A 267,662-nucleotide genomic window follows, 5' to 3' on the forward strand; every position below is an offset into this window, starting at 1 on the left:
CTCTTCTCTTCAATGACGGTGAGGTTGAAACTTCGCTCGGTTCGATTCATCTCGGGTTCATACTGCATGACTCTTTGCGATTCCTCCCCGATTTCAGCCGGAATGATGGCCTCGGTCCCGTATACTAGGCAGAAAGGGGTCTCGCCCGTAGCGGTTCGTGGTGTTGTGCGATAAGCCCACAAGACCCCAGGCAGCTCGTCAACCCACGATCCCTTGCTCTCGAGGTGCGTCTTCAAGTGTTGCAAGATCGTCCGGTTCGTCACCTCGGTCTGTCCGTTCGCCTGAGGGTTCGCGACTGCCGTGAAGTGCTGTGCGATCTTCAGCTCCTTGCACCATTCCGTGATCTTCCTGCCCTGGAACTGCGTGCCATTATCAGATATCAGTACCCGAGGTATACCAAATCTGCATATGATGTTCTTCCAGATGAAGTTGATGACTTTCTTCTTGGATATTTTGGCTACTGCCTCCGCTTCGACCCACTTGGAAAAATATTCAACCGCCACAATGATGAATTTCTTCTGTGCCTGCGCGGGAGGAAAGGGTCCCACGATGTCGATTCCCCACTGATCGAACGGACACGCTATCTTGATCAGTTCCATCGGGGTCGCGGGCTGATGTATTAAGGAAGCATACTTCTGGCAGCTTTCACATTTTCTCACCAAGTTCTTGGAATCTTCGACTAGGGTGGGCCAGAAATACCCCTGTCGCATCACTTTCTGAGCTAGCGATCTCGTCCCTGAATGATTGCCGCAGCTTCCTTCGTGTATTTCACGCATCACGGACAAGGCTCTCTTTTCATCCAAGCATTTCAAGAGAGGGTCGTCCACTGTGCATTTGTAGAGCTGGCCCTCTAACAACGTGAATTGAGCAGCTCGAAATTTGACTCTTTTCGCTGCCACCGGATCGCTTGGCAAGGTACCGTCCTCGAGGTACCTTACGATTTCGTTCATCCAAGACCCTGCCTTTGAGACGACCTGGACTTCTGTTCTACTCGCAACGGCCGACTGCTCGCGTACTAAGGATGTGATTTTGCGATCTCGGATTCCATCCATTGCCGCTCCAAACTTTGACAGAGCATCTGCTTTGTCGTTCTCTACTCTGGGGACCTGCAAAATGGAGCATCTACTGAACTTCCCCATCAATTGCTGCACGATCTCTTTATATTGGGTCATTGTTCTCTCTCTCGTCTCGTATGTTCCTTCGATTTGCATAGCGATCAACTGTGAGTCGGTAAAAATTTCCAGGTCTCGAGCACCTGCTTCATGTGCGAGCTCCAATCCCAATACTAATGCCTCATATTCCGCCTCATTGTTTGTCACCGAGAATGAGAGGCGCGCGGCAACTTCGATCTCGATTCCCTCTGGTCCTTGGATCAATATGCCTGCTCCTCCATTATTCGCGTTAGAGGACCCATCGACATGCAGCATCCATTTCGAATAAGGCTGTTCGACCGTTCCGGGCTCTTTCGGATCGCTGATTAATTCTGTCATGAAATCCGCTAGCACCTGCGCTTTCTGGGCTGTTCTGGGCTGATACTCAATATCGTACTGCCCCAAAACTACTGCCCACTTAATCAATCTTCCGGAAGCTTCGGGTCGCGATATCACGTGTTTGAGGGGGTGGTTCGTCAGCACCACCACTTTGTGCGATTGGAAATATGGTCGCAGTTTTCGAGCTGTTACAACTAAGGCGAGGGCGAGTTTTTCCATCTCTGAATATCGTGATTCGGCCCCCTGGAGCATTTTACTGACATAGTAGATTGGATTTTGATTGTTAGCTTCTTCCCTTACCAACACCGAGCTGACCGCGATTTCGGACACCCCTAGGTACAAAAACAATATCTCCCCTTCCTTCGGGTTCGCGAGCAGTGGAGTCTTTGTGAGATATTCCTTCAACTCCTGTAAAGCCTGATCGCACTCCAGGGTCCATGTGAAGTTCTTAGGTTTCCTTAAGACTTTAAAGAACGGCAAGCTCCTGTCTGCCGATCGAGATATAAATCTGCTTAAGGATGCGATCTTTCCTGTAAGCTTCTGCACCTCTTTGATCGAATTGGGCGACCTCAGACCCATTATGGCTTGAATCTTTTCGGGGTTCGCTTCTATTCCTCGTTCACTGATCATGTACCCCAGAAACTTTCCCCTGGTCACTCCAAAGTACACTTGTCCGGATTGAGTTTCATTCCGTGCGACCTCATTATGCTGAACGCCTGAGAGAGATCTTCCAAGTGATCCTGCGACCTCCTGCTCTTCACTAGCATATCATCCACGTATACTTCCATGGTCTTTCCCAAGAGATCTCCGAACATTTGATTTACTAGTCGCTGATATGTGGCGCCCGCGTTATTCAGCCCAAACGGCATCATGTTATAGCAATAGATCCCTTTTTCCGTGACAAACGAGGTCTTGTCTCGGTCTTCTTTCGCCATGTGGATTTGGTGATACCCTTGGTAAGCATCCATCATCGAGAATATTTCGAACCCGGCTGTGGAGTCGACCATCAAGTCGATTCTTGGCAAGGCATACGGATCCTTCGAGCAAGCTTTGTTCAAGTCTGTGAAATCAACGCACATACGCCATTTTCCCGAGGATTTGGGAACTAACACGAAGTTTGAGAGCCAATCGGTGTATTGGATCTCGAACACGTACCCGGCTCTTAACAGTTTTTCGACCTCTTGTCTGATTATTGCGTTCTTGTCGTTTCCGAATGATCTCTTCTTTTGCTGTACCAGTCGAACTTTCGGGTCGACGTTAAGGCAATGAAAGATAACTTCGGGATCGATCCCCATGAAGTCCGAGGGGCTCCACGCGAATACATCAACATTCTTCTTCAAAAATTCTATTATGGCCAGCTCCCCTTCCATGTTCGCCCCTATCCGGGTGGTTTTGTCAGGGTCATCTGGGACTAGCTGCACCTTTTTGTATTCGCCACTGGGCTTCATGTGCTCTGCCTCGTACGGTCGGGGCTCTGCATCCTCCCTGACCTTCTGCTTCTTCGACCTTGGCTCTCCCTTTATAGACAGGTTGTAGCATTTTCGAGCCTCTTTCTGGTCGCACGATACTTCCCCGATCCCGTATTCAGTAGGGAACTTCATCTTCATGTGGTACGTGGAGATGACCGCCCGGAATGAGTTCAATCCCAGCCGACCCAATATGACGTTGTATGTGAATGGAGTATCCACCACCAAGAACTTGACCATCAGGGTTTTCCTTTTTGGCTCCTCTCCCATGGACACTGGCAATTCAATCATTCCCAGTGAGGCCACTTCGCTTCCCCCAAAGCCGACTAACGGGGTTTTCACCGGTTCGAGCCTCGCGTTTTCCAGCCCCATCCGATCCACCACGTTTTTGAAGATGATGTCCGCTGAGCTCCCACTATCAATCAACACTTTGTGAACGATGAAGTTCACAATATCTAGCTTGACGACCATCGGGTCGTTCTGTTCTCCGCCCTCCTCCAATTTGTCTGAACTGTTGAACGATATAGCCTCTTCGTCCTCAACCTTCAGCACAAACTCCTTTTCTCGGATCGAGCTGGCCGCTCGAGCGCATCTCTTTCGTGTTCGGCTCGAATCTCCCGCGGTCGGTCCTCCTGCGATCGTGTATATGACACCCTTGGTGGGTGCATTGTTTCCGCCCATCGGGGCCCTGTCGGTTTTTGATGGGCCCGGGTTTCTATCCCGATCGCGGCTTCTCGATCTGCTTCTCCACCGATTTTACAATTTGGGGGCACGCGATCTCGAAAATGCCCCTGCCTAACGAGCCTTTCGATCTCGTCCTTCAGCTGATAGCATTCCTCGGTATTGTGTCCCCTCTCCCGATGGAAACGGTAGTATTTGTTAGAAGTTTTGTTGGAGGGGGTGTACCTCGTATGTTTGGGCCACTTCAACACGTCAGCATTCTCAACCATCATCAGGGCCTTCTCTCGCGACATGGCTAAAGGAGTGTAGTTGTGGTACTTCGGGATGTACTTGGGTTCTTTCCGCTTCTCCGTTTTAGGCTTGTCGCTTCCTCCTCCTCTGCCCTCTTGAGGTCGCCTAGGGATGTAATCTCGCTCTCTTCGTTCTGAATCTTTCATCGCGTTCATCTCCTATTCGTCGATATACTTCTGTGCTAATGCCATCAATTGTTCGATGTCGACGGGCGGGTCTCGCACGAGGGCGGATGCGAAAGAACTCTTCCTGAGCCCGTGAATGAGGATGCTTACGAGCATGTCAATCCTTAACTCCTGCACCTCCAGGGTTTCGTTGTTGAACCGGCCCATGAAGTTTTTCAAAGTTTCGTCTTCTCTCTGCCGGATGTTGAACAGGTGGGTGGCGGATCTCTTCTGCTTCTTCTTGCTCGCGAAGTGGAAGTTGAATTTTTGCACGAGCTGCTCATAGGATTCAATGCTCCCTCGAGGCAGGTTTGTGAACCACTCCTGAGCCTTCCCCGTGAGTATGGTCGCAAATAGTTTTGCCATTATTGGGGCTGACTGTCCGTAGAGGTTCATCACCATTTCGAACGCAGCCACATGCTCCTGCGGGTCTCTCATCCCATCATATCTCCTCAGATCGGGTACCCTGAACCCCGGCTCGACTGTTTGGATGAGGATGTCGTTACAGAAAGGGGAATTCTTGTTTTGCGAGACAATCTCCCCTCGCTTCTTCAGTTCGTCGATCTGTTTGGTCAGGCTGTGTATCTGTTTGCCCACACTTTCTACTTCGGCCCGGGATATCACGGGCTCCCTTCTTTTCGCGCGTCCGTGACTACTAGAGCCTGCATCGGACGACGCTGGTCGCTTGCTGCGATGTTCCTGTTCACCTTGCACCCTCGATTCTCTCAGTGGTTCCACATTTTCGAATAACTGCCTTCTGGCTGTTTCCTTGACCAGGGGGATCGCTGTTTTTCTTTCGTATTCTACAATTGCTTTTCGACTTGCCTCCTCTATCATTTTCTGCAACTCGTCAGGAGTTAGTTGAATGGTGGCTCCTGTTCCTTTCCTGGGTGTCTCCTCTTCCGCAACATTTCTCCTCGATGAACCTTCCATAATGATAAAGAATTCTCAGATGTTCCCACAGACGGCGCCAACTGATCCGGGTCGAATTATTCGATCTCCTGAGACGATCTCACCGCTGATCGACTAACTCTTTCGAAACAGATTTTGGATCCCTTGAGAATAAAACACGAACCGTGAGCTCGTCGGGCACGTCCCTGACAATGACCCTCCGACGCTCAAGTTAGGTTGATCGAGTGAAATGTATGCGATCTCAAAGTTCGATCTCAATTAATGCATAACAGTTACCTTAATAACGGCGTTTCGGGGTCTATTTATAGAACATAGCTGGACACTGTTGACTGGGCCACGTGGCCTTATCCTGCTGGTTCACGTTCTGATCGAACGGTCGTCATTGTCCGGGTCTTCAATCAGTCTGTGCGACCCACCCGCTACAAAACACGCGGATCCTGGTCGCGAAAATGACTATAATGCCCTTAATGAAGGGCATTTCGGTCTTTTTGCAGGGGTGATATATATATACCCATCAATTGTGTTTTTTAAGCTGAATTAATTTCTAGGCTTTATTCATTAAAATCAATTGCGCTAGTGGAAATAACTTCCTTGACCTTCGATAAATTTTCCACCATCAATTTGGTTTGCGTCATGAGAAATGTATGGTCATTTATCGGTACTAGTTCTTGATTTTTAACGTTCCAACTTATGTCAGACTAAATCGCGAGCAAGCACAGTTCGTTCTTGGTAAAAGTTATAAAACTATGAATCCTTAAAAAAAAAAGTATTTTCTTTAGATGTATCTGTTAAGAGTTCAAACGGGAATCTACATCTATAATCATGTCATTTAAGTTATAAAAAAATAAATTAGCTGTAATTGAGAGGGTTTTTATTATTTAGAACAGAATGCAGCACAGTAATTCGGTTGGTTTGGAATAAAAATTTTAAGTCAAATTCGGGCAATGGAAATTTTACAGTAAATAGTTCACATAAACTTATGTCGTGGTATATAGTACAGTAAGTATGTGAAGGTAATGTGTGGCACCTAACCACATATATGTAACAAGGAAAAGCAATTTGTTGAACAATATAAACATGCATGTTAGAAGACTTTGAAGAGTCAAAATCCCAAAAAGAATAGACATATGCACCACCATTTGAGCAATCCAGAAATAGGCGTTTCTATGAATCTGCAAATAGTTGCTTGTAGCATCTTGTCAGCACAACTTCATAGCTGAAGTTAACTATGTTTATGTATTCATCCCATTATCTTGATTAAGGAGCAAATATCAGTCCTCTACTTTCCATCTTTCAATCACAACTTTGAATTGCTTATCTATGCGCCTTACCTGCAAAACAAAAAAGCAGTAGAATCTTATCGTCTCATCTTTCTGCAGTTTCACAGCTCTCTCATTGTATCTTACAACTAATACATTCTTATGTCGTCCAAAAGTGGATGATCCTTCAATATTAAAAGGATCAGTCTCATTCATAAAATATAACAATAAAGTAAAACAATTACCTCAACCAGCGGTTTTTTTCCTTGAAGCAACTCATCCACACTCTTGTCAGTCTGAGAAAATTGTACGAAAATTTAGTCAAAGGGGTACTCATCCTCGGTCTCCTACAGATGAGAAGCTACTGCCCAAGGAAACTCAACTTTGAGAATCTAATAGTATGATCAATTGATAGGTAAAGAAAGTAGTATAATCAAACGTACTACTAGATGCAGACATCCATTATGTATTACATGAAGGAAATTCATACTTCCATTATAAGTGGTGCTCTAGAAGCGATCAGTCTGTTAGCACATATTAAGAGTCTAGGAGGAAACGTAGCATTACTGGGCGGGCCAGTAGAAGTACAAGAGCAAGGTGAAAACTATTAGCATCATACTATAAAGCTCAAGAATATCATCCACAAGAATAGTACTCAACTGTACAGAAAGATAAATGAAGATGTTACAAAAATTTCAATTGGATGATATTTTTCTCATTCCCAATCATTTTGGCAAAAACTTGACCAACTAACCCGATGAGCAACCCAGTAGTGCATTTCCCTCATTTCAATCAGAAAAGGAAATACTGGAGCAGATCTTCTCTCGAGAATGATTTTCTTGCAATTTCTGGTCCTAGCTGCTTCATCACTCAAGATTACTGTTTTTAGCCCTCCAACCTGAAAGGTGAATGCAACTACTAATAAACTATTGCTTTCTTGTTAACTCTATGAACTGTTTAGAATACTAAGCAGAACATAATGTCACCTTTGAACATTGAATGGCACTAAGAATTTCAATTACCTTGCAGTAAAGACACATAGGAGCAACGCAATTGATCTCCCACCAAATTCAATAATTTAATATCTGTATTAAAATAAAATCACTCAAAGGTATTCCAAGGAGATCACTTTTTATTTATTTAAAAAAAGGCTTGGGCACTACAAGATCAAAGTTATTTTTGGGATTGCATCCCACTCAGTATTCAAGAAATAAAAGATTATTTCCTAAAGCTTAATCCCAGAGTTGATCTTATTATTCAGAATGTAAAGTGGTGAAAACATGATGGTATCTGCATCTGAAAATTGACATCAGATATCCATAGACTGCAACTTAGACTGTCTATGGAGACTGATTCTCTGAAATCTAAGGAATAAACATGGAGTTGGTGAAAAGATTCAAGAAAGCAGAATTGCAGCCTAACATCAGTGTTAGCAGTTTTAGCAGCAGAATTGCCAGTTCTATTTACCATGGAGTTGGTAAAAGATTCAAGAAAGCTAACTCTTGTGTTTTTATATTCATAAATAAGTTGACACCAACCAAATCAGATAGGATAGGATTCTTAATAATATTCTCCAGCTTCTTGCCATGAGCACTACCAATAAGCATGACTCCTCTCTGTGCAATAGTATGGCAAGCATGAACTTCAGCTTCGGTGCCAATCTCATCAACAATGATCACCTCAGGCATGTGATTTTCTACTGCTTCAATCATGACTTTATGCTTCATGCATGGATCAGGAACCTGCAACCTCCGTGCTCCCCCTATTGCTGGATGTGGAATATCCCCATCACCCCCAATTTCATTGCTTGTGTCAACAATAATCTACCAGATTGAAAAAGTCACAGTCAGTCCTGATAGGAAGACCAAAGCATGAGAGGAATGAAAGCAGTCCGAAGCCATTAAAGCACAAACCACTCTCTTAAGAAGCTCATCTGACAGGACATGAGATATCCCTCTTATGGCTGTAGTTTTTCCAACACCAGGCCTGCAGAACTGATACAAAATCAATTATGCAAGAAAAACCTGCTCTAGAACACAAAAACTTGAATCAGCAAAACACAAACATGAGTTCCTCCAATTTGATTTGTGGCATTAGTAGGGAAAGCAATCACATGAAATCCAAATAAATATCTTACCGACATCGAAATGTGTTCTTTCACAGGGCATAAGTCAATGGTAAAAACATCTATCAATCAACTCTTATTCAAGATGTCCGGTTATATGCTAGCTTACCTTCCCAGAAACAAGATGCTTTTACCATACTCAAGCAAATCCCGAGTCAATTCAATTATTTCTCTAACTGGCCTGCCAAGTCGGCAAGTCAAACCAACAACTCTCCCATTCTTATTCCTGATGGCAGATACCCGATGTAAAGTGCCTGCAATGCCAGTTCTATTGTTGCCTCCAAATTCTCCAAGTGCATTTTGAGCATATTCCAGTTCTTCCATTGATACCTGCCAAAGACATTAACGAAAGACCATAAATGAAGCTATCTTCTTGCAAGAGACTTAATTTAGGTCCTCATCCATTTTTATTAATGAAGAAGAGTTAAAGAGACTTTGTGTTGCTCCTTTTATAATCTAAAATAAGATCTCACCTCCTTCTTCCTAAGGTCCCGCTTTTCGGAATCACCTAAATAACATGCTTGCGGCAGCCGGCCCAGATCCAGTGTCACCTATTAACACAGCATCGCAAGAAAATTACTCTGAGAAATGTTTTCAGTCGATACTCCTAAACTGACCTTAACATGTGATCTACAACCAGTTGATGTGTATTTTAGTATAGTTTGCAGATGAAGTTATAAGTAATCTATTCTTATAAGCGGCCTTGTCGAGATCCCTTCATAATTCTCAATCTAAACAATTGCCACAGCTGGGTTCTCCTTATTGAGTATAGCACTGTCCATGATATCCTTCTTGTTCTTGTTGCCTACTTACTGTGGTTTTTTAGTGAAGTAGGACCAAGAGTAACAAATCTTATATATAGTGGAAAGCATCCTTGCAATTTTTGACATCAAGTGAACCAGGGAAATTTTAGAGATTAAGTTGAGTTACAGAAATAAGCACAAAGAATGAGCCAACTACTTTGCATATTGTCAGAAGTTCTACCATCATATGTAAAAAGATACAGAAAGCAGCACGCTATCGCTCAATAGAAGCCGTGGATTAAACAAGCAGTTAGGCAGAGTGCACGCAATCCACGGAAAAAGAAGCATGTTGCCTATAGGAAGGTAACTGTATAAAGGCATTCGAATTTAAACTGACAGACACGCATCTTTTAGATATATTAGTAATTTTATCAAGGAATATAAGCTCTAAAGGTAAGCAGCTATTCATTTTCGTCTCTCAAAAAAACTTAGCATCATATTACCTCCAAAAGTTGAGCCCTGTTTGAGTCGCACAAAATATTCTCGCGCAGATCATGTGGAAGAATCTGAAAATGGGGCAAGGATATGTCACTTCGAAGAAGTGTGGCTTTGAGAAACTTCCACAGTAGAGGTGTTCCCTTAACGCAAGAATAAGAATAGGAATAAAGTAAAAGAAACTGAAAGTAGTAGGTAACTAGCTAGTAAACCTGCAACAGCGAATGGATATCGTCATCTACATAATTAGAGGCTGTTCTAGGACTGTGAATTCTACCACCGCAACAACCATGACGCACTTGACCTGGTAGTCGGACGAGGCGGCTAGTACATGTATTGTTGGTCTTCAGCGCTAGGTCTAGAAGTGAATTTTCTTGTGGGCGAGGCCCGTTGCGTGGTGGGGACGCAGGGAAAGCATTACTCGCAGAGGGAGCATAAAACAGCGGACAGCCTGCCATACCAATATTCCATAAGGCATTTCCGGCCTAAGAATTCTGGGAGTTGGTCTTTAACACCTGCGTCGCTCTCACTGCAAGTGATGAAAGCATAAATTCAGGGAAAAATCTAAATTTACTACCACTAATTTGATGTGTCCCTCAAATATATCACTTATCTAAATTTGGTCCTCAAATTTTTTCTTATCAAACTTAGTCCATCAAATGCCTTTATCATTCTACCAAGTGATATAAATTTCATCACTTTTGGTCCCTCCCCTTATCTAACCGTTAAATAACAAATTTGTTAGAAAATAAAAAACTGAAAAAAAGAAAACAAATAAAAACCAAAAAGGCTTAAACCTGAGTCCTTGTGGAAGAATTCAATGCCTTTATCATTCTACCAAGTGCACCATTTGTTTATCTTTCTAAATGAAATATTATTTAACACAAATAACTAATAATTACCTTATTCATCCACAAATATTCGGCCACAATTAAATGGGCAAATTTCTACAACCTAAATCTAAGCAGTGACATCACATTTACATATATATATATTTTTTACTTTTATGACTTTTTTAAATGTAATTTTATGTGCTATGATCTATGAATCGTTTGGTGTTTGTATTATTTTGATTGGTTATATTCTAATTTTTGTTATCAGGATATGTGGGATGACAATGATTGATGTTGGTTGATTTTGAGATTTTTCAGCATGATTTTGAGATGTTTTTAATGTATTTTTATTTTACAATTATGTATTTGAAATACTTTATTTAGCAAAATAATTAAGCGGTTCACTTGGTGGAGTGTTAAAGACATTGAATCATTTTCACAAGGTCTTAATTTCAAGCCCTTTGGCAGCAGAAACTGATTTTTAATTAAGTAATATTTCATATAAAAAAATATACAAGTGATGCACTTGGTGGAGTAGTAAAGGCATTGAATGCTTCCATAAGATCTCCGTTTTGAGTCTTTTTGGCAGCAGAAACAATTTTTGTTTTTTTCTCAACAATTTCGTTAGTTTTAATGGTTAGATAACGTAATGGACAAAAAATAATGAAATTTTTATAAATTTGAGGGACTAAATCTGATGATAGAGAAACTTGGACAAAATCTGGATAAGTAACCTAATTGAGGGATCAAAAATGATATTTATCGAAATTAATTTCCTTTATAGTTGAGTTTCAACCAAATTCCACTGTAGTATGTGTTGATTGTTGTGGACATTTATTTTATGTATATGATAATGTAAAAATGTATTACTCAAGGATAAATCGATTAGGAAGAGAGTTTCCTTGCTCTTTATGATCTCTTTCTTTCTTTGCTTTCTTTTTTCTTTTAATTTTTGTTCGTTTTTTAAGGAGTTATTTGTAGGCCTTGTGTTGGTACAACCTCGTAAGATATTTTTAAGAGGATCTTCCTTATTATATATCCTTATTAAAAAAAAAATTTATCAGATTTGTACAAATATTATACTTTGTCCCTTCATTCTTTTGTCTGGCCACCTCATATTTTTCTTTGAGAGGTCACCTCGTATTCGCTTTATGTGAAATCATCTCGTATTGTTTTATGTGAGGCCACCTAGTGTTCTTCTTTGAGGAGTCATCTCGTACTGTCTTCTATGAGGCCACCTCGTATTCATCTATTTTAGGCCTTTCATCCATATCACAAGTCCCTAGTTTTGTCTCTCCTTTCGAAAATAAGTGGGATAAAGCCTCTTCAATTTGAATCTTCATCATTTTTTTTTTTTTTTGATTTGGTGGTAGGAGAGAGGCCTTTTTTACCTTTTGACCTCTTATATTCTTATCCAAATTATAATGACCTAAAAAGTAATCGTCTACATTTTACCCTTGCTCTTACACGTGTCAATCATCGAGTTACTAACCTTTCAATTCGCCACGTGTTCTTTTCACTGCCCCAGTTTCCCCTTTTTACCTTCCATAAATACTCGCGTATTTTGCTCTTCTTCTTCCCATTCTTATTTCAAGCAAAATTCCTTCCTTCTCGGTCACACAACCTTTCACTCTCTCCATTTTTTGAAAGAGGTTTTCTTCTCTTTCTTTTTCTTTTTTAATGGTGGAATCATGTATATATGTTTTGGTTTGTGGATAATTGTTATAGTTCATGAATGGTAGTGGCTACTTCTAAGTGGACTACTTTTGCTTTTTCTGCATCCACATCTCCCAATCTTTCCACTCGTAAAGTAACTAAAAAGATTAGAAGAAAGATGCCCAGGCGTGCTAGCGCATCTTCTTTTAGAGAACCCGCACCCCCAACCCCTACTAACATATCTAGTGACTCATCGCTACCGTAGCCAAAATTCCTTCTAATATGTCGGCTAAATCAATTCATAAACTAGTCTAATAAATCGCTTTGGCAGAAGGATATATTTGACCTTTGTACAATTTCATCAAGCCAACAACCCAACCCCTAGTTGTATTGTTGTATATGCAACCCAATGTACCTTAGGTCTTATGTTTCTTCTTCATAACTTGTTGGTGGATATTTTGTTTGTCCTAGGAATTCTTCCTAGTTAGCTCATGCCCAACTCCTATAGGTTGGTGATAGGATTTCTCATGTGTTCCCAACTGCACCATTTTGAGATATCGATGGAGAATTTCTTTGGGGTTCCCCCCCCCCCCAAAATTGCTTCTTGGGGAATGCTTTTTTTTTTTTTTTAAAATTTCTCAGAACGTCCTGGTCTCACAATCATACATCAGAAACTCATTTCTCGTGGTGCTTGAAAATCCCATTTTTTTACAGGTTGGGGGGTCCCTGCCATTTGACTTCCTTCTTTAAACGTCTTCTCTTTAGTAATTTGGGGAGGTGAGAGAGAGGTTAAGAGTACAGGCCTATTAGAACATAACTTTAAGGATCCAAAGCATTGTTGGAGGAAGATCTCCTAATCATGGTAGGTTTGCACCCAGTTGCAAATACCTACAATGGCGTTGAAAGCCATTTCTCTCGACTCCACAAGTATTTGTCTATATGGCTGTTTATTTCCCTCATATATTTGATTCATGATTTCTATTGACTTTGCAGAGGTCATGATGAACCGAGCGATCTTTCTTAAATTTATCCTAGCTCACATTCCATAGAACCTTTCGAGCCCACTTGGAACGAGGTCCACCTTAATAACTCCCTTTGATATCCCTTTGAGCAATCACCCCAAGTTGACTTCTGGGACTCCTGATCTCTCTGCTGATGCCCCTCCTCAATTAGTTACTTCAGACCCCATCCCTTCGTATACTTTTAATTCTCCTCACAAGACTCCTGTCAAGGAGGTTGTTACTTCACCCAAGCCTGAAAGCATGTTATCCTCTATGCCCAAGGACCTCCATCTATTCCTACTTCTCTTGTGTCTCCTCCCGAAATGTCTTCAAGTTCCCAAAAATGTTTGTATCAAATATTTTCCTCAAGAAAATTCCCCCTTAAGGAAGCTCCCCCTAGGACCGTGTCCTTTCATGCTCCTGTCATAACCCAAATTCTATACCAAGGGAGTTGTGTCTAATATGTACGAGGTCATTCACTAAGTAGACATTGATTTTCTCTACTCGTCCCATAGATGGCTTAGGTCAACTTATTCTATGGCGTACTAGTTCAACTAGTTTTGTGTTTTTCAAATTTTTTCTTCTCTCTATCTCTTTTATTTTTTAACCTCGTATCTTTTGCCCAGACCCAACTATTACTGTGGTTATGTGGAAAAGTATGAGAAGATGGCTCAGAGAAACTCGTTCTTAGATGGCCAATTGTTAGCCAAGTGACTGAGCAATTCTATCACCAACCTCAAGAAACAGCTAGAGGATGAGTCAAATAAGGAAAAAAATCTAGTTCTGTAGTCTTAGGATGAGTTGAAGGATCTCAGAGCTTAATTGGAGGAAAAAGACGAGAACATAGTCCTTCTGACAATAGAAAATGATGCTTTATTTCATCTTATTTGTAGAAAAGCTAAAAGTCCCTTCTCAGGACATATTTCACATTAGAATCTTTTCAAGTTGTGGATATTCCAAGCATGAGGCACATCTTCTCTATTCATCATCATTAATTGATAAGTTCCTTCTCATAATATCTTCTTGTTTCGGTAAGATTCTTCTCATTTTGGATCCCACTTTCCAACTATTTTTTGCATATTGACTCATTTGAGTACCAAGTCTCTTACTTGCAGGATTATTTCTTTCACCAAAGGTTGTAATATTAGAAAACTCTTCTCTTTTAGTTTTTCAATTTTATACGAGCTGCAAATCGCCTTTCCTCTATCACATCAAGCTCGTATCTTCTAGCTTCTTTGTTTCCTTCATCTTAGCAACAAATTATTCTAATCATAGGCTCCTTTATATCTATAGAGATTATTGCTTTAGATCAGTAGGCCAACAGGAATGGGGTTTCTCCCATGCTTATGCGAGATGTTGTCTGATATGCCCATATTACTCCAGGAATCTCATCCACCCATCTTGCTTTTGCTTTTCCTAGATTGCCTAAATTTTGAAGTAAGATTGTGTTGGTTACCTCAGTTTGTCCATTGACCTTGGGATTTTATGCCAATGTATATATCTATTTAATTCTTCACTCCGGGCACCAACATTGGAACTTTTTCCCTTGAAACTTTGTCAGTAGTACCTGGAATATGCAGATGATGTATTTTCATACAAACTTAATCACATTTACTTCTGTTACTTGTGCTAATAGTTCAACTTCTATCCACTTGGTGAAATAATTGATTGCCACGATCAGGATCTTCATTTGCTCCTACGTGGGAGGAAAAAGGCTAATTAGTTCCATTATGCAATGATCGAATGGCCAAGCAATGTTAGTTCACTTGATTTTTACCCCAGGTACATGAGTTACGTTTATGTGGATTTGAAGATGCTCGTATTTTTTTTTACTAATTGCATGGTGTCCTTGTGTATTATATGTAACATCCCTTATGACAGTATGTTTAACCACTGCTGATTATTATTCACCTTCCTTAACTATAACCCATTTTTTAAGAAATTTCATTTAAAATAGATAAGACAAACTCTATTTTTATCAACATAATATGTATTTTAAGTAACGATAGACGTCGTTAAATAATCTGATTTACAAATTCAGTGAAAGACTAGTATCCTTATAATTATATAGCTAGAACTCCCAACTCAAGATGTCATTGCTGATTTACCTAATACGATTGGTGGCACGACTTATGATTCGACTCGACGAATCCTTGTGATTTATTTCCTGAAAAACATGTGACAAGAAATGAGTTGTCTACTCACTAAATATAGCTAATCAACCTATATATACATATACAGTAAAATAAGTTTCAAATGCAATTACACCAATCCATAGATCTCTACCATGCAATCACAATAAATTTAAGAAGTAACACATACTAACAATCATATTTCAACATTCATTATGCAATTATCACAAAACTATGAAGGAACCAATTCCACAATCATACATCAATTAGCAATACCATATCTCCAAAATCATTGTTTATTTTCTTAGAACCTTGCTTACCCAAACTAGAGTACATCATTTAATGGGTTTGTTGGCCATCAATATCTCAAAAGGCTGCTGCAAAATACACAAACTTACAATTAAATAGATGGCAACCAACCATGCTTACACCAATTATACTTGAGCAAAAACATAGTATCCACCCAACTATACTTAAGTAATAACAAACATCTTACTTTGTTTTTTTCTTATACATTTTCTTCTTCTTCTTCTTAGTTGCAACAACTGTTGTACTTAAGTTTGTCATTATGACAAACTTTTTTCTTCCTTTTGTCAAATAGAGGACTCAATTACCAGAAGACTGATTCACGATTGAGCATTGTGTAAACCTATGGAGCATTAGTTGGTTTGCGTGCAAAAGATGCACTTTAAATAAAATTGACATGGATTAAAAAATGCATAGATGTTGCAACAATCAATTTTTGCCATTGCAGTGGTAATTGATTAAGAAGGTGCAACATTTGGTTGAGAGAATGACTCAATGAACTTAAATCTAGTAGTTCTCCCTATCTGTATACAAAGTAAAGTCAGTTTCAAGTTTAAAATTAATGTCAGTACATTATATTTAAATTTACATCAATATTTGCATATTGTTGTTCCATTTGATCTTGCTGCATGGATTTTCTTATCTGTATATAAGAATAAATTAAGTTAGTAATATTAATAATAAATTAAATAATTTTTTAAAAGCCTTACATTTTTTGTGGGGCTTTTTTAGCAATTACTATTTGTTGCATGGTTGAGGAGGTTATTTTTCTTGCATGCACAGAATATAAGACATGAATAGCATAAAATGAAAATTTAAAAGATATGGGACTTACTGTCATTGTGGTAGACTATTCTACAGCACTTGGCTCAACAGTGCACATCCCTTTTCATTGCCGCATGTCCCTCCACAATAATGACACATCATTTTGTATGGTTGCCTCTTCAATTTGATGGTCTAATTCTTCTAGCCTCTTATCTTTTTTGCGCTCATCATGCTCCAATCTTCTAACTTTTGCAGGCATTCCTGCACCCCTTTCAAAGTTGGATGGAAGGGGTGGGATAAGTCCAATTTTTTTCCCAATAGCTTAGGGCCATTAACATGTAAGATGGCATGCTTGTACACCTCAATGAAGGTATCGACCCACACTCTAGCAGGAATTAACAACATCCTCTTGGTCAAGGGATTGACTGCAGATGGCACTCATTCTATGATTGCATGGAATGCCTATCAAATCTCATTTTCTGCAGATGCACGTGTGATTTTGCAAAATTGACAACATACTTATCACCATCATAACAGAACACTTTATAATGCCAATCGTCTGACTTGATTGGCATGAAATCAACAGCTTTATCAATGATTTTTTCAATAAATTTTCTGATTTTAGGACAGATGTTTTTGCCTTTCCCATTTTCTGGGTCCCTATATCTCAAATCTGATGGTTTTGTCACGATCCATTTCCTAATCCATTCAAGCATGGTCATGATCGATTTTTCTTTAGCCTCTAGAATATTATTGTTAAATGTCTCACAAATGTTGTTTAACAACATATCACATTTTGGAAAACAATTAAAGTATGACCTGTTCCAATGTGTTAAAAGCTTCTCATTTAGCCACTCAACTAAACTCTAAAATTAAATCCAGGCATTGTTGTTGCCTTTGCAGCATTCTGCAGCTCTTTTTTGAAAGCCAACCCTCTAAATCCAGGAGTTTTCATGTTGCCATGTAGGTTCCTTACACAGAATCTATTATCTGCCCCAGGGAATATACACTCAAATGTAGAAACTAACCCCTTATGTTTCTTCAACAATTCTAGGAACCACTGCCATACTTCTCTTATTTCCTCAGAAACCACAACATGAGCCAAAGGGTATAAGTTATTATTTAGGTCAAAGTACAGTTAGCAAAACACCTCCATAGGAACCCTTCAGATGACGCCCATCCACCCCTATCACAGATTTACAACTAGATAATAACCCTCCCATTAAAGCATTAAATCACACATAGAATTTAGAAAATTTTCTTTGCACAGTACCATCATCCCTAATAGTCATGACTATCATCACTTTGGACCTAAGGTTACTACTTCTTAATTCTATTGCATAAGCTCATAAACTATTAAATTGATCTTCAGTTTTGCCTTCGATTGCTTCAAGTGTTTGTTTCTTTGCTCTATATGTTTGGTTTCTTGGTACATGACACATAAATTCTTTAATTATGTTCTTTCTAAATCCCTTCACATTCCTTTTTAGGATCTGTTCTGAAGTCATCTTCATATTTGGCAAACAACCAATTGCTATTCACATTCTTCACATTAAATGATCTAGCACATTCATGTCTTAGGTTATATTGTTTGATTTGTATTATATTCTCTTCCCTAAGTATAAGTGTATGCATCATCCATTCACACCTATCCCGTAGGCATTTGACATAAACTCTTCTTTTATCATTCTTGAATATTTTTAAACTCCTCGTTCTATGACTAAATGACTATGAACTACCTTTCTAAGTTCACTTTTGTCACTAAATATCATCCCAATTTTAAAGTGTGGATCATATTTGCTTCTAGGATTGAATAGGCTCTTTCTCCTTTCCATCAAAACGAGTATATAACTTCATACTTGGATTGTCACTTGTCTAGGAGGTCTTCAAATGAGCATGTTTGTGACAATATTTGAGGTATTTTGAGATGTTTGTGGCCTCTTTTGACCCATTGTTTTCAAGCTAAAGTGATAAAAAAAGATGAAAATATTGTGTAACTTTTTGTTGTGAAGAGGCAATAAATTGTGACCTTCTACATGTATAAATAGGCTAGAAGAAGGATTTGATGCCTTTTTTTCCTCCAAAAAACAACATTAATGGCTAAAGGGAATTTTTTTTTTTTTGACACCATGACAGTTGATTAATGACACATGTTTAATCACACGTCGTTCCGTTAAAAGTTGACTGAACAGGACCAAATTTGTTAAAGAAATAGGATTTTGGTACCTAAAGTATTGTGTCCATAAAATTTGAGATCAAATTTAAAATGATCCTATCTAGTGAACCAAAATTGAGATTTTGCCTATGTTTTAAGGTTTGGGATAATTTGGTTTATTAATATACTATTTGATTTTAATAATTATTTAACCAATCCCCGCCAAAAGATATAAGCAGGCGAAAGTGTTGATAATGAAAAGTTCAAATTTTCAAGTCAGGTCAATGTTCAATAAACTTGGAAGAAAAAAAATAGCGGGCACTTCCTGGAATTTCCCAGAATATATGGACTCAAGTAAAAATACAACTAAAGAACTTAGGGCATGTAGAAAACCAGCAGCAAGGTGCACCCATAAACGACTTGAATTCTGAACTCCAAGAGGCGCTAATTCCGTTGCTCATGCTAATAGTATACTGCGCTGGTTGCAAAAGACAGAGATGAACAGAAGGGACGAAGAAGAGAAGGGCTTATTGTGGAAGCTACCACCAGTTAGATCCAAGCAATTGGGGAAGCTTGGACCTGCCTTTGGCGTTGGCGCTGGCTGCGGGTTTGGTTTCGCCATCGGACTCATTGGAGGTGTACATCCCACTTTTATTTTGTGTTTAATATTGATCGAGAGAATAACATGCTATTCTACCAATATACTAGCGCATGGCTGAGTGCTGTTTTCTTTTTCCTGATTAAGGCACCGGCTTTGGTCCAGGAATCCCCGGTTTACAGCTTGGATTTGGACTTGGAGCTGGATGTGGGGTTGGTTTGGGTTTCGGGTATGGTGTAGGAAGAGGGATTGCATATGATGAGAATCGCAGATATACTAATGTTGGGAAATTTTTTCACAACCCTGGGGATTTTCCTGTGCAGTAAGTTTCTTTGCAATTCGATTAGTTCTGATTTTTCACAGCTCTTAAATTATCTATGGTTTGATTTGAATCTTTAAATTGGAAATACTGAATAGTAGACTTAGTCGTAATTATGTGGAGATTTCCAGGACATGGTTTTCCAATCGTTTCATTTTGTTTGATGAATCGAACTTCCAAATGCCGACAAGATAAATGGACCTTATGATACATGGCCACATAGACGAGATTTGAGCAGGATTCTCTCACAAGTAAGCTGAACATGAACTAGGAATGACTAGTAGAACTGGAAAAGAGCTTTTAGCAGGATTCATTCACAAGTAAGTTGTAGATACACTGGAAAAAAATATGCGTGAAGTACGAACAGATGCCTAATCCTCCTATTTCAGAAAGAAACAAAATGTCGTAAATGGTAATCTAATAAATGGCAAAGAAATGCTAAACTGTGTTTTAATTCCTAATAAGGGTTCATAAACAGCTGACCCATTTTCCAAAATAGAGAGAATACAACCCACTTCAAAAATTCAGACATATCTTTCTTTGTCTTGCTGATGCCCGCTGGCAATGGCATGGTTAACAAGCACAACCTTTTGTGAAACTCTTATTTCCCTTGACTACTGAACACCTCCACTAGGATTGGAGGCCCCTTAAGTGCTTGCTTCAACCACATGGCTATTATTCATCATGCTATCTGTTGAATTATCACCAAAAGACATACTTCTGTTTTTGTCAAGGATTCTTGAAAATTCTGTTGGTTAAATGCATGAAGTCTTATCTTCTGTTCCTGATATCGGTCTTTGTACTGCACATGTGCTTTTCCAATTTTGTTGCATATAGATGTATTATCACGTAATTGAGACTTAAGAACCATTCTCTCATTTTCAGAGTATCTTGTCACCATTTCAATGCCTAATCTCAATCATGATAAACAAACTCAGAGTTGCAGGCTTGCAGCAGCAATTGGTCAATATTATTGGATAGTGATAACATGGCATGAGGGGAAGCACAAAATCATATGTCAATCTATTTGAAAGTTCACATGACAGTTTTATGGACCCTAGCTTTCTAATTTTTGTTTCTTATATCTCCTTCTTCCTTATGTTGGTGGTTATGAAATTTGAAACAATAAACAAATTACTGAAATAAAAAGACGAGAACATTGAAAATGGGATTATGTTATCTTAGTTGCTGATATAGCAGGGCTATGTTCATTGGTGGTGGTGCTATAAGTCAGGATGATCTGATTTTATTGTGTTGAAGCCATCACTGAAATACAGATAATTCCAATTTACAGCTTAAGAATACACTTGTTATCTGGGACAACATAGCACAAGAGGAAGTGGTATTTATAAGTTTCCGTCGAGTTCAACCTCTTCTCTGTCTCACTCTGTGTGTCTGTTGTGTCTCTTATGTTTTCTCCGTTTCTGTTTTAGGTTTTAATAGGTGAAGGGAATGTATTACAAAGTAGGTATCTGGATAGCCCGCTGTCTGTTAGTATTGCCAGTCTTGGCAGCAGAGTAGGTGAAGGCTGCAAAAGCTAGTGTATAGCACTATCTTCCACTACTGAGTTTTATATACGTATGAACAAAATTCCTAAATCTGTCATTGTTATAAGATATTCAGAAAATTTTTTTCATCTATGAATCACTAAAATAATCAAAATTTGTCATCTTACGGGAATGTCAATCTTATTCGTACGATTTGGAAATTATTTAAATGTTTATTCTAATATTGCATATGTGCAAGTTTCAGATTTTGATTATATTTGGTGGCTTTCATAATGTTATGTGGTAGTACAACAATCTTTATATAACCTATAATGGAAAGGATCAAATGATCCAGAAGTAACCGTTTTGACAATTATGGTATAATTAGTGTTCCAATTAAGTCGGGCAAATGCTCCAAGTACCATCCTGACATTATTGGTGAAATACGGGTACCAATAAATTTTTAACTTTGAACAGTTCACTCTGATTTTTCATCAGTTGCCTTGTCAAATAATTTTACAGAGAGTCGAACTTTCATGGTTGTATGTCAATTTTAGAGACCATGACCAAAAGAGTTCCGAGTTATTCCATTTGGAGCACAAAAAGTGTGAACAAGTACAACTTTGATTTCTAAGTTTATGTCTTTGATAACAATTATACAATTAATTTTTATTTTTAAATCTTTACCTAGAAGTCTACGCAAATAATCATTCTCTCACTAAGTAACAAATCAAATAGGGTCATGACTATATTTGCTAAAGTTTCATTAAAGCCAGGGATATGTCTTCCAAACCATTATCTTCAGAATTTTGATGAAATGTACACAATATTAACTCTAGTATACTGAAACACTCACTTTGTATCCTATGAAGAAGTTGTATTAGAAGAATATAGTTCTAGTATGGACAATTATCATCACAATTTTTTTCAAATAGGGTTGTGACTGATGTTTGTCAATATTGTACTAAGTGCTGCTAGGATTTTTCTGCCAAACTGCTGTATTAAGAGTTCTTAAATGTAACAAAAAAATTGGGTTTTTGTGCACTGCAGGAACAAGTTAAAGTATCAATATAGTTTTGACTTTTCTTCCAAGCCAGATTAATGTTCAGCTTCTTTTCTCAACATTATGAATGATGTGGGTTCTTGATGTCAGGCATGAAATTGGTGCTCTTGTCGATGAGTTTGTCTTAAGTGTGAAGAAGCTAATTCAAGAAACATCAAGAGAGGTGGACAAGTGGAGAAGATACTGAGGTCTCAATTGGTACCGGCTATAAAATTGATTTACGTTGTATAGAAGAGTCAAGTGTGCAAAATTGCTTTTAGGTTCATGAGCTCACTTGGTATGTAAATCTATATACCTGAATCCTATGCGTTAGCTGTGACTCCTAGTGGTACTGTTTCCAGATTAATGTAGGTTTCAACCCCATTTATATGCTTGTATAATTTGATAAGTGCATGCATTAGGTATACGAGGTAGTGGGAATTTTCAGGAATAACATCATTGAATGGATTATCAAACCTCCCAAAAACATCATTTCAATTGAAGTCTGTCTCACAGCAAAGTAACAGACCCAGTGACAGCAGTATTGGTTATTTCCTCTTTAGACTCATTGTGTCTTCTGCTGAAACAACAATGAGAACTCTGAACATCTTTTCTTGTGTGGTCTTTTTCCTGCCAACCGCAAAACTTTTCTTGGGGGAAGACTGGATTTAAGGTGACTTGTGCTGTGATGGCAAACACCTAGGCCTTCACTTAACTTGGGAAGTTGTGATTTTACCATGTCCGGCAAGAGATGTTTATTTTTCTTTGAAAATGTTTCTCAAGCCAACAATACATGCATGAATCTTGACAGTTGAATTTTATGTGCGGCAAACGCATTTTAGTTAGTTTACTATATAAAAATAATTTTATTCGATAACTTACTAATTTCTTGATTGTCATAAATAATTGTTACAGGTGTTGATACATTTAAGAAAAGCTACAATGATTTTTATAATTGTTTTACGACTATATTTTACACACTACTTCCAGAAAAAGATGATTTCAGCCGTATCAACTTTATGATAATTAAATACATAGCAACTAATTAGGCCTTATATATTTATTAGATGAAAATATATATTAAATAATTACCTACTCATAAAATTCAACTATATTATTTATAGTAGGTCTAGTCTAATTTAGTAGCTTATATTTATTAAATAAATTCAAACGACAATTTTAAATTTCAACCTTTGAACTTAAACATTTTCCAAATTATTTGAAAGGGTTGATATGATAGAAATTGTCAACTTAATTATATAATCTTGGTTGAAGAGGGCAAAACATACTTCTTCATAATTTGAAGTGGTAAAGTGACACGACGTGCATAGTCGAGGGGGCGAAATGAAATTCAAGAAAAGGTAAACCCCAGAGAAAAAGATAGTAAATAATAAAAAACAAGTGCATGGAGATGAGAAGAAGAGAGAAGATGACTATGTAATGTAAGAATGTGGATAGCACTCGTTATCCTAAGGGAAGAGAAAAATGAAGGGTGATATTCCACCTCAGCACCATAATCTGCAACCTCATCACGTCCACCCTATCGAATAACTCAATCAGATTGCGCATCTTCTGCGCGGACCAATCAAAGCCCAAGAAGCAGAATCCTACTTGGCTCGTTTACATCCACATATGATAGCTTTTTAGTTAGCATTTCGGAATTTCAGTTTGAGCTCCACTCTGAATCCGATTCCCATCTCATCAACCCACTCCCTGAAAATGGCTTCTCTTGCGGCCTCAATTGGCGTGTCCGAGATGCTCGGTAACCCCCTCGGCTTCACCAGTGCATCCAGGTCGGCTCCAACTCCCTCTAGCCCCGCCACTTTCAGAACTGTGGCCCTTTTCTCCAAGAAGAAGCCAGCTGCACCTGCTCCTAAGTCCAAGCCAGCTGCCGTCGCCCCAGCCAATGAGGAGCTCGCCAAGTGGTACGGTAAGTTATCATCATGTTTCCTCCATGAATTCCTCATTCATTCTTTATTCTTTAATATTAATCTGGAATATATATTAATTTTTTCTGTTGCATTTTTAGGGCCTGACAGGAGGATTTTCTTGCCTGAGGGGCTGTTGGACAGATCAGAAATCCCCGAATACCTGACAGGAGAAGTACCTGGAGAGTAAGTTTCATTTTTCCTCCCTTGATGAAAGTCAGAGTGTCAGCCTGGCTCTAATTATATGTGTACATCATTCTTTCCAAAATGCAGCTATGGATATGATCCCTTTGGCCTCAGCAAAAAACCTGAGGACTTCGCCAAGTAAGTGAATCAGCTGTCCGGTATCTCTTTTTATATCACATGATTTTTCATGAGTAAAATAACCGAATTACTAGTAAAATAACTGAAATTTTGGAGGTTTTGGATATAGATATCAAGCATATGAGCTCATTCACGCTCGATGGGCCATGCTTGGTGCTGCTGGTTTTGTCATCCCTGAGGCCTTCAACAAATTTGGTGCCAATTGTGGACCCGAAGCTGTTTGGTTCAAGGTACTTTTCGTGTCGGCCATGTTCTTAAAAAGGAAAATAAAGAAGAAAAGCATAACCGATGCAATTTTTCTTTTTCTCCTTTACATTTTCACTTCACTATGCTAATCCTGGCTAGTGTAAAGTTTTTTAATGTGATTTTGGACCAGCCTTTTGCTGTACTTTCCTTCCCATAGAATAATTTCATCCTAATTATCTTCAGATTCTCCACACCAAGCGAAGTCATACTTACATAGAAGCTTTGCATAATTTGCTCAATCGGAGGAGTTATATTTTATTAGTAACCTATTGTGTTTCTATGTATGTAGACTGGTGCTCTGCTTCTTGACGGGAACACCCTGAATTATTTTGGAAAGAACATCCCCATTAACCTTGTTGTTGCTGTGGTTGCTGAGGTTGTACTGGTTGGGGGTGCAGAATATTACAGAATTATAAATGGCTTGGTACGTCAAAAACCTTCTTTCAATCCTTTCATTTAAAATGTAAATGTCGTGACTTTATCATTATTTTTGTGTGTGTACGTGACATTGGAAATAAATTGTGTAGGATCTGGAGGACAAGCTTCACCCCGGTGGTCCTTTTGATCCATTGGGGCTCGCAAATGATCCAGACCAAGCTGCATTATTGAAGGTGAAGGAAATCAAGAATGGTAGACTGGCCATGTTTGCTATGCTTGGCTTCTTCCTCCAGGCATACGTCACTGGAAAAGGTCCTGTTGAAAACCTTGCAGCACATCTGAGCGATCCTTTCGGCAACAATTTGCTAACTGTTATTGCCGGATCAGCAGAAAGAGCTCCTACTCTGTAATTTGTATATGCCATTCTTTTCTGAAACTTGGATATTGTATAATCCGATGAGACATTTCAAGGCACTTAACCAATATGGTTGTATTTGGAGACCCTTCCCCCCCCCCCCCCCCACCTATATATATTTACACATGTAGAGCTCCTGAGCTGTGAGCCCTGCTGCAAAATGTTGCAAGCAAACAAGGTAAATTCCCCCCACTTGCCCCTAGCTAGCTTGACACAACTATATTAAGCGCATAATTAACTTACCTGATTTGGAACCATCTTTACCCGATCCATTACAAGCTGATGTCACTTGATCAATATCTGGCCTCAAAATTCGGCCGTATAAACGGAATCCTATGTGTAAGTTGACTGATCGAGTTCATTAATTCGTTACTTTCTTCGAAAGGTAAGAGATAATTTATTATATAGTGGAACGATTTTATAGGATTCCTGAAATTTTCAAATAATATAGTGTTTATATTGCAGGAGGTTGGAATGCAAAGTACACTAGTTAAAGAATGTAACAACTTAGGACCTTTATCACAGCATTATCAAATAACCATATGATCCAATCGAATTAAATACAAAAAAAGAAAAAGAAAAAATAGAGCACATAATGTTAAACGACCATGTAAACGACTTTTTAGTTTTGGTTCCTTGCCATCAACGGAAATTTGGAGAGCGTGTAAATGAAGAAAGCACTACTTGCCATAAGCCCAGAAGTCCATCTCACTTCGGAGAGATAATGGATTGATTTGGTTGAGGGAGGAGGTGGGATTTGCGTCCTGATGGTGAGAAGTAGTAATTACAAGGCGATCCCAGTCGTTCAAATTCTGATCATCCCTGGGTACCATGGGTTGAGACGATTGATTGCACTCTAATCCGGGCTCGCAAGAAGCTTGGTAAGCAGGTGCTGGACTTGCGCTCTCACAATCATCTCTGGTGCTGGTGTTGGCGTTGGACGACATGAACTGTTTTACCTGCATACTCGTGATCACAGCAGAGGACTGGTGATGGTCATAATCTGTAGACGTTGTAGAAGGAAGAGCTGATAAATTGAGATGATGATCGTAATTACTGGTGGTAGACGTCAACATTAATGGCTTAATGTGGTTGTGGGTGGAAATGAAATTCTGGGCTTCAAGTTGTGGATATTGATGATGAGGGGGCACTGGGATGTGGGAATAGTTAAGATCAGCGTGGTGTGGATGCAGCAAATACTGATTAATACTAGCATTGTTGTTTCTTTGTGTGACGAGGGATCGAGATTGGGTGCAGCTGGTTGATGCACTGACACTGCTCATGTTGAGCTGATCGCAACTGTTCATCGTGCTCATCCCACCATTAATGTGGCTTCCACCTTCATTATTCCCAACTTTGAATAGATTCTTCTTCTTGAATACTCGACAAACAACCCATCCATCCTCCTGATCATCATGAGAATATATATGGATGCATGAAATATATATATACACATGAAGACTTGTGTTTTGTGTGTGGAGTATATATATATATAGATTAGACTTACAGTGGGCTGAGGATCATTATCAGAATCTTCAAGCCTGTATTCATGCATAATCCAATCAGTCTTTTGGCCGTGAGGAGCTCTACCACGGTAGAAAACAAGGGTTTTCCTCATTCCAATCTTCTTGAAGCTGTTCCTTATGCATTTGTCCCTGCCTGTAGCTTTCCAGAATCCCGCACTTGTGGCCCTGTTTGTCCGCGAACCTGTTGGATATTTTCTGTCTTTGTGGCTGAAAAAGTACCATTCGTTTTGTGGGGTTGACCCGATCTTACACCTCTCTGCAGTATGGATCCCATCCGGATTCCACATCATTTTAATTTTATATTCCTCATAAATATATTTAATTACATGGTCAATTACTTTTATAATATACTGAATTAATACAATTAATGAATCATCATATGTATGGCAAAAAGATCAAATACAGATAGCGAGGGACAAGATCTAACTAATTTTATGTAAACATATATAGAATCCACGATTAGTTCATGTAAAAATTAAGTAGACTTGAATATATACTTGTCGGAATTAACTATAAGAGAGGTGATATGATTTTTCACAGTTTTTACGAGGATTTTTCATCCTTGATGATCCTTCTCTGCGCATGCCCATGCCATATATGAGTAGTTCAAATATTATTCACCTCTTATTTAATTAATTTTACTAATTGGAAGAGCTGGCTAGCTCAAGAGTTTAACATACAATTAATTAAAATATGTAACTCGATCTCGTGTACGTAATATATTACATGACACGCCATTTTAAGGAAAAAATGATATAAATTAATTCACACAAAACCTTGAAGTTTTTTACTGTAAATATATGAATATATATATATATGTCAATGTAAAAACCATATAAACATTTATACGTACTGTCTATAATTATTGAGAGAAATATTCAGTAAGCATAGGTATGGTTATACGTGCATGAGACCAACTATGTTTTGACCTTTCATCTCCCATATATATTAATTTGGGAAGGATATATTGTTTTTGTTTTTCTTCATTAGAATTCCATTAGAACATGATATATATATATATATACATATATGTAATAAATGATGAACTGCGATGCATATTATATATATATTATAGTTTAGATAGCATAATTAAGAATGATGGAGTGAGTGAGGAAATAAACAGACCTTGTAGCTCCCAGGGTTCTATCTTATTCAAATCCACTTCCCTTATGACCTCCATGTCAAACTTCTGAAATGAAACTTTCTTCTTCAAGTAGAAGTGCAGAAGCTCCTCGTCCGTCGGGTGAAACCTGAATCCTGGGGGAACTCCACCACCTCCAGATGAACCTCCGGCAGCCATATCAGCTAGCTAGTTACACAAACTGCCTGCTGCAGCTATTAGCATTAATTAAGGTGCATGCACCCGCGCACCCGCAAGCTCCTGACTCTCTCGATCGATCTCTTTCTAATAATTTCTAATTCTCATCATCATCATCAGAATCCAATTAATATACCTGCCATATATATATATATGTATAAATACAGACTTCTCCATTTCAATTCATATATATGCTTAAAAGTTTCAACTGTCAACGAGGTTATTGTATTGTGCGGAGAGATAGTTGACGGCCGGTGACGCCGCCGCAGGGACTGCTTAAAGCTAACGTAAAAATCAAGTTAAAGCTAGAGTGGACAGCCCTCTAATACAACTGTTATGCCCACGCGCACTAGCACGCACGCGCTTTATATATAATTTTCTCATATTTTCTTGTATATAATTAAAGGATCATCAAATGTATTTATGAAACATTAATTAATTTAATGATTGATAATAAATTAATCTATATGTATATATGTTTGGTGAGAAATATTCAGAATTTTGAAATAGAGAGACATTATTGGATATGGGAACTAATAATTTAAAGGTAGAATTAATTAATAATTTAGTTTTGGGACGTAAAAGAAAAAAGAAAATAGTGCAGTTAATTAATGAATTGAGGAAAAAGAGAAGTAAGGAAGGAAAAGAAAAAAGTGAAAGTGAAAGTCAAAGGGGAGGGGTGGGGGGGGGGGGGGGGAAGATGAAGAATATATATGGTGCATTCCGAAAAGGGTTTGTGGGGTTGTATCCATCTCCTACATGCATACAGCTTATTAATAAATAAATAAATAGTAGGAGAAACAATCCCGAGGAGGAGAAAAACAAAGTGAATTTTCCGTGTAGGGGGATATTTGATTGCTCGTAAAGCAAGGCAAAAGAATAATGAAACAAACTGCATCTGCATGCTAACCTTCTATCTTGGGATTCTCATATTATTATAAATGGACGGTTAACTTATTATGCATAATTATTTATATTAACAATTCAAAGCAGGTTTTGAATTTGATGAGGTCTAAACTAAATCCATATTGCAGCAGCTGAATGCACATTTGCATTTGCCATTTGCCAATTGCCATAGCATGTCCCTTTGATATCCATCCCTTCCCCTCCACCAAATTTCATCGCATCTCATATGCATATGTTACCAATTACTCATCCATCCTATACAAAAAGAATTAAAGCGGATAGAAAAAGAAAAGCACAAGGATGGGAGATAGATGGATTGATGATGTGGGATATTTATTTAAGCATAAAGTAAAAATGAGTATTGAACCCCCAATTCTAACAGCATTTTTGTTTTTGTGAGCTAGAGCCGCATTTCCTTCCTTCCTTCCTCCCTCCCCTCCCCTCTGTATATAGTACTATCACTACTAGTTAGTAATTAATGCTTCATATATCTGCCATTCCTTCCCTCTTTAGAAATCAACATTCCAAATAGCTCCATCACCCTCTCCGCATGCGCTGTGCACTTTCTTCATTCTCTCTACTGATTTGCATATCCCACTGCATTGCCAATCAAAAGATGCCACGCAAAGGTTCCCTGCCTCCGATTTAAACTCGCAATCTACTATGCAGGAAAAAAAACAATCATTACTAAAGTTGTCAATGGAGCTAGCTCATATCATTACTGAAATAATCAAACCAGTTGTCTCATGGGGTTGGTACCTGGAGGCGTTCCACAGCACATAGAGTGCTCGTCCACATGTTGGACTTCCAATCCAATCAGCCATGAACCTAAAGAAACGTCCTCATTCGCATATGTGTGTAACATGCCTCTGTCATGTCAATTTCATTCCTCCAATTACACAATTGAACCAAACTAGTAGTCGCTAATTCATTAATTCATGCCTAGCTAGCAACAATGAACATGACTTACGAATTGATGGAAATATAAGTAGCCAGGTCCTTGGAGATTGCATATATTTGACCTGTCGCATGCCTGAAATATTTGTTCCCTTCTTCCCCAAATTTCCAGTACTCTGGCTCGTGATACTTAACTCCTCTGCCAAATCATACAATTAACATCATGAGTTCAATTCCTCTCATAAATATATTCTCTTCTTCAACTTTGTTGTTTACTCACTTCTGAGAAAGGACGGGTCCAGACTTCATGCATCCAATATAAATCCTTGACTTAGATCTGTGCTTTGCCAGCGTGCTCACCAGCATACCTGCACATGAAACATCAAGTAATACATGCACGCCCGCCCCACCCTTTAGAAACTGGGAATTCATTGCCTACTTACCCAAATTCACATGAACATCATCATCAACCTTAACATAGAATTCTGCGTTCCAGATTGTGACAGCTGTGGAGAAAAACAATCGAGTTTTAGTAGAAAGCTGGTGGTAGCCCTCAACATGGTTCAGCCTAAGGAAGTCCCCATGCTCGGCGTCCTCGGCATCAATTGATCTATCAAGAACTCCACCACGTGTCGCGCTGCGCCCTATCACAAATCGCATCACCACTCCTTTCTCCTTCTCCAATTTCTTCAGTTGCTCTCCTGCAACCATGCATGCATCAGATCCATTGTTCTCAAATTCTGTGCATCCTGCACTAACTAGGCTTCTTTAGGCTAAGAGATGATAACAAGACCTTTGAGCATCCATGTCTCTCGAAGAGACTCTCTTCTTTTCTTGCTGCTGAAAGCAGTGTTAATTCCTATTACTACAAAAGCTCTGCGAAGAGTAGTAGTGTGATTGGACGTCCTTTCTCGTGCCCCTTGTCCAGTCATCTTGTTTGTACGCACTGCTGCCAGTTCCATCTCCAATGTCGATATACTTCTATCTAGTGATCTGCTTGATTAAGGTCTAGTTGAGTTCTCATCACAAGTATTTCTAGAAACAAGTGGAAAGCGACAAGAATCAATGAGTGGTGAAGAGGATTATTCAAACTTACTGGATAGCTTCATGTGTCTTGATGACTTCCCCCATGACGTCTCTTGGATATGTTTCTACCAATTTCTAAGCAGAGAGAAATTGATGGTGCTAGCTATTAGAGTCCAAACCAAGAAAACACAAGCATAAAAACAAGAGAAACTTAGATAACTAATTACTAATCAAGTCTCCCATCGGTCGACGTTCATTTTGCCCAGATTTGGAAACAGACCAGAGACCGTAGCAAGCAAATTTGATTTGGACTTACACGCTTGTGATCACATTCATGTTTAGCAGCATCAAGTTTCCCCCGCTGTTCTGGGATCAGGTGATGTGCATAGTCAGAAGGGCGTGGCCTCATCTGTGTTGTAAAAAGTGATCCTGCAAGAAAGCTCGCAACACACAGGGCAAAGATAACCTTCCCTGAAACTGATTTTCCTCTCATTTTCTTATTACTATTGTTCTCGCTGTTGAGCTGAAAGGGCGAAAAAATTGACACCATACAGAAATTCAACTTCTTCTCCTCCAGCTCCAACCACCCTATTGTTTTCTGATCTTGTGATGTTCTGTACGGTAAGAGTGTAGAAAGGATTGGTAAGTGATTCTGCAAGTCTTAAGTCATGCTGATTCCAACTAATTATATAACTGTATCGCAGCATTATTTACACGTAGCCTGGTAATCATACTTGGTGGTATAGGAAGCCTTTTGATAGATAAGTATATACATATTAAGGCAAAGAAAGCTACATTGATCTAAGGTTGACAGCCATTAAAAACTTCAGCTCTTAATAGCCCTACAATGGGAGGAAGGCAAGTATAATTTCTCTAACATGTCACGTCTGGGGATGTGGGATATCCAGGTAGCCAGATAGCAATGGAAATAAAATGTTGGGTGACTATTTTTTGGGCTTCTGCAAGAAAACAACCCAAGAATTTCCATTTGCAGTTTGTAAAAGGTAGCAAGCAATTTTCAAGTCTAAATCTCAAAAAGGCAAAACTGATGCTAATTTTGCCAACAGCTGAGAATTCCATTATTTTCATTGATTCTGGTTCATTAATGGCTCACAATTATTCATGTCCAGGTAAATTCAACCGGTGAATGTTTAATGCAGTCAGAATATTAACCACTATCCCCAGATTATTCTGACCACATGAAATTGAATTCCCATATGCAATGTCAGGGGTCTTTAATTTGGTTAAGCACAAACTAACAATGAGGCTAACACGCTCAACAAAATACTTCATTCAAAACCATATTCTATACAGTAACTAGCAAAGAATAATGCATCCACGGTAATATAGCACAATGTCAAACACTACATACGTATAGGCTTTTCTTACAAGTATGTGGAACTGCAGCAATAATAGAAGAAAGAAAACTAGTGAATTCAGTACCTGCAGATGAGGATATGAACAATTATATATGAGAATCACCAAGAAAATGGGTCAAAATGTCAACTATTAGTTGGAGGATTTTCAAATGAACTAATAGAAGAAAATATTTCACTTCATTTAGAATAACTTAGATGCTATATCTGGCTTTTATTAGACAATGGGATGAAACTTTTGCTTGCATATGGTGGCAGTTTGATCATGTTGTTTTCATGTTTCAACAAACTGTCTACTTCAAACTACAATCGAAATTTTAAACCCTTCAGTCTCTTGTTTTACGCTAACATCAACTCTCCTCTCTGCATATTTTAAGGGGCAGATGGAAGTTTCAATTTTAGCATTTGTAGAATTTGGAAAACATTGCCCAAATATTCAGAGGCCTGGTTATGTGTCCCGTGTTAGTGATGACTACAGATGCGTATGAATCAGGCAAAAGATCAAGAAACAACGGTCAAAACTAAAGGGTAAAATCATGGAAACAGAGTTGATTCTAGAGATTCATTTTCTTTCATTAAGAGCTTATACCATCTGGTGATGTCCACAGGATGTAGAAGGTAGATACTTGGAACCGGTAATTGGTGTTTCCTTCTTTCCATTTAATGGAAGAAGTGGTGATTGTACTTGTGATAATGTAAATAAGGTGTTGGATTTTCATGTAACTGAATGACATGCCAAATAAATGTTAGTGTAAGTAAACTAACAAGATGATACTATTATAAAGGTTTGCATCGTTAGGTAATTGAAATGAACTGAGTCTTTCTCAAGATATCAAAATCTATGGTTGATTGTGTGATTGAAACCATAAATCGGAATTGTGGACATTTTTTAGTATGTTTAATTAGTTAGATGAAATGTAAAACAGACTGGATAATAAGCATCCTCAAAATATTCTCTCAACTGTACCAACAATTTCCATAATCTGTAATCAGATTTTGGATCAAGAACAATTATCTGGAAGCAGGTTTGAATAAATTAGGGGTGTTGAGAATTTCTGCCCTGCATCTATCTAACCACTTGTCCACAATTCAATATATATAGGAAACGCTAATACACATATATTAAGTTTGACAAACTCCGTTGGAGGAAAATGGATGACACTTGATAAAAATCAATGGTGACTGAGATAAAATTAAAAGGTGTTGGACTGTATCTGCATACAAGAAGGCCTCAGTCATTCAAGCTTCTATAGGTAGCTGCTGGACCTTTACTTTACATGTATCTTGGGATGTTTAATTTTGAATATTAATTGTTTATACCCTTATCGGGTAGTTGAGTAAAGTTTGACAAAAGCGGGGCTTTAAAATTAATGGATAAGGGAGAATAGGTTACCCTGTGTAGGGTATTTAATAAGAGGGGGAGAAGGCAAAAGCAGAGATACAACCTTGAAAATCAAAATCAGTTAAGTAATTCATGTATGTATATGTTGCATTAATGGAGATGGGCAGGAACATCATGCGTGAGACACGTTTGATTGTGGATGTTTAAAAGTGATGGTGAAAGAGTGAAGTGAAGGGGACACAATTCTGGACCTTCCAATAACATATTTCTTGCTGCCATTTTCTTTTACTACCTTTTTCTCAAGGGTGGTTAGAAAGCAAGACTTAATATGTCTTGTGTTGAGTAATGCTATGTATGAATAGATGATTACAAATGCTTTTCTAAATTAAGACTGCTTTTAGCTAAAGCACCATAGGCATACCCCACCACTACTTCATGAATACTATTCTGAATCAAAATTGAGATTATCAGTCCACGTATTGTATTTGTTGTGTAGAGAGCGTAAAGTTTAAAGGATGGATGCGATGATCATGAATCTGATTGATGATGGTTTTAGACCTAACTTTCCTCTAATTTCTGGGACCCTTCACCTTCAGTATCCAATTTAACAAGAAAGAATTAATATTAGAGAAAAGATATATACATATATATATGTGGAAACAATTAAGGCATAAAATTGTTGACCTGCTAGCTAGCTAACCGCATCAAGTGATTACTACAATATATATTAATCATTAATAATTTTAATTCTGTGGGTTTCTTTTTCAGGTACAGCACTCATCCATTCGATGGCTATTGGTAACTAATAAAGCAAGACAACAAAAACAAGAGTATTAATTTCTAAAGGTGGTGATGTACGTACGTACGTTGCTCTCGCTAGCTAGTGCTGTAATTAGTAGCTAGTTTACGTTTCTGCTATTATAGTTTAAAGCAGCAGCAGTAGCAGTAGTAGTAGTAATGGAATTTTGTTTGTCGTCTAACTCTAATTCATGAGAAGGCTGCAGGCGTGGTGGAGTAGGTAATACAGATGGATTGCAAGAATACCACCTGGACCAGAAAAGGTAATTGAAGAAGTTGATGAGGCTGAGTGCAGCTAGCAACCAATAAAACAGGTCAAGCCTATCCTTGTTCAGGTCATTCTCACTCAGCCAACCACCTCCCCAACTGCTTGAAGTAACCTTGTTCACCAAAGAAACCAAAAGGGAGCTCAGATAAAATCCAAATGAATACGAACAGTAAGTCATGGCAGTCAGGAAGGACGGCATCCCTTGTATTGATTGTTTATAAAAGAATTCGATGAGCCCCACTGCTGTGAACATCTCCGAGACCCCAAATATCAGAAACTGTGGAGCTATCCACAAGATGGAAAGCCTTTCATTCAACTTCAAGGCGGAGTTTCTCCTCTTGTGCTCGATGATTGCAGCTGAAACCATAGAGAAAGTGGCGATGAAAAGGCCTATCCCAACTCTTTGGAGAGGGGTGATTCCCGAGTCATTTCCTGTGATTCGCCTGGCAAGAGGTACAAAAGCAGTCTCATAAAGGGGAACCACAAAGATGAGCATCATGTAGGGTATAGACTGGAGAGAGGCAGGTGGGATTCGGAAATTAGGAGTGAGGTTGGTGTTCATGGAAGTTCCCTGTTGGACCGAGAATGTTTGGAGCTGAGCCGATATGGTGTTGAAGATGATTGTGCAAGCAAATATTGGCACCACAGATACAAGTATTTTAACTTGCTCCACTTGTGACACACTGCACAGCCTCCATGAACTTTCCCTCATCTCATTCCCGCCGTTTTCGGTTTTGATGCAGGCTTTATCGAGGAACCTGGGAGGGAATATTAAATATTTAATTATATCCAAACACAAGTATATCATCAATGATACTCAATTCTTTTTTTTTATTTATTTAATTAATTTGTGTCTATGATGATGATATTCATATCTTGTTGTGGTTAATCAGTTGGCTATCAACAGTCCAATTCTTAATTAGTCTAATGTAGTGGGTATAATAGTATTCCATGCAGTTGAAGATATATATATATATATATGTATCCCACCTGAACTTTTCAGTGTGAATTAGCGTGACATTGTTAGATATCGTCCTAGATGGATTTTGAGGGTCTAACATCTCGCTTCGATGCAGCATCTCCGAATTTGACGGGCAGATTTGCTTTCTCTTTGAAATTGCTGCTACGAAAACCTTTCCAAAAACGATACTGAATGAGATTGTCCGTGAAAAGACCAACTTCTTAAGGGACGGAATTCAACTCCACACTCTACACCATACATACGATAGGAATAGAAGAAGAATCATTAATGATTAATTACCTGCGCAATTGGTGTGAATATACTTCCACGGGGTGGGCTATTTCTGTAAATGAGGGATCCGGAAATCAAGCAAATTAAGCCGACAGCCATGGCAGCCGCAGAAACTCCGAAGCCGACATCCATGCCAGAATGGGTTTGAACCCACACGAGAAGAGTGAGGGCGAGAAGCTCACCGGTGCAGAAAGCGAAATATGCGGAGTTGAAGAAAGTGGAGAGCTTCTTGGATTGCTTCGAGTCGTGCTTTGGGAACTGATCTGCTCCATGAGAAATAATGTTGGGCTTCAAACACCCGCTCCCCAAAGCCACCAGGTAGAGCGCCCCATAGAATATCCAGGCCTTGTAACCTTTCGCTTCCTCGCAACCACCCCTTGGACTACCCATGCTGCACTTTGGAGGCCGAAGTTCCGCAACATGGGCTTGAATCGACAGTAATACGAATCCCTGTCCGACCACGGAGCGGTAATAAGTCATATATATATATATAGGATATTGCTTGACGATCGAGGAGAGCATGCAACATTAATTAATATAAATAATTGACTTACTGAGAGCTCGACGAATCCAAAGATGAGCATGGTCCAGAAGCTCCCGAGATAAGAATCGGAGAGGAAGCCACCGAAGAGGGATAGCAGAAACACAGTGCCAACAAAGTTTGTGACCGTGTTTGCCGACTTTGACAAAGGAAAGTGCATCTCATTGAACACATAGGTTATCAGGTTATTCCCAACACCAGCAATTGCCATCATCTCGAACGCTTGAAGTCCTGACCATTCACCAACAAATAGTAATTTACACTGCATACCTTATAATAAATTAATTAATTTGTTATATATGAATGGTTTCCTTACAAGTTAGTGGTATGCATATATATATATATATATATATATATATATAATTTGAGTGGCTGATGAGCACTCACTCACAGCTACCTACATTAAGATAGCTAGGTAGTGCCACACACTCTCTCACTCCAGTGCGTGGCCTCTAGAGACTAATTAAGTCTCCACTCAAATTTCAAGCTAGCCAGTAAAATATATACTGGCAAGAGCATTGCTTGATTCATGATGAGTGCATATATAGGCCTACTAATCATTGACAAAGAGTTGTAATCAGATGTGTTTACTCAAATCCTCTTGCATATATATAACACACTAAATAGAGTGATCAGAAATGAGAAAACAAATGAATTAAGCAAGTAAAGAAACAGTTGAAATGGAGGATGGGCATTTATATTGATGTATATATGCTACTGCATCTAATGTTTGTGAGTGTGTGTAGAGAGGGATAGAGATGGAGAAAGAGATGAAGGAATTGATGAAGAAATGGAGAGACCTAAAATGAAAAGAGCAGCAGTCATTCCACCATGTGTATTAGGTTTGCAAGGTCTCCCTCTCCAATCAACAGAGGTTTGAAGAGATTGATCTGATGATCCTTTGGAATCCCCTCCTCTCTCTTCCCTATCCATGTGCTCTGGTTTCTTTCTACTAGCTAGCTAGATCTGTTTTTCAGTGTAAACAGAATTAACACGCAGCAGTCTCCAGTCCCCAGTCTCCTCTCCCCTCTTCACAAATTAAAAAGGAAACAGATAGAAGCACATGCAATATTATTGCATGCTTTGAGAAAATCAAACCCCAAAATCTACCTATATATATATATATGTATATATCTACCTCATCTTTCCTTTCTCCATTCAAAACTGACTCTCAGACGAACTCCCAAGTGGAGATGGGTCAGTATTTATAATGTGTTGTTTGCATAGCCAGACCCAGTACTCTTTCTTGCAAACGGAGTTGACTTTGCTGTAGTGGGCTACCCCACATGCCACAAAATTCAGCAAAGTACTCGATCGCCATGGATCAGTCCCCACCATGATCGATCGCAAACATATATATATAAAAGCACAGCACCCACAGTGTCCAAAACTCTGTATGTATCTCATTAATGTCCGCCACACACACACAGATATATAACAAAAATCCAACTACAAAAAGTCATGATCACCATCAAGCAGCATAGTTTTGGGAACCATCAAACCGTACTTGTCAATGTTCCCCAATTGATGCACCTATTGCACCATCATTCATTCTGGTTTAATTTATATATATATGTATCGTGGAGCGTATCCCCCACTTGTCTGCTTCTTTCTCTACCCTTGTGATCATAAACTGGTTGAAAATATTAGCCTGTTGCAATTGCCAAAAAATTCTATTGGGGATGGGTCATTTTCATGCACATCTATCAGGATTTCGTCTAAGAAAAAGGTCATGAGGAGTAGCAGAAAGAGAAAGGATGCTCCAGCTGCCCCATCTGTTCTGTTGTCTCACATTATTCAAAAGTGGGCTCGACTCTCCCCCATTACATACCATTCTCATCATACATAAACCCAAGTTAATATATTTTATCTAATCACTGGGATTAATGGAATGAGCTGCTACCTAGCACAACATTAATTATATAATACATCCTGTGAATTCTATATATATATATATATATATATTGTCACAAGAAAGAAGACATGAGAGATGCTGCAGAGATTGCATTTTGAGGAGCTGTTGCTTGCGTCAATTGTGCAGCTGCCGGTCATCACTCATCATAGGCGCTTTTCATCATTCATCACAGGACTCTAACATACATATATATATATATATGCCTTCCTCCTTCCTCACTGCACCCTGCACTCATGCTCTTAATTAGAAGGTCAACTCATGTCGCTCCATTTAAAATATTTATCATAATCGCTAAATATTATAATAAAATAATAATAATTATATGTATGATTGATCGTATATGGTACTAGCTATATATGATCACTGCACATTACATGCATGTACTAATTTCTCTATATATATATTTTGCTTTTAAAATGAGATACATTTCTTTTAATCGTAAAAAAGTATCCATGAAATTAAAACATTTTTTATATATATTACAGCTTGTCGGTTTACAAACATGTACTTTTTCAAGTGGATAAACTCAATTCAAGCAAAGGTAATGAACTAGACACATGTATACGCCAAATTAAAGCATTATAAGTCCGACAAGCTCACGACCTTGGGTCTTTAAGCAAATACAATAATTGGGATTTATATAAAAACTTCAACTTTTTATGGATCGAGATGTTAATTCATTACCTTTTGCAATATTAAGCGGTACTGATATATGATATGGGCTACTTTCACCCTTAATTCCATGTACCAACATAATATTATTGTATATATGAAGGATTTGATTTTGCCAAAATGATAAATAAAAATAACCAAAAAAGGTGTTTTGTTTTGTTTTATCACTTCAATTCCAGGTTCTTAAGCTTTTAGATTTCCATGGCTTCCTCACAGTGCATCGTCTTTGTTGTTTTAATTGAGCACAAGTTTTCAATGAAATAAATCAGTTAATGATTGTTCAAACTAAAGGTGGGCACCTTGCAATTCACGACGGCAGAAGTGAAGAAGGTTCTAGGCAAGAGAAACAAAGCAAACCAAAGAAAATATTAGTATGCTTTACGTTTTTTTGCCTTGCTACGGCCAATTGTATATAGGCGATTAAGGTTGTATTTAAAGGGCATATTGCAATTTATCCTCATATGTAATTAGCTGAAAATGACAAAACACACCCCTATCTAAAAAATAAAGGGCAAAATACTTTTTAATTTCATAAAATATGAGTAGAATTTGTTTTGATACCACAATTTTGATAATTGTTGCTTTTAGTACCATAAAACTCATAATCACGTATTTTTAATCCCAAACAGTCACGTGTATTGAAATTTTCGGACTAAAAAGGCGTTGTTCGAAACTAAAAAAATATTATAATTTTGGGTGTAACACAAGCGCTATTTTCTTTTTCTATTTTTGTACTTTTTTATTATCAACCATAGGATCTTATCTATATAGACGAATGGTCCATATTTAATTTTACTTATATAATTATATACAAAAAGTATATATGTATTTTTTTTATAAATATATATGTGTATAATATATATACCAAGAAACCACCTCCCTCCCCCGTCGTCGGAGCTGGCCAGCCGCCTCTTTCCCCCCACCCACCAGCGCACCTCTGCCCCCCTCCCCCAACTAGCGCGCCTCCCCCTGTTGCGCCGCTACTTCCCCTGCCACGCGCTTCACCTCTGTTGTCGCTTCTGCCCCCATTGCACACTAAACCTCGTTCGCTTCTCCCCCCACCGCGCGCTTCACCTCCCTCGTCGCTGCGCCCTCTCTAGCGTGCCTCCCCCCACTCGAAGTGGATTGCTTCAATCGGGTTTCTTCCTCCTCAATCGACCATTAATTATAGATTCGAGTTGAAAGAAGGACTTTTACTAGTTATTGGATTACAGCTCTGATTTTTTATTCGTCTGTTTTTATAATTTTGCCACGTCATTATTTTTCCCCACGTGTTACAAAAATGGTATAACAAAAAATTTAGCAAAAAATTGATACCGTTAGGGCTTAACTAACGATAGGGGAGAGTATGCAACATTTTAAAAAATACAAGGAAATCTTTTATCTATTTTTTTAATAAAGAGGTTTTTAGCTAAATTTTGAAAATACAGGAGTTTTATGCAATTTACCCTAACAAAAATTGGTCATTACAAAGTTTGTGTTGGAAAGCCTGATGCTAGTAGTTCTTGTACCGAACTTAACTTATCATCACAAATGTATTCGAAACAAAATATGATTCCTTATAATAGTATTAGTTATAGTAACAAATTGGTCCTCTCAAAAGTTTATATTGTTGTTACAAAAGAAAATACATTTATTACCAAAAGTATGACTTGTAATAATCTTTTCATTACAAATATTTATTATGACAACTTAGTGTCCTTACTAAAACTTAAAATCAATACTATTTTTAAGTTTATTTATAATAATACATTATAAAAAAAAGTGATTCATATGGAAAATTCAATTCCTCACTAATAGAAAGTATTAGTGATTTATTTTTCTTTTTTATTGGCAAATAGTTAATAACCTAATTTAAAAAATTCAACGGAGGCCCATCTTACAAAAGTGTGGCATATAGCATAATGTATTCACATGAATATTGGTGGTGAGGGGTGTGGGAGATATATAGGTAGAGAGAAATTTCGTGCATCGAGATGTGAAAAGTGATGAAGGTTTGTCTAAAATTAGAAAAAGTAGGAAGAAAAGGAGCACAGTATGGATTTTGCTTACATAATAAGCAGTTGCATTGCAGCTGGATAGAGATCATAAGGCCGGTGCATTACTATTTATCATCATCATCAATTAATTAGTTAATGTTCTTCCAAATATATCATCATACTGATAATCAAGGCCCCCCTCTCTCTCTCTCTATATATATGCATTAGCATGTGCCGGCAATCATTGATAAATCAAATTTAAGGTGGAGAGCTGCTGTAGGCAAGAACACAAAATTTAGTGAATAAATTGATATAAATTATTAAGTACTTAGAGAGTTGTGCGCGTGGATGGATACCGGAGCAGTAGGAAAATGGTTTTGGTTGGTGATTATGATGATGAGTTTGATGGGTGTCCTTACAGTCATGTGTTCGTCCACGTCCGGTGATGGTGATGGTGTTGGGGCTAATAATAAAGCAGCAGCAGCACAGGCGACAGCACTGTTCGTGTTTGGTGATTCCTTAGTAGATAACGGGAATAACAATTTCCTAAATTCAATTGCAAAATCAAATTACTACCCGTATGGTGTGGATTCCAACAGAGGCCCAACCGGCAGATTCTCCAATGGAGATACTTTTGTCGATTACCTTGGTATCCATTTATATGTATACTGATTCTCCATCTTCATTCATGCATCTCATGATCATCACTTGCCGCTTTAATTATTATATTTATTATTAATTGATTCATATATCAATCATCCTATATATATACATAATTAATTAATTCTGCATGCAGGAGCATGGTTGGGTATTGCAGCTCCTCCTCCCTTTTCAGATCCATCCACAACTGGAACTAGAATTCTCGGAGGAGTCAACTATGCCTCCGCTGCTGCTGGCATCCTTGACGAAACTGGCCAACACTATGTAACACACATAAACATACATATATAATTAATACCTAACACGTTTCTGATGATGATGATGATTATATATATATATATATATATATATTTGTGTGTATTGACTAATTCAATTTATTTTCTTGTTATTTTAATATATTAATTAGGGTGAAAGGTACTCTTTGAGTCAACAAGTTCTGAATTTTGAAAGCACGCTGAGTCAACTGAGGACGATGATAAGCGGAGCTAACTTGAGCAAGTACCTTTCAAAAGCCATCGCAATTCTGGTATTTGGGAGCAATGACTACATCAACAACTATCTATTGCCTGCCATGTACCCCTCCAGCTTCAATTACAATCCTTCCCAGTTTGCCAACCTTCTTCTCAACCACTACGCACGACAACTCGTCGCCCTCTACAGTCTTGGGCTTCGCAAATTTGTGGTTGCGGGAACCGGGCCTCTGGGATGCATCCCGAACGTGCTGGCGACGGGGCAAGCCCCTCCAGGAAGATGCGTCGACTATGTCAACCAAATTCTAGGCCCCTTCAACCAAGGCCTGCTATCACTTGTTAATATTATGAACAACGGCACCCATCCAGGTTCCATGTTCGTCTACGGCAACACTTACGGTGCAATTGGGGACATTCTGAACAATCCAGAGAGATACGGGTTCAAGGTGGTTGACAGAGGATGTTGTGGGATAGGGAGGAATCAGGGTGTGATAACCTGCATGCCCTGGGTTCCTCCATGTTCCAACAGGAATCAGTATGTCTTCTGGGATGCCTTCCATCCCACCCAAGCTGTTGATGCTATTCTTGCTCACAGGGCTTATGCCGGTCCTCCCACTGACGTCCATCCCATCAACGTTCAACAATTGGCTCTTATTAATTTCTCCTGATCATCATTTCAAATGTTTTTCATGGGATTTTCTACATAATAAATATAATAATTTTTAAATTCACTGTAAGAATTGAAGCTGCTCTTTGAATAATTAATTAATGATCAAGCTAATATAGGTAGAGCCTCACCCCATGCTTGAAAGTAATTATTCTATTAAATCTGATTCAAACAAATTTAATTAACTATTGAATAAGGGGGGGGGGGGGGGGGTTTGTAAAGTTACAACTTGTACATTTGGGCCTTAATAGACAACTTCAATACACCTAAACTGTTTTAATAGACAAGATTGTGATGCCTTTGGGTGATCAAGCCCAAATATAAATGATCTTAGTTCTTCTCTGAGAGATGTTTGGGTAGCCCCTGGCCCAACTTGCACCATATAATTGCATCAAATTCCAATGAGATTAGCTATTCCATTGACCTCCACTCCAAAACGGCCCCTTGCGGAGCCCGATAAGCAACAAAAATGCTATTTCTGATTGTAATTAAATTTTTCACGAAATATGGAATTTCCGAGAACACGAGGGGGCAAACTGAAAGAATATGAAAGTCAGTCGCCACCCCGTCCCCCAAGCAAAGTGGTTTTTGGTTTTAAGGGTAAACCTTTAGGCGGAGTAGAGCAGAGATGGCAGGCGGTACTTCCTTATCAAAATTTGCTAAAAGTTATTGTTTGCGGTTGCACCGTAGTCATTTCTCTGCCAAACCCTTCTCCTCTTCTTCTTCTTCTTCTTCCTCCTCCTCTCCTCGTAACACCAGTAACAGTACTAAACTGCAGCAAGAAACAAATCTTGGACTTGAAGATGACGTCCCCGTCTCGGGAATAAGCAGACCTCTTTCCCACATTCTCAAAGAATTGAACAAGAAAGTGCCGGAATCCCTCCTCAGGCTCCGCACGGAACCTACTGGCGTCTCCGTCAAATACATCCCCTGGTTTTCCTCTCTTTCTCCCTCACCTTCTCTCTTTGTATAAATCAATTTATGTGTGGGTATGTGATTTGCCAACTTACCTCTTTCACGACTGAATCTATAGTGGTCGATTCTTGTGCACTTAAGACGGTTTGGGAGGTGAGAATAACAGCTTCCTTCAATTTGTTTGTATTTAGGAGCTTTTGTTTAACTGTCTCCAATATGCGGACTTCCGCATTGTGGGAGCAAAACACTTACCTACATCGAATATTATTTCATAACTAGGATTAATTCCAATGATAGCGTGCCATTATTCTCTGCATTTTGTATAAAAACACTTGGTGTAAGTAAAAGCTTTGTCATTTATAGTACCAATTAGGTTTTTGTTCAGTTTTCTTTTTATTTGGAGTTTTTGTTTTTCTATCGGAACAAATCAGCCATATCTCCTGCAGAAGGAAAAAAGAAAAAATCTTTGACATCTTTGACTTTTCGTTTATCAATGCTGAACTAATTGAATGCTGGATGTCATCATTTTAAGCTAATAGGATTTCTACTATCAAACAAATTAGTAAAATTGATTCATTGCTTCGCGCGAGAAATACAACAACTAAACTAGTGGCTGGTTATCTATCCTTTACTTTGTCATAGCTGTATGCACCTACATGGGAGACATATTTGTCTTTGTCTTTCCCAATGTATCACATGCGTGCTCATTAATGTAGACATACTAGGAAAGAGCTTAATACATAATCCTTCATTTCTGTTTAAAAGACTTTGTTCATCTGCATCCATTTCACTTGAGAATTTTTCGTTTTCCCAAGAGAGCAGTGTGGGAAAGGGCAATGTCATGCTACTATCAACTTCTATTCTTTGCAGGCACATAGTTAATCGGATAATGAACCTACATGCACCAGGTATGCTAGAGATCATTCTAGTTTTGTAGCATTAAGTGACCAAAATCTTACTTCAATAGTACATGCAAAGTTATTCAATTCCTTTCTGCTGTAGAATGGTCTGGTGAAGTCCGCAGCATAACTTATTCAGCTGATGGGAAATCTGTATCTGTTGTTTATCGTGTAACACTTTATGGGACTGATGCAGAGGTATGCTCTTTCCATTATGTTTTAAGTATACTTTTTTGTCTTGCTCATATGGATGATATGTTTAAAATTCCGATATTTTTTATTAGTAGCAAGGTCATAATATAATGACACTACCCAATTATTCTAACCTCGCAATGAAGAACTGATTTACTCTAGACCTGAAGATTGCACAAATTCTTTTATCTTATTTTCAATTAACTTGCTTGTTTAAATCACGGTGCAACTTGGATTCTTCAGGACAGTTTTATTATTTGTCGATCTATGTTGCCCTTAATTGAGAAATTCGAACATGCTTTCATAGGAAAAGATGATCTGGACTCCTGATTCGACATTAGAAGTATATTGATTATTCATTGAAACTCCAATAACCCATTTATCATATATTGAATCTTAATATATTGATTTTGATTGGTCATTTTAGGAAATCTTTTCCTAATTGCTGTCATGGCTCAGCCAATGAATTTTAGTCAAATACTAATTAAAAAAAAAGGCAGTTTACTCATTCATCTAAATTGTGACCAAAACTGAATAATGCCTAAATTATGGGTTGAAAAATGAGATTTTTGCCTCACATGAGCAGCATGTGAATTTTCCATCAAATATTTGGTGGAGGATGGAAACTGAGGAAGTTTACAGATAAAGGATTAAAATTGGATGGGGCCTCAATTATGGGCCGAATGATGCAAATTTTCCCCCTGTTACCAATGAAATTGAACATATGAATCTCTGATCAGATGAACATGAACCACCTTGCATTTTAATTAACCTGAACTGACTACTGTGATGGTGGATTTTATTTTTTCTTACTGCCAGTGTAATGTTTTCCATTTACTAGCAATATGCAAATTGATCAAATGTCTTTTCTGTATTAGTGTGTCATACAGTTTTACTGAACTTGTGGGTGCATGGTGCCTTCATGTGAGATAGGTCGATGTTTTCATGAAATAATTGTCCTAATATGTCAGTTAGGTTATGAGCAGTCTGCTAAAAGTCATACCACACCATTTAAATGCATACTCCTGCTCACCATCTCTTTCCAAGTTATCCTGAACACAAGAATTATGAGACTGTTTGATTTGTGTTAAAAGTTATTTGCCCAAGGTGGTTATTAGGCAAATTTCTCTGCCATGTCTTGTTTATATTAGCTGATCCCAACACTACAGAAATGTGGGACAAACTTATAATTGGATTCTTTCCATATGAACTAGATCTTTCGGGAATCAACAGGGACTGCTTCAATTAGTGAGCCAGGGTACGGGGATCCTGTGCAGAAGGCAGAAGCAATGGCATTTCGTCGAGCTTGTGCTCGCTTCGGGCTTGGACTGCATCTTTATCATGAAGACGTGGAATAGTGCAGTTGTAAGCTGGCGCTGTGGCAATTCTGCTTGGGATGTTGTATGTTTCTCGAGAGTTGAGGTCCCTTTTTCCATGAGGGCAATAGGGTCAGAGTGATTGAACCAGATGAAGTGTGTAATGAGTTTGGGTTGGTATAATTAATTCAGAGTTTAAAGCTTTTGAAGTTAGAGAATTGTAAGATAGCGGGCTGGCTCATATGGAGTTGAATTGGTTAAAAGTTTAATATTTGGTAGCAAATGCATGTGTTGACAAGAAAAGTGAACGAGTATAGATTATGAGAAATCTTGAAAACTAATCGGGATATTATTGTAATTAAAAGGTATATTGTTTGCATCCAAGAATTACATGGTCCAGTTGATGAACTTGGACAATTGACAGTGAGCGAGTACTACTTGTATTGCACATGATGGAGATCACAAGTGGGTTACTAGTACGGCTGGCAGTTACCAGAGACACAGAGGAAAGGGCGTCTATCTGTATACACACACACAGAGTCGTGTCATGTGAGTTGTAGTGTGGCGTAGATGAGTTTGTGGTCAAAAAGATAACAAGTTGGAGACAGCTTTAGGTTATTATTATAGGTGCAGTACTTTGCCAGATATGCTTGTTATATTGTATTGAAAATGAAATGAAAAAATAGTGGTGTAAATAATGAAATGTAGCATAGCATTACAAAATAAGTGCTTTTGGAAAAGATGAATGGGACTTTGAATATTCAAAAAATGGGTGGGTGGGTTTTTATATATGATAAAAACTGCTATTAGCCGGAGGCGGTTCTCTCGCCCCCCATCGCCCATCCCATACAATGCTAGTATTCGCTCAAACGCCCACAGTCACTCTTGACTTCACTTTGTAACATCCTTTGGTCTTTTTGTAAATACTTGCATTTTTTGAGGGCGATTCCTTTGCTTCTCACATACCAAGACCCATGGCAAACACAATAATGTCCGCCGGTGGCAAGACCAGCCTCCTTGCCTGCGCGTGCTCATTCCTCACTTTTATTTTCAAGGATAAAATAAAATACATTCTCTATAGATATTTGCGTTTTACTATAATCATTCAATCCACTTCCAAATTGTATATCCCGAATTATCCTTTTGCATTCTTTTTTCTTGTTTCTCCATTCTAATTGCGCCAACCCTTACAGGTAATTTGAATTTTTTTTTTTGCAAATTAATATTTTATTTGGTATAACATTTCATATATACAAATAAAAGTCGTAGATATAAAAATATTTGTAATTTACATTTATGACATTATATAAAAAGAAATATAATGTGTAATATCAAGAATTTAAATTAGTATAGTTAAAGTTGAAAAGATCAAAATCATGCAGTACAGTGTTTTTTATTTGGTAGAAGAAATATAATTAGAAGTAGAGAAATTTGTTTAATGTACTTGGGGGATAATTTGTAAGTTGAAATGAGGAAGAGGGAGTTTGAAAAGGCGCGTGAGGAGCAAGGGATTAAATGTTAAAGAAGTGGGGACTACTGATATAGATATATATATATATGTATATAATTGATGTCCGTATTATGAGAGACTCTTTCCTTCTTTTTCTACCTTTATTATTATTATTATTATTATTATTATTGCTTTCTCTTCCCTCCATCTCCATCTCTCTTCTCCCATTTTTCACTCTCTCCAATCTTGTTTTGGTCCTCCCCTCCACTGCACTACTTCTGACCTAATTGTCTTTCAATCCCAACCAACACCAACACCAACCCCACCCCACTCCAGCTCCCCTCTCTGCGGTCGATCCATCGAGTCTAAATATATATACATATATAGGCAGGTAAGTTAATTATTGAAAACATGTATATATATAATCTTGATGATCTTGGTGTAAGGCCAAGGAATGAAAGTGAAACTGACTGAATTTGTACATGTGCATTTGACAGAGAAGAAGAAGAAGAAGATCATCAAAGATGACGAACATAGCAGGTGCAGGACAGTTCGGGGACACCACTTACACAAAGGTATTTGTTGGTGGGCTGGCATGGGAGACTCAAAAGGATACCATGAAGAAGTACTTTGAGCAGTTTGGTGAAATCTTGGAGGCAGTCGTCATCACAGACAAGACTACTGGAAGATCTAAAGGCTATGGATTTGTATTATAATTTCTTCTTCTTCTTCTTCTTCTGCAGCTTCGATCTATATATGATATGCACCTCCTATCTATCTATCTATCTATACATATCCAACATTTTCAATATTTATTAATAATTCTTTCTCATACATAATACATGCCGATGATGATCTGATATCAGGTGACTTTTCGAGAACCGGATGCAGCCATGAGAGCTTGTGTTGATGCTACTCCTGTGATCGATGGAAGGAGAGCTAATTGCAATCTTGCTTCTTTGGGTGTTCAGAGATCTAAGCCTTCTACCCCAAAGCATGGTAATTTTATTTTATTTTATGCATGAAATCTTCTACCCTTAATTATGATTCACACATCTCCCAACTCATCCTAATTAACCACTTTTATTATATATTAATGACTATACATGGTATACAAAATTAAGGAATTTTGATGAAATATTGGATCTGAGGGTGAGGGCGGGCAGGTACATACCTACTACCTAGCTACCTGCACCCACCTTAATTTAACTGGAGATTATCCAACAAATTGTTGTTGTTGTTGGGGTTAATTAATGGAGATGAGCGAGAAGGAGTAGTGTCAGGTCTCAAGTCTCAACTCTTAAAACAACTTCTCAAGTCAAGTCAAGTGTAGTGTGCGTATACTAGTGTATAGTTGTTGGACACAGCTAGCGAGCGCATGTGATGATGAGGATGATGATGATGCAGTGTGTATATGTATATGTGTGTGTTTTAGAAAAGCATGACAGCTCATTTCTTCTTTTGCTTTTTGGGGTTGTGTGGTATATTTTTCTTGCTTTTGCTTTGGGAGTTTCCTTACTAGTAATAATGAGTGGTTGTCGACTACCTGTACTTGTACTATTCAATAAAGATGGAAAACCTAGGCTAGCTGCCTACTAATTGTCTTTCTGCCTGCTTATAATTTCCAATGCATTATACCCACCCCACCCATATATATGAATATTATGTATGTAATTTATAATTATATTAGCATAGAAAATGATTAACTTTAATTGTAATTCATGTGGTGAAAATGAAAATGAAAAATAAGCAGCAGCAGGAGGAGGAGGTGGTGGGAGGAACATAAGGGTGGTAGGTGGTGGTGGTTTTCATCAGGGAGCTGGAGCTGGAGCTGCTGGATTTCAGGGTTTTGCATCAACCTTCCCTCATTATTCCATTCAACAAGGCATTCCTTACAATCTTTATGCTGGGTACGTATGTATCTATATATATGTATGTTGCAGTTCATGTATATACTATAATGCATATATGATGCATGCATATTTGCTTCAGCTCTCCAATATTTGGGGTTTCTACCTGTATGTAATAATAATATTCACGCATGCTTCTCATATATATATATATATATATATGCTCGCTCAATCTCCCTCTCACCAATTCGATCAGGGTTTTCACACTACCCTTCATCATCATCATCATCATCATCTCCCTCGGCCCTCACATGCTTATCATTCCTCATTCTCTCTCTCACACACACAAAATTACACATACACATGCCTAATAATTACCAATTATGCTGTATGTATAATAGTTGATAACTGTATCTTGGACTACATTTCCTCTGCGCATGCATTATTATATGTTGTGCAACTGCTTTGGTGCCATTAATTAATAATACGTACTAATTAATTGGCCACCTGTGCACAGCACTCTATCTACGTACACTGCAGGTTTAATAATTATATCTTGTCAACCCCATCTATATGTATGTACGTATGTATACAGTATAAATATATATGTATGTATATATAACAGTCATCTGTTATAATTTTCACAACTCATATTTTGGTTTCTACGTATAATTAAATAAATATTGATGATTAATATAATATATACATATGGTCATGATGCTGATGATGATACTGATGCTGTCTTATTGTCCTTTGTAAAAACCTCCGATTTTTCAGGTACTCTCCATACTCGCCCGAATATGCTTACCCTACGGTTTGTACACAACTCATCTGATCCTTTTTCTTTTCTCGCTGTTTGCCTCTCCCACTTGGCCTCATTTCTACCCTTTCCCACACCATATATAATTATAATTACCTATATATTATTAATTACTACTACCTATACCCCACCTAATTATTATTAACTTAATCAAAAATTAATCTCCTTCTAATTATATATACAGTACGTTGATCCACCTAATATTAAGAATAAAAAATTGATTCCATTAATTATATGAGCATGCGAGCGGCTGTAAATCTTTCCTTGCTTTCACATATGTACCCACACACCCCCCCCCCCCCCCCCGACCAGGGAATAATCTCATTTCAATAAGTGAAAATAATTTGTTGCTCATGAAAATTGTGGTTCAGATCTAGTTTGATAAACACACCAACATTGTTATTTTTAAATGAAGAGGATTTTCATTTCAAAAGAAATCCAAGGCTTAATTATATATAAACAACATATGTACCTCTCTAGAAATTAAAATAATAATAATAATAAAATTAGAACAAGTAGGATAATTAATTTTGTTATTTGAGCTGAAATGCTTTGAAACATACAGAGATGATTCAGTGTGTTAATCTCTGGATGTTTAAATTATTAATTTCTACCACATTAATCCCGATTATGATGATTGATTAATGACAGATAACATACAACAAACACATTTCCCATTAATTTACACTTTCCAAAAATGAATACTACTCTCTTAATCAGACTCTCACTCCATCATCACTTGTAGACAAAGTAACGCTTGATCAGGCTCAATCTTGTTTGCTAAATAAAACAATAAAAAGAAAAGTGCAATATTAATTTGTAGAGGCGGAGAATTCCTTGTTTGAAGGCCTCCTGCATTATTTGTGGATTGTAAGCTATTCCTAATTATGTCTAGCTACTACTGGAAAAGATAAAACTTATTAATCAACTCAAGACTAATAATACAGTACTATTTCACTTTAATTAGTAATAGATCCCCCTCTCTCTCTCTCTCTATATATATATATATATGTTATTAGCTACCTTATGCATAAATAATTACGAGCAAGAATTGTCACAAAAAAATTCTAAATATCACATGTTCTTTGTTTAGAGCTACTATGGTGTGTATGGAGGCGGCAGCCCACAGTATCCATTGTACGGAACTGGGAGTACTGGTGGACTTCTCTCAAGTGCTGCTGCTTACTACCCTTATCTGAACCTGAGCAGCGAGGGCACGGGAGGAGCGGCAGCCTACTCTGCCAGCCAGGGTTATGCCGGTGGCCTTCAGTATCCCCACCACCTCTTCCAGTATTCAGCAATCAACTCAACTGCCATTTACCCCCCACATTATGGCACCCCTGTATCTCTTGCCCCCCCAACTCCACTTCAATCAGGTTTGTGTCTCTATTACAACACCCCTTCTTTATTTCTTAATTACGTCTATCCCGTGCTGCAGAGTTTGCAACATGTGCTACCCCGGGGTACTAATATCTTTGACAGTTTGCTTTGCCGTGCCGCAGGCGTAACCATGACTCTCCACGCACCAATACCAATACCTCATCGTTGAGAGACTCATGCCAATTATGATGGAGATTCATTCTTCCAATTATTCACTTCATCTACTGCATGCGTACCTTTGGCCTAACCATGGTTCTCTTTCTACTTCTATAGCTGTCTCTCTCTCTTTCTCTTGCTCGCACCCGGCCCATGCCTGTGGCATTTGGCCGTATCCAAACATGGGAGAGCCCCCCGTAGGGGTTATGTCCAAAAGTTTTGGACCCATCTCTATTTCATCACTTCTCTTTGTAGGAAAGGTTCCTACTAGAGAATGGAATTTGCATGCATATGTGCATCTTGTCCCCCAACTCAAGCCTCACTTATCAAGGCAAAGTTGGTTGTCATAGAATTTGTCTCTTCAGCCCTGGAAAGGCTGAGCAAGACAATATCATTTTGAAATTCTGCCCTGGAAAGGCAAATCAAACAATCATTTTTATTCAAGTTTGTCAAATACTAGTATATTTTGTCAGTCTTCCATTTTCAAAATGTTGATCTTGAAATGGCTAATCCTTTCAAAATTGTAGATGGCAGATGTAGATCAGGAAATCAGGGCAGGGAATGCCCCAGATTTTGTTTATGATAACGTACCCTAGTCTCAGGATTTTAAAAACTCTGACTAGTAATAGATTTTTCTTGTTTGCAATTTCTAAAACTGTGTGTAGTAAGAAATGGATCATCTCTTCTTAGGGAAAGGGAGGTGATCTTTATGCGTCCTGTTTTGGTTTTATGTATAATATATTTCAGTCGTGGGCCAAACTTTTGGAGTTGAAGCCCTGCCCTGCAACACAAGAATGCTTAGGACTTTTTTCTTGTAGGGATGTTAGCCTTTTTCACTTACCTACCTTGTTAGAAGCTCCACAAAATGGTTTTGGAGTTTCAATGCATAGGAAGTTACCCTTGGATATTTTTGCTCTCTTGGGGTTCTTCTAAATTGACACATCAACCATGGTTAGGACTCTGGTCGTCTTCATCTTTGCGCCCATCTCTCTCTCTCTCTCTCTCCAAGAACACTTTTATGTTGCAAGTACCGGAACTACTTGACGATGCTCTTTCTATTAAGTGTTATGGTTTGTAATTGTAAACTAGGAAGAAGGAAGGAGGACCATTTCTGTTCAAGTAATTCAGCCACTGGTTGTTATTTCTGAGTCTGACTGATGTCTCCCCTTTGATTATGCACATTATAATATTCTCTAAATCCTTTTATGCTTTCAACATTATTGTCCATACTGTCAACTGCTAGATTGCAGAAAAGTGTTGCATATGTAGATACATGGTGATGAGTTGTACAATCTTGAAGCTCCTGCTCCAGCGAGCCGGGATCACTGAAAGAACACAAGATGTCTTTCAAGACAGGGAACGCAACCAAATTTAAGATAGACGCATACATTACAGATAGGTTAGATAATTGTAAACCTGGCTGCATCAAACACGGCAATCAATTCCCCCAAACGGCCTTCCAAATCCAACACAGGTTCCGGGCAACCAGTTGCATCAACCTAAGGGTGGGAGCTCCCCTGTTCAGTTAATAGAAAGACATGCATGCTACAACTTGATAGACCAACGATGCGCATGTTTACTGTTATACAATATATATTGGATTTGGAAAGGCACCTGAGTAGTCATCATCTTTTATTCTTCCAGTTCCCCAAAACTGTTTGTCACAAATGCATGGGCGCATGTAATAAGAACAAACAAACACAAGTTAAAAATGGTTTGGGATCCGATACTCCCTTCAAAGGGTTGTTTTTGAATTGGAGCTGCAAGTTTTTGAAGTGAGACACGGGTTTTAAGCGTCAAGAGCCAGAGACGGATAAGGCTATTATATATAATGTCTGCCCCACTCAATGGAGATAAAGAATTTCATCCATCCTTTATTATAATTTGAAGGACTAAAATCGTGTTGATGTCATTCTTAAGGGACCAAAAGTGAAAATTTCTCCTCCTCAGTAATTAATAATTTCTTAATTTATGGGGGACCAAAAGTGAAAATTCACCTCAATAATTAACAATTAATACAATTTGTGTGCCTCGAAAGAGATGGAAAAAAGAAAATGAGCGGGCTGTCGTAATTTTCTCGCATAAAGGGCAGCCTCGTTGGACCTGGACACGCATTCATCCTTCTCTATCGGCGGAAGAAGAGAGCAAGACTGCCTGTGGTCGCCAACGCCATGTTGAAGCTGTCGAGGCTGCTTCTGCACTCCTCAAGGTAAGTCCTTTATCTGTTTCTGCCCTCACTTAAAACCCTGCTCTACTGTTTTTCTCTCTTCATTTTTCTTCCTTTTGAAAATATGCTGAATACATCTACAGTCGCAATATCCCATACTTTGAGGCATATGTTTATGCCATATATTCCATTAGGTGTTTGACTTATTTCCTAGCTTAATCTTACATTGACTGTATGGGTTCCATGTTCGGGGTTTATGGTTTGAATAAAGGGTCTCCTTTTTCAGATACAAGATTTTATTTTTAAGTGAATTCTAAACTCCAGTGGGCTATCTATTTGCATAGCCAGTGATAGACATACCTTCAACCACAAGCCTTAGTTGTTTCAGAAAATAGTAACATATCTAACATTATAGAGTCTTTGCTGTTTCCTTAGTCTAGTAGGTCTTCAAGAGGGAAACCATATTGTTTCCTAGTCTGTATTATCAAATTATGATCGTTTAAGGTATTTAGTTCCACAATGGAACAGAGATCCATTGTCCCAAAAGAGTCTGTTCAGAGAAGCTACTGGTGACTTCAAATTATTGCGTGGCATTACCACCCAGACTGTGATGTCTTCTGCTATGCAAAGTTCTGCTCGTGATGGTATCAGATTGTTTCATCATTTAATATCCACCCCCCTCCCCCCACCTAAAGTGAATTTATCGTTCTGATGATTCTGCACTTTTTGTGTCTTAAGGAAATTCTGCAGTGAAAATATTTGCACCTTATTCAATTTACAAGGGCAAAGCTGCGCTATCTGCTGATCCTCGTCTTCCAACTTTTAGTAAATTGGAAGTATGATCCAAATGACAAAATTATAGTTATTATAACCACGGAAGATTTCTCTATCCCCTCTGATGCTAACAGCTTTGTTTTTCCACCCCTCTTTTGTAGTCTGGAGGTTACAGAGTCGAACGCCGTGGTGTTATTATGTTGACATTCTGGCCTGCTATTGGTGAGCGCAAGTACGACTGGGACAAGAGGCAGGTAATCTCTTTACTTATTCACCAATAGTTAATTAGCTTTTCTTTTCCTCGATTATCTGCTTCTCAATGTTAATATTGCTGGAATATTCTCTGGCTTGTCTAAGTATTCTTATGCACACTGCAGGTATTTGCTTTGTCCGCAACAGAGGTTGGATCCTTGATCAGTTTGGGTTCAAAAGATTCATGTGAATTCTTCCATGATCCATCCATGTTATCAAGGTTTATTTTCTGTTTGTTTCTGTATTGTCTGATTCCTTCTGAATATTTTATGATCTGTTGTTCCCAAGTTCTTGACTTATTTTTTCCTAACATACTATAGTTTAGTGTAAGTTGTGTAATTAATTTGATTTTAATCCACAGTAATGCAGGTCAAGTTAGAAAGAGTTTATCAATTAAAGCACATGTTGATGGGAGTGGTTACTTTATTAGTCTGAGTAAGTACCTTTTCGTTATGTGGATGCTGTCGAACCAAATATTTGTCTTCATGAACATTGTGTACTGAACTTGACAGCTGTATTGTTATTTGCTTGAATTAAACAGAAAGTTCATCTCTCACGCCAAATAGAAATGACTAAATAAAATTTTGTATTAGTGATTATGACCCCTGTCTTCTTTACTTAATTGAATTTTCAATGAAGTACCTAATTGATTCTTAACATTGAACATGTTTTTGCTTTGTAGGTGTTGTCAATAATATCCTGAAAACAAATGATCGGTTTGTTGTTCCTGTCACTACTGCCGAATTTGCAGTCATGCGAACAGCTTTCACTGTACGACATTATCTATGATTATGGTTTTTTTTTTTTTCCCTTTTTTGTCCTTTTCATGATCTGGTAGCTGAAGGACTTGTCTTGAGGATAAATTGCAAAAACTATACTGTTGCATTCGTTATGGTTTGTAGATTCTTGGCATATGCACCCAGCACCTAGAGCATTCACTCTCAGCACTACTCAAGTCTATTTCTGCTTCTGATATGTAAAAAAAAAAAAAAAAAGGAGAACATGAATTGCTGCCCTTCCTTGTATGCGCAAGAGAAAAAACATCCTATGAGATAATATGGGCATTGGTTTGCTATTGCACAATGTTTGCCATCCATTAAATGTTGATTTCATTCCATTGTAGAGAAACCACGAATAGAAGTATGGAATATAGGGGAGGATTCGAATTTGTGGGGGTAATTAATGGTATTGGTGGTAGTCAGATTATAAGGTGCCTCCATGTGTGTAATTATTGCAGTGAAATTGGGGATGCCTGCTCAATGCAGCTAAATACTATGCGATATGCGTAGATGCTTCCTATAGTACATTCTGAAATTATTTGTCAGTTGCAAATTCTATGGTACTTTTAATTTGCTTGCCTGTTGTGTCTCCTGGAAGATGAAGAGATCGTCTCATGTGACAAATTATATCAGTTGTTCCGAGCTTTACGGTGAGGGATACTCATTTCCTTTGGCCACGTTGCCTCTGATTATTGATTTCCTTTGTTTGCAGTTTGCTTTGCCTCACATCATGGGTTGGGACCAATATACCAATCAGCTTCCACATGGCGCCAATCAAAGTTCACCTAAGGCAGTTCATGAACTTCAGAGCTCTGAGTGGGATAGATGAGCTTTCTGTGCATATTCTCTGTCTATGGATGGAAGGATTGCTCGTTTTTTAATTAATGTTCTCACTCCTTTGGCACAAATGATAGTTCCTTTGCTGCCAATTTCTCCTAGGGTTGAATTTTAATGAACACATTTTAGTCACAATGCTTCATGTGTAGGCATCGTCCGTGGTTGCTATTTCTAAAATCTATAAATTCCTTTTGCAGTAATTGCACTTTGAATCTGGTAACGTAGGTAGTGTGGTTTCTGACTACTTTGATGTCTTCCTACAATCATTTATCATGGATGTGGCCTACTTTAGGGGTTTTTGTTTGCCCAATGCTATTGATATAGCATAAATATCATGAACTGACTTTGGGAAAACAGGTATCATCATTAGGTACGATCTGGAATTCCGCATGCATGTGAGATGCCATTGTTTTTTGGGGAGAAAAAGTTAATATCCTGTAGGAGAGAAATAGGTTCCACAGGCCCCCTCCCTCTTTTACACAAAAAGTAACAGTGAAAAAGTTTCACAAGGAAATGCAGCAGGATCTGATTTCAGTTTGCTAACATCCAGTAAAAGCAATCAAAAGCGGGGATTACAGATATTTACAATGTGCTCAACAAGCTCCCAAGAATGTAAAGTAGCTACCATGCCAGCTATTGTAGCAGACCAATCATCACCATGACTGCAAATCTTAACATGGTCCGACTTCCAGTCTAGGCGGTAAAGGAGTTTTCAGCGAATGCACGCCATACCATGGCATATAATTAACCAAATTATGAATAGAACAAGACAGACTGCCGCATCAATGGCAAGGACAATCCGTACTTGGCGACACCACTTCTTTTGCAGATTTTGAGAGCCAGATTTAATCCTTGTTGAACTAAATTCCTTCCGCATTGGAGAAGCTGATGATGTTCCTTGGCTGCTGGAATTGAGCAGTCCTGAATCAATCTTCACACCTCTATCCGTTGATCTCCTGTGCTCCTCCATCTCAGTGTCTCTCACAGTCACAGCAATTACATGATCCTTCATTTTCTTCTTCTCTTGTTTGCTAGGCTTTCCCAGCAGTGGGGCTTTTGTTGAAGAACCAGTTTCAATGTGGCCGTTGGCATTATTACATGGCGAAAGTGCGAGCTCTCCTTCATATGGTAAAGGTAAAGCATTCTGTGCAGGCCAGCAGTCCGTGGTGCCAGTCCCTGAGGGTGAGAGTGAGAGACGCTCTAGCGAGGCAACCAAGCGAGTTACAGCAGGAAGCAATTGTTCTTGCAAACAGAGTGAAGTGTTGAGACTTGACACACTTGTGGTAGAGCCCCTTTTACCAACCATCCTGAATTGATCCCTCAATTTCTCAAGGAAGCCAAGAACTTGTGAGTTGCTAAGACTCCGATTCACTATGGCAAAATAGACATACCCGTCGTCCATCAGAAACCCAAAAGTTGTTTTACCCGTGGTTTGAAAATACCATCGGTGAAAAGGAGGAGTTCTCTCCAAGCACAATGCAGCCAAGTCTTCAATCCCATGGTCTCCACTATTATAAGCGTAAAGAACTCGGGCCCCCTTGGAAACACAGCAGTAAGAAACAGTACTTTTAACAGGATCCATATATGGAAAGACCAGAAGCAATCTCCGAAAGAAATGAGGGCCGCGAAAAAGAAATTTAATTTTTCCGGCAGCACACAAACAATGACATCAAGTCGGCCGGCTGGTGAATCTTGTGACTCTAATCTAAACAATCAGTAGTTGGCAAAACAAGAACCCAACAAATTCTTCAATCACAGCGACGAAAAGTAATCCGAGGGCTACAATCTCGTCACCTACGGGTTCAAAAGCATAAAAAAAGTACCAAAACAATCCTTCGGCCAAGTATTCCAAGTCGAGAATGAATTCTTTCATACTTGGTCAAAAAGGTTCTTTCCAGCAAACAGACATCAAAAACAGCGGTGAGAAGGGGAAGATTCACGAAGATTTATGTGGGGGTCGAAGAGATTCCCAAAGAAAGCGAATTAAAAAGTTGTGATCTTGGATAAGATGAGGAATGAATAGGGAGAAGGTAGTGGTGAATCAGGATTCATTCACGAACAGACATGCGAGACTTTGAAGTGGTATACCTTAACTGCAGTGACAGCTGTGCAGATGTGTATGTATCTAAGAGAAAAGTCAAAGGGATGGAGATTAAGATTTATTTATTATTAGTACTGTACAGATGTGTATGTATGTGGTAAGGTAGAGAGGAGAGAGGGAGAGAGAGAGAGAGAGAAGCTGAGGAACAGAACAGAGACAGAGTAGTCGGCAGTGGTGATGTCCTCTGTCTTCTGACTTGAAGATATTATATGAAGTCTTTTACGAGATCCTTAGGGTGGTTTGTAAGATGGATTGGTTTACTATATGTATGACCATCAATTCATTACTAAATGATCCATCCATTTACAAAACAAGGAATATTTCTTGTTTGATGCTACTTAGTACAAAATAAGCAGAAGAGAATGGAGTTTTTATCGTTGGACAGTCTCACTTAACCTTTAACCAGACACTTCCCTCAACTCCCACTGCTTAACATCCATCTTTCTTTCAATTCTTGAAAAATACAACTCAGTATATCTTCTACATCAACTGAGCTAGTTATTCTATGCACGCCTCCTCCATTCCCTGAAAATCTGGCCAAAAAAAGTAAATAAAATAGTTGTCTACAGTCCACTACACACATTTCTCAAACCAAATTGATTACAATTCCTGAGACCTATTACCAATAGCAGTTTGCAGTATCCTTCACATTCTCCATATCCCTTTCCAACTAATTGCATTCTGCATTTCTATTCCTTTCACCAATAGGCCGAACAACTCTTTCGTCTCCCTCCACAAGCTATCAAGGTTATTGACTAGTTTGAGGATCTTCATCACAAGTCCCGCCATCAGTTTCCACGCGACTATCTGGTACTCCATGTGCGCAAGGACTTTTAGTGGAAGCAAGGAGAGATTTGCGACAAAGTGGACAAGTGGTATGCGTGGCCAGCCACAGGTCGATGCAGTCCATGTGGAACGTATGCCCGCAGGACGGTATCTGCTGAAGTCTATCCTCTGCTTGGTAATCACCAAGGCAAACTGAGCATCTACCATTACAAACAATGAATTTCATTACAAAATACTGGAGGAAGCTTGACCAGACACGTGAACAAATAATCATACTACGAATCATATCATGCAGTATATATTAAGTAAACCCCAGATTCAAATGGCAGCTTAAGATCATCTGTAAGACAAAAATTCTCTCCAAGGTTTCCATACAAGTATATCTATTACTTGCATTGGTAACAACGACATAAACCATGATGCAGCTCAACCATTACAATTTTGCAAGACAGTTACAAGTTACACCTGCTGACCTTAACTGATGACAAATGCAGCCCCATAGAACTAAGGAACCCTTACAAAATTCTTTACGTTTACTTCCCAGGCAAGAACAGTTTTTTCATTGACAAGTACTGACATCACAACCCTTTCTCACGGTTTCACAACACATCGGCGAAATGGAGATGCTGTGGATCATAGGTGCTCCTATTCTTCAGTATTAAGCTCTGAATTTAACAAAACCAAAAGTACACCCTCTGAACAAAAGCATGGAAAAAAATTATGGAAACAACAGATGTTATCATCTATGATAAATTGGCATCTCTTCCTTAGCATTTTCAAATATTAAAAGAAGCCTCAATCCGTTATAGGAGCCGAGCAGTATTGTTTCTAATAAATACTTGCCAATGACATCCACAGCATACTTCAACATTTAGCTCATGCAATGCCCCCAATCCCTAGCCCCCTTCAAAAACATATAAAGAAATAAAACAAGAAAGCAAGATTGGAAGGCAATAAGGGAAGAGAAAAGAAAATGAAAGAGAGAGGGGGGGGGGGGGGGGAAGAACGAATAAACAGAAATCACCTAGAGATGAAAAGAATTAAGTCTGAGGGACGGAATAACTTTTGAACAGAAGAGGGACATTACATATCGATCCATCAACTATCCAACTAGCAGGTAACTGAAATTAACTTCATTCTTAGAGATAAACAATACACCCAATACTGAGTCAATGTTTGATTTCCAAGTCAATTAAGCTATCAATATCTCATGCCTCTTGTATCTTCAGCTGCTAAGTAATTTGATGTATCCCTTTATATCTAAGGGGACTTGAGAGAGAAAGCAACTTAAAGGAGAACTTCAACCTTAAAATCTAAGGAAAGGAAAATATTCGCGTAAACATCAACGAATTTACAGACACCAATAAAATTATATGACGAATTCTTTTTCTCTTTAAGAAAAAGAAGAAGAATCTTTTCCCATGAGAGGACTACTTACTGTGTGTCTTTGACAGAAAAACTTTCCTTGAACACGATAACGGGTAGCATCTCTCGCAGCTCCTTCTTCAACCCCAATTCACACTATCGACAAAGAAAAAACTAAATTAGGATTACATAAAAGCAATACATAAGTTAATCTATTCAATCATATAGCATACCCTGGAGATATCATCACTACTTTCAGATGTTGGCATGAAATTACCAGTCCTCATTCTGAGAGAAGACCAGTCCACCCTCCGGGGACGGAGATAGAAGAAATAAAACAAGAGGAGAAGAATAAATGTAAAGAGAATTGGAACCGAAAAGATGAAAGCTTGGTACAGTTTTAGCTGAGATGAAGCCCTGGAGCAACAATTAGCAGCGTTACCAGTACCATTGTTGGATGTTTCTTGGTCTGGAATGGTATTTTTAACACTATAAGACATCACAACAAAAAGTAGTTTTTTCCCCTAGAAACCCCAGATTGTGAAGGAAACCCGGCAAATAAACCACACTCATCCAAACTTGAGAGGGTTGTTAAAGAGAAGCACAAAACCAGATGAAAAACAATGCAAGATTGGACTTTTGAAACTGATGAAATGGATCTGAAGAGAGTTGTTTACACAAGTGGGAAAACTAAATAAACGGCTGAGTGATGCTAATTATTTTATCCATGTTGAGAAAAGGATGGTTTTGTCAAGAGAAGACAGGAGATCATAAGGTAGAAAAACCCTTGAGGCTTGAACCAAAAGATCTGAAAAAGGTTTCTTGAAGAGAAGATAGAGGTGAAAGGGTGGTTTGTCAACAAACAGATCTGGATGATCAATAGAAGAGACGGAGACAGAAGAAGGGCGATTGTCTCTCTTGTGGAAGTTTCTATCTCACATCAAACTGTATATCTTTTCCTCAGTGGGAGATATGTATTTGAATATGGTATTAACAGTAATGTCAAAGTTAATAGATATGTATTAGCAAAAACCAAAACTTTATGAATAGAAAATCTGGAAGGATTTCAAATATGAATTCTCAAAAAATTCTATCTGTCCGCTCCACTCTGTCTGTCTCTATATTAATTAAAGTAGTTGTGTTCTTGGATAAATTTTGTAGTCCACCTCCAAAAGAGAGGCTTTGTTGCTGCTGTGAGGATTCAGAGGCCGTAGTTATGTGCGTAGAGGAAAATGTTAAGTGGATAGTAAGATTGAAGTGCTGTTATATGGTAGAGGCTTATCCCAGACTGAGTTTTGTAAACAAAGCATGCAGACTTTTTAATATATCGTTCATCGTTTTTCTCAAAAAAAATTGATTCTTGTAATTGTGAGAAGTAATCACTTCACTAAATTAGATAACACAGGTCAAACATAGCTCCAACTAATAGTAGTAGGAATAGTTGCCATGCGGCGAATCGCCATCTATATCTCTTATCATTTGACCATCTCCCCCCAGTCATCAATGCTTCTGTGATTTGCCACCATATGAATATATTATATATGTACCACCTCCTACAACATTATTTCTTTTTTATTCACTCAACTGATGCAGACGTGTTTGTTGTCAACCCATATACAAAAATTTAAGCTTTGGGAATATTGAATTAATATTGATTAGGTCTTTTTCTCATACAGCAAACATATTTTAATAATGTGAATATCTCCAATTTCTTCATAAGCCAGAATCCTAGCTAACACTTGTTTCATTTCTTTCTTTTTGGCTCCTCCCCTTTGCATTTCTTTCATGCGTGTACATAAGTTCTAATTAAAATGAAAGGAGATGCTTCAGATATTTCTCCTCATCCTCAATAAATAATGCCAGCACCAGCTTCCTTACTTTAACTTCTCCATCGCGAGGTAAAAGACACGCAGCGCAGGAGCGTGGCAAAAGTTTTCTCCAGGAAAACAGCCTCCAGAACAGCACACTAGCACTATTACACTACTACCGATATCATAAGCCAATTAAGTTATATGCCAAGAATAGTACACAGTTGAAAACTTCACGAGACTAATTCAACAGGTCCTGTTTCCCATGAATGTTTCAGCATGTAGCTGGAGCAAGTGTGAGAATGCAATATCACAATTTGCTTAACGTTTACATGCATTGCTGAGAACGCATCCTCATATTAAGCTTTATGTACAAAGTGTTTGATATTACGCCCTTTTCTTATGGCAAACAAAAGCACGTTCCACCTGCATGTTGTGCTGTTAGTCATACATCCCTGACTTTTAGCCTGACTTCAGAAGGGGAGTTGAGTGGCTTTCTCGGGCTTGAAATGGAGTTCAGTGCCTTTTTTGGGCTTGAAGGAACAGCGCTGAATTTATGAACCAAGATCTTGAAACATGGCAACAACAATAAATATAGGGCTCCTAAGATAAGTGGTGCTGCAACAACCCACCCCAACAACTGCATAGATATCAAAAGTACTGATAAATCTCATCAATAAACTAAAATTGCCAAAGGATCAAAGACATATTACATTACACAATTCAACTCTGCTTGATGATGCAATAGTTAATCGTTCCGAATTACAGTTTTTTTCACAGTATTTACCAGTCACATATGCCCGATTTTGCTAATCAGAAACAGATATCGACATTAGTGATTACAAATTATGATGAGCCCATGAATAAAAGCACACGTCACTCAATTTGATGGATATTTAAGAAAAATCGACACATTCTTTTCCTATCCATGCTACTTCTGTTCATGTTATTTTAGTAACTATTGGTATGAAATTACAATTTAATTTCTAGTATATGCTGTACCATCAAGTATGCTAACTTGAGCACTAATCAGAAACCAGCTTTCTATTTGCCTAGGAAAAAGAAAAGATAAGTAGATTGAGAAGCACATAGAGGAGATGTTCCTCTGACATTTTATCGCATGAAGGTTCCAAACCTAATTTCCAAAATTAAACAGCACAGTGAATGAAAACATCAATTAGATAATATACCGCAAGGAAAATGCTCCGCAAGGCTTCATGTGAAGCTTGTCCAGTCAAGACCTTCTTAAAAGCATCAGAAGTTAAAGGAAAATGATGCCCACCGGTAATGATTTCACCAAACCGTAGGAATGGAACCATCAGACTACAGAACAAAGCCCAAAAAGGATCAGGATTCTGAGTTTCTTCAAGAAAACTCTGCTGCATTGAAAGGAAATACTTAGCAGGAAACCACACATACAAAAGGCCCTTACTTTGGGCCTTTGGGTTGGATGTACTAATTTACCCAACCTAATATGGCACTTACTTTTCATTATCAAAGCCCATGAATCATGATGAGAAAATGAGCTAACAATTCTGGTAAATAAGTTAGTGAAGGTGCATCAAGCTGCAAGATGGTGGGATTTCAATAAAGAATGGCGAGGGAGTGATTTAAGATGAAAAGGATTACCTCAATTCTATAGGAGTAGCAATGAAATTTGCCAGCATTACAGTTGGAGCATGACAAAGAGATCGAAGAACTGCAACAGCTATCCCACATAGGAACACTGTAACCCCTGGTAAAGATGATAGACTCCAAACATAAGGTGATCATCCAAACAATCCAATTCACCAACAAAGTGCAGCACATACTGTCTAGCAGCCCATAGCATGGCATGTTATATAAGTTACAATAGCAAAACGAAAGTGATGCACAAGAAGTTACAGGAAACAAAAGAAACAAATTAACTGGCTCAGCACTTAAGAGAAATTCAAAGATCTGTTGTGAAGGCTCAATATTTAATGAATAATAACCCCAACAGAAAGTAAAGCAACTGTTAGTTCCTTGCTAAAGGAAGTGGAACTAACATAAACTACCAACTGCGGAGACAGAGCCTGTATCCCGGTGGGAACTTATCACCATTTCCAGAAAAAAGGGGTATTTAGCTCAGACTAGCATACATGACAAGAATACAGTTTAAAAAAAAAAAGAAAAGAAAAGGTAAACGGCAAGCTATTAAAATCAGATCACAATATCATTTGGATTGAATTAGCAAACAAATAAGATACCACAGATGGGAAACACTCCTAAAGTGATCCCAAGCGCAGCCGAGAATGCAAGCTGCTTTGGCTCGGTTCCCCTATAAAAGTAGATACAAAAGAATCAGGGGAAAAAATACGACAGATAAAATGGGAAACCTCGTAGGTAAGAAAAAGGAAAAGAGTGAAAATAGGAAATGAATGGATGAAAAAATAACCGGCGGAGAATTTGGAGAAGAGGGTCGACAATTTTTATACGGAACCATGAAGCCAACCAGAAAACGAATCGTTGCAGCATCCTTGATCGAGAACCAAGATTTTCAAAGCTTCAATCTTGGAATTTTGCAGTTGTTGGATCTCCGTAGCTATTATACAAGAGGTGCGTGGGAATGGCATGCACTAGGTGTCGAAGAAGCTCGAGTGGGAATTAGGTTACTGCCACTGTGGGAAAGAAAGGGTTTTTTGTTTTCAATTAATTACAGATCACATGGCCATCCATCAGCCTCCCCTATCAGTATAATAATAATCCTTCTGTCAAGTATTAGTTGACGACATCGACAGTAGAGAGAGACGCACCGGCACCGGCAGCGCAACAGCAGCGCGAGTGTAGTTTAAATTTTGATGATCATAGGGCTGTGGGCGTCTGCTCAGTGCGAGACGGTCGGTGGGTAGAAATTTGGATTGGGAATACTGTGCTGTGCTGTTCCTGATGGTGAATTTGATCGATGCTTATGAAAATCGGAATCCAACCCAAAACGCTGTCGTATTCTCGGATTTTCCTAGCTAGTAGTAGTACCAGTACCTATTATTTATTCCTTCCGCATTCGGTACTATTTCGTCAGCCCACGCCCACTGCTTTCTCTTCTGTCTTGGTTTTAACTTTACAGTTATTCATAAATAAAATAAAATGAGACGCAACGCAAATTTTGGCTGAGTTTGAGTACACCCCTTGTCTTTTTACCCCTCACTCCTGTACTCAGTGATAGACACCAAACCAGTGCCGGTCCCAACTCCCACACCCATGTATTCCTCTTCAATAATTAATAAACTATTTCAAGTATGAACAACATAACAATCAACTTGTATGGTAGCAAAATAGAACAAACATTGCTTTCCACATTCTAAAATCATCTTATCTTATAAAAATATATAAGTTGCGGGAGGAACTCGCACTTTACGTTACGTTATCTACACCACATGATTGCTACATTCTTGATTTGCATTTAAGCATATTTATATTATTTGATGATCAAGATATGAAAACGCTGCTCCAATTCGGTAATACTAACAGTTGATTTTTCATTGCCTTTTCTTTAGACAAATGCTATACGCACACCATAGATATGGAGTCATGGATTAGCTTCCACTCAATCAAATTTTTACTTGTGCCAATATGATAAATCCAATACCTGTAACCACCCTATTTATCAACTCCAAGAACAAGAAAAATATATGTATATTGGTGCCACCAAACAAGAAATGTTCTCTGGAGTCTGGAGGTCATGATGCCTGACACGTTTGATCTCAATTTATGCAACTTCTTAAGAACCCAATCATAGACTTTCTTCAAACCATTACTAGTGCTCTGAAGAAGCCAATGAAAAACCTTCTTCAAAGCATTGTGTTCTCGCATCTTGCATAACACGCTGTAGCAGAGCAGGGTTACTTGTGACCACACCATCCACACCCTCTAACAACATTTTCTGCATGCACTCCTCTTCATCAACAGTCCAAGCATAAACCTTCTTCTTCCTCCTGTTACCAGAGATTGATTACACGTCAATGACAGCTCTACCCACAACTCTACCAAATACTCATATATAACTCGTATTTTTTTTAACTATTATACTAACTTCATACCCATGTAGGATTCTCACAAGCTCTTCATCAATTAAAGGGTGGTAAACAGCAACCACAGCAGCACCCCGCATCCTCAATAATTTTGTCCTGGTTCCAGTTGAGGGATCCATCATTACAATGTACCCCACCTTCACAACAATAACCAACATGAATGAACATCAGCTATAGTAAAATGGCACTGAATTCAACATTAACCACATAAACTGCAAAGAACCCAGGTCCTCTAATCATTATCCACGACGACAAAAACTAGATACACAGTTAAACAAATGACAACTAGCACAAGATCAGGTGAAGTTTTATTCTGTTTCAAATATGACGTAGTCGGTACAAGTATATAGCAGTAAATTAAGATCAATCACAAGAGAATATAAGGTCACCACACAAAAGAAATTATAGATAATCCTAAGATGAACAACTGCCTAGCCCATCCCCAAATAACTCTCCTTCTCACGCACACTCGTTTCTGTTAAGTTCTCCATAGAAGACTACGCAAGTAAAGAGTGTTACAGCACCATAGAGGTTCTCCCTATTTACAGCCATTGCAGACATCATAAAGAGAGCAAGCATTTCCAACCCCTTTCTTCCGTTGTTCACCAACTACCCTCTAAATCATTTCTTGCACCTATCCTTAAAAGATGTAAAACAGAAAATAAAGGAAAATATTACCAAGTTGCAAAACATGATAGGAGGTGACTATAAAAGTCACACTTAAAAATTAAATAAAAAACAGGGAAGAGCAACACTGTAACCATCTTTTACCATTGTATCTCCGGATAACTTAATTACATCCCTTGCTAGACTGTCACTTTTCGCCCATACAAGGCAGTTCCTACACTTGGTTCTTTTAACCTGCATAAGGCGTGGTAGTGACCTTTCAAACCAGTTTAGATCATTAAACCATTCATATTTGAGTAGAGAAGGCAAAGCAGAAACCACATTACTGTAGGATCTATTTACATTATACTGTTGACAGTCACATGTGCGGGCAGTAAAACTAAAACTGCTAAACAGACAATATTCATGGGCAGAAAAGGACCTTTTGCAGAAATAGCTGTTGGAAATTGTTAACAAGGCTTTGAAATTAAACTAACCCTGAAGAGGTAAACCAACATCAGCGTTTAACATGGTAACAAAAATAAATTTGTATGAGATCTTAAATAGGGACATTATGAACCAGAATACATACTAATCCACAGAGAAGGCAAACCAAACATGGATGCATATCAGGTCCCATCCTATAAATGAGTCATTCACATTTCTCAAGACAGGCAGGATATAAAATTGCCCCATTTTCCTTCTTTGAGTAGGGTTTTAATGACCAATTCCACAAAACATGACACTTCAACAACCAAAAAGTGCCAAGTGCAAAGAACATATTTCCAGTTCCACATAATTTTCTTTACTCAGGAAAGAACATATAAAGATCTTGGGCAGCTTACAACAGAAAGGATATCCTTTGCCAATCCCTTCTCAAATAGAGGTGGCCCAACTTTAGCATCAAGAATAACCTGCCTGACAGAACCTGATACGAACTGTCAGAAAACAAAACCAACCTTAGAATATTATCACTTCCAGAATTTTCAAGGAGCTAATGATAATTGAATCATGGAAATGTACAGAAGCATGAAAAAACATTCCATCTTCCTGTCCATCTCCACTGATTGTTTAGTAATTTCTAAGATTGCTGTAACAGAAGATTTGTTCTAGTGGTCTGCTAAACAGCCTAGTCTCATCATATTTGCAAGAAGTAGAGATATCGTTTCAGGCTGAATTCAATTTTGGAAACTTGTCCTGGCTTTGTTTGGAAACAGACAGAATGCTGCACCTTTAGTGCATCTTCAATGGTTGGAATATTTACATCATGAAACTCTAGCGAATGCTGAAGACTGGAACCCAGATCTGCAATCTACAGTCAAAATGTCATAAAAGATCCTCAAATTTATCATCATCTGAATATATTGACAATTGTAAATACTTACATCAGGCAACCCACCTCTTTGATGGTCAAATAACCAACCCTAGAAGTACTATTCCCAGATATTCTCTGCAGATCCCTGCCTGTAACATGTGAGAATCAACATTCCAGAAAACTTTAAAAGCAATTCACAACTTGAAGCAGTAGAACGCAGAGAAAGTGAGCAAATACTCTTCCATCCATTGGTTGTCAACTACTTTGATCCTAATTTTGCATGCATAAATGGTTGATTTTGGATGCGTAGGAAAGAGCAAATGCTTGTTTTAATCAAATTGATCTATTTCTTTGTTTTGAAGAAATGCTTAAGAAGAACCTCTTCATACATTTGATGTGTTCAACATGTTCAGGATTTATAAGCGCTCTGAGATATCTTGTTAAAATGTTATTCTATTGGACTGCCTACTGGATCTTAGCCACTAAAAGGTAAGTATGTTATAAGTCCATGAAACTGTTCTAGTAGAGTTATTTGGCTTACCAGTATTAATTTCTTTATGATATTATAAAGAAGAAACCGTTGGTACCAAGTAGAGATCAAAGAATAAGACCATAGTCGAAGTAGAAAAAAATGTGAATGTCTGAATGAAGCAAATGTTCAGTAATACCTGTCATGAAGAGCAAACAATACTCCATCTGAAGAACGAGATACATCAATCTCAATGCAATCTACTCCAGAACTTAAAGCATTATTATATGCATTCATCTGTCACAAGCAAAATATTATTTAAAGATGAAGCCAATGGAAATATTCCACAGGAACATATCTAAAGCAATTTCTGGCATCTGTTCATTTCTTGGGGTTTTCTAAGAGCTACCCAATGGGGCATAAGAAGACCTGTGCTAGTTAGACCAGAAAAGTGGGCATACATAATAATACCCACATTATTAGGTTACAAGAAATTATCAAATTAACATGTTTGTCAACTTTACATTTGATTAATGTTGCTTTAGCAATATTTCTCTATTGAGTTGTCTATCAAATACATTATCCATCCTCATTATGCTGACAAGATTTGACAAGAATCCTGCGAACTTTAAGGAAATGACTCAAAAGAGTTTTAACTAAGAAACAAGACCTGTCAATGCATCAACCTCATATGATCAGCACACAATCAACTACTTCCCCACAGTCCCACCAATATAACAGCAACTTCCTTTGTATTATGCTTCAGTGAGAATCTCCCTGAACTTCAACGAATTACCAGACTATAACAGCCTTAAATGTTAAAATTTCCAAAAGTTACACTTTCCAAGCAGTTGATTAAGTGGTGACAGCTGCGGTAGATTCTGGATTAAAATATGTGCAAAAGAAATCAGTCAAGTGGATATGAGATGCCTACAGTGTTGGGGAAGGCCTTGGTTGAGTCACCCCCATGAGCGCACACTAAAGGAGGACTCCGCATCCAACCGCAATTTCGTAATTGTATCTGCATATAGATGGCAAAATATAATACAAGAATGTAAAGGGGGAATTATATGGTTCTCAAAGGTGACCTGAGTAGCTAAAATAAAGATATCACCGTATCTTTTCAACAAAATAATTATGTGCCTTCAGAGGGCAACAGCAAATAAGAGCGAATTGGGCATACAGCATGCTCCAATCTATGGAAATTTTATAAGGAAAAGCAAAGAAGAGAGTCCCGCTGCATTGGAAACAAACACGTTGTTGGTAGAACTATAAAGCTGTGTTTAATCTATTAAGGATATGCAGGTGTAGGAAAAGATGATAAGTGCGAAGAGAAAGACACACAGCGAACCTGGTGGAAGCGACGGAGACTGAAATGGAAGTAAAGAGGAGGAAGGATTGCAATAATAGCGAGGGTAATGAGGAGAGATCTAAAGAGCTTTCTCCTGGAGGAGGACAGGCCAAGTTTTCGCGGAAATAGGGCGTGTCTTTGGAGGCGGAGCTGCCTCTGTTGCCGATCCCATCTCGAGATAACGGAAACCATTTCGTCGTCGTCTTCTTCTAGTTGGTGGTGGTGGTGTGGTGAAGATCATGTACTGCTAGTGATTGGGTTGGGTATGGGTATCGCATACTGCTGCTAAGTCTAAGTGCTAATAATTCGCTCCTCCAATCCAATAATATAGACTGATGTCCTTTTTAGTTCCAAAACTGCCCGTGGAGTGGATGCTCTGCCACGTCACCCCATGCTCTTATAAAATTCCTCAACGCTCCTCCAGTCCAGACACTCAAAACTACTCTCCTGCGCTCCGCTGCACCCCACCCTATATATAATAAGTCTTAACTTACACTATCTGATTTTGACTCTCTCTACCTTCCGCCTCCAATCCATAATCCCTCTCTCTCTTTTTCTCACAGGCAGGCACTCAACCCCAGGTATTACTTAATGATCCATACCAACTTTTTTTGGCTTTCGAAATGAGTTAATTTTGATGTATGTATTGGTAGGAGCAGTGTTAATGGAGGAGTTATTTCAGTACATGAAGACTCTCCGCTCTCAGATCAACGGTGACTCTCCTCTCTCTGTTTCAGTGAGAAATCGTGTGAAAATGTTTTAAGTTAATTTTTTTAATCATGAATGATATCTTCACTTCAACTATTGAGTATGATTCTTCTCTTAACCTTGAGTTATATTGGAAACAACAATTGTTGAGGGTAAGTAGGTGAATTAGTTTAGAAATGCGAGATTGAGATTAACTTTAACCATGCTCCGTGAACTGTAGATGTGGCGGATCAAGCAGCCAAGTTATCGGTTGAAGAGCATATGCTGTTTACCACTGTTGAGACGCTCCAAAAGGATCTCGATTTAGGTTCTGTTGGAAAATCTTTTCTGTTGTTCTGTTATGTTAATGCAAAGAGTTGCTCTTTTCGCTTAAACTACAATAATACTCCACTATCTATCATCACTTTATTTTTGCTGGACAATTACTGTTTTTTATCCTTAAGCTCAGCGAAGCACACTAGAATTTTTCTTCCTTCAGTTTCCTGTTTTTTTTATCACCAAAAACTTCTCACGTTTTGTGGGTGGTTTCAATGTGGATTTCAAGTACTCTTCTTGAACAGTAATATTCTTGATATTTTGAAATTTCAAAGCTCATCAAATCCCGGCATTTTCTTATTTCTTCTTAAATGAAGTGCAGTGAAGAATGAAACTAGGCAAGTGAAAGAGGAAACTGATCAGATGACCAAAGCTAAGGGAAAGATCTATTCACAGATTTTGCAAAACCAGAGGAAAATTGCTTCGTTGGAATCTGATTCTTCCACCCTTAGTCAGGTGCAGAGATTTTCTTCTTAGGGTATCCAACCTATTAATTTGGAAGATAAGGTTTCACTGAAGATGGTATAGACATCTGACCCCCATGCTTTAATGTATTCAGTGTGGATGAACTTGTTCCCTTCCTTTTTATTGCTGATAATTCAGTCATAACTTCACATCTTTGTTAATGATTTGTGTCACTTGACTTAGGCTCTAATTGCCCGACATTTCTTCCCTGCTTTTGAACTGGTCCTTGTTTATTCCATTTTGGATGCTTTGTTGCAAATACGGATATAATGGTGACTACATGGTTAAAAAAAATCTCTAGACATCTGAAAGTTGTGTTTACAGCTCCAACCATTCTGTGTTGGTAAGTAGTGTGCATTCTTGGTGAAGCAGTTTAACCTTGGATTATAAACGGCTCATGGCAAAAACCACATTCTTGTTCTTGATTTTAACACTTCCGTTTTCCTACATTATCACTCTTGCAAGAGATCATAAGATGATTGAAAATCAGCAAAACAATATGCATTGAGATGTCCTCCTTACTATCCAGATATCAGTACAATTGTATATCAATTGGAAAGAGAATTCCATGAAGGCGCACGCTTGGGAGGGAGGTTGGATCTTTTATCTTTTGCAACATGCAGCAAATTAGACTCATTATGGCCTTGTTTCCTCTTAACATGCAGACGTTGAAGCTTATGCAACAAGAAAAACTATGCCTGTCAGCAAAACTTGTAGATCAAAGGTAACATGTGAACCATATACCAAGAAAACTATGAAATATTATGTAATGGAATATTTGACTCCTATAACAGCACATATTATGAGAAGGTTGGTCAGGATATCAGTGCACAACTAACAGAACACCAGGTTTGAGATCTTGTTCTGTAACCATCCAGATTTTGCATGCAGTATTTGCAACAACTACTACAATAGATTTTAACCATGCAGGAGTGGATCAATGCACAGGATTTTGGCTCACGACCCAGAGAGGTTTGGTAATTTCATGAAATATCTTTTGAAACAGCATCGTAAATCTGTAAGTGATCATATGTCAGATCTGAGATGAAATTAGCACCAAAAACAATACAAATATTTGGCATGTATATAATTTTGAACGTGCAAAATGGTCTTTAAGTGTGAGATGAAGCAAGCATCAACTGCATCTATCTTTTCCAGGAAAGCTGATAAAAGATTTCCATGATAATAACATAAGGGCTTTCGCCACTGAACACTTCATTATTGAGCGAACACTTACACAGAGGAATTATACCTCTTCAATGTTTTAAGATTGTTATTTTCAAATCCAAGCAATGTAACATAAGCAGGAGACCGAGTATAAGGTCTCACCTTGCCTTCCTGCTGGTAGATTTTATAGGGTGGATCTAAGTATTCATTTGCTCGTTTTGGTCATCCTTATGCTGGATGGGTCTCCTTGTCGTCCAGTCATTTTTAGTTTTCTTTGAGTTTTAAGTCAAATTTCCATTTTGTTGGTGGTGTTTTTCATGAGAAAATGTGAAACTGGAGGGACTTCAACTATGTTTATTTTCTCTTTCACGTTTGCTTTCCCAAGAGAGATATAGTGTCAATCACCATTGACTGGCCATGCAGGTAAATGAGAAAGCAGGAGGAACAAAAGGTAACAAATTACCATATTCCCTCCATTTTCAGTACACAATAAGATGTTCTTGGTGTACCATGCCTTTTAGTGGATGTAAACAACTAAGCTATAATGAAATACTACTTTCTGAAAAATGTGAAAATCATTGCAACTAATACATTGCGAGCTGTAAGCTTCACTTTGATTTTGATTATTGACACGGAAATAAATTTCATAATGATGGGGTACATGAACTTCCCTTCTGCTAGGTGAGCTCATAAACTGGACTTCATTTTTTTTTATTTGGTAACTGGACTCCAGTTTATTTGGAAGGAAAAGTAGGTTTAGCTTTCTTTTTAGTTGACATAATGAGTTAATCCCTTTAGTGTCGCTCTAGCAGAGGGGTGTGCCTTATGGGGAAAAAAAAGTAGATATGAAAGAGAAACAGCCTGGACTGTCTCCAAGGTTTATGGAAACTTCTCTTTAATAGTTCAATTGCCAGGAACTGGGTGTCAAAGATAAAAATTGCTATTATCAGCATATGCATGCAAATTGCCTATAAAAGCATATTTCAAACTTTAACATTGTGAACAATGTTCAGAATTTTCTTTACAGATCTGTGGAAGTGTGGGTTTTGAACGCATATAGTTTCTAAATTCTCTGTGGTTGGTTCTTCTTATCCATATTATTTTAATGAGCAATCTTTTAACAACTGATGTGGGTAAGTATTATCTGCTTGCATTAATCACTCTAATTTCAAATAACAAAGCCATCGCAATTCCCAGAGTTCCCGAATGATGTAGGTCAAAGTTTGACGAAGGATTTTCAAGCTGCTCAAGCCAACTTTGGTAAGATGGAAAAGCTAAAATCAGATCTTGCTTTGAAGAATACTAAGGTTGGTTAATGCAGACAGTCAGTACTTCCTTCCGACTTCAAAACATTGGTATGGTAAACAAAATGCATATTATTAGGACACATGGTAATGATACCTAAATAATTTTTGGTACAGCAGAACTAGAGATGTAAGCCAGATAATCAGTTCTGATCCTTTGCTCCAATTGAATTTCCTCTTTCACCCTTCAGAGGCTGTGTGTGATTTATAGTTGTTATGCTCGGTCTCTTAACTAGAATCAACCGCAGAAAAGGAAGCTTCATATCTAGCTGAAGTGATCTGACTGAAAATTGCAATTGGTTGTTGATATTTCTGTTGTTACAAAAGTAACTTTTGGTATTTTCTTCATGACCCTTCGGTGTTACAGCTGAGGCAGTCTGTTGAGCTAGTGAAGACTAAAATGACTGAATTTAAGGTGGTCTCTACATTTTTTTTTCTTGTCTGCTATTTGATATGTATCTACTTGGTGGACTTTAACATGCTTTGGTTAGTATACCTTTTCAGGCATACCAAACAGACACAAATACAAAAAGACAAAAATAAAAAAGAAAAAAGGAAGGAACATAGTCTGCTGTTGCCAAAAAGTATTTTCATTATTCACTACATAAAGCAGCAAATGCCAGGAAATTCAGAGGAGATAATTAACTGTTTAGGCATCCATCTTTTAGATGGTAGAATGATTGAAACATTCCGAGTCTGATAATAGTTTTATATGTTTCTAATATATAATGATGTTGGCTCGAGTGACTGCAGTCGGAACTTAGGGACATGGATGAGAAAAGCTTGGAAGAGGACCTTCAAGCACTCTTATCAGACAAATCTGGAGAAGCTGAGTATGTGCAGTCTCTGCAACTCCAGATTACGAGAGTGAAGGTGAGCCAACGACTCTTGCTTTATGTTGTTAGTTAAGTCAAATAATACCTAGACATCTATGTTTGTACCACACTTTGGGATTATAGCAGCTGGATAATTCTTTTGATGACCTCCAAACTTGGCAAGCTGATGTTAGTGCTCAAGGAAAAAGCAATTCTCTATGTAATTCTTCTTTCCAAGTTTCAAAAACATTATTTCATCAACTTAATTTAAGATATTACTTTTTTCTTTTTTCAGGAGATCTCACACATAGTTAGGTGCTCTTGTGGTGAGGAATACAATGTTAAACTGGATAAATGAGCTTGACCATTCAGGTGGTAAAGCATAAAGGAATATCATCGATATCCTTAGGATATCTCTCTTTCAACATATTTCTATTACGTTAATGTGAAAACAAAAGATGCAGATGTGTAAAGAATGGTGCCAATAGTCAAAGTGATAAAGATGCTAGATGATTTGTTTACCACAAGTAAAGCCAAGGAAATATCATTTGTGTACCTAGCCTGGAAACCAGACGGATTTACCTTTGGGTGTATCTTTCTTCCACACCATGGAAAAAAGTGACAGGTATGCACAGTGGATGCACTTGTGTATGTAGCCTAACCCAATATACACTTCATGTAGAGTTCAGTCTATTTTATCTAAAAATATAAAAATTGAAGGTTTTGTCATATAATTATAAACTCAAGTGGTATTAATGTTTAGAACTTCCATTTAATTGTACATAAATGTCATAAGCTTCAAGAACCCAGAGCACAATAAGAACACATATATGATTTAAAGAAACACAGTTAAACTGAGAGGTCACATGATTCCAATATATCCCAAGACTTTGGAGATGTCATGAACTTCAAAGCCCTCTGCAAGAGCTATCTTTTTGCTCGCCAGGGAAACTATGTCATCCGTTTTGAAGGACTCCTCACCATGCCCAATCATGTCACTTGCATAATGAACAGAACCTCTCAGAATAACAGTCTTGTGAAGACCTCCAAGCAACTCTTCATAATCCGTATCCCCTCTTTCCCCCAGAAATACCACCATTTTGGGAAGTTCAATACTCCATCTAACTGATAAGTATCTGCATAACATGCAGAGATTAGTAAAAAGGTCACAGGCATATGATGCAAGTTTGTGTTGGTTCCTTGCACAATCACTGCACAAATGATTTCAAATTGGAAAGACAGACCTGAGAGCTTGGGATCTTGATGCAAATAATGGTATCACATTTAATCTTTTTGCAGCATGCGTATAAACTAGGTTGCACCGCAGGCCTCTCATGCGTAGCCTCTGTCTTAGTTCATCAATTTTACAAGTCTGTCACATGTGTATTGAGTTACACTTTAGTTTGCCAATTTTATTGGGAAAAATATATGAAAATCAAGTGTTCCTTTTTGAGGTTCCATTTGTCTATATTTTAATCAAGTATCAAAGGATTAAAATCATACCTTGGCTCCTGGTTTAATGCTATATGAGTAGCACCGTGAGCTACATTGACTTAGTTGCATATCATCATTCTCAGGACCACTTTCTATCTGTGCAAGCCTCATTACCATGGATTTAATATTTTCGCCTGGCCAACGGTAACCAATGTGGGATTCATGGTCTTCATCTACTTCAAAATCCCTCCAGGGATAGTACATTTCGCTTCCGCTGCTACAAACCAGTGCATCAAAGTGTTCTAGGTTTACCTGGTAATTTGTCAGCATATCCTTCGTCTCTGTCAGACTCAAACCTGTCAATAATACAAAACCTATCTGGTTAGACTTGGATCCTCCAACCTGCATAACATTCTTGATAATCAAAGGTAATGCCTCAGTGGGACTTCCATTGCTGTTATAACTGTCTGCAGCTACTACATACAGCCATTGCCTTCTCCCTGGAAAATAAATATCGATGGTTTTTCCTTTAGAAGTCGCCTTTTGCAATAGAACATCAATGACTTTCTGCTCACTGCTAGTTATATCAAGTTCACCATTCGCCTTTACATCTACATCGATGGAAAACTTTAACGAAAGGTCTTCAATGCCACGGAGTGATTCACTTAGTGGCTCCTCAGGAGTTGACACAACGGAAAGATGATTGGTTGAGTAGTGATTTCTGCACTGCTCGACATGCGAGAGGTAGTTACTGCAGTGCTCTGTCCATGAAAACTTATGGATATTTTTCAGGCCAACTTTCCGACACTCATGCCAGAGGTTTTTGTCAGCAACAAGCTTCAGAAGAGCATCTGATATGGCTTTCTGGTCATGCGGGTCAACAAGCAGACCATTATTGAGTGCCTGGTCAATCAATAATATCTATTAGATCAGACAACTGACTCAGAGTTACCCGTCTATGAAAATAGAACTTTGTATATTTTACTTGACATTGACTAGGATCTGAAATCTGTCAGAAAGCAAGCTCTACGGATAACCCCACCCATAAACTTGGATATCTTACTATTAAGTTCAATGCTTTTACGTCTACACAGAGAAAGGCTAAACAAAAATTACCTTCAGTATATCCACAGGTCCGCCATTTCTGGTGGCAACAATGGGTAATCCATAAGCTGCAGCCTGCAGAAAACACGTCCTTCAACAAAGTGAAGATAGTTCTAAAATTTAACTGGAATCTGGTATCAAGTTAGCCTGTTGAAATTTTGAAGCAGCTAGCTGTAACTGACCTCAATGAGAGTGAGACCAAATGGTTCTACTAGGGCTGGATTGATGAAAACTCCCTTCACGAAAGATCCACCAACAACAATGTCACTGTTAGCATTATTACCAATTTAAAGAAGAGAAAAAAATCAAATGTTCCCATGTAAAAGATGATATTTAACTAATTTGTAGATATTTTTCTGGACAAATCCATAAATGGGCATGATATGTTGTTCTGGTGGACATTGACTATGGGCCACACGAATCAGATACTTTATGTTACCAAGAATACTAATTTTACAGCTCTCGAAACTGATCTATCATCAAACTGATGTTTCACCTTAGTTTTGGCTGCTAGACGATATATTTCAGGAACTTCTGGTTGCTTGTGATGCTTTGGATACGCCACCTGACCATACAAGTCATACTTGTCAATGAGCTTGAGTACAGTGGTAAGAACAGATGAACTGCTGTTGGACATATCTTCAATGCTGTCTCTGTTACCAAGTATCAGCGTCTGCAGTGACAATTGGCACTTGTATAACTTATTATTTCTTCAGATTTAGAGTTCAAGAATGCATCGGTGAAATTGCAGTTGCAGTTGTGTGAGGTTACCAAATTTGCCAGTTCACGAAGGGGTGGGCATTCTCCAAAAGCCTTCAGTAAAGTGGTGATATTTTTCTTTGGATCTGGACGAGATAATGCTAGTATCATGGGCTTGTGAGGATTTGTGAAGAAACGCATAATCTGCAAGTTGGGAATAATTTGTCAAAATCTTAAGAGGTATCATCTGCATGCATTTCTGGTGTTGACTTGGTTTACAGTTTTCGTACTCCTTTTGTGCTTGTACCATATTAACATGTTTAACATTAATCAGCATTCATTGATTAACATGTTTTGGAAAAGCACCTAACCTCGGACCATATCGGAGGTATAGGTCGCTTGTGGATCTTGTCGTTACCAATTAATGATTTGAGATCTCCATCGCTGTCTAATGATTCTTGTGCTAACACACTGCTGAAGTCCATGCCTGGTGGTATAACCTAGTTCCACAAAATCACCACTTATTAACTATTGTTTCTTCACACGCAGAAAAAATATGAACATCAATTGCATAAAAGGCTCCCCAAATTGCCAAATTAGGAATACATGTGATTGATAGAGAAACTTGAACCAATGTCGTCCAACTGAATAAGATATTTAGATTTCTTTCTGGATTGCAGTTATTACTCTTTACCTCCATGCTTTTCTAGAGTAGTGATGCGTATAAGAGCCTATGTCCTCAGCAGATCAGATAGGCAGATGCCAGTTTCAGTCCTTGTATCAGGCTTTCTTGAATTTGAACCTCCTACTGAACCAGCTATTGCAACGATAATACAGCCTAAATCTTTTTATGTATGAGTAGTTGAATGCAATTCTTGAAAATCGACATAAATAGAATTCATCATGATAAGTGTTTATATAATTTTGCAGTGCAATTATGAGGTCTGGACTTTTATGTTTCAACTGTAGTCATTTCTATAATGTTTTTTAAGAAGTCAACTTCAAACTTAAGTATATAACAAGTAAATTATTATAGCAAAGAAAAGGATACACATACCACCATTCTCGGCATGTATCTTCCAAGGCAGCTTACTCCTCGCCGTCTCCTAATCCTAAGTTTCCTTTCCAACTGGATGTCAAATCCATCATACAGACCCCACTGCTCTTCAATCTCTTGCCTCGTGCTTGTTACTACCACCTCAGCAGAATCCAACCCCAACTCCTCCGCTTCAATTCTCCTCGTTATCTTGTATGTGGTGTTGATATCCTCCCTAGAAAGCGTACCCTGTTTAAGTAACTGCTCCAATTTGTTCCTGCCCAAGGAGTGCCCAGTAAACACCATTGGCACATTTAGGACACCAGATAAGCGTGCCGCCACTTCCCCCGCATCTGCGTAGTGGCCATGAATGACATAAGGCCATGCTGGTTTTCCACCATTGACTTGATCTCCTAGAGCTTTTGCCATGTTGATAATGTGGCTGAGAGCTCCATCAACATATTCCGGTATGTAAGCCCAGAGTGACTCTTTGGGGATGTACCTGTTGCATATTCAGCAGCAAGTTTACTATCTTGTTGAACTTTAAGTCTTCTTGACTCGAAATAAAATAGACTGGATTCTCATAGTTTAGCTTGAGGGAAATTATATATATATGTGTGTGTGTGTGTAAATTTAATTTGTTTGTTACTTTTCAGGAGGCCCGCACGGGATTCGAATAATGTAGGCACCACAGCTGCCGAATCCATCAGATGGGCATGAAAGCATCTCAATTGGTTCTCCGTAGGTGGAGTCCACCTCCGGGGATGTGATTTGTCGCGTCAGAAGATCGACTCTGTGCACACCATCCATGTTTGCTAGAGCTCGAGCCAATTCGACTACGTACTTTACCTGATAACATTTATCCAAAGTACACAAAAATAGTGGTTTATTGATCGCAGGAAGAAGAAAATGATTGGAGTTTGTGGTATCGAATGAATGGATGCAGGCAGGTCGATTGTCAGACTACCTGACCACCTGTATCAGAGTCTCGTCCAAGTTCCATGTTTTCTCCTCGCACCAACCCATGAAGACTACATTACATAATAAACAATTAAACATAAACCACTCCATTAATTGTTGTGATGTCAGGCAAATCGAAATACTAGTATGATTCAATTTCATACTATGAACCCGTATGATACCAATGCAAACATCCAGCTATCCTGGTATCTATTTTTACATCTTACCTTCAATTTATTTCCATTTCAACTGCTGCTATGTAAAAAAGAATGACACCTCGAATACCTGATCAAAACAACATAAAGTTGCCGAGATTTGTCATCTGACCAAATCTGAGTTTGGGAATTTATCCTTGAGATGTCTGTAACTGAGTCGGTTCGATTAGACTCCTCTTTCTCCTTCTCTTCTTCCGAGAGCTCAGAAAGATCTGCTGCAGCATCACTACGACTCTTCTCTCGCTCAAGCCTCTGGTTTACTAGCTTTTGAGTGGCATCCCAAGCTATCTGCCAGTAGAATTTATAACATTAAAACTTGTGAAGTAAATCTGTTTGCTTATCAAAGCGTTTAAGTAGTCAGGCAACTGTAAATCCATAGCTGACACTTTTGTCTTAGGGAGTTGGGAGTAAATCATAGGTTCAGTCAAGTAGCTAAAGTGTTGGAGCTATTGCTTAGCAATATGCTTGTATTCCACTAGGTGGGAATCTAAATGCAATCCCTTCCCCAGTGAAAGTGGAATTCACGGTCCAAAAACAACATCACAAGCTTAAGAATGTAAACATGTATGCAGCATGTGTCTGCTTACATGTGCTACATGCAAACTCATATTATAATGGGAAGGGAGGAGAAGAAAAGGCTGACCTGCTTCTTTTTGCGGGCAAGATGCCAAATGCGCCAGCACATATTCTCAAGCCTGTTATTTCTTTGACGAGAACTCCTTGTGGCTATGACCTGCCCATCCATTCAACCTTACAAGTTATTTTAGCAGGTTGTTTAACAAAGTAGAACACTGTATCAACATATATTAAGGAAGTATGGTTAAATTAATTTCATTACTGCTACAGTGGTAATCGAATGCGTTCATTGATTATTGTGATCATTAGCCAGCAAACAAAGCAGAATTTATTTTCTGATAAAAAGTCCTTGTATCTGCTTCTGGTTATTTGTGAAATGATCCATGATGGGTGCGACAAGTGATGAATGCTATATTCTTTATATGCATGCTGCGAAGTGGCCGTTGAGGAGAATGTTCTGATACACTTCAAATAAGTGGACGGTGGAATTAAAGGCAAAAGATAGGTGGCCAGGGAGGATGAAAGCAGGCTACCTACGTATGTACCTTAATCCATGTTCTGTGTAGGTCTGCCTCATCAAAGCTATTCACAACTTCTTCAACAAAGTACTTGGTAGGACTGAATATCTTTTCTTCCTTTTGTTTCTGGATTCCCAACTTCTCCAACTTCAACCTCTCATCAACAAGTTTCTTTTTTATGCTGTTTCTCAGGCTATAGCGCTTGCCTCTTTCTGAATCATCACTGCAGCTTTCTGCCTCTCTTGTCCCATTTCTTGACGTGCCAACGTCCAATATAGCCTCCAAATACCCGTTCAGCCATTCATTCTCTCTCATATTGACAGGATTATTGTTTTGGGGATCAAGGGTGGTTCTTGAGAGTTGCCGCAGTTGGATTTATGATGGCCAAAGAACTCAACTTCAGTATTTATTGATTTTCTCGGATACAAGGATAGCCAGAATCAGATGCAAAAAATCTTTTACTTCACTTGAAAATTTGGGTGCTTTTGGTCCTCCACTTAGTGCAGTGCATGGTAATATAAGCATATTACCCAAATATCCACATCCCTACATCTATAAATAATTAGTATATCTGGTCTCGTGAATCATTCGGGTATTTACTTAGGCTTTAGAAAACTGATTTCAGCCCAAAGCTAAAGAACAATTGAGGTGCATTTTGAGAGAGTTGGCAATAAGACACATTATTGAGAATGATGGATCATGGATTCTTGTTCAAAAGCCAATAATACGTCGAGAATGGCTGATACACAAAAAGTAGATGCAGATACATACATTATGGCCGTGTAAATTTACAAGGGCATCTAGCTAGTAAGAATTAGGATCATATGGTGAGGCCTCAACCATGCATGCAACACCCATATCTACATACCTTTAGTATTACGCATATCTCAACTTTTAATTAGATTCAATCGTTTCATCTCAATATGCCTATTCTGGAAACGATAAAGAACACAAGTGCAGCTTCTTTCAGTATATTATGATGTTCTAACATATGGTTGCAGCATCAGATGCCCAACAGGGTAGGGCATTAGTTTACTAGGATTCTCAAGACAATTTCTGCATTTTGGCGAAAGGATTTAAGAAAGAGCGGAAAAAGCAACTTGAAAAGAAAGACCAGCAATAAAGTGGAAGAGGAGTAAGCATCAAAGAACAAAGTTGGTGGGCATATGCACTCTCTTTATTACCATTCAATTCTTTCTTTCATCTCCCCTCAACGCGCTTATATCGTCACACGCTAAATATTTATTCGTGGCTGCACCACTAGAAATTAGTCTTATTTCTTTGAGATGACGACTCCGTCATGCAAAATCATCATTCTGCAACTTCAACAACATTAATAATCCATGCTTACCTTCTCTTCCATGTGGCTCTATGAAATTTACATCTAAATATTTATTTTCACCAGCTTTATCTCTCTCTGTTTTTTAAGATGATCACTCAGATGAATATAAAAATATTTCAGAATGTTCTCAGAAACCCACATGGCGCAAGACTATTTTTACCGATGGCGGACTATAGCACACAAGGTGGCAGGCAACCAGTACAACACAGGAAGGCAAGAGTTTTGAATGGGGAAAGTACAGCAGCTGCAATAAGAGACCTCATTATTTAAGTACAACCAAGGAAAAACCAACCAATGCAGACAGATAATTTTCCATGAGAAACCGTATGATAAAGTTCAGTCCAAGAACATTAATTCTTTTTTTAGTTTTACGAGGGCCTAGCTAACTCAAAAAAGTTAGGAAAATATTTAGTCTGTACAAGATATAAGTGCGTTAACCACTAGAAGTCGAACACAAAAAGAACAGCGGGAGAGAAAGACAACACAGGTAAGCATCAGAAAAGTCGATAATTATACAACTAAAAATTAGCTTTTCCCAACACTATATTCTCTCGGAAGATTAAGAAATCACCTCTGATCAACATTATTCTACAATGACCTTAAAAAAATATAACTTCTGTTGTAACAATGTTTTTGGAATTCACCACCAAATACCATTAGAATGTCAAACAACATAATCTAGAGTAGATGATATACATTTAAAAGAAAAGAATTTTGCATAAGACTCCTAAAAATTAAAGGCAGTAGGTCATTCACTTCTTCCTCCTGAACAAACTTACAGCACCAGTCTTCAGCTAAACAAATTTGTAGCATGACAAATCTTTTGCTAAAAACAAAAACTGAAAAGCCATTGGATGGTGCCAGTGAATCAGCAGCATTGCTTAGAACCTCCAAACATACCCCATTAGACCTGAGGAATAAGAAAGTAAATGTAAACATTTCAGTAATACATATAAAGCTCCTAATTTTTAGGCCAAGTCCTGAAATTATGATTCATCTATTTGGAATATATAAAAAGAAAAGGAGCGTTGATATTTCTTCAATTAATTGTCAATAGACTGTGACATGAACTTAGAAACAGTTATTTACCCAATTCATCATTGAAGAGTAGAGATACGGGAAAAAAAGCACCAAATAGAGCAAAAACTCACCTTCAATTCTATCTCTTGGTCTTGTCAAGAACTTCGATGAATCTCTTTTGTACACCATATTGTTCAACAAGATGTCTTGCAAGATCATCAATGACACCGCCTTGGACCAAAACTTCAAGACCCTTTTTACCTTTTTGCATTTAAAATTGCATATATCAATTAAATAAGAATAAAAATGATATCATACTCAAGTAAGAGCACATGATCTCAGAGAGTATATCATGAAGGAAGAGAATGTCAACATCACCTATAATGGAAAAGGACAAGAAATCTCCATAAACATTTTCACGACAATTCACATTACAAGAAATCAGTGCAAGAGCATATTGACTGTGAAAGAAGTAGAAAAATTAGGAGTCATGAATCAACAAATGTTTCCACGTACGACACACCACACTAAGATGCCAAATCCAAATATAAGCATAAACACACGTCTACAGCATATATCACACAACATGCTGGTAACATACAACTGAAGTAAAATCTTAAGCATTTAGATAGACTTACGACTAATATCATTGCAAATCAAATGAGCAGATGATTATTTTGATAGAAAGATGTGCAAAAATGTCCCGACCTTAATTTTGCCAAGACCAATCCCACCAAAAAAGAAAAAAACAAGTATGAAAACTGAAGAGTGATCATTTTTTTCCCAACAACACACACACACAGCCATCACACCTGCAGAGCGCATACCCTGAGGGAGAGAGAGAGGGAGAAAGAAAGTTTTACGAAGTTAAAGTAAGCTGAGTCGTCTAAAGTCATACCAGGGAGTTCCGATACTGTTGTACTACAAGCAAACTTCTTCTGCAACTCTGAAGCCAATATCTCTGCATCTATCAAAAAGGACTCTAGACCAGAAAGTTTTGTGACTTTCTTGTTCCCTTGCCTTCGTTCGGTCACTATTTGAAGTGGCTTAAGAGCACCTTTCCGAACAACAGAATCACTTCCTCTTGTCACTACGTGATGAGCTTGCATTCGATTGATAAAGGTTTGACCTATATCTTTTTTATGAATTTCAGTTGGATACATTGCACCCTTTTTAATAGCACCCTTAAACAAAGCATCGCATAAAGTTGCATCCAGAACCACGATGGACTTATCTGTTTGTTTCACTAGCTTCTCTTTTTCAATGTATCCAAACACAATCTGAGAAGCTTCTGAAGCACTATACAGTTTCCCTGTGTCTGCTCCAATGGCAGCAAATATAGGATTGACGTGTGTAGTTGGCTTATAAATCTCCACAACGTCAAGTAATTTATGCAACTGTCCTTCATTGGCATTGTTCTTTGTGGATTCCTCATTTTTCTCAACTTTCTTCTTCTCTGGCTTGAAAGATGTGTAGTCCAGGTGATTACGGTTAACTGAGGATAGTGTCACCTCTTTTTTATGCTTATCCTCTTTAACTGAAATCTGGCATGACACAATATTCAGCAATCGAATCCACACACATGAGAATAGTAACATAAGAATAGCAACAACTGATTGTAGAACCAAATTGTAACATCATAACCCTTATAAAAGAGAGCTTAAAAGGCAAAAACAAATGGTTCACGAGCTGATTCACAAACTAAGCTATGACTATTTAGGCCATCAAAATTAAGAGACTCAAGACTTGAGCTTTTTTCGAGGTGATCCATGGTTTGGTGGACAAAATTGGAACTGGCAATTTTTAGTCGATGAAGAAAGCAAATTCAAAACTCACCAGTCCACTAGCAGATTTAGACTGTAGCCACTTGGATAGCTTCTTATAAGATGACTTCTTTATGTCTAGTGTAATACCCGAAGGTCTGCAAGGTAATACATGACTAGACCTGTAACAGCACAAACAACCAGGGCAGTTATGAATGATAGTACATCAGACATTTAATAGGCAGCACATACAAACACAAAGAACCTAAGGAGCACCTGGGAACAATACATGAGAACTATATAGAAAGACAGAAAGAACAAGATAACGAAACATACTTTTGACCTGACTTCACCTTTCTACATAGGCCTATATTTATAGCTCTATCCCATGGCAGCATTTGGTCATTACATATTATCCTTTACTAATATTTCAACAAAATGTCTCATTGAACAGATCAACTAACTTACAGCTATCATACTATTCTATGTGGACATGATCAAGCAAACACTCATTTCAACTGTATAAATCTTTCCTTCTGCAATTTGAGTCCAAATAGTTAAACCTATGGCATTGCTGCATTTACTTCAAGTAAGTAAAAATGCAAGAGTCCATTGTGCTATTATATTGGCATCAATATACTAGTAATTTATACTGTCAGTAAAAATATTGAAGTCATTACCTAACAAATAGAGAATAATAAGCAGCACATAATTTAATTGGACTAAATGAGTAATTTAACTGACTTATACATTCAAGTAATGCATTGTAACCTCAGGCAAGAACCAAGACAGGTTCAGTTTCTGGTTACCATAATATACTTCCTGGCATGGGAAGATCTTTATCTTTGACCGTTGTATGCAAGGCTTGCAAAAGGCACTTGTCCAATAGAGCATCTGCATCCTCAACAGACAATAAATGCTGGCCGTCCACATTAGATTCAATGCCAGCTGCATCTTCCACAACTTGCAAATCCACCATGGCTGTGGTTATTTGTTCACTAACTTCGGTTGTCACACCGGTGTCTTCTGCGGAAGCAGAATCAAGAATAGAGGGAGTGCCATCAGCAGCACTAGAATCTCCGATATGTTCATTGCTAATGGCATTCGTCTGACCAGCTGAGGAATCATCTTGACATGAATCGGAAACTTGGCTAGCAGAACACAAAGCAGGGTCCTCAAATACAACATCTTCCAAGAATCCAGCATTTGGGACATGACAATTTTCAGCTGATTCCCTGGAAAACAAATTACAGGATACAAACATAAATAAGAGAAATGATTGTCAAGGGAGTCCATATCTGGTATTCTTCTAATAAAAAACAGATTGCTCAGATGAAATCCCTGCTGCTTTTACCAAAGCGTATCAAGGTAGTAATGACTTATCCTTAATGCCTTTCCACGCAAACCAGCCTTCAATGCTTCTGTGCTACTCATGGTGGTAGAGCCTACCTGAGTAAAGAAATTACATCCCATTTCCGGTTAGAAGTTTTAACAGTTCAAGCCAACTTAATCTAGCAACAATCATATCTTGTATAGCTTACAGCTATTGGAGCTGGATTGCCAGGAACTTTGACGGCCCAAGGCTCCCCAGCTGAAAATGATGGAAGGCCTTCAGCAGGAATTTGGATTCCAGGAAACATCAAATCAGCCCCACCAAGAACAAATCGAGAAACTTCACCCCCTTTCAACGTAAAAGCAGGCAAAAGATCGGGAACCTTCCACAAAGCGTAAACTGGCATCAAATAGGATGGGGAAATCAGCAGTCTGTCAGGAGAAGCCCTAAAAAACATAGTAGAGTACAAGCAAACACAAGTACAGCAGTTTTATGTATTAGCAATTAGAACAGAAAATTGAAGCATCTTAGAGCAAACAGAAGAAAATACTTTTCAGAGAATAAACAGGATTTAGTTGCTATAAACAAGTAATCTTTCATGGTTTTAGTTTAAACACTCGAGAAATGCAACATTATAAAGATACCATGAGATTGTCTTAAATGGAGAACCCCTATTATTTAACCACTTTCATATTGAAACGACTTTGTGTAGGTTACAACTACTTTGAAGCTTTCTTTATCTAGAGGAAGCTACGTTGGTTGCACACACTAAAAGTTAACCAAACAAGGACCACATGCACCCAATGTGTAGAAAGTATCTAAGATGAGAACACTACATCCTATTTGGCGGTAGACTACACAAAACTTCCATTTAAGGAAGTGGCATTGGCATTCTCCAATGTCACTACTATTTTACTCTACTCCCCTCCATCAGTTCAGTAGCAAGGAGTTTTAATCCGGATGCCCTGATTTCAGATGCCAGAGACAGTTGACTCGGAGGGTTAGTCTCGCCTGTTTATGATGAGTCACCAAATCCATCCAACTATAAAAAGAAATTTTTGATGCGAGCAGAATATCAATTCTCCCATCTAATAGGGTTTATTAGGTGGTTCCTAGTACATTGCTCAGGCTCAGAACAATTTGTTGCTATGTTTAAAATACATGCACTGAAACAATTAGCAATAATGTTTGAATATTGAATAAATAGGACACACGAAATAAAAAAAAAATTCACATACAGTTAACAGCTGGAGCAAAAACTTTCATGCACTAATAAAAATACAACATATTCCGTATATAACAAGAGCTTACAGTACCTGTAGGGAATATTTCTGAGCCTCGTCCATCGCCATCATAAAACATGGGGCAGTCCCCTTCCAGACCATATACAAGAACTCGGTTTGGATACTTTGACACAGTTATTTCTACCTAAATAATTTTAGATTACGTCAAAACTAGACAGGAGCAGCTTGCACATAAAAATATAGACAAAACCGAAAAATTTGTTTTGTGACCTATCAACTTCTGGTTTCCCATCCAAAGTACTCAACTTATGACCTTCACTAATAGCATGCAACTAACCCAAAGCTAGATGTGCAACTAATACGTTGAATGGGCACCATCAGAGAGATTCAAGGTAAATGCTAGTTAAACATTCAAAATCTACTTCCGATTCGAAACCATGAGCAAGGAGGTATTATATGGCAAAAAAGTTTTACTTTATACGGTAAGAAGCAAGCTTTGCACAGAAACATGTATCCTTAAAATTCATTCTTCACAATAGAAACAAGTTCTTCAGAATCGTCAAACATTCAGCATATCATCAGCTCTAACTCAAACATTCACTGACATGTGCAGTAATCAGAATAGACGTGTAAGAGAAAGAAGTTTCTTTTTTTTTTTGGGGGGGGGGGGGAGGGGGGGGGGAGAGGAACTCCAGACCATCCGTGTGCTAGTGATATTGTCGATTTTATCGAACACGCGGTAAGAAGCTAAAGAAATGAAAGCAGATAAGAAAAGGTTTTACAATTATAATGCATAGACCTTGGGAGGAAGTAGAAGATCGATATGAGCGTCAGAAGCATTGCGAAAGCGGTCCCTGATTGCACGTTTCAGTTTCTTGCGATCTGCTCCGGAGAGGCGCTGTTGTGATTTGGCCTCCACTGCCTTCTTGAACATTTTTGTATTGGAAGGCTTTGTTGATTGAGGAAGGTTGTAGATTGCAGTAAATAGTGATTGAGTGAGGACTGAGGAGGGAGCTTAAAGAATAAAGGGACTGCGACTGCGAGTAGATTATACCTACTGATGATTGATTGCTATTGTTGAAAAGTAATGAAGAAGAGAGTGTGAGCATAAGGCGGTGGAAAAGCTCTTGGAGTGCCCTTTATATGAATTTCTTGCAGTGGGGGTGGGGGTTGGAGGTGGGGGTGGACAATATAGGGGTAAAACCGTAAAGGGAAAGAACTCAAGAAAAATGCGAAGTAATAAAAAGAGTCGTTATGTAGAAATTATATTTAATGTTATATGCCCTTTTTTTTAATTATTTTTTGTCCTTTTTTAAAAATAGTAAAGATGTGGTTTGGAATATCTTTTGTCACACCCTCCTCTCCTTCGAGTTCCCCGACATCCAATATTTGTTTGAGGGATTATAGTATTACAGTAGAGGAGCAGGTACCATTCACAATACATCATCTGGCCCTGGCAAGTTTATTACACGGATACCCACACACACACTTGTTTTCAGATGTGTCGCAATTGACTGAATAGAGTCCAGGGAATTTTAGGCATTCTGTGCACACTTGAATCCCTTGGGTGGCACAGCTACTGGGGTATGAATACGTGCAATTTTTTGCATCAACCACCAACCCGCCAAATCTTCCATCATCATCTGCACATAATCATCATTTTGTTAACACATACGCTCATTATAATCAATCAATCACTGATTTTACATATAAACTACATATAGGTATTGTTAAGTGATTACCAGATGGAATGAGAAATACCACCACCACCACAAACAAGAATTTTGCGCAAAGCTTCATCATTTTGCAACTCTGTTGCTTTCCTTGCAACATCATAACTAATTTCCTTGAATTTATATACACATGCACAAACACAATGTTTAACATATCCCCGTAATTATGTTATCAGATATTTCAGCAATCTGATTCCCAATATATAGTTGGTCAAAATTTCACACGCTACTCAACTCCTTTTAATTCTTCAAATTCAATTCTATTGAGAATGAAATCCACCACTCTGGTCTTGCAAATAAACAAGATTTTAAGGCAAGAAATCAATATCGAATTATACAATCACAGATATTGGTAAGAAGAACAATGCTACTCAAGAAAATAATTAAAAGCTACAAGATTCATAAGGACAGGATGATTACAGTAATGCTACAGCAGAGTAGTAGGTAAAACCAGGAAGACCTCTTGGAACAAAATTTCCGGGAATCCTCGCATCTATTAACATTTGGTATCATATCTACGAACGACCTTATAAGAGCTAAGAATCCAAAACCTACACATACAAGAAAAATAACAATTCCCTTGTTCTCCAGATGTAACTGGTTCCTCCGCACCTTTTCCACCTCCAACCTGCCGTAAGCAGACAGCAAACTCAGCATAAACAATGTAAGTGGAAAGCTGTAGATAAAACAAGAAGGGTACCCACCACCACCATAATTAAGACACTAGGACTTGAAGAAGTAACTGAAACATAATGCTTCACTACTGAAATTATTTTTCATATAATTGATTTCGGCCATATTAATGAAGTGCAGAGGTCCAGTAAAAAATTTAAATGACGGAGCAAATACACACCAAAGCAATTTTGCACAAACCAACTTAACTACTTGGTCTCAGTTACGATCAGAATAGCTTTCTCTGAAACATCTCAAACTTTATTTCATTCGACATGAAGGGTAGACTGGCAGGAAAGTTGAAGAAATCCAAGTTCAATAATGTTTCCAGGAGAAGTCAGATCAGAATGGAGTTATCGAAAAAGTTACAGTGTGTAGATCTTTTCCTAATCATAAGGAAAATTAAGGGAATAAAAAAACATGTTTTTAATCAATTAATTGGAATGAAGGAAAGAGAGATAAGTAAATGATAGAAGAATGAGAATAAAGAAGAAAGGTGACAGAATGCTGCACATTACTTAGGAGGAGCCATAACACAAGGTGTCTCTTCTTCTATGGGCAAAACAAAATACATATTCATCTAACCATCAAAGAAAGAAAAACTGGAAATTGGAATGCAAAAGACTAGGCTACACCTACATTCTTTTCCTTTTAAATACCTTTATTAAAATATTATTTAAATTTAGATGCATTACAAGAGGGTGTCAATGTACGAGCATACAGCTGAAAAAAAACTTGAGTCAATATGTTCATAACTCAGTGCATGACTTTTCTTCGCAAATTTCTGAAACTTAAAACAACACAATCCGCTTGAAATTTCAATAGCAAACTAAGGAGATTATGCAAGATTTAATGATGTGCTCCATCCACTCACACAGTCAATAGAGCATTTTACAAACTATTACTAGCATATATATATACTCAGAATCGGGATATCCATATCAAGGTTTTTCAACTTCTTTATTGAATTCTAGTCTTTCTGAAGGAATTAATCAACTATGTTTCAAGCCAATTGCATGGTTATGTTGCGAAGTTCTTTTCTTTGTTTAATGTGGATCCATTTTATGCAGTTTTAGTTATTAAGGTGTCTAGTGTTGTTAATGTGTCAATAGTTTAGGAAGTCACACAACAGATGTTCGCAATATTGTTAATCATATATTTGTTCTCCTTATGCGTGGCCAAGAAGAATGCTCTTTTACCATGACCAGACTCGGACAAACAAATAATAAGAAAACAAAAGACTTTGCACCAAGCAAATTCAGCAACAAAGGTAATTTAAATGTGAAGTGAGATTCACATGTAAAATAATTAAGGGTACCTGAGAAGGGTATTTTCTTTGAGTATATTTTCCAGCTGCATGGAAACAAGAGATTTCCAAGACAAAAGATCACCAATCTCCTTAATCTGCAAGGGCGTTTAAGAGTTAGAAGATTATGATAAATGAAAGCATCAACAGATCAATACAAAAGATATACAAACCATGTCCTCCTTGCTGTCTGAGAAACTCCGGATATCAGACATGATCTTCTCTAGAAGGACGCCTTTATCTCCAACTTCCTTATCAAATTCTTTGAAGATGTCACTGTATCTGGAATTCAATTCCTCCAGGTATCGCTCGAGAACTCCTAAATTCAAATCCAAGGATCTAACTTTTTTAAGGAGAATCTTAAGAACACTATCCCCCGGCATCCTATTAACCGGCTGATGTCTGATTTCTTCAACTGGGTCAGGCACATCAATATTTAACCTTCCACGTTTCACATCAGAGGTTCCAGTTGTAGTATCAGGCTCTTCAACTAGAGCTTCAAAAGCATCACCTTCACTAGCCATGTGCTGGCTCAGACCAGTCTTCTTCTCGTCCAATGGTTCTCCAGATACTGGTAGCTTATCTTGAACTGAAACCAGGTCCTCAAGCATTTTCTCAACAGCATCAACACCATACACTTCCAGGACACTCAATGTACAGTAGAACTCTGAACCATGATGACTTAGAAGATTCAGTTTAAGATATCTCACCCATTTTGGCTCGGGAAGAACAAACCTTTGGGCATGCTTCAAATTTGCAGCAGTAAAATTCCCAAGTTTGACCCAAGAATCAGTAGGATAAACAGGACTGCCTAATAACACAAAATCTTTCAAATTAGATGAATGATGCTCAAAATTTGCTATTTCAATAGTATCCACCAAGGTTTCTTCAGAAAGTTCTATTACAACAAACTTCTCTTCAGTGGAGCAAGGATTCCGGAGGTACTTGTCTTTATCTCTGTTCAAGATATTAGAAGCACCCTTGGCTTCCTTATTGTAAGACAAGACCTTTGCTCCTTTAGAAGCAGATGCGTAATTGTACTCCGCCCCACCAGGCTCCAATCTGTGAATGATGCTTCCAGCCTGACCAGATAGATACCTACTTTGAGAACTAAATGCTTTATTCTTGAATTCATCAAGACCCAGAGGTACGCCACGGGAGGGTCTGTAGACTTTAGGCTTTTGCTTTTCCATATTTGCAGGTACGTTTCTCTTTATGGTAGCTTCCTCAGCAGCAGACTCAGAGTTTGCTCTTGCCAACCTAACATGTGGTTCACTGTTACTAAAATCAGGTTCCTGAACACTTACAGAAGCATAAGCACAAGAATCACTGGAGACAATTTCCTCTGATGGATGTCTGTCCACAGGTAATATGGAATTCGCACCCCTTTCAATTGCTTCTATATCTTCATCCCATCTTGTTGAATTAACAGAATATTGTTCAGGCTTCGCTACATCCATCAAGAAGACAGGCAAAGTTCATTTAGTGAGCAGAACATCAAGCAAGGAACTGGTAATTTGAACAAATGGGAGCTTTTAATTTCACATGATGATCAATTTTCACCAAAGCCAACAATTGAAGAGTTAGAAACCACATGCCAACTCAGAAATTGTAGCTACTACACAAAAGAAATCATCATACACCAGATATCACCAATATTTACTCACTAGAACAACAACCAGCCACACACATAAAACACACCGAAGAGGGATGGGCAGAAGCAGAGCATAGACAATAATCAATCTTATAACATGAATTATGCCTGAATCCCAAGCATCAAATGGAGTTATGAGCAATACCTAAAAGGAGCTGACCACAAGAGGAATACTATTTTGTGCACCTGACATGTTTGATGACAAACCAGGATTGCTTGATAAAGAAGGCTTATCGAAAATTGATGGTAAGCTAAATGGAAATTTACATGGCAGACTGACCTTTATGAAAATCCCCGTGGCCGATCCATGTATTTAAGAAGAAGACAAGGCCCCAGAGAATAACAACAACTGAAACAGAGACCTTATACAAGCGATTTCTTCCACAAATCGACTCCTCCAAAGCTCTCCTCTGTAGAAGAGCTCTACGTGATCTCTGCATTGCACATAAATCCACCTTGCTACGGGTAACAGAACAGTTGATTTGAGAGGAAACAGAAGAAATATCCGAAGCTGAAAAATCAAGGAGTCATATTATTGCATTGCGGCCAGAATATCTCTTGGCATTTATAGAAGTAAGTCAATAAAAATATATATTAGATAATCATCAAATAAGCAGAAAAATATTTTAGATACAAAGCTTCCCCAAGGATCACAAGAAATAGGATCGGGTGCTTCTTTGATGCTGCCTAATAAAAACTAAAGACTGAAAAGAGAAACTGTATTCTGAAAAATTACTAGGTGATTCTCTGAATAAATAAATTAGATGGACAACATCTGAAAGAGAAAACTTGCTAGTGCTGAGAGCCTTTAATTTGAAAAAGAATATGAAAGAGAAGTAAAATGGAGAAATATCACAATAAAGCCACCATATCAAATCATATGGAGAAAAGAAGAATAACATGACCTAGGGTGCTGAAACAAATAAAAACAAAGAATGATAGACAGGTCATTGAGAAGCCGAAACATGATATAAACTTTAGCCTAGATATCACTGCCAAGTTGCAAGTTTTTCAAGATTGCAGGTCTATTTGCAGTTGAACTTCTTACATCCAACAAAATGATTATTGGCATGAAGCAAACGAACAACCTTTTAACATCAAGCATCAAAAACTAAAATAAGGCAGATAACATTAAAGAATAAGATCAAGGACCACCTCCAGTTCTTATTGCAACAAACGATAGAAGCATCCCAAAACACTCACCTTTTAACAAAACTTCACTTTATATATTTCTTCTCTTCTACATGAAAGCTACACGAATTGTATATATTGTACTGTTTATAGAACATAACTATTGCATCAGGCATCACATTACAATTTGCAACGAATAAGTGCCATTTTCATTTCCCTAAGATCCAAGACTCACAGTCCAAGTGCATACCCCGTGAATCCATACTACAAAACGACCCAAATAAGTGCAGTTAGAGCCCAATTTTCTGTACACCATACACTCAAATATATAGCATGTACGCATTTTCTTCGCCATATAAATGCCAAGAAAAGCAACTTCATATTAATTGGGGGACCAAAAAAGATTAATAAATCAAATTTAAAAACGAGAAAAAAGCTTTTTCCAGGTACTACGACAGAGTAAATGAAAGAACAAAATTATTTACTATTGATATAATAAAAGTAAATTCAAGAAAGCTGAACAACAAAGACTTTCTGCTGCTGTAGGTTTTCTCAAGTCAATATGATTGCTCCAAACAAGAACGTTATACAATAAATAAAATCAACTCAACTTGGAAGGATCAATCACTACAGTGTTGAGCATGCTACTCTTCCTCTAATTTTCTAGAATGGGGGCAATTCAAGTAAATCACCATCCAATAATTAAACTATGCGCTACAGGCACCATCACACAAACTTCTCCATGTTTAAAAAATTCCTGTTTGTTATGGAAAACACCAGAGGACAGTACACAGTGAATAAGAACAAGGCTGGTTTTACCACACAGTGAATTTTTAGCTTGCCCAATGCATTTTCCAGCCCCTCCTGCACATTTCATAAGTTCAATAATTGCTATAAGGCTGATGAAGGCATACGGCAGTCCTCAGAAGTGCTTTACCATAACCAGAAAAGATAATGATATCAGTACATCTGTTTCACCTTATCAATGTCTATTTTGTATGTAGTGACATGGGGATATTTCAGACTCAGCTGCCTGATTTCAGGGGACAACACTACCTGTCAAAATTTCAAATCATGAATAGATCACAAACAAGTTTGAGTTAAGAACCAGATTGTACTGTGATGGAAGTAAGAAGTTTTAATAACTTACAGGGACTACACCAATCAAAATTTCTACCTTTTCCAGGAAATTAGCAGCGAGTAAGGAAGCCCAAGAACCGGTACTCCAGAAATAAAACTAATAATATTTTTGAAGGGCACTCTGGAGTTACAAGTCATACCCGAAAAAAAAGTTTCACCAATCAACTCAGAAGAATAATTCGACCCAACACTTGTTAATTACTGCTAGAATTTTCTTTGGTTTACAGATCTCTCGAACAACTTTCTCCCAAGTGGATACTTTTGGGTGCAAAAAACTTTGAAGCATCACTTCTATAATTTTGGATGCTCCAACTATTCTTTGTTGTTTGTATAGCCTTAGTACTAGCTCATCTAGAAACTCTCTACCATCTTGCGGTGGATCAACCTTCTCCTTTAAAGTTTTCAAGAATATTTTGCATGTAACTGAGTCAGGATTGCAGCCTAGATCTAACATGCTATTTATAAGATCAATAGCATGGGAAATCCTATTCTGTCTGCACAGAGCATTAATAAGTATATTGAAGGTGATTGCGTCAGGTCTGGAGTTGGACGCTTTACATAGCATCTCATTAAATAAGTCCAAACCCTGTTCTATTGACCCAGCATTGCACAGACCATGGATCATGGAACTATAAGCTACAGTGTCAGGTGTCAATCCTTTAGCCAGCACATGCTTCCATATCATCAGAGCATCTTTCAACTTCCCATCCTTACACAAGCCATGAATAAGTACGCTGTAACAAACCTCATTATCCTTGCAATCCTTCTCAGCCATCTCTTTCCATAAAAGAATTGCCTTATCACTCTTTCCCACCTGAAAGAAACCCCTGATCAGGGAGCTGTAAGTGAAAGCATTTGCCTTGTAGCCTACATTAATCATCTGAAAAAGAAACTCTTCAGCTTCATAAGGCTTTCCTTCTCGACATAAACCATCTATAAGAGCACTATAAACAACTGTATTGGGCTTGCATCCCTTCTCTATCATCTTGCCCCACAATTTTAATGCATCTTCAGATTTTCCTTCTCTAAACAATCCACTAATAAGCGCTGAATAACTGTACTCATTTGCTCTATAGCCCCTTTCCTCCATTGCCATTAACACATGCAAACCATCAACAGCTCTTCCCTGCTTAACCAGCCCACTTATAATGGTTCCATAAGTAACATCATTTGGAATAAGTTTATTTGACAACATCCGGGATAAAAGACTCACTGCCTTGTCCAGCTTTCCTTTGAGACACAACCCATGTATGAGTGTGTTGTAAGTAACCTCATTTGGAGTGCAGCCCTTCAACCTCATATTGTCGAGTAGCTTTGCAGCTCTGGCTAAGTCCCCCTTCTTGCAAAGCCCATTAATCAACACATTAAATGTTGCTGGAGTTGGAGAACACCCTTCTATTTGCATCTCATCCAACAAAGCCACAGCATCTTCAGTCCTATTGTCTTTACACAGGCCATCCATCAATGTGCAATAAGTGAATACATCAGGGTCACACTTTAGAATAGGCATGTCCCTGAATAAGTCTACAGCCCTACTCACCCATCCGGACTTGCATAGCGCTTTGATCAATAAATTAAATGTCAAGACGTTTGGGGAAATATTCTTCTTCTTCTTGACAACATAATCATAGAACTCCAAAGCATGACGGTACAAACCTTGTTGAATAATCACATTAAGGACAGAGTTAAAAGATTTAACAGTTTGTTTACACTGAAACTCATCTACCATTCTATCAAATAACTCAATAGCTTTACGAGGCAAATTCGCTTTCCCACAAGCTCTGAAGATTAATATGAAATTCTTTTCAAGAAAAGCTCTTTTATCACGCTTCATCTGTTCAAGGACCATCTCCAAGGACCTGAAATCGCCATATTTTGCATGGTGTTCAATAAGAGAGTAGAATGTGGAATCACCCCGTCTGTAAGAGCCCAACTTCCTGGAATCTCTGAATATTGTATCAGACATTGGAGGACCCTCAAAATTAGAGCGCGATTCTTGAGAACAGGTACCATCCCTATGCCGAAGCTGGGGCTCAGGACTTTCATTCAAATGCTGAGCAGTAGGAGAGGGCTTTGCAGAGAAGAGTTGACAGTGAGACTTACTAGGTATAAAGAAGAGCCTGAGAGTTGAGCACTTTCCCTTAGATGTGGAGATGGGCATTCCTCTAATTACGGGTTTCACCGACAAAAACCGAGCTCTCGCGGAATCTACTCCAGAACCACATTTTTTTGTAGCAGAAATTCAATTAGGTTTAGATTGGATGGTTTGGAGAGAAAGGACCGAAAACGCACTGTGGGGAAGAAACAACCATGTTTTGAGGTGGGAAAGTGACGTGGCTTGGTCCTAATCATCCCAAAACCTGAAATCGTATAGGGCCGTTTTCGAGAGCATCACGCTACCAGAGCCCAAAATCGCCCACTTCGTTAAGAGTACTCACAGTAAGAATTAGTTAGCAACCGTGCGAAGGTATACGAGTATTGTTAGGAATGACTAATAAGAAGACCAAGTCCTTTGTTCTATTTTTAGCTATTAACCAACAAATCTTCTTTTATTCTATTATATTTGTTGGATTAAGGATTGGATAAGTCCAATTAATTTTATCTACTTAGGTCATGTTTACTAACATAGAATATAAGGGATATCAAACTTTATTGGAGTTAGTCCATCGTTTACTTCCGAACTGCGTAGCCCAGGATGAAAGACCGAAGCCCGGTACTTAACTAGATAAAACGATAGATATGAATCCGGCTCTTGGGGGTGGGATTCGTAATCTCAGAAGTTATCCCTGCATTTATGGCTGTTGCAATTACTTTGTTACCCTCAATTTTTCTCGCTTTACGATTACTTCTGTCTTGAAGAAAAAGAGAAGCAGATCACAACCCACCCCCTTCTCTCTCCTCTATTACAATGACGCCGCATCCAAAATATTCAGGAACCAGTTCGACACCGACGTCACGACATGGTCGCTGGCGGGGCGACTGTTCCAAGTAGAATACGCGATGGAGGCCGTGAAGCAAGGCTCGGCGGCGATAGGGCTGAGATCGAAGACTCATGTGGTGCTCGCCAGCGTTAACAAGGCGAGTTCTGAGCTCTCCTTGCACCACAAGAAGTTCAAGGTCGACGACCACATCGGTGTGGTCGTCGCCGGACTGACGGCCGATGGACAACAAGGCTCAGGTTTAGTTTAATTTCTTGGTTAAACCCTAATAAGTGTTTCATTTCTCGTTTTTCGTACTTGTTTGGTGGTTTATTTTGTGGAGCATCGTCTAATTGAGAATTGGGGTTTAAGATTAGGGGACTAGTAGTGTAGAAATTCGTGAAAGGATCACAACAAAGAAAGCGGTTATGTAAGCTATCCCCCGCAAATCTGTTATGAGAAATACACTTCTGGGCCAGTGTTTCCATGCTCGAAATGAGAAAAGCCATAAAGAAATTTTTTATCTTTTCCAGCCTTTTCTGCAGGTATGTTTGTGTTGCTAAGTTTTATTTGAGTCTCTCACTAAGCTCTCTTCTTTCTCTTTTTCTTCTATTTCTTGGAAACACGGATGTGGTGGTATGCACCTCTGTTATAATTTGTCTCTTATCCTTCCAGTCTCTTGAAGCTTTGCAAGACGGCGAACATGAAAAACAAAGAAGGCAATTTTTATACTTTCTCCTGCATCAAGAGCCCGTGAGCAGTAATTTTAGTGTGCTCATGAGGTAAAAGGCTTGCCAGGTAACTTGGCCACATGTGATGTTTTGTACTCTAGATGATACAGTTTAACAATTGCACAATCTGGACAAATAATGCAGGTTAACTGCTCATTACACTGTTAGGATGGAACAAGGAGATATTAAAAGGCAGTGGACCTAGGAACCAAAGATGAGCAATAGTTTGATACTCTTTCTTGTGGATCCTAATTATGTAATTGTTTTTAGTTATGATAGTTTTGCTTTGAGTTCTTGAGAATGATAATTTTCTGCTGTATGTTTTATTGACAAATTCGTCTAAAGTTGAGCCTTAAATTTACTGATTGTTTTAGAATATCAGACAAGCTGGCAGGCATATTCTTGAACAAGTTTCAGATGTTCGTGGCCTTACTTGTGGTCTGCAATTTCTTTGCTCCATGCCACCATCATTGTTTGCCGTCCTATTGGGGTTGAGACATGCTCTGAATTTGGTAAGATGTAGTAGCATAGTGGGACTGCTTTTTGTTTTACCGTCAATAAATATTGCAAAGTGTTGAAGTCCACCTGAGTAATGATCACTTGACTTAATCACCTATATGTCTATATCTATTAAAGTCACATGGGTTTTTCCGGAGTACTTCTCTTTGCTCATAGTATAAGCTTCAGCCTTATTGATGAAGTGAGTTTCTTGTCTTTCCAAAATTTCTCTTTTCATCCATAGTTGCAACTTTTGAGAGAGATGTTCGACTAAACTGGAACCACAGTCAGTTGGTTGTTGTCTTTTCTCCTTTATGTAACAAACTAGTAATGTGTAGAAGATAAACATCACCATTTGTTTTTTAAGCTACCCCTGAAAAATTTTATTTTAGCTTGTGATGTGTGCACACTCTCTCAGTTTTAAGCTTGTACTGGATTTATGTGGTTTACCTGGTACATTTGGTTTAGGATTTTAAAGCTGAGGGTGAGAATAAAGATCACAAGCAGAAGTGTCAGTTAGCTTTGAATATTTGGAACAAGTATCCAAGTTCTTGTTACACTGGTGTTTAAACCATTTGTATCTGGTATATTCATACTTCAATGATATGAATTAACTGATCAAGGATGCACTATTTGTATTAAGGGGGACCTTATAAGGAGAGAAATTGACGAGTGCGATTTCCCCAACTGCCGTATTGGGGGTAGGGGAGGCATTTCATTTATTGGATCAGGAAACCGTACAAGGACTGATCAATGAATTCGAGGTAGTGGGTGAAGAGCCCCAGCTGATGAATCCGTTGCTCCAGGCCAAGCCAGTGCTGCTGAACCAGGTCCAGCTTCTGCAGATCAGGGGCCCCCTACCGACCAAGGCATTGCTCCAATGGATATCTGATGATGCCATCTTATGGTTAAAGAAATGATTCTTCTGTCTTGAAACTTCCAACACCATGACCTACTGAACAGAATTGCTGGTAGTATTTGTATGTTTGTTTATATGAGCAGCAATCAAATTGTACTTCTTTAGTGAAAATATTTTAGTTTATCCTTTTGTGCCTTGCCTTATATTATTTTCTTTGAACACTGTACGGTGCTCTTTATTCGTGTTGGGATACAATGATGAACTTTGCTTGTTTGGAACCAATGGCTTATGATTTTCATTAGCGTTTATATTTAGGAAGCAGGCTGATGGATCTCTTTCTAAAGTAGCCGAGGAAGGTACATATGCTACCATCTAAAATTTTATGTTGACGTTTATTTGAAAATCTCATACTTCATGCTCAAGATCATTAATCACTAAATTTAATCGTTTTTAAGTATATTATTAAGGGTTCGTTGGACTAGCGAAAAAGGGAAGTGAAGGGAGGATGGAAAATAATAATATTTTTTTATCAAATTATTTGGTATGATGAAATGGAGAGTAAAATTCGTATACTTATCCGTTTGGTACGAGGAAAATATATTGAAAAGAAAAGTTTAATTTCTAAAATTTTACTAATTAGCCATTTCGCATTATTTTGTATTAAAAAATAAACAAGTTAATAATGTATTAAAATAATTTCAAGTTATTAAAATATAAATCTTATTAATAAAAATATTCATCCAACAATAACATAAATATGTTCTATTTGGTTGTCTTTTTTAAAATTATGTACAACGTTTGCAGAAAAAGAAAAAAGTAGATGGAAATGACGAAGAGGGGGGGGGGGGGGGGACAACTGTCTTCTGTAATTGCTCAAATTGAAGGGGATAAAATGGTAATAGAACTAGAAAATGGTGGATTTAATCTATACAAGTAAATAGAAATGTAAGGATATATTGTCACTCTTATCCGGGGAAGTAAACATATGAGCACTCCATCCCATCTGGCACAATCCAACTGACAATCCAAAATTAATCCGGAGGGGGGATACGAAGTGGGGGAAAGTAAACATGACCTAAAGGGAAAGAACTCAAGAAAAATGCGCAGTAATAAAAAGAGTCGTAATGTAGAAATTATATTTAATGTTACATGCCCTTTTTTTTATTATTTTTTGTCCTTTTTTAAAAATAGTAAAGATATGGTTTGGAATATCTTTTGTCACACCCTCCTCTCCTTCGAGTTCCCCGACATCCAATATTTGTTTGAGGGATTATAGTATTACAGTAGAGGAGCAGGTACCATTCACAATACATCATCTGGCCCTGGCAAGTTTATTACACGGATACCCACACACACACTTGTTTTCAGATGTGTCGCAATTGACTGAATAGAGTCCAGGGAATTTTAGGCATTCTGTGCACACTTGAATCCCTTGGGTGGCACAGCTACTGGGGTATGAATACGTGCAATTTTTTGCATCAACCACCAACCCGCCAAATCTTCCATCATCATCTGCACATAATCATCATTTTGTTAACACATACGCTCATTATAATCAATCAATCACTGATTTTACATATAAACTACATATAGGTATTGTTAAGTGATTACCAGATGGAATGAGAAATGCCACCACCACCACAAACAAGAATATTGCGCAAAGCTTCATCATTTTGCAACTCTGTTGTTTTCCTTGCAACATCACAACTAATTTCCTTGAATTTATATACACATGCACAAACACAATCTTTAACATATCCCCGTAATTATGTTATCAGATATTTCAGCAATCTGATTCCCAATATATAGTTAGTCAAAATTTCACACGCAACTCAACTCCTTTTAATTCTTCAAATTCAATTCTATTGAGAATGAAATCCACCACTCTGGTCTTGCAAATAAACAAGATTTTAAGGCAAGAAATCAATATCGAATTATACAATCACAGATATTGGTAAGAAGAACAATGCAACTCAAGAAAATAATTAAAAGCTACAAGATTCATAAGGACAGGATGATTACAGTAATGCTACAGCAGAGTAGTAGGTAAAACCAGGAAGACCTCTTGGAACAAAATTTCCTGGAATCCTCGCATCTATTAACATTTGGTATCATATCTACGAACGACCTTATAAGAGCTAAGAATCCAAAACCTACACATACAAGAAAAATAACAATTCCCTTGTTCTCCAGATGTAACTGGTTCCTCCGCACCTTTTCCACCTCCAACCTGCCGTAAGCAGACAGCAAACTCAGCATTAACAATGTAAGTGGAAAGCTGTAGATAAAACAAGAAGGGTACCCACCACCACCATAATTAAGACACTAGGACTTGAAGAAGTAACTGAAACATAATGCTTCACTACTGAAATTATTTTTCATATAATTGATTTCGGCCATATTAATGAAGTGCAGAGGTCCAGTAAAAAATTTAAATGACGGAGCAAATACACACCAAAGCAATTTTGCACAAACCAACTTAACTACTTGGTCTCAGTTACGATCAGAACAGCTTTCTCTGAAACATCTCAAACTTTATTTCATTCGACATGAAGGGTAGACTGGCAGGAAAGTTGTAGAAATCCAAGTTCAATAATGTTTCCAGGAGAAGTCAGATCAGAATGGAGTCATCGAAAAAGTTACAGTGTGTAGATCTTTTCCTAATCATAAGGAAAATTAAGGAATAAAAAAACACGTTTTTAATCAATTAATTGGAAAGAAGGAAAGAGAGATAAGTAAATGATAGAAGAATGAGAATAAAGAAGAAAGGTGACAGAATGCTGCACATTACTTAGGAGGAGCCATAACACAAGGTGTCTCTTCTTCTATGGGCAAAACAAAATACATATTCATCTAACCATCAAAGAAAGAAAAACTGGAAATTGGAAATACACAATGCAAAAGACTAGGCTACACCTACATTCTTTTCCTTTTAAATACCTTTATTAAAATATTATTTAAATTTAGATGCATTACAAGAGGGTGTCAATGTCCGAGCATACAGCAGAAAAAAAACTTGAGTCAATATGTTCATAACTCAGTGCATGACTTTTCTTCGCAAATTTCTGAAACTTAAAACAACACAATCCGCTTGAAATTTCAATAGCAAACTAAGGAGATTATGCAAGATTTAATGATGTGCTCCATCCACTCACATAGTCAATAGAGCATTTTACAAACTATTACTAGCATATATATATTCTCAGAATCGGGATATCCATATCAAGGTTTTTCAACTTCTTTATTGAATTCTAGTCTTTCTGAAGGAATTAATCAACTATGTTTCAAGCCAATTGCATGGTTATGTTGCGAAGTTCTTTTCTTTGTTTAATGTGGATCCATTTTATGCAGTTTTAGTTATTAAGGTGTCTAGTGTTGTTAATGTGTCAATAGTTTAGGAAGTCACACAACAGATGTTCGCAATATTGTTAATCATATATTTGTTCTCCTTATGCGTGGCCAAGAAGAATGCTCTTTTACCATGACCAGACTCGGACAAACAAATAATAAGAAAACAAAAGACTTTACACCAAGCAAATTCAGCAACAAAGGTAATTCAAATGTGAAGTGAGATTCACATGTAAAATAATTAAGGGTACCTGAGAAGGGTATTTTCTTTGAGTATATTTTCCAGCTGCATGGAAACAAGAGATTTCCAAGACAAAAGATCACCAATCTCCTTACTCTGCAAGGGCGTTTAAGAGTTAGAAGATTATGATAAATGAAAGCATCAACAGATCAATACAAAAGATATACAAACCATGTCCTCCTTGCTGTCTGAGAAACTCCGGATATCAGACATGATCTTCTCTAGAAGGACGCCTTTATCTCCAACTTCCTTATCAAATTCTTTGAAGATGTCACTGTATCTGGAATTCAATTCCTCCAGGTATCGCTCGAGAACTCCTAAATTCAAATCCAAGGATCTAACTTTTTTAAGGAGAATCTTAAGAACACTATCCCCCGGCATCCTATTAACCGGCTGATGTCTGATTTCTTCAACTGGGTCAGGCACATCAATATTTAACCTTCCACGTTTCACATCAGAGGTTCCAGTTGTAGTATCAGGCTCTTCAACTAGAGCTTCAAAAGCATCACCTTCACTAGCCATGTGCTGGCTCAGACCAGTCTTCTTCTCGTCCAATGGTTCTCCAGATACTGGTAGCTTATCTTGAACTGAAACCAGGTCCTCAAGCATTTTCTCAACAGCATCAACACCATACACTTCCAGGACACTCAATGTACAGTAGAACTCTGAACCATGATGACTTAGTAGATTCAGTTTAAGATATCTCACCCATTTTGGCTCGGGAAGAACAAACCTTTGGGCATGCTTCACATTTGCAGCAGTAAAATTCCCAAGTTTGACCCAAGAATCAGTAGGATAAACAGGACTGCCTAATAACACAAAATCTTTCAAATTAGATGAATGATGCTCAAAATTTGCTATTTCAATAGTATCCACCAAGGTTTCTTCAGAAAGTTCTATTACAACAAACTTCTCTTCAGTGGAGCAAGGATTCCGGAGGTACTTGTCTTTATCTCTGTTCAAGATATTAGAAGCACCCTTGGCTTCCTTATTGTAAGACAAGACCTTTGCTCCTTTAGAAGCAGATGCGTAATTGTACTCCGCCCCACCAGGCTCCAATCTGTGAATGATGCTTCCAGCCTGACCAGATAGATACCTACTTTGAGAACTAAATGCTTTATTCTTGAATTCATCAAGACCCAGAGGTACGCCACGGGAGGGTCTGTAGACTTTAGGCTTTTCCTTTTCCATATTTGCAGGTACGTTTCTCTTTATGGTAGCTTCCTCAGCAGCAGACTCAGAGTTTGCTCTTGCCAACCTAACATGTGGTTCACTGTTACTAAAATCAGGTTCCTGAACACTTACAGAAGCATAAGCACAAGAATCACTGGAGACAATTTCCTCTGATGGATGTCTGTCCACAGGTAATATGGAATTCGCACCCCTTTCAATTGCTTCTATATCTTCATCCCATCTTGTTGAATTAACAGAATATTGTTCAGGCTTCGCTACATCCATCAAGAAGACAGGCAAAGTTCATTTAGTGAGGAGAACATCAAGCAAGGAACTGGTAATTTGAACAAATGGGAGCTTTTAATTTCACATGATGATCAATTTTCACCAAAGCCAACAATTGAAGAGTTAGAAGCCACATGCCAACTCAGAAATTGTAGCTACTACACAAAAGAAATCATCATACACCAGATATCACCAATATTTACTCACTAGAACAACAACCAGCCACACACATAAAACACACCAAAGAGGGATGGGCAGAAGCAGAGCATAGACAATAATCAATCTTATAACATGAATTATGCCTGAATCCCAAGCATCAAATGGAGTTATGAGCAATACCTAAAAGGAGCTGACCACAAGAGGAATACTATTTTGTGCACCTGACATGTTTGATGACAAACCAGGATTGCTTGATAAAGAAGGCTTATCGAAAATTGATGGTAAGCTAAATGGAAATTCACATGGCAGACTGACCTTTATGAAAATCCCCGTGGCCGATCCATGTATTTAAGAAGAAGACAAGGCCCCAGAGAATAACAACAACTGAAACAGAGACCTTATACAAGCGATTTCTTCCACAAATCGACTCCTCCAAAGCTCTCCTCTGTAGAAGAGCTCTACGTGATCTCTGCATTGCACATAAATCCACCTTGCTACGGGTAACAGAACAGTTGATTTGAGAGGAAACAGAAGAAATATCCGAAGCTGAAAAATCAAGGAGTCATATTATTGCATTGCGGCCAGAATATCTCTTGGCATTTAGAGAAGTAAGTCAATAAAAATATATATTAGATAATCATCAAATAAGCAGAAAAATATTTTAGATACAAAGCTTCCCCAAGGATCACAAGAAATAGGATCGGGTGCTTCTTTGATGCTGCCTAATAAAAATTAAAGACTGAAAAGAGAAACCGTATTCTGAAAAATTACTAGGTGATTCTCTGAATAAATAAATTAGATGGACAACATCTGAAAGAGAAAACTTGCTAGTGCTGAGAGCCTTTTAATTTGAAAAAGAATATGAAAGAGAAGTAAAATGGGATGATTACACAATAAAGCCACCATATCAAATCATATGGAGAAAAGAAGAATAACATGACCTAGGGTGCTGAAACAAATAAAAACAAAGAATGAAAGACAGGTTATTGAGGAGGAAAAACATAGACCTTGGCGACACAAACTTGCTTATCCCATGAAAAAGAAAGAGTAGATACAGCAGTAATAAATAAACAAATATAAAGAAGTTGAGTAATTTGCTTGGGATCAAAGATTGAAATGACGAAAAAGTCTTAAGATACAGAAGTGAAACAAAAAAAAAAAAAAAATTATGTTAGCAGCGACGTAAAGTAATAAAAAGCAAGTGTGGATGGTTTGATTGAGGAAGAAGTGATGGGAATGGGGAAGGTTTTATAAAACCGCAATCTAAACAACAATAAATCAAACTCAAAACTCACACTGCAACTGAAACCGAAACTCAAAGAAACCCACCCAGAATGAATCCACCTGAGTAGAAAAGTAGATTGAAGAACAATCTTGATTGATGGGCGGAAAAGAAAAAAGGGGTTGAATCAAGAGATCGAAAATCAAAATCTGGAGTGTAAACTCAGCGTGACCGGGGGGGGGGGGGGGGAATAGAGGGTTGGTGGTGGGAAAACCAAAAAAGGTGTTGGAAAATTGAGAGGAGAAGTGTGAGAATCGATATTCTGTGGGTAATCGGAGTGAGAGGGCGGGGGTGGGGGTTGGAGATTGAGGCGATCCCTCCTCACATCATCATCTATCTATGTATATATTATTAGAAAAGAAAGAGAGTATATGTAAGTAAATGTGTATGAAGAGAGAGTGATTAATGATGATTATTATTAGTAGCTATTAATAAATAATGAAATTAGTGTCCTACTCCACCTCCTAATCCTATTCTAACGGATTTGTGTTTGTGGGGGTGGAGAGGGAGAGAGAAGAGAGAAGAGAAGGATGATTTGTGTTTGTGGGGGTGGAGAGGGAGAGAGAAGAGAGCAGAGAAGGTTGTTGTTGAATGAATTTGAGAAAGGCGTTAGAATTTGATGAGTGCAAAATAAAAAAGCGTTGGCATTCGGAATTGGTGTGCGTTTCAAATTTTGGATTGGAAAGGAAAGGGGAAGGAACAGCTGTCACATGGGCCGCGCCCACTCATACGTCCATTGGGCCTCGGTGTTGGTTCAAGTTGCGCTGCCTCTCTTTCCGCTTCCAATCCATTATACTTATATTATTTATTCAAACCCTCTCACTCTCTCTCTCTCTCTCCAAAACTACCACACCTGCAACTTCTACCTCATACTCTATTGAATTTCTTCTTGCTATTCAACTCATGGCCGACAACTCTAATTCGACTGTTTATATTGGTATGCTCTCTCTCCCTCTTTGTGATTTTTGATTGTGAATATCCCCCTTTCCAGCAATTTCAGTTTCTCGACGACATTTGACTTTCACACATTCATCTCCCTGCTGTTTCTGTTTTAACCTTTCATTCATTTCCCTGCCCTACACACCTGTCTTCTCCCACACATCCATGTAATATTCTTACATGTCCTATCCTTACTTGTTACTTCCCTCCTCTAACTTGCTTAATTCTTCTTCTTCACCCATGCCCTACGCCTACCACCCTTTTTCTCTCGCTTCCAATTTCTTTTTCTTTTTTTTTTAATTATTATTTTCCATTAAAAAACAATTTCTATGTTTGTTTGCTAGTGCTATCTCGGTATAGAGAGGCAAATTTTGTTGGACTCACAGTGGTGGAATTATTAACTCTGCATCCAATTTCCTTCTACAGGCAATCTTGATGAGAGAGTGAGTGATAGGGTGTTGTATGACATCCTCATTCAAGCAGGCCGTCTTGTAGATTTATATATTCCTCGAGATAAGGACACTGATAAGCCTAAAGGTTATGCTTTTGCTCAATACGAATCAGAAGAGATAGCTCATTATGCTGTCAACCTTTTCTCTGGCCTCGTCACACTCTATAGAAGGACACTCAAATTTGCGGTAAGGACATGTCGTTTACACTCACACTCCCTTTATTTATTAACTCTTTCTATCAAAATTGATGTTATGCTCTCTTTGTCATCTTATGATGATTACTTGTTGCTCCTAAATGGTTATCAATGAATGAATGAATCAATGTATCACCACCCCCTACTTACACCCTCTGATTTCCTTGCTTCTTCTTGGAAGATGTCTTGTTAAATCTCTAGTTTCTTTTCTGTGAATGGATATACAGAATATTATTATTTAGTAGTGGTTATCACACTGATGGTTGAGGGGTGGCTGCTTCAACTCTCGTTTAGGATGTGGAAACTATGTAGGAGGGGGAAGCCTCATTCTTTTGTAGTTTTGTTTGTTTAACAATATTAATTTTGGAAAAAACAGATATCTGGGCAAGACAAATCCTCTTTGAGGCCAGACAAATCCTCTTTGAGTGTACCCATATCAAGCACGCCCACAGGTAGTTCTTCTCTCAAGTCAAGGCCATACAATGCCCCATATAATAGTACGGAATTTTCCTCACCATCTCCAAGGTTTTCAGAGCACAAATTGAATTATGCACAAGGTGAATAATGCTTTTCTAATGCATTGATTTGTTTTTCCATCATGAAGCTCTAATCTGTTTTGTTTCTTTGGGATCTTAATTTTCTTGTTGTTAACCATATCTTTTTCTGATTCATTGCCAGTTCCCTCTGATAAATCTATGCAACAACCAAATGGGTATAGATCATATCATGACAACACCGATTACAATTACAGTCGAAGAGTATTTGGGGCAGCATTGGATAGTGTTAGTCGCAGTAGGTCGGGACGATATGAGACGCGTAATTCAGTGAATTATAATCCTTCTTACTGAATTTTAATGACAGACTGGATAGAGACCAACTTTGACAGTCTAAAACATCTTGTATGAAGTGGTGCAACCCTTGGTGTTTACTGACACCTTTAGAATGTTAGTTACGTGTAGTCTCTTTTGTATGAATATGCCTGTATTGGAGTGATTTATGTTGGGATCTTCTGGTGTTCATCTGTCCTTCCAGACTGCTGAGTGCTTCTGTCAATGTCTGAACCAAGATATATTTCTCTTGTTCACTTCTTTGACGTTATCTCCTGAGAATTCTTTCTGGCTGTATTGTTATTACGTTTGTGTACTGTCAATTGTGGACTTATATGACTTGCTTAAGCAGCATCAAAAAGTTTGCCACTTCTTCTTGCTTCCTAGTTTGCCATTTCCTGTCTTGTGTCGATTTTATGTTTATGTTGTACTCCATCCAATATTTTGGTGGTCTGCAGTTGTCAGATAATAGTTCCTCCGAGGTCATCCTTGTCTGATATAGAAGATCGCAGAGGATCGTTGCTTTGTTGAGAAGGTGGTGCTGCCTTTGATTGAAATAAAATTGCTCTCCTCAAATGAGCTCAAGAAAAATAAGTTTAAGGAATGAAGTGGTGGAAACTGATGATACGATGTATACATGAAGAAGGAAGTTGGTTGTATGGATGCCGAAGCCGATACAAGATATGATGGATGCATCCTGAACATTCTGGACTATCACTGCCTCCAAAAAGTAGGGAGTTGAAACATTGACGAGATGATTCGTACGGATGTTACATGCAACACTGATTTTAGACGAGCTGCAATTTCATCACTCTCTTGTTAATTCTGTAGTTAATTGATACTCTCTTTCTCAATGATGGCAAATTGCTGATTATATGAATGGTGATAATACATACACAAGAGTATCATTTACCCACAAGAAGGTTTTAGGATTAAACGTAAGAAAATGAGAAAAAAGTTATCAACTAAAAATAGCTTTTTCCACTTGTAGATAGTGGAGATATGAGAAAGTTTTAGTGAGTAGAAAAGAATAAAGCATACTAAAACATAAAATAAAAAAACACCGAAAAGATGCTCTTTTTTAATATACAATATAAGTACTCCATTTCAAAGGTTTCTTCTTCTTTTTTGTTTTATTTTAGTAATTTATTTTAGAAAAAATTGCGTGAAATCTTCATGTGTTATGAAAATTCAGTTAGAAACTCCTGTGTTAAATATATAGGTAAAAAAGATCTTGTATTTTTTTAAATTCAGCACGCGCTCCTCTTGCCATTTGTTTTACTTAACGGTATTTTTTTAAATTCTTGTTATACCCTTATTGATATAAATTATTATTATTATGATGACTGTTGGATCTTTTATTATTGTATCAGAACTATAGGATCTAATCAATTTTTAATAGCCATCTTCAGTAAATAAAATTGAACGGTCCAAATTTTGTGTATTTTAGAAATGTATGTTACACATGTATATACGTACAATTATGTATAGCTATAGATGCCGATGGAGGGCCGCCGCTCCACATCGTGCCTAGATCGGACGTGGAGATAGGAAAATCTAATTCAGTTGTGGAGAAATGAAACGAGGTAGAGGCGATGGTGAGGGAGCTCGCGAGGTGGAAGCAGAGACGCGCGGCGTGGGGAGTGCTTGACGAAGACGATGATGTTGTTGCTCTGCATCTTTTTTTGAATTTTTTATTTTATAAATTTTAACATATGAATTAAATTAATTATTTGTTTTTATATTTAAATATAAATATATTAAATATTAAAATTTTATTTATTTTAATTTATATAAATAATAAAATTTATTTGTTGTAATTTACATAAATAATTTTAAAAAATTATTCAATACAAAATACCTTAACTAATATTATTTAGAAAAAAATATCATGTAAACTTATTTAATATAATTTATATAAACAATATAGTTTTATAATATATTCAACAGAAAAATAAATTAACTAATAATATTCTAGGACAAAAATCATGTATTTCAATTCTAAAAACATATAAATATTAAAATAGTCCTGAATATTTGATACTTTCATATGTAAAAAATGTATAATAATGTAATAATATTTTTTACATATAAATATTATATGAATAATAATTGTTTAATATTTTTTAATAAAATGTGAAAAAAAGTTAAGAATTAATCGAAAAAATAAAGAGGGAATATAAGCATAAATATCAGAATACATTCGTGGACGGTAGAAGATAAGTCTCCTCTTTCTTCTCTTATTTCCTTTTCTCCTGATTTCATTCTTCCACCACTTCCACTTCAGGGAATAGCAACATCTCTCCCCAACTTTTGATTGAGTACGTTTGGCAATTACACATTTTCCTGTTGTAATTGCTTCCTTTCTTGTATCCCTATAATTGCATGTGAAGAATTGCAGAATGAAGCAGTGCGGAGACCTGAAGAAGAAGAAGAAGAGAGATCGCGTTTTGCAATACGAGTAGCAATTTTTTCACCTTTTACGTTTTCTTCAGTCTGATTGTTAAGTAAGAAAACGCAACAACGTTTTTATAAGTGTAAACGTAACGACTAGTTGAAGTCGTGTTAATTTCTGTGTATATATATGTATCTTCGCCTCTTCTCAAGAACACTCAACTGAAAACTGCAGAAATCAAAAACACTATGTTTGTTTTCATTTTCAGCTTATTTCCGAGACAAGTAAAAACATACCCGATGTTTGACATCATTCAAAAACACCTTATTTAGGTGTTTTTAACTGTTTTAACGTAAAAATATACATATATATATACACACATATATACATAAATATATATAAAAAAGGCATGATTTGACAATGAATAGTAATTTTTATCTCTCAAAATACAACATTAAACATATGATACTTATTTTAAATTATCTCCAAAGACATGATTTGACAATGAATAGTAATTTTTGTCTCCCAAAACACAACATTAAATATATAATACTTATTTTAAATTATCTCCAAAAATAAATCCAAACATACATACTATCTCTAACACACACTTATTTATCTTTGTTTTTCTCTCTCTATTTCTACAAAACACAACAAAACACTCAGAAAACAAATCCAAACATTATAAAAATTTCTTTCTTGATTCTTGCTCTACAGTTTTCAATGAGCACTCTTCTCTCTCCTTCCATCATTTCCGCTCAAGATTATCTTTGATGGTCTCTGATTAACCCAAACAAGAAACTCCATAAATCGATCTCTTGATTTCAAGAATTGAAGGTGACAATGGCAGAGGACCCTGAGATTCTGAAATTACAGCCAGGAGACAATCCAAGATTCACTCAATTTCTTGCTTTTTCGCAGTCCTCAAGTACGTGGGTGGGCTTGACTGGAGTTTCTCAAAAAATAACTCGTTAATTCATCATCTTGTGTTCCTGGCTTCTTGGCATTCGGAGAGGTTACCCCGTTTTCTTATTTTCAGTTTTGTTATTCAGATTTTGATTCTTGATATGGTACAACTGATTACTCTTCTTGTGAATTCTTGTGTTGCATGCTTCTTGGTGAAATAACTATTTTTTTTCCTTCCTTTTTTTTTACATATATTTTTCATGTTTTCTTCTGGTAATGCTAAATCATTGGTATTATTTAGAAATTTTTGAATACATTCCTCTATTTACAAGAGTAATGTGCTGTGGCCTTTGTGGTTGATCCTCCATTTCCTACAATTAGAGGCTTTATTTCCATAAGTTTGCCCTATTTTTCCTTTTCATATGTGATGAGATTTTCAAGGAAAACTACATGTTTTTGGGTCATTTTCTGTGAGATTTAATTTCTGGTGTTGTTCTTTTGCAATATCAAGCTTTTTGTAACTTAAGCAGATTCCTACATTGAAGCAATGTTCATTGTTATTTTTGTATTGAACTTCTCCATCGCTTAGTCCTATTAATCATTTGGCGTGCTTTCTCTTACTTTTGTCTTTGATTAAGAAAGGTTTGTGGTGAACAAATTATTATGTCTTAACTACGGTTCTACTGGTGATTGTGGATTATGTCACCAGACTTCACTTAAGCAAATAATTTAATTTTTTCTATTTTCGGGCACCAGTGCTTCTAGAACTTCTAGAGAAAATGAAGAATACATCACCTACACTGTATCGCCAGGTAACTAATTACTTTGTCTCAATAAATATTTTTCAGATTTTTAAATGTGACATGGTGGAAGCCATGTAATTGAAAACATAGGTGTGAGTATCTACACCCTCCAAGTCCCCAGCCACCAAAAGAAAAAACAAAAGGAAGATTACTAAAGAAAAGAAACAAGAGAAAGAAAATGCACTTTCTTATATTTTTTATATGATATTAGGTGATGCATATGTACATTTTTTCCTGAATTATTCTTGGGAAAGATTGTTTAGCTTATATATATGATCAGCTAAAAAATCGTTTTTTGCCCCTACAGTTGAATATTCACTGTACGATCACTTACATCTATTAGTTATGTATGTCGACTGATGATTGATTGCAGTGGACACTTTTCATCCTCGAGGCAAGTCGTTTTTCAATTTCTTGAAAAGATAAGGCATGATATTTTATGTGCATTCATCCTTGTAAGTAACGCCTCAACTAATGATATCCTTTTTGATTCCATGACTTTCCGGACCCCAATCTGCTTTCACGTAGTTGTCTTTCTAATTGAATTGGATAGTCACATTGAGAAATCTTTAACTCACTTTTTTGGCTTGCTTTTGCTTTGTCTCGACAACTTTAGAGTTTTTAAAATCTCTGTTTTCTATCAGTTTTGTGGATGTGACCTCCTTTTCTTTTGATTTTATTATATTTATAACTATGAAATGATTTTGTAGTCGGAAAATGTCGGTTATTTTGCCTATAGGTGATCATGGTTAATGCAGCTCCCTTTCTATGGGTTTCATTGTCATGCCACTCTTGGTCCTTATTGAAATCTTTGGAAAGATATGTAGCTAACGAAATCAGCGATCTATTTTTCGAACAGTAAGTAATGTATATGCTTTTCCTAGTATTATCTTTGATACCAATCAATTTCACCTATGTGGTCTTGATACATAAATGTGATTCTCTGAAATCTAAGTGTCATCCCTCCACTCTATGTGTCTTCTATTTGAGCTTTACTTTAAGAGATCTTAACTCGACTGTGATGAAGCTTCGTAAACCAATTGCTAGTCCCATAGTTGATGAACCCACAGAATTATTTTTGTGATGTGCATCCAAAAAGGTTTCTTCCTTATGCAGTATCTGTTGCTTATGCCTTTCAAAGAATGCCTGAATGATTTATCGATGTTCTTTTCTTTCGTGTGTTAGTTTTTCCATAATTCTGTTGTTTATGCCTTTCAAAGAATGCCAGAACTGTACTATGGAGGCTATTTCTTTGCGCCAAATGCATGCAGCATACAATTATAAAAGGGTTTCACCTTACTTGGTATATCATTTTCCAGTAATACATGTGACATGCATTTATTTGGTTCTTCACGTGAAGCATTAGTTAGTATATAACATCCAATGTATTTGATTATGCAAGTCAAGCATATAAGTAAGTATAGGTGATCTATAATCGTTTATTGAAACACAGAGGGGCTAGAATATATTGGTTTGGCAAGTTATATGTGAACTAAATGGCTTCGTTTCATTAAGCATAGTGCTGGAAACAAAGGCCTAATTCGGATTTAAACGCTCAACTGAAACACACTTTGGTTGCTAAAAGTATGCATTTTGACTACATTTTAGAACCTAATGGTACTTGTATCTTCATCTTCCGGCTAAATTACATTTACTGCCCCGTATATTAGGGGGGGTAGCATTTCAAGGACTATAGTTAAGGGTGTAGCAAATAACATCCCAGAATTAAATTTTTTTTGGCAATTTAAGGACTCCGGCAACCGAATTTTTCAAATGCGCCGGAAACTGCTTACCTGGACACAAATTAGGGTTCAAATTTGGGATTTTTGCTGATGTGGCCGTAAGGTTATAAATTAGTGCCTACTAAGCTGCTGACGTGGCTGTGGTGTAGGATAAAATTGCCAAGTCCCTCGTTGATGTGGAAAAGAACATAAAACAAAAAGAAAAAAAAATAAAAACAAAAACAAAATGCTGTTCCTTCATATCCCGATCCTTCACGATGTGGATTTTGAAGGGGATTTGGCAATCACAAGCGACTGCCCCAGATCGGATGCCTCGTAGTGGTGAAGGTGTCGAAATCATCTTCCAGGCTTTTGCTGAGACTCCTCGTTCTCTGTGTCGACGATGGAGGTCGACGGAGCCCCAGTCAACACTATAAAGGCGTGTGCCCGTGTTGCGGCGGTCGGCTTCATCGTCGCAGGGGTTGAGTCGACTGAGAAAACGGCATATGTGTATATATCTATACACTTAAACCCAAGAACAAGAACCCGCACACAAAAATTGAGGGAGAAGGTGGGTTGTGGGAATAGATACAAGGGCTGTATGTATATGCTGAGAGAGAGAGAGAGAGAGAGAGAGAGAGAGAGAGAGAGGCAAGTTGGGGTTCCAAAATATGTGAAGAGGAGATCAAAGGAGTTGCATTTCATGAGAAAATTTCATGATTTTTTGGAGAAAGAAGAACAAGAACTAAGAAATGTAAAGAGAGAAACGGAGGAGAGAAAGAGAGAGAGACGAAGATGATGATGGTGACGATGAAGTCGATGATGGTGATGATGAAGATGATGAAGCCCCAAATTGGAAATAATTTTTTAGCTTAGTTGGCAATATTTTTTAGCTTAGTTGGCAATAATTTTTAACCCTCGACCACATCAGCAAAAGCCCCAAATTGGAACCCTAATTTGTGTCCAGGTAAGCAGTTTCCGGCGAATTTATAAAATCCGGTTGCCGGAGTCCTTAAATTACCAAAAAAAATTTAATTCTGGGATGTTATTTGCTACACTCTTAGCTACAGTCCCTGAAATGCTACCCCCCCTAATATGCGGGGCAGTAAATGCAATTTAGCCTTCATCTTCCTCTCTTCATGTTTCTAATGAAAGGTAACCAGTGCCCAATTAATTCTTCTCTCTTGATTCATTCCCCGTATTTTTAAATCGAGAAAGGTTGAAACTATTGATTTTACACTTTGTAAACTACAAAACTCGAATTTACTGCACTAATTTCTGTGGAAATCCCTCATTGTCACCATTTTGATTTGGAAATAATGGGATCATTGAATTTTGAGGTTGCTCAAAATGTGGAGGATGCAAGCATTGGGTTGAGACTTAAATTGGAGAACAAACCTCCTCTCTTTGTGGGCTTATTCCTTATTCATTTATTGAGTTGGTTTTTCTTCATGTGGTGGTTTTTAAATTTTTTGTTGTTATACATTTATTAACCTTGTGTGATTTTACAGAAACCACATTCATTTATGTTGTTAACATCATCATCTTTGCAGGTGTATTATAGAAAAATATGTTGGAAAATTTATATTATACAACGAATTATTTGATTTGTGAACCTTGAAAATAAAATGCTATATGCTAAAATGTTGAATGGTTGTCTAGATGCCAAATTTAAATTTTTCTTCCAAGATGAGTAATTTTTTGTGAATATTTGTAATTTCAAATTTTGTTAAATGATTTTTAAGGAACACAAACTTTTGGTAACTTAATAAATATTAAAATGGAGAACTTTTTTTCTTTTTATTTATATTACCCACAATTTAGTTTTCTTTTTTACTCAAAGATTTGTTCTCTCATTCCAAATATTTTTTTGTTACCCAATGAAGTTTTCAAAATCGGTATGAAGTGTGTACTAATTTCTCTTCAAAGAAAACGAAGTATAATGGACAAAGTTTGGAATGTATTTAATCTTTATTCATCTACTTGCTCTTTGAAAATGCATGAACTGTCGTAATTTTCACTTCCTGATAAATGTGTTAAACTTTTTATTTTTGTAACTAATAATTGATTTAAAATATTTTTTTAGCTCATTGAAAAACTTAAGATGCACGTCGTTTTCTATTTCTAGAAAAATAGATTGATGTAAAATATATTTTTGATTTTCAAAGAAGTGCATAATTAATTTTTCTTGTGATAAAAGACATGTATTATTAATGCTTTGTACTTGTCAAGATGTTGAAAAAGCTTTTTAAGATGCGTCATCACAGGTATTATGAAAATAATAAATATACTTGGCATCTAGACAAATATTCATCTATTTAGTATGTGTTGTTTTATTTTCTAAGTTCACAAGTGAATTAATTTGTGGTTGTATAATAACAATATTCCAATAAATTTTGCTGTGACGCACCTACAAAGTCCAGATATCAATAATGCGAACAAATATGGTGGTTTTGTAAAATTTGTACAAGAATCATAAATGTTATGACAAACAAAAAGTTTTGAGACAACAACATGGGAACCTAGCACAATTTATGAATCAAGAATAAATCAACAAAAATAGTGGAGGATGATCTCCCGTGTAGGCCTCAACTCTAATGTCTCCCGCATCCAACACATTTAAAGTTGTCTCAAAATTCATAATCCTATGTCTTCCAAATGAGAATGGTGAGAATGTGAAGGTTCTGTAGAAATTAGTCACACATCGAGTTCTTGTAGTGTACAAAGAAAAATCCAATGGTTTTGTCATTTTTTGAATGTTAAATATGGAAAAAAAATTTGCAGAGGGAATGGATAGGGACAACGGTTGCTTTTTGTTAGAAAATGACAATGGGGAAGAGAGAGATGAAATACATTACTTCGGTTCTAGATGATGTTGAAATGCATTTTTTTAAGCAACCAAAGTGAAGTAGTTTTAGTTGAGTGTTTAAATCCCTATTTCGACCTTTAGTTTCCCGCACTATTCATAGTAAGACTTTGTTATTTAGATAAGCATTGAACTGAAAAATCAAATATAGACTCTAGCACCTTGAGGTTTAATAAATGAGTATGGATAGATCATAGATTCCATGTTACAATTGCGCTGTGTATTACTTATAAAGACTCGTCCTTTTGTTTTCTTCAGGTTGACATTAGAGCAAAGGATTGCCTTCGGAAGCATGGTTTAAGCTAATATCGGTCATCGATTGATGTAGTCGAAGTGGCGTATCATACGACACCATTGAAGTAGATATCAACAAAAGAGTTCGCCCAACGAACCTATCTTGGACTTGTTTCATAGCGATGAACCTGTCTCAGATTGTCTTCCGAATATGCCTAATGGGTTTTAGAAGATTTTTTTTTCAAATGTAAATTAGCACTCATTATTTGAAGAATTTCAACATTCTTTCTATGATAGGAAAGATTGTACTTGTATTTTACCTAAAGCAATAACGACTGTTATTCGTTTATGTCCAAAGAAGTAAAATTTCTAACTTTCGTACATTTCCTTATTTATATCAACTAGTAAAATGCAAGTGCATTGTTGTTGAGCATAAACTTTTTTAGAAATATTTAATTTATACTGAATGACAATAACAGAAAATTCAATAATATTGAAAAATATTTTAATTTTTTGCAAGGTATGAATATAAAATAACATTCTAGAAAATACATAAATTTTTATTTGTACGCTTTATATATGATTCACAATATTGAATGATAGAAAAGATTGTTTAGTTTATTAGTTCAGAAGTACCATCAGTATGGGGGCACGAACAAATCCGAGATTTGAAAAATACATCTTTAATGATTTTTTTGTTTTATATATCATATTTAATATGAGTTAAAAGTAAAGAAATTTATAGTAGAATAATACGAGTTCCTTTTTCATCTATACGTTTGTCAACTCTACCTATCACACGTCTGTACTGGACGCATGTTGATGTGTCAAGTTTGTAAAATACATTTTTAATATTCTAATTATTTTATTTATATATTTTGTTAATTTATTTTCACAAAGAGTAAGAAACTAGAGAAAATTGTAGTAAAAAAATACCAGCTTTTTAAATCTCTCTTTTCAACACCAATATCAGAACACCTTTTGTTTAGGGTATGTTGATGTGTGAAGTTCGAAATATACGTATTTGACTCTCTAGTCTTTTGTATTGTTGAATTTATATGATTTATTGTTGCTAAGCAGGATAAAAAATATAAGTTTGTTTCGTCTATTTGTTTAGCATTACTCTCGGCATATCCCAAACTATGGGCATGTTGATGTGCGGAGTTTGAAAATACATCTTTAATGCTCTATTTTTTACATTATATACTTCATTAATTTATGCTCACAAAGAAAAGTAAAAAATAGAGAAATTTATAATCAAAAGTACGAGTGTTTTAAGTTTATTTATTGACCACAACATTCTGCGCACCCTATGCTAGTGGTATGTTAATGTGTAGAATTTAAAATTTTAATTTTTAACACTTTAATAATTTGCATTATATGCATTAATAATTTATTTTCTCTGAATAGGAGTAAAATGCAGTGAAATTTACAATACGTATTTTTTAGTTTATTTATTGAATACTATCCTGAGCCTATTCCATGCTGGGAGTATATTGATATGCAAGGCTTTTAAATTACATATTTAACATTCTAATTATGCATTATATATTTTAATCATTTATTTTCATAAGTGAATTAAAGCCTAAATGTATTTGTAGTTATAAAATACGAATTTGTTCAACACGTCACACATCATATCCCATTCTTAGTTCGTGATGATGAGCACTACTCGAAAAATATATTTTTTATGTTCTATTTTTGTCCTATTATAAATGACGCCCCAAAAATCCGCACGGCCTAAGGAAGAGGGCTATCATGGAGAAAGGGTAGTTGAAACCCAAGGATACACTCGGCCCGAGGAAAAGGAGCTTAAGTTGGGGTCTTCGAGGAAGGTCTGTTTAGCCAGGCCTGGAGAAGGAGTCGAGAGGCTTACCATAAGCCTAGAGAAAAGGCTAGCGTGGCCGCCATATGGACGCGAATGCATTCCCATATGTTTGTGGAGGGAAGCTAAGCAGCTAGCTCAGAGACACAAAACTAGGAGATTTATTCAATTGGTTCAACACCTTATGTGAAGTTGAGGGTGTGAGGGATGACCAGTTGTTTCCCAGTCATAATTTTAAAAGCGCTCTTGTTGGTAGAAGAGCTCTTTTGGGCATTAAAACACAACTGAGCAACATCGAAGAGCTTCACCCAATCTTTCTGAGTATCGTGGACAAAGTGTCGGAGCTATTTCTCCAGCATAGAATTGAAGCATTCACTCTGGCCATCAGATTGCGAGTGATAGCCCGAGCTCATTGAAAGTTTGGATCCGAGGAGTTTGAACAACTCGATCCAGAAAATGTTAGTATAACTGGAGTCCCAATCACTAACGATGTCCTTCGGCAAGCCCTAATATTTGGCCATATGTTTGAAGAAGAGATGAGTCATCCCTCCCGCCATGACATGTTTTGTGGCTGCAAAGAAAGTGGAACATTTGGATAACCAGTCTACCGCGACAATGATGGATCCTAAGTCTCCCACTTTAGGTAATCTTAAAATGTAGTCTACAGAGACGCTCTGCCAGAGTATCTTTGGAATGAGTAGTGATTGGGCAAACCAGTCTTCTTCTAATGGTCTGTCATATCCTGTTGGTAAATCAAACATGTGCTGACATATATCTCTACCAAATCAAACTTGTCTTCTTCTGATACTCTGCTATTTCTTGGACCACTTGGTGGGACCGCTGATCTCGGGCTCTCAGCATCTTGGCCTGCCCTTCTCACTATAGAATTTGCTTGGGTTGCAGCAACCCGCTTCGATCACATAAAGGTGCCGAGGCTCTGATACCACTTCTCACGAGGTGTCTTCCACAATACGGAGGAAACGACACCGTGTGGCTAGCAGTCCATAGTAAATGACTACTTCTGCCTAATAGCAACACAATAACAAAACTCCTATCGACACTAGCACCGCGTGCCGACAAGAATATCAACATAGAATGCGACATCAGCAACAACAATAAGCAGCAAATTGAACACATGTTTCAGAATGTGGATTTATGAATAGCGGAATGCATATACATTGTATAAATGATGCTAGCGCAAGGGGATCGCCTTGAGAGGGATACTAGTATGTAGATTACACCAAGCTTCAAGAATTTATTACCCCTTATAATAGTTTTAAAAAGATTTTTTTTATTGACAATAATAGATACAAAAAAGATTGAACATCGCACCTCAAGAGGCATAACGTCCTCCTGAGAAAACAAAACTATTTACAAGCATACAACATGTAAAAAACAAAAGACTTACGCCTAAAAAAACTCTAAGATTGCGGAAGTCCAACGTCTGTCGATGAACGTTGTTGGTCGATTGGGTTGAGTGGTTGCATAGCCGAATGTGCGTTAAGGGTACCGAGTGTAGGGCGGCCCTTGACACCATGCCAGAGGCTTGTTAATGTATGGATTAAGGAAATACATCTTTAATGATCTAATTTTTGGCATTATAGACGTTATATTATTTTTCAGAAAGAGTAAAAAATAGAAAAAGAATGTAGTAAAAGATACGAGTTCTTTAAGTTAATTTATATACCATTACCCTTAGCGTACCCTATACGAGCATGTTGAAATGTGAGACTCAAAAAATACATCTTTAGCACTGTACTTTTGTGAAAATAAGAGTTTTTTATTCTTTGTTTAGCACTATCCTTAAAACACTCTGTATCTGACGCCCCAAAGATTATAATACATAGTTGGGGGATTAACTGGTAAATTTTTATGAAATATAATTTATTAGTAAATAAATTATGTTCCATAGTTGAAATATAATAAAGCTTAAACAGGTTAAATTGAAGCTCATTATAATATTTGAGAGTAAATTATATTAACTAAAAAATTAGGAAGGACGTAATGAGTATTTTGAGAAAAGTTTAAATTAAATTAAATATATATATATATATATATGAAAGTAGCACAAATTGTTGGATGATGGTAGTTGGGCACGTGTCCCCAATTTTTTATGCATATACATGTTATAGTTGGGCAAATGGCCCAACTTAAATTTGTGTATATATACATATATATATATATATATAATATAAGTATATATAATAAAATATGGTGTTTGTTTATGGCGATTAGCATCCATGCTGAGCTAGTGATAAGTGGGGTAAAATGCTCGGTGCTGGGTTGATTGGATTCAACTATCCACGTGGTTTCCTTCTATTTTTTAGAGAAGAGGTGGCTTCATAATCCCATCTTCTATCGTGGATGTGCTTAGCAAGGAGTGTGGTGCCATTATAAGCAAGTTGGTGCTAGGGTGTCTTGAGGTGAGCAAGGAGCTCTTCCACCATAATATCTGCAATGAAGGGAATACGCGCTCCAATAGCGGGCCTCCTTCCTTACCTGTTGGCAGAGTTCCACCACGTCTTTCTTGAGAGAATGCTAGATTTATGGAGGTTCTTGATTGGCCCTCTCCTTGCAGACAGGATCAACTAGTGTAGGTTCGTCCTACTGGAGTTGGCCTGTTGGTTCTTCGATTTCCTTGTGTCTTGAGCCTCTCATGGTGAGAAGATTGTACTGCTCCCTTGGCTTGGGAGCCCCGAAGGGCTGAGTTGACGGTCTTGCGATGAACTGGAAAAGCTGCTAGAGGAAGATCGGGTTGGTTGTAGCAGGCAAAGCTGTCGGATCAAGAGTGAGAGCAGGGGTGTTGATATCCCTTAGTGTTTGTTCTGAAAGTGGAACTACAAAATCTACTGCAGCAAGGAGAGAAGTGTTTCCTTAAAAAAAGCCATTGTCACATCTATTTTCTAAGTTGGATATTTCTTACATCTCTAGCTCAAATCTCCCACAAATGGCGCCAATAATGCTTACCAAGATCTGACACATCACAATGGTTTAAGGATCTTCACTGAAAATGAGGACGAACCTACAAACAATTCTGATGCTTACGTCAATAATCGATTTACTGAAAAGATAATTGAAAATTTTGAAATAACATAAGAGTAATAATGAAATAGTTGAAACGACTTGACAAAGTATCAATTTAAAGTGGGAATAATGTTTGAGAGCAAAATAGGGCGAGAAGCTTGCTGAAAATCAAGGAAAAAGACTGATTGCGTGAATAATACATACTTGATACCCTCATGAATGCACAATGACCTTTATTTATCGGCCGATGAAGAGCAAATTTAGAAGTTGTAGCAATTTGTGATACATCGTAGAAAGCTGCATGTACTAATAGAAAAAGAACAGATTGCTATTTGGATTTATATTTAAGAAGTTATGACTATTTGAACGAGTCATGTCAGTCAAGCCTACTTACGCAAATTTAATTTTACCTGCTGATGCCAAGTTAGCCACCATCACTTTAGGAGTTTGTTGAAAATTTTTTGGCATGATATGTCTCATGGTGTTAGAAATACGTATAACTTGTCATCTCTAATATCTGACAAGTTATCCTATTGGATTTGGTTTATTAGCCTGCCATGTTAGTATAATAGATGGGCTATGGGCATGATACCTTGCTTATGGGCCATTTGGACTAGGCCTGCTGGACCGATTATTTGCATTAAGTCTACTAGTTGGATGTGGCACATTTGATTTATATGTACAAAAAAATTATAATAATTAATTATTATTTTATAAAAAAATTTACTATAGGAACAATGATAATATGAAAATGATTATGATAAAGAATAAATAATTTTATAAGAGAATATTTAAATATAAGAAAATGAGTGAAAAGTTATCAACTCAAAATAAATAACTATTTAAAAAGATAGTTTTTTCCACCGGTAGATAGTGGAGATATGAGAAAGTTTTAGTGAGTAGAAAAAAAAAGCATACTAAAAAATAAAAAAACACCAAAAAAATATTCTCCTTTAATATACAACATAAGTACTCCATTTCAAAGGTTTCTTCTTCTTCTTTGTTTTATTTTAGTATTTTATTTTAGGAAAAATTGCGTAAAACCCTCATGTGTTATGAAAATTCAGCTAAAAAATTATGTGTTAAATATATAGGCAAAAAAAATTCTATATTTTTTGAAATCCAGCACACGCTCCTTTGGACATTTGTTTTACTTAATGGTATTTTTTTTAAATTTTTGTTATACCTTATTGATATAAATTATTGTTATTAAATGACTGTTGGATCTTTTATGATTGTATCAGAACCATAGGATCTAATCAACTTTTAATAGTCATATTCAATAAATAAAATTGAACGGTCCAAATTTTATGTATTTTAAAAATATATATTGCACATATATATGTACAATTATGTCTATGTATATGTATAGCTATAGATGTCGATGGAGGGCAGCCGCTCCACCTCGTGCCTAGATCTGAGTGGGCGACGATGCTCGTCGCCCGCCAGATTGGTCGTGGAGATAGGAAAATCCAATTCAGTTACGGAGAAGTGAAAGAGGCAAAGGCGATGGTGAGGGAGTTCGCGAGGTGGAAGCAGAGATGCGCGGTGTGGGGCGTGCTTGACGTAGATGATGATGTTGTTACTCTGCATCTTTTTTCTTTCTTTTTTCGATTTTTTTATTTTATAAATTTTAACATATGAATTAAATTAATTATGTGTTTTAATATTTAAATTGTCAAAAATCAACATATATAATTTGGTGGAAGGCAAGCCACCAATTTAAACATTGCAATATATACATATAGAATTATTAAAGAGATTTAGTTGAGAATTAAATTATGAGTATTTATTTCTGAGAATAGGGATTCTTTCAGTCGTGGGTTTCGAAACATGTATGAATTCGTTAATTTAAAATTATTAATTAATTAAGTTATTAATATTATTTAATTAGTGTCTTTACTAATTATAGTTTATGATGTCCGATGTAATGTTTAATCGGAAAATGATTGAATCCGCTATTTAAATTATTGTCATATTAAATATCACATTTGATATAAAAAAAAATACCATAGCTACTTAATTAAATTACCAAATTTGTTAGATTTAATTACTATTATTATAGTTAATTTGTTCAATCCCATCGGGCCTATTGATCAAATGTTTAACTGTAAATGTTGGGATTTAATTAAATTTTATAGTAGCAATAAATTGATATAAAATTTTTTAGAAATATTTAGAAATTATATTAAAAGTATTAAAAAAATTATTTAGAAAATATTGTATTTATTAAAATAAAATATGATATTCTTGTAATAATTCAATTATGATATTTTATTAAGAACAATAGTTATAAAAACATGAAGGGTGTGAGCAAGTGAATTCTTATTAATTGGTTGATAAATTAAATATATACCTGGAAAGTTTAGTTAGTTAGATTATAACGAAAAAAAAATATTTCAGTATAAATGGAATATTAAAAGATTAATTGTTGAAAATTGTATGAATAATATTTAATGTTCTATTTAGAAATTGGGATATTCTCGATATACTAATTATATTCATTATAACTCATTATAAGATCCAAGGATAAGGTAGATGACCAAACAATTTTCTATTTGCTAATTAAAGCGTTGTAAGGTCGAAGTAAGTAGATAATTAGTATTATCTATATATGTTTCCCTTTCTTGTGATACTACTTTTATGTAAGTTTGTGACTCATGCTGAAACTAATTTATATGAAATTGTATGGATGGTGAATAATTTAATTTAAATGACTATATTGTGAAAGTGAAATGAAATTCATTGAAGTATTACCTTGGTTGAATGACGTGTTATTGGTGCTTATAAATGAAAATGTATAGATATATAGTTTTTTGTTACTAGTTGCTTAGAAGAATGGTGATTTTATGGAAATGAGGGAGTGCAGAAAATTGAATATAATTGTGATGTGAATACTCCTTGATGTTGTTGAATAGCCTATGTGGAAAAATGAAAAGAAAAGAGCTATAATGCGATATTAAAATAGCTATGTGCAATATAAAAAAACTATGATATATGAAAAAAGCTATGATAGGAATTGACAGAGCTATGATGCGAAATGAGATTGATGACCCTTCGTGACATATCAAGGGGATTTACTTAAACATTATATAATAAATGGTGAAATTAAGTTGGTGGAGAAGAACACTATATCACCTTCTGGTAAACAGATTAGGAAAAGAGGAGTATTGTCTTGTGATGAATTGGTTGTGATATGTGATAAAGTTGATTATGCTGAGATTAAGTTAACTATATTCTATATATGTTGTTCATTTTGTTTTGTTTGGACTATATTCGATGTAAGATAGTGTCAGTTATTTGTTTATTGAGTTGCAAGCTAATTCATCTGCTAACATTCCTTTCAAATATAAATTTTACCCAGCGAGGGCTAAGTCCAAACCTTACATTAGTCAGATCGAGCCAGTATGCAGTTTTCTTCATAGTCAATAATAAAAATGAAAATCACGTTATTGGAGTGTATAAAGTCATAAAATATGGGTGATGTGGCAAACTAATTATAAAAACTTTATTTTGTTATGTTTTATATATATATATATATATAATCTTGTGAATGGAGAGTCAATTGTGCTTGTGGTGATAGTGGGATTACGTGTGTGCGTGTCTGTGTATATATACTCCGTAGGGATTGCATTATGTGCACAATTACATATATAAATACAATTTATTTTAAGTATGATATTTAGGGGAGAGATGTAGTCATAGTGTTGTTAGAGGGTGCTACAATAGTGGCATGAGGACATGTACTTCATTCTTTAGTTTATATACTTAAAAAAAAGGCAAGTAAATCCAAGGGCAATAAATTTTTATATAAATTAAAAATTTACAAGTATAATTGTAAAAACACTTGGGTTATAATGTTTAATTTTATTAAAATTGTAAAATATAATATTTTTGTGCCTTGGCACCGATACTAACCGGTTCAAAGCAGAAACTGCAATTGTTGAGTTAAAACCGATTGATTTTTAGTTGTCGAAGCATTTTAATAATACAAAAATATACTAAAATAAAAACTATTTATAATAATAAAAAAAAAAACGAGATTAGTTAAAATATATTCAATTAACCTAGGAAAAAATAATTATCTTATCACTATATTAAATATTAAAATAAATTTAGGGTTAAGTATATATAGACCAAATCTGAAAATGTAAGATTATATCTTTCTCCAAATAAGTTTTATAATTACACTTATGTTCCTCAAAAAATTCATTGCTTACATCTAGCTCCATTTTTGTTAGGTTTGAACAAAAAATATCGACGTTAGCAAAGAATTTACATAAATTTTAAATTTTATTGCGCATTTAACATTCTTATATAAATAAGTTTGTACTTATGAGAAAAAAAATATAATATTTTTAACCGCACTCCCCATATATATATATATATATATATTATCTTTTTATCCCTTTCAAAGTATAAAAATGTACATAAAAATATTACATGATGGACAAAATTAAAGTTTTATGTAATTTTTTTTTGCTAGTTTCAAATTTTCAATTTTTTTGGTCAAAACTCTAATAAAAAGTTGTTAGGTGCGAGGAAAGAAATTATAAAAGGAACATAAGCATAAGTTTAAAACTTCTACGAATTAAAATTTAATTTCGTATTTTCAGATGATGTGTATGTACAATTCTAGAAAACGGCACCATCAGATGAGGCGCCGTTACCATTCTCCAACCACTGCAATTTTTGGTCCATTAGTTATGTGGTTAAGAAAAAAAATGATTTTGCTGAAGGGTTATTATACATATGAGCTGTTGAATTACTGAAAGTTGAGGAAGAGAACGGATCATCTACCAAATATGTATAAAGTACAGCTTTCTACACCTGCAAGTTCAAAGACTGACCCACACCTACTACTGTCACTGTCGTCATTGTCATAGATGCCAAATTCCAATGATGAGGGTGGTTCAGTTGAGTTGCGCGTTCGTTCAAGAATCGGAGGCACCTTAAAAATATACGGACATGGAAGCCGCTCCCACATCACTTGTAGCTTTCTTGCACTTTACACTAGCTGCCCAAAGCTTCATGCACGTTCATATGACCACCAGTGGTACGCACCGCCAACCATGTTCTCATCATCATGCACGCCAAATGTGGTCACTTACATAATGGTTCGCTCAAAAAATATCTTTTCATGGACAATTATCATTTCTGCCTATGCCTGATACAGAAGTTGGACCAGTGCTTCGGCTTGTTTTCCCAAATGTTATTCCATCATAGACCCAATGATTTTGCTTATGCGTGCCTGTTGTCCGTGTATGCCTATAAGCATGCGGTACTAAATATGTCGTTAAATATATAAAAATATTTTTAAAGAATATATGTAAAAATACATATCTTAAAACAAAAAAAAAAAAAAAAAAAAAAGAATGCCCAGTTTGCAAACACAAGTAATAGAGATCGAGCGAGAAACTCAAGGCAGCTTGCGAAGTTAACGAATGCCTGGTGCCTACCAGGCATTTGCAGCATCAACCCTAGAAGCACCACTCTTTTTCCCCTCCATGAGTTGAGTTTTTCTTCACCTTCAGAATTGATGTAGAGGAAACGAGCTGATCCTACCTTAAGATACGACAAGACCTTCAATGACGTGATCAAAAGATGCTCTGTTCTTTACTTGCATCTTCCTGCTCCGATTTCAGGGTGTATATCATCGAGACAGCTTTGTCTCCCATTGTGTGATTGATGGATTATTTTCAGGCGATCATAAATGTCCAAAAGCAGCGCTATATCACCAAAACGCAATTCTTTTTCCGGCTTGCCGAAAATAACATAAATCAGTACATGATACGCAATATCTAAATTCATGAGGTCAGTTTCATGTCTACGTCACAAAAATTGATTCTATACCTTAACTTGGATTCCTAATACAAACTGATACAAGTTACAGTAGTAGTAATCAAGCCTTCACCGCTTCCCCATTTCACAGCACTAGATATTGGTTGGACACTGATAGACTTTTACTACTTTTTTCTTGGAGACAAAATATTAAAAATCAACAAAGTGCAACTAAGGTCAAATTAAATATGCAATGTGCAATTAAGGATGAAACAAAACTTTTATCTGCTATTTGCAGTATTAGATAACCCAAATCGTCCTAGCTTGGATAAAGCCTCTGACAGTAAAAGTTGACAAATGCTGACAATGCCAACATCCGAATATCTTAACCTTACACAGAACTCCGGGCATTCGAGCAAAAATTAATGCACAGGCTTCAAAGGTGATATTGGACAAGACCACCTTGGAATTCAAGGTACTAATTCTGTCCAAGCATGAACATATCAAGGAAGACGACTTTAAAAATCATAAATTATATACCACGCATCAACCCACTCAGACACTAACACCAAAAATAGGGGAAAAGAAAGAAGAAGATTATAGAGAAAAGAATAAATTTTGTAGCCTTGGACAGTTCTGCTCCAATGGAAAAATCGCAACCCAATCTTTCAAAACTACATCATTACATGAAACCAATAGAAGACAAACTACAAAATCCAAAAACTTCATGTTTAAATCTTGATATTAAAGTAATCTGGATCAAAATGGTGCAGCCTCACATATCCATCTTCGCCTCCACTTGAGAAACTATAAATACAAGATAGGAGAAAAATCGTTAGATTTAAGCCACACCCTTGCCAGAGTCGTCATATACAGGTGATCATTAGAAGTGGAGACACAAAATAAAGTAATCATGTTGCAACCAGTTACTAATATAATGAATAGGGAAGTTTAACATTATCGCTTGCAGACATAACCGCCCAAAAGTTGTAGCTACTACTAGGACATGTCATGCAGACTCCATTCTCACATCACACTTTATTAAGGGAAAATGCTGGTGGAGGATGATATTGACTTCTTCCTAGTTCTGCTTAACAAACGCCAGCCTCATAGACCTGCTTCGCTTAAGGAGAATAGGAAATACAACACCATAAACCCAGGAATACCGTTACCCCATTGACAATCATATTCAGTGACAAGCATAAAAACCTTTCATCGCGAACCACATATGCCCAAGATACACTTCACACATTATTCTGCAGCAGAGGTACTTTACATAAAGTTTAGTTGTCCTCATGGTGGAACAAGTATTTGCAGAAAAATGAATTCAAACATAATGCGAGCAGAAATGAACAAATATGTGAACTTCAACAGCTAGGCAATTCTAATCGTAGTAGGGGTTTGTGAGATGAAACTGCACAAAGAAAAAATTCCCACCTTTTACCATCAGGATTAAATGCCAAGGCATTTATTGGTCCAAAGTGGCCTTTCACACCTCCAATTTCTTCTGTAAGGATCTATACACAAGAGCACAAAACATCATCAAAGAGCTGTTAACCTCATTGAATCACTCCATAGTAATTTTGGACTTACAAAGACATAATTTTACCTTGTCATAGAACTTAGCTTCAAATTTTCCAGCACGATGATCAGTTGTGGTGACAGCTGATGCATCCTGACCACCTCCAAGAACCACCTATAAATGCCAAGAAAGAAGTCACAGAAGAGAGCAAACATCTATTTGGGAATGGGAAATGATAGAATTGTGACCAATGTATTGAAGTAAGAAGCAATACGCAACACCACATCCACAAATACCAGAACCCAGTTCCAATGGGTACTCAAGCAACTGGCACCAAACCAAATATTTTCATTCAAACAAATATAGAATAAAAGTAAAGAATATCCACACAACTTGAAGATTCAGGTAAATGAATACAATGCATGGCAAGTAGATAACCACACTTGCTATCATCTTCTTCGTCTGAATCTTACATGATCAAGAAGTGGAGACATGGCAACCGCATTTACTGGACGTTCTGTTACATATGTCTTGATAAGTTTCAATGTTCGTATATCCCAAAGCTGATATATGAGGACAGATTAGTCACAGGAAATTGATAGAAATATCTATCAATATAGATGAATATTAAAGAGACATTAAGAAGAACAAAAACCTTGGCAGATTTATCTAAAGAACCAGTGAGAAAGTGAGAACCATCTGTGGATTTTGAGAGTGATGTAATAGGTTTTTTGTGGCCGTCCTCCTTGTCAGACTCTTTCAGTAATTTTCCCGTCTATAATTTGAAATAAGACAGAAGAATCAATTGTTAGCAAATAACGCACTGTTGGAAAAAATTGGTGTCATACAGAATTTAAAGTGCAAACTCTATGGTATGTTCTATAACAACATAATTATCTCTAATCACAAACCAAATAATAGTTTTTTCACTGCAATTAGCACCAATAATAAAGAAAAAACTAACCTCAGAATCCCAGATACGAATTACAGAATCTTCACCAGCACTTATGATGGTCCTGTTCAGAGGTCCCCAAACTGCTCTGTTAATTCTGCCCTGAGGCCCCTTAAGAATGAGAACTGATTCACCAGTCTCTGCAACTCCAAACCATAACAATTTAGCAGCTCGACAGTAAAGTGGTTTGGCGGGTTCAAGATACAAATGGTATAATTCCATATCAAACAAGTAGAAGATTAATTCTGAATAGTATCAATGACCATTTCAATCACTCCGAACCCATCTCCTTACTTCTCATCCTGAAAATATCCTTATCATCCATCCTAATACAGCACTATGACTGTTGATGGGATTGTTTCAAGCCCCTCCTTTTTTCTAGCCCATAGAAAAAACTAAAAGCTCATCAAGTAGGTATACTAAACCAGAAATTTCCATTATTTACTAGATAGAAGTACAAAAATCTGGAGTAGTTGCTTATAAGAAAGAGGAACTTTAAATCACTCACGATCCTCCGGATCTCTAGCAATGCGCTTGATGTGAATAGCAGACGGCAATCCCATAAAAGGATCTGTTGTTATAACAGCAAGCCTATCACCAACTGCAAAATCAACAGACCTAGCTGGTGAATCAAAATTAAACGTGTAGAGTGGAGTTCCCGTTTTGACATCCCATAGCTTTGCAGTCTGATCTGCACTTCCAGTTATAAGCCTTGTGGAATCCCCTATAAACAACAAAAACAAATCCATCATTTGTGTTTCAGATACATAAATGTGCCACCAATTTGGTAATTGGAAGTATGAAGAAGACAGCATATTTTCCAGAGTTAAGATATCTCATTTGCCCCAAATCATGGTGTAACAAAGAAAATTCTCAACGTGACTTGACTACTACCATCAGCTGATACTTAAATACACGCTAATTTAATGTACCCGAAAAAACTAGAAATCAGATAAGAGTCTCAAACTTGCATAATCTCCACAGGTGTAAATAATTCCAGAAACCCAAAAGGGCAAAGTCGAACCCTTTTTCCCCAAAAAGGAAACAATTATCATGTATCCCGAACTTGTCTATCTCAGAGGTCAAAATAACGTTCGAAGACGAGCCAAACAAGAAAAAGGGAAGAATATGATAACGAAAAGGAGCAGCAGGGGTAGGGCGAGAGAAGAAAGAAAGAGAAAGTACTAGAAATATCGCAGGACCAAACAGCGCCGTTGTGACCGCGATAAGTGCCGAGGCGCTCTCCATTATCGGCGAACCAGACGGTTGGATTATGATCTTTGGCACATGAAAAAAGTAAGTCCCCGTCTCTATTATACTTGAGAAAAGTGAGAGGCCTCTCATGGCCTTTCATCAATATCGGCCTCATTTTCAGAGTGATGAGTAATGGAGGAATTCGGAACAAGGAAATGAAAACTCCGACACGGGCAGAGGGCAGAACCCTATTTCTCTGTTGTCTCGAAGGAGGCCGAATCTCTTGTTACGCACCACCGACTTGCCCAATATCAGCATACATCCCTGGGCTGGGTTTTCATAACTAAGTGGGTTTTAGTAGGCCTCCTTCAAACCCTGATGAAGCCCAAAACTCCCCTGTAGCTACCTATTTTCATCATTAATAATTTTATTAAATCATAACTTTGAAAACAAACTTACATATTTTATTTTATGAAAAATTAGGTTAAGTAATAACCTTAATAATATGAATTTATTTTTTAACTTTCTTTAGTACAACTACAGTATTCCTTCTCTTAAATTTTAATATAAATTTGTATTGGTCTATGCAATTCATCAATGTTATACAACATGATTTAGAGAAAGGCCATTCGACCAGCTGAAAGAAGGACAACCTACACCCATGAAGAGGCCCAAGGATGCAGGCAAACCATCGCACTCAGTCGAACCACCCTCTAGGAATTCGAGGACATATCTTGCGAGGAGGCTGATTTGATCAAAAGCTCTCACCGGAGGTAATCTTCAAGATTTCCTTCATATTTGTTAGAGGCTTATCCATGGCAACTGCCTGCCTAAGTTCCAAGGGGCCTGCACTCATCAATCGAATGGGGATTGAGGCTATAAAAGGAAGCATCTGTTTCTCGATAAAGGGTAACCTATTTTCGCAACAACACATACACTCACGAAACACTAATATTTTAAGCATTCTAGTGCTAAGCTATAATTCTCTATTGTTTTGTTTTATTAAATTTTTATTTTGTAACTGTTCACAGATTTGAGCGTCGGAGTGCCAATGTACTTTTTGCAACCATTTTAAAATTTGCAAAAAATAAGACCGGAAGATTCCAAGTCAGACACGACCTAATCAAGCAACTTTTTGCTCGCATCAAATATAATAATAAAAAATTAAAAGATGCAAAAAGAATTCCAGTGCATAAATATTATAAAAGATATATTATTGTTACAATTAAAATGGTTTCAAAATTAGCTAATGAATTTATTTGCCTTTTGTTACAAAATTGTGGACCAAAAACTGAGTAAACTCCAAGCCCACTTGGAGGCCCATCAGTTGACTTAAGCCCACCTTGAGGCCCTCAACCCCACCACTGTTACCCGACCCAGGTTACTTATTATATAAATCTAAACCGTAACCCTAACCCTATTCTCATCACTTCTTCTTCTTCACCTCTTTTTCCGTCGTCTGCTTTCCTTTTTCTCCTGCAATCTCCCATGGTTGTTTTCTTTCTTCTCCACTGTTAACTACGGTGGCTTTCTAAAGCCAAAACAATGGATTTTGGAAAGCAACCTAAAACCTTTCATCTCTGTTGATTCTCTACCACTATAAATAGGAGCTCGACTCCTTTGTTATATACACAAAAGCAAAATCTGTTTTTCCTTTCTCCTAATCACTTAAAGTTCTAAGTGAACGAAGTGAGTGGTGAGTCTGTGGTGACCAGTTTCTGATCTTTGTGATCTGAGATTTTTTTGAGGAGCAACTGTGGGTTTGGTTCTGTTGTTTGGGTACGGTGCCTTGTGACCGTGTCCCTATTATTTAGATTTGACATTATCCTAAGCCATTTTCAACAAAGCTTTGTTATTCCTTTATTCTTTTATTGATCTGTAATATTCATTATTGGTCTGTAATATTAAGGAGTTTCGTACTCCAAATCTTCTGTAATAGTTAGTTAGGTTTCTTCGTGTAAAGAAGGTACCACGGGGTTTTATACCCTATACCTTTAGTTGTTAATTTTATATATAATCTTGTATTGTAAAAAGAAAATATTGAATAAATTATTGAACGGTTGTATCGGATTCAATGTAAATCTAACATATGTTATTAGAAAAAGATTTATAGTTGGTGCACAATGCATGTGCAATTTACTAAAGGATTAAATGCAATTTTGGTCCTCTAACTATAGTCACATTCCATTTTAGTCCTTTATCTATCTAGGGTTTGATTTTGGTCCTCTATGTAATTAAATTGCTCAATTTTAGTCCTATTTGGCCGGAAAATTAGCCAAATCGCCGGAAAATTCCACGTGGAGCCTATGTGGACATTTAAATTAGGGCTGAGATATAATTGGTCAGTTTTAGCTGATTTGGCAATTTTTTGAATTTAAAAAAAAAACAAAAAAAAATTGACATGGCAACTTTCTCTCCCCTCTTCTCGCCGCATCTTCTCTCTAAATTTCCGACCAATTTCCGATGAATCACCGGACACCACCTATATCAGTCGACTCCCCATCATTAGGCGAACGTTTCCCCTCCATCAATTTGAAATTTCATTGCGATTTGACGCTGGGCTCAAGAGGTGATCGACGCGACTTTCCACAATCAATACGCCACCGTCCGAACGAATTACCATTTCGCACCACCACCGTTGGATTCCTCTCATCAAGGCGAGTCGAACGACACCTCTCCCAGCCATTTTCATCAACTGCTCGACGAGATCAGTTCTTTTAAAGTTTTACGACGCCGCCACCTTTGAACCGCCGTTAATACGCCGTCGTCCGAACGAATGACTATTGCACACCACCACCGTTGGATTCCTCTCATCAAGGCGAGTCGAATGACACCTCTCCCATCCATTTTCAACAACTCCTCGACGAGATCAGTTCTTTTAAAGTTTCGCGACGCCGCCACCTTTGACCTGCCGGATCACCGTCGCGGACCACCACCGTTGGACTCCCCTCGCCAAGGCGTTTTCAACGAGATCTCACCCATCAATTTTCATCAGATTTTTACGAGATCGGAGTCTTCGAACGCCGCCGTCCTCGCCGCCAGCACAGCAACAACCCTCCATTATGTTTGGTTTTGTTTTTAACTTATTTTTGGGTATTTTGTGGAGATAGAGAGAGAAAAATAAAGATAAATAAAAATAAGTTAGAGATAGTGTGTATGTTTGGATTTATTTTTGGAGATAATATAAAATAAGTATGTTATGTTTGATGTTGGGTAGTGGGGAAACAAAAAATACTGTTCATTGTCAAATCATGTCTCTTTTATATATATTTATATATATATATATGTATAAAAATATATATAATTTATTTAGTTGTGAGTGGATTAAAATAAATATTATTTCCTAATTATATATGTATGGAAATGAAAAAAAATAATTTATGTAAATACACTTTTAAAAATAATTAAATGCTCTCTAATAATGGATTAACAATATTTTTTGTTAGTTGTTCTATTCGAGGTGATAAATTTAAATACATTATTCAAATAATGTAATATATGAATTAATCGCGTAGAATAATTATATTATTTTATATTTTTTAAAATTTTTAATTATTCCAATGATGTAGAAAATATTACGTATAAAATATTAAGTGATTAAAATAAAATATATTTATATTTAAAAATCAAATACTTAGAAACAAGATGAAATATTTAGAAACAAGACAAAAACATGGCAAAACAAGCAATGACAAACATTGCTTCTGTTTTGGGCCATCTCTGAGATGGCCCAAAATCGAAAACAAACATAAGGCTCCCTTTTCCCTCTTTTTCCACATCTGCCATGTCATTTTTTTTTTTTAATTTGAAAAATTGCCAAATCATAAAAATATAAACCAATGAGGTTTCAGCCCTAATTTAAATGTCCACATAGGCTCCACGTGGAATTTTCCGACGGTTTGACTAATTTTCCGGCCAAAATAGGACTAAAATTGAGCAATTTAATTACATAGAGGACCAAAATCAAACCCTAGATAGATAAAGGACTAAAATGGGATGTGGCTATAGTTAGAGGACGAAAAATGCATTTAATCCATTTACTAAAATATATAGATGGAGGCCATGAAAAATAGAGTATATAAAAAACAAAAAAGAAAGAAAAAATTAAAATAGTAAAGAGTGAAAATGAGGAAAAGAAGAAATTTGCATTAACTGAAGGTGTTTGGTTTGCTTAATAAGCAGCATACACATTTAACTAATGCCCATTTTTGAGGCATATATATATATAAATATATTTACACTTGGAATCAAATTAAGAGTAGTACGTAGATAGATTATATATATAGCGGGTTGATGATGATGAATATCATTAGTTGATCCCAGCAAAGTATGCCAATGGTCCAACAATGGCGGCATTAATATATGTAGCGGGCTCAGAATGAGAGTAATCAGTGCGTTGGTCGGGGAAGAAATCGTTCTGGTTGGGACCTCCAACAATTGCGCCAGTTAAGATATTTTGGTTGGGGTTTGGTGTGTAGTAAAATGGTTGGAATCCAGCCTCACACCCCAAGGATTGTGGATGATCTTGGAGGGAGGGTAAAGAGGATCCCCTGTGGTGAATTCTCCTGGGGTAGTTGCTTCCGTATCCAACCATGTAAGACATCTTCATTGGATTATCTCCTAATATGTAGTCCACCTGCATCATCATCAAACTTCACATCTCAACTTGTTCATATTTAACCATGCATATATATCCTCCAATACTCAATACACATACTTGTCTTTTGGCCAGGATTCTCAATGTCTTTGAAGTGACCATAAGATTTCCACAATTGAAAGTATGCTTTGAGGTTGCCATATATTTGGAGTATGTAGTAAGCAAGAAAGTTATAGCTGTCACATACTCCAGATTGCTTGCACTCAGCTTATACATTAAACCACCTGCTGTGTATTGTGTAGTGGAGGATGGGGAATTAGGCAGTATTCTACACATGAAGTCCTCAGCCTGTTGTCTGAATGGCTCAAATGTCTGCTCTTTATCCACTAAGCTTCTCTGCAATTTAAGTAATTAAAAATATTTAGAATATTCATATATACATATTGTCTTAATTAATTTAAAAAAGTAAATAACAGAGATGGATTTATTCTGTACCCTTGCTAGGAGAACACGAGCACCAGCATATTTGTTATCCCAACTGAAAATGTCAGTTGCGTCATTTGCCCCTAATGATCTTATCAAATTCAGGTAATAAACCTCATTAGTTGCTCTGAAAAGCCATGCTGCTCCCCATAACAACTCATCCTACAAACCATATACCAACAAATTTCTTGAATCAGCTGATGATACAGAGATAATTGATTGATAATAATCAGATATACCGTGTAACCCGAATAGGAGCAATAAAATGGGCAGACAGCAGAACCAAGCGAGTCGCTGTAGGAGCCTCTGTACTGTATTGCAAATTGCATGACGGTCTTTGCAGTCCTCAATAGCAGTTTGGAGTAAGTGGGATCAAGTTTGCGGAAAACAATGGAAGCAGCAGCCAGCGCAGCTGCAGTTTCAGCAGCAACGTCCGACCCTGGATTGCTGGCCGACACCGAATACACACTTCTGGGAGTGTCCATATCTTCCGGCCTCTCCCAACACTTGTGGTCAGCATTTGGATCGCCCACGCCCACATAGAGCTTACCAGGTGTGGCCCGAGCACACTTGAGCAGGTAATCCGTGGCCCAACGGATGGCCTCCCTGTTGCTGGCCAATTGAGGCCCCATTTTCTTGCCATACTCGATGTAACCCCACGACAGCATTGTAGTTGTGAAGGCCATTGGGAAGTTGAACTTGACATTGTCTCCGGCATCGTAGTATCCTCCGCTTAAGTCCACCTGCACGCACAAATTAATAATAATATCATTAAACATTGGAATATATGTATTGAAAGTAGGCCCGCACGTAGTATTTGGATAATGGAATATTAATATGAATTGTTGCATGTGAGGTGCAGCACGTATATATGGATGGGGGTAATGAAGAAGATATAGACGACGTACACCGGCCAGCTGACCATCGAGAAGTCCAGAATTACCCCTCCAAGTGATGTGTTGGGAGGTGGGTGGAGGAAGCCTGCCGGACCTCTGGCCTTGGAAGAACAAAATGGATTTAGCGAGGGCATCTCGGTAATTTGGGTTCCCAAGAGCAATTGGGGAGTTAGAGAGGAATAATGTGAAAGAGAAGAAGAGTATGGGAAAGAGAAAATGAAGGGTAGAGGATGATGGCATTATAGTAGTTGAGGAGGAGGAGGAGGTTGATGATATCTGTCAACCTCCAAACAAGAAGCAGAGGCAGGCAGGGTGGCTTAATTAATTAGTTTGTGTGTGTGTTTATAAGAGACATGAGCATGGGGGGCTTTATATAGGAGTGGCGCCAGTGAATGCAACTGCGTCAATTTAGGCTTTATAAATCACAACTGCTAATTGTTTACTTCATCACCAGATTCTCTATCATCTAAAAGGGATGGATGGCTTCATTTGTTGACCAGTCTCCTGATTTGATAAATATTTTCTGGGTTTCTATTTTTCTCTCACTAAAACTTAATTTTATTATGCATTGACTGTAATTATGATTGTTATTAGTTAATAGGGAGATGGGCTGAGGATGTGTTGGGCGAAATGAAAAGAAAATATAGTGGCTGGAAGTCGAGGTGGTGCATGCGAAAAGGAAAAGGAGGAGGTGGAGGGACAGCCGGTGGGGGTCCCTTATGGCTTTAGGCGCATGAATTAGTAGATGTTATGGTACACAGACAACTGAAAAACCGGAATATAACGCCCATTTGGATAAAATAAGAAAGAAAGGTGAAATGAAGGCGGGAATGGTGGTGAATCCCTCCCCATGGATCGCGCTAAGAGAGAGAATTAGTGGGATTGATTTGAAGTTTGATTTTTGACATCTCCTCCTTCTTGGGATTTTGTCTCACTTTTCTAATCTTAGTCTTTGTTTATATAAAGATGAGTAAGAGTGAGTATGGTATAGTAATAGCTCATCCTTTTTGCCTTAATTCAGTAGAGAAGCTCATGAGATGAAGCCCACTCAAAATTGTTTTATAAATGAAATATGGTTAATAACATTCAACATTGTATATACCCCAGATGCATCACATTGTTGGGTACACACACACTACCACTGTTTTAATTATTAAGACCCAAATCTCTACCTAAAACTATAAAGTCTCTACTTTGGGAAAAGGAAAAGAACTGAATCATTGAGACATGTGCCCTAATTTTACTAACTCCACAAAATATAAAGTTTAAAAAAAAAGACTTGGCAATATATATATATATATATATATATGTTGTGTGTGTGTTCCTTGTATAATTAATTACCTTTCTTTCTTTTCTTCCTTTAATTTAGGTAAGTAGGTCGGGTGATGGGTGAATTGTTTTTACTATAGTCGTGACTAGTGGTTCTAGTCAAATCAAGTTCATTTGGATAGAGATATATATAGTTTGTGTATGATGATGCATGAGTGGTATAAGTATTTGAAATTTGAATTTGGAGAGTCAAATATTCTAAAATTTATATATTTATTTTAGGATTATAAACATTATTATTGATTCTTTTTTATAATTGTTGTTACTGTTGTATATATGTATGTAAAATTGAAATGAAATAGAAATAAAAGAGCAAGTTGGTCTTCTTAGGATGATGGAGAAGAAAGGGTTGTAGGGCAAGTTAATGAAAATGAGTAATTAACGATGAAGCAAGTAAAGTGCAAGAATGTAGGCTTTTCAAGGATATGTAACTTCATTTTACGGAAAACCAACTACACATCACATCTAATCTATATATCAATTCAAGAAAGTCAGCAGAGAAGTTGTTGTTGTTGTAATTAATAATATTAATGGAGAGCGGCATAATTACATATACAAATACGAATATTAATGAATCACGTCTTTTCATGCATTTATACCATCAATATCATATATCCATCATCATTTCCACCACCTTTACTCAATCCCACCATTTCTATTGCTTCACACCGCAACTTCATTATTGGGCTTCCATTGTCCATTAAGGTTATTATTGGGCTACGCACACACACAATCCTCAAGCCCAATTACACTGCACACACAAATAAATAAATACATCATTTCAGATTACTAAAAACAACCCTCAACTTGCTTAAAACATCATCCATTCTATGTACCAACTCTTGCTCTCTTCTTTAACTACTCCCACGTTTCACCTTTCAACCAACTAACTTCCTCCCTTCCCTTCTCATTTCTTCTTCTTCTTCTCCTCTTCACTTTCCACATATTCAAACCCTAAAACAATAACACCATTTCCAATACTTGCACTCCACCGAAAACTCACTCATCTTTCTATATTTAGCATATTTCCTTATCTGATATTTCACTATAAATTGCAGCTTTGTATGCACCAACTCATCATCAATTCATAATTAATGGCTTTGGTGGTTTCGGCCATGTTTCTTGTGTTAATGATGTTGTTTGGAGCAGGTTGTCAGGGCACAAGGGTTCCCCTTCCCAGCAACTCAGCCTTTGTTAGAACAAGCGGGTCTCATTTTGTTCTCCACGCTTCTTCACCTTTTCTCTTCAATGGCTTCAATGCCTATTGGATGATGCACCTCGCTTCCGATCCCATCCAACGCTACAAAGTCTCTCATGTCTTCAGAGAAGCTTCTGCTGCTGGACTCACCGTTTGCAGGACTTGGGCATTCAGCGATGGCGGCGACCGCGCCCTATAAATTTCGCCCGGAACCTACGATGAAAGAGTCTTCCAAGTACGTGCCAACCTATATATACTACATAATAATTACTAATATTGACTTAGCGCACCAATTTTAACTATTTGAGATCATACGTTCATGCAGGGACTAGACTTTGTGGTTTCTGAAGCAAGCAAGTATGGTATTCGGTTGATATTGAGCTTCGTCAATAATTACAATGATTTTGGGGGTAGACAGCAGTACGTCCAATGGGCTAGAAATGCAGGAGTTCAAATCAACACCGAAGACGATTTTTATACACATCCTGTGCTCAAAGATTATTACAAGAACCACATCAGGGTGTGTGTGTGTGTGTATATTGATTCTATGGCATGCACGCAGATTGCAAATTATCATTAATATTATTTTTAATTAATTTGACGTTACGTACGTACGTTTTGCAGAAAGTTGTAACAAGATTCAACACCATTACTAGAATGGCGTACAAGGATGACCCGACGATCATGGCATGGGAACTCATAAATGAGCCCCGTTGCCAAATTGATTACTCTGGAAGAACCCTTAACGTCAGTAGTATATAATAAGTAATTTCTTTCATACATTCGAAGAATTAATGCATGTGATAAATGGGTGCAGGGGTGGGTGGAAGAAATGGCGGGATTCGTGAAGTGGTTGGACAAGAAACACTTGGTTGAGATAGGGATGGAAGGATTCTACGGAGACACAATGCCAGAAAGGATGCAATTAGTAAATCCAGGGTACCAAGTTGGAACTGATTTCATCACTAACAATCTTATCAAAGACATTGATTTTGCAACCATACACGCCTACCCTGATATTTGGTATATATACTTAATTGGTTTTTAATTTCAGAAATTAAAGAGTGAGCAGTTATAGTAATAAACATGTGGTTTCAGGTTATCGGGGAAAAGTGATGATGAACAAATGGGATTCATGGAGAGATGGATGTCCAGTCATTTGGAAGACGCCAAAACAATATTGAAGAAGCCATTAGTAATTGCTGAATTTGGAAAGTCGAGTAAAGACCCTGGATTCAGTTTGAATCAAAGAGAGGTGTACATGGAGAACGTGTACAGAGATATATACAGATTTGCAAGACGTGGAGGTGGTACCATGAGTGGAAGCCTGGTTTGGCAGCTTATGGCTCAAGGCATGGATGGATACCATGACGGCTATGAAATCATCTTATCCCAGACCCCATCCACTGCTCGGATCATCTCAAGGCAATCTCATGCCATGAATACATTGTCCCATTTGTTCACCAATAATCATCGTCTACATGCAACAAACATTAATGCAACCGCCGGGAAATCCACCACTACCACTACTCCATGAACAAATTATCACATCCATCCATCATTTATTCAAAATAAGACGGACGGATCATGGATAGGAACATGCATCAATGTCCATCAGACAGACTAGTACATAGTTGCGTACGTCACGTGTGGTCTGGTAGGGGGCCCATATATAGATATAGTTGTAGGGGTATATGAATTGTAGGAGAAGCAAAAAGCAAAGCAAACGTCACAGAATATTAAGTGCTATATTTATAATTGCTTGCACGAAGCAATTCATAACATGCATGGGATATGCAGAGGCAGTTTTCCCAGTTATACAATTCCCAACGTCCGCCCCCATACATGATATTCAGCAACCGCCGCTTTTCTTTCTTTTTTTTTTTTTTTCCCCGCTTTGCTTTGTTTCCTTATTCTTGAAAATGAATTACACTTTGAAATTAATTTTATATATAAGTAGGTAGGTAGGTAGCACTGTTAATTTTAATTATTGACATACGCTAATAAATAATAAATATTCCGTGTTCTGCAAGAATATATAATATTTCCCATATATATACACTCATATTTTACATCATCTATTTAAATTATTATATGATGCGTCTATATATGCTTCTAATTTTAATTCTACCTTTTTAAAATTAATTTCTAAATACTGCACATATATATATATATATAGAATCCTCATCAAGCTCATTTTCCTCAATATGATCTTAATCCACCTAATTAATCCACTTGGTAGGAGCGCGCGATAGGACACCTAAAAAGGAAATTCAAAGGTACCACCCAAAATCACACAAAGAAATACTTTTTATTCATTAGAGAGTAGAGTAGAGATAAATGCAAGTATATGAGGCGGGTAGTGCCAACTATATTTATCCCATTAAGAATTGATAGCTTTCTGGAGCAGAAGAGACCACAGGCATTGTGAATGAATAGAATAAAAGGTTAAGAAAAATCATGCATCGTCGCCCTTGTACTCTACAGCATTCAATTCGGAAGAGAAGCAATACATCATCATCTTGACCGCCCAAATTTTACCTGTTCAATACTCTTACAGATTACTATCTACTTGCCAACAATGGATGGATACTAGTAAAAAGCATTTGAATAGCTACGACTTTTAACATTATTAAGATGCAAATAGTAGAATACATTACTCCCAAAAACCACATCGAACAAATGTCTTATTTGAGGTTCATTCTGTGGGCTAACCCCACCATTTGAACTGACAAGGAAACATATATTTCACACTCGGTCGTGGCACTTCTCCTTCTCTGATTGGAACACAAAAATATCACCTCTATTTATTTTTTTCTCAGCTCCCGTTAATGGGTGCAGCCTGTTAAGAATACAAAGAATGCTCAAAAACAGATTTAAGAGAGAACAAAATATTTGCTAACAAGAAGTCTATACCGCATTATGCTACAAGCAAAATTACATCCTATGCAACAATGAACCTCACAATTTGGAGGACAATCTGTATCAAGCACTCAAATGGGCACTTTCTCCATCCACAGCAGATGAGGACATTAAAATGAGTATCCTACAGACGTCCATCTGTACCTTCAACACAAATTGTAGAGAAAAAACATGGAATAATAGTCTCCTCAGCAACTACAGCAAGTCCAGTATAGGGGTTTGCTGAGTTTGAGATTTCATGCGGCCAGAGTAGGATGGAGAACTAGGCCCAGTTTGCCCTTGACTTCCCCTCCCTCGTGCTCTAACTCTACCAACAGCATTTGTCGGAGGTGGAGCGAGCCTTGGTGCAGCATGCTCATTCTTGTTAGGAGCAAAGATGGACTCCAAATCTGCTGCCTTTTCGATGGAAGAACCAAGAGCTGAAGTGCCAAGATTTTGCTTCAAATACCCAAGAGAATTTTGTGAACTGAGTCCACCACTGCTACTACCAACATTTGGTAATGAACTGATTCCTTGATTCTGACTCATGGATTCACCAGTAGCTTGCATGCCAAAGGCCCACGATTCAGATTGAAAGCTCAAACCATTGGGGGAAGTTCCCATATTGATGTTCCCATTCTTTTTAGCTGATGATGCTGTGGTGCCATTGTTGAGAGAGGTTGAAACACTTGGGGCACCACTTCGCCGCGGTGGCCAGTTAGCAAAAGGATCGATATCATCTAAGCTTGACTCTGATGTGCCTTTGTTTCCATTTAGATTTTTGAAGTCACCAAATTGAGTTGCAACACCTGATGAAGACCGAGGGGGCCATTCAACATCAACTGCAGGACATGAGGAAGGTAATTGTTCAGTGGAGGCAACTGATGCTGTTGAGGACATGGAATATGTGGAGATGCCCTGAGCAGGCTGACTTGGTACTGCAGGTTGAGCGGCTGATATTGCAGCCAAAGACGGGGGGACCGTTGAAGCTGGCCTTGCAGGTATCCAGTCTTCATCCCATGATGAACTGCGCTTTGTAATCGATGGGGCTGCGGAAGCAGCTTTATTTATTTGTCCTAATGTGTATCCATCGGCTACTTGCAATGGTTTTACCTCAGGAATTCCGGATTCGGTCAAAGTTACTCCTCTTTTTTCTTCTATTTTCCTGAAAGAAGCAGGAAAGTCAAATTATATACACCAGCTACATGAACGTACAGATTAGCATGGTGAGTTGACATATGAAACAAGTGGTTACAGCACACGTGTAAAAATCAAAATATGGTAATCTCACCTTAACACATCCTTGATGAAAAGCATATACTTCGCAAACTGCTGAACATTTAATTGTTGGGTAATGAGAAGAGGTAAGAGTAGTGGAAGAACATGCTCCACTACAAATTCAATGCCAAACTGGTGAAAGAAAGAGAAGGGACCTCAGTAAGGTAAGAGTGTCTATGATTATCCAGAACTGTTTCATTACAACCAAGGGTGGTCAAATCACAAACCTGCTTCAAAATTGAATTTGCCACCCCAAGGGTACACATAAGAGTTGGAGCAGAATGATCAACAGCAGTACAGCGTTGGATTGTTTGCAAGATATCTAAAACAGCACTCTTATCTAGTATGTGAACCATCTCGCTAAAACATAAGAGAGCATTCACCCTAACCTGACAACAGGAAAAACAAAAGGAAACAAACGAATTGACTTTTAGAATGTCTAGTATAGAGAGAGAGCAAGCTAAAGATTGACCCATCAAGATAGCTTACTACAAAAGCAAGGACTAAAGATAAGGAATGGTGATATTGCTTCCTTGGAGAAAAGAACAACAAACTATATGTCAGTTTGATCTTACTTTGCAGCAACATATAATTCCAAAATCAACACAGGACTACCACAGTTTCATTTCTTCCTCCAGTCATGCTGTCATCATGATCATAAATAAATGGCTAAACAAATAGAGGAAATACAACAAATCTTAAGTGGTCTCAAGTAAGCTTGCATAAGAGAGTAGGAACATCTTTAACAAACTCTTGATTATAACTGCTTCTTTCGTTTGCTTATGGAAGACAGGTATTGACAATTGTACAAGCTCAGTGTAAACATTTGCAACATAAACTCTTACATGTTGCATTTTGCTGTGTTCCAAGCCTATTATAGATATATCTCAATTTATTTGGAAAAAGAATAAAAGTCAAAAAGTTATTATGTGTTCAACCATGTCTGGACTCCACGAGAAAATCCAATTCTCTATCTAACTGGTGGGTGGAATCTTACAACCAACAAGAACACATACCGCAGCAACAGTTGTTTTAAGTGCCAATCCATGAACTCGAGGCAGAACAATTTGCTTGACTAGCTGCAAGAGAGAAAAACAGAGAAAAGAAATGACCAAACAATTAACTTATCAAGGTTCAGCTAGTCTGATTCCCACGAAAAACCAATCTAATTGCAGACAATTTAGCCAAAAATTGCATATGAACAGCCATTTCTATCTGACAGCGAATTGGTTTCCAGTTCATGCAGTCAAATTAAATAAATTATCGAGATGATTAAATGCCTGGTTCCACAAAACCAATTCACCAAATAATTCATCATACACACAAGTGAACAGTGGTGTTAACTGTTATAATCAGTATATCATAGCGATCAGGTATTGAGACAAGAAGACGGTGTCCAAGATGGAATATAGTCCCAAGCAAGTCTTCAGGTTGACCCAAAGAACAGTGCACTTACCCTTCTAGAAGGGTGTTAATGAAAGCCATGGTCAAGAAACAATCACTCCTGAGATAATGTTGGATACTCAATTAAAGTGCAAAGGTGCAAATTCAGTATATGACCTTGCACAAACGAAAATGACTATACATACAACCTATATGATGCAAGTTTGTGTACCCAACTACCTGATTCAGAAAGCATCCCAGCTTAATACCTGGGGTACAGCACACTCAGGCATATTGTAAACTTCATCAACGACAGACACTTAATTTCATTCAAGTATCAGCTTATGGAGAATAACAAATGGCAAGGACAAAGGCTATATATCATGCTCTAATTAGCCCCAAAAAAAAGTCAACAGCCAGAATACAACTAACAATCACCTGTTTATCCAGTTGTCTAGCAAGCAGAATAGTCTGCTTGAGAACTTCCTCTTGCAAACGAGCATCAGTATCATCATAAGCTCGAACAAGAATGGGAAGAACATGCGAAATAAGGTGCTCCTGACTAGCCTGCCAAGTGAAAAAAGAAGCAAAGGTCCCACCCCAGCATGAGCTTCCAATTATGCAAAAAATACCATTTTCAAGAGTCAACGATAGAGGACAGCCAGTACTGCACCCCCCACCCCACCCTATTAGTTAGTTCTACAAGTGCATGCAGTGTGTGCAGGCACTAAAACAAAAGGCATCCACACACTTTTAAAAAAAATTATAAATGAATCCCAGCTTTTATTGTTTTGATACTTCTCATTATATTCCCTCAATATCATTTATTTACGAAGAATAGATTAATAGAATGACATTGTAGGCCTTCTGTTATTCATGTTATTATATTGATTGATACTGCTCTAATTTAATGCATAAGTTTGACTGTGCTCCTAGTCAAATGCAAATCTAATATGTACTAGATTAACTACTTAATGTTGAAGCATTATTTGTGTTTTGAAACGTCGAACGTGTTCATGATTTTGATTTTTAAGTAGTATTACTTAAATCTTTTTCCAGTTAGCAAATGCAACTGACATTGTTCGACAGAAATATAATAATTTCAATCTCAATAAGAACAGTCATTTTTCCGATAGCATCACAACTCTATAAAGAATAGTGGAAATGAAGCCGTAAGTCATGAACATGCTGAGAAACTAAACAATTCACTTAACCACATATGAATTTAGCAAAAGGAGAAAGCATTGCACAGCATTCATGCATACAAAGGACAGCGTAGAACAGAAAATTCAATTACCTTGTTGATTATAAGCTCTGCATGCTTCACAAGTAGCAATAATGTCTCACCTGCAGCCGAATTCAAGACAGGAACAAGAGCTGGCAGGGTTGATAGCTCAAAATCACTTTTGTCCTGAAGCAAAATTTTAAGGCCATGTTTACTAAGAATCATGGAATTAGCCAATATTATAATCTTTTTGTAATTAATAGTTGTATAAACCAGCAAAGAGGGGGCCACCGAATTTTTAATCCAGTGGTCCGGATTCTAATCGGCGCCAAATATGCTAGTAAACAGCCTATTGGGCTGGATTAAACAACATATTCCACCTAATAAGGCCTAAACAAGGCGTAAAGGCATAAGCCTGTGATCTCAAGCTTGATAGTAGTCTAGGAAATCATTTAAATGAGACATAACTAAGCATATTAGAAACAGTGCATGGTTTAATAGATACTTTCATCTTGTTATTTCTAACCTAACACCATCTGAAAATGCCACGAGTACCAAGAACGAAATGGATATAGCTCCACTGTAAACACATGTGAATATGCTTAAACATAAAAGCCAGGTAGCCCATCATGTGGGGCATACAAATACAAAAATCAACTTTCATATCAACGTTAGATATAATCATACCAAAGCGGTTTTGGAATGCAACAATCAACTAATATAGTACCTGGGATTCTGCTATTGTCAGAACCATAGGCAGAATGATAGGTTGCATTACCAAATTTCGGAGCTCTGCACAAAGTGGGGGAAGAACCTGTATGCAGATATTAATCGCACAGTTCAGTTTACCAAACCCTTTCAAAGGCAATGATAAATACAATCAGAAAAAATTCATAGATACATTCATTAAACCCTCACTCCATCCTAACCAAATTATGGGAAGAAGGCAGAGGCTGTTTAAGAAAACATCTAGGGGTATTTTAAGAAGGGTAATGATAGATAGTTATAACCCTAATAACAAGGTCAAAAGCTAGATTAGAAAGATCATATGTTCGAAATGAATTTTAGTCTCTTTCCCTTTCCCCTATACAATTACCAAGTAGCATTAACAACTATACTGACAATAAAATGATAATACTCATATTTGAATAGCATTAATGGTGCAGGAAAAGAATTCAGACCTTAAACCGCAAAACACGGGGATCAAAATCTTTCCACATGTCCGATAATGCTTTTAGAAATTCAGATTTTTGCATGTTATCTCTCTCCTGGAAGCAATCAGGTATAATCAGATTTCATACTCACAACCTGTACCATGTTTCTTGCTAAAGAAGCATGCTAAAACTGAAGTAAACGATAAAATCATACAAGCATGTGATCCAGAAAGCGAAGAGCACGCAACCTAGTATCCTCTCGGAAAAAAGATGAACCTGAAAATGTGGAATAGATACTTGGTAAAAGATAATTAAAAATTAAACAAATTCTTAGTTGCCAACTGAAGACACTTTGCATGAGTGAAACAATTCATTTAGAGATAAGAGTAGAGAACTATAACCAAAAGCCAATGAAACAAATTGTCAGTATAAGAAAAAATTAAACTATTCATTTAGAGATAGAGTAAAGAACAATAACCAAAAGCCACCAATTGTAACCTGTAAAATCAATTGCTGTTTGTCTCAGAGCTTCATTTGCAGACAACATTCTCTGTAAATCTGGTATTAGCTCCCTTGGAATGGCAGAAAATGCCTCATTGGTTAGGTAAGTCAGACTGTTCATATACTGCAAAAATATGGTTGCAGAAGAACAATTAATCTCTACATAAGGACATGAATATGAAATTCTAGTCTGTAAAGAATGAAATGATGACAGTTATTTCAGGACATATATGCTGCTTTCATCTTAATTTGTTCCTCCACTTCGTTATTTTTGTTTGTTTGTGAACTTCTTCCAGTTCCATTATTCCATAAAAAATCACTAGAGTTTTTAGCTTCTTATTATTCCGTCATTCCTTAAACTATATTAATTTTAGACTCTAACTGAAAATTTGTTATCCCATTAAGCTCCTGAAGCAGTGGGAAACTTCTTAAAAACCATGTGCAAGCGGGAAAATAAGAAAAAAAAGGTATATTTGATTATACTTCACTCTAACAGCAGCATCAAATTTGTAGGAATACAGGGCCAAATGGCATCTTACCTATCAACAGGACTTGATTTACAATGATCTCACATTTTCAATTTTATACATTCATAATTTCTCTCCCAAACTTTGTTGAAGTACATGCAGATCTTGGCCTATCTGCCTTCGACCACCAGCCATTGAGTATTTTGCATCTTTTCTATCAAGTTCTTGTGACAGATCACTTCAATATCCACTAAATCAAACTCATACATGCACCTAAAATATACCTCTATTTATGAGTAACAAATGCAAAGCAATATGGCTTTGCCATTTCCAGACCATAAGAACTAAAATACATAAAATTATAATCTATAGGGTTCATAAAGCACATGATACTGAAAGCATACAATTTAAAGAACAGATCTAAAGCAAGTGCAGCTTCCACATATCAGTGTGCAACAGAATGATTCAGTAACACAACATGCGAAAGTTAAGGGAAACAAAACAATATATATATATACCATCTTCACATTGTTGTGACAATCAAATAAAGGCTTCCGAGCTATCAAGTGGTAGGCAAGGCATGCCAAGCTGAAAACATCGGAGGCAGGCCCAACCGAAGACGTTTTACTTCGTACCAACTCGGGAGCAGTGTAGTTTATTGATGGCTGCAAGGGCAGGATAGAATCTTCTACATCGTATTCCTATTAAACAAAAGCAGGTTAGAGTTTCATTCAAGTTGCATCAAACCAGATCTTTCTCAGAAATAAAAATTGAACAACCAACTAAGTAGTGGGATACTGTCAATTTCCCGCGAGCAATCTGGAAGAAGTCCCTATTAATATACTGGCTCCTTTTCTCAAGTCACATAAGGATATTAGCTTAACTCTCCATCACATTGACCTATTACTTCCATCAAGTCCATCACATATATGTATGCTTATTTCCATGAACAGCATCTAGTTCTTTTTCATTCTTTCATAAGGAGCAGCATTAGTTATAAAGTGGGTGCAACGTTAAACTAACTGAGAGGAGCAAAGGTGGGTGGAATATCTCTAGAGAGAAAATGCACAAGATATTACAGAAAAGGAATTTCTAGAAGAGTGAAGAAACATGCATGCATATTGACCAAGTTCAACAAATCCATTACTCACAGCATAGTGGAAAGCCTGCATGCTGGCAGAATCGTTGGAAGATTGATCTGTTGAAATTGCAAAACCAAAACCACTGAGCTTCCAAGCTCCATTGGAAGTAATGAGGACACTCTGCGATGGAAAAAATGGCAATCAGTTCAGTTACAAAATAAGATGTGTCCTCCAAGACAAATTGTCAGCAATGGCTACGTCAACAGGGACCAAGTAAGCCTAATTATTTTTACTCACTATTTCAGAAAAATATTATGAATAGCTTATTTTTCCCTGATAATATTCAATTTGCAGCAAGGATATTTTCTCATTCGATTTGAGAATACCAAGTATGACACAAGTCAAAGTTCCTGTTCAGGGTCTGAGACTTCACTGCAATCAAATGGACAGAAAAACAGGGAAAACACATTGAATGGCAGAAACAGAAGACAAGAATGATGCAAAACATTTTAGTACATTTGTATAGGAAGCCTGACCATGAGAGGCCTGGATTAAGTGACACAATCCCATTCCAGCTTCCCCATAATAGGAATAAATAAAGAGAAGAGACAAGAACAAAAAGCAGCGTGGACATGCTTATATTTCCATGCAACGAGTTGAGATTAGAGGGAGCAAGAAACTGCAGCAAAAACCAAACATAAAATGTAATATGGATTATTCTAGTATAAATGAGACCATAAATGGAACATGATTAAGTGGGAAAAGAAGTACCAAAGAAGGCAATTGGAAAGGAGACCTCTAACACCCCCTCTACCAAGTAGAGGTATTCAAATTCTGAAAACTTTAGACCAATTAAAACAATGGCATCACAGTACCACCTCCTACAACGTTTAAAGTCACAATAATTACATTCTTTCTATCAAATCAGGGACTCAGGAAATTAACTCCACAAAGTCCCCCCTCTTCCCACAACAGATAAATGCCAATAATGCATACAAGTGGTCCTCAGATCATTTTCTTCCTCCATAAAACTATTAAAAAGAAAATCAAAGTGAACATTGTAAAGATACCTCTCTAAGTAAATCATAACTTATATTTTCTCTCAAACTAGAAAAGCTAATGCAGAGAACAATAGGAATTACGAAAAGAGAATGAATAACGAAATAAGCTGCATGAAAACTATTCAAATTAAAGTCTCTAGGAAAAGAATCATAACCTCTGGTGCTATGGCCCTGTGGATAAGGCGTGCATTATTATGAAGGAAGTCCAACGTCTCTGCAATTTGGAGCAGACCATGCTTAACCTCCAATAATCCCATATCCTGAAGCAGAACGTAATCAATCATTGATCCTTTTGGTGGAACACGTGAACAGCTGAAGATTTAATGTATATAGTTCCCAACTCAAACAAAGTTAAGATTTGGCACATCAAGCACCAAGAAGAATATTGGTACTTTTGATCCCAAAATCAAAACAAGCAATCCAAACAGGACAAATACAAGGCCATTCATTGTTTCTAAGCTGATGATGCTTGTGTAACATTTTCCAAATTCTTCTACACGCTCAGGGCCAAGGACATAATTTCTCACGTGGTGGTAGCAGGGATGACTTTACTTGTGTCTATATTTGCAACTTTATATCTTAGAGCCACGTGGAGACATACACATTTTTAATAAGTGAAGGAGACTATAAATGACTGGTTGACAATTGATAGAAGTTCAAACAAAGGAACTTTGAGAAATAAATTCATAACTCTTGAAATAGTTGACCAAAAAGTCCCGGTAGTAGCCGCGATAAAAAAATTATGGTTCTTAAATTTCGCTGTAGCTTTAGCCTGTATTCTTCCTTCAAATAGTAATGAACAAATCCCAATATCCTATCTTCGTTTTCACGAATAAAACAAAATTTTAGAAGGCAAATCTCAATCGTCTTCCCTCGTCTGCATTGGAGTTCCTTCTCCAGAATTGTTAACTCATTGGCATCAAGTTAAGTGCATAAATCCAAAATTCATTTATTTATTTCTGCCTAGCTCCAAAAATTCATAAGATTAGTCCAAATTTAAGAAAAAACTAATTGGAACACAACACCATTCACTGACTAAACCTTGCAATTACAAAAACCTAAAATTGAGATTGGAAGCCCATACCATTCCTTTGAGCTCCTTAGGGACCTTGGAAATATTCTCCACATTCCCAAGTGTATTTGCCACCGATGCAAACAGCGGCTCGGTGACCATAGCCATGGCATTCTTACTCTCATCCAGCGCCTGGACCACGTGAACCACCCCAGGGTGCCTCAGGCGGACGAGTCGAGCCGCATCTGCCCGAATCACATCCAAAAACGCATCTTCGGCGGCTTTGGAGAGACCAGCCCTCTGCCGGGCCTCCGACAGTGCCTTCTTATCCAACACCCAAACGCAGACGATAGGGTAGACAGCAGGCACGTGGGTGTCACGAGACTTAGCTGAGTACAATTTCCAGGCGAGGCCAGGGCCTGCGGAGGCGATCTGATCGATAAGTTCGTAATCCTGCATGGCTCTAGGTAGACCGGTTACTTCTTGGACGGTAGTTTGTACAGTCTTCTCGATGACAGCGGAGGCCTTGGCGGAGGCCTTGGCTAAGGCCTGTGTTAAGGTTTTCATATTGAGGGACATGATTGGGGATGAATTGGGAAATTGGTGGTGTGTCGGTGGGTGGGAGGGAGGGGGAGGAGAAGTGGTGGGTGGCGGTGGCGGTGGCGGTGGCGGTGGCGGAGGGAGAGATTGGAAATTTGAGACGATCGGAGTCCAGATCCCACCCCAATACTTTCTCTCTCTAGCTGTTGATGTTGAGGAAAAGACTCGACCTGTATTTCATTTTTCTATTCTGTCTCTCTGTCGTGTCGAAAATGCCACGTCGGAAAGTTGTAGGAAACTTCTGTTTCTAGTTCTAATACTAATAATAATTCCGATAAAAAACAATTAAAATCCTAATACTAATATTAACAATAATAATACATTTTGATTTTGGTTTTACTTCACTTACCGCATGCTGTGGTACATATGTTGCTGCCCCTTATCTATTGTTATTACTAAATTCCCCCCCTCCCCCACGGGCCCCACCTATTTATTTAGTACCCCTTTTCCAAGTTTGGTAATTACATGCCGATGTCTTGTAGTTTTGAATATTTTTGAAGTTTTACTATTATCTAATACATACTATTTAAAATTTATTGAATTTGATAATATTAATAAAAAAATTAATTGAAAATTGATATATAATTTTAATTGATTTATTGTAAGTCAAATAAATTTTTTCCAACAAAACTATCTTTACAACGTAAAAATATACATCAGATGCATTAACTTTTGAAAATATATAGGAGTAATTTGCTCATAAAAAAAATCTTTTTTATGCAATAAATTAATAATAAGTCAATAAAAAATAAATATTAATTTTTATCCTTTTTTTTGTTGATATCAACAAATTTTTAAATTTTAACTAATGGAGGGACTTATTTGTTCGACATAAGCAAACATCAAAAGTATTAGATGTAATTTTTCAAATCACAAGGAATCTATGTGTAATTATATTAAATCTTAATTATCCCTTACTTATTTGCACGATGACATTATATTTATAAAAAAAAAGAAAAATACTCAAATTATGTTTGATTGAATCAAAAGATGTAAAGCACATGTAATAAATCACCTTTATTGAAATATAGAGCAGTCATGTTACCTAAACTTGATTCATTTGTTACTTCCTCTTAATTAGCAAATAACCTTTTTGTTTGGTATAGTTATAGTTATGATAATTCAAATTTTTACTCTCATACATATAAATAGTAAAAGTTTCATGTTAATTGTTAGGTTAAGACTTGAGAACATCATGTCATGGATGCTCTCTGATTCCAGCCAGGTTCAGAGAACATATATATACGATTGCAGCCCCTGCTTCTCTCTCATGCATACTTGTGAGCTGAGACACACACACACGCAGAGAGAGCATTGAGAGCTGCAAATATATTTATGGATACACTGGACAAGAAGCCATTATCCTGGGAAATGAAGCCTGGGGTTTTCTTTTCGATCATGTTACTAGTGTGTGAGAGTCAATCATCGCGGCGGGATCTGTAGTTGACCTTGCTGTCTATCCACCATAAACGACTTGACCACCCAGAAATATTAATATGGACAGCCTTGTTTTTAGTTCAAACTTCAACTTGGCATAAAGCTTCTCTCTTCTCGGTCAAGATTTTGATCTCCAGTCCACCTATTCAGCCCGCCCTGTCCATATGCATGGATGGATTGCTTGCTCCATACCATTACTGCAAATTCTACCACCTACAAATATCATTCTCTTGTTAACAAGATTGCGTGTTTTTCCTGTCTGTCTACCCATTCATTACCTAGCTAATTTGTTTGTTCTTTACATCATCGATCACACCATCACTTTTAGCTCATAAAACCACATTAATGAATGTAATGGGACCCAGTTCCAAAATCCGATTGTGTGTGTCTATATAAATATATATACATATTGCAGCAAGCTTACCACACCATTCCACCCTCTAGCTAAATTCATTCCAACCCTCGTCAATATGCACTTCCCAACTCTTCTTCCCTCAGCTCTCTTCCTAGCATTCATCATCCCTATCTTCTGCCCTTTTTCATGCCTTAGACTCTCAGCAGCATGCCATGTCGACGATGAAACTGGGCTATTGGGTTTCAAGTCGGGTATCAGGGCCGATCCATCTGGCATGCTTGCCTCATGGAAGAAGGGCACAGAGTGTTGCAAATGGTTGGGCGTCACATGCCTAAGCGGCGACCGGGTCACTGCTTTGAGTCTTGCCGGGCAACCCAACAATCTCACCTCCAGTTTAACGGGTACAATCTCGCCTTCTCTATCCAAGCTCAAGTACTTGGATGGCCTATATCTCCAGGATCTCAAAAATTTGGGAGGCCCTTTCCCAGATTCTCTTTTCACTCTCCCAAAACTCTTGTTTGTTTATATTGAAAACAATAAGTTGTCTGGTCCAATACCCACAAACATTGGCAATCTCATCGAACTAGAGGCACTAAGTCTGCAAGGGAACCAATTCTCTGGGCCGATACCAAGTTCAATCGCTGATTTGACTCAACTGACTCAGCTCAAACTCGGCGGAAACCTTCTCACCGGCACCATCCCCCTTGGCATTCAGCGCCTCAGGAACCTCACCCTGCTGCATTTGGAGCGCAATCAATTGTCTGGGCCAATACCAGATCTGTTTTCGGGCTTATCTAACCTCAGATCCATTACGCTTTCTGACAATAACTTCACAGGAACAATTCCAGGGAGCATCTCAGCACTAGCGCCAAAACTGGCCTATCTGGAGCTGGCCCATAACTCCCTGACTGGGAAAATCCCTGATTTTCTGGGGAAATTCCATGCCCTCGACACATTGGATCTGTCGTGGAACCATTTCTCAGGAACGCTTCCAAAAAGTTTTGCCAATCTCACCAAGATCTTTAATCTTAACCTGTCTCATAATAAGCTAGTGGATCCGTTTCCAGAACTGCATGTGAGAGGTATCGAATCCTTGGATTTATCCTACAATCAGTTCCATTTAGGGAGAATTCCTGAGTGGGTTACCACATCTCCAATTATATACTCTTTGAAGTTAGCCAGATGTGGAATCAAGATGAAATTGGAGGAGTGGAAGCCTGCAGAGACGTACTTCTATGATTACATTGATCTGTCGGAGAATCAAATAACGGGAAGCCCAGTAAAGTTGTTGAACAGAACAGATTATTTGGTGGGATTCTATGCTTCTGGCAACAAGTTGAAATTCAATCTGGAGAGTATAAGATTTGTGAAGAGTTTGAAGCACTTGGATTTATCGCGCAATTTGGTTTATGGGAAGGTGCCAAAGGCGATTTCCGGTCTGTCGGAGTTGAATGTGAGTTACAACCACTTGTGTGGTCAATTGCCGTCGACAAAGTTTCCGGCCAGCACATTTGCTGGGAATGATTGTCTCTGTGGGTCTCCATTACCAAAATGCAAAGCTTAATCATGATGATCATCCGCTTACAATTGCGAAAATCTGACTTGGGTTATTACTAAAATTCCGTTTCCTAATATATGTTTGTTTCCAGGAAACTCTTATAATATTGACGCCATATATGTTTATGATCGAATGAAAAGCAATTTCCATTAAAATAGAAATAAAAAGTATGTATGTGAATCTAAAAATTCATTGTTAGAAGTTTGTTTATGCAAAAATTGAATTCAGCAGTGAAGGGGAGGACAAACATATACTGGGAAAGAAAATAAATCTATGTAGTTATAAATTTAAGAACGACCAAATAATGCAATACGTGGATGGTGCATACATATAAAAAGAAAAAAATAAAATGGAGTAATTATAAAACTGGGGAAATCACTACTAGTGGGGATGGACCCGGAACCGGAAAACATCTAATTGTACCATACCAAAGAAAAGTCGTAGATAAAACTGAGCTGACGCCATCTATTTCCTCATCACCGTTACATAATCTGTTCATTTTCCCCAATTCTTGAAAACTGAGGGGCTTTCAGACTCAGTAGATCAATACATAAAGCTACAATTTCTTTTTGTATCTCGTTGTTTGTTTCTCTGTCTTGAATTCGGCCCACTTCCTTTAATCTAAATTTCTTGCATTTATATGTTTCAAGATTTTTCAATTGGGTAACACTCACCATGAGTGTTGATGTCAATAGCTGTTTTTGCCTACTCTTCCTCTAAATGTATCTTATTCAAGAAAGAAAAACACACCCCAACTTCTGTGATAGTCCTTTTGGAGGGATACATGTTGCCGGCTTGCACTGATTTAGCCTACTCTTTCTTTCGGCTTGAGTAGTTTAGGCTAACTTGCCTTGCAAATTGCATACATGTTGCTATAATGCTTTGATTTGTTCAAGCTTCCGTCACAAGTGATCTTCTTTTTAAGCCTCGTAAAACAATGAATCAGCCACCAGTATGATGAGGGTGATTGATTTATATTTTTGGGGGTATATACGATCAGCTTGTCTGTCATCTAACTAGTCCGCGTCCAAAAAGTCATACCAGTAAGGATGAATCAGTGCATGAAGAAATTTTCAAGATAAAATTCGTAGATAGCAGAAGATACATTCAATGACAAATAGGCATTCCAAGGAGCATATATGACTTCTGGATACATAGCCAAAGAAAGAAAAAGCTTTTAATGTTGAAGGCAAAAGGAAACTAATACACACAGATACACTAAAATACAGAAGCCTACACACTTTCTTAAACTTGATAAGAACACCCTGTCTCGTGCTCTATGTATAACGATACACAGTGTGTCTTAAACTTGGCAAGAACGCCCATGTTCCATGTATAAATAATTGCTCCCCTTATCTTAGACTCATTGCAGGCCATGTGGTGTTTGTGCCAACAGCAGGCAGTGAAGGCCGAATCATGGGAACCCGTTTCACAACGGAGAAAGCTTCATTCAGACGAGCAGCACGGCTCATGACCTGAGATATCTTCTGCAAAATTGAATACATAAATCAAAACATACTGCAAAAAGGTTTATATATTCTTCATCTCCACAAGGAAGGAATATGATCCTGTTTCTTTATATTTACAACGAAATGGATGGTCATCTGTTATGTTAAACTTTTGTTCAGATGTCAAAATCAAATTAAGACTGGGATCTGCAGACCTTAATAACACTAAACATATACGCCATACATTTGAATGCTGAGTCCAGAAAATCAGATGGACAACAATGACATCATAAATGCCACCAACTACCATATCTGTTAAATAAATAGCTAAGAACTCTTTCCGAGTGTGTTTTCTTCCACACAGGAAATGTATCTCATCCAGAAGTGCAAACGCATACGTGGAACCAATTGAGCAAGTACAAGATCACCTCGACTGCCAAATATTAATACCTTTGAAGCTTAAAGTAAAGCCACACTGATGTATATGGTCTCCTGGCGTGTTGTTACTATGGACACTATAGGCTAAAATCTACCAGCAAACCGATGGTTTATCGGTATATGATCAACTAGGAAGAGTCAGACATCTCTCTAAACACCCTCACCCCCTGGAACTCAAATGACAAATCACTTTACTGGTCTTCATGCTGCATAGGGATAATGTCTCAAGTTCTAATATCAACATGCATAATTCAGCAACAAAAAAATCCGAAAGCTAGATCCTAATAATCAGGAGAGGGATGTTCTCAAGAAAGACCATTTCCAATCACTCCAATGGAATATACAGTACAAGCAATCATATTTCTGAAAAAAGGAAGAAAAGAAGAGAGACAGATTATAACCTCAGGTATCGGTTCCTCCATCAGGTCGATATCAGATTGTTATCTTCTCAGATTCAAAACAACTATACGATTTCTCATATTAAAAGGCATTGGCATTCACGTGAAAGTTGCAGATAAGTCTGATCTTAATACCATACATGCACACTCTCAAAATAGTTGCAGAACAAAGTCCATGATGCATAACCAAATATAATCCATACAAGACCACTGACCTTATCATCAACAGTGACCTTAATCTCCAAGCCCCTAGTCTTTTTCTTCATCTTATGCAACCTGCGGCCCAAGATGACAAACCCCATGATAGCAGCTGCCACGGAGACAGTCCACGCAGGACTCATTCTAAACAGACAGTACTTTAGGAATTGCATTGGCATCTTCCACCACACCACGCTCCTCTTTTCAAGCTCACCACTTTTCTTGTTTCCAGTGTCATCTGTAACTTTGCCCCCACTTACAATCTTATCAATTTCATTCTTGTCTTCACCCGAAACCTCCGACTCACCTTGCAAATTCACGTTACCTTGGACACCCACTTGGAAATTCTCGGAAACGTCAGTAAGTTTAGCAGAGCCCACCTGAATTCCACTGGATTCCATACAAACTTCACCCATGTCCTCCTGCTTGTCACCTTTATCCTCAAGTATTTCCTCAATTCCATGAAAAATCAATTGCTTTTTCTCGTTTTGAGAAAAACCAATTTGATCTATGGCGTCCAATTCGATCAATTTGCGGTCTTCGGAAGGTTCACTGCTGGAATCGGACCAAAACCCACCACCAGAATCCTTTTGAAGGTAGAGAGTGGGATTGTCCTCCAAGCCGGGATCAACCCAACTAGGATTATCGGACCCAGCCGATACATCATCATCGAAATCCTCCCCAAAACGATTCTGAGAATCTAAGGAGAAATAATTGGCGTGAATTAAGCCTCCAGAATGAATTTCATCAAAGGAGTTATTGGGGAGGGGGGTGGAGTCAGAAGCGGAGTTGGGTTGGAGGAGCTCCCAATCGTGAAAATCATTTGTAGCGGGTACAGTATCCATCGAAGAGATTAATCAGAAGCAGATGGAAGAAAAAGTGAGAAGGGGAAGGGAAGGGGGAGGAGGAATGAGGAGAAATGATAGAAAGGGACAAATCCAAATCCAAATCCAAAAGGGGCTTCATATGATATTAATAATAATAATAATAAATCATAACTCCCCATAACAATAATTTTTTTTTTCTTTCTCTATGTTTTCGTGTGAGTAATAATAAATAAGGTTGTGGTAGATTAGATTGGTAATAACTAGGATTGATTAGGTGTATTTAGTGGGCGTCGCCCCTCTTTTTATGTGTATAAATAAATCCCTCAACTTTTTTTTTTATATTCATTGAAATTAAAATTATAATTATTAATTTGAAGAAAATAATCCTTAGAATAATAATAGATCGACCAGAAAGCGATTAAAAATAAGGGATTATTATACCTTATTTTCTTAAAGTTGAGTGTAGTTACACAAAAATATCCTGCAAATTATAAGATTATATTTAGTATTCTTAATGTTAGTTTTGGTTCAACAAATAAATTTATTTATTAGTCATAATTCATGAAATTCGATGATACTTGCCAAAAAGAAAGTGAATGAAAAATCATATTTATTCTCAATTGACTTACTACTAACTTATTACAAGTTTAATAAAAAATTTCTGATCAAACTACCCTCAATTGTCATAGAGGTTTGGTCATGCAACAAAAACCTGTACGGCCTAGCTTTGCACAAGCTAGTCAGCCTTCTCCCTCTCACACTCGGCCCTCGTGTATAAAGTACGAAAGTAGGCACGAAAACAATGCACAAGTATACAAGAAGTGCAAAATCCACACAATTAAGAAACACTGTAATTTACAGTTGAAGCCAACTTTATATTAATATATATCTTCTCACGTGTATTAGTGTAAATATATAAGGATAATTTGATGTAAAATGATCAGCAGCAAATAAATTGTGGATAAACATTAATTTTTATTTATTTATTTACTAATATTAATAAATTTAATATAATTTCTTAAACTATAAAAAATTTATATATAATTATACCTAATCATACAAAAGAACAATATAATCATCCCGAAAAACAATAACAATAGAAACCATGAAAATGCAGTTGAAACAAAGAAGAAGTGTTTGTAAGGTGAACACGAGTATAAATTATTTGATAAATTACAACGAATTTTGTAGGTTTGTCATAATTATAATACATTCTTATTGTTTGAAAAATTACTAGTGCTTTTATGATGTTTAATCAAATTATGTAATTATTGAATTGAAGTATAAAATTATCAACTTTGTCCTTATTATATTTTTTTATTTTTTTTAAAATAAAAAAATTTAAAGGAATTATCTACTTAATTCATAAAAAAGATAAAAAATTTAAAAATAAATAAAATTATAATTTTTAATCTACATTATCATCTCGATCAATTTACTACAAAAAATAAATAAATAAATTAGACTAATTATTAAAATTAAAAGAATATTAATAATATAAAGAAGTATTTATAATTATATCAAATCTAATGAGAGATGATTTGGTATTTGGTTGAAAGTGGTAAGGTGGGGGTGGAGGGCTGTCTTTCTTGACTTTTTGGGGGCGAAAACTCAATGACCCTCTCTTTCTCCCCCAATTCCATTCCATGGCCTCCTTACAATTGAATTAATAACCGTGTGCTGTGTGTGCACTGCCGCCTAACCCTAACTCAGTAACCAACACCTAATACTATTTCTTAGCCCCCCAACACAAACACACGCACACTTTTTCCTCTTCATATATAATTTTCTTTTTTTCTTTCTTCCTAATCACACAATCCAATATTCTTTGCTTCTTCCTTTATTTAATTAATTTAAATTAAAAAGGTCATATATAATAGTATGTTCATGATTTATATTTATATTTATAATAATAAAACAATTCCTTAATTAGCAAATAACTTCCTTCTACCATCTAACCGTATGTATGTAATTATAATATCATAATTATGAATAGTTTACATTGGATAGAGATGAGGAGGAGGAGGAGGTTGTGCATGATCATGTGTACCTAGCTAGCTATTCTTCAAAAATGAATCAACCTGGCTAGCTAGTGAGTATTGCTCATGAAGATGATTTGTGTATATTTGAGCATGGGCTAGGTAGGTAGCTATATATGGGTGTGGGTGTGGGTGATCATCTTGAAATTGTGAAGGTTAATGAGCATGACAGTAATGTCATCTCGATTCCCTCGGCTTGATGATATTTCCACAAGTTTCCTGCAAGACTCTATCATCATATGATTCCTTGACACCACCACGTCTACCGCTTCTTGATCGCTCACCCTATCCCATAACCCGTCCGAAGCTACTATCAGAAACTCACACTCTGATGTTAAGGCCACCTTCACTATCTCAGGCTCACAGATTATCCAATCTTTCAAATGCACGTCCCCAAATGCCCTCGATATCGCCAGCGATCCGTTCACCCTCCACACTCCATTGTGGCAGTGCAGAAAACCACCCTGTCATCCATCACCATCTCTTTCTAATTAAATTCATCACATCAAGAAAATTTAATATAAACATGCATACCGAATTCTCAATGCGTTCACGCTCGTCTTCCCTGCTCAGCCGATGCTCATTTGTCACTGTAATGGCTTTCCCTTTCCTGCTCAACACTACTTTACAGTCACCCACATGTGCCGCGTGCACTTCTCCATCCTTGAGCAGCACACCCGCTGCACACGCTCCTCCATGTACATCCTAAAATCATTATCAAGTTCATAATGTTTCTAGCACCAGCAGGTAGCAAATAGCAATAGCAATTGATAATGATGCGTACCTGAGCAAGAAACTCTTTATCCGTGGCTGAGTAGCCTCCGCGCAAAGCGGCTTCAATCTGGTTTCCGGCCTTGCCAACTCCCACGCCTTGTAACTCATTCACTATGTTCTTCCCTAAATTTTTAGCCACATAATCTGCTGCTTCATGCCCTCCATGCCCATCAATTACTACGAAGAACGCCTGCACTCCTCCATAACAATTTTTCTTTTATTTAATATATGTACCCTTCAACATCTCTATACCAAAACCAATTATTGCTACAATACCACACAAATTTAACCACCAAAACAATAAGACATCTTTTCATTGATTATATAGTGTAGAGATATATAATTGATGAAAGCAATTAATGGAATATTGGAGCTGATAGCTAGAAAATTCATCAAAATTAGATTTTGGTGACCTACTTGTTTAGGGTCACCTGAAATATCAAGCACAACTGCGTGCCTATCTTCCATGACCTCTCTCCTACCCTTCTTGCTTGCCAAGAAGAAATCTCTGCCCTGGATTATCTCCAATTCTTTCATCATATTATCCATCCTTTTCACCTTTTCAATGGAATCCAGGTCCGTGGGGACAACAAGCCGGGCCGGCCTCTTCCTCGATGGCTTAACTAATACTTCATTGCTGTTGCCTCGTCCAATTAGCAGCTGTTTATTTTTTATCCCAATATTGTTGGGCAGATGGTTTGGATCAAGTTGGGAATTAGAAGAGGTGCAGGGTTGATGATGATGGCAGGTGCAGGAGGGAGACGTAGTGGGCGGAGGAGGAGGTGGAGGGGGTGCGGGGGCGATTAACAAAGCCATGCAAGTCATCCGCCTGAGCCTGAGGAGGCGGAGGAAGTATAAAGCTATTGAAATTACGGATAAACGAAAGAAAGCTGGCCGGACATCAATCATTGTTGAAAACTTGTTCCAGTAATAATTCAAATGCACAATGCAATATTGGGAAGACCTAATTATAACACATAAACAATAACAAAACAAGATGAATGTTGAGGATGCAATTAACAAAAGATCGATCATGGAAGAGCTTAACGAAATAGGTATAAGGAATGTAGCTAGAGATTTTTATATATATATATATATATATATATATAAGAAGAAAGAGAAGAATTGAAGAAGAAACGAAATATAATAATGATGAATGGATGGATGGATGGAGGAACAAATTTTGGGAATGATTTGATGTAGAAAATTTAAGAGGTCAAAGGGCGGGGAGGAAAGGAAGGATGTTTTTGGGAGATGGGTTTTAACAGGTCAAAAAAGGCTGGAATTCAAACGGCCACCCATCAGCTGGGTGCATGCTCAAACGCCTAATATTTATTCAATACCACACTTTGCTAATTATACCTGCCCAGCCCCAGCCCCAGCCCCAGCCCAAGTCCCCCTAATAAAAGCTAACTACTTCTCTCTTTCCCCTACCAATATGCTCCTACTCATCTTGTATAACGCGCCTAACCAAATTAATTATATTATATTTGGTATTTCACATTATTCAACTACATATATATATATATAAATAAATTAGAATGAGCTCCATTGAAGTTTTTTAATTTTATTATTTAAAAATTTATCAAATACTCTTGATGTTTGATGAAAAAAGTATAAGTGAAAAGAAGAGTGTTATTCCTCAATTTTTATATACATGAGAGATATTGGCATTGAAGTAACCCCTAAATAGGAAATGTAAGGGTCCCTTTAATCTGAAGATGTAGCATAAAGTAAAAGTTGAGGTATGTAGTTCAAACGGAAGAAAACATCAAAAAATATATCAAAGCATGTACCTCTTTGTATATAGGCAAACATAATTAGGTGGTTGGATGAAATTATGATGATGTTAAATTCTTTTTAGATTTATCCAACCTTTAAGGTTTAGGTTACTTCTCTCTAGAGGCGCCATGCCCCAAGAGAGTTGCTAATTCTTATCCGATTTTATGAGGTGTACCTCCTGACATCCTATGTGGATGCCACCTAAACTACTTGTGGATGTCATTGATGTGAGATGGACTTTGACTTTGAGTGGGGGGCTTTAAGTTCCTAAACTTTATTGTGGGCTCGTAAGGTCTTTTTTGGATTGAGGCCCTCCCAAATTTGTGTCGTTGGAGCTTCCTTTAGCCAACTTATTTTTTGGGCATATCTACTGGACCCTCTGCATGGGGGCTCTACATAGATTAGACTTCCTGGGGATATTTTTTTGGGCCTTCCCCTGAAATGGGCTTCATGGAGGACATAATGGATTTGTATAATATTTTTTTATTTTTTTTTGGATCATTTGAATTTTTTGGGTCAATCCTTTTTTTATCGGCATCATATATAATTATTATATATATATATATGATGATTGAAAGTCTAAACATTATTTTATATATATATATTGTAAAACATTGAGGAGTGAAATATAATATTTAAAAAAATGTAATATGATTGAGGAGCAAAAAAGGGAAGAGAATATATTAAAATTGGTTATGCTTAATTTTTTCAGTTGAAAAATATAATGATGCCCCTTAGTTTATAATTAAGAATAAATCGTTCCTTTAGAAAGCAACTCAAAGTTTGTAATATATATGATAGTGTAATATTGGTGCTGGTTCTCCTAATATAATATTATATGGCTCTGAGATGTGCTGTTTTGTTTCTAAATATTGCATTTGGAAACTGCAGCTCCGTGATGAAGTTCCTGTTAAGTTGTGAAGATTGATTTGAAGAAGAAAATGATAACCTGATTCAATTTAGAAATCCCAAGTTGAGTTGGAGAAGGATAACTCGATTCAAAGTTAAGTTGGAGAAGGATAACCCGATTCAAAGTTGAGTTGGAGAAGGATAACCCGATTCAACTTAGAAATCCCAAGTTGAGTTGGAAAAAGGATAAGTCATGGCTATATATATACTACTCTTATTAGCATTGTTTTATAGAGCAAAGTAGAATAGAGTGGAGAGAAAAGAAAGAGTTGAGACGAGGGTAAGTGTTGTCTTTCACGTGTGGTGAAGACTTGCATACAAGTGTGTGTGTGTTGTACTCCTCAATTTTCCTCCTCTTTGAGTGTTTTCTCCTGGCTTGGTATCGCCCCCAGACGTAGGATTTATATCCAAACTGGGTTAACAAATTCGTGTGTCTTTTATCGCCTTCATATTCCACCTGTTATCCATCTTAACCCGATCCATTTCCTAACAACTGGTATCAAGAGCCTGGTTCAAGGAGTTAAGATGGAGGGAAAGTTTCCAGTCGAACGGTTCAATGGTTCCGACTTTGGGTTTTGGCGTATGCAGATGGAGGCCTACCTGTACAGGAAGGACCTGTACGAACCACTTGCAGAGAAGTCCGAGAAGACGAGTGATGAAGAATGGAAGGTGCTCAATCAAAAGGCGATGAGCGCAATAATCCTGTCGCTCTCTCGGAATGTCGCCTATCATGTGAAGGGAGCAAAGAGCACGAAGGAAGTTCTACAGACTCTTGTCGATATGTACGAGAAACCCTCAGCAATGAACAAGGTTATGCTGATGAAAAAACTATTCAGGTTGCAGATGGAGGAGAGGAAGTCGGTGGCCGATCACCTCAATGACTTCAACCAACTCACGACACAGCTGGCGTCTGTGGATATCGTGTTTGACGATGAGGTAAAAGCGTTAATTTTGCTTTCATCTTTACCTGACAGTTGGGATGTGGTTGTTACTTCGGTGAGCACTTCGTCTGGGAAGGAGAAGATGAAGTTCGACAACATCAGGGACATGATGTTGAACGAGGAAACCCGTAGAAAGCAAACGGGTGGATCATCTGGCTCTGCACTACATACAGAGTCCAGAGGGAGACCTGACACACGGGGTAAATACCGTGGAAGGTCAAGGTCCAGGGGGAAGAATAAAGGCAAGAAGGAGATGGTGTGCTGGAACTGCGAGAAGCCCGAACACATGAAAAGCGAATGTCGGGCGCCAAAGAAGGAAAAGGAGGGCCGGACAGCGAATGCCGCGACGGAAGAGATCACGGATGCACTCTTGTTGAGTGTGAGCAGTTCTTCCGATGATTGGGTTGTGGATTCAGGGGCCTCATTCCACTCATGCAGCAACAAAGACATCATGGAGCCATACACCTCAGGTGATTTTGGCTTAGTTTATCTTGCAGATAACAAACCCCTCAAGATTGTAGGAAAGGGAGATGTGCGGATCAAATCAATGAATGGGTCATGTTGGACCCTACATGATGTGAGACACATACCAGGACTGAAGAGGAACTTGATCTCAGTCGGACAGCTGGATAGTGATGGATTCCACACGACGTTTGGAGACGCGAAGTGGAAGATCAGTCGGGGAGCAATGACTTTGGCACGAGGACTAAAGTCGGGAACGCTCTACATAGCGGGAGGATCCAGTTCAAACATCCCCTTTGCAGGAACTGTATCGCAGGCTAACCTGTGGCACAATCGCTTGGGCCACATGAGCGAGAAAGGAATGAACGTGCTGAAGTCGAAAGGACGGTTGCCCGAGTTAAAATCGGTGGAGGTGGGTCATTGTGAACACTGCGTGTTCGGAAAGCAGAAGCGGGTGAGCTTCTTGACCACAGGAAGAACTCCGAGGAAAGAAAAGTTGGAGCTTGTTCACACCGATTTGTGGGGACCAGCACCAATGTCATCTCTTGGTGGATCAACGTACTACATGACATTCGTCGATGACTCCACTAGAAAGGTATGGGTGTATTTCTTAAAAAGAAAATCTGATGCCTTTGATACATTCAGGAGATGGAGGGCACTAGTGGAAAATGAGACAGGTCTACAAGTGAAATGTCTCAGATCGGATAACGGTGGCGAGTACAGCAGTGAAGGTATCAAGAATTACTGCGCCGACCATGGAATCCGAATGCAGAAAACAATCCCGGGGACACCTCAGCAAAATGGCGTTGCTGAGAGGATGAACAGAACACTGAATGAGCGTGCGAGATGCATGCGATTGAAGAGCGGACTACCAAAGATGTTTTGGGCAGATGCAGTCAACACGGCTGCTTTCTTGATCAATCGAGGGCCTTATGTCCCGTTGAACAACATGATACCGGAAGAGGTATGGAGTGGTAAGAAAGTGGATCTTTCTTTCTTACATACGTTTGGTTGTTCAGCCTATATTTTGAACGATGATCGGACTAAGCTGGATGCTAAGTCGATTAAATGTACATTCATTGGGTATGGGACTGACGAATTTGGGTATAGATTCTGGGATGATCAAAACCGGAAAATAATTCGTAGCAGGAATGTTATATTCAATGAGGATGTAATGTACAACGACAGGAAGGTAAGCCCGGACGATGACAAGAAGGAAAGGGAATTTGTTGATCTCGATATTTCAAATTCCGGGATCATGAGACCAGCAGATACGGATTCAGTGGGAGTTCAGACGGACGAAACCGAACAGACGGAGATAGAGCCAGAACCAGTATCGGAGGAACCGATTACTGAAAGCAGCACACCCTTGGCACTAGGTCGAGAACCGAGGCTGAGAAGGGCCCCAGATAGGTACTCCCCCTCTCTTTATTACTTGCTTTTGTCTGATTGTGGAGAACCCGAATGTTACGCAGAGGCAGTCAATGATGTCCACAAGAGCAAGTGGGAGCTTGCGATGAACAACGAGATGAACTCGTTGAAGAAAAACAACACATGGGAATTGTGTCAGCTCCCAAAAGGAAAGAAGGCCCTACAGAACAGATGGGTCTATCGGGTTAAGGAAGAATCAGACGGGAAGAAGCGGTACAAGGCAAGACTTGTAGTAAAGGGATTCCAACAAAGATACGGTATTGACTTTACTGATGTTTTTACACCTGTTGTCAAGTTAACTACTATTCGTCTTGTGTTGAGCATGGTAGCGGCAGAGAACTTGGAGTTACAACAGATGGATGTGAAGACAGCCTTCCTACACGGGGATCTTGAGGAGGAGATATACATGGTACAACCAGAGGGGTATAATGGAGATGATCAGCAGGTGTGTCGTCTGAAGAAAAGCCTGTATGGATTGAAACAGGCTCCGCGGCAGTGGTACAGGAAGTTTGACAACTTCATGCTAGAGATAGGTTTCTCTAGATGCAATGCTGATCATTGCTGCTACGTGAAGAGGTTCGATGAGTTTTTTATCATTCTACTCCTGTATGTTGATGACATGTTGATAGCAGGATCAAATGTCAAAGAGATCAATAGGCTCAAGGATCAGTTATCGAGGAAGTTTGACATGAAAGATCTTGGCGAAGCAAGACAGATATTGGGCATGAAAATCACAAGGGACAAAGGTATTGGTAAATTATGGTTATCTCAATCTGATTATATTGAGAAGGTATTATGCAGATTCAAGATGGAAAATGCAAAACCGGTTGGAACGCCATTGGGAAATCAGTTCAAACTATCCAACAGTGATGCGCCCCAGACTGACTCCGAACGTGCAAAGATGAGAGTCACACCGTATGCCTCAGCAATTGGGAGCCTGATGTATGCTATGATCTGTACTTGACCGGATATAACACATGCAGTGGGAGTAGTTAGCCGTTTTATGAGCAATCCAGGAGTGATGCACTGGGAAGCTGTGAAATGGATTCTTAGGTACCTAAGGGGTACTAAGGACCGAGCATTGGTGTTTGGTAAGGGCAAGCTTACCTTGTTTGGGTTTGTTGACGCTGATTTTGCAGGGAGTGACTATGACAAAAGGAGGAGCACTACAGGGTACGTGTTCACATATGGCGGTACAGCCGTATCCTGGGTCTCAAAGCTGCAGAAGGTTGTCACACTGTCCACGACGGAAGCTGAGTACGTGGCAGTTACTGAGGCGGCTAAGGAGGTCATTTGGCTGCAACACTTCTTGGGTGAATTAGGGAAACCTCAGGCAGATGTGATTCTTCATAGCGATAGCCAGAGTGCGATCCATCTGGCAAAGAATCCCGCGTTCCATTCGCGGACAAAGCACATCGAGATCAAGTACCATTTCATCCGACAACTTCTGGAGAAGAAGGCACTGCAGCTGGAGAAGATCCAAGGAGAAAAGAATCCTGCGGACATGCTGACCAAGGCGGTTGCGATGGAGAAGTTGAAGTTGTGTACAGCTTCGACTGGCCTTGATGACTAGAGTGGACAAACCCGGCGGTACCAAGAAAGAAGTGGAGAAAAGCTAATCAATCTTCAAGTGGGAGATTGTTAAGTTGTGAAGATTGATTTGAAGAAGAAAATGATAACCTGATTCAACTTAGAAATCCCAAGTTGAGTTGGAGAAGGATAACTCGATTCAAAGTTGAGTTGGAGAAGGATAACCCGATTCAAAGTTGAGTTGGAGAAGGATAACCCGATTCAACTTAGAAATCCCAAGTTGAGTTGGAAAAAGGATAAGTCATGGCTATATATATACTACTCTTATTAGCATTGTTTTATAGAGCAAAGTAGAATAGAGTAGAGAGAAAAGAAAGAGTTGAGACGAGGGTGAGTGTTGTCTTTCACGTGTGGTGAAGACTTGCATACAAGTGTGTGTGTGTTGTACTCCTCAATTTTCCTCCTCTTTGAGTGTTTTCTCCTGGCTTGGTATCGCCCCCAGACGTAGGATTTATATCCAAACTGGGTTAACAAATTCGTGTGTCTTTTATCGCCTTCATATTCCACCTGTTATCCATCTTAACGCGATCCATTTCCTAACAGTTCCTTTAGATGTAAATTAAATGCTCTCTCTCTCTCTCTCCTCCCTCTCTCCCTCTATATATATATATACACACACACACCAACTTACCAACTTCACTTGAGAACCACCACCAAATACGTATACAAATTAAATATATATCCATTAAACTTTCATAATTAAACCATCCATGTAAAGGATTACGTTTTAATGGAGTAGTAAGTTGTTGTTTCAGAGATTTGTTTATGGGTATATATATCATGTGATGCATTATGAAGTAAGTAGTTGCAATTAATTAGGAAAATATTATATAGATATTGACAATTGAATATTGGATGAATGTAGAACAAGTTTGCATGGAGTGGAGTGGAATGGAGTTTCTCAAGTATAAATACAGAGATTATTATATATATTTGCACCATTAGTTTCTCATTTCTCACACACTCTCTCTCACACACACGCACATATATAGTCGTGATTAATTATATAAGGATGGATGATGGTTAATTTTTCAAAGTGTAGGTTTTTTGGTTGTGATTAATTAGGTTGTTTGTAGATAAAAGTACCCATAAGAGTGTTGAACAATTACAAGATCAATAACAAGGGGGCCGGGGGAATAAGGTTCCCAAAGCTTCCAATGTACGTACAGGCCCTTTTTGAGCTAATTACCCTGGATTTCAAATCAATGCTTGTCCTAATACGTGACGTGAGGAGCAGGCACTTGATTTACGACTATTGCTACTCCTCTACAGTCGCCATCATGCAATTTCGGATTCGGATTCGCTTCCTCAATAAATACATAATATATAATCCCCTTTCCAAAACAATTTCATATATTACATGTGATATTTACCAAATCAATAAATAAATATATTCTTGGGCCTCAAACTATGAAAAATAATTTTAATTGAATGAGTAAATTAGGAGAATTTCTTTTAAAATGTAAAATAATTATAAATATCTTCTTAAATAAAAATTAATATTAAAAAATGAATGAATATTTATAATTATGTTAAATTTTATATAAAATATGAAGAGAATGAAAGATAAAGGGGGTGGAGCCAATGGTATTGGGGGGGGGGGGGGCCCACTTGTATCTCCACAAGTCTACGTCACTGGGGTGCAGAAAGGACAAGATGGGGTGAGTAGGGAGTAGGAGTAGGGATGAGGGAGACCTAAGAAATGGCCATTAGGGTGCAACAAAGGATCAGACTTGTTTTTCTCCTCCATTTTAAAAATGTGCTTCAAACTTAGTAATGATGATTCTTTTATTTTCTTGCAATTTGTTTTGGGTGGCCGCCCCCACCCCCACCCTCTCCCCCTCCCCCTCCCCTATGGAAATGATTCACAATCTATTTTGCTTATTATTAAAATAAATAAATGTACGATTTAATCTCATTGAAATGAAAAAAATCTATAAAGGACATTTAGATTTGGTTTGAGAGAGAGAGAGAGAGAGATCCCTAAACACTCAATTCATAAAACGAGTTGGAGTGGTAAGCATTCCAAGTGGGAATTCCCAGTAGTGCAACAGGAACACAACAGTGCAGTGACTGCTGCTAATTACGGATTTTTTGTTTTCAAATTGCTACTACTACTTCTTCTTGTTGTTTCCCCCTCAAATGCTCTAATCAATTCATCACCAGATATATATCACTCAACACTCATCCAAATCAATCACTAATATTCAGCCGCCTGCAACACCAACAGCAACACCAACACCAACACCAGTACCAATGGCATTCTTCCCCTCTTCTCTCTCTCCCTCCTATTCTTTACCCAATCTTTCTTCTAAATCCAACAAAATTTTCACCAAGATCCACCCTTTCTCTTTCCTCCAACGCCATCCCATTTTCAGGTAACTCAATTTTCTTCTTCTTTCTCTATTTTCTTTCTGGTGGACCTGCAAAGTGCGTGCGTTAAGATTCAACTTTCCTTATCTGGCTGCCCCCCCCCCCCCCCCCCGTCTTTTTTTCTTTCTTTTTCTTTTCCGTAGAGGTACTAAAGATTCAACTTGTTTGTTTGGATTTAGTTGTCTGGCTAACCTCTAACTGATTATTATTATTATTTTTTTACAAAAAAAAAAAAAAAAAACCCTCAAGTCGAACAACTGCAGTTATAATTTTCAAACTAATATGTATCACTATGTGTCAGGCCTTATTCTGCATTAATATCAGTCTGTTATGCATGCAATTACTATAACTTGAGTTGGCTTAATCCAAAAGACTGACAACAATTTTGTTCAGCTTTTTGTTTTCCCCTAATTCTGATTGAATTTATGACCAATCTATATGGCTGCATTGTATATTGCCTTCACATATTTTTAGGTGCTTGCTTCCCACTGATAAGAAAAGAGTCGGAAGAGATGCTGGGTTTCAAAACACTTCTATTAATGTCCATAGTTTTTATAGGGAAATGGCATTGTTAGGCAAGTGAGGAAATAATATGTCAGCTTTCCTCATAGATATAATATAAAATGAAAATGATTTTTGTAATGGATTATGTCTTCTTTCTTTTACGGTCCATTTTTGCAATTTTGACCAACAGCTGAAGCTTACTTGCTGTTCTTATTACAGACCACGTAGCAGTTTGCCGTTCCAAGGAAGGGAGTCGCTGAATTTTAATCTGCTTGCTTCTGTTACTACTGCAGGTTCTTGGCCTTTTTACTTATACATGTTTAACTAAAACTCATCAGAGGTGTATCTCGTCATAATAACAGTTTCCTGTTGGATGACAAAAACATTTAGATGTTTTGCTGGATGAAGCTGTGCAAGAAGTTCAACTTCCAAAGGGTGACACTTGGTCCATTCATAAGTTTGGTGGTACCTGTGTCGGAACTTCTGAAAGAATTAGAAATGTTGCAAACATTGTTGTTAAGGATGAGTCAGAAAGAAAGTTGGTTGTCGTGTCTGCAATGTCAAAGGTGACGGATATGATGTATGATCTCATACACAAGGCAGAGGCCCGGGATGATTCTTACATAATTTCACTGGATGCTGTTTTAGAAAAGCACAAGTCAACAGCAACAGATCTACTTGAAGGAGATGATTTGGCTAATTTCTTAGCTCGACTGCATCAGGACATTAATAATCTCAAGGCAATGTTACGTGCAATATATATTGGTATGTGTCTGAGTGGGTAACTCAGAACTTGCTACTTCTATACAAAAATAACACTACTCACCTATTGACATTGATTTTCCGTAACCAAAGTATTTACTCTTGCCCATATTAGTAAATGAACAAGTCAAAGTTTTAGTTTTCATCCTCCTAGTAGTTCAGGTTTGTGGTGTGATTATGGCTCTGAGTGTTGACATTGTAATGGAAGTAGCATCTCTTGCCAATAGAAGAAAAATAACAATTCAACGTTTCAGTTATCTGTGTCCTATTAGTGTAAGTTTGTTGGATGTTGACCTGCATGTGTTAAAGCAAGTGAAGAAAAATGGAACATCTCTCAATCAACCAATCCTTAGTTTTTCCTATGTAGTCTCCGCAATCTGTCAGTAAACCTCGCAATGTGATGACATCAACCCTCTACTTTTATCTTCCTGCATGCTGGGTGATAATTCATTCTTCTTTTAGTAATGGTTTTCTCTTACTGAGATTATCTTTGCCTAATATTTGAATTGCATTTTCCCGCTTTATCCATGCTTAAGTACATGGATACCTGTCCACTAAAACATATTGATTTAACCTATTTATATACATCATATGCATACTTCCACTCATGAATTTGAATTACCATGTTCCTATACTTTGTTGACTAACTTCAATAGCAGTGACCAAATTCTTGATGTATTGCAGCTGGTCATGCGACAGAGTCATTTTCTGACTTTGTGGTAGGACATGGCGAGTTGTGGTCTGCCCAATTGCTCTCTGCTGTTGTCAGGAAGGTGCTTCTTGTCATTAATGCTTCTTTTCATGAATTTTACTTTCCTGGTTCTGTGTATCCATATACTTTTTCGTAATATTTTTCTCTTGGCTCTCATAGAGTGGGCTAGGATGTACTTGCATGGACACCAGAGAAGTACTTGTTGTAAATCCAACAAGTACAAATCAAGTTGATCCAGACTATGTGGAGTCAAGCCGAAGACTTAAGAAGTGGTACTCCGAAAACTCATCGGACATAATTGTGGCCACTGGTTTTATTGCCAGCACACCTCAGAATATTCCCACAACTTTGAAGAGAGATGGGAGTGACTTTTCTGCTGCAATTATGGGTGCTTTATTCAAAGCATGTCAAGTTACAATTTGGACTGACGTGGATGGTGTGTACAGTGCGGACCCTAGAAAAGGTCTGTTTGACTCATTCATATGCTGTAGCTTAAGATATTGCAACATTTGTCCCTTTTCTCTCCTCTCTCTGCTGGCAATAGTGCACTAGCATTAAAAAAGTGTTGATGTGTCATTTTAAGAATACGTGCATATCTTATTGTCTTGGCAGTTAGCGAGGCTGTGATATTGAAGAAATTGTCCTATCAGGAGGCATGGGAAATGGTAATACTTTACCAATACCATTTTCTGTTAATTAGTCTTAGGTTTCGACATTCTACCAATCATCATTAACCAATCACTTGTATCTGCGCAGTCATACTTTGGGGCTAATGTTTTACATCCTCGAACAATTATTCCTGTCATGAAGTATGACATTCCAATTGTTATAAGAAATATATTCAATCTCTCTGCACCTGGGACAATGATCTGCCGACCTGATGGTTTTGAGAATGAAGATGGCGACCGAGTTGAGTCTCCTGTCAAAGGATTTGCTACAATTGATAATTTGGCCCTTGTCAATGTTGAAGGGTGGGCTTGTATTCATAGATTGATGATAAATATGGAACATTAAATCAATCTTTTATTTTTCTTCTCTACTGTGACTGAGCTTTTACTTGCAAATATTCTTTGCAGAACTGGAATGGCAGGTGTTCCTGGAACAGCTAGCGCCATTTTTGGTGCTGTGAGGGATGTTGGAGCTAATGTAATCATGATATCTCAGGTACATTTTATATCTTCACTTTACACTGAATGATGTAACATTTCTTACAGGGCCTCATTTATTTACTAAAACGCAGGCTAGTAGTGAGCATTCTGTGTGTTTTGCTGTGCCCGAAAAAGAAGTAAAAGCAGTATCTGCTGCATTAGAGTCTAGATTTCGTCAGGCCTTGGATGCTGGTCGTCTTTCTCAGGTAGTTTATTTTTCAGTAAGTTTAGTGAACCATTATTTAAATTTATGTTGCATCTCTGGTATATCATGTATGCAAGTATTTGATAGTCTTAGTTGCTCATCCATTATTTCTTTGGAGGTCATACCTACACATAGTACTCCACAAAGTTGCGTACTCCTTGAGTGTAATTTCCCTATGCCTTACAAGAACTTAGTTCAATTGTTGACCTCATCTTTGTCTTTTCAAACATTGAGCTATATCCGTCATGACAGATTATGCTGTGACGTTTGATTCCTGCACCTAGTGTTTCCGGTTCAATCAGTTGTACGTTTAGGGGTTTCAAAGAAATCTTGATGCTGCTTTGTCTTTAAGCAACCAGATCAATGAAATTGAAGTATCTTATCACAGTTAAACTGCAAGATGGATTCTTCTCTTTATAGTACATAGCATCAATTTCTTAAATCATCCTCTTCACTGGTGTTTGTTGTTCTGCATAAGATAATCTGCATTTGTAATGTCTATTATGAAGAGATTTACGTTTACTTTCGTGATTATCTTGATCTGTTGCAGATTGCAGTTATTCCAAATTGTAGCATTTTGGCTGCGGTTGGCCAGAAAATGGCAAGTACCCCCGGAGTTAGTGCTACACTTTTCGATGCACTTGCGAAGGTTGGGAAACTTGCTTATCATGATAATTTTCTAGTGTATTCCATCTAATCACTTGTAGTTCAAAAATGCTCCTGCAAAGAAGTAGCTCTTAAATGTCTCAGGTCTACTAACTTTACATCTTCAACTATGTGGTTTAAGTAATTTGTCACCTTTTCTTATTACCTGGCAACGAGGAAGTGAAAAAAATACTCTGTTTTACCTGCTTCAGTAACCAGTAAGCATCTGATGCATAAATCAGACTGAGATCCTTAGCCATGTCCTTCCACAGGCTAATATCAATATACGTGCCATAGCTCAAGGCTGCTCTGAGTATAATGTCACTGTAGTTGTCAAGCGTGAAGATTGCATAAAGGCATTACGAGCTGTGCACTCAAGATTTTATCTATCAAGAACTACAATAGCAATGGGTATTATTGGACCTGGATTAATTGGTGGCACCTTGCTGGATCAGCTCAGGGACCAGGTTTGAACAACAATCATTCTCATTTAATCTTTTGGCATTGGCATCTTTATTGTTACACTGTTCGTATTTGAATCAGTCTGTACATTGTCCCCTAAGACCTTGCTGGCTGTACTTTCCAATTTAGTAGAAGTATTAAACTGAAGGGGGCAAATACATTTGAGATGTGATAAAGCTACATAACTTGTTACAAACAGTGCAAAGTTTATAATATAATTCACTTTTGTACATAGGGAAGAAAAGCTGCTGCAGATTAATGGAGTAAGATTTAGCTCTTTCTCATGAATTACTGCTCTCTTAAAAATATTATGAATAAAGATGCCAGGGGATGGCTGATAGCTGGCCTCTTAATCAGGTTCTTTTTACAAGAATTTCCATTTCCAGAAAAGAATCACATAAAATTATCACCTTGCACCATGAGTTTGACTCCACTAGGTTGGAGTCCGTGTTTGTAAAAGAATATGATATTAATGTTAAGAAGATGCTAATTGTTGTCTTCAATCACATAGACTGCAAATTGTTCCTTCAACATTTACTCTTCTTTGGTTGACAATTACAAATCCAGCAGAGAAGAAGCTGAAGTTTAATGTTGTAACAATCTGTGTAAGACAAGATCATCCTACAAATTTATGTGAGGTCAGAGCCCTGTTTGGTGACAAGTTGGCATACATAATATTCTAAACTAACTTTCTGTGGTTTGGATCCATACTGTCATAAGTTTTAGCTTAAACCCTTTTCTTTCTGGAATTCTCATAGCGCTAAATTTAGTCCTCTTATTGGTCTAGTTGATCACAGTCTTCAAGTGGGGTGTACTTTATTCTTGTTGATTAATTGATTTTTTCAGTGCCTGAGTTTTGTCATAAATTCTGTTTCCTTGACTTCTTATTTTGAGGTTATTATTGCAAATGATGAAGATGATAGATTTTGCATGCATTACCATAGAAATTGTTGTACGTTTCAATCAACTATGCAGGCAGCAGTCCTCAAGGAAAAGTTTAACATTGATCTGCGTGTGATGGGTATTACTGGATCAAAGGCTATGCTCTTGAGTGATACGTAAGTTTTGTGAGTTTAAAGAAATATATGCTTCATCCAGCTAATCAGCATTTTACCGCTTTGGCTATTTGGTTTAGACATGCTATATTTTTTATTTGGCAACATTAAGAACTCCCATTTTGATTATTCTAGGGGAATTGACTTGTCGATATGGAGAGATCTCCAGAAGGAACAAGGGGAAAAGGCGGACATGCAGAAGTTTGTTCAACATGTGCATGGAAATCATTTCATCCCAAATACAGCCATAGTAGATTGCACTGCAGACTCTCATGTCGCAAGCCACTACCACGACTGGTTGCGTCGAGGCATCCATGTGATCACCCCAAATAAGAAAGCCAATTCAGGACCACTTGAACAGGTGATAACCAATAGCACATCTTGCATACTTTCCATATTATTTCCTGTGAATTTCCTCCGTCTCTCTGTCATATTTAGTTATGTCCTTTAAGGAGCCTGTTTTGCCAAGAATTCTATTTTCTTTTAATAATTGATAATTTTTGTAACAAAGTTGCTCTTTTATGTTTTAATTCCTTAATGTAGTATTTGAAGTTGAGAACTCTTCAGCGACAGTCCTATACACATTACTTTTATGAAGGAACTGTTGGAGCTGGTTTACCAATCATTAGCACTCTGCAAGGTCTCCTTGAAACTGGGGATAAAATATTGCGAATTGAAGGCATTTTTAGGTTCGTATTTTTGTCACAGCATTGTTGCTGACATAGGTTTTTCTTTTCTTTAAGGTAATTTAATGTCAGTTATATTTTTAAGTGTACTAGCAGGAATAAATTATGCTTCTGAAATCACTAGTTTCTATCCACTGACTTCATGATACTGTGCTCGTGCAGTGGGACCTTAAGTTATATATTTAATAACTTCGTGGGTGCAAGAACTTTTAGTGATGTGGTGAAGGAGGCAAAAGTGGCAGGTTACACTGAACCAGATCCCAGAGATGATTTATCTGGAACTGATGTGGCTAGGAAGGTATAAGCTAATTCTGTGTTGTGCTTTGTTGTGATGACTATTGTGTTTAGTTTTGTGTTGTCAGTTACTGGAAAAAGCCTTCAAACAGCATAAACAACTTTGCAGAAGCAACACAAGCGTACCTGCATCTTTGCTTTGAGATTCTGTCAGAAAGGAACACCCTGCAATAACTTGCCTTTATTACTCTGAAAGTGCCCACATCACATCGCTGCATGAATGCCTTTTCTCTTAATGTGTTTCAAGTGAGATACTTTTGCATTGACGAAGTCGTTTGCGTGGTACAGGTGATAATCCTTGCTAGAGAGTCTGGATTGAAGCTAGAATTGGCAGATATTCCTGTTCAGAGTCTAGTGCCAGAACCATTGAAGGTGAGAGCAGAAGTTAAGTGATATGGGGCTGCTCAGCAGAACCACCATTTCATGTCTGATGTGATTTTATGATGTTTTATCCAGGATAGCGCCTCAGCAGAAGAGTTTATGGAGAAGCTCCCACAGTATGATCAAGACTTGGCAAAACAAAGACAGGAGGCTGAAGCTACTGGAGAAGTAAGCACTTCAAAGCCTTATCCCGTGTCTGGAATCTGAAAAGAACAAATAAGTAAAAAAAATTGAAAGAAATGGAAAATCAGAATGGAACATTCTTCATGTATATATTCACGAACTTATGAGCTTGAAATTTCTGAAGGTCTTGAGATACGTCGGGGTAGTGGATGTTGTCAACAAGAAAGGAACAGTAGAACTGCGAAGATACAAAAAGGAGCATCCATTTGCCCAACTTTCTGGATCTGATAATATAATAGCGTTCTCAACTCAGAGGTACGAGAAGCAGCCACTAATTGTCCGTGGTCCGGGTGCTGGTGCTGAGGTGACTGCTGGTGGAGTATTCAGTGACATATTACGTCTTGCATCATATCTTGGTGCTCCATCATAATTTCTTACTGCTAAGCTTGAGCTCAAAGGTATAAGATAGTTTGTGCTTGACTGATGCATCTTTCTCCTCAGTCCAAGCCCACATTAATTCCCATGCGATTTTGCAGCTTAGATGATTTACCTAGTTATTATAACCAGATGGGTCTGATTCCTTTTCCCTCCCTATGTTGAATTTTTAAAACCCTACTCTGTGTTCTCTGTTTAGTTGGAGGGTATAATAGAGTGTTTTAAAGGAACGGTGCAGCATATTGGCTGTGTGCTTGGCATAGTTGATAATTGCAGTACTGTTCAGCTTAAGCTGAATTATCTTTCCTAGATGCTTTAGACCATTCCTTTATTATAGGAAACGGCTGTCGAGCCTGATTGTGGATGACATGTAACTGGAAAAGCAGACCAATGCGCCTGCTGCAATTAGAGCTGAGAGGATTGGTTGATGCACAGACTGTATCACCACATCTTCACATCTTTAACAAACAAAAGCCCAGTGAGAATCCCAGTTTACTAGACACAGATTAATACTGTACAATCTTTGATTTAAACACTACAGAATTCGAAGTGGTTAGTGATATACTTTCAGGTGTGCTTTCTCATCCTTGCATTTAATCCCTTTCCTAAAACCAATGCCAGCACTAATTGTATTCTACCTCAAGATGCTAAAACCACATTATCTAAACGAGATTAGATAGAGGTCTGTAGATAGAGCACAGCATAATACTCTGTTCCATAAAGCTCAAAGAACAACAATGGCATGCACAATCAGGAGGATAGAAGTTCCAAAGATGGGAGTGCTGCAAAAATTACAATCATGAGGTTTCCACAGGTTCCTTGAAAAATTACAGAATTTATCATTTCTTGCTTTCTGGAGACAACGGAAGTCACCATGGTTAATTTGTCTAACCAACAGCAATGTGCACTAAACAGCTTAAATTTTGTTGTCAAAAGTTTTAGACAGTTGCAGAATGCAATTAAGCTAAAAATCCATATTCATCTTATTTTGGGACCAAGGTAATACTTTGGGTCTCTGAAGAACCTTGTAATAGTTTCAGCCTTCTCAGTTGAAAGATCAGTGTTCTCCAAAATGTATTCCTTTGATGCTTTCGCTATTGCTTCAATGGAACCAATGGCTTGATTGAGCTGCAAGAGAGGAACCTTAATGTATTTAAGCAAGGGCTGATAGTGATCTTTAGAAGGGAGAAACTTCTCATTCACATCCACAATATCAACAACCAGGGGTAAAAAGAATTGGTTAGACGTGAAAAATGAATTGAAAATTACATAAAACAAAGTATATTGATTACCGCATTTGCGTCATGGTTATCAATCCCGGGAATGGATGTGACAACTTTGACGTAGATGTCCATTGATTGCACAGACTTTTCCCTCTAAATGCTTAACATTTATTAGGTGTATATTGCAAAGAAAATGAATTACTTACAACAGTAAGAAAATGGTTCTGGCAATACCTCATCTCTCAATTTTGCTATACCATCCTGCCGCTTACAAACTGCAATAAATGCCTGGGATAAATATGCATTCTACAGACTTCGCACAGCCAGATGTAAGATTCAAACTACCTCCACGAGCATGTGAGACCTTTACAATCTTCTCAAAGCCCATCTCCAAGTCTTGTACAGGAATAAAGGTTGGTCTACCAAGCTCCATACCATATCTTAAACAAGCCACATGTCAAGCAAGCATCTCGTCCAAAAAGCAAGATACTAGGAAGAATAACACTTCAATCAGTTAGGAAAAGACTAACTTGAAATAAGAGCGTATGAAAGAGTCATTCTGCTCCTTGGTTGGGAGGGTAACAACCACATAGAAGTGTGCGAATTGTCCCCTCAACTTCTGAATTCTGTACCAAGAACATGAATATTCATAACAAAGCTGAAACATCTAGAAGATTGAACCTATATTAGTAAAATTGTGTAGCATTTTACTTGCTGAAGATAGATGCAGTGTCCTCGGAGCCCCAATTAGTCACAAATATGAAAGCTACAGACAAACCTCCACAGTTAAATATGAAATCCTGCACATGAAGTAATTCAAAAGCCAAGTAGGGAGCACACTTTAAGTTGTATACAAGCTAGGGAGGTTAAATACTGGAGCTATTGGCATGAAATTTAATCTGTAAGAATTTGCATCAAGGAAGGAGGAGATGAAGTTGATGAAGGATGGATGTTGTTCATCTTTCCAAGTGGTACTCATTATACAAACCCCATTGCAACCTACACCAAGATTAAAATCGGGGCCTGTTCAATCATTAACATTCATACATTTACAGACATAAGCATATATGTATGGATTTTCAGAAATGAAACCAATAGCAACCAAGATAAAAAGAAAAAAAAGTCCTTTTTTTAGCAATTTTCATTTGATCCTTCAAAAATTATATACTATTAATGAAATAGAACTTCGTCCGTAACAGTTGGTTTCAAGTCACAAAACCAAAAGGTACTCATTACGATAATGACAATCTGCACCTAGAAAACATATTCAGCCGAGTACTGGAGACTAAGCATCATCCTGAAGCTACATAAGATAAGTGTAAACATGGACCCTACTTCTAATCCCAGACACTAGCAAGACAGCATCAAACCAAAAGAAGTGTACATATTATGCTAAGTCAAGCTCGCACAAAGATTTCTCTCTGTCTCGATAACAATCAAACCACATTTTTTAAAAGGAAGCATGATGGAGAGCAATTTCATCTGTCACATTTCAAAAACTTAAGCTAATTTAGTCTATCAGGACACTGAAATCCAAATAGAAAGCTGCTTTAGCATTGGAAGAAGATCGGAATCGATAGTTGTATAGAATATAAAAGTCAACAATGAGACAAATCAACCAAAATATAAATAAAACGATACTTAGAATATCAACAACAAAGAAATTAATGACCTGAATTTGATAGATTCGAAGGTGTAGATTCTCTGTAACCGCGAGCGGAGTTCATGTTTACTGAGCAGAAGAGAGAAGGGAGAATCGGCGAAGAGAGTTTGTAGTTATTGTGGGAATGAAAATGGGTGAATGTTATGTCAGATATGTGAAGCGAGGCGGGAAGCTGCATACTGTTGATGTCATTTTTATGTTTTTGCGCTTTATTAATTTTCTTGCTCTGCAACACACGATTTTAATTCAACTTAAATAAGGACGGAAAAAGCCGTTTTCCCTGAACCTGCGATTTGCAAATTCATCATCTTCTTGGGGCGACAGCGGAGAGCCAGCAAGCATGACCTCCTCCGCCACCACCACCACCACCACTCCGTCTCCCAAGCGCCTCTTATTCGACCGTCGCTACGGCTGGGTGTAAGTTTCTCTGTGTCTATGTGCAAGCTTATGGCTCTTATTCATCAATTAACTTATCAAATTGCAGGTTGGACGAATGGAAAGAGCCATCCCAAGAAGCCTTATCTGGTGGCCGTGGAATGTATATTTTCTCTACTTGTTTTTCTCGATTCTACTATCTCTTTTGCTTGGTGAAGCGATAACCAGCTCTAAATTACTTGACACCCACTTTATTTTCTAGTTTGATGAAGTATTCCATCTATACTCATTTCTGATCAAGTCGCTGTTTCTTGCGTTTCCTTTTCCCTTTTCATTTGAAGGTTCTGCATTGTGCCCCTAGCAAAAGCAGTGGTTGAGAAGGCATCAGAATCGGTAACGAATTTCCTGTCTATTTAACTAAATTATACAGTTGTCGCTTGGTAAATTTTTCAATTTAATGTTATTATGATTTTAATTGAAAATTACAATTGGGATCTGCAAATAAATAGTTCTCATTCTTCAAGATGGATGAATTTTCTTCTTTTTATATTGTAATTTCTTCAAGATTCTCTACTCTGACTTATCGGTTTTCTGCCCGTTCGCTTAATCTGGATATTGGTTAGAAACAAAATGGAAAATCCTGATTCACTCTTTTTGTACTTCTATTACATAGCCATCCAAAAAATTTATTGGAGCTGTTAAAACTTATACAAAGAGAATATATGTGCGGTCACTGTAGTATAAGTTTGCATTTCTCTCAGGTTATATTTGGATGGAATGAATTGGACTTGGGAGAAGGATTTGAGAAAATGGGCGAATCCTTTCTAATGTGGAATTTTCCAAATAAATCCAAAGGATTTGTTATATTCGAAATCCCTACCTTTAAATCCATCCATCCAAACACAATGTTAAAGAAAATTCTGTAACTAAGTTTGAAACTTTAAGAAGTGTGGCAAATGTAGGAATCTCAGTTTTCATTTAGATCAGTTTGGTCAAATTGATGTCTTTGTTTTGAGATCTAGCTTGGCACCAGCAGGTGAAGGACTCTCTAATGAATTGAAGTGGGAGATTGAAACCAAATGGGTTTAATGTGTAACTATTAGCTTACATCTGTGTTTTCTCTTCAAACGTCAATAAGATGAACATGCTGCTCTATGTTCCAGGAGGGGTAACCTTAATGCTTGTACTTGGCGTAGATGGTTCAATACTGAATTTCCTACCTATGAGGTCTAGTTTTAAACTGGTGAGAGAGAGAGAGCTTGTCTTCCTTGAACTTAATAAAGCCAATTTATGTCTGAATTTTGCGACTTAATATTGAAATATCATAATAAAACCTTGGCATTACCCACATACTCTGTGCATTAGCTTTCCATAGTACAAGTCAAGATAATAGTTGGGTTCTCTTTCTGATGCATGAAACTTTCTTGCTACAAAAACCCTGGGTTCTTTGCTAGAGAAGCTTCCCACTGATATGTTCTCTATCTGCTTCTTAACAGATAAACTTTGTTGCAACCTCTACATTGAATGTCCTAGAAAGACCAGATTTGCTCTCACCGAAAGTTGTTCAAGCTGCTCTCAGTGATCAAATGCATAAACTTGCATCTTCAGTAAAGAATGCAAAACTAGTCTTGATGGCATCCAAAAGAAATATAGAGAGGGCAACTTCTTGCTCATTGGAACTTCCTGAAGACAACAGCAAATCACATACAAAATGATTTTGACATGTAGACTGATTTAGTCTTTGATAAACTCAAAGTGTGTTTATATTGGATGTTACTAACATAATATTATCATCTTCTAGTGTTCGTTCTAGTTTTTATCTCTTATACATGATGCCTATACACCCAGTTATCTTGTATACAATGCAGCAGGAAGCTAATGATTGAATAAAACCTGGTGCAGATTTGGCTCATGTCATTTATCTGCACCAGGAAAGAAAACTCAAGCATTTTCAAGAATATCGTTGTCCTTGTAATTTTACATTCCTATTCTCGAATCATGTCGATGAGACTTTAAATGGACTTGTGCAAGCTGGATTCTGTGTCGTGGTTTAGATCTTTCATCTATTATCTACCAGATTTACCCTTTCAGTCACACTGAATCTATATGTATATGCTCAAGCTAGTTCTTAATAACAGCCCCATCTTTATCCATGGTTATCAATTGTTACTCGGTACTCAGTCCTCTATTCCAAGTGACTAGAGTAGATTCTGGTAAAGTCTTTCACCTCTAAGTCAATTTTCAGAGCTTCACAGGATAAACAGTGGCTACAAATGGTCTTATTCCTTTTATTTTAGCCAAATTCCTGTTTAAACATTTCCAATTTCCAACTCGGAAAGAAAGTAAAATGAAAAAGGGAGAAAGCTACACGTGCAGCATTATGGAACACAATTCCAAGTATCCTGAATGTCCCATGATACTCTACTCAATTGCTCATCACACGATTCACTTCTCTCAAAATCTAATCCATCCCCTACTCCCTTCACAAAAAAAAGAAAATAATAAAAAAAAAAAGAGGAAAACATCAAAATATTTAACTAAATTAGAAAAGTTCAATGATAAAAAATAAATAATGAAATTCACAGCACTGCAATTTTCGCATCCAGAATCAGAACATACCACAAGTAGATTCTCATTCTGCAGCGTAGGAGCTTACAGAAAGAAGCATCCCCTCCTCAAGAAACCTTCAAACAGCCAACAGAAATAATCAGTATCCAATCAGAAAAAAATATAAAGCAGTAGGAGGAGGAAGGTAGAAAAGGAAGCTAAAAGAAAAGAGAAGAAAAAAAAAAAAGCAAAAAGAGGAAGCAACGATCTTTATCCCTCTTCACCGTTCAGTCCACCACTTCAAATAAAATGCCCACCATTCCTTTCAGGACAGCACCACCAACACCGCCGTGCCGCGGCCTCTCCTCCTCCACGACCTCCTCTCCCTCCATCACTCTCCGACAAAGCCCAAACTTTCACTTGTCTTTATTTGGGTTCAAGCCTAAGCGCTTCCATTTCTTGAAGCCATGCTCTTCACTGCGACAAACTAAGAAACAACAGCAGCAGACCCTTACAAAGGCCCCAAACAATGCGCCCCAAAGCCTCAGGAGAATCTTGAATTTCAACCCAAGAGGTGAAAATGACGAAAATAAGGATGGGAATGCGACTGAGGGTGATGGCGGAGATGACGCAGCAATTAAAGGCACAATCTTGGCAGGGCTTCTGCTTGTAGGTGTTGTTGGTGGATTTGGGACTGTTGGATATATATACAAGGATCAGATCAATGCTTTTTTAACCCAGTTTTCTGGCTTCATTGAAGGTGATTCCTTTCGAACTTTGCGTGCCGTTTTGATGGTTTTAGATGAATATTTCAGTTGAATTATGTCTGCTGTCTTCAATATGAGCTTCAAGATTTGATCTTTTCTGACCCTTTTGCTGGATATCTGTCTTGGGCAGAACAATTTTAGCTGAAATGCTTATTGCAGTGAAGAAGACTGAAACAATTTGTTATAAACAGTGACGTCTTATCCATTAGTTATTGGGTTTCCTGCTCATATGCCCTCAGTTTGGAAATTATGCTAGTGAATAGACATAGCTCTGAAGATTTCAATAATGTATACCGACCAGTTTCTAGTGGCGAATGGTTGATCAATATTGCCGCTCATTTCAATCATTAGTTGAAATTTGATGTGATTGAAATTACTTGCTCCCACTGAGATGAACTTTAGCTCAGCATTATGGTTTGGATCTTGGAATGAGAAACCTTTTTTGTAGTCATTAGTGAAATTAGAGCGTGAACTTTCAAATCACCCTCTGTGCAATGAATCAAGATATTCGATTTCTTTATCATGATTTTCTTCCTTCCCCTTGAGGGGTGTGTGTATAAGGGGGGCTTTATGGTTTCTGCTGTTGTGTCTTTTGGTACCTTGTTTAAGATTGTGACAATGAAATCCATCCCTCTTCCAATTGTTTAATTTTCCATAGGAGGCTGTCTGCTGATGGAGTTGAAGTGTCTAAATAAATCGAGTAATAAAAACTATTTGCTTTTCTGTAGGTACCCATTTCTAAGGATATATCTCTTCGTTGCATATCATATTTTGGTTTGCCCCTCCGGATTTCTTTTACAAGCTTCTTCACCATGTCATCTTTTTTAATGCAAGAAGCAACAAGTTTCTGTCTCAGATTTCTCTTATTTGTTCATTTTCAGGCTATGGGCCAGCTGGATATGCTCTTTTTGTTGCAGTTTATGCTGGATTGGAAGTAAGAATTTTAAGTCTCACCTCAAGCATTTTTTGTTGGCTCAACTGTTATCCATCCTTTGCCATTCAAGTTCTCTCATTGAATGCTTATAAGTTGAATTGAGGACTAAGTGAGTACTATAGTATTCTAAATGTATTCCACTAGTATCCAATGCAAATTAGAAAATGATATAGATGGAGCATGTGGTGAATTGCAATTATCGGCAACAGCATTCTCGAAGGGTCTGGAGTAGAAATGAATGGAATGTCATTTAAAAGCCTTCATTTGTCTGTAGTTGTAACATTCTTAGAAAAATCTAGTTGATTATGTGCTATAAAGTTCCTTTATTGCTGGTTGGAGTTTTGAGACGTTTCAAGTTGCGGTTCAGTGGCCAAAAAATCCATCATGTACTGATGCAAGGTGTTATTTGTTCTGTAGATACTTGCAATACCAGCCATCCCATTGACTATGTCTGCTGGTCTTCTGTTTGGCTCGGTCACTGGGACTATCATTGTCTCTATTAGTGGCACAGTAAGTCTTGGGTCTATGTGAACGGACTGGAAGGGGATAATACAAAGTGAGTAATGAAGTTGTGTTTCTTCCTTTTCAGGTGGCAGCTAGTGTCGCATTTCTAATTGCCAGATATTTTGCTCGTGAGCGAATTCTTAAGCTAGTCGAAGGAAACAAGAAATTTCTTGCAATAGACAAAGCTATTGGGGAAAATGGTTTCCGGGTTGTTACTCTTCTTCGTTTAAGTCCATTGCTTCCCTTTTCTCTGGGAAATTATCTATATGGACTTACATCTGTCAAGTTTGTTCCTTATGTATTAGGAAGGTGGGCTTCATCCTTTGCTTTCTCATATTTATTTTCTTTAACACCAGTCAAACAATTGATCTCTGTGTTAGATGTGGAAGAATTTTCATTTTACTTGTTCCAATGATATGCTTTACCGCGGCAAATAATGCGTGCTATTTATAGAAGTTCTTATGACAGCTAACCTCATAAAGACCATTCTTTTATATATATATATATATTGGTGTGTGTATGCATACGCTAAATTTGCTGGTTGTTTCTATCTTTTACTTAATAGAATAATGTGATATACACTTATGTTATTGCTGCTAAAACCACTGAGAAATTTTCTTGATGACCTTGAACCTTCGAATTCATTCAAGTAGAAGGTGCTACATGAAATTATGGGTTGATATATTAGATGAATTCCATGATATATATACTGTTGCTAGATGACCTATGTAGTATTAGAATGATAGCTATTAGATGTTTAATATATTGCCTGATGTAGGTTGCTGAATGTTGTTTTTGCAGTTGGTTGGGTATGCTTCCAGGAACATGGGCATATGTGAGTGCTGGAGCATTTGGGCGGGCAATAATTGTGAGTTTTACTTGTTTATCTCCAGAACAGTGGTTTTTCCTTCTTCTAGCTTCATGCTTAATGAGCACAAGTAATAACAACCTCTCTTCTAATCTAATTCTGGATGTCCTTCAATCTTAAAATGTGATATTCTACCAAAAAAACCTCAAGAATCTGGGGAAGTCTGTTCCTTTTTCTCAGCAGAAAGTACTGAGTTTTAGGCAGAAAAGTAAAGATAAAGATAAAGATAAATCCTAATGAAACTTTTGATTTAATTCATGGTGGATCAAGTGTTAAGTCTTTGGATAAAGGCTGAATATGCATTTGAATGAAGGTTTCCAGCACTTTACTTATGGTGTAACTCGTTCATTTACTCACCTCTTTTGTCCTTAGCAAACGACAGTAAGATGTGAGTTGATGCGCAAACCTTTTTCTTATACCTTGCAAAGAAACTGCAACTGTAAAGATGCTGAAATTGATGGTGCTGGTACTCCATTAATGATGAGCTTTCATCACGTAAGCTAATGGGGTTGGTTTTGCTTGTCCTTGATTCTCGACAGCAAGAAGAATCTGAGATAGGGTTAAGTGGAGGGAACGGTCAGCTATGGACACTGGGACTAGGGCTGTTAGCAACGGTGCTGGCTGCAACTTACGTGACACGGCTAGCTAAGGTAATCTAGCTGCTGTTGCAATTGTTCTTCTCCTTCTTTCACCATCCCGTCCATCGGGGTTTGTATAGCATGTGGTGTGAGAATTGCGATTGGTGGTGTTTATACTTACTGCAGGATGCCATCAAAGACATTGAGTAGACGGAGGCATACCAACGATGCTGTGGCTTATCCGCGATATAGTTTTGACATGTAAAATTGATAGAGATACATCACATATCATCATCATCATGTAAATCAAGATTGACAGACATGGTGCACCCAACTGTATAAGAAAATTTTTATGCATCACCGTTTCCGTTTTCCTAGTTATAGAAATTTGGCTGCTCTGCAAACGGCTAATCTTTGTTTCTCATGTGTGTGTGCACCCAAACTCAAAGTATTCTATGCCTTTTGACAGTGTTAAAGTTTCTCAATTTCCAACTAAAGGAAAGACATTGAAATATTGTAAAACTGCTGCAAGAGATGTTAGTAAGAAATTCCTTTTAAATTAGGGTAAACTGCAATTTATCTTCATATAATATGGAAAAAAATCTTGGTGTTTTGAAAATTAAAGCAAAGTATTTTTTAAAATACAAAATGGGTGATATGCTAATTATTTTTTTATAGGAGATTTTTTTTCTCATTTATCATACCATACGAATACGCCTTCAAATAGGGGTGGTAGATGAGTCGAGCCGGAGGTTGTTCACCAGCTCGCGAGCTAGTGATTTTTTTTTTTATTTGAATTTTTTATATTTAATATTTGATCAATTTTATAATCTAAATTGACCATATATTATAATTATTAATCAATATTATACATTTTATTTTGGATAATAATAAATTATGGTACTTTTATTTATATATTTAATCTTTATACAAAAATAAATTTAATCCACTTAGTAAATTATAATATTTTTTATAATTAAAATTATTATTTAATATGATATATAGAACTTTATGTTATATTTTAATATATATTTGTATTACGTTAATATTTTTTAAATTGACAAGTAATTCACTTATAATTTTTAATTATTTATAAATTTCTGTCAAAATTTAGTAATTCCTATGAATTAATAATAGTAATGATGATGGTTGAACAATTCTGATTATTATTTTATTATTATATAATGAGATTAAAAAGTTTAATCAATAATTACGATATCTTAAAATTCGGACACCTGATTAATACAAAATTTAAATATATACAAAACTGTGTTCATTAGATCATATCAGACGGTATGATTTAAAATCACATGGTCTGATTCAACAATACACCGTATTTACTCTTATGTTTTGAGTACAATATCTCGACATCCGTATATCCAATAGGTCTAAAACTTTACCAAATGTACTTTTTTGTAAGTTTTATCATATCTAACGGTATGATCTCAATTTTGATGGCTCGATTACCCCATGTTGTTCAACAATGTAAGATGATAATTACATCAATGTTATACTAACATTTATAAATATATAAATTTTACAAATTGTGAACATATATTAATTTCAACTAGATTTATGTAAAAATTTTATGATTCGATCTCATGATTTAAAATAATAATAATAATAATAAGAATAATAATGATGATGACGATGATGGTTGAATAATTTTAATTATTATTGAATTATATGTAATGAGGTTAAAAAATTTAATCAATAATTAAGATATTTTAAAATCTGGACACCTGATTCATATGAAATTTAAATATATACAAAACTGTGTCCTTTAAATCATATCAAACGATATGATTTAAAATAATAATAATAATAGTAGTAATAATAATAATAATAAGACGAAGAAGAATACAAAAAGTCAAAAATTAAAAATCCATCATTGTGTTTGAATTTGTATTTTAATTATTTTATTTTATATTTTGAAAATAAAAATAAATAAATGTGTGTTAAAAATAGTTATTTGTTTCGGTCTCTTGTTCTCGTTTCTTCTTCCTTTTTCTTTCTCTCTTTCTGTTTCGTCTCCATTCTTTCTCCTCTTTCTACTCTCTCTCCTCGCCATTGCCCTTCTCTCCGCCGCCTCCGCCTCCGCCTCCGCCTCCAATATCACTGAAATCCTTCACCGGAAAATACCCACTCATTGTCATAAAAAACATCCTAGCCCTCCACGTCTTGCTTGACTACTTCGACGCGCCGAAGCTCCACAAGATCTCCGAGGGCTCCGTTCTCTCTACTACACACCGCTGGAAATCTGGTATTTGTCAACATTACCGATCTGAGAGGGGGGAAAGTTGGGTTCGGCTCCGGCGTCCCTAGCTCGCCTCTCATCTCTTTCTTCTCTCCTTCCCACCTCCATTCTGCTGCAATTTTATTCAAGTTTTTACCTACAATTTTCTGGAACAATTCGTAAAATCGAGCTCGAGTTCGAGCTCGACTCGATGCCTCCTACGGCTTCAAATTATATGCTCATATCACAAGTATTGATACATATGCCATACTTCCACGACGATACTAAATATAGTTTTAAGGATGGAGAGGACAATTAGAGATTACCAATTGTTTTGTCCTATTATAACTCATTCTTCACAAAAATGATATTCTGTAAAAATTCCTTTTTTTCCGACAAGAAAAAGAAAAACGATATTTTTATATTTCAATATCAATTAAGTGTTTGGGCACTGCCACTCACGTCACTCCCTCTATTTTCAGAAATTATTATTATTATGGTAATAAAAGATTGTAAAATCAAATTGGGTTTCTTAACTGCAGACGCAGAGGCATCCAATTCCAATTCCAATTCCATTTGGGAAAATTGGACAGGAATCTGTAAGATTTGGGCTCCTCCAAAAAATTTATGCACTTTGCAAATTCAAGAGGTACGCGCACCTGCTATTTCCTTCTCTCTGCTTCCTTCCTTCCGTCCTTGCTGCCTCCACACCTTAACCCTGAGGGAATACTACTATTGGTGTTAAAGGGTTTCATGATTTTATATCATCTTCATTATCTTATTCATATCTACATTCTCTTGTTTGGGCTGGATTTGAAATTGAATTCTTCTCGGATGATAATTTGGTTAATCATTGAATTTTAGCATCACGTCACTGCCCTTTTCAGTAGAGTAATTTTGATGCAGAGCATATGAACTAGCTTGCTGTTCCTACTCCCTTTCACACCATTGCCTAATTTTTTTATTTTTATGTTTTGGTGTTGATATGTAAAACTCTACTAGATGAAACCGTTGCGCAGATCAAGAAATGACATATAATGTCATATTTCATTTGTATAAACTTTTAACTATGTTATGATTTAGAAATGGGCGTCATAAATTTTAGGGTAACTGGCATATTGCACCCTTACAATACATCTCATTGACACTGTGCACCCTTAAAATTGAAATTTGGCACTTTACACCTTTGAAAAGAACAAAACTTTGCTTTTTGCACCCTGGATTGAATTCCAGCCTAAATCTCATCCGAAAATCGTGCAGCCTAACTCCAGTTGGGAATTTTCTATCTCTTCAACAAGTATGAAGGTAGAATTTAATTTATGTCCAAGAGTATTGGGCAATAAAACATGAAATATTCAAAGACAAAGACTCTTATCACTCATCTTCTCTATTTATTTGAGCACCAGTTGTAGGTTGCAGAATCTAGAGATCATGGTTATATAAGTTGATACAAGCTTCTAACACACAGGTCCAGACTTTGTCATATATTTAGGCTATAAAAAGATGTTTGTGTGAATATTTTCAGATGAATGATGCCACTGCAATCAAACTCTTTAAAGAAATGATAGGTATAGTAGTTTATTGCCTATCATCTTTGTACGTTAAATGAATTGCTTAAGCCCAAAACAATATGGAGGAGATAAATCTCATTGATACTTGTCTTCTTATGAATTGCTGAAGCCCAAAACAATTTGGAGGAGTTAAATCTCATCGATACTTGTCTTCTTAATGCAAAACTTGGATTGTATTACACCGGTGGCAATTTTACCAGGGCAAAAGATGAAATGCTTGGAAAGACTATGACTAGTTCTTGATCTAATTAGAATTTTCTTATTATATTACGCACCATGAGAACTCAATTGTCAATAGAGTAATGGAATATATTTGTACAAGAGTTGTTTTTTCTTTCCTTCCTGACTCTGCTTTAGTGCTACATACTTTTACTATTCTTGGTGACTGCAGAATAGCAGAAGTTGCAGAAGCTACTGTTCATAAATGGGAGGAAAAATGTGGGAGAATGAGAATGGGTAGAAAATGAAGGAAATGTTTTCTTATTCTTTTTATTAGAGCGAAGAAAAGGTTTTATGCTTTTACCTATGGAGAAACAAAAAGCCCCTCTCAGTGTCATGCTCCATGCTTTTTCGGTAGAATTTCAGCCGAATTCCACCTTAGGGTGCAAGATGCAAGGTTTTGTTTATTTGAAGGGTGAAAAGTGCCAAAAAAATTACAATTTTAGGGTGCAAAGTGCCAATAAAACATATTTAAAGGGTGATATATGCCAATTGCCCTAATTTTTGTGGAAATTGGTTTATCTGGTTTCTTAATGTTCATGGGATATGGTCTCTTTTGCATTTTCTTCCTTTATGTGAATCAAACAGTTATTGTGACCTGTGGAATCCAATTGTAGCTGGAGTTGAGACCTATCCAGACATTTTAGTCTTCATCTTGAGCATTACAAAATGGCTTGTTTGTGTTGCAGCTCTCTCAGTCCCCTGAACATTGTTTGAAATTACGAGATTCATGGATTTATTTGTCTTTAGCCACTGTAACTCTTTATGCTCTCTCTCCGGTTCCAGAATCACTAATTCAAAAATTACACAATAAATCATGACATTATTCCTTAGGGACCCTAAGAAATATTGATCCAGCACATCGTATTCTACTAAGTCTAGAACAACATGATTTACCCTCTCATGCCACTAGGAACATTATTAAATGTTTATAGCATATTGCTGGCTCGTCCTTTGGTAACTTCAAAAACATAGTGTGAATTTGGAGTGGAAACATAAATAAAAGATATTATGCTGGTCAGGTGAGGAGGTGAAGCTACAGCAAGGTTATGTTCAAAAAGCCTTATGGAAAGGAATTCTGGCATGAGTTCACCTTGGTTTAAGGATTTATGTCTCTGGTATTGTTCAATCACTTTTGGCCATGTCCAAGTAAGGCTGTATGTTGTGTTTCCTTGTGGTACCTTTGGAGGTTGTGATTATCCACTCTGTTCACAAATTCTGGCATATCCTGGACGTTCTGTTAGTTATAATATCATCTAATAGCTGTTTGTTTCATAGATTTAATTGTTAACCTTGGGCACGAGGGTATTGAAGGAAGATCTAGCTTGGGAAGAAGATGCGATGGCAGCTTCCGGTAAAGCAAGGCTTTCAGGGATGCAGAAGCAAGTGCTTGCTCTGTACCGAGGATTCTTACGAGCAGCACGCTCCAAATCCCCTGAAGAGCGCAGCAGAATTGAGGCATTTGTGTCGGCGGAGTTCCGGAATAATTCGTCACAAGTAGATCGCAAGAATTTTCTCTACATCGAATATTTGCTTAGGCGTGGTAAGAGGCAACTGGATCAGCTAACGAGCCCGAATACAGTGGGATTGTCATCCTTAAATGTTGAAGTTTCTGATAGGGAAAAACCTTAGTGGCAGTTGGTCAACCATTTTGTCAAACCTCTTCACTATGATTTACCGGTGAAATATATATATACACATACGTTGTATGATAATAAGGTCAGCAGTTGTTTGTGATAGAACAATTATCCCTTAGCAATGAGGACGGAAACTTAGGGAGTTGTTGGATATGTTAGGATATATTGTGACTCACACGAAATTGTGAATTTGATTTGAAGCCCTTGTCTTTTATGGAGATGCCAATTTATACAACATTATTTCATAATAGTATATATATAGTTCCAACATTACAAAACAAATCAAGTTTGGATATGGGACGTGCAATCAAACTCCTCATAGGTAGTGGGGGTATTTACGGTTGCTTTTTTGGTGGCATCAATACCCATTAATAATAATTATATATGTTGTGTGCAACTTTGAGAGAGCAATAAGTAAATTAAAGAGGTCTCAAGATCACTATATATATATATATATATTCCAGTTGTACTCATTTATAATTAAATTACGTATGCCTATCTTATCAGATGAAGTCAATCTGTTTTTTATTGAGTTATGCATCTCCTTTAATTTACCCCCAAATATCTAAATTAATAATAATACTAATATTCGATTGATGTAAGGAAGAATTTTAGGTGCGCATTAATTTAGACCAAAGTTAGGGCTATTGCAGAACCTACCTACAAATCTAGATATATTCACCCACATTTATACTGGAAACCCAACTCATGATGATATATACTAATTCCTGCTGGATTCCTAAATATTTAAGGATACGTGCACGAAAGTTGCTCCGAATTAATTAATTATGAAAATAAAACCACCATAAGAACAGCACTTTAGAGACCATTATATATATATATATATATATATACCTTAATTACTTGGAATTGGCGTGAGAATATATCTATATATATGTACATGCATTAATTAATTTGTTGGTGGAATGACGTATATTTATATGTAGTTGGTTAAGAATCAGATTGTTCGGCCTCCCTAGGTATACATGTAGTGAGATATTGGTGGGGAAAAATATAATTTTAGTTCTATAATTTATGGAGTTAATATTTTTGATTCTGTATGAATTAATTTTCATATAATTTTAAAACTTTGACAATTTTCATCTTTTTTCGGGCCAATTTGGCCAGAAAATTACATATGATTTGTACATGTTTAAATTAAATTATATTTTTAGTCCTGTAATTTAAGGGGTATTGACATTTTGGTCCTACATGAATTTATTTGTAAGACTAAAATTGCAAGTAAATTACAAATTCAAGCAAAGTTGGCCAGAAAAAAATTAAAATTGTCAAAATTATAAAATTACAGGATTAATTGTGAAAAATAATTTGTACAGGACTAAAACTACCAGCCTCTTAAATTACAAGACTAAAATTCAATTTTTGGAATATTGGTGGGAAGCATCAATCAATATATATATATATATATATATATTATAATATACATGATGAAGAATTGATTGATTCTCGTACCAATTAATATTTATTTAGACATAAAACCACCTTAAGTACTCTTTAATAATAATAATAATAAGATAATGAATTAAAATGGCGTGACGGAATGTGAGAATTTGTGCTACACACACCAACCCTTTTAGCGAGCTAGCTAGGTCGGTGTAATTAAAATATCAATAGTGTCATTGGAGAAAGAGTATGTATATTGAAATTTTTTATTTAAATTAGATTTAATCAAACATATTAATCATATAGTAACTATATTTACACTCGTCATATAATTAATTATTATTATTTTTAATTATAGACTAACTACAAACTAAGTGTATATGTATGTGTAATATGTGAAAAGATTTATGGGCAGCATGCAGGGCATAGTATGTATATGATCCTGCTCAACCATCTCCCATCCCATCCCTCTCTTAATCTTCATTCATTATATATAGAGCATATATGCATCCATACACCCGCCCAACTCTCTTTTCAACTATATATTAATTACCCTTTGCTTGCTTCAACAATCACAAACGGACAGCCTAATAATTAATTAAATGGACATTACCAACTTAATTACTACATAAACATGACATATATATGTGTACGTATATGATCATGAAAAGATATATATATATATGTATAATTAGAGGTGGAGGTGGGGGACTTGACAAAAACATGAGAAAGTCGAGGATTGAGTGGAAAAAGACAGGTCCTTGAAGTTGGGTGCTGCGACTGAGGGTGAGCAGAAAGAAGAAATGAGGAAGGACCATTACACCACATATTCTCCATGTGATCACATGTGACGACCAACATAGATGGATATATAGATAGCACACACACCCCTATATATATATATATATATATAAGTTCACATAATAATGAATTAATATCCAAATAAAATGAAAGAAGAAATAGAAAGAGAGAGAGAAATAAAGGTCCCTCCCTCAAGGCCTCAACTCCTGTGGTCCTCCTTGCTGTAATCTATATTCCACGACGTCTACTACTTTACTTTACACTCATGTATGTACCTATATCATTCATGCCTCATCATCATCAACATTATTTCTTTAATCATCCATTCATATATATTGCATGTAAACTAGCTACCTACCACGTCCCCAAAAAGATGCAAATTAATGCAGGATAAATAAATTAATTAATTACTTCTCTTCATATCTATATATATATATATATTGCTTATAATACACGTATCATATAATATATATATATATATATGTACTCAAACTTTGTCTAGCTAGAACAAATACATGATGGAGAGAGAGGGAGCCCTAACTAATTACAAGTTTTAAACAATGGTATTAATATATGAATAGCTAAACAAAAAGACCAAGAGAAAAAAAATGTGTTTAAAGTGTATATATATATATATATATATATATATATATTTAGGTAGATATGCAAAGTAATATAAGAATTGAAAATGAAAGATTTTGAGAGCGGCTGCACATCACAAAAATTCTTTTATCCTGTTAGGGTTCACGTGCAAGGGCACGTGATGTAAGTAGGTGGGGACAAGTTGTATATTGGTGTTGATGAGTTTAAAACATAATAATATTTGAATGAATGTGAGTATGAATATTTGAAATAATAAAAATGTGAAGGGAATATAATATTGTTTCCCCACAGCAGAGAAATGAGATTCTCCTAAATAAAGAAAAAAAAAAAAAGGGCAGAATGAGAATGGAGCTACAGATTCTTCTATATCTTATTCCACCCCCTTCCCCGAAGAAATAATAATTAAAACATGATGGATAGCGTAGGCATAGGCGTCTGGTAGACAACACTGGATCCCACAATATCTAGGTTCTATACCAAAAGCTGGACAAACCTATCATCACATTCACAATCACTCCCATCTTTTTCCGTCGAATCACCCTACTTAGCTACCTATATATACCCTCCCCCTTCCATCATCCTCTCTTCATCAACAACAAGACGTGTAAATTATATAAGATCGAATTAATCATGTCTGGTGTTTGGGTTTTCAAGAATAATGGAGTGATGCAGCTGGTTGAAAATCCCTCCGAGCACAGCGACGCCAACGGCAACGGCAAACGTACCTCCAAAAGGAAGGTTTTGGTACACTTGCCCACGGGCCAAGTGGTTTCCTCTTATTCTTCTCTGGACCAAATCTTGAGAGGTCTGGGTTGGGAGAGGTACTACGGCGGAGACCCTGACCTCTTCCAATTCCACAAGCACACTTCCATTGATCTCATTTCTTTGCCCAGAGACTTTGCCAAATTCAATTCCATTTACATGTACGATATCGTCGTCAAGAATCCAAATATCTTCCATGTCCGCGACATCTGATCATCACCACCACACATCCATATATTAACTTGGTGGGCTAGCTAGGGTTCTTCTTTATATATTATTCATGACAGCTGATCCGAAGAAAAATATTTCAAGTTTGTTTCTCACTTAATTTCATCCATCCACCACTACTACCCTGTTATTACTACCTACTTTCTCTTGTAAATTTATAAATCAAGCCCAATATATAAGATTGTGTTGTTTCTAGTACGTAGCTACTTTTGTTCAAGTTTTTGGTACCAAGCCCTACTTACGTGCGTGCTTCTATTTTCATTTTTGCCAACTAAATCTTAATGTTCAACGATCATCTCAATATCATTAATTAATTATATACATTCTTATTAATTAAGTACATATATATATATATATAGCAATTATAATTATATTTTAAGTAGGTACTACGTGAGTTATAATATATATGCACTACTCTTTTGTTAAGTTGTAAATTAATCATGTATGATAATTTTACTTTGAATATGATTAGCAACTATTTTTTTAGTATACTGCACATCCATTAATGTATAACAAGTATATAAAATTTATTTGTTTCAATAACTCGGACTAATTATTATTATTTGTTTTTTTGATCAATCTAATCATGTTTTGGTTAGATACAACCAATTGCATATACAATAAATATCGTGTATATATATAATGATTCTTTTTTTTTTTAACTTGTGTGAACTAATCATATAAATTATGATGACAATTAAGTAAAACTTAATTGGTATTGTAGGACGTAGGAAATGAATTGCATTTAATGGTTGCTTTGTGAAGAATTAACGTTGTTTGTTGGAACCATATATACATGAGGTCGGAGTGAAGTTTGCTTATAAGTGAGTGATTGAAAAATATATAATTATTGTCCTATGATAGTTTTAATTATGTCATGAAATCAAGACTACATGAAATGACACACATCAAATTAGTACAACAATCCTAAGACATTAGACCTATCACGTGGCTCCCAACATCAATTCCCTTGCCCTCCTACCCACATATATGTATGTATATTAGGTACGCATGACATACAATTTTTTAAGACTACCTACTAATTAATAATTAAGATGAGATATAAACATAAATATTGGTAAATACTAATACAATAATATTTAGTTGTTAATCATATCATAAATTTATGTACCAAATATATAACTAAACTGGAAATATGACGGGAATAATAAAGTAATTCAAATATGTAGCCATATATATATATATATATATATTTTATTGAGAGTGAGATGATGATGATGATGATGATGATGATGAGGAGTGGATAAAAAAAGTGAAGGTGGATTATGATTGGGCAATAATTGTAAAATGTTGAAGGTAGATAGGTACCCAATCCGAGACTTTTCCAACAAATTGGTAGATATTGGATTTGGATCATTCCCCACCCCTCACCCCTATTTTTATTATATGAATAGGAATATATACATAATATTGAATATGATAGTGAGACAGAGAAGAGGAGATGAGGTCCCTCCTAGTGCTGACCACTGCCCAGTTAAAAGGCTGAGTCTGACTATATATGTATGTAGATATATAGTGAGTGAGTGTGTGTAAATGGGACATGGGCATGGCACTTCACGTGAAGTGCCCCCATCCCCATTCCCCCCTCTCTCTACGTGTCTCCATTTATTGCAACATTTCCCACTTTCCTGCGTCGCACGTGCTCCCTCTCCCTATTACTTTCTTTCTTTTACATCCTATTCCTATTCCTATTCTGCTATTCCTATTCCTCATTCACAATTCACATTCATTTTCTTTTTAACAATATGAGCACCTGTTGTACTACTTTATGACATCATTAATCTACTACTTTATTATTACATATATTTCAACTATAATCAATTATTGATGCATAATACTAATAATCAAAAGCTACCATTGGGGTTTCATTATAATAAATAATACCAAGATTTATGATGAAGATCAAAATATGCAGAAAACTTACATGAATTTGATCTCTTCATCACTACCCAATGCAATCACATACATTTAATATAATAAAATAAACAAGACCAGCTAACTAATTACATCAATCATACCCTACCTATTTCAATTTCACCAAGAAAATTTCATAAAACAAATACAAAAATACCAATATGGCAAGCCCAACAATTCCCTCATGGGCAACACCATAAGTGTAGTATTTTTTTAACACTTTGGGCTGGACTCCTAAAGATATTTGGGCCAAATCTTAGCAAGCTCAAGCCCATTTTCCATTTGATGCCCTAACCACCAAAACCCCCATCTATCTATCTACACACACACACACACACACAGCACGAGAGGAGCGAGAGATGTACCTACAGATTCAGATAAAGAAATAGAAATCCAACAAAGGAAAAACAAAAAGCTCCAAGTATTCACCCACGTCCTACTAACTTGTTCCTACCAAACCCTAGCTCTTATTCTGACCTTGTCTGATCCCCAAAACTACCATGGCGGAGGAGAAAGTCATCACCTCGGCAGAAGCTAGCCCTATCGCCGCCGCAGATGGACACAAAAGAAAGCTTGACGATATGGAGCTCAACAACGCGCCTCAACCGCTCACCGACTCTGAACCCAAACTCGATCCTGACTCCCTCAATCAGGAGGAGGAGAATGGCGGTGCAGATGAATCTGACACTAAACGCCCCCGTTTAGCGAGTAACGGAGATAATGTTAGCGAATCCGATGGCCTAGGTGATTCACTCATATCCCCCCCCTCCCCCCCTGTTTGTCCTCATTATTTCTGCTATCATCAATTTTGGCATCCGTACTTACTCTTTCTTTGCCTCTTAACATGTTTCATCAGTTGTTTCTGATAGCCTCGTGTCCTTAGCATTTTGTATAAATATCTATTCTGTTTCTGAAAATTTGACTTGGCTTATTTTCTTTTTTGAAGAAAAATTGGTAAAATTTCCGATTATCATGTCCTTTGTGGATGTCTGTTATATTTGACAACTACTGTGATTTATTCTGAAAAAGTGGAACGATTTCCCTTCTCATGGTTACTGATTAATTATTTTAGCAGTTCCACAGAATGGTCACCAAGAGGGTGGGAAAGAAGATGTGCCTAAAGAGGAAGATTCAACACTGCCCGAGTCTGCAGCTGACACTGCCCATCCTGCAGAGGACCAAGAACCTAGAGAAGAACCTTCTGAGAAAATTAATGAAGAACCAGCTTCCGTTGAGAATGAGAAAACTCAGATTGGAACTACTGATGATGTAGAACAACCAAAAGCAGAAGTTGAAGCACCTTCTGAGGAGCTTCCTAGAGAGGGGGACGTTCCAGTTCCCTCTGATGAAAGGCAACCAGGCTCCGATACCGAAATACTATCACGCAAAATGGAGGTTCCCAATGACAAGGTGAATTGATTGAATATTTTATGTAGACATTTCTCATCCTCTAGCTTGTTGAGGATGGGAATAGTTGTTTCACGTGTTCCCATCTTTTCTCAGTTAATGTTAAGGTCAGTTTGAAGCTTGCACATCCCTTCATTGACCTTGCGCATTGCATAGTGACTCTGTTTTTATAATATTGTTATTTAGAGGATCATATCCTGATTCTTCTGGTGTAATATCCTTCCTTTCCTCTACGACATGTCTCAACATCTAAATTTATTTAAGGAGGATCTCAGCTGTGCTCATTCTTTTGTTTTGTAGGTCGGGGTTCTCATTGGCAAGGCAGGGGATACCATTCGGTCCTTGCAGGACAACTCAGGTGCCAAAATTCAGATTATGAGGGATGCTGATGCGGATCCACGGTCTGCCACCAGGCCTTTGGAAATAGTTGGAACTTTGGAAAATATAAACAAGGCCGAGAAGTTGATAAAGGACGTAATTGCTGAGGCATGGTTTTGTGATATATTCCATTTTATGCGCATTGAAGCTAATCCCTGGCCCGTCACTTGTTTTATGTATCATGTGTCACTTTCCTGTGTTCTGAGATCTCTGATTGGAGCTAATGGTGTATTTTTAGGCTGATGCTGGAGGTTCTCCTTCACTTGTTGCTCGAGGATTCAGCACCGTGCAGGCTGCAAATGGTGGTGAACAACTTGAAATACAAGTCCCAATTGAGAAGGTTTATGCTCTAACTTACCTCTTCTGATCCCATTTATCTCCTTCACTTGTATAATATTTTTTTATCCCTTCAGCAAGTTCTGGAATTGAAGTGTTAAAAATGTTTTCCATTACTGTAGGTTGGTTTAATCATTGGAAAAGGTGGAGAGACAATCAGAAACTTGCAGACAAGATCAGGGGCACGCATTCAGGTAGTAAAGTTTGCATTACTTCTGTCCTTGTGGTTGCCCTTCTGTATCTGATGAAAAAGTTCCCTTTTTTCATTTTCTATAGTTGATACAACAAAATCTTTCCGATGGAGATCAATCTAGGGAGAGGACGGTCCGTGTGACTGGTAATAAGAAGCAAATTGAGACTGCAAGAGAAATGATCAAAGATGTCATGAATCAGGTTTGTCCAGATGTTTCCTCTTCTTTTCTGAGTTAGAATTTATACACTGGTGCATTTCTACTGTGCTTACATCTTTATTCCTTTTCTCTTTTGAATAAGCCATACATTCCTTTACATAGTTCTGTATGCTATAATGTGTCTTCATACAGTGTTGAATATTAGTATGCTTGGTAAAGAATCGCTTTGGTATGGGTTCTCTCCTATTATTAGTATGCTTGGCCTCTGGTGTGTGTATGGGGTGTTCCCGTTCTATCTACCTTGTCCTAAGTAGGGGTCTGAGTTCTTACCCACACATTGCACAGTGTGAGATGCATATTATTGTAAATAGACTGTAACATCACTGATAATATTTTTGGACATGTTGTACACCTAGTTTATGATACGTAAATGCTTTTTGCCGATGTGTTTCTTGACTGAGATATACGAATTCATCTTGCAATCTGCTCAATGGAATTTGCTGCTTCTCTAGGATCAGTTTTGATGCTATGCCACTCACAAATTTTGGGTTTGTTCAGGATGTCAGTTAAACGTGTGAACTGGATATGAGTATGAAGCTAGGGCTTTGTTTGATTGATGATACATAGCTTAATTAGTTGGCCATGAAAGCAATCAACAAGTGGTTTTACTGGATAATAAAACAGTTTTTACTTGTGAGGGTTGATGTAATATGTACAATCGGCTGATGCGTTCTATTGGTTGGAAAATCCTTTTGATGATACCATGGACTGAGGGATTTATTACTAAATGCTGCTGATTAAGCATGCGTAGCAAGATATCTTGAATGCTGTTAGGAAGATCTTAAATTCAAATAAGATTTCGGTTGCCATGATTTATCTGTCTTGAAGGTGCCAATTTCGAATTGGTTGACTTAAAAATGCAGATTTGGCTTTTCCTTTCACTTCCAGTTCGCATTGCCTTCTTGGTGTATCAATAGACAACTACTATTCCCTTGCGTCACCAGAAGAGAGGTATCAAGCATTAAACCTCGACATTGCAGGATGTTAATAGTTGGTAAGATTGCTTTGAGACTTAGAAACTAATAGTAATGCTACTAATAAGGCTATGTGGCATGCCTGATATCATATTCTGAGACGTACTGGAAAACAGTGCCTCACTAGTCAAATCATCTTCATGAAGTAGATTGATCAATATAATCAAATCAATTCCACTTGGTATATTGGAGAATATTATGGTTGTCATTTTTATACATGTTTTTGGTGATTGGTGATCATCTCGAAGTGAACTAGGTCACTTTAGATGTTTGACTTTGCATTCAGCTTTACAATGAGCGTGTAAGTTTATGCAAGCTTTGGAAGAATGCTGTGGAAATTTCTTTCCCTGATTTATTGAAGATTGCTTGAGAGATATTTAAATGAATTCTTTTCAAGAGTTGGTGGTATATTTGATTTTTGATCTTGTCTAACACTACTATTGTTTCTGAGCAAAGCACGCTAGCATGTCTTGTAGTACTAATGCTTGTCGGAACTGATTGTTTGCTTCAAGAAGACTCGTACTTGTTAATGATGAATTGCATAGTTACATCTGTTAATTTGCAGTAATGCAATAAGACCAACAGAAAAGGCATAAGATATTTGGGGACTTCTATTTACCCAAGAACAGGTGGAGATAAGTGGCTGTGAATGAGCAAAGCTCAACTACATACGTGAATGTTTACATTGGATCTTTTTTTCATAGTGGAACTTAGCTCAAATTGTACTTTTGTTTCAATGTCTTGAATCTGCTCAACTTTTGCATTTCTCATGGCATTATAATTCGTATTTTATTGACTAAATATTTCTTGAATTATTGTTTAGTTGTTTGTTTCCTGAATTTACAATTTCATTCTAGCTACTTTTTGTTGTGTTTTTGTTGTTTTGGTAGATCATGTTTAGATTGGGATATTATGACTGGTAAAATTGTTACAGTATTCAAGATTCTGCAATTCTGGAGCAGCTTATGTTCTCTCAGTTATTGATTTCTGCCTTTCCTTCTTGTTGGTTAATAGTATTTTAAGGTCGGTACCAGCTGTGCTGATGTTCTGAGTCCATCTTCTACCTACCTTTAGTAAAAGAAGACATGATGTGCTATTGCAGCTTGTATCTAAATTTTCCTTTCAAAAGTTTTACATTGTTGGTTGTTATCTTCTTTTTAATCTACTTCTTTGATCTAACTAATTTGCTTTATTTAGACCATGAGGCCATCACCCCTCTCCAGTGGATACAACCAGCAGGGTTATCGCCCACGTGGACCTGTTGCGCCACAATGGGGACCTCGTGGTCCCCATCATGCGCAATTCTCTGGTTATGATTATCCACAAAGAGGACCATATCCTTCTCAGAATTCACAATATCCACCTCCATCATATGGTAATTATCCGCCGCCACAGGCTCCGAGAAGCAATTATGGTCCAAGTTGGGAGCAAAGGCCTCCGGCTTCAATGCATGGGCCCTCACCTCAGGTTGGTGGCTTGTTTATATTATCTTGCCTAGTTTCTCTATAATATCAGTCTTTGTCATGACTTTGGCCCTCCTATTGGGTGCCCTTCCTTATCCAGAGCAACTACAACTATGGGCAGCAGCAAGGTCCAGATTATGGGCATCCACCTTATTCTCAAACTCCTGCCCAACCCTTTGGACATGGATACAACGAGGCTAAATATGATCACCATGCTTCCTCCCAACATTTTGGGCACATGGGTTCTCAGCCAACACCATACACGCAAGGTGGTACACATTCAGGGTATGGTCCACAGGACCAATATGGTAAGCCACCCATGTACGGCATGCAGCCACAAGTACCTCATTCGCAACCCTATGGTCAGCCTAGGCCTAATCAACCTGGAGAAGTGCCTTATCAAGGTCCAGGTTCATCAGCTCAATCATATGGTCAAAATGTGCCATCTCAACAGTCCTACCCCTATGCATCAAGTGGGTCAATGCAACAAAGCTATCCTCTCTATGGGTCTGCACCCACTACTGATGGATATGGTCATACTCCTGCCACAGCATCTGCTTCTGGTTATCCTCCTCAAGGTGGTCAGCCGGTTGCTGGGTATGGTCAGCCTGGAGCTCAACAGCCGCCTGCATACCCTCAGACAGGACCTGCAGGGGGTTATGGTTCATATCCAACAGCTCAGCCTGGTTATGCCGAACAACCAGCTACCAGCAATGCAACATATGGGTATCAAGGGCCTGCAGATCCGGCTTATGGTGCAGCCCAAGGTCCTGCTGCTTATCCTGCGACTGCTGCTGGGCAGTCTGGTTATGCTCAACCATCTCAAACTCAGCCTGGCTATGATCAGGCCGGTGGTTATGGAAACGTACCCGCACCAGCTGGGTATGGAAAAAGTGTGTCACCCCAAGCTGCATATGCACAATATGATTCTAGTCAGATGTATGGTGCACATCGTTGATTTTGTCTATTAAAATGATCCAACGAGGGTAGAATGGACTTTAGTAGCTATGTCCTTTTCTTTTAGTGGTTAAGTTCCGTTATGCTGACAGGGGTGCCTGTAAGAACATTTTAATGATGCTATTTGGATTTAGACTGTTAATTAGTTAAAAGACTTGTAAACGATGATCTTGCTGACTACATTAATCCTGCCTTTGGGTGCACTTTGCTGTATTTGTACTCTTAGTTTAGTCATGATTGATGTCTTCTCATAATTTGGTATGTTAATTACTCTTATCTTTTTGATTAGATTTATGTCCACTTCACAGTTTTATTGTTTTCAAAAGTTCTTTTTTATTGTCATATTCTTGCCCCTTTTTTTTTTAAAAAAAATTCTTCAACTCTGGTACTTGCAGCATCCTTATACAGATGGGATAGCGTTGTCTATTGTTTATTTATATGTCGGTTCAATTGAAATAGCAAGATTTAACAGAGATTTGTAGGATTTTATGGTTGTACAACCCTTGTCAGGTGTATTTGATAAATAAAAGAAAAATGCACGTCACGTTTATGAAGTACATATAGAGATACTATCTTAATCCGGGAATGGCAAAAACACAGCTCTTCTTCACCATGCTTGGTATTTTGCCAGCTCGAAAACCAGTTAACCCATGCATCCTTGATTTAGTGCAATGTCAGATATAGACCTTTTGCATAGAGGTGCTGAACATCAAGAGAGTTCATCTACGAGGATGGTGGACTCATTGCCAATTCCAAGCTCTATAAGAGATGCCATATCATCATCAAGCAATGTAGGCAAGGGTGAACCCTGTAAACCCACAGAGATGATGTTAAACAATGAATTCCAAAAGATCATGCAGGATTCAACCCGCAAAGTTGCATGAGATCAGGATATGTATAACAAAATCTGGCGCTGGAGATTAAACTACTCAAAATGCTACTGGTGCAAAAAATGTCACCAGTTCTTGGAGAAGCCTATCACTGCTTCATACTTTCAACCATAACAAAAATTACAAAAGACACTATCAATATGGCATAGCCGTGGAAGGAAGAAAGATAATTTGGCCATTGCACAAACCTCTTCTTGAAGATACAGTATTGGCTTAATGGACTTTAACTTGAAGAAACTCTCGCACAGGTTCTTCAGCTTTCCCACCTGTAATGTAATATGCTTGCAGTTTAACATTAGTTCATTAAAGGAGAGAACATCAATGCCAAACTGGTATAAGCCTCACCGTAGTGGTTGCAGGCAATTTTTTCACCAGTGGGGGCATTTCACCCATTGATGCTCCAACACACTTCAAGGAAATAGCTGCATAGACAAGTAAAAACTTATAAAATTTACATTATGGGTTGGGAGCTGATTCAAAGCATAAGGTTCATACAAATTAATCCTGAAGCCATTTTTTGAGGGCCTGGTGTCACTGTTGATGGTTTTTCATCCTCAATCCCGTGGATCTTTTTAAGCTCATCAAACCTGCTTACCAAGCGTCCAAGAAACATTAAGTAGAATACTAAGTAATGGAATAACAAAACCATCGAACCTTATCAGAACGAAAGTCAATGATACAAGAGAATGTACTAATCAATGGTATCGGATATGTTTATTTGCCTTAAAAGAGGAACCCATTCCCAATTGTGTTTTAACTCTGAAGTTTGATATTGTCTTCCTTTAATGTGTGCTTAGCATTAAATATGTGGAGCCAAATAGCATATGCCATAAATTACTTATTCTGGCCCCTTCACAGGCATAAATTATGGCAAGAAAACCTACAGCAGAGAGGCATGGCTAATAATGCCACTAATACAAGATAACCTCAGTGTATTAATTTACTAGAAACAATCATATATATCACTAGATAATTTCTTCTTCTAGAACTGACTCCTTCCTTCAACTATCAGAAGTGCAGTACAGCTAGCCTAAATAAAAGATTACCTAGGATGGAGCCTCCTAATTTCTTCAGGAGGACCATGAAACTTTGACATGACCAAGCGAACATACCTGCAGCAAAACATACCTATCTTTAGAAGCAAACTACAGTCCATGGATGCATTTCATGGTGTATAAAGTTCTAAACAAATATAATCTACTTAATGGGGCCACCTTCCCCTCGTTTGAGTTTTTCATATGTATTTTCTTTTCCCCTCAAAGAAGCATCTTTTATCCAACTCAGATAAGAAGCATCATTGGGCACATTAGTTCCAACTATGAGCATCTGAGTTGATACCAATATTAAGATATATTATAACTAGCATTCTGAAGGAAAACAATACCGAATTTCGGACTCCTTCCGTTCTCGTGGACTAACCTGAAATAACCAAAAGGAGAGCAGAAATATGATACCACCATTATAAATGAACAAGTACAAAAGAAATGGAAGAGCAAAATGTTACTTTACCTCACTTCCATTAAGTATTTCAACCTTTGCCAACCGAGCAATAAAGACAAATCTCGGAACACCACCTTTTGCTAGATCCGCGACTGGATTATCAGACAACCTAATATCCTTCATAGGAACAAACAGTGTTTACCATTTCACACATGAACAGTATCTAGAGAAAAAAGGGTTTTTACTGAGACAAAAGAATCATTTTGCAATATTAAGCCAGCATTTGTCAAACATACAACAGATACATGACAATATTTATAAATGCAAATGGCATGTTTTCAAGATTACCAAGTATTATATGCAAAGGTATATCCAAATTCAGCTGCCAATAGACCGTGTCACAGGATTCTGTCCTAGAACTTGCCCTGAATGTCTTCTAACTAGGCTTTATTTATGAATGCAAATAGCATGTTTGAAAATTTTCCGAGTATTATATGCAAAAGTATATCCAAATTCAGCTGCCAATAGACCTACTTGCTGGAATCAGGATTCTATCCTAGAACTTGCCTGGAGTGTCTTTGGAGTTCTTACTAGGCTTATGCTGTTTAGATGGGACCCTATATCTCTTGACCAGCAGTCCTGGTGTGTCGTGTAGGGTACCAAGTAATTTTCTAATGGAGTTTACTTCATGTGTAGGCTGTAGCAGGCAGGCCAACAGAAAGATGATTATTTAATGCAGTCATATTATTTTGCAAAAGAGACTACATTATGATGTGAATGTCTGCAATGATCTAATACTCCGACTAATTTTAGGTGGAAGTTGAAGATGATGCTCTTCTTTCTTCACTAATGCTTTTGACCATTTGACAATCTGATCTTCCAAAAACGTCTTTATGTATGTCACAAAAATGATGCTCACCATCAAGTTAGGGAAGGAGTTCAGTGAATCGACAGACTCCAGGTCTTCAATATTGTTGCCCCCTGAAAAAAGTGACCAATTAATTAAATCCTCTAGCATTAATGTACCAAGTAAAGGAAAAATTATACATAGAGTCCTTGACATTACCCAGAGAAAGGCCATGCAAACTCTTGAAAGGCCTAAAAGTTTTCTCATGAGACTCATACCCATCGTCTGGTTCATCCAATTTACCGCAATCAGGGTACCAGACATGATTTAAATTATTGTCGTTCAAGAAAAGCTGCTCCAGGCTAAACATAAGAACACCAACTCAAAATCTTAATAACATCCCAAATTGTAGTAATAGCTATTAAATGAAATAACAAAAGTGTGACCATCCTCCAACTTGAGTACCTAGGCAACTGGGAGAGCTTTACGATCTCATCCCAAGCAGATATACAGTTGTTTTCCAGGTTGAGAAGACGCAGAGAATTAAATCCTTGGACAACAGTTGAAGACACAGGCTGAAAAGGAAAATAGAATATTTTTAGCAAAGGAATACCACAAGACAAATTCTACAACAAAAATGTCAAGCACAGAGTTTGAAAAATGGAAGTTTCAAAAGGCAAGTATGACAGAGAAAGTCATCTAAATGATACTGACAAGCATAAACCTTTAAGGGCTATTCATTAGACTTTAAATCTGTCAACATGTGAAACTTCCCAGAGCTTGCAATATTCCATAGTTGAGATTTTCAAAGTGGGTCTCTTTCATGTTTGCTTGTAGATATCATTTCATAATGCCAGTTTACATCAAATCAAATTGTCTCATTCTGGCATAAGTTGGCATCAAGGAATCAGCAATATTAAAAGGACATTAGAGTGTACCTAGTCAAAAATTGGTTATCTAGTCTTGGCAGCATAAGAAATGGAACAACACAATGGAAAGAAAATCTTAGCAATGAATCAATAGTAAGACAACTATGTGGCATACTTCCAAAATTACAACTCAAAGCAGAACCCAATCATCAATGTGTAACAAGTGCTGACCGATATTTCTCTTAATTCATTTCCCATGAGATGCAGCTCTTCCACGTGCGGGAGTGATTCCTTAAGAACTTCCACCTGGGAAATCAGAATCATGATGATCTAAATCCACTCTTTGAATTGGAAAAAATTACAGAAACATTAACCTAGAGCTCCACCTGCTTCCAGAGGACTCCAGTTTGGTTCAAGACTAAAATGCGAATATTGCTCAACTGGGGCATGCTAGTAATATCAGGTGACATGGAATTATTGGATAGATTGAGAGCTGTGAGAGCTGGCAAACTGTTGCAAATAATGCCAACATCCTGCGAGGACAATAAAGTAAAATGCAATTTAATAAGCAACGAGGAGCTCCTATGTCATTGAACAGGACCCAAATAACAACTTCATCACTATAAACAGCATAGGGTAATTACATCAACAACTACATTAGAGGCATACATGTCAATTATTTAAAAAAAAAACAACTCTGATGATATTGTGAATATCGTTAAACATCAAAACTTTTTGCCATCTATAATTTATACAATACAGATAATGTCAATGGTCTCCTGATTCTGATATGCGTTTTAAGCAATAACAACACTAAAACTTCAAAATCTTTTCCCTCTACTGTTAAGAAAATGGATGTCGTATTTAGACTAATTGATTGATATAAAGCATATGTGCAAGGAACACATACTTCCCAATCAGCAAGTAGGTTCCCAGTCAAGTCAAGCTCCTTCAGATCTGCAAAGCACATTTTAGGGATGAAACAAATAGATCAGTTGAAAAAGGAGAAAAGCAGTGATGAGCATAAAATCTGTAAAGAAGATAACTATAGACAACCTCCTAATGGCAAAAAGGAGTCTCTGAAGTGATAAAATTAGGAACTTTCAAGCATTTGCATATGAAAATTAAAAAAAAAAAAGAAAAAAGAAGAAGTGTCAGTATATTCTAGGAAGGACTAACTAGAACAATAACAACTTACTAGGTAGCTTTGACCTGACTTGGTCAGGGTATCCAGGAAAACTGACCCCCAAATAAGATAACGATGCACTCATCAACTCCTCAAATCGACTCAGTTTGTCTTCAATTTTATCCTTCCCAAGAAGCTCAATAGACACTCTTTTGTTTCTCGTGGAAAGGACATACATCTCATCTGTATAGAGACATAATACAAGAACAGCCACATCTCAGCCAACATTTGACAAAAAAATAACTGAATAAAACAATCAACTAAAACGGCTGTATAGAGTTCACATGCCCCAATTGGAATAGGATTTCTCGAATTTTCTAAAACAAATAAAAAAAGAAATAGACCAAACTGATTTTTGCAATTAGAGAAAAGTACAATTTTATCTTGATCATGCTACAAACATCACGTCATTCCTAATTTGTAGTTGTTGATACGAATTCTAATTCAAACCATATCCATGAGAACACGAGAGAGCTGCTGCATAGTTTGTAATTGTAACATGAAAAATTGATATCAATAAACACAAAGAAGCGCAAGAGTACATTAGAGCTTATGTTTCATTTAAATATTTCGTTACTTGGTTTCTGAATAAAGTTGGTCTCTCTCTACCTAAAATAAACTCCGGGCCTCCTTTTCGTCTCACTCCACAAAGAAACATATAAACACGAAGTGGATACGGACAAGTTGACGTTTTGATAGTGTTCGACCATCAACTTCAGCAATGTATAGATATACGTCTGAATTACATCAAGGTCCAGCCTCAGAAGCTCAAAGAACTGCTAATAAATGCACAAAAACGCTCATTTCTGACAATGTACTAAAGGTAAGACAGAGAGCAGCACTTCTTTCATCTATTTACCTTCTTCTTCTTTAGTAGAAGTAGTTCGATAGCGAGTTTCCAGCGCTTCTAATAGCGATATGCCAGTGCTCAGATTATGAGGTCGGACGAACGATGCCGTATTGGGACCCCTGCCCGTGAAGTACCTGATACCATTGTGAGACCCGTCGTGCTTGCCCTCGCCGTCGGCATCCCAGTCGACTCCTATCCAATTACCAGAATAACCCTCCACAGCGCCAACGTATTTGACTGTTCCGATTCTTCTCGGTTGCCCGATGAAGTGGACTCTCTGCCCCACCCGGAAAGCGGTTTCCGGTTGTCCGATCGGATCGCTGGAATTCGAAGTGCTCTGCATCTGCAGTTGGAGATGTGGAACTAATCAATGTCGTCCTGTTCTCGTTTAAACCCAACCGTATTTATGTTTAGACCCCCACCAAAATTGGAAATTTACGAAATGGACCCTCAAAACATAAATAACCCCATCAAAATTGGTTCTTTCTTCACTTCACTCCAAAGCCCTACCGCCCCAAACTTCATATCATCATTTCTTGATTATTACTTGAGATGGCAGAAGAGATGAAATATTGAGCTTGCTCTCTTTGATCCAAGAAATTCAATGACTATTTTTCACTGAGATGGCCAGAAGAGTTGCCTCTGAGCTTTTTGTAAGCAGTATGTAATTTTTCTAATTGTTGTACTGCTTTGCTACTTGAGATGGTTGGTTTAAATGATCTTACAATGCCACTAATTTATACTCTTACTTCCGTTTCTTTGAGTTTCTGTTTTGCTTTTCATTTTGTTATTATGGGTCCTGGTTAACATGGATTTTTTGCATAAGGGTTGTCGTTTTACATCACTACTGGAGAATTGAAGAGGTTATTCTCCCCGTTTGGTTTAATTGAAGAAGGTGAAGTTTTGATTGCTTTAAGCGTCATGTTTACTTCCAAGCAATGATCTTGTGCTTTTTGTTAAGTATCCTCCTTTATGGTTGCGCATTCTTGTGTATGTTACTCTTGCAGTGAGGCTTATCAAAGACCCTAGGACCCAACGGCCTAAAGGGTTTGGGTTCGTCAAATTTGCATCCGAGCTGGATGCGCAAAATGCACTGAAGGCTATGAATGGCAGGGTAAAGACTGTTTTCTAGTAAAGTTGGTTTTGGCCAAGGTTTAATTCCACTTGCGGTGTGTTTTTTTCTCTATCTAAATGCGTGTTTTGTTCACTATATGCTTTAGTTCTGGTGCTCTGTCAGTTGCATGTATACATGATGTCTTACTTGAGAATTGTTCATCATTTCTTTTTGAAGTTACTTTCTTCCTGTTAAAGATAATGTTGTATAGATTGTATTGGGAATGGATCCTTTGTCTTTTTGTTGCCAATTTTAGTTGATTGCATGTATAATTTTTTTCGGTAAATGTTGTGATTAATCTACTGAGTACCTCAAATATATAGATAAATGATGTGTTTTCTGGTGGGAAGGACTGCTGTCTTCACATTTCTTTAATTTCATTGATTCCACTTTTCAGTTCATCTTCTACATAGTTTTGTTATTTCATGTTTTCTTGGATCATAGAATTTAAGGAGATCTCAAGTGTTCCACCCAAAACAAAGAAATTAGGTCTCTGCCCCTTGTGAGTTCCTTATCTCCTGTCCAACACCCAAAAGTTCATGTCTATTTCTCGAGTGTTCATCATTATTGCCTCTAGAATATTAATGTGGGTTCTTCTTTACTTATCTGATTCTTGCAATGATATCGAACTGCAGATAGTGGATGGAAGGTTGATTTTTGTGGAATTTGCCGAAACTACAAAACCTGGGAAAAGAACTTGATAGTGACCTAAATCAACAAGTATGGGAGAACGCGTGGTGTTTTCAGAGTCATCTTTGCTGCAATTGCCCCAGACTCCACTATGCACTTCAAGGAGAGGACATCTTCCAGTTGGTCGGAGGCAGGCTTCGCTATCAGTAACTTCACCTATGTGTTTCTCATCGACAAGGCTGATGATGTTTACGACTTTTTTGGCTGAGCAAAAGCAATGTTCCTGGAGAACTAGAGCTAGTATTGTTTCAGACTCTACGGTACCAACTACCTGTACCATGTATTCGTCTGGGGAAGGCATTGATATTCTACCAGAATCTGGTGGATCTGATGACGATATCGGTGGGCTGAGTGGCAATACTGGTGGAAGGGGTGGTAGAGGCGGCAATGGTGGTAATCATGATAAGAATGGAGAGGAATGGCATGGAAGTGAAGATCAAAGTGGAGGGTATAGGAAGGAGGCCTGTCAATGTCCCAGAAACTTACACTGGGCTACGCTGCCTTGGTTGGAGTTGGTGGACTGACTGGCTATCTGAAAGGTGGAAGCCAGAAGTTGCTGGTTGCAGGTGGATTGTCCGCATCACTATTGTATTATGTTTGCAGTCTACTTCCATCAAAACCCTGTTTTGGCATCTTCGCTTGGTCTTATTCTGTCTGCTTCTCTTCTGGGATTGATGGGTTCTCGCTTCAAGAAGTAGGTAAAGATCTTTCCGGCTGGCATTCTCTCCTTTGCATCACTTGTCATGACGGGTGGCTATTTGCATGGTATTTTACGTAGTCTGCAGTAATCTGTGTTCAAAGTGTGTGTTTTGGCCTCATTGGAAGTGCTTTTTTGCTGTTGTTTTGAGTGAGGATTATGCAACCTTTGAGTTGTATGTTGCTTGAGCAGTGGAATCCTCCTGGTTTCCATTTAGTGAACTTAAAAAAAGGCTGAATGACACTTTAGTTTATTCTTTTCGTTCTTGGTAAAAGATGGGATTTGTTTTATAATGTTGTATATATTTTCCTCTTGCTGGAGTATTCTTTCCATCAGTCTTAGAACTCCTCTTAGTGGAGTACTCCTAATTTTTCTTCACAAAAACATCATTGGTCCATGGAAATCACTTTGGAAAATTACAACTCTTGCTCGTATTTCATGTTTTTCGGTTGGCTTGTGTGTCATAATGCATTAAAACCAGGGATGGTTTAGTTAGAGCTTCTTAAGGCAATCTGGGACGGTCTGCAACAGGAGTTTTAATTAGAGATTGAGTGGGGCGAGTTTTGCATATCGAGCTTCACAAATTACAACAAGTAACAGGGCAGAGTTATGGGCAGGTTGGCTTGGTCTTCAACTTGCGCAGGAGCTGGAGATCAATAATTTGATTATTGAGACTGATTCTATGTACATTGTTAACAACATGACCAGCCTTCAACCTCAACCTCCCACCTGTATAGAGAGAGAGAGAGAGAGAGAGACTTGTTCAAACATGCAGGAAGACTCTCTCTAGTTTCCGACGGGTGGAAGTGAAGCACTGCTATAGAGAAGTAATTAAATCAGGTAGCAAAAATATATTGGGCTAGTAAAGAAATATTTTTGATATATGTCCACAATAGTTGGAAAATTTTGGCAGCGACGATATTGGGAATCTTGTTCTTGTATGTAGGAAACCATCTACCTCTCTGTTGTTGGGTGTTTCCAATTCTTTTGCAGGGCCACCTCCCGACCTGCAAATTTGTTTATTGATGTAGATATGCTATAAAATTTGTGATTAAACCCCATCCCAAGATAAAATGAAAAACAAGGGAGAAATCAAGAATAGGAAAAAGACAAAGCCCACCAAATACCATCATATAATTTGAACTAATCGAAATTAAATTAGCACAACTATGTCCAATAATTATAGTTGATCAAACATTTTTTTAATTAGGATGAAAAGATATCTTTTGATCCAGATTTCATCATCAGGGACATTAATTTGGAATTTAGAGATCATGTAATGTTAATGATTGGCCATCACGATTCAATAACATATATTTATTTTTAATTATTCTTTCCCTAAGTAGTTACCAAGTATAATTAGTAAACGTCAACTGGGTAGGCATTAATTACAAGTAGCTCAATCTCTTGATTGTGTTTAGAAAAGAAAAAAAGGATCTAAAAATGAGCTTCTTACACTGGGACGTCATCGCTGAGGTTGTCAGGTTACTTTTTTGTTAATGGATTATCATAAATTGTTATGAATATATGTATAAGTGGAACACCAAATTGAAAAGAGGAAAAGGATGGATACAGGAAAGTTCTTGCAATGGGTTTGACTTTGACAAACATTATCAACGTGTAGAGCGTAGTAGATCTGAGCGCCTCCATTTCTATAGTGACAAGGAATGAGTCAACGGGCAGAGGTTTTAATTCACACGTGGGTAAGGCAACTGCTTTTTTCCTTCATTCACCTCTCTCCATTATTCCCATTAATCCAATTCAGGTCTATTCGTACACACTACACACACCAAACCATAAGTAAACAAAAACAATCCTCCGACCATCCCATCTCAATTTCAATCTCATTTCAAGACGACAAAATTTGTCCTAAATTAAGTCCACACGCCCAATACATATATATATATCTCATCATCATTAATTCCTTTCCTCCTCTCCTATATATAAATCCATCATCACTCCCCCTTTCTTTCCTTATAATTCATCAGTAATTCACTGCGTCCACCCCAGCATACAACGACTTGATTGTCATCCACTTCCAAAGGTAATGGATTGACTTTCTGTAGCTTCGATCTCTAGTACTATGTAATTTCAATTAATAACTAGCTACTCAAAATGACTACAAAATTAATTATATTGATGAACACATTCTTTATCATCCATTTTTCCTTTTTCTTTTTTCAATAAATTAGCTTCAAGTAGTGAATGAAGAAATTAACAAGGAAAGCTTTCAGCCCCCCATTAATCAATCGTTTTTATGCATGTTAGATCCATCAGCTATAGGTAGTCGTCAAATCTTGGGATGATTTAGAAGCTGTATGTACGTACTTGCAAGAATGAAACAAAGTTTACACAGATCTGGCACAAATATCTCAAGTTAAATTCGATTTCTGCTGGGGATTAGCTTGTTATCTCTCTCTCTCTCTCTCTCTCTATATATATATATATATATATATATATGCATACATTTTGCATGATTTAGTATTTGTTGGTTGGATTTTGTTGTAGGAAAATGGAAGACTATAATTTTGATCATGAGATGTTTGATCTCAAGCCTATTATTCCTGAGATCTACACCACAGTAGCACACCAGCAGCAGCCCCAAACTTCTGGAAGATCCGACGGCGCCAATGGGATGATGAGGATGATGATGATGAGCAGCTCTACAAGCTGGAATTCTTGCGATGCCCACCAAATTATTATGAACACAAACCCTTCTTCTTCTAATTCATCACCTGCTGCTACTGCTTCTGCCCCCCCACAGTTAATTTCTTTTCAAAACTCAAATACATCATCATATCTTCCAACACATTCAGATACCCCGCCTAATTGTCATAACTACAATCTTGAGATGTCTAAGGATTATATTTCCAGTACCCCACAAGTTATAAGTTTCTCCGCTAACTGGGCTGATCATGAAGATGATTGTGGGCGGCTGGATAACCAATATCATGCTGCAGCGGATGGGGCGGTGAGCAACAAGAGGGTTTGTACAGCGAGCCGGACGCCGTTGCAGGCACAGGATCATCTCGTGGCTGAGAGGAAACGCCGTGAGAGGCTAGGCCAATTATTCATCACTCTTTCCAAAGTTGTTCCAGGACTCAAGAAGGTAAAATTAATCGATATATAATTAATATTTTATTTTGATTATATTTTGGTGAGAAAAGAAATTAAAAAAATTAGAGAAGGTGGATGGATGTAATGATATGATTAGAAAAGAGACTGATGATTGTCCTGAAATGATTCAACTAATTGTTTATATACATATATGGAAAATTAATGATGAATTATATGTATAATGATGATGATCAGTTGGACAAGGCTTCTCTGCTGGAAGATGCTATCAACTACTTGAAAGCCCTCCAAGAACGAGTGAATGCCCTAGAGGAAGAAGATGAGGTGATCAAGAAAAGCTCCAATATGATGAATATGGATGACCATAATTCTCCTTCACATAATTACTACATCGGAAGCACAACTACTACTAGTGATCAATCATCAGCTGAAATCAGGGCCAGAATTTCAAACAGGCATGTTCTCATAAAAATTTGCTGCAGGAAACAAATGGGCTTAATGTCAAGAATTCCATGTGAAATGGAAAAGATGCATCTCAGTGTGATTGACATGAGAGTGATGCCCTTTGGAGAAGCAGCTCTTGATATCACCATTCTTGCTGAGGTATACTATCATCATCATCATCATCAACTTAATTAATTATATATATATATATATATATGCATGGTTATTTCTCCTTCTAATAAGTGGATATATATATATATAGCTAATTAATTACTCAAGTTAATTGGATAATTAATAATGAAGCATATAACTCTCTAGCTATATATATATATATATGTGAATTTTATATATATATTAGGGTTTAGCAATTTAGTGATCATGAATTAGTTCATTATATAAAACTATTTTTGTGCTATATATACACGTTTTGTTTTGGCCTATTAATTGAAAACTGGACTTGATTGTTCTAAAATTAATTAATATACCATGCTCAATTAAGTTATTTTTTACTTGTCATCACAATTAGTACATATATATGAGTGATTGAAGTTCATTTTTCATTTTAGGATTCTATACTTATAAAGAGATTTAGTGTTGAGATTGATATATACATAAATATTATATATGATCATCCATCAATTGTTGGAAACAAAAGCACAAAGAGGAACCACACAATAGGCTAGTGCTTATATGGCAATGACTCCCACATTTTTATCATATTTAATGTGGTGATTTTTGTTCATTAATAACGATTAATATTTAATGTGTTTCAGGAAAGTTTTGATTAATTACCTCATGTTACCTATGCATGTTTTGAACTATAATTTGTTAAAGGGAGCAAAACTTTAATTTCCACTTGAACACATATCATGAACATATATATAATTAATTAATAAATTATCTGTATACACACAGTGGATATATACATAGTACTTGGTTCCTAATACATACAAATATATATATGCAGATGCATAGTGAATTCCAGGGTACAGTGAAGGAGATTGTTGAGCACCTGCAGATGTGTTTCTTCAACTCCGTGGCTTGACAACTAATGCTGCAGCAGGACGCGGATGGATCCACAACCATTAATTCACCCCACTAATCGCAATTATTACGTACAACTTCCTTTTAAATTATCTATTATAATTAATATATATATAGATAGGTGTAGTGATATGATCATCATATTAATTCCCCACGTTTTTCTTTTGACTGATGATTAAATTAAACCTTATAATATATATGATGATAATATTAATAATTCCAAAGCTTCCCCTTTCTAATTAATTCCATGGATGCTTTATATACATATTTGTATGTATCTCTGACGTCTTGAAACAATACCTTTAATTTAATCCTACTTACATGTGAATTGCTGTTCACAAAATTATAAAAGTGGTTGGGGTTCCATGCAAGACTCTACCTAGCTAGGGTTTCTTTTCTTTTCTTTTGATGAGTGTTTACTCTCCACCCCCCACCAACCAAAAAGAAATAAATACCTTTAAAATGGAAAAGGGTCTCACTTTCGGATAACGTATATTGTAACCCTTAATTATTATTAAAATATATATATAAATAAGAGAAATTGAATTTGAATGTAAACGGATTATTAGGTTAAACTTAATTAATAAAGTGGTTGCTTGCTTTATATATCTCATCAACATTTTAATATGCAATATGACAGTGACAGTGTGGTCAATTCATCATACATATATATATATATATATATATATATATGGGCAGATTTGAATCTAATAATGGGATAAACTATGTACGTGCTTAATTGCTTTAATGATCTCATGTAAGTGTTGTGGTCAATGAATAATATTGAGTATAATAAATACCTGATATATATATATATATAGTATTCATGTGCTACATGAATCTTAATTAATTAATAATCATATTGGAGCTAGTTATTAATTTTTAATTAAGCTAAGAGCACTAAGCTATTATTAATTGAAATAAATTGATTACAAGTACAATTATTATTCCTGTCGACATCAATATCTACAAAAACTATTACGATAATCATATCATACTCAATAACATCTACTATTATAGTAAACAATAATTCCTATTATAAAGTAGACCAACTTCTGCTATACAATAAATGATATTTCATGTACCTAGCGGGGTTTGAACTCATGACCTCTAAAATTATAGGGTTTCAATTTCGCCAATTAAGTTATGACTCATGGACTAAGCTAGTTATTAACTAAATGGTGTGGTGTGGTGTGGGTGTAATATATATATGAAAGGGATTTTACTTAACTAAACCAAATTAATTGCAAAATTTACAACTTGACATATAAATGAAGATTAAACTTTGACAATCTATCCATATTCTTGGATTGAGATAAAAATATAATAATTACTCAAATAAAATAAGAACAGTCTAACACATATTGGATCCTCCGTTTCTATTTTTTAATTGTCTAAAAAACAATCAAACTAATTAAACAATATAATTTAAAGTATTTTATCTTATCTTTGTTTATATATATCACTAATACTAAATACAGAATTAAAAAAAAAAAAACATATTAGAAACTCCAAAAACTACTAACAATATTTTATCTTTATCTTTATCTTACAAAAATAAAACAAAACAAAACAAAGCAAAAACTTTTCGTGTAAAACTAACCAAAAGATTTTATTTCGTTTGTCCTTTTCCTTTTTGTTTTGTTTAATTACGTTCTGGGCTTAAAGGCCAGGCCTCTCACCAGCACAAATGAAGTTTGGCCCAATTGATATCGTAATCCAATATCCACTAAACTGGGCTTAAGACCCGGAAACAGGGCCCGTATAATTGCCACATGGAACTCAAGCTACCTGCAAAGTAGCAATTAGCAAGCCATACTCTTTTCGCAGATTTTGTCAGTGATCAGAAATGGAGAACTCATCAAACCTAACCCCGCTTCCGGAGGACGATTCCCGTAATGCCGAGGCTGCTCCACACGGTGCCACCACCAAATTACCATCTGCCTTTTCCTCTAAACCTGATCGTCCTCCAATTCAGTATGTGCTCCATCATTCCATTTCTTCTAACTGTAACCTTTGTGATTCAGTTGTGAGTTCTAATTATTCTTATTTAAGCTTGTTGATGTGTTTTTGGCCTTTCAAATTTTATTTTATTTGACTTAATGTCAATGAATTGTTTTGTTCTTTCATGCTATGCATTATGATCGTGTTATGAGTGATCAATTGTGGACAAAACAAAAAAAAAACAAAAAAGAGGTAGTAGTGGACAAATTGTTGTATTCGGTGCATCTTTGATTATGAATTTCTTCCTGAATGTAGGAGTTAGCATAGCACGAAGAATGTTTGACATATTGTGTGGATAATGTTGTGCTACAGTAACTTTGTGTACAAGTATTAAAATGTAGCTCAAATATACAGATGAAAATTTGCATCTTTTGAGAAGCCTTAACTACATGCTGTGTTTTTCCCTTTTCATCTCTTTCTTACTGAGCTTGATATTGCAAGGTGGTCCTGGTGTTAGCTTATTTTCTTCTTTCAATCATTTGATCATCAAATATTTTGTTCCACTTGTAACTGTTTTCTTCTTTGTGGTTTTATTGTTAGGACTTCATCACAAAAATATGCACCTTTAGATTGGTCCGACTACTTTGACCAAGAAGATGATGTTTGCATACCAGACTCAGAAAGTGTGAGTTGCATCACAGTTTCAATTGATTTTTATATGTTCTCTTTATTTTGAAAGCCTAAAAGTTTCTTTTGTATTTGCTCTCTGATTCAGGTTTTTCACATTTATAAGGCGGGAACTGAGGGTCCAGTTGTTTTCTGTCTTCATGGTGGGGGTTATTCAGGGTATGTTGACCTTCTGGCTAATGAACTGCCTAACTGACTTGCTATTCTTCAAGCGTCTTCATGGAAAAGATGTCTTGACCTACAGCATATAAGTACAATGGACCCACTGTTTATTATGAAATGTGAATAACAATGAAATGGGTTTCTGGTCAATGCATGTTTGCCTTTTTCTGTATTTGGATGCAATGGAAGAGTGCTTGCAACTTTTATTAAGAGATATTCCCTAAGATTTTGTTTGCCACAATATGTACTTTTATTTATAAATAGCTAACAGCATATTAATTTTCTATTTACAAAATCCGTTATCTGCATAGTGAAACTGAAGTATCTGCCACCAGAGAAATTCTCCTGTTCGCTTGCAATAAGAATTTGTTTCTCGTGAATTTTGGAAGGCTTCATATTGATATCCACAAACCTCAAGCTTCTATTATTATTTGTTAGCATATTAAAGTTATACCTTTATCTTAATATTAATGTACTTGAGGACAATATTCACTAATGTAAGATACTGAACACCAATATAGAACGTGAAATGGATTGCTAAATTTCTACAATTGTTCTTTCAATTATCTTGCTATAGATATGAATTACTTACAGCCCCTGAATTCTCAAATGTAAAATTCAATGAAAATAATGTAATTCATAAGGCTTTTGGAGTTGAGTTTCAGAAGAGCATTCACTTTTTTGCAGAGCCCTCAGTTGCATCTAATCTGTATATTACATTCAATCATTCCCCCAGGCTCTCTTTTGCTCTATCAGCAAGTAAAATAAAAGAGAAAGCTCGGGTAGTAGCTTTGGATTTGAGAGGACATGGGAAGTCATCCACCAACAATGATGTCGATCTATCTATTGAGGTATGTGCTTGTCAAACCAAACTGGAAGGATATGCATTTCAACTCCGTTGTTCTTTCGTCTTAGCACTGGGAATGCATTTCGTATCGATTGTTCTTCTGTTTTAAGATCAGGGAGACCACTTCTTTGACATTTTTATACCAACAGTTTGTACGCTGAAATTTTACTGCTATTTTACAGACTCTGTGCAATGATGTACTGGCTGTCTTGAAGACAATGTTTGGGGATTCTCCTCCAGCAGTTGTGATTATTGGCCACAGGTTCTGCCTCTACTATATTATATGCATAACCTTCTTACATTAAACTTTTAGCTTGATTATTGGTCATAGATTGTTAGAGCAGATGCAACATGTATCTTTCTATATCGTTTATGATTACTAGTTGTTCTGTTATTTACCAATCAGTAGTTAAATATTTGAATTATTCTTTTTGTACTGCAGTATGGGAGGTGCAGTTGCCGTTCATCTTGCTGCAAAGAAGGTCCTTCCTAGCTTGGCTGGGCTGGTTGTTGTGGATGTTGTTGAGGTGTGTTAATACATAGTATTTGTTGTATGACAACCAAATTATTAAAATTCAGATGGTCAGATGTTGGTTATCTGTACTGATAGTTGGATAGAATTTCAGGGAACTGCATTGGCTTCTTTGATCCATATGCAGAAGATTTTATCAAGTCGAATGCAGCATTTCTCGACCATTGAGAAAGCGGTAATAAGTTCTACATGCATAATGAGTATTAGCCTTATTCTCTATTACTTGTTCTCTAACTCATCCTTTCATTTCATCAATTTTTCCATATTTGAGAACTATCAAGTTGGCATTCAAGAATTTTCCTTAGTTTTTCAATTCAGAACCCATCACTTTAGTAGCCATGGTGGGGATCCATTTTACTGATGGTGTCAATGAAATTCTATGATTTCCAAGCAGTACATTGTGCAAGACAAACATGTGAGGCACTTTCTCACAGTTTGATGGACAACGTCCTGATGCTGTATGTTGGTTTTTGAAGAAAACATAAAATAATTTTAGAAACTTAAAAAAAAAAGGTCACTAGCATAAATGATATGAACATTGATCATAAAATATTGAGGAGTTGACAAATAAACAAATAGAAGGGGCCAAACAAGTTAGAAGGACAAACCTTACTGGGGCAATAGGTATGTCCCCAAATCCTTTGGGTGCCTTGGTTCAGTTAGGAGTTTCCCTCCTATTAAATAAATTTTCTTATCTTTTTCACTAAAGAGTGAAGAAAATGCCTGTAGAAGTTGAGCTCTAGGGAGGGGTGGTGAACGTTGAAAGCTGGAAGCTTTCATGGCATATGGGGGCTACTGAAAATAAAAGCTCTTAATAGTCTCTCCTTTTGATATTTTGTAACTTTGAGATTTGATAATAATTGATTGTGATTATATGTCTGATAGATTGAATGGAGTGTCAAAGGTGGCACTTTGAGGAACGTTGAATCTGCCCGTGTCTCTATTCCCGGCACATTAACATATGATGATTCAAGGAAGTGGTGAGTAGGCTAACAACAGTAGCAATTTTTTCCTTTTGAAATGAACTTATGAAGGATCTTCTCCTCTAATTGGTTTGATGACCTAGTAATCATTATAAGAAAGACTTTATCAAACCAATTATACACATAAAGCATACTTGTGTTGAGTGTTGACTTATTAGTCCACTTTAACATGTGCTACTTGTGGTGTGGCTGCAGTTATACCCACCGAGCTAGACTGGAAGAAACCGAGCAATATTGGAGAGGCTGGTATAAACCATTCTCCTCTCTATGCTAATTTATATCATCACTCTTCTCTATATGATGATCTTTCCATGTATGGATCGGCACATTATTTATTCAAATATGGAACTTTTGCATTTCAGGTATGAAGGCCTTTCAGAGAAATTTTTGTCATGTCCTGCACCAAAACTTTTGCTTTTAGCTGGGACTGATAGACTGGACAGGTTACTCTTCTGAACTTATCCTAACATATTAATCCAATTGCAGTTATAATATTATTCTTAATACACAAATATGTATCTGTTGTCTATTATATAAAAGTAAAATGCTTCCTTAATGGCTTGCCACAGAATGCGCCTGTGATCGCTGCATCATCACTTGGTCATATTCAATTGACTATACTTGATCTTTCTCTGTATGATTTGAATGCCTTGTAAATGGATATCTGTTTGAATTGGTACTTATGATATGCTTACACTTACAATTCTGTACAACCGTAATCTATTTACTAAATATACGTATATGCATGCACGAAATTTTGCAGGCTGATTTTTACAACAGTAATGTCTTGATTGTTTTTGGATAATACATGTGGTACAAAAGCATGAATAACTGGTTAAAATATTATTTCAATGTCTAACTTGTTTGTACAAGTCATCTCGGTGGACTGGAAGCTATTATATGTGGTTGTACCATCCTTTGCTTTGATTATGTAGATAACTATTGAGGATATGGGGTTCACAGAATTGTTCCCCGCTGCTATTCCTTCTCTCTGGATAGGAATGCGACCAACAAAATGTTTCAGGGAACCTGTTGTAGGATACATTGGATTGTTATCACTTTGATAAATGGGTGGTTACTTAGGTGCTCCGGTAGTAGAGTCAAATTATGTGAGCGTATGTTGAGACTTATTTGACCGGCCATATGTCCAGGATGCTAAAACTGAAGAAGAATCTCTGGATCCATGAACTTGATATTTCTTTATGTTCTGCAGAACCCTCACAATAGGTCAAATGCAAGGAAAATTTCAAATGGTGGTAGTCAGACATACAGGCCATGCCATACAGGTGGTTTAGGTTTTCCTGAAGCCTCTTATGGTCTATATTTCAGTCTGCCTAGATATTGACATATTTGAAAATTACAGGAGGATGTACCTGATGAATTTGCTAATCTGATTCTCAATTTCTTATCACGAAACAGAATAGGCCCCAATGGCATCGAGGTCAGTACTCAAAAGTTTATTTAGAACTATACTTTATCAGACTAGACTCTGTGTTTTATTTTTTCAAGCGTATTGCCTCCTGCTCTCAATTTTTAACATGCTACTCTCATTGGTGAAGATCATCGCATTTTTCTTTCAATCATTTTATGCTTGTTAATCTGTAAAGGGAAAATTCAATCTCAGAACTTCTCAAATGAATTAAAAAACCTTACCTTGAATATTATCACAGTACCAAAGTGTCATCATCTTCGTCCTATTTTACCCTTGTTCCTTTTCAATTTTTTTTGGTCATAGATTCTCATTTGACTTATCATGAACCCGTTGTTTTAATATAAAATGAACATGGAACAAGAGAATAACTACAAAACCTCAAGCTAGATGAGAGTTTATGAGATATGAAATTGTAGCGTTAAAGCCTTCTGCTGGGTCTTTTTTCATGACTTTCTTGGTGATCCATCACTTCGGAGTCATAGAAGGTGGCTTGAAGGGAATCAAAACTTCGACTGGATATTTTTATCATAAAACAAATTTCAAGTGAAAGATGAAAAATATAAAGGAAAAGATATAAATGTGAGATAACTGTTGAGAAGCCAGCAAACAAAAAATTATTCACCTTCTTTTCTGGTTTTCCTTATCCTCAGGGAGGGAAGATCCCCCGCTTCTATGGAAGAGTCCCATACTCATTCATGATCAGTTCTTTAAACTTTCTTGCAGATTCCAGGAATTCGCCGTCCATCATCAGCAAAACCTTGAGCATTGGAATAAAGAACTAGAAGTCTGCTATGGTGTTGTTACAAGAAATTGGGATCAGTGTTCTAGATCTGTATCAAGATATCTTTTGATTTTTCAGGTTTAGGAAGCTATAGTGACTTATTAATGCAAATGAAATGGCAGTGAGATTTTTGAAGATTTTGTATCAGATTACTTATCATACTAAGGATGCTTCTGCGTTGGAAGTATATATGCATCTGATTATGCTTCATTTCTTATGGCTGTTTGCAACAACTCTATGATGTCGTTAGTGAAGTATATTCCACACATTTGAATCTCTGCCAAATGGCGTGCTAGCTGCAACAAGAGGAAATTCCAATCACCTATGTTTACCATCCAGACCCTCTTCACAATCTGTCCTGCGGAGCTTGCCCTATCACAGTATTAAACTCGCCAATTATGAACCTAAGCAACCATACAAACCAAAAATATCAGCTGATTTCATACTTTCGGATCTTTTAGAGGCAAAACTTCAGGCTCCTCAAAGGTTGTTCAAGCACACAGGCTTGAATATTTCTTAAATGGTCATGCTCTAACAGACTGTACTCAAGCTCAACTTGAATTTCCAGTAACAAGAAGAATGACCTCTCTCAAGAGGAAATAATATTGGGATCTCTAGTAAATTACAAAGTTATCCCAAGAATTTATTACAAAGAATACGTGTTTTTTCCCTGCTCAGGCAAACTATGCCTCTCAATTGCAAAATGGAGAAATGGACAGAACATAGACCAAGCACTCAGTTTGCTGTGGACTCCTTCAGGTATGCAATAAGGTCAGCACGCTCTTGTGGCTTCTTCAGTCCTGGGAAAACCATCTTCGTTCCAGGTATGTACTGCACAGAAAGAAACATTTAGTATCAGTGTTATTGAAAGCAGGACCTTGATGAAGGTCTTACATGTCAGATACAGACCCCACTAGATTCTAGTTAACAACAGTATGTCTGAGTAGACAAATATAACGTAAGAAAAGCCTTTATTTTGTGAAATGATAAGATGAAGAAGTCTTTTTTTTTTATTCCACTAAAATAAATTACAGAAAGTGACAAAGTCAGAGTTTTAAGAGTGAATACTCAGGATACTCAAGTCTGTTGCCATCACTTATCTTTTATGGGATTTAGCCAAAAATACTTTTCTTCAGTGATCAAAGTGACTCCATACATAGAAGAAAGGGATATCCTAACTCAACTGAACCATATTAATTTATTGTAAAGGTGCATGAATTAACTTAATAAGACAAACCCCGAAACACAGGCTTCTGATATCTTATAGGTAGACGACATTCTCGTCAATGTCTAAAGGTATGGAACTCTTTGATGATCTAAACAAATTCATACCTTCTTGGGATTCAGCAGGTAATCATACAGAGTCTTTTCTTCCCAAATAACAGCCATGTTCTTGTTAGCAGCAGAGTAGGAATAACCAGGTGTAGTTCCAGACTGCCTTCCAAAGAGGCCATTCAGGTTAGGTCCTATCAATTTATGCATTTTCATCAGATTATGTATAAGAAAGAAAAAATTATCTTTAAAGCAGAAATGCATATTTTCCGCCCAATGAGAAATGGAAGGGCAAAAAGATTCAATCCTCTTTACTCAACAAGCCCCAAGGTAGAAGAAATACATAATGAAAACCACATTTCAAGTCTGAAACAACACAAACCAGTCTCACCAATTTGTCGTCTAATGATTAGCATAAACATTGAACTGGAATTAGCACTGTTCTTATACATAAGAAGTGAAGACCAATTGTACAGAATAACTGAAAGATGCATGACATTTTAGACTCTTATCTTCGTACCTCAGCCCCCAAGACTCTCAGTATGTTAACAAACATATAAAAACACAATAAGCTACAGATTTTTCCATGCACCCAACAGTAATTAGTCAGGATATAAAGGGACTTGCATTAGATTTCTTGGACTAAAGTATGCAACTCCGCACATCACTACAAGTCTTTCATCAAGTGCACAACATCTTGCAATCAATCTAAATCTTTTCCCTATTTTTGATCCAAGCCATCTGGAGTGCACCATCAGAAAATGAACATACATCAATACACGTAAAGAGCTTAAAATTTTTAAGATTCCAATTCCAAACTCATAAGAGTAAAAGTAGGATCTTCATAATTCTGGACCAATATCTGAATAAATCCAACCAATGAGACAGTATCAAGAAAATCCACAACGTAAATCTTGACGACCGGGAGAAACAGATCAGATCTGGGCATCAGAGAAACATATCTGTATATGGGTCCTGAATACCTTGTTTATGGCCAGCCCCTTTCTCAACGGTGTGACACTGAGCGCACTTGGTCTTGAATATTTTCTCTCCTGCAGCCTTGTTTCCAGCCGGTGCTTCTGCAAACGACGCCATTTCACTTCAGAAGAGCGTTCTTGGCGAACAAAATAGTTGGCTTTGTGCAAACGGTGAAGGCAGCTAAATGGATGGCAAAGGAGGAATATGGAACGTGGTGTGCCTACTGCCTAATACCCCCTTGCGTTTCTCTATTGGTGTGCCATTATTTTTCTAGCGGGCTCCTTTTTCCTTTTTCCATTTCGTTCTTTTTTTTTTTTTGGGTTTGCAATTACGAAACCTATTCTAACTTTTTTCCCATTTTTGTCCCCTTTTTAAAGCCCACCCACCCGTGAAAGCAGCACCGTCTATTTCGTAGCTTTGTTCCGCGTACTCTCGCTGTGACTCTTCCCTCGAGTGTAGCTGATATCAAACATTAGCAGTAGAAAAAGCAAAGGATACAGATTGCAGAGATGAGAACCGAGCTATTATGAGAATCTTAAATAACTACTGCAGAACGCAAAATTTCTTGAGGTACTGCTTAAACTGCACTGTTCTTTCTTTGTTCTCTCTCAAAACCCTAAACCCCAAGACTCTAGACACTGTTCTGCCTTCAAATTCACCATGTACGATCTCTCCTTTGTTCAATTCCTCATCTGGGTCATCTTCATTTTTCTCTTCTGAATCATATTCACTTCCAAAAAGGCCATTTCTAAGCAATTCCTCCTCTGGGTCTTCTTCAGTTCTCTATTCTAGATTATACTCACTTCAAAAGGAGCAACCTTTAGTCAGTCTGTATTTACCTACCAAGCATGATTTTTTAATCAACTGCTCAAGGTGGTCATGTTCAAGACGCAAAATTGGATCATATTCACGCTACAAAAAGCAATCTTTACGCTATGCTTCATCTCGTGGTCCGTCGTTAACCTGTTCCTCAACGCATTCATTTTTACAGTCTTTCGGTTTATCGACTCTATTCAAGCACAACTCTCACTATGTGTTCCCGAATTCTGGATGTATTCAATGTGGGACGCATAGATGCTTCACAGTTGCATCCTTCAATGGGACATTTGTTTCTGGTCCTGTTGCGGAGAGTGAAGTTCAGAAAATAGCTAATATTTGCTCTGATCAACAGAAGCTAGAGAAGAGGAACAATTTCCCACGGAAATTTGTTGTGGAAATTATTCATAATCTCAGGAACAATGAAAAGGACCTTGATTCTAGGTTAAATATGCTATCCTCAAGATTGTCAGTTTACTCAATTACGGAGATTTTTGAAGTTCTGAATTCTCAGAGAATATCTGGATTGAGATTATTTGAGTGGATTTGGAGTAATAATCCCCAGCTGCACAAGAATGCATACATTTGTAGTCTACTTATTGATAATGTTGGAAGATTAGATGATTATGAAACCATGTTCGCATGGTTGAAGAAGTTCACATCTGAAAACATTTGTCTCACTTATGAGGCCTTTGGATTTATACCTGTTTTGGTTTCCACCGATTCTTCATTAAAACAATCCACTAAAAAGGTTGTGGATTTGTTGAACAAAGTTGGAGGATCATGTCGCAATTCCGGTGTTTCTGCATTGGTTGAGATGTTCTGTAAATTGGACTTGTTCGAGATGGCCAGGTATGTCATCAAAATCACGGAGAGCAAAGAATCATATTATTGCCTTTTGGTTCGTGAGAAGTGCAGGAGAGGTCTTATAGAAGATGCTTATAGTGTAATCAGAGAGATGGGTGAGGCCCACTGTGCCCCTAATACCAAAGTGTATAACTACCTACTTTCTAGTTTATGGAAGAATGGTAGAATGGATGAAGCTTCTGGACTGCTTGATGAAATGAAAGAAATTGGTATCTCTCCAGATGCAATAACCTTTGAGATTCTTATCAATTTTGCTTGTAGTTCAGGCAACATGGCTCATGTCCACCAGCTGCTTGATCAAATGGCGTCTCAAGGACTTGAACCACGATTGGCAACCCATGCTTGCATTGTCAAGACATTATTCGCTGCTGAGCAATATGAGGCAGCTCACAAACATGTTGATTCAAGTATCAGTTATAAGACCTCGAGCAATATGATGTACAGCTTAATGGCAAAGCTTTATTGGGAAAAAGGTCATATTGTGAGTGCACAGAACACTCTTGTAGAAATGATGGAAAAGAGTCTAAAGCCAAGTTTCAGCATTTACATCAAAATTGTGAAGCAACTTAGGAGAACTGGAAGAGCAAATTTGGCAAGGGACTTGGAGAACAGGCACTCCAAGTTTTTAATCAAGTCTCATGCATGATGTTGTGAGCTGATTGTTCGACCAGATTAATTCTTTGAATTATGTATTTAGTTTAGCATTTTACTTCTTCACGTCAAAGCAGAAAATAGGAACTTCTGCTGGTTATTGTGAGTTTTTGCCCACCATCACATTTTTGAAGAACAAGAATCATACACAAGAAAGCTAAATTAACTTCAAGTTTTACCTCTTTGTTTCTTGCCATTGTTTTACTGGATTTGTAAACAACTGCTAATGCAAATAAATGTTATAACATTTGCTTTCTTCAGGTCGTCCTTTTCCGGAGGTATCTGATGAAATTTGTTACAGTTTCTAAAAAATACTGAATCTTGGTTTTTTATTACTTTATGCTTCTCAGACGCTTGTGGCAAAGAAAATCATTTGAAATATTTACTTATCTGTCTTGAATATCATTTGCGCTTGACAGGGTTTGCGCTAAATTTCCAGTTCAGTATGGATTCTCTACATAAATAGCTCATATTATGTATTTTTTTCTTTTGTTGTTCTCTGTTCCTGGTAGGTTAAATCTTTTTATATTTTGTGCATGAGAACATTGGTCAATGAGGTTATTGGCTCCATCACTTGGTCTTCAATGAATTTGCAGTTGAAGCATAAAATAGTTAAGTTTGCTACTGGCTCTCCTTAATATGGTCGAAACTTGATCTCTGCATCTCTCCATTTGCCTCTCCCACCTTGTCAGCTACTTCTATTATTTCACATCTATAGTAAAACTTATACGGTATAAAACACTCTCTCTTCTCTTCCTCAGAAAGAAAAAGAGTGTAGAGAAAAGTAATGATAATAAAGAGACGAGCAAAAAGTTTATATGTTATATTTTTGTTTAGACATCCAAGCTCTAGGTGAAAGCCTTGCTGAACATTTCTTTTAACTGTTATCATACTTTTTGCTCTTTGATTGTCACTTTGAAAACAGGCATGTGTTAACGTTAATGTGATGCTATTTCTGGCCAAATTAAAGTCCTTCTGGAAGTTTTCATGCCACCTTTTCATAAACTATTTCTGAGTTGCCTAGAGCACTTCGGTATCAGTCCATTGCACTGCATAACTCATTCACAATATTGAGCTGCAGGAAGCTAATGTTGGCTTGATAATGAACTGCTTTTTATTAGGTTTATTCTACTACTTTCTTAATTGAATTTCTGCCTTACAATTGATGTTTCTCCATATAATCTTTGAAGAAATGTGAAACATCCATGCACATAATCCTTATATGTTTCTTATTTTACTCAGATAAGTTCTCCTATTGCTTTATGGTGGTCTGACTATGCATATCTTTCGCAGGCTATGAACTGTGAAATATCAATTGTTCAGACAATCATGAAGCCGGTTGGAAGAACACCTGCTGAGCCTTCATAATTGAAGGTTAAGTCAGTTTTGAGACACTTTTCAGATTTAATGCATACTCATCTTTTCGCTAATAGTAATGCTTGTACATTCTATGAACTAAGGTAACAGTATGCTTCCAGGGGAGGTTGTTTCCCACTAGGTTTTGTGCCCTCAATTGGTTTCTTTGTTTTTCTTTTCAGTGGTTGATTTTTCTATTTTCCACTCCGTTAACCAACTGTCCTTGCTCAGCCTTTTCTTCTGGGCTATAAAACACTATTGATAATATTCTACTTTTCTGCTGACCCAGTGTTCTCTGCCTTTGAACTGCCCTCAATATGGAATATCATTGAGACAGTTAGCTGATTCTGAAAGGTTAGTTTGATAGATCAGGTTGTATGATAACGTTACTGGAATTTCTTTATTTGCCTGCCCCAACTCGAAAATGATGATATACTTGTCACTGCAATATGGAGTGAAAAGGCTAACTCACTCCTCTAATTCAGAAGTCTTATATTCATATTTCAGAGGAGAAACTGCACTATTATCTTCTGACGTTGTAATATGTTTGGTTGTTTTACCCTCTTCTCCAGATGATTGATGTTCTTTTTTTCTGTTTGTGATTTGGTTTGGAGCGAATTAAATGATAAAATGCTGCTTGACTGAATTCGTGGAGTGAAACAAATTGCTAGTATATGGTTACCAATTTGTGTTCATAGCAGATGCAAATGGTGTAAAATACATGTAGACCACTTGACGTTTCTCCCAAACCAGGAACATGACCTGATGATTTAGTAAATTACAGACATGTGACTGACCTACCTTATTTGCTAGGTTCTGGGAGAAAAAATTACAAATTCAATTTGGGTGCAAAATTTCTTGCTTCAACCCAGATGTATTATGAGCAAATTAATGAACAAACACCAATAAAAATGAAAATAGCTTGAAAGCAATAGTAATATTTTCTTCCATCTGAATTTGTGCTAAAGAAGAGTGAAAGATTCTTTAGCAATGTAAGAATATAAATTAGTTTCATTGGGCTCTGAATTGATAGGGATACAAGAAACTATTGTTACAAATATGGCATAAAAACTTGCCATAGAAAGGGCCTTAAGATATGTGTGCTTGAAAACGAATTGTCCCATGTATAACCCTGGTTTATCCATTACCTACCTCTTCATGAAATGAGGGATTTCTCATGCTAAAATACCATCCCTAGCTAGAAATAGGATGGGAAATACCCTATAGTGAATTCAAAGTCATATCTAGTTATTTGCTATACTTGTTTCCATGTATAATGTCTGTTCTTCATTTTGGGGTTTGTGTGTGTGTGTGTGTGTGTCAATCCCAAATAGAATAAGATTCCATTTCATCGTATTCATCTGTGTGAGTTTCCCCGTAATTGGCTGCTTCTCCTAGCATAGATGGACCTGCTAGCTCCATCCACATTTTAGGTGAGTCAAGTGGTGATTCATTTATGGCTTGAATATGGGTAGGCGACAACTCCACTCGGGCGAGGGAGTTGCCACCTTTGGAGCCAATATTGACCTCTTCTGACTGCTGTCCACTCCTTAACTGCATGGCCGCCTGCTGAGCAGCTTGGCGAATGTCATCTGCATTAGCGCTAGCTGGCTTGGGAAGCCTGTCAACCAATCCCGGGAAGTTGAATCGTGTGTCGGGACCTCTAAGTTGCAATGCCGCAGCATCATAGGCCGCAGCTGCCATCTCAGGTGTGTCAAAACTCCCCAACCAAATTCGTGTCTTTTTACCAGGCTCACGGATTTCTGACACCCATCTTCCATACTTGCGTTTCCTAACTCCTATGTATTTTGAGGTGGTGCATTCATTCCAACCATGTCTTTTCATGTCTAGGTTCTTGGTGCGTTGTTGGGTTGGATGGCTTTTGTGTTAGTAGAGGAGAGGGGGATCTCGTATATATATATACACACATATATATATGATGAGGGAGAAGATGGAGCAAAAGGGCAATGGGGGAAGAATGTTGTTGGGTGAAGGGAGGTTCCACGTAATTGCATGAAAGTGGATATAAGTTGCATTACAAAATGAAGGACATTGGTGTAATTTGGAGATTGTGGAAGTAGCAGTACGGAATTGCCACTTGTCATTCTCAATTTGTGAGGTATAGGGAATCAATTATACATATGTTTGGATATCTATCTTCAAAGGGTTGTATTCATCCTGATATTAAGAAAAAGGACACCTTAATTACCACTTGCTCATAGGCAGTTCCTAAAGCAAGAGCTCTTACATGTTCCTCTTCTTTCCTTACAGTATCTTTGTACTTGGTTGGTGTATATTTATGGTATGATAATAGTAAAGTAGTTCTTGGCATGACTCTTAAGTATATAATGTAATGAATGCATGGGGAGGAGTAAGGAAAAAAAGGATGGGGATCAAGAACTGTGGTCTCTAGTCTCTGCGAATATTGTTAGAGAAAAGATGTTAAAACTCTTACACTAATGATTAAGAGGAGGAAAATTTGTAATGGAAGGAAGGGTATAGAGAGAGTTGAATTGCTTGTGGCCATAATAAAGAGGTTTTAATATTTGTGTATTTGTTAAGTCCCAAGGCAAGATATTTGGTTTGAATGATGATATTAGGAGATGACAAACAGCTGGATGTATCTAACAACACTACTTTTCTTAATGTCTGTTTATCTGTCTCCCAATATAATATTATTAGGTTTTTTAATCTTCCGCAATATAAATTTTTAACTTTTAACTATTCCTTAATTCTATGTGTTAGGAAGAAGTTGTTAGGTGGGAGTAGGGGACGGGGTTGGAAGACGCGGTTTCTTCCTCTTACAAACCCCAAAGGTGGTCACAATTATGATTTTGTTTCTTATAAAGGAGTTTTTTAGTTTGAACTTGGAATAGAGGAGTCCTCACTAATGCATGGTTTAATGTTGTTGTTGTTGTTGTTTCATGGATACACTCTTCATTACACACTCCATCACTCTCCACTCAATTCATAATATCTTTTAATTCCTCCTAACCGACATTAAGTAAATAAACAAAAACACATATCTATTTCATTTCATCATCATCATTACACCTTACACTATTGAGTTTCTACTTTCTTCTTCTGATCATGATTGCTTTGCTTACGCATAGCCTTTCCCTTTTTGTGCTCCAAATCTCGTGTTATTATGATGATATATAGTTTTTATTTTTATTTTTTTGGAGGATTTATATTCAAATTTATGGGAGGAAAAAATAGTGTTTGGATTCATTTGACAAAGAAAGCAGTAAATAAAATGCTAGCAATCAGCATGAAGATACTGTAAAGGTAAAAATTGTAGTATCAAGCTCGAATTGTTTTCTCACAAGGAGCTCTCATGAACTATCAATTGGAGAAGATCAAATCCTCCACGGATTTTATGGAGGATTTTCATATATTTTTGATGGAGCATGAGCTGCGCTTGGATTAGGGTGAATTCCCCACGAATCTGGTGGAATGTTATCTCCCAGTGGTCGGGTGATCCATAATCCTCAGGGGTTGTTGGAGTCCGCTGTGGATGTGGGTATTTGAGGGTAATAATGTCTTTCTAAATTTTTGACGAAATTATTTAGGAGACGTCATCCCCCAACTAGAGTCTAAGCTTTTAGGGTTTTTAAAGGTTACCTCAAGCTGGGGGCACGTGTTTGTGAGGAGACAACAAATCTTTATTTGATCATGTAGGGTGTGCCTTCAAAGGTTATATATGGCTGTCGAATTTCGTAAGGGCTTTACCTGGACTAGGCTTTCTAAGAGCATCATAGGTCCTTACATGAACTAAGCCTCTTGGGGATATTTTTGGCCTTGCACTCCATTGGGTTCTTAGGATATCTTTTTTTCCTTTTGAACTCATTGGGCCAACCCATTTTTATTAGCATCACAAACTAAAACTGTAATTTCCACCAATGAATTTTAGCTCTAAATACAATTTTCTTTATTTTGATGTTTTCATTACAATACCTCTGATAAAGAGATCTTTTAAGGTGCAGATAAGAACATTACCTTAACATCATAAGCACTTATTCATACTAAAATAATTTAATTCAAATTGGGCTCAAGTAAATCAAACACTAAACGAATTATAAAACAAGTGAAAGAATAATAAAACTATATTGGAGGAGCGATTCTGATAGCGATCCGGGAGCTAATAGACTACTAAGAGAAACTCATTAGTCTTTCTCCCTCTATAAGGCAGCCTAGAGCACTATGATACATTAAGTGCATGCCATTATAATTTTATTATTATTATTAGAATGGTAAAATGAGAGTGTGTGGCCCAACCCAACCCAATAGACGTTCAGAATTAACATCAGCCCAATTGATGTAAACTTCTCTTGGCCCATTCCATCAAAGCATTCTCAAGCCCTAGCCCTAGGGTTTGTTTGTTTTACATACTTCCACTTATTAATTTCCTTCCTTCCTCTTCCTTCCAAGGCCGCGCCATACCCCTCCCCCCCCCCCCCCGACCACCTCTACTGCAGCTTTAGAGTCAATACCCAAACACCACATCCAGGCCTTTCTTCAAGGTGCACAATGGCGACTGCCGTAGCCGCGCCGCCCAAGGACCCTCAAGATAAGATTCACACCGATGTCATGCTCTTCAACCGCTGGACCTACGAAGGCGTTGAGGTTGCTTTGTCTCTTTCCCTTACCGATATTTCTCAGTCCTGTATTTTGGGTCCTCTTGTGATGAATATCGATCCCTTCTTTTCTTGTAGATTTATTCATGTCTTTGATGAAAATTTGATACTGATCAGCTTTATTTGCACCTTAACAAGTAATATTTTATGCATTCTGCTTTGTTTGAGATTTGATATTGTTTCACCATTCATTTCTTTCTAAATCATGGAATTCCAATTAGATGGCTTGCCGCAGTTATTTATTCTTCGATAAGTGTTATTTTCCTTTTGAAATCGTGCTGATTGTTTTAGTTACTAATTCTGAATTTGAGGGTTTAGAGCAATTGTGACAAGGTTTTTATTTTGTTATTTTATGTTTTGGGTACATAAGTTTTTTCCCCACTGATATAGACTGTATAAATTGGAAAACTTCTGACAAGCTAGCCCCTAGTACTGTTTCGTGTGATATGAATTGGAAATCTAGTTGAATTTTGAATAGAAATAATAAAGTCTTCCAATTAAGTCCAGTGAAGATTAATTTTATCATACTGTGGGACATCATTGAAATGGTTCAATAGCCATTATTACATATTTTCTATTGACAAATTCGCGATATTTATAGGTAAGTGACATGTCTGTCGAGGATTACATCACTGCAACTTCTGCAAAGCACCCTATCTACATGCCCCACACTGCTGGGAGGTACCAACAAAAGAGATTTAGAAAGGCCCAGTGCCCCATTGTTGAAAGGTTGACCAACTCACTCATGATGCATGGACGGAACAATGGAAAGAAGTTGATGGCTGTTCGCATTGTTAAGCATGCTATGGAGATCATCCACTTACTGACAGACCAGAACCCAATTCAAATTATAGTTGATGCTGTGATCAACAGGTATCAAAGCACTGGTTGTTACTTTTTTTTGTGTTTGGAATAATTTACTGAACTATCCTTGAATATGGCTTCATACATTGTCCTACCGTTGCCAATCTCTGGACTTTTCTTCTTATCTCTGTGAATAGGACCTGTAACTTTGTCCAGGTTCAAGGCCTATTTACATAAGCTGCAGTTCATATGTTTGTTTTGTATTTGACTATTGTATGTGAGTTTCAATCTCTTTCGACCTTTCGTTAAACACACGCTGTTTACTCCTTTCGGTTCAGTGGGCCAAGGGAAGATGCAACCAGAATTGGTTCTGCTGGTGTTGTGAGACGTCAAGCAGTTGATATCTCACCTCTTCGCCGCGTTAATCAAGCAATATATCTCCTTACAACTGGTGCTAGGGAGAGTGCATTTAGGAACATTAAAACCATAGCTGAATGCCTTGCTGATGAGCTCATCAATGCTGCGAAGGGGTCTTCTAACAGGTAATGGGTAGTTTCTTTCTGACTTGATTAGCCTTTGAAAAATATATTTCTGTCTCTATTGTTTAAGGTATAATATCATTGCCTAATATTTCACTCCATCTTCAAATGTATCTTAATTTTGATGCAGCTATGCGATAAAGAAGAAGGATGAAATTGAGAGAGTGGCAAAGGCCAATCGATGAGGGAGCTGATGCATATCCAGGACAGCAGTTTTGTTTTGTCATTTTCTTTTTTAGGACGTTTTAACATGATGGATTTTGTGGTTTTCTTTTTTCTTTTCCTAGAGAAACCCGGAGGACCAATTGTATGATCCTGACTGCAGTTTTGTGGTTGGATATCCTTGAGTTAATTCCATTTCTTTTTGTTATGATTTCATGTTATTTTTGTTTAATGATGCATTCAGCAAAATAGGAAGACGATTCCCGGAATTGGGCCACACACACAAACACACCCCTGATGAACTATGTATTATTGACATTAGACTGATAGAATGATTATTTGTGCACGCCCTATTAGCTCATGCGTTGAAGATTGATTGCTTCCATGCTTAGAAATTAGGAAAACGACATTGCAGGGGCGTAAACTTTCCATAAAGGACACAGTTCGCGCCCAACGCCAACAGCAGCAATCCGTCGTTTATATTAATTGTTGCGAGGAGTTTTAATTCCATCAACTAAAATGAGAAGTGAATGAAAAATAGGAATTAAACAAGATTAGTATATGTTATTTTTATTATTAGTGGAATACATCCAAAATCAATGTGATTGATATCATCCAATTCCAATGAATGATTATATAGCAGAGCTCATCAATTCTTAGGCCGCTTTGAAAAAAACATAAAATAAAAAGAAAAGTGTAGTAACAATAATAATAAATAGAAAAAAGTAACGGTGATTAGCTAAGAAGAAGAAGATGATGATTCACACAATTCCCATCTTCCAATTTGGCCCCTCCCATCTCCAATCACACCACCTCCATCCCCATCTCCAAGCTTCCACCTTTACTACTGCAGCTTCCACTTCCGGTAATCTTGCTGCTCTGCCGAACCCAACATTCCATAGTTATGGGCGTGCTGCTGCCTCTGGGGGTCGCCCAAATAGCAATTGGTGGGTACTTCGGAGTAATAACCCCACGGCGGTTGCTTCCTCTGCGCTGGAGTTACAATCAGCTTCCAACGTCGTCAGAAAATTCTATGACGGAATCAACCGCCGCGATTTGGCCTCAGTGGATGACCTTATTTCCCTCAATTGCATCTACGAGGACCTTGTTTTCCCTCGACCCTTCATCGGCCGCAAGGTCAGAATTTCAGACCTCCATTTATCTAACTTGATGTTTGAGTTGCAAATACTGTAATAACTATGATATCAATAATTAAAAAAGAGGAAACTTTCAATTAGTTGTGGTGGAAGAGAAGTTGTATGTGAAATATATTCAATTACATGTTATATGATCACAATAAGATCATAAGAATGACAATTTCTCTCAATTGCTTGTGTTGTGATCTTCTTGGTGGGTTATGATTTTGATGTAGTCGATTTCAGTAAACAGTTTAACTGTTTCTGGATGTTTTTTGTTACTGCATTAATATGCATTCTGTTTTGAAGTTCTCAACTTTTCGTACTTAAACTATTAGAGTACTGATGATGACTGCAGGCAATCCTTGAGTTCTTTAAGCAGTTTATGGATTCCATCAGCACAGATTTGCAGTTTGCTATTGATGATATATCCGAGGAGGATGCCTGTGCTGTGGGGGTAACTTGGCACTTAGGTAAGACACGGCCTCAATTGGTCGTTACCCACTTGTCTTGCTTGAGTACTTTTGACATCTTGAGTTCGTGAGTGTTGATTTTCTAAAATTGGCACAGATTGGAAGGGAAAACCTTTTCCTTTCAGCAAAGGATGTAGCTTTTATCGTTTGGATGTAGTGAATGGCCAGAGGCAAATAGTGTGAGTTTTTTTGTTGTGTTGTTTTTGCAATGAAACCTAGTAGTTTGCTTATATTGGTTGTAGCAGACATGATCTTGAATTTTTGCAACCTTAATCCCAACTCCAGTAGTTTGTCATTTGATATGACTGCACTAATGTGGAACTTGGTATGACAGTTATGGAAGAGACTGTGTCGAGCCTGCCATCAAGCCTGGAGAGACGGCTTTGGTGTGTATTTCCTGGCTGTGTTTATCTTTTGTCATATTTCCTCTTGGTCAATTAGTAAATGTTCTATCAGCATGATATGCAATCGATTCCATGCCCATTGCTTTCCTGAGATGATGAGATTGATTGAAAAATCAGACTCATTCGTTGTCAACTGAATTGAGTTATCCTCTGATGAAAAACCATGATATGGCAGAAGTATTTTTAGTTTAAGGTGATCAACAAGCAACTCTTAGCTTCTTCTCTTGCAGGTAATTATCAGAGGAGTCACTTGGCTGCTGCAGAAATTCCCATATTTGGCTGACCGGTTATAATTGAAGCATGATCGATGCTTGTTACACTGAAGAGATTGTATAATATAGTTAGTAGCTATTCAATTGTATAGCGGGGTGGGTGCTGGGATGAACAATGTAATCCAGATTTGAATTTGATACGCAAGCTTATAGTTCATTCTCCTAGTAACACCATTGAGACATACTAAATTGTAAACAATATTCTAAGTCATAGTTTTGCATGCTTGTGTCATCTACATTGTTCATTTGTACGCTGATGTTTCGTAGGCATTTTGAGATGCTCTCTTGGCAAAACAAAGTCAAATATCAATTTTGTATGAGCCCAAAGTATGTTGAGATTCCAAAAACTTTGTAAATGACGTTCATGGCTTGGGTTGACATACCCCTAATACCACTTCACTCCAAATTATTACTACTCTTGTTTGTAATTGATATTACCACATTATGTGTGTATTTTTATTAGAAGAAAAAATAGTAGCTGTTATTGTGTTTGTTTTATTCCCTTGAACGCGGAAAGAGAAATGAGGGCATTACCGTCAATTAGATTGAGTATATACAGTCAGAAGCTGGTGTCTATTTTCTTCCTCTGGCGGAGACACAGAGGCCGTATCTCTCACACACACACAACCCCTCAAAGAAAGAGTTGAAGCCACGACTAAGCTCGCCACCCAGCTTCGCTGTCTCCGCCTTTTTTTACATTACTAATTTGCCCCTATATCCGCCGCCCCAGTCCTTGGGATTTCTCCTCCTTGCTGGCCTTTGATTCGCGTTTCATCAGCTCAATCACAATGTCGGCGCTCTCCAATTTTTCGTGCCGGCATTGTGAAATTCGACCTGCATTCAGATCAGCTGGTCTGTTCGGTTTCACGTCATCGATCAATCACAGGCTCGTGAAATACAACATCAGAAGGCCGTTTGGCGAGGTGATTTTTCTTTCCTTTTCAACACTAAGAAAGTGACAATTAGAATTATGTTTGTTTGGTCTTTCTTGTCTTGTAACCTTGGGAATCTCTGGACTCCACTCAGGTGATTTTTAGTGTCTCTCGTTCAAATCTGCTTGTCATGTATTTCTTTTTCTTTTATTAAATTGCGGGACGAAATTCAATATCTATGCTGTGCAGTTTTGTTGTTTGAATGGAGTGAAAATGAAAACTTGTCTTTAATAGCAAAGTATAATCGACTTCAAGGGTTTAATTTATTCAGAAAATAGTGAAAATATGATCTAAATATGGCACACGGAAGGGGTATTCATTTGTGCCTGCCTTTAACTTGATATCAATTGGAATGTACCTCTGCAGTGCACTTGAGCTTCAATGCAACTGAAGGAGTTGATGTGCCATTTCCTTATTATTATTTATTTATAGTTTAACTCATAACTGTTCGTATAAATTTTGAATTTTGTGGCAGAATTTAAATTTTAAACTTTAGCCAGGCTCTTAAAATCGGCATTCAAATAGGAGAAAAATATAATTGACTTTACTTTTGTCTCGGATGTTTTCTTGACTTTAGCCGGCCCCTATAATCGGCATCTCTCAGGTAGCTTTGAGTCACTCGAGGGGAAGATCTATGTGTCCAAGTATTCGCATGACAATGGTAGATGAGAGGCTAGCACAAACAAGTATTGTTGTGAAGCCTGCTGACATTTTGGTAATAAAAAATGCATATATATTCTCTTTGGATTTCTGCTTTTTTAAATGAAAACATCTTAAACTCAACACCTTTTAAAGTGTAACTCTTCAGATACTTCTGTTTCAGAAGTATTGTACTGATTAGATGATTTCTCTGTGCAGGCTTATGATCTTGTTCAAGGAGCAGATGTAAGTCTGTTCATCTTTTTATTAGAGACTGTATCATAGTAACTTCGGTCATTGTGATGCTGTATATTCCTCTTGAGAGACAATCAAACTTCTAGGTGACATCATCATTACCCCCCCCCCCCCAAAAAAAAAAAAGAAAAGAAAAAGAAAAAAGATTTATGCAGTTATTTGAGTACTCAGAGTTAATGCATATATGGTTGTTCCAAGAAAAAATCATGGAAAGAATTTGTATACTCAGAGTACTAAAATTTTGGTGAAATCTGAATGAAATAAAGCTAATTCAAGGCTATAATTCTGCTTTTCCTGAATGTAATGCCTGGTGCAAGCATTTTCTGTGATGTTTGGATCATTATGCACTGAAATTGAACACTAGAGATTTTAAACTAAGGCCAAAGTGGTCACCCTAATATGTTCTTTCCAGTCAAGTCATGTGTCCCATGATAAGTGTATATGTGGCAACTGTATGGCTCTGGTGTGAAAAATTATCATACCAGACAGATCATAAGTAGAATCCCATCCCTGCTTATCATGTATGCCTGATCTTTTTGGATGTAGAAATAATTTTGCTAAAATGGTGCTTTCTGGATTAGCTTTTCTTTAATTATCATGGGATGCTACTGAGAATCATCTGCATTTCCAGTATGACGCTACTTGCATAAATTTTCTAGATAATATCCATGAACATCATCAATTTGCAGGAGAGGATCTCTACTCTCTTTCAAGGTTACCTTTTTGTTAGTTTTTTGAACTTCAATTAACGGTCCCTTTGAGCTGTTGCTCCACAGGTGAGGTGGAGTTACATCTTGGACAAAACAGCGCCGCAGCCTCCAACTGCTGTTCTTTTGCATGGCATTCTAGGTAGCAGGAAAAATTGGGGTGGGTGCTAGTCTTTTAATTGGAATATAATTTATTTGGAAGCAAATCAATATTGACTATAGGACACTCTGAGTAGTTATATTTTGTTTTTATGTTGACATCACTTTGTTTTCCCTTAACATTGCTGCCTAGGACTCACTATAGAAAACACATATTTGAAAATAATGCAAACATGTTTGGTGTTTAAATTTCCATCTTAACCTCTATGTGGAAAATATAGTTATTCAGTTTCTCCTCTTCCCTGTTTGTTTGTTAGAATTTGTCAGTGTGCATAAACATTAGTCTCTTGTATGAAAGATTTGCATGGGAATCTAATTATTTGAATAAAAATTATCTTTCTGTAGAGAATAGGTTTACCCTTGAAGTTAGATGAATGTCATTGTATGATTATGTGAAAATAAATTAGTTTCATTGCATTTAATGGTAGTAAAAATAAGTTAGGAGACTTTCTGATCAAGTTGCACTTTCCAATACTTCTTGATTGGCAAAACATGGCTCATACTCAAATTACTCGGTCTTCCTGGGAATATACTCAATTAACTTTAGCATCAAGTTTTTCTTCATGCTTCCAATAGAAGATTGCAGATCTTTGAAAATTCATGTATACTCTGTTTTAGGTTCTTGAAATATGTTGAACCATTTATTGAAAATTTTGACAGGAACTTTTGCTAGGAGATTGGCCAAAGAGTTCCCTAAATGGCAGGTAAATCAATAATGCACTTGGTTGTAGTTTTTGAATTATTGACATCATTCAGCTTAACTACCAGAGTTTATTATATCTAATGCGTTTTATTGGAGAGTTTAACAACTATTGGTTTACACCCAAAACACTTTTACTTTGAATATTTGTTGTAACAACACTATTTATTGATCATTACTTCACATTTCCACTTAATCAACTCCAGTCCACAAGCATTTTAAAACTTACTGTTTTTCCTTCTCTCATTGACTCAGTTTCTCCTCGTAGACCTGCGGTGTCATGGTGATTCAGCATATCTAAAGAAGAGAGGGCCTCATACTGTTGCATCAGCTGCTCGTGATGTTTTAAAGCTAGTACGTGATTCTGAGAATGAGTGTCATTTTGTCCGAATCTACAAAGTAGTGTTCATGGGACAGTAGTATTATATACTTTGACAGGAATCTACAAAGTGTATGGATATATGACTGTGAATTGCCATGCATAACCTTTGTGGAATTATTTTCTCGAACTGGCTCAAATTCTGTTCACCTTCTATCTTCTCAATCTAGAGGTGATGGAAAAAGTGAGTTTGCTTATTGTTCCTTCAGCTAACAATACTTTTTCCTTCTTTTGACTAGCTTGGTCAGCTGAAGTTAACTCCTCGAGTGGTAGTTGGTCACAGCTTTGGTGGTAAAGGTAACTTAATGTTGATCCCTGTGTATATTAGTGAACCGAAGATCACAGTTGTGATGCATTATGATAAGGGATCCTTTGACACCTTTGAATCAGTGTAATAATAACAGTCTTACTTTTCCTGTAGTTGCATTGAGCATGGTGGATCAGGTTGCAAAACCACTAGCTCGGCCTGTTAGAGTAAGTCGTGGTATTCCTATGCTCTTAACGCCGTATTCTTTTTAATATATAGTTGAAAATTTGGAAGCAGATAGTATACATTTATGGGGTTGATTCTCTTCAGATATAATCAATCTGAAGAATGTTCCAAGAGTTTTTCTACCCAATCCTGTTTCCCTGAGAAAATATTCCTTTTTTGTTGTCCTGAGGCCTTGGGAGCAAAATAGTTCATAATATATAGTACTTCAAACTTTTCACTTTTGAGTAACTATCTTGTAGAGTTTGTTGTTTTCTTAACCCTCTCAGCCTCTTCCCTATGCATTTCAGGTTTGGGTTTTAGATTCTACTCCTGGAAAAGTTCGAGCTGGTGCAGATGGAGATGACCATCCTGCTGAACTTATCTCTTTCCTGAGTGCATTGCCAAAAGAGGTAACCACGTCTTCGGCTGAACTGTTAGTCCCTTCTTTTTCCTCATTGCTTGCCCATTTGGTACAGCATGACTATTATATTGTGTTTTGGCCAATGAATTATTTGGAATCTTATGGTTTAACTCATTCTAGAGAAGTTGCTGTCCATATTTGATATTAGAAACTTACATATAGAGGTCATGCAATGAAGTATTGGAATTACCACTATGTTCTTTTACATACTATTTTACTGTGTCAGAGTGTCACCTATGTACTTTTTTCCTTTCTGCAATCTGTGCATAGTGTACATTGATCGCATAAATTATTGAGCATCGATCTTATCTTGTAATTTTTTCTTAAATTATTCTTCAAGGAAGGTCTCTTCCAAACGGGATGTGATGGATGCTCTTGTTCAGGATGGCTTCTCAAAAGATGTGGCACAGGTAAATTTTATATGTCGAATACTGTGTTAGTATATTTCCATCTTGGAATATGTATTTGAAAGGTTTACTGCTAGAGCTTCTCCAAATCAGTTTGAGACCTATAAGTTGCTTAAAAGTAATGCTTTTTTTCTATTTTCTTCTGATTATTGTCCTTTACATATTACTTCATTTCAGTGGGTGGTAACTAATCTTCGTCAGAATGGGGTTAACGGAGCATCATCGTCAAACTTCTCGTGGGTGTTCGATCTCAAGGGTATTGCAGAGATGTATCAATCATATGAAGAGACAAATCTGTGGTAACTGCCTTTCTTGAATCCCCTCCCCAACCCCCCACCCAAACAACCCACTCGAAGAACAAAACGAATAATAACAAAACAAATAAAAATTTTATATTTCTAGGATATGTTGGACAATTTTCTACCTATCCTCATGTTTAATCAAGTGTTTGCAAGAATAAATGAGATCTAGTAAATAAGAAACCAGGAAATTCTTATTTTCCAAACTAGCATATTATATTATTAATTCCTACAGCTGGGAGTGTCGAGTGTTATTTTCAAGAATGCAGGAAGCTTGTGGAAGATGTTCCTCGAGGCGTACATATTAATTTTCTTAAAGCAGAAAGAAGTTTACATAGATGGGCCCTGGAAGACCTTCGCAGGATCCACGTTGCTGAGGAACAAGCTGCTGAAGAGGGAGGGGGAGTTGAAATGCATGTCCTTGAAGATGCTGGCCATTGGGTATGTACCTTTTTCTCCTGAATACCTTTCTCCAGAATATAACATTATGTGAGAATGTTCAAGGTCTCGATACTGTTAAAGCTCTACCCTGCAGACTTTTCACTATCATTTCAAGGCACTAAGCTAAGAGTTCTTCACGCTTGTTTATGCTATAGCCCATATAATTCCGGTTTCAGGTACATGCAGACAACCCAGATGGGCTTTTTAGAATTCTTTCATTCTCATTCCAAGGATTTTAGGCATGATTTCTGTGCCTGGTACTTTATGGTGAACTGGTGCTCAACTCATGCAATGAAGTTCCGTCAAGAATTGCGTAAGAGAAGTCCAGACTTTTGTAGATGTGTACCATTCTGTGTTAGTAGCAAATTCATTTAATGTTGTGAGAAGAATTTTAGGTGCAGCGGTGAAGCATGAAAGATAAAATGTTCATGGGCTTTTGAAGCCATTTACAGATATGAAAATACGTAAAATAGAGAAGAGAATCATAGACGACCGTCTTGTAGTAGCCTCTGATTATAAGGGCATTATTTTCTACCATTGTAAGAAGTGGCTTGGCAGTAGTTCCCAGCTTCCAGCCAGGGAAACTCTGATTACCACGACATTCTTTTACAGTATACATTTCTTCTTGTGACCTGATAATCGAACCAGAAAAATGGCCTTACCATGTTTCCAGGTATTAATCGGGAGCTCTATGATTGAAACTCTAGACATAAACTAAGCCAAAATACCAAAAAAAAAAAAAAGGGGTAAGGACTGGAAACTACTGAGAGCAGGGTGTGGGCATTGGTGCCAACGCCGACAGTGACTCACAGTGTTTTTAGACTCACATCCTATGTATTTAGCGTAACACACGCACTCCCTATGACTTTTGACGACAAAAACTTTTATTTAAAAAAGTTGTGCATCCCGCAGAAACAAAATACTCATCATTATTCCTACAAAGATTTGAGGTAGCTAGCATATATTTTAAGCTACTCTTACGGTTGATGCCATGTGAAGTTGGAAGCTTGATATTGCAGCATTTACAGTTTCCTGCCCTGATGAACTGACCAAAAGTTCATTTGAGGGATAATGAAACGATCTCCTTTCACTGGATGCAGACCATTTCATTTGCATAAAGCTTCTCTTTCTCCAGGGACCCATATGAATTTTATGCTCTTCAGCTGACTTCTTGGCTGCCTCACAAACTACACGAATAATGGCATTGAGGTGTTGGAGTTTTCCTGTGTAGATTTCAGGCAGTTGATCGATCAATTTATTATACTCATCAGAGGCTTTTGCCATCCGAAACTCATCCCGGAACCCTAATTCTACCAAGATTGGGATCTGTTTCCTTCTCCCCTGTGTGCAAGCAATGACTTCAATGTACTCATGCGTCCCTCCGGGCATTTTATCAGTTTTTTTCCACTTGGATGTGCAGAGGGCAGCATTGAAGCCTTTGTTGCACAGCTGATTGACAGCTGCTCGGCGTAGGCACTTAATGCAGCCTCTCAAGCTCTTGTCCATGCAATTACAAAAGTCGGAATCTCTAGCTATCTCTATGTTCCTTTTTATGTTTTCCTTCAATTTTGAACCACTTGAGTTGCATTGATCCAATATCTCCTGAATCAACATTTCATAATTAAGAAGAAAAGAAAAGAAGCTAATTTGAAGGTCTTAAGAAGAAGAGTTTCTATTAATAATTTGTAACTAAACCAAAAAAGTTTGATTTTTGAAAGCATCCAAATTGATTTACATATATATATAGAGAGAGAGTCTAATAATTAAGCACACAAATGCAAAGGGAGAAGTGAAGATATCGACATCCACATGATATATACATTAATATGGGATGACATGTGAGCCACACACTGTATATTAGATATTTAATGAGAGTTGTTGATATATATATATATATATATATATATATATAGATACCCAGCCTCCACCTCCAGGCTCCAACAACTAGTGCTTTGTATTGTGATTGAGAGAGATTAATTGTTTGCTGAGATATTTGTAATGTGCATGGAATTTGTTGATTCCTTTGGTGCACTACACATTATCATCATCATCATTATATATGTCAGATGGCAACAGCACCAAACATTTATACATAAGGCGGTGGGGACTAAAGACGTGTGGAAATGACATAACCAGCTGCAAAATCGGGTAAAAGGATTTGTCGCATTTAAAACTCCTCTCCTCAACTCTCAAACCATTAATCCTTTCTTTTCCTATTTTCAGCTTACTTAATTAATTCATTCCAACTCATTGTTTTTTCTTATATATAAATATGTTAATTTGGTAGTGAAAGTAGAAATATATGGTAGGTTGGGTGGGTAAGAAATGAATTAACCAACTCTGGAAGATGATGTGAGAATCCATAATTGCACCTCTCAAAGAATATTGGAAGGGATGATGATGATGAGGGAATCATTCAATTTCTTTATGGACAGAGGAAAAGCAGTTGACCTCATCACCATCATCAATTTTTTTTTTTATTACATATGAATATATATATATGAAAAGAAGAAGAAGTTTGAAATTACCTGAAGGAGAAATTGTTGGGATTCCCAGTAAATTGTGTGGTGGTGTGGGTGATTATGAGCAGTCTCATCATCATCGTCATTATGAACATGATCATCACCTTCTTCTAATAACAAATTATTACTGTGATAATCATCAGAAAATCTGAGTTGATGATGATCAACAACAAGAGCAGAAATGCTATTAATGTTTCCGGGGGGGAAGTTGAGCAACAATCTGAGATGATGATGAGGCTGAGGCTGAGGCTGATGCCATCTCTTCTCATCAAGAAAACAATAATTATGATCCCCACCTGCACCCGCACCCGCACCCGCACCCATACTGATGGATCTTGTGCTTCTCTTTTCTTCTGAAAATAATTATCAAAATGAAAGAATATTATGCATGGACACCGACACGGACACGGACATGGGAACTTGGGAGGATCAGAAGGAAAGAGAATGAAATGAGAGGATACACCAATTCCCCTATTTATACATCATCTATACCTAACCCTGTTTGTCTACTTGCCATGTCATCACTATTCAGCAGATACTGTTTCTTGGAGGACTCCCATCTTCTTTTTTTTTTTTTAATAGAACCAAAACATTGAGGAAAAAAAATAAAACAACAGTTGTAATTTTTGTGTGTCCCAAATTTCTCGATAGCAACTTGCCAGATATGCTGCAGACCAATCATTATACATTTTTATTTTATTGTAATGATTTGATTCAAATAAAAGATATAGATTTGCTGTGTATATAGTCCACAAATATGACCACACGTTTCTATATACATATATGTATATCCATTCAACACATTTTATATCTAGTGACGGAAAAAGTTTCACATGTATATGAACAAAATATCCTCTAACCCCTCAAAATTTTCCACCCTTACCAAAAAAACAGCTAGTTTTAGAAAACAATCACAATCTTCTCATCAAGATGCTCCTAAAAATGAATGGGCTAAAAAAGTCCGAATAATCTAAAAAGAAAAAAAATCACAAAAGTCTAAAGAAACGTAAGATCAATTCAGGTAAAGTAGAGATCTTAAGAAATTTAACAAGAACTATCCTAAGAAATAATTAAATTAATTAAAAAAAACCCCCATTAACCAAAATCTGAGAAGACTCAAATCTAAAAGGATCTCATGGGTCCACAAGAAAGTCTAGAAATTGGGAATCCCTCAACTAAAGTCAAAGTCCATTTTACATGGCGTGCATGGGTGGCCTAGACATCCACATAGAACTTTTGAAAGCATACCCCACAGAACTTGATAAGGACTAGCCACCTCTTCATGGACACGTGGTGCTCCCAAAGTAATATTTAAACTTTAAAAGCTTAGACTACGGCTAGAAAGAGGCGTTTCTTCAACCATCTCACAAAAAATTCGAGAAGGCATCCTCATACCTAGAAGATGCCCTCATTCACAACGGACTCCAATCGCCCCTAAGAATCACCAATCCTAGAACTGTTGGGGAGAGGATGAAGACGAATTTATGGGGGGGATTCAGTCCGATCTAAACATTTTAAGGTTATGCTCCACTAAAACTTTGAGAGTCCTCCATCGATCCTGTGGGGGATTTGATTTCTTCAATTGGCTGATGGTTGCCTATAAATGGAAAGGCTCTCCTCAGATGGGGAAGGTACGTTTTACCTTGATACTATATAATTTTTACTTCCATGCTACAACTTTCACCTTCATACTATAACTTTAGCACACACAAAAAAAAAAAAAAATAACACTTTAATTTTGTACTTACAATTTTATTTCAATGAATCTCTCTGTTATTAACAAAAAGTAAGGAATAACACTCACATTTTCTCTCGTCTATACTCTTTTATTTTCTAGCAATTTATTTCATTACTTTCTAGAGAAAAAAAGAATTTCAACAGAAAGTGAAAGCTGAATCAACACAATTTCAAATTCATTCTCATTTTGTTCTTAATGGGCTTACTTATATATATACCATACATACAACCAAACCTTAGATTGGGGTAAACATATGTTGTGTGTATATGAGGTAAACATGTGTTGTGTGTATATGGGCCAAACCCTAGATTGGGGTAAACACGTGTTGTGTGGTATATGGGCCAAACAAAGGAGGCCCATAGTCTTACTCTTAGATTGGATTTGAATTTAGAAAGAAGTAAGGAAAAAAGCAAATTTGTATAATTTGAGAACCACTACAAATCCATAGCCGCATAGGCTGTTGGCATATCTTGTTTTTCTGTGGCCATGGACTTCACTCTTTCTACTTCCCAACATTATTCAACTCTCCATTTTCCTCCCATAAGCACCACCACTCATGGCCATTGCAGCCCCCAAACTCACCACCACCGGCCTTTTCTCTGCCGCCCCATCCCACAGACCGCTACCCTCCCACCATTTCCCCCTTCTCACAAAACCCACTCCCAAGATTCCTCTAACATCCTCCCGCACCAGCATTAGGCTCATCACTTGCAAGGCCACTGAGGTATCACCACCATCGTCTTCATCATCCTCAGTCGCGGCTGATGATGGCAAGAACTGGGTCCCTGTGGTGCCTCTGGCTGCGCTGCCCAAAGGAGAACGGCGCGTCATCATACAAGATGGGGAGACTATACTGCTGTTATGGTATAAAGATGACGTTTATGCAATAGAGAACAGGTCTCCTGCAGAGGGTGCCTATTCTGAAGGCTTGCTCAATGCTAAGCTCACTCAGGTACTGTCAGATATATTCTTTTCTTTCTCAATGTCATGACTTTAGCAATTAATGTCACAAATTTCTTATCCTTTTTCTGTGGGAAAGTTTTTCCTTTTTGTGTTAATGGATCTCGTTGTTTTCCAAATACAACAACAATATCGTTTTTGAGTTACTTATGTGGGTGTTTCTGTGTAAGTATTTTTGTGGATTTATATAAGGATTAGCATGTTCTTGATTCTTATAGATGCTTAATTACCTGAAACTGATTCAAATGCATTAATTACTAATCACTAGTTAGAGATGATCTCTTCGGGTAGCACTAGTGAAATGTGAAATTGTGGGCTAGATTCTGTGATTATATATGTGTCTAGTAATATCATTTATTTGTTGCCAAAGACTTTATATAAAGGAATATTGTAGCACCACATAAACAAATTTGAATTGGTACTGATAGACTGTTCCTCGTCAAGTCCTTTAATTGATTTCAGTGACTGGATGTTAGTTCATTCTCACTAGACTTAAGAATGAGTTATTACACTATAAAATGTGTGGCAGGGTTTTCGAATGGTTTTCAAGTTATGAGGTTGAAATTTGCTCTTGAACGTTGCATGTGTAAAATCTCGTTGAACTTGAATAGCGGAACAACTCTCCATGTCATACCGCAAGCTTGGATATGCACTGTGCTCTTGTGCTTATTCCTGTGTTCATGAATCTCTCTTCTCCTTTTGAACTCCCTGTTGATGAAAGAAATGTGTCTTTGGCATGTGAGGTTAACCATTGCCCTTGCTCTTAAATGATCTTAAAGTTGTTGATTTCCTCTTGTTTCACTACGCGCTCTATGCAAGAACAAACTTTATTCTTCAACAAGGCACGACATGACTGATGCAGGATGGATGTATCGTGTGCCCGACAACTGATAGCACATTTGATTTGCGAAGCGGAGACATTAAAGAGTGGTATCCTAAGAATCCTGTGCTTCGAGCCCTAACTCCCCCTCTGAGAACACTCTTTGTCTACCCTGTGAAAACTGACGGAGAGAATATCTACATAAGCATGAGTGGAAGCTTGCAATCTGATGCATCTACAGAGATAGTTTTTAGTGGGAAGGCTCAGCCTGGTGTAACGGCATCAGATGTCAATGTTGATGAGGTAAAAGAGTTTCCAATAGTTTCATCAATGAATTAGCTCATCCATAATGTAAACATACTAAGATACACCAATTTGCCCTGTGTTCTTGACAGGTAAAGATGATCATTGATGAAGATCTTGAGGGTTTTGGTTTTACAAGGAAGAATGAGTTGATAAATGGAAAGGCAGCTGTAATTGGCTTCTTGTTGCTGTTGGATTTTGAACTATTAACTGGCAGAGGCCTACTCAAGGGAACTGGTTTCTTGGATTTCATTTATTCTATTTCAAATGCTCTGCAATAATTCTCTCCAAAACCTGGATAAAAGAGTTAGCAATTCAAGATTGCGGTATAGATAACATTCTTGCTGCCAAATGTTACTGTTTCGCTCCCGTTTCCTCCCTTGTACCACTACTACTATTTCTTGCACCATGTTTGTAGGAAGTAAACAATATTGATGGTCTATGTATATATTCTACTACAGTTTAATTTGCTCACCTGAAACTTTCCAAATGAAAAGGAAACTAGTTGATGCCTTATCTTTTGCTATTCTTTTTGTAATTTTGGGTACAGTTTTCAGCTCGCAGTATACGCAATTGTGCTAGAGCTCTATTAGTCTCTTTTCTTCTACAAAAATCCAACCTAGTTTGAGCATCGTGCTAGAGCTCTATCCGTCTCTTTCTTTTATAAAACTCCAACCTCCCGAAACGAACTATGGCATATTATAGTGTTTGGTAAATAAGAAAAGTTGTCTCCATTATCTTTCAGTGGTCTGGGCTAAATCTATCAGAGTATTCACCACTTGTTCCAACAACTATTGAATTTATTGAAAACGTCTCATGTTTCTCGCCCTTCAGATGTAGTACACCAAAAAAGTTCAAACAGCTCGAAAAAGCTGCATGTACTAGATGTTGGCTTAGCCACCTGCTCACGGTCCACTGTATCCCCTGTTCCCAATTCCTATAAGGCCAGCAGAATCCCACCTTCTTGAGAAGTACAACACATTTTGCAGAAAATGAATGCTGAAAATATAGATGACCATAGTTTTCTAGCTCATTGAGATCACAAAGTATACAAGCTCGATTACCATATTGCCACCATGATTTATCCAGTGTGGATAAGCTCTCCATATTCCTTAAGAATCTTAAAGGGACCTCTCATTAAAATAACCAACTAACCCGTGATCTTGTTGGTTAGAACAAAGGCAGCGCATTCGTCGTGGTAAACTGCACTGAAGGATATTTTAATTAACTTTGAGGAAGTAATTTTTTGAATTTATTTTTTGTGATGCTATAATATTGAGGTTTGGTTGGGAGGTGAGCGACGTGAAGATTAAGCATACATGAAGTAGATAAAATGCAAATGAAATAGAAATGGTAAAGATTTTGTGGAAGAGAATGAATAGATTAATGTTGTAAGTGGAGGAACTGCCAACCGATTGAAGCAGATGAGTAATAAATAAGATATTGGAGTAGTTGTCCAAATAATTTAGATGTAAGAGTAAAAGAAGAGATGATTGAGATTGATGATTGATGATATGGAATAGGTCAAAATTACATAGTAAAATAAATGGAGGGTGGTGTGTATCATATCACTAGTCATTAGTCATTAGTCATTAGTACAAAACCTGGCCGACCACTTATATGACGTCATGAATGATGATATTTGGGAAAGCCGTAGTAAGCACTCCCCATTCCAATTCCATTTTGACCAACTTAAAAGATTTGCACCCTCTTACTCTTTTCTACTTCTCCCCAATCTCTGTTTCACTATTATTCATGTCACAAAATATCACACCAAAATACTTTTCATCCTCAACTCCATTTCTTGTTCAAACACATTAATTTCTCCATAACCAAAACACTATTTCCATTGCAAATTTAAGTCACCTCCCACCCAATCCTTATAAGAAACAAAATAAGAGCGCAAGTTGGTCTTGCCAGCCCTTTTCACACCTGCACAAGTGGGGAATTATTAAAATTAAAAAGTGAACACCCTTTACTTTGACCTTTGAAAATCTTGACTTCCCATTTCTAAATATCATTTATAAATCACTTTGACTTTCTAATCTTCAACTTATATAATCACTCACCTTTCCTTAAACTTCCAAACTACATTGCTTCCCACTTGCCGCCATCAACAAAATATGAGCTGTTCTTCAGATGAACTTGCTTATGCCAACTGCCATTCCACCGCAGCATCCCACAAGAAATTCAAAGGGATTCGTCGCCGGAAATGGGGCAAATGGGTGTCCGAGATCAGGGTTCCCGGCACGCCGCAGCGACTGTGGCTCGGTTCCTATGCCACCCCCGAGGCCGCCGCCGTTGCACATGACGTCGCATTCTACTGTCTCCGAGGAAACTCTTCCCCGCAAAATCTCAATTTTCCTTTGGTATTACCCGCCAGCGCGAGGGTCGGGATGTCGCCGCGGTCGGTGCAGAAGGCATCGTCCGACGCTGGTTTGGCTGTCGATGCGAGATTGTTAGACTCAAAAAACAAGTCAAGTTTTATTGAAGAGGGGAAGAAAGTGAATCATTTGGAGGAAGAACACAACACATGGCAGCGAAATGGTGGCAACTGGGGAGGCGAAACGAGCGGTTGGCCGCTGACAACTGACGAGGAGCAGCTTAGCGTTTCAGTCGAAGATTATCTTTAGTTATGTCGCGTTCCCAGCAAGTGAATTGTCCTCCTGAGGACTGCATGGAGCACCAATTTTTTCCTGCTCTGTTTTTTTTTTTTTTCTCATTGATGGTCAATTTCATCGGGGATGAGTTGGGAGTTGGCAGGCGGCAAGTGCAACAATGTATTGTCTGGCCCTTAAATCTTGTATTTATGTTTATGCAATTAAATGTCCTTAGTTCAGTATTTCTTCAAGATTTTAGACAACATAATTGAGACCACATCATCACATTGAAATATTGATGACGAGCAAAACATTGAGTGGGGCATCATGTGAGGGACACAAAGATCGATGGCTCAAGCTTCTTCCACGTCTCTTACACGTGTCAATGCCAGAGCACATGTCGTGTCTTTCCTAAAAGAATTTTGGAGATAAATTGACTAGAAAATATAAGCTGAAACCAAGAAAGATTAAGCACCACCAAGATCCACCTGCTTAAAGAATCAGTCTAATCGGATATAAGCTCAGAGTTTCAGTTCAGGTTGTTTTCTTCTTGCCGTTGTTACTCTCTTGTAGATTGTTTTCCGGTTTCTGCTTGTGTTGCTACAGAATAGACATATATCTTTGTTCGTTTTCTTATGAATATGGTTGGCAGAGTCGCATACAGTTTATATTTACTTTAATCAGAAGGCATGGCTTCAAGACAAGAAGAGAATGCTGAAGCAGCGGCCCGAGTTGCTGTAGACAAGCTCAGTGATGTGAACAAAGAGAGGAGGCATGAACAGGTAGCTGAGCTCGAGTATCAGCGTCCAGATAATTATCAACAGGCACCTGAAAGCAGAGGAACTGGGGTTCTTGGCGGCATACTCAAATCTGTGGGAGATACGTTTGAGCAACTTAAGGGGACAGTTACTAGTAAAACTGACAGTACCGATTATACTACTGGAACGATGGGGAAAACAGGGCATTATACTGATTATGCAGCAGATCAGGCAATGGGAAAAGCCGGTGAAGATAAAGATTACGCTTCTGAGAAAGCCAAGGAAACCAAGGATGCCGCAATAGGAAAAGCAGACGAATGCATAGATTCCGCTGTGGAGAAGGCCATGGAGACCAAGGACTCTGCCATGGATAAAGCCGAAAAGGCGAAAGAAATTACAATGCACAAGGCAGGTGAATACGCAAGCTATGCATCAGATAAAACAGGTGAGTATAAGGATTATGCTGTGGATCAGGTAAAGAAATCTGCTGATACTGTAACGGAGACAGTCAGCGAGTATACCAAGTACACGGCTGCGAAAGCAAAAGAAGAGTCGGGTGCTGTTGCCACTAGAATGACTGAGCTGAAGGAGTCGGCCACGGCTGCAGCACGGAGAGCTAGGGACTACTTTACTGGGAACGCAAGAGATCTTGATCAGAAAGCTCTAGAAGGCGGCGATATAAATGAGGTGACCCAATTTAAATATATTTGTCTAATTCTCCTAAAAACAACTGAGCTGTGCAAATTGGTTCTGCAGGAGAAATACGGGGAAACTGAATTCAAAGCTAGACAAAAGATGCAAGAGCTGAAGCTAAACGAAGAGGGTGTCTACGATGAGGCTAAGCAGAGGGCTGCAGCAGACTGGGACACAGCGGCTGATAGGTGATTCTTTATTCTTCATAAGCTATATAATATAACATTGTACAACAACTCTGCTTTGCCGCCTCCTATTATCAGGAATGTATGAATTACTCTCGCGATTGAACAGGGGAATTGCGGCCAAAAAAAACATCTATGGTGCTGTAGGAAGCGTGAAGGAGGCCATTAAGGATAAGCTAACATATCCAACGGACATCGTGCAGGAAGCTCGTGCCTCTCGTGAATACGGTGGACCAAAAAGGGGGGAGAAGATGGTGGAAGACATCGGAGGTCCTACTGGCCCTGCAGCTGTGCCCACTATGAGAACCTCTGATTAGCTTGTGTGCGATGGTATCTAGAACTTTGGAGATGTGAGGAGATAGTTATTCAGTGTGCTACCATGAAACCCATCTCACGGCTGTTGTACAATGCCTACCGTTGGAAGGCAACGCCACTCTGATGTATGTTTTTGGATGCTGCAGTAATAGGCTTAAACGGCAGACTCGGGCTCATGTTCACTTCCAATCTTGTCCATGTTTATATGAAGTTCAATAGTCTATGGGAGTGCAGTGGAAAATCATAATTTTGCATACTCAGAATGCAATGGAAAATCACAAATGAGGAAGCAAACTGTTGAATAATTTGCTCAGAATGCAATGGAAAATCACAAGTGAGGAAGCAAACTATTGCTTCTTATTCAACTCAGTGAAAAAAAATCTCCACATCGCATGTGTCCCTCTAAGAACTCTGTTAAACAGTTACACAAATACAAAAGCAAAAACAAACACGGAATAGAAGTTTGATGATGTGCTTGGTGGGGAAGTCATTCACTCGCTTTTCTGCTGCTGAAAGGCTGGGGAAAAGGTCAGAGGGCCTGGAGGAAGTCTCCTAGGGGAGGAACCCTCCATAACCGCACTCCTCCTAGGAGAGGAAGTCTCAAGAAGTGGCCTCCCCGTGCCGATGAAAGAAGTTCTTCTGGCACCACCATTTGTCAAAAGAAAGCGGAATGTCCAGTCCAGGACTTTGGGAGCGAAAACCCTGTACAGGAAGAATATGTCGTACCAGCTTGGATATTTCACGTATGGATCTCCCCTGCAAGCTCCTGAAACAATTTGCTTGGCAAACTCTTCCACTGGCCCGCCAGTTACATGTACCTTAACAGAAATGCACAAAAACAAATGAATGAAGACATCGATTGGTTTAAAGGATGAAGGAATCTTCTTTCCATTGTAAGAAAGAAGCCACAAATTGATCCTTCAATCTGGGGATAGAACTTACTTCCCTTTCTTCCTTCCACTGCATTTCTGCGCCTTCCTCCACCATGAACTTACCCCTGGTCATTTCAGTACCGATCCAACCATGTGTTGCAACCGTTATCCCGACTTCATTCTTCACTTCAAATCTCAGCGTTTCATAAAAGTTTATGAGTGCTGATTTCGCAGCCTGCAAAAGTGAGGCAAAGAAAATAACAATTTCATCTGCAGTAAGTAACAATGATGTAAACTATACAAAAACTGAATTTCTGAAGTAAATACAAATTCAATGATCAAAAGGGTATTAAACAATTGAGTCTAGTCCATGTATTTACAAACTTACAATTAAAGTGTCCTAATCCAATGAAAAAATGGAATTCAACTAGGAACGATATTAGATGTGTAAGAAATTCTAATTAATTTAGAACTGCTATAAAATTCTTATCTAAATATATATTATTTGTAATTATTATTTCTGTCCTATTCCTTTTCTATCCCATCAAATAGACACGAATCATCCAAACTTGACTATTTCCTTCCCTTGTAAGTGATCCTAGAACAACAAAGAGAGAGTTAACTTACAGAGTACAAGCTCATCCTTGGCAGAGGCAACCAATTTTCAACTGAGGCATTCACTATTATACGGCCATTACTCTCCCGAAGATAAGGCAGCGCCACATAGGTTGGATATACATTGCCCCAAAAGTTTATATCCTGAACATGAACACAAACTAGTAATGATCTCACGGGTAACTCTCTAGCAGCAGAAAATTTTTGCAATTGCAACAGCAGCAGAAACTTCAGCTTCTAGATCGTACCATTAAAATGGGAAACACACTCGAGTCTGAAGCTTCCTCGAAGTAGAAAGTATGTCCAAGACTGACAGTGTTGACTAGATGATCCACTGAAAGAGGGAAACAAGGAAAAGGAAACAGAGATTGGAATACCGAAATCTTTAATCTGATTACTCCATCACATTTGTGTTAGTTTATATGCAAGTCAAAATTAGATCTTGTAGCTGTTGATCAAATGATGAAGCATCAGAGTTTAAGAAAATGCATAAATTATCAAGCACCAGGCTTACCACGTCCGTAATAGTTGATTGTTTCGTTGATAAATCTCCTGCATTCTTCCTCCTTGACAACATCAGCAGCCATTATCAACACATTTGGCGCCCCCAACCTTCTTGCATTCTCACTTATTCCTCGTAACCTGTGCTCTCTTCGTGCAACCAGTACAAGATTGGCCCCTCTCTTCGCATATTGATAAGCAATTTGCTGTATTAATTGCAACAAGTGTTGGTTAATCGGTTATGATCTTCAGGATACAGAATTAAGAACATGAACATCTTTATATATGTTCAAATCAATGAACAGATCAACTCTCTATCCTTGTTCACCAAAAATAAATGCTACCCATCCATCCATCGTCCCCACCACAGATAAAGAATATCATGAGATACTGGCACCGCATGACACTGGAATTCTTTATCTCAAATTGATTAGGGTTTAAATTACAAAATCCAGTATATATTAAAAATCAAAAGTGGAATAATTACCCACAGCATTTCGTGATTCTTGAGAGTTGCTAAAAAATTTAAATATGCATGCATATAATAAATCATGTAGTTTAAAAGGGGAACATATAAATAAAATAAAAAATGGGTGGATGGAAATTACCTCACCAATCCCAGAAGAAGCACCAGTGATGAGAACCACTTTGTTCTCCATGTTTTCACTGTTAAGGTAAGTGTTGTAAAGCCATTCACAGGTGGTGATGAAGAAGAGAGTGGGCCAAGTAAAGGCCAGCATGAGAAGGCTTGCTGGTGGCACAACAAAGTTGAGCAGACTGTTGATCAGATCCATTTCTCTTATGGGGGCATGCAAAAGGGAGATGAAAGTAATTAAGAGAAGAGAGGATGAAGTGTGGATTTGGATGGGGAGAGAGTGATAGGAAGATGGATAAATTAGAGGGAGAGGGTGCATGGCGGTGAACACGTGTTGATGTGCAGAGAAAACGTTGTGGCCTGTCCACTGGACACCTTCTTTGGAGCTTCTGCATGAGAATGTCATTCATGATGCTCACACTCATCCACTCTGCTACCTACTCCCAATTTTCCCTTTCTTTTTCTGACTAGACAAACATTTATTTTATTTTATTTCAGAGGGAAATATGATCCTGCTGTTTTTGGAAAATATTATTGGAACTTGCATAGCTTTTAATCATAATTTGACTAATTTTTTTTAAAATATTAATTATATATATGATTACATTAATATATTTGAAGCCAAAAAAGAAATATGTTTCCCAGCCCAATGGCCAAAGTAGCCCCAAATCCAAGATCTCATCTTAGTAGGCCCAAAACTTGATGGGCTGGAGTGTTGGGGCAGGAGAGGAGCAGAAAAACGGCATATAAATAGCATAGTCGGAATTGACAGTGCTTTTGTCTTAGTTGGGTATGCCATTACCAGTAGCAGTTAGGCAGTTAGCACTACACAATGGATTTTTCTTTTCATGAAAACTTACAAAGGATGGATATAATAATTACTTGTCATCAGAGTTAATAAATGCGTACTTGTCAAAACAATCAACCAATTAAAGAATTTTCAAGCAGGATAATTTCCACGTTGGCACTCAACTACAATATGGGACCCACGTGCGTCTTAATGCCACGCACGTCTTCAAGTTGGAACAATGGCGATATGGAAGTGGGCTTCAGCTCAAACTCAATAACGTTTCTGCAACTCCCACCAAATAAAGTCCTACCTCCACTGTGTGTTGTGTGTGAAAACAAAGTACTGCAGAACAAGAAGAAGACGAAGAAGATGCATGCAGAGGTACTATGTCTCCATGCAACAACGTTTGGGTTCTGCACAGACACAGAGGCAGCTCTGCTTTTCCTGTCACCCAACATTCCTATTAAGGTAATCAATCAACTGTCTTAGTTTTACTTTCTCAAAGAACATGCAATTGTAACTGATGGTCGCACGCATTTTTAGGTGCCCACCTCTTCCCGTAATTCTCTCTCTCTCTCTCTCTTCCCCTCTTCAATCATCAGCAAAATTTGGATATACTTTAGTTTATTTCTTTTTTTTTTTTAATACTTTTTGCATTTCTTAAAAAAGAATTGATGTTATGCATCAATTGCAAAAAAAATGTAGAAAATGTGGGTTATTCGCTGATAGCAGCAATTACTGATTTTCAAGAAGAAAAACAAAAATTTTCTGGAACCCAAAACTCTTATTAGGCACCTTCAAACCTTGACCAGAACTCTTGCATCAATTCATACGCATAACTTGAATATACATATTGTGTTTTGTGTATATATCTTCATATGCTTCAGATTCCAATTACAGAGTACACCTCTTTGATGTAATGATTGATTCTGGTCCGGGCTTTTGAAATTTAGTCATTCTTTTTCCGGTTGTGTTTCTTTGGATTCTCCAAATACTTCTTCCTTCTCATATATTTCCGGCTGCATAACTTATTCAGCTTTAAGCCCTTTTTGAGTGGCTCTGGTTTTGGGATTTCTGAGAAGAATTGAATTCTTGTTCTGCTGTCTTGAATTTTCAAGAATTATCTTTTTCCCTGTAGATTTGCATTGTGGCAAAAAGGGAGTTGTGTGATCAACATACTCGTTTTTGCCTTTATTTCTGATGTTGTTTGGGGCTGCCATGCATTTTTCTGAACCTCAGGTTTCTTCACATCAAGAATAGAGTTTTTTTGAGAAAAGATGGGCTGTCTTTGTTCAAAAAGATCAGATACAGAAGATTTTGTTGCAGAAAATGAAAAGGAGAAAGAAAAAGACCCAAGCAAATCCTCAGCACAGGTGGTTTCTCCCTTGAAGACGGACGAGGTTATAGTAGGACCAGGGGATAAAAACAATGAAGCTTCCCTTCATTCAAGATCCAAGACATCAATAGAATCCAACATGACCGTCGTTCCGCCTGCAAATGCTGAGGAAAATTCCAAGACAAGAATCATTGAAAGGCCTAAAAATGGTCATCGTCGGAATTCAACCACGGAATTGAAGGGAGCTAATGGAATGCAGCAGCCAATGTCTAGGATTCTAAGTATGCCAAATGGTGTCAAAGGCGAGCAGGTAGCCGCAGGATGGCCGTCGTGGCTGTCTTCAGTTGCGGCAGAGGCCATTAAAGGTTGGTCTCCTCGAAGTGCAGATTCGTACGAGAAGTTGAACAAAGTTAGTTCTATAACTTCTTCGCTTTATCTTATCTCAGTTTTCAGTTCTTAATAATTGCAACTGTGAGAAAGAAGCTGTGGCATATCTATACTTTCTTGAAAGAGTTAATATGTACATAGAGATTATGAAACTTCTTATTCATATTTGGTGTATTTACTTAAAAAATGCCCACGTTTACGCAGATCGGCCAAGGAACATACAGTAGCGTCTACATGGCTCGTGATTTAACAAATGATAAAACTGTGGCAATGAAGAAAGTAAGATTTGTTAAGATGGACCCCGAGAGTGTCCGTTTCATGGCAAGGGAGATCTGTATCCTACGTAGGTTAGACCACCCAAACGTCATGAAGCTTGATGCTATAGTGACATCAAGAGTATCAGGAAGCTTGTATCTTGTATTTGATTACATGGAGCACGATCTTGCCGGACTTCTAGCGTCACCGCGGGTCAAATTTACCGAACCACAGGTATGTAGCTTTTTGTTGTCTTATTATTTATGGGGTCAAAACTATTGTTGCACCCTCTGTACATGAGAAAACTACAAATTGATAACATACAGTGTTTGTCCTCCAAATCTACCTAGTTATAACATTGAGAACTCTATCATGATATCTTATACGACACTTGTTACGTGATTGCAGATTAAATGTTATATGCAGCAAATTTTATCTGGACTAGAACACTGCCACAACCGTGGTGTTCTTCATCGAGATATTAAGGGTTCAAATCTTCTAGTCGACAATAATGGAATTCTTAAGATTGGAGATTTCGGTTTGGCTACAACCTTTGAGCCTGGCCAAAATCAGCCATTAACTAGTCGGGTCGTAACTCTCTGGTACAGGGCTCCCGAGCTGTTGCTTGGTGCAACAGAGTATGGACCAGCAATTGATTTGTGGAGCACAGGTTGCATTCTTGCAGAATTGTTTGCTGGGAAACCTATCATGCCCGGAAGAACAGAGGTACTTCAATATTCTTTATTATATATTTATTGTTAGCATGAATATAGTTCTGTTTCATATTCTTGTCATATTATTTGGATTAACCGAAAATCCTGCACCAAGTGAAATAATCAAATAAATTTTGTAGGTGGAGCAAATGCATAAGATATTCAAGCTGTGTGGTTCACCTACAGACGAGTACTGGAGAAAAACAAAACTACCACACGCTTCTAGTTTTAAATCACAGCGCACATACAAGCGTCGTCTTGCTGATACATTCAAAGAGTTTCCTTCATCAGCCTTGGCTCTTGTGGAAGTACTCCTCTCTATTGATCCAGAGGAAAGGGGTACTGCTTCTTCTGCACTTAAAAGTGAGGTATATTTTCTCTATCATTCTGATATATGCATCTGTAGTAGGAGCTTCCCTGCCTGCTAATATAATATAAAAAACTTCAGCCATTTTCAGTAGCTGAGATGATACTGAGAATTCAGGTTTCATATCTTGGTTTCAGTTCTTCACATCAAATCCTCTACCGTGCGAGCCATCTAACATACCAAGTTATCCTCCAAGTAAGGAACTTGACGCCAAGATCAGAGAAGAGGAGGCCAAAAAGTAAGTTGCTAACGTCCTATTCTATAAAAGACTATCTGCATGGAGATCCCGACATTTCTTGCATATTAAGGTCTTCTTTTACTCAAAGTTTCACTTGTCTGTACCTCACACATGATACTGGAAAAATATCAATGTCATAAAAGCCTATGGAAAATTATTCTTGATAACTGGTGATGAACTAAATAAATAGACATCTTCACGTGTCATATATTTTCCATCTAATTTCTCCTTCAAAATAAGCACGATTACATAGGTGAACATTTGAGTATACAACTACACATAATAGATGCACACAAGAATCAGAAAATCTCTCAGACTATTAAAGTATGCTCCAGAACCTTTGCTTAACAAAGGCTTTTTGGTCCTTCCCCAGGAGAAAAGCCGAGAGTGTTAAAGGACATGGAGCTGACACGAGGAGTCATTCAAGACAACAGAAGGCTGTTGCTGAAGGACAGGTTTTCTATCTGTTCACATGCTTTTTTTTTATCTTTTGTTTAGTACCACTTTAGGTTTCATCGTGATTATTATTGAATCTTGTAAACAGGGACAATCTAGCAAGTTCACAAGTTATAAGTACAACCCACAGGAGGGCAGTGGAACTGGTTTCCCTATGGAGCCCCCAAGAGGAAATTTGAACAATGGATATTCTCATTCTAACTCAATGATTCACCCCAACGCGATAGGATATGCTTATAAGAAGATAGAGGATGATCCTGGTCTATCAGTCCCAGCACGATCGCTAGTCTCTTTTCAACATCGTGGAGGACTCACAAGACAAAGCTCTCAAGTGCGTCAATCAGTAGCAGACATATCGGATTACCAACTCAAGGATGTTGGCAGGACGTCGAACAATGACTCAGTAGTATGTTCTCAAAACTGCAACTTCTATTTGCTCTAAGCAATCTATACATAATTTGCATGCAAGTTGAACTGCACATCTATTGAGTGGATACTTTGTTTTATACGTAAAAGTCAAAACAGTCTGCATTCCATGCTAGCTTCTTTGTATCTTATGCTTATTTGAGCAATATTTGTATTTCAGATCTTATAAGTATGTCGAGGGCTTAACTTATCTGAATTTTCAGGGTTATGCACCTAAGAGAAACAGGATACTTTTCTCTGGACCGTTGGTGCCTCCAGGGGGGAACATGGACGACATGCTAAAAGAGCATGAAAGACAAATACAAGAGGCAGTACGCAAGGCACGGATGTCAAAACAGAATGGCTAAAATTCTCGATCAGACTACAAGAAAAAGCCAAGAACTGCTTAGGCTACAAGTAGTTATCATTAAATATGGTGCCTTGCTGCCTTGTCCAGAGAAAGAATAATGTGATTGTATATTTATTTTGTTGGGTAGCAGATGGAGCTTTCGGACCAGCCAAGGGTGATGGAAGGCAGATGAGAAGTTTGGCCAGTTTGAGAGTAAAGTCTGTTTAGTTTTTCATTTTAGACTTATGACGGTGCTAATAGAGCAAGGGTCATACTTGTTTTGTACGTGGACTTGTGCCTTATATGGGAGGGGATTGGTCTTTTCTATAGTACAGTGTTCCTCAGTTTTACAATTTTTAGAGAATGTAAATCCTTTCCTTTCTTCATTAAATAGCTTCGAAAGTGTAGGTGGAAATAGAATTATAGGATAACATGTATGCTTATGGAGCAAAGTTTTTCTTGAAAAATGAACTGTCAAAAGACATGCATATGATAAAGAGAGAGTGCCAAATTATAACTGTTAAGTAAATCTGGAATTCCTAATGAGTGAAACAAATATTTATCCTAACATATGTAAAGGAAACCTGCAACTTAAATCAAATGTCTGCAGTAAAGGTTATTATTCAGAACATTA

General features: G+C 37.4%; 52 protein-coding genes, 3 long non-coding RNA genes and 2 pseudogenes across 125 annotated transcripts in view; 31 read left to right on the forward strand and 26 right to left on the reverse strand.

Annotated features, from left to right (window-relative positions):
- Positions 1-2,143: 2,143 nt before the first annotated feature.
- LOC148788902 (uncharacterized) lies at positions 2,144-3,637 on the reverse strand. The gene has a single exon (XM_088877501.1). The coding sequence runs from the start codon at positions 3,635-3,637 to the stop codon at positions 2,144-2,146; it is 1,494 nt and encodes a 497-aa protein (XP_088733627.1).
- Positions 3,638-5,915: 2,278 nt separating this feature from the next.
- On the reverse strand, positions 5,916-10,270 carry LOC105174576 (P-loop containing nucleoside triphosphate hydrolases superfamily protein). Of its 5 annotated transcripts, none has more exons than XM_011096723.3 (9): positions 9,839-10,266; positions 9,635-9,697; positions 8,862-8,939; positions 8,498-8,718; positions 8,177-8,249; positions 7,802-8,086; positions 7,018-7,161; positions 6,509-6,559; positions 5,916-6,335 (listed from the first exon to the last, which is right to left on the reverse strand). In XM_011096723.3, exons 1-9 carry the CDS (start codon positions 10,082-10,084, stop codon positions 6,276-6,278), a joined length of 1,221 nt encoding a protein of 406 aa, XP_011095025.2. In that variant the 5' UTR covers positions 10,085-10,266; the 3' UTR covers positions 5,916-6,275. The 5 variants fall into 5 exon arrangements, 3 of the variants coding, with proteins under 3 accessions (XP_011095025.2, XP_011095032.2, XP_011095049.2); XR_002286647.2 differs by lacking the exon at positions 5,916-6,335 and adding an exon at positions 7,286-7,348 and having other exon boundaries at positions 7,861-8,086; positions 9,839-10,270; XR_002286648.2 differs by lacking the exon at positions 5,916-6,335 and adding an exon at positions 7,286-7,348 and having other exon boundaries at positions 6,509-6,627; positions 7,861-8,086; positions 9,839-10,270.
- An 8,558-nt stretch (positions 10,271-18,828) lies between these two features.
- On the forward strand, positions 18,829-22,308 carry LOC105174602 (glycine-rich protein). Of its 5 annotated transcripts, none has more exons than XM_088877604.1 (3): positions 18,829-19,110; positions 19,220-19,394; positions 19,523-20,268. In XM_088877604.1, the coding sequence occupies exons 1-3, from the start codon at positions 18,972-18,974 to the stop codon at positions 19,584-19,586; spliced, it is 378 nt and encodes a 125-aa protein (XP_088733730.1). In that variant the 5' UTR covers positions 18,829-18,971; the 3' UTR covers positions 19,587-20,268. The 5 variants fall into 5 exon arrangements, with proteins under 5 accessions (XP_088733730.1, XP_011095069.1, XP_088733731.1 ...); XM_011096767.3 differs by lacking the exon at positions 19,523-20,268 and adding an exon at positions 21,929-22,070 and having other exon boundaries at positions 18,830-19,110; XM_088877605.1 differs by lacking the exon at positions 19,523-20,268 and adding an exon at positions 20,330-20,557 and having other exon boundaries at positions 18,831-19,110.
- A 1,265-nt stretch (positions 22,309-23,573) lies between these two features.
- LHCB5 (light harvesting complex of photosystem II 5) lies at positions 23,574-25,289 on the forward strand. Its single transcript, XM_011096795.3, has 6 exons — positions 23,574-23,850; positions 23,950-24,034; positions 24,122-24,172; positions 24,282-24,402; positions 24,708-24,842; positions 24,946-25,289. Exons 1-6 carry the CDS (start codon positions 23,640-23,642, stop codon positions 25,204-25,206), a joined length of 864 nt encoding a protein of 287 aa, XP_011095097.1. The 5' UTR covers positions 23,574-23,639; the 3' UTR covers positions 25,207-25,289.
- Positions 25,290-25,295: 6 nt separating this feature from the next.
- On the reverse strand, positions 25,296-28,166 carry NAC070 (NAC domain containing protein 70). The gene is made up of 3 exons (XM_011100609.3): positions 27,863-28,166; positions 26,719-26,993; positions 25,296-26,617 (listed from the first exon to the last, which is right to left on the reverse strand). The coding sequence occupies exons 1-3, from the start codon at positions 28,035-28,037 to the stop codon at positions 25,892-25,894; spliced, it is 1,176 nt and encodes a 391-aa protein (XP_011098911.1). The 5' UTR covers positions 28,038-28,166; the 3' UTR covers positions 25,296-25,891.
- Positions 28,167-29,275: 1,109 nt separating this feature from the next.
- On the reverse strand, positions 29,276-31,909 carry LOC105174638 (Galactosyltransferase family protein). The gene is made up of 8 exons (XM_011096807.3): positions 31,201-31,909; positions 30,955-31,019; positions 30,652-30,851; positions 30,302-30,559; positions 30,139-30,226; positions 29,932-30,057; positions 29,721-29,830; positions 29,276-29,619 (listed from the first exon to the last, which is right to left on the reverse strand). Exons 1-8 carry the CDS (start codon positions 31,432-31,434, stop codon positions 29,471-29,473), a joined length of 1,230 nt encoding a protein of 409 aa, XP_011095109.1. The 5' UTR covers positions 31,435-31,909; the 3' UTR covers positions 29,276-29,470.
- A 2,405-nt stretch (positions 31,910-34,314) lies between these two features.
- On the reverse strand, positions 34,315-37,644 carry LOC105174647 (Major facilitator superfamily protein). The gene is made up of 5 exons (XM_011096819.3): positions 37,262-37,644; positions 36,475-36,692; positions 35,930-36,370; positions 35,659-35,801; positions 34,315-35,426 (listed from the first exon to the last, which is right to left on the reverse strand). The coding sequence occupies exons 1-5, from the start codon at positions 37,392-37,394 to the stop codon at positions 34,502-34,504; spliced, it is 1,860 nt and encodes a 619-aa protein (XP_011095121.1). The 5' UTR covers positions 37,395-37,644; the 3' UTR covers positions 34,315-34,501.
- Positions 37,645-41,121: 3,477 nt separating this feature from the next.
- Positions 41,122-42,888, forward strand: LOC105174656 (GDSL-like Lipase/Acylhydrolase superfamily protein). The gene is made up of 3 exons (XM_011096832.3): positions 41,122-41,676; positions 41,824-41,951; positions 42,094-42,888. Exons 1-3 carry the CDS (start codon positions 41,376-41,378, stop codon positions 42,823-42,825), a joined length of 1,161 nt encoding a protein of 386 aa, XP_011095134.1. The 5' UTR covers positions 41,122-41,375; the 3' UTR covers positions 42,826-42,888.
- Positions 42,889-43,321: 433 nt separating this feature from the next.
- Positions 43,322-46,569, forward strand: RAD52-1 (cobalt ion binding protein). Of its 2 annotated transcripts, none has more exons than XM_011096843.3 (4): positions 43,322-43,757; positions 44,562-44,647; positions 44,742-44,836; positions 46,045-46,569. In XM_011096843.3, the coding sequence occupies exons 1-4, from the start codon at positions 43,453-43,455 to the stop codon at positions 46,186-46,188; spliced, it is 630 nt and encodes a 209-aa protein (XP_011095145.1). In that variant the 5' UTR covers positions 43,322-43,452; the 3' UTR covers positions 46,189-46,569. The 2 variants fall into 2 exon arrangements, with proteins under 2 accessions (XP_011095145.1, XP_011095152.1); XM_011096850.3 differs by having other exon boundaries at positions 43,331-43,757; positions 44,610-44,647.
- A 1,171-nt stretch (positions 46,570-47,740) lies between these two features.
- LOC105174682 (RNA-binding (RRM/RBD/RNP motifs) family protein) lies at positions 47,741-53,017 on the forward strand. 4 transcript variants are annotated; one of them, XM_011096862.3, is made up of 7 exons: positions 47,746-47,987; positions 48,094-48,303; positions 48,463-48,595; positions 49,350-49,506; positions 50,224-50,260; positions 51,360-51,642; positions 51,769-53,017. In XM_011096862.3, the coding sequence occupies exons 2-7, from the start codon at positions 48,121-48,123 to the stop codon at positions 51,813-51,815; spliced, it is 840 nt and encodes a 279-aa protein (XP_011095164.2). In that variant the 5' UTR covers positions 47,746-47,987; positions 48,094-48,120; the 3' UTR covers positions 51,816-53,017. The 4 variants fall into 4 exon arrangements, with proteins under 4 accessions (XP_088731755.1, XP_088731760.1, XP_011095164.2 ...); XM_020691813.2 differs by having other exon boundaries at positions 47,747-47,987; positions 51,749-53,017; XM_088875629.1 differs by having other exon boundaries at positions 47,741-47,987; positions 51,360-53,017.
- A 735-nt stretch (positions 53,018-53,752) lies between these two features.
- On the forward strand, positions 53,753-56,811 carry ATWHY2 (WHIRLY 2). Of its 2 annotated transcripts, none has more exons than XM_020691814.2 (8): positions 53,753-54,011; positions 54,474-54,613; positions 54,708-54,805; positions 54,905-54,997; positions 55,121-55,215; positions 55,357-55,430; positions 55,678-55,766; positions 56,487-56,811. In XM_020691814.2, the coding sequence occupies exons 1-8, from the start codon at positions 53,974-53,976 to the stop codon at positions 56,601-56,603; spliced, it is 744 nt and encodes a 247-aa protein (XP_020547473.1). In that variant the 5' UTR covers positions 53,753-53,973; the 3' UTR covers positions 56,604-56,811. The 2 variants fall into 2 exon arrangements, with proteins under 2 accessions (XP_020547473.1, XP_011095185.1); XM_011096883.3 differs by having other exon boundaries at positions 53,817-54,011; positions 54,498-54,613.
- Positions 56,812-57,137: 326 nt separating this feature from the next.
- LOC105174703 (phytolongin Phyl1.1) lies at positions 57,138-58,956 on the reverse strand. Its single transcript, XM_011096895.3, has one exon. It carries the CDS (start codon positions 58,191-58,193, stop codon positions 57,324-57,326), a length of 870 nt encoding a protein of 289 aa, XP_011095197.1. The 5' UTR covers positions 58,194-58,956; the 3' UTR covers positions 57,138-57,323.
- A 147-nt stretch (positions 58,957-59,103) lies between these two features.
- Positions 59,104-62,001, reverse strand: LOC105174714 (RING/U-box superfamily protein). The gene is made up of 3 exons (XM_011096905.3): positions 61,097-62,001; positions 60,937-61,019; positions 59,104-59,698 (listed from the first exon to the last, which is right to left on the reverse strand). The coding sequence occupies exons 1-3, from the start codon at positions 61,361-61,363 to the stop codon at positions 59,461-59,463; spliced, it is 588 nt and encodes a 195-aa protein (XP_011095207.1). The 5' UTR covers positions 61,364-62,001; the 3' UTR covers positions 59,104-59,460.
- An 884-nt stretch (positions 62,002-62,885) lies between these two features.
- Positions 62,886-65,742, reverse strand: LOC105174725 (uncharacterized). Of its 2 annotated transcripts, XM_011096915.3 has the most exons (5): positions 65,088-65,742; positions 64,900-64,970; positions 64,301-64,406; positions 63,862-63,994; positions 62,886-63,311 (listed from the first exon to the last, which is right to left on the reverse strand). In XM_011096915.3, exons 1-5 carry the CDS (start codon positions 65,165-65,167, stop codon positions 63,117-63,119), a joined length of 585 nt encoding a protein of 194 aa, XP_011095217.1. In that variant the 5' UTR covers positions 65,168-65,742; the 3' UTR covers positions 62,886-63,116. The 2 variants fall into 2 exon arrangements, with proteins under 2 accessions (XP_011095217.1, XP_088731799.1); XM_088875673.1 differs by lacking the exons at positions 64,900-64,970; positions 65,088-65,742 and adding an exon at positions 64,699-64,887.
- Positions 65,743-66,225: 483 nt separating this feature from the next.
- On the reverse strand, positions 66,226-70,798 carry GDPD4 (PLC-like phosphodiesterases superfamily protein). Of its 8 annotated transcripts, XM_020691884.2 has the most exons (10): positions 70,462-70,603; positions 70,045-70,347; positions 69,781-69,887; positions 69,310-69,407; positions 68,726-68,786; positions 68,558-68,638; positions 68,172-68,264; positions 67,492-67,581; positions 66,730-66,857; positions 66,226-66,624 (listed from the first exon to the last, which is right to left on the reverse strand). In XM_020691884.2, exons 4-10 carry the CDS (start codon positions 69,405-69,407, stop codon positions 66,447-66,449), a joined length of 729 nt encoding a protein of 242 aa, XP_020547543.1. In that variant the 5' UTR covers positions 69,781-69,887; positions 70,045-70,347; positions 70,462-70,603; the 3' UTR covers positions 66,226-66,446. The 8 variants fall into 8 exon arrangements, with proteins under 8 accessions (XP_020547543.1, XP_020547540.1, XP_011095258.1 ...); XM_020691881.2 differs by lacking the exon at positions 69,781-69,887 and having other exon boundaries at positions 68,591-68,638; positions 70,045-70,131; positions 70,462-70,798; XM_011096956.3 differs by lacking the exon at positions 69,781-69,887 and having other exon boundaries at positions 70,045-70,131; positions 70,462-70,798.
- A 93-nt stretch (positions 70,799-70,891) lies between these two features.
- LOC105174747 (tropomyosin) lies at positions 70,892-75,756 on the forward strand. Of its 8 annotated transcripts, XM_011096937.3 has the most exons (12): positions 70,906-71,042; positions 71,115-71,174; positions 71,390-71,476; positions 71,807-71,940; positions 72,615-72,673; positions 72,744-72,798; positions 72,880-72,921; positions 73,540-73,567; positions 74,314-74,423; positions 74,788-74,835; positions 75,174-75,293; positions 75,531-75,756. In XM_011096937.3, exons 2-12 carry the CDS (start codon positions 71,126-71,128, stop codon positions 75,591-75,593), a joined length of 795 nt encoding a protein of 264 aa, XP_011095239.1. In that variant the 5' UTR covers positions 70,906-71,042; positions 71,115-71,125; the 3' UTR covers positions 75,594-75,756. The 8 variants fall into 8 exon arrangements, with proteins under 8 accessions (XP_088731772.1, XP_088731769.1, XP_020547544.1 ...); XM_020691886.2 differs by lacking the exon at positions 74,788-74,835; XM_020691887.2 differs by lacking the exon at positions 74,788-74,835 and having other exon boundaries at positions 70,907-71,042; positions 74,332-74,423.
- A 210-nt stretch (positions 75,757-75,966) lies between these two features.
- Positions 75,967-82,310, reverse strand: ATSPS4F (Sucrose-phosphate synthase family protein). Of its 3 annotated transcripts, none has more exons than XM_011096926.3 (14): positions 81,805-82,291; positions 81,327-81,416; positions 80,754-80,971; positions 80,476-80,539; positions 80,158-80,357; positions 79,530-80,010; positions 78,844-78,972; positions 78,545-78,676; positions 78,270-78,446; positions 77,956-78,009; positions 77,786-77,848; positions 76,739-77,572; positions 76,480-76,607; positions 75,967-76,371 (listed from the first exon to the last, which is right to left on the reverse strand). In XM_011096926.3, the coding sequence occupies exons 1-14, from the start codon at positions 82,090-82,092 to the stop codon at positions 76,098-76,100; spliced, it is 3,132 nt and encodes a 1,043-aa protein (XP_011095228.1). In that variant the 5' UTR covers positions 82,093-82,291; the 3' UTR covers positions 75,967-76,097. The 3 variants fall into 3 exon arrangements, with proteins under 3 accessions (XP_011095228.1, XP_020547539.1, XP_020547538.1); XM_020691880.2 differs by having other exon boundaries at positions 81,793-81,920; XM_020691879.2 differs by lacking the exon at positions 78,844-78,972 and having other exon boundaries at positions 81,805-82,310.
- LOC110011570 (uncharacterized) lies at positions 77,899-80,687 on the forward strand. The gene is made up of 3 exons (XR_002286593.2): positions 77,899-78,381; positions 78,490-78,712; positions 80,165-80,687. It is a non-coding gene; the product is annotated as an uncharacterized LOC110011570 (long non-coding RNA).
- Positions 82,311-83,629: 1,319 nt separating the features above from the next.
- On the reverse strand, positions 83,630-89,628 carry LOC105174789 (eukaryotic translation initiation factor SUI1 family protein). Of its 2 annotated transcripts, XM_088875592.1 has the most exons (9): positions 89,279-89,628; positions 88,552-88,663; positions 87,444-87,634; positions 87,257-87,351; positions 86,712-87,137; positions 85,976-86,084; positions 85,038-85,683; positions 84,271-84,400; positions 83,630-84,029 (listed from the first exon to the last, which is right to left on the reverse strand). In XM_088875592.1, the coding sequence occupies exons 1-8, from the start codon at positions 89,411-89,413 to the stop codon at positions 84,279-84,281; spliced, it is 1,836 nt and encodes a 611-aa protein (XP_088731718.1). In that variant the 5' UTR covers positions 89,414-89,628; the 3' UTR covers positions 83,630-84,029; positions 84,271-84,278. The 2 variants fall into 2 exon arrangements, with proteins under 2 accessions (XP_088731718.1, XP_088731719.1); XM_088875593.1 differs by lacking the exon at positions 89,279-89,628 and having other exon boundaries at positions 87,444-87,681; positions 88,552-88,669.
- A 933-nt stretch (positions 89,629-90,561) lies between these two features.
- Positions 90,562-96,088, reverse strand: LOC105174805 (SUN domain-containing protein 4). Of its 4 annotated transcripts, XM_020691769.2 has the most exons (6): positions 95,954-96,031; positions 95,795-95,839; positions 94,125-94,355; positions 92,364-93,640; positions 92,203-92,288; positions 90,562-90,840 (listed from the first exon to the last, which is right to left on the reverse strand). In XM_020691769.2, exons 3-6 carry the CDS (start codon positions 94,282-94,284, stop codon positions 90,612-90,614), a joined length of 1,752 nt encoding a protein of 583 aa, XP_020547428.1. In that variant the 5' UTR covers positions 94,285-94,355; positions 95,795-95,839; positions 95,954-96,031; the 3' UTR covers positions 90,562-90,611. The 4 variants fall into 4 exon arrangements, with proteins under 4 accessions (XP_020547428.1, XP_088731715.1, XP_011095309.2 ...); XM_088875589.1 differs by lacking the exon at positions 95,795-95,839 and having other exon boundaries at positions 95,954-96,088; XM_011097007.3 differs by lacking the exon at positions 95,954-96,031 and having other exon boundaries at positions 95,795-95,943.
- Positions 94,976-98,569, reverse strand: LOC105174796 (uncharacterized). Of its 3 annotated transcripts, XM_088875580.1 has the most exons (4): positions 96,153-98,569; positions 95,954-96,031; positions 95,795-95,839; positions 94,976-95,239 (listed from the first exon to the last, which is right to left on the reverse strand). In XM_088875580.1, exon 1 carries the CDS (start codon positions 98,274-98,276, stop codon positions 96,282-96,284), a length of 1,995 nt encoding a protein of 664 aa, XP_088731706.1. In that variant the 5' UTR covers positions 98,277-98,569; the 3' UTR covers positions 94,976-95,239; positions 95,795-95,839; positions 95,954-96,031; positions 96,153-96,281. The 3 variants fall into 3 exon arrangements, with proteins under 3 accessions (XP_088731706.1, XP_088731695.1, XP_088731701.1); XM_088875569.1 differs by having other exon boundaries at positions 94,976-95,839; XM_088875575.1 differs by having other exon boundaries at positions 94,976-95,839; positions 96,126-98,569.
- Positions 98,570-98,794: 225 nt separating this feature from the next.
- Positions 98,795-101,403, forward strand: LOC148788903 (uncharacterized). 4 transcript variants are annotated; one of them, XR_016063919.1, is made up of 5 exons: positions 98,799-99,293; positions 99,406-99,578; positions 99,709-99,831; positions 99,909-100,276; positions 100,906-101,403. It is a non-coding gene; the product is annotated as an uncharacterized LOC148788903 (long non-coding RNA). The 4 variants fall into 4 exon arrangements; XR_016063918.1 differs by having other exon boundaries at positions 98,801-99,578; positions 99,909-100,020; positions 100,139-100,276; XR_016063920.1 differs by having other exon boundaries at positions 98,795-99,578; positions 99,709-99,815.
- A 1,669-nt stretch (positions 101,404-103,072) lies between these two features.
- LOC105174819 (SUN domain-containing protein 4) lies at positions 103,073-108,229 on the reverse strand. Of its 2 annotated transcripts, none has more exons than XM_088877569.1 (5): positions 107,657-108,229; positions 106,643-106,873; positions 104,882-106,158; positions 104,721-104,806; positions 103,073-103,351 (listed from the first exon to the last, which is right to left on the reverse strand). In XM_088877569.1, exons 2-5 carry the CDS (start codon positions 106,800-106,802, stop codon positions 103,123-103,125), a joined length of 1,752 nt encoding a protein of 583 aa, XP_088733695.1. In that variant the 5' UTR covers positions 106,803-106,873; positions 107,657-108,229; the 3' UTR covers positions 103,073-103,122. The 2 variants fall into 2 exon arrangements, with proteins under 2 accessions (XP_088733695.1, XP_011095330.2); XM_011097028.3 differs by having other exon boundaries at positions 107,623-108,229.
- A 160-nt stretch (positions 108,230-108,389) lies between these two features.
- LOC105174826 (RNA-binding (RRM/RBD/RNP motifs) family protein) lies at positions 108,390-110,390 on the forward strand. Its single transcript, XM_011097040.3, has 4 exons — positions 108,390-108,546; positions 108,975-109,186; positions 109,571-109,751; positions 109,873-110,390. Exons 1-4 carry the CDS (start codon positions 108,513-108,515, stop codon positions 110,040-110,042), a joined length of 597 nt encoding a protein of 198 aa, XP_011095342.2. The 5' UTR covers positions 108,390-108,512; the 3' UTR covers positions 110,043-110,390.
- Positions 110,391-113,085: 2,695 nt separating this feature from the next.
- Positions 113,086-119,295, forward strand: LOC148788904 (uncharacterized). 2 transcript variants are annotated; one of them, XR_016063957.1, is made up of 2 exons: positions 113,086-114,983; positions 118,971-119,295. It is a non-coding gene; the product is annotated as an uncharacterized LOC148788904 (long non-coding RNA). The 2 variants fall into 2 exon arrangements; XR_016063958.1 differs by having other exon boundaries at positions 113,086-113,431; positions 118,971-119,208.
- A 10,856-nt stretch (positions 119,296-130,151) lies between these two features.
- LOC105174835 (eukaryotic translation initiation factor 3 subunit I) lies at positions 130,152-133,559 on the reverse strand. Its single transcript, XM_011097052.3, has 8 exons — positions 133,236-133,559; positions 132,559-132,774; positions 132,063-132,190; positions 131,754-131,873; positions 131,572-131,661; positions 131,186-131,272; positions 131,014-131,093; positions 130,152-130,383 (listed from the first exon to the last, which is right to left on the reverse strand). The coding sequence occupies exons 1-8, from the start codon at positions 133,417-133,419 to the stop codon at positions 130,308-130,310; spliced, it is 981 nt and encodes a 326-aa protein (XP_011095354.1). The 5' UTR covers positions 133,420-133,559; the 3' UTR covers positions 130,152-130,307.
- Positions 133,560-137,370: 3,811 nt separating this feature from the next.
- CEL3 (cellulase 3) lies at positions 137,371-139,550 on the reverse strand. Its single transcript, XM_011097065.3, has 5 exons — positions 139,233-139,550; positions 138,564-139,067; positions 138,337-138,486; positions 137,962-138,237; positions 137,371-137,880 (listed from the first exon to the last, which is right to left on the reverse strand). The coding sequence occupies exons 1-5, from the start codon at positions 139,458-139,460 to the stop codon at positions 137,554-137,556; spliced, it is 1,485 nt and encodes a 494-aa protein (XP_011095367.2). The 5' UTR covers positions 139,461-139,550; the 3' UTR covers positions 137,371-137,553.
- A 2,110-nt stretch (positions 139,551-141,660) lies between these two features.
- LOC105177451 (mannan endo-1,4-beta-mannosidase 5-like) lies at positions 141,661-143,584 on the forward strand (annotated as a pseudogene). The gene is made up of 5 exons (XR_016064073.1): positions 141,661-141,982; positions 142,073-142,267; positions 142,372-142,494; positions 142,565-142,770; positions 142,846-143,584. The product of XR_016064073.1 is annotated as a mannan endo-1,4-beta-mannosidase 5-like (transcript).
- Positions 143,585-144,528: 944 nt separating this feature from the next.
- LOC105174851 (SCY1-like protein 2 A) lies at positions 144,529-154,625 on the reverse strand. The gene is made up of 14 exons (XM_011097075.3): positions 153,884-154,625; positions 152,955-153,059; positions 151,808-151,918; positions 151,175-151,357; positions 150,187-150,313; positions 149,903-149,964; positions 149,716-149,802; positions 149,262-149,348; positions 148,607-148,720; positions 147,748-147,876; positions 146,943-147,005; positions 146,154-146,315; positions 145,940-146,058; positions 144,529-145,813 (listed from the first exon to the last, which is right to left on the reverse strand). Exons 1-14 carry the CDS (start codon positions 154,388-154,390, stop codon positions 144,865-144,867), a joined length of 2,805 nt encoding a protein of 934 aa, XP_011095377.1. The 5' UTR covers positions 154,391-154,625; the 3' UTR covers positions 144,529-144,864.
- Positions 154,626-156,083: 1,458 nt separating this feature from the next.
- LOC105174859 (uncharacterized) lies at positions 156,084-157,928 on the forward strand. The gene has a single exon (XM_011097089.3). It carries the CDS (start codon positions 156,319-156,321, stop codon positions 157,765-157,767), a length of 1,449 nt encoding a protein of 482 aa, XP_011095391.1. The 5' UTR covers positions 156,084-156,318; the 3' UTR covers positions 157,768-157,928.
- A 935-nt stretch (positions 157,929-158,863) lies between these two features.
- On the reverse strand, positions 158,864-161,200 carry LOC105174867 (uncharacterized). The gene is made up of 2 exons (XM_011097101.3): positions 160,261-161,200; positions 158,864-159,248 (listed from the first exon to the last, which is right to left on the reverse strand). The coding sequence occupies exons 1-2, from the start codon at positions 161,086-161,088 to the stop codon at positions 159,114-159,116; spliced, it is 963 nt and encodes a 320-aa protein (XP_011095403.1). The 5' UTR covers positions 161,089-161,200; the 3' UTR covers positions 158,864-159,113.
- A 1,781-nt stretch (positions 161,201-162,981) lies between these two features.
- Positions 162,982-165,163, reverse strand: LOC105174878 (putative protein phosphatase 2C 2). The gene is made up of 4 exons (XM_011097111.3): positions 164,301-165,163; positions 163,894-164,073; positions 163,644-163,814; positions 162,982-163,573 (listed from the first exon to the last, which is right to left on the reverse strand). Exons 1-4 carry the CDS (start codon positions 164,916-164,918, stop codon positions 163,220-163,222), a joined length of 1,323 nt encoding a protein of 440 aa, XP_011095413.3. The 5' UTR covers positions 164,919-165,163; the 3' UTR covers positions 162,982-163,219.
- Positions 165,164-172,920: 7,757 nt separating this feature from the next.
- On the forward strand, positions 172,921-181,092 carry LOC105174896 (bifunctional aspartokinase/homoserine dehydrogenase 1, chloroplastic). The gene is made up of 18 exons (XM_011097147.3): positions 172,921-173,376; positions 174,095-174,168; positions 174,266-174,640; positions 175,322-175,410; positions 175,509-175,812; positions 175,962-176,014; positions 176,106-176,320; positions 176,426-176,513; positions 176,590-176,703; positions 177,253-177,351; positions 177,620-177,814; positions 178,785-178,867; positions 179,000-179,225; positions 179,408-179,553; positions 179,713-179,848; positions 180,133-180,216; positions 180,301-180,393; positions 180,533-181,092. Exons 1-18 carry the CDS (start codon positions 173,255-173,257, stop codon positions 180,776-180,778), a joined length of 2,742 nt encoding a protein of 913 aa, XP_011095449.1. The 5' UTR covers positions 172,921-173,254; the 3' UTR covers positions 180,779-181,092.
- A 452-nt stretch (positions 181,093-181,544) lies between these two features.
- LOC105174913 (DNA ligase-like protein) lies at positions 181,545-183,847 on the reverse strand. Of its 3 annotated transcripts, none has more exons than XM_011097171.3 (8): positions 183,679-183,847; positions 182,881-183,005; positions 182,718-182,806; positions 182,537-182,632; positions 182,352-182,446; positions 182,241-182,281; positions 182,076-182,159; positions 181,545-181,911 (listed from the first exon to the last, which is right to left on the reverse strand). In XM_011097171.3, the coding sequence occupies exons 1-8, from the start codon at positions 183,845-183,847 to the stop codon at positions 181,762-181,764; spliced, it is 849 nt and encodes a 282-aa protein (XP_011095473.2). In that variant the 3' UTR covers positions 181,545-181,761. The 3 variants fall into 3 exon arrangements, with proteins under 3 accessions (XP_011095473.2, XP_020547476.1, XP_088733133.1); XM_088877007.1 differs by having other exon boundaries at positions 181,874-181,911; positions 182,076-182,166; XM_020691817.2 differs by lacking the exon at positions 182,076-182,159.
- Positions 183,848-183,953: 106 nt separating this feature from the next.
- LOC105174904 (uncharacterized) lies at positions 183,954-185,872 on the forward strand. The gene is made up of 4 exons (XM_011097161.3): positions 183,954-184,086; positions 184,154-184,207; positions 184,386-184,437; positions 185,541-185,872. Exons 1-4 carry the CDS (start codon positions 184,010-184,012, stop codon positions 185,757-185,759), a joined length of 402 nt encoding a protein of 133 aa, XP_011095463.1. The 5' UTR covers positions 183,954-184,009; the 3' UTR covers positions 185,760-185,872.
- A 749-nt stretch (positions 185,873-186,621) lies between these two features.
- On the forward strand, positions 186,622-190,602 carry LOC105174924 (SNARE associated Golgi protein family). Its single transcript, XM_011097183.3, has 7 exons — positions 186,622-187,351; positions 188,240-188,292; positions 188,710-188,802; positions 188,882-189,105; positions 189,598-189,664; positions 190,204-190,314; positions 190,429-190,602. The coding sequence occupies exons 1-7, from the start codon at positions 186,901-186,903 to the stop codon at positions 190,450-190,452; spliced, it is 1,023 nt and encodes a 340-aa protein (XP_011095485.1). The 5' UTR covers positions 186,622-186,900; the 3' UTR covers positions 190,453-190,602.
- A 1,633-nt stretch (positions 190,603-192,235) lies between these two features.
- On the forward strand, positions 192,236-196,140 carry LOC105174939 (LYR family of Fe/S cluster biogenesis protein). 3 transcript variants are annotated; one of them, XM_011097235.3, is made up of 4 exons: positions 192,236-192,505; positions 193,021-193,127; positions 195,291-195,417; positions 195,547-196,140. In XM_011097235.3, the coding sequence occupies exon 4, from the start codon at positions 195,610-195,612 to the stop codon at positions 195,898-195,900; it is 291 nt and encodes a 96-aa protein (XP_011095537.1). In that variant the 5' UTR covers positions 192,236-192,505; positions 193,021-193,127; positions 195,291-195,417; positions 195,547-195,609; the 3' UTR covers positions 195,901-196,140. The 3 variants fall into 3 exon arrangements, with proteins under 3 accessions (XP_011095537.1, XP_011095530.1, XP_011095514.1); XM_011097228.3 differs by having other exon boundaries at positions 195,291-195,386; XM_011097212.3 differs by lacking the exon at positions 195,291-195,417.
- A 3,153-nt stretch (positions 196,141-199,293) lies between these two features.
- Positions 199,294-199,901, forward strand: LOC105174969 (flowering-promoting factor 1). Its single transcript, XM_011097248.3, has one exon. It carries the CDS (start codon positions 199,344-199,346, stop codon positions 199,686-199,688), a length of 345 nt encoding a protein of 114 aa, XP_011095550.1. The 5' UTR covers positions 199,294-199,343; the 3' UTR covers positions 199,689-199,901.
- Positions 199,902-201,959: 2,058 nt separating this feature from the next.
- On the forward strand, positions 201,960-207,817 carry LOC105174975 (KH domain-containing protein). 2 transcript variants are annotated; one of them, XM_011097261.3, is made up of 8 exons: positions 201,960-202,382; positions 202,711-203,048; positions 203,346-203,531; positions 203,662-203,763; positions 203,882-203,953; positions 204,036-204,152; positions 206,341-206,610; positions 206,707-207,817. In XM_011097261.3, the coding sequence occupies exons 1-8, from the start codon at positions 202,139-202,141 to the stop codon at positions 207,562-207,564; spliced, it is 2,187 nt and encodes a 728-aa protein (XP_011095563.1). In that variant the 5' UTR covers positions 201,960-202,138; the 3' UTR covers positions 207,565-207,817. The 2 variants fall into 2 exon arrangements, with proteins under 2 accessions (XP_011095563.1, XP_011095572.1); XM_011097270.3 differs by having other exon boundaries at positions 202,714-203,048.
- Positions 207,818-208,008: 191 nt separating this feature from the next.
- PFI (tubulin folding cofactor E / Pfifferling (PFI)) lies at positions 208,009-213,988 on the reverse strand. Its single transcript, XM_011097305.3, has 15 exons — positions 213,655-213,988; positions 212,808-212,978; positions 212,520-212,566; positions 211,996-212,142; positions 211,841-211,915; positions 211,206-211,315; positions 210,960-211,102; positions 210,813-210,874; positions 209,963-210,070; positions 209,838-209,872; positions 209,500-209,565; positions 208,949-209,040; positions 208,799-208,875; positions 208,642-208,719; positions 208,009-208,371 (listed from the first exon to the last, which is right to left on the reverse strand). Exons 1-15 carry the CDS (start codon positions 213,986-213,988, stop codon positions 208,273-208,275), a joined length of 1,644 nt encoding a protein of 547 aa, XP_011095607.1. The 3' UTR covers positions 208,009-208,272.
- A 176-nt stretch (positions 213,989-214,164) lies between these two features.
- LOC105175001 (small RNA-binding protein 11, chloroplastic) lies at positions 214,165-215,536 on the forward strand. The gene is made up of 4 exons (XM_011097293.3): positions 214,165-214,305; positions 214,472-214,540; positions 214,653-214,759; positions 215,395-215,536. Exons 1-4 carry the CDS (start codon positions 214,269-214,271, stop codon positions 215,458-215,460), a joined length of 279 nt encoding a protein of 92 aa, XP_011095595.1. The 5' UTR covers positions 214,165-214,268; the 3' UTR covers positions 215,461-215,536.
- On the forward strand, positions 215,482-216,476 carry LOC105174989 (uncharacterized; annotated as a pseudogene).
- A 1,458-nt stretch (positions 216,477-217,934) lies between these two features.
- Positions 217,935-220,974, forward strand: LOC110011442 (transcription factor bHLH19). Of its 2 annotated transcripts, XM_088877629.1 has the most exons (5): positions 217,935-218,190; positions 218,415-218,522; positions 218,655-219,255; positions 219,459-219,824; positions 220,633-220,974. In XM_088877629.1, exons 3-5 carry the CDS (start codon positions 218,659-218,661, stop codon positions 220,708-220,710), a joined length of 1,041 nt encoding a protein of 346 aa, XP_088733755.1. In that variant the 5' UTR covers positions 217,935-218,190; positions 218,415-218,522; positions 218,655-218,658; the 3' UTR covers positions 220,711-220,974. The 2 variants fall into 2 exon arrangements, with proteins under 2 accessions (XP_088733755.1, XP_088733754.1); XM_088877628.1 differs by lacking the exon at positions 218,415-218,522 and having other exon boundaries at positions 217,937-218,190.
- Positions 220,975-222,478: 1,504 nt separating this feature from the next.
- On the forward strand, positions 222,479-228,294 carry LOC105175018 (esterase/lipase/thioesterase family protein). The gene is made up of 13 exons (XM_011097316.3): positions 222,479-222,686; positions 223,254-223,338; positions 223,429-223,499; positions 224,239-224,353; positions 224,532-224,611; positions 224,792-224,876; positions 224,976-225,056; positions 225,767-225,861; positions 226,060-226,110; positions 226,227-226,307; positions 227,078-227,150; positions 227,228-227,305; positions 228,020-228,294. The coding sequence occupies exons 1-13, from the start codon at positions 222,559-222,561 to the stop codon at positions 228,056-228,058; spliced, it is 1,062 nt and encodes a 353-aa protein (XP_011095618.1). The 5' UTR covers positions 222,479-222,558; the 3' UTR covers positions 228,059-228,294.
- A 323-nt stretch (positions 228,295-228,617) lies between these two features.
- On the reverse strand, positions 228,618-230,583 carry CYTC-2 (cytochrome c-2). The gene is made up of 3 exons (XM_011097329.3): positions 230,333-230,583; positions 229,410-229,543; positions 228,618-228,908 (listed from the first exon to the last, which is right to left on the reverse strand). The coding sequence occupies exons 1-3, from the start codon at positions 230,442-230,444 to the stop codon at positions 228,813-228,815; spliced, it is 342 nt and encodes a 113-aa protein (XP_011095631.1). The 5' UTR covers positions 230,445-230,583; the 3' UTR covers positions 228,618-228,812.
- A 90-nt stretch (positions 230,584-230,673) lies between these two features.
- On the forward strand, positions 230,674-236,264 carry LOC105177471 (uncharacterized). Of its 18 annotated transcripts, XM_088877625.1 has the most exons (7): positions 230,674-232,660; positions 233,174-233,272; positions 233,955-234,035; positions 234,307-234,371; positions 235,421-235,450; positions 235,595-235,726; positions 235,869-236,264. In XM_088877625.1, exon 1 carries the CDS (start codon positions 230,854-230,856, stop codon positions 232,654-232,656), a length of 1,803 nt encoding a protein of 600 aa, XP_088733751.1. In that variant the 5' UTR covers positions 230,674-230,853; the 3' UTR covers positions 232,657-232,660; positions 233,174-233,272; positions 233,955-234,035; positions 234,307-234,371; positions 235,421-235,450; positions 235,595-235,726; positions 235,869-236,264. The 18 variants fall into 18 exon arrangements, with proteins under 18 accessions (XP_088733751.1, XP_088733746.1, XP_088733748.1 ...); XM_088877620.1 differs by having other exon boundaries at positions 235,421-235,726; XM_088877622.1 differs by lacking the exon at positions 235,421-235,450 and having other exon boundaries at positions 235,493-235,726.
- LOC105177477 (ethylene-responsive transcription factor ERF022) lies at positions 235,338-235,862 on the reverse strand. The gene has a single exon (XM_011100657.3). It carries the CDS (start codon positions 235,860-235,862, stop codon positions 235,338-235,340), a length of 525 nt encoding a protein of 174 aa, XP_011098959.1.
- A 2,188-nt stretch (positions 236,265-238,452) lies between the features above and the next one.
- LOC105175031 (small ribosomal subunit protein uS7) lies at positions 238,453-240,367 on the forward strand. The gene is made up of 4 exons (XM_088877631.1): positions 238,453-238,643; positions 239,256-239,527; positions 239,797-240,000; positions 240,128-240,367. The coding sequence occupies exons 1-4, from the start codon at positions 238,548-238,550 to the stop codon at positions 240,180-240,182; spliced, it is 627 nt and encodes a 208-aa protein (XP_088733757.1). The 5' UTR covers positions 238,453-238,547; the 3' UTR covers positions 240,183-240,367.
- A 462-nt stretch (positions 240,368-240,829) lies between these two features.
- Positions 240,830-242,676, forward strand: LOC105175041 (Nuclear transport factor 2 (NTF2) family protein). The gene is made up of 5 exons (XM_011097354.3): positions 240,830-241,296; positions 241,654-241,768; positions 241,866-241,947; positions 242,103-242,154; positions 242,403-242,676. The coding sequence occupies exons 1-5, from the start codon at positions 240,913-240,915 to the stop codon at positions 242,463-242,465; spliced, it is 696 nt and encodes a 231-aa protein (XP_011095656.1). The 5' UTR covers positions 240,830-240,912; the 3' UTR covers positions 242,466-242,676.
- Positions 242,677-242,997: 321 nt separating this feature from the next.
- Positions 242,998-248,894, forward strand: LOC105175055 (alpha/beta-Hydrolases superfamily protein). 3 transcript variants are annotated; one of them, XM_011097378.3, is made up of 13 exons: positions 242,998-243,367; positions 243,954-244,091; positions 244,235-244,261; positions 245,047-245,137; positions 245,797-245,840; positions 246,092-246,190; positions 246,455-246,512; positions 246,637-246,689; positions 246,996-247,097; positions 247,453-247,518; positions 247,693-247,814; positions 248,084-248,255; positions 248,432-248,894. In XM_011097378.3, exons 1-13 carry the CDS (start codon positions 243,233-243,235, stop codon positions 248,492-248,494), a joined length of 1,170 nt encoding a protein of 389 aa, XP_011095680.2. In that variant the 5' UTR covers positions 242,998-243,232; the 3' UTR covers positions 248,495-248,894. The 3 variants fall into 3 exon arrangements, with proteins under 3 accessions (XP_011095680.2, XP_011095688.2, XP_020547448.2); XM_011097386.3 differs by having other exon boundaries at positions 243,981-244,091; XM_020691789.2 differs by having other exon boundaries at positions 243,227-243,367; positions 243,985-244,091.
- LOC105175047 (uncharacterized) lies at positions 248,726-251,266 on the reverse strand. Its single transcript, XM_011097366.3, has 2 exons — positions 250,784-251,266; positions 248,726-249,857 (listed from the first exon to the last, which is right to left on the reverse strand). The coding sequence occupies exons 1-2, from the start codon at positions 251,099-251,101 to the stop codon at positions 249,222-249,224; spliced, it is 954 nt and encodes a 317-aa protein (XP_011095668.1). The 5' UTR covers positions 251,102-251,266; the 3' UTR covers positions 248,726-249,221.
- Positions 251,267-252,980: 1,714 nt separating this feature from the next.
- On the forward strand, positions 252,981-255,114 carry LOC105175071 (Rieske (2Fe-2S) domain-containing protein). Its single transcript, XM_011097396.3, has 3 exons — positions 252,981-253,467; positions 254,338-254,598; positions 254,691-255,114. The coding sequence occupies exons 1-3, from the start codon at positions 253,072-253,074 to the stop codon at positions 254,877-254,879; spliced, it is 846 nt and encodes a 281-aa protein (XP_011095698.1). The 5' UTR covers positions 252,981-253,071; the 3' UTR covers positions 254,880-255,114.
- A 1,393-nt stretch (positions 255,115-256,507) lies between these two features.
- Positions 256,508-257,437, forward strand: LOC105175081 (Integrase-type DNA-binding superfamily protein). Its single transcript, XM_088877632.1, has one exon. It carries the CDS (start codon positions 256,722-256,724, stop codon positions 257,229-257,231), a length of 510 nt encoding a protein of 169 aa, XP_088733758.1. The 5' UTR covers positions 256,508-256,721; the 3' UTR covers positions 257,232-257,437.
- Positions 257,438-257,595: 158 nt separating this feature from the next.
- On the forward strand, positions 257,596-259,338 carry LOC105175091 (uncharacterized). Of its 3 annotated transcripts, none has more exons than XM_011097427.3 (4): positions 257,596-257,736; positions 257,851-258,643; positions 258,713-258,837; positions 258,944-259,338. In XM_011097427.3, the coding sequence occupies exons 2-4, from the start codon at positions 257,888-257,890 to the stop codon at positions 259,149-259,151; spliced, it is 1,089 nt and encodes a 362-aa protein (XP_011095729.1). In that variant the 5' UTR covers positions 257,596-257,736; positions 257,851-257,887; the 3' UTR covers positions 259,152-259,338. The 3 variants fall into 3 exon arrangements, with proteins under 3 accessions (XP_011095729.1, XP_011095737.1, XP_011095747.1); XM_011097435.3 differs by having other exon boundaries at positions 257,632-257,736; positions 257,883-258,643; XM_011097445.3 differs by having other exon boundaries at positions 257,645-258,643; positions 259,038-259,338.
- A 40-nt stretch (positions 259,339-259,378) lies between these two features.
- On the reverse strand, positions 259,379-261,990 carry HSD5 (hydroxysteroid dehydrogenase 5). The gene is made up of 6 exons (NM_001304401.1): positions 261,746-261,990; positions 261,151-261,343; positions 260,885-260,970; positions 260,649-260,780; positions 260,092-260,256; positions 259,379-259,967 (listed from the first exon to the last, which is right to left on the reverse strand). Exons 1-6 carry the CDS (start codon positions 261,929-261,931, stop codon positions 259,641-259,643), a joined length of 1,089 nt encoding a protein of 362 aa, NP_001291330.1. The 5' UTR covers positions 261,932-261,990; the 3' UTR covers positions 259,379-259,640.
- A 1,099-nt stretch (positions 261,991-263,089) lies between these two features.
- Positions 263,090-267,357, forward strand: LOC105175120 (Protein kinase superfamily protein). The gene is made up of 8 exons (XM_011097470.3): positions 263,090-264,267; positions 264,450-264,734; positions 264,909-265,226; positions 265,354-265,581; positions 265,718-265,818; positions 266,192-266,273; positions 266,363-266,680; positions 266,904-267,357. Exons 1-8 carry the CDS (start codon positions 263,800-263,802, stop codon positions 267,045-267,047), a joined length of 1,944 nt encoding a protein of 647 aa, XP_011095772.1. The 5' UTR covers positions 263,090-263,799; the 3' UTR covers positions 267,048-267,357.
- A 262-nt stretch (positions 267,358-267,619) lies between these two features.
- The window catches only part of LOC105175142 (electron transporter, putative (DUF179)), a 2,915-nt gene continuing 2,872 nt past the window's right edge, over positions 267,620-267,662 (reverse strand). For both annotated transcript variants that reach the window (XM_011097498.3, XM_011097490.3), the window contains exon 3: positions 267,620-267,662. This exon is cut by the window's right edge. The gene's annotated coding sequence lies outside the window, so the exon portion shown is untranslated.

This window comes from Sesamum indicum, linkage group LG2 (genome assembly GCF_026168435.1).
Source record: "Sesamum indicum cultivar Baizhima isolate 11 linkage group LG2, ASM2616843v1, whole genome shotgun sequence".
Lineage (NCBI taxonomy): Eukaryota > Viridiplantae > Streptophyta > Magnoliopsida > Lamiales > Pedaliaceae > Sesamum > Sesamum indicum.

Coding starts and splice junctions, on each gene's coding strand:
- LOC148788902 (XM_088877501.1), bottom strand. CDS start 3,637: ATGGGCGGAAACAATGCACCCACCAAGGGTGTCATATACACGATCGCA.
- LOC105174576 (XM_011096723.3), bottom strand. CDS start 10,084: ATGGCAGGCTGTCCGCTGTTTTATGCTCCCTCTGCGAGTAATGCTTTC. Junction 7,162..7,801: donor ATCCTATCCTATCTGATTTG/GTTGGTGTCAAC, acceptor TTCACCTTTCAG/GTTGGAGGGCTAAAAACAGT. Junction 6,336..6,508: donor GAAAAAAACCGCTGGTTGAG/GTAATTGTTTTA, acceptor TTTGTTTTGCAG/GTAAGGCGCATAGATAAGCA.
- LOC105174602 (XM_011096759.3), top strand. CDS start 18,972: ATGAACAGAAGGGACGAAGAAGAGAAGGGCTTATTGTGGAAGCTACCA. Junction 19,111..19,219: donor CGCCATCGGACTCATTGGAG/GTGTACATCCCA, acceptor TTCCTGATTAAG/GCACCGGCTTTGGTCCAGGA. Junction 19,395..22,031: donor CCTGGGGATTTTCCTGTGCA/GTAAGTTTCTTT, acceptor TCTTGATGTCAG/GCATGAAATTGGTGCTCTTG.
- LHCB5 (XM_011096795.3), top strand. CDS start 23,640: ATGGCTTCTCTTGCGGCCTCAATTGGCGTGTCCGAGATGCTCGGTAAC. Junction 23,851..23,949: donor GGAGCTCGCCAAGTGGTACG/GTAAGTTATCAT, acceptor TTGCATTTTTAG/GGCCTGACAGGAGGATTTTC. Junction 24,403..24,707: donor CCGAAGCTGTTTGGTTCAAG/GTACTTTTCGTG, acceptor CTATGTATGTAG/ACTGGTGCTCTGCTTCTTGA.
- NAC070 (XM_011100609.3), bottom strand. CDS start 28,037: ATGGCTGCCGGAGGTTCATCTGGAGGTGGTGGAGTTCCCCCAGGATTC. Junction 26,994..27,862: donor AGAACCCTGGGAGCTACAAG/GTCTGTTTATTT, acceptor TCCATACTGCAG/AGAGGTGTAAGATCGGGTCA. Junction 26,618..26,718: donor ATAATGATCCTCAGCCCACT/GTAAGTCTAATC, acceptor CATGATGATCAG/GAGGATGGATGGGTTGTTTG.
- LOC105174638 (XM_011096807.3), bottom strand. CDS start 31,434: ATGGTGTCAATTTTTTCGCCCTTTCAGCTCAACAGCGAGAACAATAGT. Junction 30,560..30,651: donor AGAGACATGGATGCTCAAAG/GTCTTGTTATCA, acceptor GCATGGTTGCAG/GAGAGCAACTGAAGAAATTG. Junction 30,058..30,138: donor GGACCCGTCCTTTCTCAGAA/GTGAGTAAACAA, acceptor ATGATTTGGCAG/AGGAGTTAAGTATCACGAGC.
- LOC105174647 (XM_011096819.3), bottom strand. CDS start 37,394: ATGGATAGGGAAGAGAGAGGAGGGGATTCCAAAGGATCATCAGATCAA. Junction 35,802..35,929: donor TATTCACACCAATTGCGCAG/GTAATTAATCAT, acceptor GTTTTTGGAAAG/GTTTTCGTAGCAGCAATTTC. Junction 35,427..35,658: donor ATTCACACTGAAAAGTTCAG/GTGGGATACATA, acceptor ATTCCCTCCCAG/GTTCCTCGATAAAGCCTGCA.
- LOC105174656 (XM_011096832.3), top strand. CDS start 41,376: ATGGATACCGGAGCAGTAGGAAAATGGTTTTGGTTGGTGATTATGATG. Junction 41,677..41,823: donor TACTTTTGTCGATTACCTTG/GTATCCATTTAT, acceptor TTCTGCATGCAG/GAGCATGGTTGGGTATTGCA. Junction 41,952..42,093: donor ACGAAACTGGCCAACACTAT/GTAACACACATA, acceptor TATATTAATTAG/GGTGAAAGGTACTCTTTGAG.
- RAD52-1 (XM_011096843.3), top strand. CDS start 43,453: ATGGCAGGCGGTACTTCCTTATCAAAATTTGCTAAAAGTTATTGTTTG. Junction 43,758..44,561: donor TCCGTCAAATACATCCCCTG/GTTTTCCTCTCT, acceptor CCAAGAGAGCAG/TGTGGGAAAGGGCAATGTCA. Junction 44,837..46,044: donor TTTATGGGACTGATGCAGAG/GTATGCTCTTTC, acceptor CATATGAACTAG/ATCTTTCGGGAATCAACAGG.
- LOC105174682 (XM_088875629.1), top strand. CDS start 48,121: ATGACGAACATAGCAGGTGCAGGACAGTTCGGGGACACCACTTACACA. Junction 48,304..48,462: donor GATCTAAAGGCTATGGATTT/GTATTATAATTT, acceptor ATCTGATATCAG/GTGACTTTTCGAGAACCGGA. Junction 50,261..51,359: donor CCGAATATGCTTACCCTACG/GTTTGTACACAA, acceptor TTCTTTGTTTAG/AGCTACTATGGTGTGTATGG.
- ATWHY2 (XM_020691814.2), top strand. CDS start 53,974: ATGTTGAAGCTGTCGAGGCTGCTTCTGCACTCCTCAAG. Junction 54,012..54,473: donor CTGCTTCTGCACTCCTCAAG/GTAAGTCCTTTA, acceptor TGATCGTTTAAG/GTATTTAGTTCCACAATGGA. Junction 55,767..56,486: donor TCATGCGAACAGCTTTCACT/GTACGACATTAT, acceptor CTTTGTTTGCAG/TTTGCTTTGCCTCACATCAT.
- LOC105174703 (XM_011096895.3), bottom strand. CDS start 58,193: ATGGATCCTGTTAAAAGTACTGTTTCTTACTGCTGTGTTTCCAAGGGG.
- LOC105174714 (XM_011096905.3), bottom strand. CDS start 61,363: ATGTCTTATAGTGTTAAAAATACCATTCCAGACCAAGAAACATCCAAC. Junction 61,020..61,096: donor GTAGTGATGATATCTCCAGG/GTATGCTATATG, acceptor CTTTGTCGATAG/TGTGAATTGGGGTTGAAGAA. Junction 59,699..60,936: donor TTTTCTGTCAAAGACACACA/GTAAGTAGTCCT, acceptor TTGTAATGGTAG/ATGCTCAGTTTGCCTTGGTG.
- LOC105174725 (XM_011096915.3), bottom strand. CDS start 65,167: ATGCTGCAACGATTCGTTTTCTGGTTGGCTTCATGGTTCCGTATAAAA. Junction 63,995..64,300: donor GCTACTCCTATAGAATTGAG/GTAATCCTTTTC, acceptor TTTGTTCTGTAG/TCTGATGGTTCCATTCCTAC. Junction 63,312..63,861: donor TGCGGAGCATTTTCCTTGCG/GTATATTATCTA, acceptor ATATCTATGCAG/TTGTTGGGGTGGGTTGTTGC.
- GDPD4 (XM_011096956.3), bottom strand. CDS start 70,653: ATGGTTTCCGTTATCTCGAGATGGGATCGGCAACAGAGGCAGCTCCGC. Junction 68,639..68,725: donor GTTATTTGACCATCAAAGAG/GTGGGTTGCCTG, acceptor TTTTGACTGTAG/ATTGCAGATCTGGGTTCCAG. Junction 68,265..68,557: donor CCATTGAAGATGCACTAAAG/GTGCAGCATTCT, acceptor GTTTTCTGACAG/TTCGTATCAGGTTCTGTCAG.
- LOC105174747 (XM_088875646.1), top strand. CDS start 71,126: ATGGAGGAGTTATTTCAGTACATGAAGACTCTCCGCTCTCAGATCAAC. Junction 72,799..72,879: donor CACAACTAACAGAACACCAG/GTTTGAGATCTT, acceptor TTAACCATGCAG/GAGTGGATCAATGCACAGGA. Junction 73,568..74,313: donor GAAAGCAGGAGGAACAAAAG/GTAACAAATTAC, acceptor CGCAATTCCCAG/AGTTCCCGAATGATGTAGGT.
- ATSPS4F (XM_011096926.3), bottom strand. CDS start 82,092: ATGAGAGAGAATGAATGGCTGAACGGGTATTTGGAGGCTATATTGGAC. Junction 78,010..78,269: donor GTCTAGCAGCCAAAACTAAG/GTGAAACATCAG, acceptor TCTTTCGTGAAG/GGAGTTTTCATCAATCCAGC. Junction 76,372..76,479: donor TCAAGATCCCAAGCTCTCAG/GTCTGTCTTTCC, acceptor CATGTTATGCAG/ATACTTATCAGTTAGATGGA.
- LOC105174789 (XM_088875592.1), bottom strand. CDS start 89,413: ATGTTCAAGAAGGCAGTGGAGGCCAAATCACAACAGCGCCTCTCCGGA. Junction 87,138..87,256: donor TACTACCTTGATACGCTTTG/GTAAAAGCAGCA, acceptor TTTGTTTTCCAG/GGAATCAGCTGAAAATTGTC. Junction 84,401..85,037: donor AACAGTATCGGAACTCCCTG/GTATGACTTTAG, acceptor AAATGCAAAAAG/GTAAAAAGGGTCTTGAAGTT.
- LOC105174805 (XM_011097007.3), bottom strand. CDS start 95,852: ATGAAATGTGCAGGAGGGGCTGGAAAATGCATTGGGCAAGCTAAAAAT. Junction 94,356..95,794: donor AGCTAAAAATTCACTGTGTG/GTAAAACCAGCC, acceptor TTGATTTTTCAG/CTTCGGATATTTCTTCTGTT. Junction 92,289..92,363: donor CAGACAGCAAGGAGGACATG/GTTTGTATATCT, acceptor ACGCCCTTGCAG/ATTAAGGAGATTGGTGATCT.
- LOC105174796 (XM_088875580.1), bottom strand. CDS start 98,276: ATGCCCATCTCCACATCTAAGGGAAAGTGCTCAACTCTCAGGCTCTTC.
- LOC105174819 (XM_088877569.1), bottom strand. CDS start 106,802: ATGCAGAGATCACGTAGAGCTCTTCTACAGAGGAGAGCTTTGGAGGAG. Junction 104,807..104,881: donor CAGACAGCAAGGAGGACATG/GTTTGTATATCT, acceptor ACGCCCTTGCAG/AGTAAGGAGATTGGTGATCT. Junction 103,352..104,720: donor AAAGAAAATACCCTTCTCAG/GTACCCTTAATT, acceptor TGCTTACGGCAG/GTTGGAGGTGGAAAAGGTGC.
- LOC105174826 (XM_011097040.3), top strand. CDS start 108,513: ATGGCCGACAACTCTAATTCGACTGTTTATATTG. Junction 108,547..108,974: donor TAATTCGACTGTTTATATTG/GTATGCTCTCTC, acceptor TTCCTTCTACAG/GCAATCTTGATGAGAGAGTG. Junction 109,752..109,872: donor CAAATTGAATTATGCACAAG/GTGAATAATGCT, acceptor ATTCATTGCCAG/TTCCCTCTGATAAATCTATG.
- LOC105174835 (XM_011097052.3), bottom strand. CDS start 133,419: ATGAGGCCGATATTGATGAAAGGCCATGAGAGGCCTCTCACTTTTCTC. Junction 131,662..131,753: donor CTTTAGATAAATCTGCCAAG/GTTTTTGTTCTT, acceptor CTCATATATCAG/CTTTGGGATATACGAACATT. Junction 131,094..131,185: donor AAGCTAAGTTCTATGACAAG/GTAAAATTATGT, acceptor TCTTGTGTATAG/ATCCTTACAGAAGAAATTGG.
- CEL3 (XM_011097065.3), bottom strand. CDS start 139,460: ATGCCATCATCCTCTACCCTTCATTTTCTCTTTCCCATACTCTTCTTC. Junction 138,238..138,336: donor CTCGTGTTCTCCTAGCAAGG/GTACAGAATAAA, acceptor CTTAAATTGCAG/AGAAGCTTAGTGGATAAAGA. Junction 137,881..137,961: donor GAATCCTGGCCAAAAGACAA/GTATGTGTATTG, acceptor ATGATGATGCAG/GTGGACTACATATTAGGAGA.
- LOC105174851 (XM_011097075.3), bottom strand. CDS start 154,390: ATGTCCCTCAATATGAAAACCTTAACACAGGCCTTAGCCAAGGCCTCC. Junction 150,314..151,174: donor GTCACAACAATGTGAAGATG/GTATATATATAT, acceptor ATATTTTTGCAG/TATATGAACAGTCTGACTTA. Junction 149,803..149,902: donor GCTTTCTGGATCACATGCTT/GTATGATTTTAT, acceptor GATTGCTTCCAG/GAGAGAGATAACATGCAAAA.
- LOC105174859 (XM_011097089.3), top strand. CDS start 156,319: ATGCACTTCCCAACTCTTCTTCCCTCAGCTCTCTTCCTAGCATTCATC.
- LOC105174867 (XM_011097101.3), bottom strand. CDS start 161,088: ATGGATACTGTACCCGCTACAAATGATTTTCACGATTGGGAGCTCCTC. Junction 159,249..160,260: donor AGGTCACTGTTGATGATAAG/GTCAGTGGTCTT, acceptor TCAATTTTGCAG/AAGATATCTCAGGTCATGAG.
- LOC105174878 (XM_011097111.3), bottom strand. CDS start 164,918: ATGATCGATCTTTTGTTAATTGCATCCTCAACATTCATCTTGTTTTGT. Junction 164,074..164,300: donor TTTCAGGTGACCCTAAACAA/GTAGGTCACCAA, acceptor GGAGGAGTGCAG/GCGTTCTTCGTAGTAATTGA. Junction 163,574..163,643: donor GTGAACGCATTGAGAATTCG/GTATGCATGTTT, acceptor GATGGATGACAG/GGTGGTTTTCTGCACTGCCA.
- LOC105174896 (XM_011097147.3), top strand. CDS start 173,255: ATGGCATTCTTCCCCTCTTCTCTCTCTCCCTCCTATTCTTTACCCAAT. Junction 177,352..177,619: donor TTTTCGATGCACTTGCGAAG/GTTGGGAAACTT, acceptor GTCCTTCCACAG/GCTAATATCAATATACGTGC. Junction 179,226..179,407: donor ATTCAGGACCACTTGAACAG/GTGATAACCAAT, acceptor TCCTTAATGTAG/TATTTGAAGTTGAGAACTCT.
- LOC105174913 (XM_011097171.3), bottom strand. CDS start 183,847: ATGCAGCTTCCCGCCTCGCTTCACATATCTGACATAACATTCACCCAT. Junction 182,807..182,880: donor ATTTCATGCCAATAGCTCCA/GTATTTAACCTC, acceptor CTTCATGTGCAG/GATTTCATATTTAACTGTGG. Junction 181,912..182,075: donor ATAACCATGACGCAAATGCG/GTAATCAATATA, acceptor CCTCTCTTGCAG/CTCAATCAAGCCATTGGTTC.
- LOC105174904 (XM_011097161.3), top strand. CDS start 184,010: ATGACCTCCTCCGCCACCACCACCACCACCACTCCGTCTCCCAAGCGC. Junction 184,087..184,153: donor GACCGTCGCTACGGCTGGGT/GTAAGTTTCTCT, acceptor ATCAAATTGCAG/GTTGGACGAATGGAAAGAGC. Junction 184,208..184,385: donor TTATCTGGTGGCCGTGGAAT/GTATATTTTCTC, acceptor TTTCATTTGAAG/GTTCTGCATTGTGCCCCTAG.
- LOC105174924 (XM_011097183.3), top strand. CDS start 186,901: ATGCCCACCATTCCTTTCAGGACAGCACCACCAACACCGCCGTGCCGC. Junction 189,106..189,597: donor GTTCCTTATGTATTAGGAAG/GTGGGCTTCATC, acceptor TTGTTTTTGCAG/TTGGTTGGGTATGCTTCCAG. Junction 190,315..190,428: donor ACGTGACACGGCTAGCTAAG/GTAATCTAGCTG, acceptor TACTTACTGCAG/GATGCCATCAAAGACATTGA.
- LOC105174939 (XM_011097235.3), top strand. CDS start 195,610: ATGGCAGCTTCCGGTAAAGCAAGGCTTTCAGGGATGCAGAAGCAAGTG.
- LOC105174969 (XM_011097248.3), top strand. CDS start 199,344: ATGTCTGGTGTTTGGGTTTTCAAGAATAATGGAGTGATGCAGCTGGTT.
- LOC105174975 (XM_011097261.3), top strand. CDS start 202,139: ATGGCGGAGGAGAAAGTCATCACCTCGGCAGAAGCTAGCCCTATCGCC. Junction 203,532..203,661: donor TAAAGGACGTAATTGCTGAG/GCATGGTTTTGT, acceptor GTGTATTTTTAG/GCTGATGCTGGAGGTTCTCC. Junction 204,153..206,340: donor TCAAAGATGTCATGAATCAG/GTTTGTCCAGAT, acceptor TGCTTTATTTAG/ACCATGAGGCCATCACCCCT.
- PFI (XM_011097305.3), bottom strand. CDS start 213,988: ATGCAGAGCACTTCGAATTCCAGCGATCCGATCGGACAACCGGAAACC. Junction 210,071..210,812: donor ACTCCTTCCCTAACTTGATG/GTGAGCATCATT, acceptor GTTCCTATGAAG/GATATTAGGTTGTCTGATAA. Junction 209,873..209,962: donor AAATACTTAATGGAAGTGAG/GTAAAGTAACAT, acceptor TGGTTATTTCAG/GTTAGTCCACGAGAACGGAA.
- LOC105175001 (XM_011097293.3), top strand. CDS start 214,269: ATGGCCAGAAGAGTTGCCTCTGAGCTTTTTGTAAGCA. Junction 214,306..214,471: donor CTCTGAGCTTTTTGTAAGCA/GTATGTAATTTT, acceptor TTTTTGCATAAG/GGTTGTCGTTTTACATCACT. Junction 214,541..214,652: donor GTTTGGTTTAATTGAAGAAG/GTGAAGTTTTGA, acceptor TTACTCTTGCAG/TGAGGCTTATCAAAGACCCT.
- LOC110011442 (XM_088877629.1), top strand. CDS start 218,659: ATGGAAGACTATAATTTTGATCATGAGATGTTTGATCTCAAGCCTATT. Junction 219,256..219,458: donor TTGTTCCAGGACTCAAGAAG/GTAAAATTAATC, acceptor GATGATGATCAG/TTGGACAAGGCTTCTCTGCT. Junction 219,825..220,632: donor ATATCACCATTCTTGCTGAG/GTATACTATCAT, acceptor ATATATATGCAG/ATGCATAGTGAATTCCAGGG.
- LOC105175018 (XM_011097316.3), top strand. CDS start 222,559: ATGGAGAACTCATCAAACCTAACCCCGCTTCCGGAGGACGATTCCCGT. Junction 223,500..224,238: donor CATGGTGGGGGTTATTCAGG/GTATGTTGACCT, acceptor TCATTCCCCCAG/GCTCTCTTTTGCTCTATCAG. Junction 225,057..225,766: donor TCTCGACCATTGAGAAAGCG/GTAATAAGTTCT, acceptor TATGTCTGATAG/ATTGAATGGAGTGTCAAAGG.
- CYTC-2 (XM_011097329.3), bottom strand. CDS start 230,444: ATGGCGTCGTTTGCAGAAGCACCGGCTGGAAACAAGGCTGCAGGAGAG. Junction 229,544..230,332: donor AGGGGCTGGCCATAAACAAG/GTATTCAGGACC, acceptor ATAAATTGATAG/GACCTAACCTGAATGGCCTC. Junction 228,909..229,409: donor ACCTGCTGAATCCCAAGAAG/GTATGAATTTGT, acceptor CTTTCTGTGCAG/TACATACCTGGAACGAAGAT.
- LOC105177471 (XM_088877614.1), top strand. CDS start 230,854: ATGAGAATCTTAAATAACTACTGCAGAACGCAAAATTTCTTGAGGTAC.
- LOC105177477 (XM_011100657.3), bottom strand. CDS start 235,862: ATGAAAAGACATGGTTGGAATGAATGCACCACCTCAAAATACATAGGA.
- LOC105175031 (XM_088877631.1), top strand. CDS start 238,548: ATGGCGACTGCCGTAGCCGCGCCGCCCAAGGACCCTCAAGATAAGATT. Junction 238,644..239,255: donor GGACCTACGAAGGCGTTGAG/GTTGCTTTGTCT, acceptor CGATATTTATAG/GTAAGTGACATGTCTGTCGA. Junction 240,001..240,127: donor GCGAAGGGGTCTTCTAACAG/GTAATGGGTAGT, acceptor ATTTTGATGCAG/CTATGCGATAAAGAAGAAGG.
- LOC105175041 (XM_011097354.3), top strand. CDS start 240,913: ATGATGATTCACACAATTCCCATCTTCCAATTTGGCCCCTCCCATCTC. Junction 241,948..242,102: donor AATGGCCAGAGGCAAATAGT/GTGAGTTTTTTT, acceptor TTGGTATGACAG/TTATGGAAGAGACTGTGTCG. Junction 242,155..242,402: donor AGCCTGGAGAGACGGCTTTG/GTGTGTATTTCC, acceptor CTTCTCTTGCAG/GTAATTATCAGAGGAGTCAC.
- LOC105175055 (XM_011097378.3), top strand. CDS start 243,233: ATGTCGGCGCTCTCCAATTTTTCGTGCCGGCATTGTGAAATTCGACCT. Junction 243,368..243,953: donor TCAGAAGGCCGTTTGGCGAG/GTGATTTTTCTT, acceptor TCTTGACTTTAG/CCGGCCCCTATAATCGGCAT. Junction 247,098..247,452: donor TGAGTGCATTGCCAAAAGAG/GTAACCACGTCT, acceptor TCTTCAAGGAAG/GTCTCTTCCAAACGGGATGT.
- LOC105175047 (XM_011097366.3), bottom strand. CDS start 251,101: ATGGGTGCGGGTGCGGGTGCGGGTGCAGGTGGGGATCATAATTATTGT. Junction 249,858..250,783: donor CCCAACAATTTCTCCTTCAG/GTAATTTCAAAC, acceptor ATGTTGATTCAG/GAGATATTGGATCAATGCAA.
- LOC105175071 (XM_011097396.3), top strand. CDS start 253,072: ATGGCCATTGCAGCCCCCAAACTCACCACCACCGGCCTTTTCTCTGCC. Junction 253,468..254,337: donor TCAATGCTAAGCTCACTCAG/GTACTGTCAGAT, acceptor TGACTGATGCAG/GATGGATGTATCGTGTGCCC. Junction 254,599..254,690: donor CAGATGTCAATGTTGATGAG/GTAAAAGAGTTT, acceptor TGTTCTTGACAG/GTAAAGATGATCATTGATGA.
- LOC105175081 (XM_088877632.1), top strand. CDS start 256,722: ATGAGCTGTTCTTCAGATGAACTTGCTTATGCCAACTGCCATTCCACC.
- LOC105175091 (XM_011097427.3), top strand. CDS start 257,888: ATGGCTTCAAGACAAGAAGAGAATGCTGAAGCAGCGGCCCGAGTTGCT. Junction 258,644..258,712: donor AAGGCGGCGATATAAATGAG/GTGACCCAATTT, acceptor TTGGTTCTGCAG/GAGAAATACGGGGAAACTGA. Junction 258,838..258,943: donor TGGGACACAGCGGCTGATAG/GTGATTCTTTAT, acceptor GCGATTGAACAG/GGGAATTGCGGCCAAAAAAA.
- HSD5 (NM_001304401.1), bottom strand. CDS start 261,931: ATGGATCTGATCAACAGTCTGCTCAACTTTGTTGTGCCACCAGCAAGC. Junction 260,971..261,150: donor AATCAACTATTACGGACGTG/GTAAGCCTGGTG, acceptor TCCCTCTTTCAG/TGGATCATCTAGTCAACACT. Junction 260,257..260,648: donor CAAGGATGAGCTTGTACTCT/GTAAGTTAACTC, acceptor TCACTTTTGCAG/GCTGCGAAATCAGCACTCAT.
- LOC105175120 (XM_011097470.3), top strand. CDS start 263,800: ATGGGCTGTCTTTGTTCAAAAAGATCAGATACAGAAGATTTTGTTGCA. Junction 264,268..264,449: donor CGTACGAGAAGTTGAACAAA/GTTAGTTCTATA, acceptor ACGTTTACGCAG/ATCGGCCAAGGAACATACAG. Junction 265,582..265,717: donor CTTCTGCACTTAAAAGTGAG/GTATATTTTCTC, acceptor TCTTGGTTTCAG/TTCTTCACATCAAATCCTCT.